Consider the following 279,283-nt stretch of genomic DNA (forward strand, 5'->3'; position numbering starts at 1 on the left):
GTTTAATGCACGTATACTCTTAAGAAATGTAACTCATCAAACAATTTTTTACTTGATTTCTTTTAAAAAATCATGAACTCATGAATACTATTTTTCCTAACACGATGCCACATGTATATACTTTTTAATTAAAAAAAAAACTGGTTTGTAAATTGTGAAACAGTTTATGAATTAGTTTTCTCAAATTTTAATACTTTATAACGGTGTTATTATTATATTGGTAGGGCTACTATTTATTTTGCTTATTTTTTTATGCTATATTGTAATGATGTTAGTTAAATCTTTTGGTATTATTATTCAATGGCCTCAAGGGACGAGAATTTGGAAATCGTATTCTCGGCATTCAATAACCTCAAAAGACGAGGGATTAAGGAATTAATATTTTTACGTATTTTATAAACTTGTCATATAAATACAATTTCTATCTTCACACACCACATGTAACAAACATTCAATCCATTGATGAAAAATTAAAGCGTCTAACTCTTCAATTAATCTGCTAATCTTCCTGAGTTACTGTATATATTTGATATTTAAGTTTCAAATCGTGTTTAATTTTGGGTTAAATATTTTTTTTTCCATCTGTGAATTTTGAAATTAATCCATTTTGAAATTTTAGATCAATTTAGTCTTTCATCTTTCAAACTACATGAATATAGTCATTTTAATTAAAGTTTGTTAGGTTTATTTGATGTTTCTTAGATACACAATTCAGGATTATATTTGAGTTGTTTATATTATTTGACACATTTTTACTTTAATGTTAAGTTAAATACTATAATGAAACATGTATAAAATGTTAAATAAACTTAACAAATTTTAATTAAAAAATTAAATTCACGTATTTCAAGAGATAAAAAACTAAATTGATTTAAAATTTTAAAATAGATTAATTTCAAGATTCATTACAAATTAAAAACCAAAAATATATTTAATCCTTTAATTTTTATTAATTTTTTATTATATAAAAATAAATCCTCCATAACAAGGACGGCTTTAAAAATCTTTTTTGGCCATTGCACAACCCAATCGTAATCTAGAAAAAATAGATATATCGAAAATATTTTATACAAGGCTGTTATATTATATGGTTTGGTGTCGGTGTTGAAATTATGGCATGCGGTCCACCCGAACCGCACCACATTTTAGGTTAATAAGCATATAGTAAATAAATTATTATTATTATTATTATTATTATTATTTAGTATTATTAGAAAGGTGAAATTGATTAGGAAGCATTAGAACCTGGTCAAAAAAACTGAAACAGCAATCGTTGATGGATGAGGAAAGAAAAGTGAAAATGTGAAGAAGGCAACCGAAGCATACCACACCACACCGAACCTTTTTAGCTTTTGGAGCGCTGTGTGAGAGTATCACGCAGCACATGTAATAATAACGTGACGCCATTTTCGCTCTCTTCTCGCACAGTGTGCATGTGCTCTCTTTCTCTCTCTTCTTTCTCTCTCTTCTTTCTCTCTCTTATTCTCTACTCTGCTTGTATTTGTAGCATACTGCCACTAGCTTGCACAAACTAACTGCACAAAGACGCATTCCTTTGTTTGCTCGAATTCCAGGCGAAGAAGATCTTGTTCTCAACCTTCGCCGATCCAATCTGTAAATGAAGCCTAACAAAATCGTAAACCCTCTCATCACCTTTGAACACAAGAGGTATTTTCCTCCTTCATTATCGTTTTATGTTAGATCCGTCAATTGGCGCTTCATTTCACTCTTTAGTTTGCTTTCTAAATTCGCTTGGACCACCACGCGACTTACCGTTGAATTGGTGTTTTATTTTGTTTTTAATCGAATTAGTGGATTGTGAAGATCGATCTTGGTCCTTTGAATTTGAGTTGACGCCGGTTGCGTCTCGTTTGGTCTTCTTTCTTCGTTTGTTACTTAGTAGTGAGTAGTGAATAGTGATAATCGTTTGAGGTATTCAATGCCGACTGCTATGGACGTGCGTTGTGTGCGGAATGTGTCGTCGTTTTAACTTCGGAGTGGACGACTGGCGATTTGAGTTGCTTTTTGCTTAAATTTGTTGTTAGAGTCGTACCTATTGTATGTTTGTGGTTATTTCTTTTGGGTGTATGTTATTTTTTTTGTTTTTATCTGTTTATTATTAGAGTTGATTTGTTTTTGAAAATTAATGCGTGTTTGGTGTGAACAGGGACGCCTATGGGTTTACTGTGCGGCCTCAGCACCTGCAAAGATACCGTGAATATGCTAACATATACAAGGTCTTGTCATGCTTTGGATTTATGATTCCAGTTTAAGCGTTTTAAGGAAGGATTAGGAGAATGTTGTGAAGTAAATTTTACTTCCAGTAAAACTGAAGAATCCAACTAAAAAGGATTTAGATGTCATTTGTGCGCTACCTGTTGGTGGGAATTCTTGCTACCTTGATGTTGTTCCAAGTGTAACACTTTTTACTGCAATTTCAGGAGGAAGAAGAGGAAAGGTCAGAGCGGTGGAGCTTGTTTCTTGAAAGACAGGCAGAGTCTACTAAATTGGCCACAGACAGATTAGTTGTTGGGGATGGTGAGAAAGTTTTGGGTGATGAAGTTGCAGAGCCAGAAGCTGATCCTAGCTCAGAGAAGGGTTTTCATGAAGCAAGCAACCGGATACCAGATGATTCTGAGAGTGCAGCTGAAAATGATAGTCAAAAGGAGGTACCAGCGACGGAGGCAAAAGTTCATAGAGTCCAGTTGTGGACTGAGATAAGACCAACTCTTCGAACTATTGAGGATATGATGAGTGTTCGTGTAAAGAAGAAAGGCGGATCAGTAAAAGATGAAAGGGTCAAGAAATACGTGTTAAAAGATGACGAGATTATTGAAACTGAAAAGTCACCATTGCATTCTGATGATGTTAAATCACCAAAAGGAGTATTCGAGGAAGACTCTGAGGAGGAGTATTATGATGTTGAGAAGTCTGATCCTAGTCCAGATATGCCTCTTGCTGATGGCACAAATGCCTCTGCAAATGGTATTACAGCTGATGCTGCACCACCAGAGGCTTCGTTTCCTTGGAGAGAAGAGTTGGAAGTTCTGATTCGTGGCGGAGTACCGATGGCATTGCGGGGAGAGGTATGAATTATATGTTTGAGAATTGCATTTCTTGCAAAGTTTATCTTATTTTTGTTTGTTATTGTATTTCAGCTTTGGCAAGCTTTTGTTGGTGTAAAAGCAAGGAGGGTGGAGAAGTATTATCAGGATCTGCTAGCCTCGGAGAGTGATTCTGAAATTAAAACCGATCAGCAAAGCTTGCAGTCAATTGACAGTAATGGGAAAACAGGTGGAGATTTTGTACGTATGCCAGAAAAATGGAAAGGGCAGATTGAGAAGGTACTTGCATTTGATATTTCGACCTCACTGTTCTAAATACTGTGACATTAAGTATAAATTTTTTGATAGAAGTCTGTGATTATTTCTTGTTTGTGCAGGACCTGCCTCGAACATTTCCTGGTCATCCTGCTCTGGATGAGGATGGTAGAAACGCTTTGAGGCGATTACTTACTGCATATGCTCGACATAACCCCTCAGTTGGTTACTGCCAGGTCCTTGCTTCTTTAAATTGTTACATTTCTGTTTAACCACTCTTTATATATATATATATATATATATATATATATATATATATATATATATATATATATATATATATAAAGCTGTTTTCCCTTTCAGTCAATATCACGAAGTGTTTATATTAAACATACATACAGCTGACAAGACATAAATAATTGATTCAAGTAACTTGTAAGTTAATGAGATACCACGGTCCAATGAATCAACGACAACAGGCATCTAGGTTACCTTATTTACACCATTTTCAAAAAATACAAATTGCCTGCTTGAATTTCATAACCTTTAAATGATGAGTCAAGGATTTTCCAATGGCAACTTTAAGAAAAATTTTCAAAGTCTTGCAAAGCCAAATTTGCCACTGATTTATCCCGCACTACTATCTGATGTAAAACACTCGTATATATAAATTCTATAAAGTGATACTTTGGACCAATCATTATCCTTTCACTCTTTCTCTTCCACAAAATGTATTGTTTTGGTGGTCTTTGTGTAGTTTTTTGACTTTAAACCAACGTGTTTCTCAAGGCTTGTACTTGATAATATGAGTTGAAGATGATCTGTGTAACTTGTATAGTATTGAATTAACAAGAAGAATGATTTATTACTTTGAGAGAAAGTACAAATGACTGCTGTTCATTTGTAACCAATAACCGATTCTGTAACTACAATCTGAAAAAGAACAAACTAGATATTACACAGTTGGAAAAAAGTATATCTCACGTACAGAAATAGTATACTTGATAATGATATCCAAAACACACTGTTTATTGAGAAAGAAAGACCTTTGGTCTTGAAACATGTACAAAGCACAGCAGGACTGGTTGATACATGTGCATTCTCTTACTGAAACCTTTTACTGAAATTGTAAATTTATTTGAAGAATTGGGAACTATTTTATGCGTAACGCCTCCAGCAAGAGCTGTTTAGAGGTGGCATGCCTGACTACAGTTGTAAATTTCCCTAAGGCCTAGCAGTGAGCTGTCCTGTCACATAGATACTTAGATAATTTATGCTCATTAGTTACTATATGCACTCTCACATGTACATTTCATGTATTATCATGACATGTATAGCCCACTGATTTAACTTGTTGAAATAATTTATATTGCAGGCCATGAATTTTTTTGCTGGCTTATTGCTACTTTTGATGCCTGAAGAAAATGCCTTTTGGTATGTCCCTAAATGACTTTAAGAGTATATGGTGAACTTTTCAAAGTAAATTATGAATAGAGATCATCATTGTTATAACTGTTGAATGTTTGGTGAGCATCGTCTTGAAGGAATACCTGACCGATTGCTTTATGGTTGCAAAGCATTTTTAGCTGCTATTCATTTGCAAATTGAGTAGATTTATGTTTAACCACTGATTACGGTTTTCCCCAGGACCTTAATGGGCATTTTAGATGATTATTTTGATGGCTATTATTCAGAGGAAATGATAGAATCTCAAGTATTGTTTCTTTACTTTATATACTCGTGATTAAATTAAATAATATATGTAGCTGTTATTAAACATTAACATATATTCATTATAATATGTTATCATTTTATCAGGTGGATCAACTTGTTTTTGAGGAGTTGGTGAGGGAGAGGTTTCCCAAATTGGGTCTGTAAACTATCTTATTTCATTTTGAATTTGAACTCACCAAAGTGAGTTTTGTTTCTAGTGTTCCCTTTCTTAATTGATATTTTCTTGTGTACCTAATTTGCAGCCAATCATCTAGATTATCTGGGAGTGCAGGTGGCATGGGTTACTGGTCCTTGGTTCCTGTCCATTTTTGTGAACATGCTTCCTTGGGAAAGTGGTCAGGTTTAATGTTCTATCTGTTGAGTAGTGTGGCTTAGTCTTATTTGACAACGTTGCTATTGTCAAATGTACATTTCTATGCATTTGTTTGCCCTTCCTTCTCATCTATTGTCATTATTTGGACTTCAGTTCTTCGAGTGTGGGATGTGCTTCTTTTTGAGGGAAACCGAGTCATGCTCTTTAGAACTGCTGTTGCTTTAATGGAGCTATATGGTACTGGCTGAAAAATGTTTGTTATTTCAGAGTACATAGAGTATTATTGGAAAAAGCAAACTAGCATTTCTTAAACCATACATATATTAGCAGATCTTAAATTTATCGTGTCCTGTAGGTCCTGCATTGGTAACAACAAAGGATGCTGGAGATGCTGTTACTTTACTTCAGTCATTGGCTGGCTCCACATTTGACAGCAGTCAGCTTGTATTGACGGCTTGCATGGGTTACCAAAGTATAAATGAAACTCGGTTGCAGCAGCTGAGGAACAAACATCGGCCTGCTGTAATAGCTTCCATTGAAGAAAGATCGAAAGGGCTTAAAGCTTGGAGGGATTCTCAGGGACTGGCTTCAAAGCTTTTTGGTTTTAAACATGACTCTAAAACAGAACAATCAACCGATATGCAAGTGCTTGACAGCTTATCTCGTACAGAATCTGGTTCCACTAATGCAGATGAAATTCTAATTAGTCTGACTGGAGAGGGTGAGATAGATTCTGTTCCAGATCTTCAAGAGCAGGTCGTTTTTGTCTTTCCCTTTTACCCTTCTCACTTTCTATTAGACTGTGATATAGTTAACGGTGCATTTACTGCTATCTTTTAGCACATATACCGTTCTCAAATTACCAACACTGAAGTTAAAACAATCTAAGTTTGATAAAGTGATAATATTACTTTTGGGTACCCACTAATGAATGCATTCATCTTAAATGGCCCCTTAAATTCAGTGTGGTTAACAGGTTCTTGAGTAGGACTTTGGTTGTCCTAACTGGTGTCTAGTTCAATGTCTATATATCTTATCAGACTTGTACAGGGTTTAGTATAACATTGTTCATGCTATATGTTTGGATATAGTTTTTGGTTTTGTTTTACTTTGCAACACCACTTATTTATTATCACTCATCTAATTTTAGGAAAACAGTAAAGGGATTACATCCCGCAAAACTAGGACAGTGTGATAGTGAGACTTGCTGTATGAATTTCTCAATTCGCCCCTCCTCCCTCTTTTTCTGTAAAATAAAAAGTAGGTTGAAACCTTTATTATCAGTGAATGCTCATCTACCCCAATCAAAAAGGCGAGCAGCTAATTAATTACAACATAGCATTAGTCTGACATTTTAACTCTATGCAGGTTGTCTGGTTGAAGGTTGAACTTTGTCGACTACTAGAGGAGAAAAGATCATCCATTCTTAGGTACTTGAAATCTGAGTTTTCTTGCAGTCTTACAACTGTTTTCTTTTCCCCCTAACTAGCCTACTCTAAATCATTTACCCACCCCCATAAAGTATTGGATATATAATTATAAAATCGAGTATTTCAGTCTATTTATTACAGCTCTTGATTTGATGTGCTGAGCGAAGTTTAAGTTTGTAATTTCAGTTTCAGAAATTTTTTAATTTGTCTAATCAATCTCTAAATTTTGGAATTTACATTATCTCATTATAAGGGTTATAGTAAACTATTATATTTTCATTTCATATTTCTGTAACTCTGAGATTCCCAATTATTTCCGGGAATGTCATTATTTCCATTTCAGTTTTCTTCTATATAATATATCTGTGCACATGTGAAATAATGCAGAGATGAAATAATTCTCTCCATTATAGTTTGTTGTTTGGGAAAATTCATTTTAAGGCTCTATTCTTTTTGTCAACGTAGTGTTGGTATCTGTTTTTTAAAATTGACAAATTTGATCTTTGCATTTATGAAATATGGTGGAACTAGTCCTTGGTGTCGCATGTTACTTTAAGCATTACAGGCTAGGGACCGATTCCATGAATTTCCATATAAATCCAAGGGCCATTTTGATTGACTTTAATTACAAAGACTACGTTTGACCGCAAATAAGGGAGCTGAAACACATTTTCCCTTGTTTTTTATATGTTAAGGGTTGAGGCATGGACAGAGTGATTAATAATGTTAATGGATTTTATACATATAGCATTTAGTCCTTGAAATTTCTTCCTTTTTATCAGGGCAGAGGAGCTGGAAACAGCATTAATGGAAATGGTCAAGCAGGACAATAGGCGGCAACTGAGTGCAAAGGTAAGTCATGACTGCACATGAGATTTTTTCTTTCTCATCATGCTGTTATTGCCATAGTTACTATACAAGGCAACATTTTACTATGAAGTTCTTGGATATTGTATTATGCAATCACATCTTAAGGCTAATTGGTGAATTTTCTGAGCGAGATCTACATATAGAGTTTCTTCACAGCATAATAAAACACAATACCTGTTCCTTGGTTCATGCAACCATTCAATTAAATAGTACTAAACTAATGAGTAAGGACGTGCTAGTAGTATCTTATTGTTTACTGATATCAAAGCTGCAGAGAGTATTTCCTTTCTATCCTTCCTCTGAAGTTGTTCTGAGTTCTACCCATTGGAGAAGAGTCTTTCCTTTCCCATTTAACAATTAGAAGGTGCTCAGGAAGAGATTTGTTGCTCTTGCTGCCTGGAATTTTCCATGCCAAAGGCCAAACTGATTTTTCTTAGGTATTGTAGATTTCACAACTGTCATTTTGCACAGGCATTGGTGCTTGGTCCAATTACAAGGTATGAGACTTGTGTCTCATGGTGCTTGGTCCAATTTAGCTTTTGTGGTTTGGTTCCACCGAGGTTCTTGTCAATTGGTATTAGAACTTTTCACCATATCTATCGACTACCAACATGCAGCAGATGGTAACGCTGCCATTTTAATGTTCACCAGAGACTAGTTAAAAGGCGAGTGCGTAGCCAGCCATGTTTCTTAGCTACAAATGAGCTGCATGGTTGGTGTCGCTTGCATTGTAGCGTGTGCCAAAGACTAGTCAAAGGGATAGTGCATGGTGACACTGCATTATAATGTTGTGCCAAACAAAGACTAGTTAAAGGGATAGCGCATAACCAGTCTGCATGAGCACCAAGATTTGGTAGTGTGATGGAATGTTGGGATTCAATTACAAGGGATGAGACTTGAGTCCCACATTGGAAGCGTGTAATGCTAGTATGTGATTTATATGGCCCTAGTCTCTCCAATTACATCAACTAGCTTTTATGGTGTAGTTCTCCAAAAGTTCTTATTATCACACACAATTGTATAATATTCCTACATCTATTTTGTGATGCCCTTTCCTTCCAAAGTGCGGGTTGAATCCAGGATACAGATTCAGGTCCATGGTACACAGACAGGAATTTCTAAAACTGGCTGATGTTTATATGGTTGAATTAGTATTTGTGTGAACTTGGTTAATTAGATGTACCGTGATCAAATGTAATCGTTTTAAACTAGAAATTGATGGAACGAACTTATCGTAAGTCTCTCAAAACAATTCCTTTAGTTCCTTTTCCATCTAATGATTTAAGCTCATTCATTTTCAATCTATTTAATGAGAATTATTGAAAAAAAAGAAGATAAAAAGGTGAAACACTTATTTGTGTGATTCATATTATTGATATAGATTCATACAAATCCGTCCATATATCTATACTATTCAAAGACATCTACATACTACTTATCTATGATATAGAATTGAGTGAAACGGATTATGTGATTCTAATTTGCGAATCGTAAGCATCTGACAACTATAGATTAGATGTCCTCGAGATTGAGATGTAATTTGTTATCGACGATTTAAAGCATCCAATTCTTGTTTTCTTCAGGTAGAGCAACTAGAAGAAGACGTTGCTCAACTTCGGCAGGCACTTTCCGATAAACAAGAACAAGAAACTGCTATGCTTCAGGTATAACTTTTGTCTGTCTATATTCATTATTGTTGAGATAAACTATGCTGTCTCTTTCTGTGACTGAGAGTTTGCTGCTGATAGGTGTTGATGCGAGTGGAGCAAGAGCAGAAGGTGACTGAGGATGCTCGTAGGTTTGCTGAGCAAGATGCAGCCGCACAAAGATATGCTGCCCAAGTCCTTCAGGTTACCCTTTTCCCTGTTTCATCTTGTATCTGTCTAGTAATACAATCTCTCTCTCTCTCTCTCTCTCTCTCTCTCTCTCTCTCTCTATATATATATATATATATATATATATATATATATATATATATATATATATATATATATATAAAAGCATAATATTTTTTCAGTAAACTGTTTCTGATTTGGACATCATTGTATCATAGTGGCTATATTAATTATTCTGGCACGGGCTATAGTTGAATGCCACCAGTTGGAAGAAATTGCATCCTATTGTCACATTTTAGTCAAATATGCTGGATATAGTTGATCATGTTTGTTTCAGTTTTTTTCTTTTTTTTTCGTTTACGATGGGGGAGGTGGTGTTTGTGATTGCACTGTTCTGAATACACTGATATTTGTAAATTGCTATTATGGTCATCTATGTCAAGACCAATGCTTTTGTACACTGCTATATTATATTTTGACTGCCAAATGGTGAATTTTGGTACTGCAACATCTCACAGTGATACATATTATACTGGCAGGAAAAGTACGAAGAAGCAACTGCTGCCCTTACTGAAATGGAGAAGAGAGCAGTTATGGCAGAATCTATGCTAGAGGCTACATTACAGTATCAGCACGGCCAAGTTAAAGTGCTGCAATCTCCCCGGTATATTTAATTTTTAAGTTTTTGAAATATCTCTTTACTCTTTATATGCGCACCTACAGTAATTTTTTTTTTTGTTTCAACATGGTTTTCTATTTAATATTTTTATTTCAAAGTTTTGTCTCCCCACCCCTACCCACCCTCCAAATAAAGCAGCTTTCCTTCCTATTTGAGGAAATGTTGGAAAGGATAATAAATGTTTGATATTACTTATGCACTGTATGACGAACTTTATTTGATGTTATCTTGATTTATAGATCACAGTCTGAATCCCCAGTATCGAGAAACAGTCAAGAGCCTACAGCGGAAATCCCTGCTAGGAGGATAAGTTTGCTTTCTCGTCCATTTGGACTTGGATGGCGTGATCGAAACAAGGTTATCTTCATCAACCATTGTGGAAGACACAATGTTTTATCAAAATATTACACTTGTACGATCACTATTTTGTAGTTGATAACCTGAATTTGTTGTCTGCAACAGGGAAAACCCTCTAACGTAGAAGAGCCAGCTGAGGAAAAACCCTCGAACTTAGAAGAGCCGGCTGAGGGAAAGCCCAGCGTTGAGGAAAAAAATACGATCTACGAACAAGAAGGCATTAAAGTACAGCAGGATGGGAGTAGGAGTGAAGTGATTGCCTAGATTTTCTGTATGTCCTTCTCAAAACGGTTTGACGAGCAAGAAGTTAGTTCCTTCTTCCTTGTCTGTAATTTTTGTTTAGGTTGAACATATAATTTCATATTCATTAATTGTTTGTTCTTTATGATGTCATCATAGAATAATAGTAATTGCAAAGTGAACGGGTTTATCTATAATATAAACTTTCTTGTGTGCGTGCGTATGTTGAACCTGGATTCCACGGTTGTTCCATAGAGTATATTGTATGTTCGGATCGAGGACTGCTTTTGAAGTAAACCTGACCTATTTTTGGATAAAAGAAAATGATATAATTAATTTCTTTTTATGAACATTTTTAGTTTTCTCAAATTGAAGAGTGTAGAATCTGATCAGAATTATAAAATCCACATCACACGAAACCTTTAGTGAACATGAAGTAAATCCTTATTGTATTTAGTTTGCGATGCCAAGAACAGTTTAATACACAATTGATTAGTCTTCACTTACAAAACATCTTATGCTTTATCCTTCTAGACAATAAGACGTTAATTCATCTCAATGCATCCGTACGAACATGTACGAAAAGAATATTATTGTATCCCCGGCTAACTCTGAGCTTCTCGTCGCTGTATCTGCAAAGGGTAGAAGAGAAAAAGCCAAATCTACTCAGTTTTTAGTTTTTAAACGCTACTTTATAAATCAATTTTCTAAAACTTGAGGGAGCTTTTTGGTTTAACAAAGAATATGCCATCTTACAGAAGCTCCAATATGAAGTTGTTTTTCACTTCTAGGGGATATCCGAATGGACCACCAATTATCGCTGCATCATCCATGGTAACGTCATACAGTCTGGAGCCAGTTTTTCTGCCAAATTCAGGGAAAAATATGAAGCATACATTAAACATACCCAGTTCTAATATTATTTCTACTCTCTCTCAATTCTTGACCTTTAAGCTTTATACTTATCCAAGGCTGAATCCGAAAGTTATCCACTATTGCTCTACACCGCCACCGGAGGATGGTCCATTCATAACCACTACATGCATTCCTATTTTCTTTGTTTTGAGAATCCTCTCACATGAAAAAAAAAAAAAAAAAAAAACTTACACAAAATTTCCAGTCATGGAAAACTTAAGCCCAAGCAAGATATCAACCAGGACCTTTATTCTTCCATCCTTCCTGATAATCTGCAACGCCCATCATTACATATAAATCTGAATTTGTGGAGAACAGAGGTAACGTAAAGGTGCAAGATGAATACGATACCTGCTTGCCCATCAGCCCATTCACTGCATTCTCTATCCAACTATCTGTTACAGTCTGCAGATAGTAAATTGTTTCAATAGGAAAAGGCACTTTGCAACAAAAAATGTACACATTTTAATGAGCTTCAATAAGTAATGACAAAAAATTTACCTGTGAATTCCACAACATCTGCCACTCACCCTCTTCTAGTTCTGGTTCTTCTTGACCACTGTTCTGCTTTAAGGAAATAAGTTCGTCTATTGCCTGATGGAATTGAGGATGTGAAAAGCATTTACAATTGAAATATCCCAGTTGTGTTTATAAAACTACACAAACAACTAAATCAGCTTTCTGACCTCGTTAATACCCTTCCCTGAGGAAATAGCTGTCAATAACTTTTGCCTTGGTTCAGTTTGCTTCTGTAACACAAATGTTGTTCCCTGCACTAAAGATATGTTGCTAATAATTCTTAGAAATATAAAACAAATATAGAAATACTTCCATGTTATTGACAATTAAGCACTTTACTCGAGGAACGGATTAAAAGACTACTAGAACGATGTTTACACTGAAAATGCCTAATCACCTTATTTCCTCTCGAGATACGAAGGTTTCCCGAATTCGACAAATATGTGGTGTCTAACCAACCTTTTGCTTCATCTCCAAGTAGCTTAAATGGAACTGGATACGGAACTTTAAACGGAAGAAATTTAAAAGAAAAAGCAGCTCTGTCAAACCTAAAAAGGATTCTTTTTCCATCTTCAATTGAAGCTGCCGCCTATGTAAATTGAAAGACATAAAACAAGAACTAAAACAACTAAGGCGCTGTTTAGCACGATTAATTTACGACTATAGGCAAAGCCTCTTGAGCTAAAGGGCCTCAATGAGTGTCATAGAGTTACCAAGTGTTATAAAAATAGATCAAAAAGTTAAATTTTACTCAGAAATGTGTATTAAATTTGTAACTTCAATTTAAGTTATTCCGTATTACCTCCACTTTGAGCTCACCGATAGCATCAGAAAACGACACAATATTGCATACGCGTGGATCATTTGTTCGAAGATAAACCTCTTGAAATACACTAAAAAAGTCAACCCCTACGAAGGTTCTCTGAAAGAACAATATAGAATACCACATTGAGACGCATCATCAAGCAATTTACAGAGTATGTCTTGAACAGGTCATGTCACACACTTTTTCTGGTGGTAGATGAATTTCAGTTATATGCCTAAATGTACAGAATGGATCCCATGTAGTGAAGGATAAATAATATATGCTGCCTTCCCGTTAGGGATTTAACAAAATGTCTATCAATATCTATGAAGAGTGTTGGATAATTACCTAATGACATGGTCGTTCTAAGAATCAAAGATAAATCCATGTATTCCGAAGTGAGGAAGCTTTACGTAAGATTTATCTTTCAAAATAATAACATAACGTTTAAACGATGAAAAATACTCAAATTGTTGTCATCGTCATAATAATACTAATAATAATAGTATAATAGTTTTTAAATGAGACATCAAAAGACTTTAATTTTTTTAGTACGATCCAAATCACACAATCAACAATAAATTCACCTTGGAAAAAGACGGAGTGAGCCAACTATTTGCTGAAATAGCAGCCAGTTATAGGGCCTTGATGATTCGTTAATAATTTGCACTCAATTCAAATATCATTTTATCCGACTTCTGTATTTCTTTTTATAAAAAACCCAAGTTACCATAATGAAGGCATTAGACAATTATAAAAATATAAGTCGAAGCCAATAAATAAACCATTATTGCGATATCCAAGAAGCAAAGGCGTGTCAGAACCTGAATCGGCGATGCTGTTCCCGGTCTTGTGGTGAAAATTAGCTGCCAGCGACCCTCGATCAAATTGGAGTTTGTCTGCATAATTTAATTTCATGGATCAACGGAGAAAGACACGATAACAGAGAGTTTGCTTACAGATATTTACAGAACAAAAAATGATGAAGAGAAAAAAGTATTGAAGTATTGAAGAATTGAAGACGAACCGGATCGGGTACACCTCCCAAACGTTCGAGGACTTGAACAGCACGCTCAACAGCCTGATAGAGCAAAAAATAAAGAGAGAGAAAAATGAATGGTGAACGGTGAATTGGGAAAGGAAGTGAAGAAAGGTTGAAGAGAGTGCGACATTGAGCTGCTGAGGAGACGAAGAACGCCCGCGTCCCTGGATGCCAAGAAGCGCTTCGATGAGTGAGTTCTCAGATTCAGTAAATGATATCTGCTCAACCCTAGAACAACCAGGCACGAACCGATCCTTCAATGGCTTGGGAGAAACAAAAGATGAAGGAGAAGATGGAAGAATCGAAGGTTGAAACCCTAGATTTACGACATTCAGAGCCATTATTATAGTTGCTGTATTCATAAGAGAGCAAGCTCGAGCTTCCCCTTGTTCTGTTATGTGCCCAATAACTTGGCGCCAAGAGCAACTTGCATACGTGGCAAACCAGCAAGGAAGATATAGATAAAATATCGCTTCGCTGCACCGCTTCCACTATCCACACATCCAGATCACTGCACTTCATGTTTCTTACAAAACCATTCATTTTTATTACAAAATATCTGTATGGATATTCTAATTACAAAACATTATTTACAACTAATTTATTTAATCTTAAAATGTTAAATGTTATAATCAATAATCTATGATATAATAACTCCTTTTGTTTGATGTCGTTCAAAGGGATTATATATGAATGATTAAATAAATCGTCTTTTAAAAACCGTTTTTAAATAAAATATTTATTTCCTTGCATATATGAACTATGTTTTTTTTTGGGGGCTACTCGTCCCTTTTATTTCACGACCGAAATTGAATAAAAACTGCGTAGCAAAAAAAAAACAATATTTTGTGATCATCTGAAAATATAGTAAAAGAATCTTAATCCAGCAACAACCAAAAAATTAGTCAACACTTTAAACACAAAGAGACGAATTGAGTGCGACAGGGCTTAAAGAACGCTTAAAAGAAACAATACTACCGGGCAGGGTAAAGAGTAGAAAAACAACATCAACATTAACAACAGCATGAAAAGGCAGGTCAACCATGGAAATTACGTGGATTCAACAAAATTCATGTTTTTTTCCATCCGTCAAACACTTGCTACTGCATTTTGAGTCTTGAAACGCGTTAACAAATATTAGGAAAATTTGCAGAGGTCAAACCAAACACACGAAATCAGCTCCTTGGCCATAAAAGCATCTCCTGGACACGTGACATGCCAAGTCCAACTCGTGGATCGGAATCTGCAGACAACAGGTAGCAGTTGAAGTGGCAGCTGTTACGTTTATCCAATTCATAACTAGGAAGAGATGGCTCTAACTCTTACAACCGTGTAACTACAAAGTTAGCCACATACACCTCTATTTTACTCCTTTTGTCTTGTATGGCCTGGCAGCAAAACACTAATTTACCTGTAAACACAAGAAACAATGGTTAAATATATATATATATATATATATATATATATATATATATAAAAGCCAAAATAAATAAAACAGATAAACAGTTAAGAAGGGAAACAGGCACGACAAAAATGATCACAACTCGTCATTGTATTTAATTGAGATTTAAAAACTTGAAGTTCAAGGAGAATAGGAATAAAAGAATTATTAGAGAAATTACCGGCAAAGAAACTTCCATTTTCGCTTTTGAAGTAGAACCCCCGCATCCTTTTTCCATCTGAACCCTTATAAATACTGAACCCCTTCATCATCATCAATCATCAGCCATCCAATTCCTTGGGAAAGTCCAACGCAGTAGCAATTCTAACACCAGATTGCGAAACTCCATTCGTAGTAAAATCTGGCAGAAATACTGCTTTCTGTCAAACTCAAGTCCAAACCCACTAAAACATTTAAGGGCATTACCACCAAGTTTCACATCAGACTCTATACAATAGTTCTCACATTTGCCACAAAGCAATCACTTATGGATTATAAGAATCTATCCAAAAACTAACTTATTTTATAATTACACGACAATATGTTGTAACAGAAGGCTATAAACGGATTGATTCTATTCAGCATTAACTGAAGAAGTTCACCGTGATAAAATAGTGAAAATTTCGAATATTTATAATAATAAAAGAAAAGAAATTCATCAAAAGAAACTGAGATAAACTAATCATCCTAAGCAAGAGTAAATAGAAATACCAACAAAATACACAATGGCAATTGCATGAAATTAACTAAAAGTAGAATCAGTACACACTAGTTCTCCTAAAAAATTTGCAGGTTCTTTACATGCTTATAAGAACGCTTTGGAATATACTTTAATCCCTTGTGTACATTAAATGAACCTGCAAACTTAAGGATCTCTCTTACTATTTTACTAAAAACCTACCCTACTATGGAAGGAAAAAGAAAAAGAAGGAAACTCAGGTTCTAGCCCTTATGGTCCCTCATTAATGTCCATGAGATATGACAACGAAGAACAAAACCACTAGTCCTCCAGTCTTTCATTTTACCAAACCATACAAATTATAAAAAAAAAAAATAGCGACAAAATAAAAGCAAACTGCTAAACTACGATCTACAAATTCCAACATCATTTATGCATTAAAAAGTTGTAGAGTTCATTTTACTCTAGCCTTCCCCTCAAAAGCATTCAGATGAACAAGTCATGCTAACATGAGACAGGTAAGTTATCATCTCTGGAAGTCTCTGAACTTGTTCCAACTACTTGACTCTTGCTTTCATCCTTCTCATTTAAGACTAAGTCCTTTTTATTTTCATCCGTTGCTCCTTGACTTGTTGATTCATCATTTCTGTCCAGCATTTCAAAATCACCACTTTCTTTGTTATCCATTACATTATTTTCTTTTGCAAAAATTTTATCAGCCGAACACTGTTGTGTCACCCCTTCACCCTGCAGCTCGTCCTTTTCCCTCACATCATCAAACACACAGTCATTCCCCAATTCATTACCTCTGATCCCATCTTTCCCCGCAATAGCCTCGTTTGGAACAGACCCTTCCATAAAAACATTATCTACACCTTCAGCCTCTGAGACTCCATCATTGTCCAGCTTAGCATTGGCTTCAATACTTCTATCTCTTACACTGTCCATCACTGAGTCAACCATCACCACATTGTTCTCAATTCCCATAACCGGAACATCAGATCCACCCTCACTCTCATTTTCAGACCCATTCTCCACCACTTCCTCATTGACATCTTCCACAGCTTGGTTCTGCCTCTCAAGATACATCAACCTCCTTCGCAGGTCGCCCAACTCTCTCTCCATCAGGAAAAGCCGCTCCTTCAACGTCAAGTTCTCCTCCTCTAACTGAGCTATATGGGAATCTTGATCATCAACCCTATTCTCTAACACATTGTTGTAATCCACTCCATAATTAGGGTATATCATCTCAAACCGACTCAAATCGTGATCCAGCCTCCTCTCCACCTCCACATGCTCCTCCACGTCACTCTCACTGGAGCCACCGTCATCCTCCTCCTCGTAATCATGGACATCAGCCTCATTCCCCGGTGATCGAAGTCTAATCAGCCCCTTCATCGACCCATATCCATCAACACCCCACTCCTCCTTCGCCATATCACCCAACACCTCCCTCGACGGAGACAATATAGGCGTGGGAAGCACTGCGGGGGTCACAGGGCAAGGTGACACAAGAGATGCTATGCCACCGGACTTCTTCGCACGAATAATAAACGAGGTCGTATTCCTAGGGGCGTAGGGAGCAAACCTATTATTAAACTTCTTCTTAGGATAGAACTTACGCGCTTTTAAGCGATTTTGCGATTGCAACTCGTTCAGCGTTGGGGGCTGGTAACCGACGACACCTGTGTTCGGAACACTAAGAGTCGCGATTCCACTGGGATTGGGTTTTTCCATTCTCCTAGGGTCCTTGCGTTTGTCAGTGACCTTCTTCCCCTTCCAGTTACTCCGGTAATTCTGTTTCATAGGGTTCTGGAACTTCATGCTAGGGTCCAGAGGAGGTTGCTGAGACCAAACCTTGTACCCGCGATTCATCATCGGAGGCTGAGACTGATTCATCATAATCTGTGCTGTCTTCATCTGAGGCTGCGCTTGTTGATTCATTCCTTGATTGTGCGAGAGCATCTGTGGCTGCGACTGACCTATTATCTGCACCTGATTCATCATCTGAGGCTGGCTCATCTGGTTCAAATTCATCATCATCTGCGATTGGTCGTTCATCGCAACGAAAGTACGAAACCCTAGGCTTAACGTTGAAATTACAAACGTAACGGTCAGGAACAAAAATACAATCGCCGATCGCGAAAACAGACAGCGGAAAAATAGAGACCGAAACCCTAAATTCCTTTTATCTCAAATTCCAAAAGGAGAATATTAGGGTTTGATCTTTAAGGGAATCGACCTAAGGCTGAAATCGTATTCCTCTTTCGAGATTTTCACGAATCTGAAAGAAAACCCTGATTCCGAGTTCTTGATTTTCTTTTTCTCGAAAATTCTTCTATTATCGCAGAAAATTTTGCTTCTGTGAGGTGCTTGTCTCAACCGAAGAATATTATATAGTGGGACAGGAACGTTTCGACGGCTAGATGTTGATTTGAGTAATGGACGGTTTAGATTGTATATTCGTGATGAACACGTGTCCCTCGTCACCGAAAAGGTCGATTCTTGATTTCCCGTTTCAAGGTACGACTGCTAAGGGAATTTCAACCTTGCCCCTTTATGTCATTTTCATTCTCATGCATTATGTGTACTTAGTGTAATATTTAATTTTAAAACATTAATTGTGTAAAACTATTAATTAATTACATATTTATTATATTGTTAGTTGTTATTGTTAATAAATTACAATTTCAAAAAATGCCTTGAATTAACTATGCATTTCTTTTTGTTAATCAGGGCTTTTTAAGCGCTAAAATAATTTATTTATTGGTTTTTAGAAATATTTAATATCATAACAATTGAAATACTATATCAATACCAAATATTAATAAGAAGATCAAATTAGATGCCTGATAACTGAAATGAATCAGTTAATTTTCAGCAACCATTTAATGATTAAGGTAAAGTAGAATAAATATTTTATCTTTTTTCATCATTTGTTTGTCAAATTCTTGAGTATAATTTCCTCTAGAATGAATTAAGAAAATAAATCATTATTTTTTATGTTGATTAAGAAAGTTAGTTAATACTATTTAATAGTATTAATCGTATATAAAAAAATAAAAATAAAAACTTCTAAAATGTTTTCCGTTAAAAAATGATATAAAAATAGAGGATCAATTAATTAAAAAAAATTGAAACAGTGTCGTCAAATAAGATTAAAAGTAGTTGAAATTTGTTTTTGTATATGTCTATTGTTTTTTTTAACTTGTAATTGAACTGGTCCAATGTAAATCTATATTGATCCAGTGCAAGTGTTTTTATAGGAAAAATTAGTTGTATCAAAATTCAGTTTCTTATTATGCAAATACATAAAATATTTAGATAAAAGAAAAAAGTATTTATAGCGGTCTTATCTAGATCCAGTAAAATTGAATACAATACTTTTGTGATCCTAAAAATAAATAATGATAAGGGTGCGTTAGAAAAAAACAATTAAGTATATGACGACATATAAAAAATAATCCCGATTTAATATTAGACGTATAGACACGTAAAAAAAAGCGAAGCGAACACAGGTGCGGCATTGTGAAGTATTTTCGCTAATTATTATTAATTTTATTTTCGTAAAAAAAAATAGCTATAGTCTCTATCCCAATATATTTGTATGATTTATATTCGTCGGAAATACGTTTATTGAAAATAAAATTGATCTCTCAAATCTTTTACGAGATATCAAATTAATACAAAAGACCTGCAATTAATACAAAAGACATGTTCTGTGCAGTTAATTTAAATAAAAATCACCATAAAAAATAATACTTATATATATATATATATATATATATATATATATATATATATATATGCCATATTTAACTACTAACACTACACAATTTAACACATAACTATTTTTAATTGTCTGATAAAGTATTTTAAATATTAAAAAGGCAATTAAAAAAAATTAAATATATAGATGGTTAAAATTTTTGGAATAGGAAGATGAAACTTGAGCTAATGATTAAATTAAGTCACACTTAAAATTAAAACTATAAGATATATTTGTTAGGAGTAAAATTATATAGAAAAATAGGGAGTTAAGTATATTTTTATATATGAAAATATATGATGTTATGAAAGGATTAAGATTTATATGTGTTTATTTAATTTATACCTGTACTATATATTAATTGTTGTATAGGATGAACATGGGTTTAAGGCGGTGGTGTAATTAGTGTAAATGTTTGGAAAAATTTAGCTTGACCTTAAATATGAGTTAGAAAAGGTTGGAATTAGCATAAAAAATAAGTGTCTATAGAAAGTAAAATGAAAAACACATCCTCTCTTTCGGTACAAAACAAAAAGAGAAAAACAAAAATTATTATTTTTCTTTTCTTTTTGTCGTCAACTATACATTTTTGTTTACCGTGAATTTCTTCCATCCCAAGCCAAAAATAATAAGAATAGAAGTTTAAGACTAACTTTTGTTTGAGATAATTTAAATTAAGTTTCTATATTTTATTTATTTATTTATTCTTAAATTACATGCATACTTGATTTGTTAATATATGATCAATTTTATTTTTTGTTAATCCTCTAAGATAGAGCAAGATTGTCTTTTTTATATTCTTTAAGACCTTGAAAGAGAACCTAACTAAAAAAATATATGTTGCAGATCAGAAAATTAATAAAGATATTTGTTGTTCGTAAGTGTACATATAATCTATAAAGTTTGATATCTTTTATTCCTTAATTCTTGCTCTCACTGTACTTATGAGAAAAAAGAAACATATTTATTTATTATAACTACACATCTATATTATCTATACTATTAGACTCTTAATCTGGTGTACAAATTTTATTTTTAATTTTATTCGTATTCTTTTAAAATTAAAATGATCATGTTATCAATTATTCTTTAAGTGATTTTTTTCTAAAATTTAAATATCTTTTAAACAAAAATAACTATTTATAATAAAAAATAACTAAAACAATATTATGTATTCTCACCTGTATATATAAACATAAATTTACTATTTTAGATAATTCTCACACGTAAATTAGATAACTTAGAAAAAGAGAATTTATAAAAAGATAAAATATTTTAACTGATGAGACACTTCTATAAACATTTTATGTATGATTAAGCATTTTAATATTAAAATAACAATTTCATTATATTAAAACATTATTATTCTTATAATATTGTTTTATAAATTTGTCATATAAGTACAGTATATAATTAAAATAAAATATTATCATTTTAATAATTTCCCATTTTAGGACTATATTGTCGAGATGTTTTTGTTAAAAACTTGTACTCTCAATTGTTTAATATTCAAAACAACAATATTTTCACTATAATAATGTTATTTCCTCCTTTTTTATTTTCCTGTTTTTTATCTATCATTTTCTTTATTTTTCTATGTTTTTTTATTGAATTTCTTTTTTTCTACCGATTTATCGCTTTAATTTTTTTTCTCTCAATTTTAAAAGTGATTTTTTTTCCTTAATATTCAAACAACTATATTTACATTATAATAATGTTATTTCATCTTTTTTGTATCTCTCATTTTCTTTATTCTTTTATGTTTGTTTATGTTTATTGATTTTTTTTTTCTACCGATTTATTGTCTTTGATTTTTTATTCTCTCAATTTTTTAAGTATTTTTTTCTTTTTCCTCTCATCACAAGTACAACATTATTTTATCAATACTCATCAAGCATTTTTTTTTTATTTATATAATTTTTCAATATTCACCAAACATTCTCTTTTATATATATATATATATATATATATATATATATATATATTAACAAAATGATAGCCTTGGGTGAGGAAAAAAACATGATAGAATAGATAACAAAACTAATTTCATCATACTTGTTTTTTAAGTTCTAATTTCACCTTTAACTTAGTTAAAACCGAGCAAGCTAAAAGCACAACAAATTTAAAGGATTGTTTACCCGTTAAAATTATGTTTATGGATTAAAATTAAAATTCAAAAACACTTTAGTAACTAACAAAATACTAAATCTTTCCTTTTTTATTACTTTTTTTTCATTTCATTTATATTTATTAGAATATTCTTCACATTTTCTCTTTTACCTTTTTTTGTTCCACTTTGTTGTTTGCTTTGCAATTCATTACAAACTTTACAACCTTTACAGCTTTATACTTTATCTCTTAAGTTCCTCAAATCTTCTAGTATTTTTATTGTATTTGCTTTTATACATTTAACACGTTTACATAAAAAAAAAAAAAAAATTGTTCAAGCCTCAAACTAATTAAGTTGAACATGTCATCCAAATTAAATTTCACAAACTTAACTACTCTTAAACTAAGAACTTTATCACAGTTGAATCAGAATTCAACTAACCTTACATCACACCGTTATTTTTTTCTTTTTTTTTTTTTCACATGCAATAAACTTTAAAATCGTTGTAGGTTTAATAAAAAAATGTACAAGATATAAGTTTTACAAATAAATAATATTTGTTAAATAGCAATGAAATTTGACCATTTTCATTATATAATTTAATTTCATTATATAATTTAATTTCATTGCTTTAGAGCTAAAATAAATTTGAACTGTTAAATAAAAAAGTTGAAGCGGGAGTATCATTTTGGAGGAGATAAAGCTCCATAATTATGAAAATAATAGACAATTTCTTTGATGGATGTTCCATTATCTGAAGAAGCTAAACGAATCTGGAACTATTGGTCTTTCCCTCGTGTTAAAGCTTCCACAGTAGCCAAACTAACGTTTTCTTCACTTATCTTTCTTGAATCAAATTCGATTATTAAAAAATATGATAAAATTAAAAGTAGATATTTTACGTAAACATAAAACAAGTATTTTAAAGCAACCACTCGTTGAAAAGAAAAGATAAATTTATCTATTAATATAAATTTAAATTTCATCCTATCTTTAATAATCAATGAAAGATTTTTTTATGAACAAAAATTATATTAATACTGTAGTATTTGGTTACTCTAACTAATTTACAAGACTATCTCTAAAAAGAAAAAAAAAATATAAGAAGGACAAAACAACAAGTTAAAACATTCTAGATATTTTTTGAATAAATTCTAATAAAGTTTCTACATCTTTTCATCAATGGTCTCTCTAAATAAAAATATCATATGTTTCATTTATTTTCTTGCTTTGACATTTTGTTGTTGTAACTTCATGTTATCGTTCAAGTCTCAATCAATATTAATCCACTTATCAATTTTGGTGCCCATATTAAGAAAGTTGAATTGTCTCAAACACAGTATTTACAAGGCAGAAAAAACCCTTGTCTGTTCTCTATAGAATATATAAATACATAGGTTAATTTCAATAGAAATAACAAATTAGCTGAAAGTGACTTTAAACATTAATTTGGACATTAGTATCAATCATTATATAAAAAATTAGTATCAATCATTATATAAAAAATGTTATGTTGGGTAATTTATGTTTCATCCATGTTCTTACATGTATTTGTGTCATACAAAATATTTTATCTCATTCCACCTTTTCTTGCTTAAATATTATCCAATGATGTTTATGTTTCTAAAATTTTCCGACAATAGATATCTCACATTTTGTTCCATATTTGGGTTTTGTCCCAACTTTGGAAGTTTAAAATTAACTATATTATGATTATGATGGACTACGTTCACTTTAGACAAAAATAATAAATGTTTGACATTTATTTACTTTACCTGGATAACTCTCACAACAAAGAATTAAACTCCCTTAACATATGTATTTTATTTATTATGTACATAAGTAAATTACATTAAAATAAAATCAAACAAATTTGAATTTTTTTTTACTTAATTTTAATAGTATTTTTGAAAAAACAACACACAATCAAACTCACATCTTAATAAATAAATCATAATTTTTTATTATCAAGGATATAACTTTTATCTTTAATCAGTGAGATTAAAAGAAAATATTAATATTTACTGTGCCAGAGTAGAGAACAAAGAAATAATAAAAACAATTTGGCATATTCAAATCAATTAATACTTAGAAAGTGAAAATTTGATTTCCACTTACTTAAAGGAGAAACGAGATAATTTGATTTTATATATACTTGAGTAATTGATATTCACTGAATTAATGAGAGTTGACAAATGACTTTTAGTATGATATTAAAATTGATTTGAGATGTATTTTTTAAAATATAAACACAGTTAAAAATCAGTTGAAAAAATTAAAACAATATTTAAAAAATATTTCATACTATTATTTATTAAATTTAAAAAATATTACAAAACTTAAAAATAAAATATTAAATACAAGGATAAATTATTATTTATCAATTAATACTCTCAAGTATGCGAGAATTTCATGATTTCAACGTTAATAAAAAAACTGAAAAAAAGCTCATTAGGTAACTCACAAAACTAACGTAGCTCTATAATTTGAATAATAATTAAAAAAATTTGTTTGATTTAAATCAAGCATGTGAAGGTAGGAAATGACAGAGAATATAAACAATAAAAAATTGCCGTTAGAGTTTAAAATTTGAAAGTGTAGCTGAATGGCACAACGGTAATTCGTGCGAAGAGTTGTGCATTTTGGTTGAACCAAATTCCAAAAAGAAACAAAGGGACCCACTCCACGACTTCGCTTGACGAAATGTACCACCTCGCTTACTCTACATGGGTCTAAGAAAGCTTCTCTGTCCTCAATAGTAACCCCTTCGAACTTCCCACACAACATTCCTTTCTGTCTGTCTTTTTGCTTTTCTTTGCAAACACTCACACTCTCACTTCATCTCCCATTTCCATCTCTCCTAGGGTTCTTCTTCCTTCCACCGCTAAGCTCTTCTCTCCAGCTTTCATTTCTTTACACTCTCTTCCTTCACGCCATTGTGCTTCGCGTTTTCGACTCAGTGCATTGGTTTTGCATGCAAGTTTTTCTTCTGCTGCTCTGCACATTGCTGTTTTTGGTGGAACTGAAGGGGGGGTTAGATCCGTGGGAGGATGTCGTCGAGGGCGGGGCCGTCGTCGGAGCCGCAGGGACAGCCTCAGAGGCGGATCACGCGGACGCAAACCGCCGGGAATCTTGGCGAGGCAATATTTGACAGTGAGGTCGTGCCGTCGTCTCTTGTCGAGATTGCACCGATTCTTCGCGTTGCTAATGAGGTCGAGAAGACTCACCCCAGAGTTGCTTATCTCTGTAAGTTTGCTTTTCGCGTTGCCATGCCGAAACTTCCGTCTGTTCATGTATACTGAAATGCTTCATGTGGAGTTGTTGCTTTTCAGTGATGTTCTGATTTGTTGCGTTGATTATAATCGGAAATGAAGTAATGTGACCTGCAGTATCCTTAGTGTCCACGTGTGTGCTCATGCTTGGACGGAACTCTTTGCTGGCGCAGTGTCCATTATAATGTTTCCTTCACACGCAATGGGTGATTTTTGAGAATACATGTGTGATTCTAAGATTCCGCTGAGTAAAAATAGAGAGTTGAACCCATACAAAGATGAAGATCCATAAACTGATCGCTTTAAGTTTTTGGGTTAAAAGTTGTGTGTGAATTGTGCTCATGTCTCATTTGTGTTGTATCTTGTGATTTTCTCTTGAAAGACTTATCAGAAAGTGATTGGAGTAGCTTGATTGAACTTATAAAAGATAACTTGCAACTTCCATAAGCCCATTTTAGCTTATTTCAGCAAGCGTCTCGCTGTAGCTCGTTAGATTGATCTCTTTTTAGCTTATTTCAACTAGTTTGATGGTCAAATTTGTGACATAAGTCCACTTATAAGAATGGATTATAGAATAAGTGTTTAGTTAAATTAAATTGTTTAACCAAACACACCCTTTGTGAGGTTATGCAAACCTTTATTGCTTTGCTAATCCAGTTTTCCAAGCTTCCATTCGTGTTGAAGAGTTTACTACACACCTTTTGACGCTTGAATGTACTTTTGTGTGGGGCATGTGTATTTTTTGATTGTAGGCCGATTTTATGCATTTGAGAAAGCTCATAGGCTGGATCCTACTTCAAGTGGTCGTGGTGTTCGGCAATTCAAAACTGCACTTCTTCAACGTTTGGAAAGAGTAAGCGTTGATAATTTTTCGTTTCATTTGCAATCGTTAAAAAATTGTCTTGTTTTCTGTTTTCATATATTTGCACCAGTAATGGTAAAAAGTAAGAACAAGAAAATAGAAAATATATAACAGGAATTAAGTGTCACTTTTGCTAATATTTCTGAAGAGGAGATAGAAACAAAAGAGTGAAACACATATTCTAAAACCAAACAGACCATCAGTATTGCAGAAAATTAATAATTGGTTCCTCGCCTAAGATGTCAAGTGTTTTACGTATTTGGACTACTAAGCTTTGAGCTCTACACATTATAGGTCTGACACTCTTAATGCTTATGTCGTAGCTCTTGGTTAGTGGTACTATGAAGTTGAATTGAGAATGCCAGACTCCTTTACATCTTATTTATAAACATTTTCCTTCTTGTTAAGAATGAATGACAACGACAGCCACTAGCTAGATTTAAGGATATGGTAATGCACTTATGTCAATTTATTGGTGTATCTTTTAATACCTAGTTCCAATTTTAGGAAAATGATCCAACATTGAAAGGAAGAGTAAAGAAAAGTGATGCTCGTGAGATGCAGAGCTTTTATCAGCATTACTACAAAAAATATATTCAAGCCTTACAAAATGCGGCTGATAAAGCTGATCGGTATGTTGTCCACACAATGTGCTGTGTGATATGTTATTTGTGTATGTTGTACTTACAGTGAGTGTGTCCTCTTACTTTCAGTGCACAGCTTACGAAGGCATATCAGACTGCTAATGTTCTTTTTGAAGTTTTGAAGGCTGTTAACATGACACAATCTATGGAAGTTGATCGAGAGGTTATCTTTTTGTAACTCCTATGATGTTATCAATGTTTAAATAAGATGATTATAATTGGAATTTCATTGTAATTTTGATTTCACCTGTCTACACTTATGATTAATGATTTATTTGTTCTGTTGAAACAGATTTTGGAGACTCAAGATAAAGTTGCTGAGAAAACAGAGATCTTAGTACCTTACAATATTCTTCCTCTTGATCCTGATAGTGCAAACCAGGCAATAATGAGATTTCCTGAGGTATGATGTCTATCTCTATATGTACTCTTGTCATGTTCATATTATGTACTTCTAGTTTTAATGAAAGTACTTGTTGATCACTCTTCACAGATCCAAGCGGCTGTATATGCTCTTCGTAATACAAGGGGTCTAGCCTGGCCAAAAGACTACAAGAAAAAAAAGGATGAAGACATTCTGGACTGGCTTGGCCAAATGTTTGGATTTCAGGTAAGTTTGAGTTTGGAATTGTTCACTTCTTTATTCAGTTGTGTCTTTTAATTTGAATTAGTTGAACAGAATTTGATGTATTTGTTACTAACAATAGCAATGCAAATTGCTTCCACTTCTTGTACAAAATACAGAAGCACAATGTAGCAAATCAGAGAGAGCATTTGATCTTATTGCTTGCAAATGTGCATATCAGGCAATTTCCCAAGCCTGATCAACAGCCAAAGGTAGGGTTTACTTTGAATATTTTATACAGCCCCCCTATCCCAATTTTAGTTTTGATGTGGATCATTACCTAATTCCCCATTTGGTTTTTACTTTCAAGTTTTTAGTTGTCATGTAGTTTTGAAGCATTTTAACTTAATAGTTTCATATTGAAGCTGGGTTCTGTACGGAGTGACTTAATTTAATTATAAAGTTGATTGCTACTTTAGACTTTAAATGTACACACACCTTTTTTTCTTTTTCTTTTTTTTCAAGGGAGGGAGGGACGGAATAAGCAATTTAGCACTTTTTTTATATTTATTTCTGTGTTGCAATTGGCTAAATTAAATTTAATGGAAATTTCAAGATGCTCAGAGGAGACTCCTTTTTTCCTTATGGTTGCTGTTCTGAACAGTTCCAGTTTGCATATCCAATATTTTTATTTTTATTATGATCACTTGGAAAAATATTCATACACTACTTTTGTGTTAAAATCTGCTTTTGACTTGTATGTGCTTTTTCTTTAGTTGGACGAGCGTGCACTGACAGAAGTGATGAAGAAACTTTTTAAGAATTACAAAAAGTGGTGCAAGTATTTGGGTCGGAAGAGTAGCCTTTGGTGAGAGTTTCTGTTCTCTTAATGTTAAAAGATACTGCAACTGTTTTTTTATTAACTTAAACAGCTATACTTGACAAGAAAGCTTCTGAACTTGTTATTATGTTGTAGTTTTTCTAAGTTTTTAAATCATTATAATGCTCTTAACATTTATTTGTGACTTTCAATTTTGAATGCAGATAGTCAGTTTGTTTTAATTTAACTCTTAATTTGTTTCCCATGTAGTGTATGCTTATTCGAGTTTCTATTGTAACATATATTGTGGAACGTTGCAGGTTGCCAACCATACAACAAGAAGTGCAGCAGCGTAAGCTACTATATATGGGTCTGTATCTTCTGATATGGGGTGAAGCAGCCAACCTAAGATTCATGCCAGAATGCCTATGCTATATCTATCACCACGTAAGCTGTGACTTAATCTAATCTATGTTTACAAAGCCGTGTAAATGATGTGTTAGTGGCAAGTGAAATTATTAGAAGTAATGGAACATAATTTCAATTCAAACTTATGTTCTTTACTTTTTCAGTCACATTATCCCTGTCATAGTTTTGTCGTCGTTTTATTTCCTAGTGGTTTTATAGTTTTAGCATGCATCCTCATGTAAGAGGAGCCTTTTACTTGTGAGGCCTGGATAATGTACAAGTCCCAAAATCATAATTTATTTTCCTATCCCTGACAGATACATGTTCTATGGTTTTGGCATGCATTCATTTTGTTGGTATTAAGTGAGTTTTTTCAAAGGAAACCAAAAGTTTTGTTCATAATGAATTTTGACATCATTTTATGGTGCTTGTTATAGATGGCTTTTGAATTGTACGGTATGCTTGCTGGTAATGTTAGTCCAATGACTGGAGAGAATGTCAAGCCTGCCTATGGAGGTGAAGAAGAGGCTTTCTTAAGGAAAGTTGTAACTCCAATATATGATGTGATTGCAAAGGTGCTTTCTGCATTTCATTATTTTCTTCTTTTATTTTTTTTTTTGTTTTCTCTATATGTAGCACTCCCATTAGTTATTCATATTATTTTGTGCCAAAAAATTAATGATTGCTCTCCTCAATAGGAAGCTGAACGCAGCAAAAAAGGGAGGTCAAAGCATTCACAATGGAGGAACTATGATGATTTAAATGAATATTTCTGGTATAATTAATTGATTCTCTTTTTCTATTTGTATCTGTCTTGGTATTAATTAATTTTCAATTGCAATTGTAGGTCAGCTGATTGTTTTCGACTTGGTTGGCCAATGCGTGCTGATGCAGATTTTTTTTGCCTGCCAGTTGAGCAGCTAAATTTTGACAAATCTAATGTAAGCATTGATTGTGTTCACTGTTATAAACATTTATTTTTTCTCAATATGGTGAAATTTTTATAAGTTTAGTCCTCAGCGAAAAAAATGTTTCAAAGTTGACAAGGAGGTGTATAATTCATTGAAAAAACATCTATAGATTCATGCGTTAAATATTTTTGTTGATTACTGGTTATGATATGCCTTTTTTATGTAAAGAACCATTATGTGATAATCAATGAATACTTGGATTTTTTTTTTTTAAAATGGGAAGAAAATGTTTTCCATTTGATTATGATACTGAATTGAAATGTTAAATGGGGTGCTTTTTGAAATTCTAATTGTTTTAAAGGAAGTGATTTGGATAGCTAATGCTGAAAGCCTAAAACTTGTAGCTGCCACTGAATTTTGAGCCTTGAATATACAGGATAACAAGCCAGTTAACAGGGACAAATGGGTTGGAAAAGTCAACTTTGTTGAGATAAGGTCATTTTGGCATATTTTCAGAAGTTTTGATCGCATGTGGGGTTTTTTTATTCTGTGCTTACAGGTAATAATTTGTCTGTTGTCCTTCGCAATTGGCATGAATGATTTTTTCCCTTCAATATCTAGCAAAATAATCCATTTCTGAGAATTTATCTTAGGCTATGATTATTGTTGCTTGGAATGGAACTGGAGATCCAAGTGCAATATTTGATGCGAATGTTTTCAAGAAGGTCCTTAGTGTGTTTATAACTGCAGCTATACTGAAGCTTGGACAAGGTAGGTAATAGCAAATATTACCAACCCATATATTGCTTGCGGATACTTCTGAATACCCATATTATATTCTGGATTTAGTAGTTTGTTTCTGTATAAAGTTTTAGCTTATATTTCAATGCTGGTTTCTATTCTAGAACCTTTTGTTCTTCTATTTTAGTGCTTGTGTGTTTAACTTTTGATTTATTTAGTGAAACTTTTGATTTTTACTTGCTATTTGACGGCCATTTAAAAAATTGAGGTGGTACTGTGTATATATGCAAGCAGAAGGCCACAGACGGCACCCATAGTTTTTTGAACAATCTTTGCATTATGAAGTGTAATTTACTTATGGTTATTATTTTTACTTTATGTTTACATGGGCAGCTATTCTGGACGTGATCCTCAGTTGGAAAGCACAATGGAGCATGTCAATGTATGTTAAGTTGAGATACATTTTAAAAGTTGTTTCAGCTGCAGCATGGGTGATTGTTCTATCAGTTAGTTATGCTTATACATGGGAAAATCCTCCTGGTTTTGCTCAGACGATACAAAGTTGGTTTGGAAACAATTCAAATTCCCCTTCATTCTTTATTGTGGCTGTTGTTGTATACTTGTCACCAAATATGCTAGCTGCCATGTTGTTTTTGTTCCCACTCATTCGCCGTTTTCTTGAGAGGTCAAACTATAGGATTGTGATGCTTTTGATGTGGTGGTCACAGGTAAGTGATATAGCACCCCTGTTTTCTTTGTATACTTTTTGGCTGGTACACATGAAAACAGTTGTTTCTGTTTTCGCACATGAGATACTGAATTTAAAATGGTGATTTTTATTCTTTGTAATTGGCAGCCACGACTCTATGTTGGCAGGGGAATGCATGAGAGCACATTTTCCCTTTTCAAGTAAGAATCTAGTTTGGAAAGTTCATCTCAATTGTGAATAGTATTATTTTTCTAGGAATCTAATCTTAATGTATGTGGTTTATAACGTCAGGTACACAATGTTTTGGGTTCTCCTAATAATTACGAAGTTAGCTTTCAGTTACTATATAGAGGTGATGATTTCTGTTCGTTCATCTGTTTATTTCAAAATATATAAGTTTTACTTTTTTTGACAATATATACCCCTTGATTCTTACTATAGATAAAACCTCTGGTGGAACCAACGAAAGCTATAATGAGTGTAAAAATCTCAAATTTTCAGTGGCATGAATTCTTTCCCCGTGGTAGTAAGCTGGAACTCTTTGTTTTTTTTCGTTATTACATTTTTTCAAAATGAATTTATAGGTTTTGTGCTTTGCAGCTCGAAAAAATCTTGGTGTTGTAGTTGCACTTTGGTCTCCAATTATTCTGGTATGTGTTTATAGGTACCTGATTTGGTTAGTGTTTAAAATTTCAATATATGTCATGCAGTTATCCAACTTCTCTTTTCCTTTTTTCAGGTATACTTTATGGATACCCAGATCTGGTATGCCATATTCTCTACGTTATTTGGTGGTATTTATGGGGCATTCCGCCGCCTAGGAGAGGTCAGTAGATTGTCCACTTTTAAATCCTTCTCTGGTAGGGTTGTTTTGGATTGTGTTGTTTATTTATTGCTTGTTTGCTTACACCTACCCTCGAATGCACTCATTTCCCCAATATGTGGCAGTTCTTCAAGCAAACATTTTGTCTGTCCATAAATGTCTGGAATCATTATTGTTTTGTTGGTGTGTGACCATTGGATGTTGTCAACTATTTGTACAACTACACTATATTTTCACCGGATTATTTTTATAAGTTACATCTGTAGCTTACTGAAAGTTTGTAAAATCAATTAAGTTTTCTTTACATACATTTATTTTCAATGTGATATAGTAGTAATTCATTTTACTCTATGATTCTGATTTAGATAGTCCTTCTAGCTTCTTTTGTTGCTATCACATTCTGATATTTGCACAACTCTTTGGGTATCAATTTCCTTGATTAGAAAACAACGGTGCTTAGTTCTATGTTGTCATGCAGGTCAATGATAATGATTTCTTGTCATTGTTTTTTTTTCTCTTTCTCCTAATATTTTCCAGCAGCTTCTTCCATTTAGGCCGCACCATGATCTGTGTTGATTGTATGTTCTTTCTTTCTTTTTTATCTAAACTTGGTAGAAGCAAATGATACTCATAATTATTGTATTGCATTCAGATATTTTTTTTTATAGTTTATTATTTCAGATGTATTTTTTATTTTTATTGTCTATACTTGGAATTTAGCTGTTTGAGTCTTGGGATATTGTTTTCTTGTCTAATACTCTAGTTTATATTTGCTTACATTTCAAGTTTGCTTGTCTTTTTTGGTTGAGCTGCTAAGTGTGTTGTTTTTTAGCTAAATTTAGGAAAGCATGATTTAAAATATATGTTTGAAATCAAAGATAGGAGGTGCATGTGTTGATTAGAAAGTTTTAAATTTTAAAGAAAGTTCAGAATGAAAGATGTCAACTTTCGAAGAAGAATACTATGAGAACAGATCAGAGGAATATACAAGCTCTCTCAAACTCTCCCAAATACAGTCTCTTATTATTTATCTCAACTAGTGCAATAAGAAACTAAGCCATTTTCAAGTAAAAGTTTAGAGATTTTAACATTATGAACGTTTATTTATTGAAGAATTAGTATGGTCTCGAGATTGTTCCCTCATATATGCTGAACTTATATCTGGTTTTCTTGTTCTAAGCTTGGAACTGTTTCATTTTTTACTGATGTTAGATAAGGACACTGGGAATGCTTAGATCTCGTTTTGATTCATTGCCTGGTGCCTTCAATGCCTGTTTGATCCCAGAGGAAAAGAGTGAGCCAAGGAAAAAAGGATTAAAAGCCACTTTATCTCGCAGATTTGATCAGGTCAAATATTTTTAACCTTTTTGGATGGGTGAAGAATTTAAACATCATTTAATTAAATTTACACTGGCTTATTGATACAGATCCCAAATAACAAAGGTAAAGAAGCTGCTAGATTTGCACAACTATGGAATCAAATAATCACTAGTTTTAGAGAGGAAGATCTTATCAGTAACAGGTGATCTGAAGGATGTATTTGCAATTTTGGTTCTTAATCTTTTTTCTCTAGTAGGGTACTGTGCTCTTTTAACAATATTGAACTGAGGTGGTTGTACTTGTACCACTCAGGGAAATGGATCTTTTGCTTGTGCCATATTGGGCTGATCGTGAGTTGGACCTTATACAGTGGCCACCATTTCTACTTGCTAGCAAGGTTTATTTGTTGATTTTTTTAAAATCATGTAAAAATCTGCTATCTTTTCTGTCCATTTAACAATGATCTGTTTTTGTAGATTCCAATTGCATTGGATATGGCTAAGGACAGCAATGGAAAGGATCGAGAGTTGAGAAAAAGAATTAACAGTGACCATTATATGTATTCTGCTATTAAGGAGTGCTATGCTTCTTTTAAGAGCATTGTTAAGTACTTGGTTCAAGGGGATCGTGAAAAACAGTAAGTCTCTCAAAGAAGTATTATGCAGTTGCTTTTGTGCTGAGTAATATTACTTGTAGAGTCTTATGTAGATCTGTATAATAACATGTCACGGCTTTTGGAAATCAGTCTAATCTAACTGACTTCTAAATGATTCTTTTTTTATCTAAACTTGCTTCTTTTAAGAGCATTGTTAAGTACTTGGTTCAAGGGGATCGTGAAAAACAGGAAGTCTCTCAAAGAAGTATTATGCAGTTGCTTTTGTGCTGAGTAATATTACTTGTAGTAGTCTTATGTAGATCTGTATAATAACATGGCATGGCTTTTGGAAATCAGTCTAATCTAACTGACTTCTAAATGATTCTTTTTTTATGTGAACTTATTTTCTAGTTTGTTGAATCCTTTCATTTTTCAGGGTCATAGAATACATTTTCTCAGAGGTAGATAAACATATTGAAGCTGATGACCTTACTAGTGAATTCAGACTCAGTGCACTTCCTAGCCTCTATGAGCAATTTGTTAAGCTAATAAATTATTTGGTATTGTTCAGCACCGTTATCAAATTTGCATTCTAGTTTATAATCTTTAGCTCGTTAAATCTTAACTAGCATTTTATTGATTACAGTTAGAGAATAAGCATGAAGGCAGGGATCAAATTGTGCTTCTATTCCAGGATATGCTGGAGGTAGTGACTAGAGATATAATGATGGAGGATCATATATTCAGGTACTGATAATGTATCCCATGTCTCCAGCATTTTTAACGGGCATCGTTTCACTGAATATTATTTTGTATCATGTTTTCGAGTAGCTTGGTAGATTCAATTCACGGTGGATCTGGACACGAGGGAATGCTTCTTCTTGAGCAACAATATCAGTTATTTGCATCTGAAGGGGCTATCAGGTTTCCAATTGAACCAGTTACCGAAGCTTGGACAGAGAAGGTTTGCCACTTGAAAAAGTATTCTACTGAAAATTTTATTAGTGAAGTAAATCTGATGATCTGCTTACATTTTTTTTTTTTTTTATATTTGTAGATTAATCGGCTTTATTTACTTCTTACAACAAAAGAATCTGCAATGGATGTACCATCTAACTTAGAAGCCAAAAGGCGCATTTCATTTTTCTCTAATTCACTGTATATGGATATGCCTACAGCACCCAAAGTTCGCAATATGCTTTCATTCTCGTAAGTTTTCGTTTACTTTTGTTCTAAAATGTTATTTACATTATTTGAGTGAATTCCTTTCAGTACAATATTTCAATTTTATTGACTAAATGAAGATTCAAATATATTGCTCGCTTTCGCAGTACCAGAACCTGTCCCATAAGTTTGTTAGTGAAGCTTTTGAAGGATTTTAAATATTTAAAGTGTCTATATAACAAGTTTTAGCTGGTCAATTTATGGACTACTATAATATATTGTGATAGGCAATAAGAAACTGCTTATTTCGTTTAGTTTGGTGGCCATTGGAACCTTTCAGCAATAGACCCTTTTGGAAGATAGCCAAAGAAGGAAGCAGAATTCCACTGCTAAAAAGAATCTGGTTGAAAGCTTTAGTAATTTGTTTCTCATAGAACCTCAGCTTGAAATTGTGACGCATGAAATAAAATTTAATGGGTATGAATTGAGACTCTCATCCTGTTGAACTCATAAATTGAACACAAATAGCTATTTTTTGTTAAAATATTCTGCTGTATAGAACAGATATAAATTATGCAAGGTTCACTCATTCGAAACAACACAAAGAACAATTTGGCACCATAACCGCCTCTTACTATTCACAACTGCGATATGTGTTTGACACAATGATACGGTTTTTCTAAAAATATATGGGATACTATGTGTAAGATACATATCTAGATACGTATCCTACATAGTGCCATAACTCCCAATAATACTTTTATAACTGCTTATTGATATTCATTTATTGATTAATAAATTATAAATAAGATTAATTTATAGGGTGTATATAGTGCTACATTAGTGATGCCCTTTGGACACTTTTTATTTTTTTTCCTAATGGACTTTGCAGGGTTTTAACGCCATACTATACCGAAGAGGTTCTCTTTTCCTTGTACGATTTGGATTCACCCAATGAAGATGGTGTTTCTATACTCTTCTACTTGCAGAAAATATTTCCAGGTTTTATCCTTGCCCATAAAGCACTGTTGCATATATGTGAAAATTCAAGGGATGAATATGAATGCATTTTTTGACATTTTTTTGTTGATGTATATAGATGAATGGAACAACTTTCTTGAGCGAGTGAATTGTTCCAGTGAAGAGGAACTTAAAGGAAATGAATCTGATGAGTTAGAAGAAGAACTTCGTCGCTGGGCATCATACCGTGGCCAAACTTTGACCAGAACTGGTGCTCTCTTTCTCTTCCTCTCACAAACACAAACAAGCACACATACTGACACATTCCTGTACAACTTTGTCATTTCGTCAAAATGACAATTGCATATTGCTTATCGTTGCATTCAATTGAAGCATTCTCGTTGATGCAGTTAGAGGTATGATGTACTACAGAAAAGCTTTGGAGCTCCAGTCTTTTCTTGATATGGCCAAAGATGAAGGTGAGCTTTCCTTCTAAAATGATCAACTGATCTTTTATTCGTTGCTTATAATTTGGTTGTGAAATAATTAGTTCATAAAGAATTGTTTCTAAAAAATATTTTTGTATTTTATTTCTCTAAATGAATGTTATTACAAGCATGCAGATTTGATGGAAGGCTACAAGGCCGTAGAAAATTCAGATGATAACTCGAAGGGGGAAAGGTCACTGTGGACACAGTGTCAAGCGGTGGCTGATATGAAATTCTCATATGTGGTGTCATGTCAACAATATGGGATTGACAAGCGATCTGGTGCTGCTCGTGCACAGGACATATTGAGACTTATGACAAGGTAAATGTCCAAGGTTAATAGTACCAGCCTTGATGTTTAATAATACATATCAAATGGTTCGGTTGTTTTTATTTGGCAGATACCCTTCACTTCGAGTTGCCTATATTGATGAGGTAGAGGAGCCTAGCAAAGAGAGACCAAAAAAGATCAATAAGGTTTATTACTCTTGCTTGGTGAAGGCTATGCCAAAATCCAGTAGTCCTTCAGAGACAGAGCCTGTGCAATATTTAGACCAGGTATGCTAATCTTGATAAAGAAAGGCTGTAAATAATACTTTCATCATTTTTATTTCTAATCATTTGTTTTTGATAGAAAATTTAGTTTTTTTCACCCATAAAAGAGGTTAAATACAACCTTAGGAGGATCTATATATGATCCTCCAAAACAGGAAGGTCTATATACAACATGAAATGAGAAAAACTAAATATGCAAGCAGGCTGTTAGTTTCTCTGCTTGCATATTCAATGGCCTCTGTCAGCAAGCATTCACATGTCACATGAAGAACATCCAAACAACTAAGTTGTCTGCACAATTGCATACTGCTTTGCAAAGATGTTTATGTCTTAGATGTTTACGTGGTGGAACACAAGTTTGTTTCTTTTTAACAACATATATAATTTTAAATACTGTTCACATAGATGCGGATTACCTCACCTAATCAAATATGATTGTTGTTGTCGTTGCTATTTGACATCTTTTGGATATCTTCTTCATTATTGATTAACTTTAATCAGTTATAAGAAATCAGATGCATGGACACTCACCATAGAGCTCTGTTTTTATATACCTGTTCATACCAGGTCAAACTTTTGGCCATTTAGCTTCCTTTCGTAGCAACTTAGTTCAGTTTACATTCAGATTTGAACATTTTTGTTTTAACTTTTAGTCGTGATTATCAAAAATATTTCCAGTGATTGTTCTAACCACAGAACATATTCAAAAATTATTTAAATTCAACTTATAGAAACAATGGTTTCTCATTATTTAATCTTAATCTAGTAAGTAAATAGTTATAGCATTTCCATAGGACCAAATACTGTTGCTGATCCTACATTCACTTCTCCTCCATAATATTTCATTCATTATTCTTCTATTACCAGATTGGTTCTTAGTATCCATTTGATTGTCTTAATCAGGTCATATATAAAATAAAGCTTCCTGGACCGGCCATCTTAGGTGAGGGCAAACCTGAAAATCAGAACCATGCCATAATTTTCACACGTGGGGAAGGCTTGCAAACAATAGATATGAACCAGGTATGATACTTGTGCGAGAAGCTCAAAACTTTTATCTCTCATTCTTTTATGTAATTAAATTGTCTCTTTTTTTACAGGATAACTACATGGAAGAAGCTTTAAAAATGAGGAATTTGTTGCAAGAATTCCTTAAGAAGCATGATGGAGTGAGATTCCCAAGTATTCTTGGTCTTAGGGAGCATATATTTACTGGAAGGTGAAATCGTTTTGTCCTTGTACTTCTAGGGAGAAAATTGAACCTAAAGTTCGCAATGTGTCACTGACTATTGTTTTGTTCCGAGGTTTCAGTGTTTCTTCTCTTGCATGGTTCATGTCAAATCAGGAGACCAGTTTTGTGACAATTGGTCAGAGATTGTTGGCTAATCCACTGAAGTGAGTTTCGTACTTTCTCTTTATTGTGTGTGTTGATTATTAAAATAGTTATATGATTTTGGAAGAGAAGTAGGAAATAAGGGGTCTGTGTGAGGGAATGAGAAAAAAGTACATTGCTGGTCCTGGTGAGATTTGAGTACAGGACCATGCTAAACCTTGTGTCTGATGACATGGGTCATCACTTAAACACAAATGCCTTGATCAATAGCCCTTGACTCAGTGGACAACTCTAATATAATTTGGCAACGTAGTACACAATAGCCCAATAGTGATGGACGTGACAGGATGTGTTGTTAAAAACATAGGTCTCACATTGACTAGAGATAGTGAGAATAAGTATATATATGTGGAGGCAACCCTTACTTATAAGCTACTTTTGTAGGATTGAGTTAGACTTAAACCACTTTATAAGATCATGTATGATATACTTTCTTGACAAAGAGGTTTGTTTGCTTCTACTTTCCAATCTTTGGTATATAAGTATAGAAATGAGTCCATGTGGAAGCTATGCATCGACAAAGAAACTATTAAGTAAAATGAATATTGATGTAGCACTATCTCAATTCCTTTAGACCTCTGATCATAAACTTCACATATAAATGTCTAGAAGTTGGTATATTTATCATGTTTGTTTTGTCTAAAAATGTAGGGTTTAAGATAATTGATATTAACTTGACATAAAGCAATGTTTACAATATATCATAATAAAAGGGATAAAAATTTAATACGTATATACACAACTAATTTGTACCCTTGAGTTATCGTATCTGGATAACCCACAAGACATAGGGAAGTTCATCGATGATGCTTGAGTTGATGAGTGATATTCAAGATGAACTACATCGAATAAACAAATAAATTGACCAGTAGGAGACACATGCAATAGCGAAAACTAATGGAAAGAGATAATGCCGTTAAGCTCTTCAGATGTAATAAAAATACTATTGAATACTTTTCATGCATTCCAATATATAAATCTCTGTTAATGTGTGTGTTTTAGATCTCCATTTGTTGGGCTTCATATAAAATATGTTTGTGTAGGGTTCGCTTCCACTATGGTCATCCCGATGTCTTTGATAGGCTTTTTCACCTCACAAGAGGGGGTGTTAGTAAAGCCTCCAAGGTTATCAATTTGAGTGAAGATATTTTTGCTGGTGAAGTGACTTCCAATTCTCCCCTTTATTTTCCTTATGCTTGATTCACATCTTCATTTGATTATACTATGTTATTTGCAGGCTTCAACTCTACACTCCGCGAAGGAAACGTTACCCATCATGAATACATACAAGTTGGTAAAGGCAGAGATGTGGGTCTCAACCAGATTTCTATGTTTGAAGCAAAGATAGCTAATGGAAATGGAGAGCAAACATTGAGTCGAGATGTGTACCGACTTGGCCACCGCTTTGACTTCTTCAGAATGCTGTCCTGTTATTTCACCACAATTGGATTTTACTTCAGCACTCTTGTATGTTACCACCTGAGTTAGCTCTTATTTTGTTCTCATTTCACAGGCTTCTGAACATTTTCCTTTTCCTCTTTAAACTTTGGCAGATAACTGTTCTCACTGTATATGTATTCCTCTATGGTCGCCTCTATCTTGTTCTTAGTGGACTAGAAGAAGGTTTGAGTACACAAAAGGCCATTCGAGACAATAAGCCTCTTCAAGTGGCTCTCGCCTCTCAGTCCTTTGTTCAAATTGGGTTTTTGATGGCCTTGCCGATGTTGATGGAAATTGGCTTGGAAAGAGGCTTCCGAACTGCACTTAGTGAGTTCATATTAATGCAGTTGCAGCTAGCTCCAGTTTTCTTCACATTTTCGCTTGGGACAAAGACTCACTATTATGGAAGGACATTGCTTCATGGAGGTGCAAAATATAGACCTACAGGTCGAGGATTTGTGGTTTTCCATGCTAAATTTGCAGACAACTATAGACTTTACTCCCGTAGCCACTTTGTCAAGGGTATCGAGCTAATGATTTTGCTTATTGTATACCAAATATTTAGTCACACGTATAGAAGTGGGGTTGCATATCTAATGATTACTGTACCAATGTGGTTTATGGTTGGCACATGGCTTTATGCTCCCTTCTTGTTCAATCCTTCTGGGTTTGAGTGGCAAAAGATTGTTGATGATTGGACTGATTGGAATAAATGGATTAGCATCCAAGGTGGTATAGGTGTAACACCTGAAAAAAGTTGGGAATCCTGGTGGGAGGAGGAACAAGAGCATCTTCAATATTCAGGAATGCGTGGAATCATTGCAGAGATATTGTTGTCTTTACGGTTTTTTATATATCAGTATGGTCTTGTTTATCACTTGACCTTTACTAGAAAGACGAAAAATTTTCTGGCAAGTCCTTTACCTTGTTTTTCCCTTTTTTCTGCAACTATTTATGTCGCTTTCATAGTTTGGCATATTGAATGGATATCCTTTTCTTTGCACAGGTCTATGGCATATCGTGGCTGGTGATCTTTCTCATATTATTTGTGATTAAGGTTAGTAGCAAGCTACTTTGTATCTTGTAGGGCGAGTTAAAGTTGTTCACGTGATTTATTACTTCTCAATATGAATGTTATGACCCATTCATTATTAGTCTTTGCTTGGTGGACAGTGGGGATGGGTGGGGTTATCTAACGCAGTATAATTTAACAGTGAAACAAAGGCTTGTTGTCCACTTTGTTGCCCAAATACTTTAAGCAAGTTAGAATTGTTATACATGTCAAAAGGCTCAGTCTTGGGGTAAATTTATGTTTTCTGATTTTCTTTTTCCGTTTTGTCTCAGACGGTGTCGGTTGGGAGACGGAAATTCAGTGCAGATTTTCAACTTGTCTTCCGGCTAATCAAGGGGATGATATTCTTAACTTTTATCTCAGTTCTAGTCACCCTGATTGCACTTCCTCACATGACAATCCAGGATATTGTTGTTTGCATTCTTGCCTTTATGCCAACTGGTTGGGGAATGCTACAGGTGAATGCTTTATTTTTTTCTCCATACTAACGTCATTGTTTTGAACTGATATATGCTACCCTCGTTCTCTGATTATGAGCCCGAGAGAGTCTGAGCTCATTTACCGGTGGAAAAAAAAATTGCACTTGTGAACTCTCATTGAAAGAAAAATAATGCACATCAATTCCAATTTTTCTTTTCTTGCAGATTGCGCAAGCACTAAAACCTCTAGTTCGACGAGCTGGATTCTGGGAATCAGTAAAAACTCTTGCTCGTGGTTATGAGATAGTCATGGGTTTGCTTTTATTCACTCCTGTTGCCTTCCTGGCTTGGTTTCCTTTTGTTTCAGAATTTCAGACCCGAATGTTGTTCAACCAAGCATTCAGTCGAGGATTGCAAATTTCTCGTATTCTTGGAGGTCAAAGGAAGGGGCGCTCTTCTCGCAACAAGGAATAATTTGTCTACACAAAACCTTGATTATATGCTCTATATTTTCTTGATTGCAGTAGCAACTTGAGCAACGATTTTTGGTAACTAATGTAGGGAGTGTATGTTGTAAGCATGAATGGGATACACCGTAGGCCTTAATTTTGTTTATTTTGAACTTTAACTTCAATGGAAGTTATTTCAATTTGAGAAACTGCACCAGGGAATCCAAAACTCAGTCCCATTTTGTAAATTTAGTTTTTGATATTTAGTTTATGGTGTGGCCCTGTTAACCGGACTCCATGGCTAGTTTCGATGGGAGCAAAATTGACAAAGGAACTAGTTGGAGACAAAAGTCTAATTGTTATAAACAAAATAAATTCCCAAAATTTGAATTGGTTTTTAGATTGAATGTTCCTGTTCCTTATTAGTTGTATATCATTACTAACAAATAATATTGACCGAAAATCATAGCAAAAGGGTACAGTATTGGTATCTTACTCATCTAGACTATACCTACATATATTTCTTTCTTTATTGTCACATGAAAAAATTCATCAACATCACCAACAATTCCCTTCTGCTGCCATTCAATACCATAGGGTAAACTTAGAAACTACAGGGTGTAGAAAGAAATGACATCAATGATAAGATGGTTACATAAAAAATTTATATATATATATATATATATAACAATATATAAAGGAAATTTTTCTTTTTGTGTTTACATTTCAAAATATCAATTTTATTTTTTAAATATAATAATTTTTTAAATTTTTTAAAATTGATCGTTACTTTTATAAACTTTTTATAAAATCGGTTATCTCTGTTTTTTTTTTCTTCTTTATTTATTAATGATTATTTTTTATATTTCACTTTATTTTTAATATATATAATTTTAATTTATATATTAACTTAATAATATTATAATATTATCATTTTTTAATATATATATATATATATATATATAAATGTAGCCTTAGTTACTATTTAAGTCTTGATTTTAATATTTTTGTGAAGATCAATTAAATCTGACAACTAATAAAAATTGTGATAAGTGACACCCTAAATAACTTTTGTGCTTGGGTTTTAAATTCGTACATCATTATGTTGTAAGATGAAACAGTTTGGGATATAAAATGTGAGTAGTTCTGAAATTTTGCAATCCATAGTTTAGAGTAGGGTCGAAGGCAAGAATGAGGACGGTGATTCTTACCGCGCAAACCCAACCACAGATGTTCTTCCGCAATTCAGTTCCACTCCCTCTCGCTCCCAAACCAACCAGAATCTCCCTCGCTCTCAAACCCCTCTCTTCTTCTTCATTGGTGGCCAAATGCCATCAGCAACGGCAGCAACACCAGAAAACCCAAGATGAGGGCATTCCCGCGGAGGAGGTGAAAATCCTGGCAAAGTTCAAGTCCCGCCATAACTACATTCGCGTTCTAGAAGTTTCTAGAAAGGCAGAGCACCACTTTCGTGGCTCCAGGCTTCTTCTCCTCGACGCTCCCGGAAACATCCACAGCGTATCCTTTCTCTTCACATCCCTCACCAAAACCTATTTCGACGTCTTCGCCACGCTCCCTCCAATACTGCCCTCCGGCCCCATCGCCCTCCTCGGCTTCGGCGCCGGCACCGCCGCCCGCCTCCTCCTCGACCTCTATCCCAACGCCGTCCTCCACGGCTGGGAGCTCGACCCCGCCGTCATCCAGGTGGCGCGCGAGTACTTCAACCTCGGGAAGCTTGAGAGGGAGAACCAGCAGCGCCTCTTCATCTATATCGGGAACGCGCTCAACGCCACAGTGCATAATGGCTTCTCCGGGATCGTCGTGGACTTGTTCTCCCAGGGATGCTTGATCCCCGAGCTCCAGGAGCCTGCCACGTGGGAGAAGCTGAGGGGGAGGTTGAGGAAGGGAGGGAGAATTATGGTGAATGTTGGAGGGAGCTGTGTGGAGCCGGAGAGTAGGCTAAGAGATGGGAAGGTTGTTATGGAAGAAACTCTGAGGGCGATGAAGGAGGTTTTTGGGAAGGAGCTTTTTGTTCTAAATCTTGGAAATCGTAAAGATGATAGCTCTCTTGCTCTTACCGGAGACTTGCCTCCTTCCGAGGAGTGGAAGAAAAGGCTTCCCGGTCCCTTGAAATCTTACACTCAAATGTGGATGCCTTACTCTGATTAGTACACCTTTGCTCACCACCATCTGTTTGTATTTATTCCTCTTCGAAATCTTCAATTTTGCTCCCCTTTTCAAGTAAGTAAATCCCATTTTTCCGCACAATGTGATTATTCTTGGAATATCTTAGAATCTATTGTGGAATGGGTTGGTTCTTTCCTTGTAGTAAAAGTAGGGGTATTGTTAGGCTTGGGATATTGTTTTCTTGATTAATACTCTGGTTTATATTTGCTTACATTTCAAGTTTGTTTGTCTTGTTCGGTCAAACCGGTGTGTTGTTTTTTTATCTAAATTTAGGAAACCATGATATAAAAATTATGTTTGAAATCAAAAAGAGGAGAAACACAAGTTCATTAGAATATTTTAACCCACTTTTTTTGACCTACTTTTAATCCATTGTTTCAATCACCATTAAATCATCTTTTTAAATTCTTTTTAGTGATGTGATATGATAATCTTGAAATAATAGATTAAGTGGGTCAAAAAAATGGACTAAAGTATTATTATCTCTTTTAAACTGAGGTGGTTATACTTCTACCACTCAGGGAAATGGATCTTTTGCTTGTGGCATCCTGGGCTGATCGTGAGTTGGACCTTATACAGTGGCCACCATTTCTACTTGCTAGCAAGGTTTATTTGTTGATTTTTTAAAAATCATGTAAAAATCTGCTATCTTTTCTGTCCATTTGACAATGATCTGTTTTTGTAGATTCCAAGTGCGTTGGATATGGCTAAGGACAGCAATGGAGAAGGGTCGAGAGTTGTGAAAAAGAATTAACACTGACCATTATATGTATTCTGCTATTGAGGTGTGCTATGCTTCTTTTAAGAGCATTGTTAAGTAGTACCTGGATCGTGAAAAACGGTAAGTCTATCAAAGAAGTATTATGCTGTTGCTTTTGTGTTGAGTAATATTACTTGTAGTATTCTTATGTTATGTAGATATATAGGACAATTTTGACTACTAAATTTTGACAACTTTCTTTTACAACATGATGTGTTATTTTTTAAGTAGTTTTGGAATATTGAGAATGAGAGAATGAAGAAATAGAGAACCATTTAAAAGATGTCATCTAAAGTTATAAGAGAAAGTTGTCAAAATTTAATAATAAAAATCATTTTCCATCTATACAATAAGATATCATGGCTTTTGGAAATCAGTCTCATATAACTGACTTCTAAATGATTAATTTCTTTTTATCTAAACTTATTTTCTAGTTTTTTGAATCCCTTCATTTCAGGGTCATACATAGAATACATTTTCTCCGAGGTAGACAAACATATTGAAGCTGATGATGACCTTACCGCTGAATTCAGACTCAGTCGGACAAACATTTTAATGTAACATTATTTATGTATTTAAAAAGTATTTATTTTCATAAGAATATGTTTATATATATATATATATATATATATATATATATATATATATATTATATTGTGTATAAGAAAAATCCAAAATGCCTATTCAACATTTTTGTAAAGATCAATCAAATCTCAACTAATAAAAATGGTGATAAGTGATACTCCAAATAACTTTAAAAATCTTTTATTAGATTTTCTTTTAAACCAAGTGGTGGTGACTTGGTTTATAATTTATACCAAATGTTATAATTAAAATATATAATTTTTTTATCTTTATATATTTGTCTCATGTTTAATATTTTGATTATACTACATCATTCTCGATATTTAAGTTCAATTTTCCAACTACATCTTTCTATGTTTATGTTATTCTGCATTTTTATTTTTATTATTTCATGCATTGTATCAATCTTTACAAAAAGTAAAAAGTTCACAAGTCATTATTTTGGTAATTTAAAATATATGTTAAATGATCATTTAATAAAGAAATGTATCAATCTTTACAAAAAGTAAAAAGTTCACAAGTCATTATTTTGGTAATTTAAAATATATGATAAATGATCATTTAATAAAGAAATAACCGTTTATAATTCTAACTGCTTCCAATTATGTTAAACACCCTTTGCATCAATATTTACATTTAAGTTGATCTAAACAATACAGATTAAAATTATTTATCTCTGTAAATAAAGATTAAAACCGTAAAAAAATTATAAAAAATAAAAATATTCACAGCTAATTATTTTTATAAAATTTAAAACAAATGTTAAATGATCATTTAATTTAATAAATCATATAACCGTTTATAATTCTGTCAAACCTGATTACCAATTATACTAAAACATCAGAAATTATGCGTCTGGTAAAAATATTATTACGCATCTACTTACTTATTAAGTTACCTATTATTTCCATCCTATTCTGTCTTCGGATTTAAATAACACCCTACCCCAAACGCTATGGCGTATCATGTAACCGGTGGATCCGGTTGTTACTTTTTTTCCTTTTCTTTAATTTTGTCAAACTTCTAATATTGGATTATGGATTAAGGTCCGAAAAGAACTAATATTTAGTTGTCGTTGGAAAATTTGTATAGTCAAGAATATATCATAGGTTGTCTTGGAGACAGCCTTACTGAATATCTGACAGTATAAGTATTCATATGTATTCATATGTATATCTTATTGAGTTATTGATAATCTGAGTTACTTATCTATTCTTTATTTTATAGTGCAGAAAATGTTTATTTCTGGAAGCAGGAAAAAACATCTTTTTGTGGAATATTGAACCTTTTTCATTTTTATCATATCTTCCAACGATTGTGGATATTTTTTTGTCATGATGTTCAGGTTTGTACTTACATATACAGTCATGAATTTTAGGAAAATGCTTGCTGTTCTCATATGTTGTTTTAGCATCAAATTTTAAATGTTGTTAACAATAATTTTATAAAAGATACCACACATTAACTCGGTTATTTAACCAAATATTGGTACTAAATTGTAAAAAAATAAAATAAGGGCTAAAATGAAATATATGGACTAAATTACTGATTAAATTAATTTTTGAAGTATGTGATAAATTTGAACACTGATTGGGTTGTTAAATAAAATTTTGTGATTGATTGAATCTTAAAAAGTTAAAATTTGTTCTATTGAGTATTTACTGCCAAATTTGATAATTTTGTCATTGTAAAAAAATTATAATTTTGTAAAATGTGAAAATGTTGGTTATGTGTTTTTTAAAAAGCTTTGTTTATTTTTGACAATTTTATCTGGTTTGGGCTATTATTTGAATGGACCTACCTTATATATAACTTTAGTCTTCATTTCATGAATGTGTTTTTATCATAACATTTGATGATTATTATTTTTAACATTCATAATGATATCAGTCACTCCAATATAATATAATATCTCATACTTTTGTTGGTCGGAAATATCCATGTCCTCTACGATACATATTATATATTTTAATGTAACATTATTTATGCATTTAAAAAGTATTATATATATATATATATATATATATATACACCTATTTTGTGTATAAGAAAAATCCAAAATAAAATTTTGTAATCGATTGATTCTTCAAAAAGTTAAAATTTGTTCAATTGAATATTTACTATTAAATATAATAATTTTGTAATTATAAAGATTTTAAAATTTTATAAAATGTTTGAAAACGCTGGTTATGTGTTTTCTAAAAATATAATTTGTTTATTTTTATTTATTTATCTTATGTTTAATATTTATTATACTACATCAATGTCGATATTTAAGCTAAATTTCCCCAACTACATTTTTTCAATGTTTATGGTATTCTGCATTCTTATTTTTACTTTTATTATTTCATTCGTTGTATCAATATTTACATTTAAAGTTGAATTTAAAAAATAAAGATTAAAACTAGAGCAAAATAAAAAAAGTAAAAATTTCACAAGTAATTATTTTCATAATTTAAAAAATATTTTAAATGATCATTTAATAAAGAAATAACTGATTATAATTCTAACTGCTTCCAATTATGTTAAAACACGCTTGGCATCAAAAAATACAGATTAAAATTATCTATATCTGTAAATAAAGGTTAAAACTGTCAAAAAATTATAAAAAAATAAAAATATTCACAATTAATTTTAAAAAAAATTAAAAACAAATGTTAATGTTCGTATAATTTAATAAAAAATATAACAGTTTATATTTCTATCAATATTAAAACATAAGATATTATTAGGAGTCTACTTACTTCTTAAGTTATGTACTATTTCTATCACTATTCAAATGAATATCTTTTTTATACATTAATAAAAGTTATAATACATCATTTAATCAAAATCATATAAAAAACAAAGATTAAATTAGTAATAATTAAATTTTAACATAAATCTTATATCTTTTAAACTTCAATATATGTTGGATTGTGATAAAAAATATTTATGGCAATTACATTAAATTTTAAATTATAGTAAATAAAATTTATTTATATAATTATAGTGAAAAAATTACATTATGATAATGAGTTTGAAAACAACAAATAATTATATAAAATATATCAAAATAGTATTGTACATGATAAAAATAAATAACAAAAGCATATATTAAAATTTACAAATGTGTGTCTTAGAAACAATTTTAGAAACTATTGAATGAAGTCACATGAAAAAAACAAATGTATAATTAAGGATATGATGAGATGAAAAATATTTTAGAGATTTGAGAAAACTTTTCAAATATCAACATAATCAATGATTGAGAAATAATGAAAATTATTTTAGCAAAATAAAAGAGTTATTCAAATGAAATAAAGATTACTAATAATAGAGTAAATAAGTTAATTTTTTTATATCATCTAGTAAAGGAAAGATTCGTGCTATTGAACACTTAAATTGAAATTGTTAAACATTAAAGAAAAATATACAACAAATAAAAATTAAAAAAAAAATCAAATGTGAGACATAACAAATATTTAATTATCACTTGAATATAAATGCATAAAAGTTATTATAAAATAAAAAATATATTGGTGAGATACAAATGAATTTAATTACAAACCAAATAATTAGAAGAAATAAAAATAGAAAAATGTAATATATATATATATATATATATATATATATATGGTTACTTAGTTGACTATAAATATTTTAATAATTTAAACGGAGGCGAGGATATAATGAAGATGAGTATTTTGGTAAATATGAATATAAAGATGAGACAAATGTGTACATCATTGTATTCAATTGAAAAAGTCAAAGATTCTCCAAACTTGGACTCATACCGAATTAATACAGAAATTTATCGTCAAAACGAGAACGAGTTCTAATAATATCCGTAAAATCATATTTACTTGTCATCTCTACTTACACAACACAATACACATTATCTTGGCAATCTACACAACACTAACACACAGAATACCCACATGTAGGGTACAATGGTGAAATCATTTATTGTCCCTCTAAATCTCCTTATTTGTGGAGAACTAAGATTTTTGCATTATCTTTCAGTTTTATCATTGTATTTACTTTAGAATTGCAACATCGAAACACAAAACAACCATAACATCCATCATTTTAAATTTATAAATCCATTCATGTGTACATGCCCTTGATGATTATTAATTTTAAGATATGTCATAATAACATTAATTACTCTGATATGATATAATATTTGTTTGCTCACAATAGTCTTGTTGGCCGAAATTATCTATGTCCTGTACAATACGTATTATATATTGTAATGTAACATTATTTATGTATATAAAAAGTATTTATATAAAAAATAAATACTAGCGTTAAATATAAAAAATAAAAAAGTTCACAACTAATTATTTTCATAAAATTTAAAAACATATGTTAAATGATCATTTAATAAAGAAATAACCGTTAATAATTCTAACTACTTAATTCCCAATTATGTTAAAACTCGCGTAGCACCTATATTTACATTTAATTGAATTTAAAAAATACATATTAAAAATATTACCTCTGTAAATAAAGATTAAAACTATCGAAAAATATACATAATTAAAATATTCGGAACTAATTATTTTTCTAAAATTTAAACAATTGTTTAATTGTTATTTAGTAAAACATATGAGCATTTGTAATTCTAACCTGATTTCCTATTACATTAAAACCCCAAGATATTACGCGTCTAGTAAATATATTACGCGTCTACTTACATAATAAGCTACCCACTTCTCTTTTATATAACTTTTGTTAATCTTCTATCTCTTATTCCACTCATGCTTTTCAAAACAACGAAGTACAAAGACCGCTTTTCAGAACAACGAAGCACAAAGACCGCTTTTCACTAATCAGAGTGCGATTCAGCTCCATTTCAACCCGGAACCCTACATCTAGGGTTTTTCAGGTTTGTTGCCTTCGCTTAATTTTGCTATTCCATTCGTTATTGTTTTTTCAAGAAAATTTAGTGCGGAAATGGAAGCTCTTCGATCTCGTGTTTCTCTTTTTGTTTTGATCAGAGTGAAGTTACGAACTCATGTAGTTTCTATCAGTTTGAATATTGTGATATTTTGTTTGTATCCGGAATGCTGGTTCTCGTCTCTCGTTTGCTACGGTTGTAATTTCTTGTCTTGTAGCATCTCATATCTTTTACTGAACTTGTAAGAAAATTTGTGTTGTGGATTGTTTACTTGTGCTACTCATTTGATTGTATAGGCAGAGGTTGAAGTGGATCCACTCGTCTTCTCATCATTTTTTTCATCCGCTGCTGTGAGCTTTAAGTTCAAGAAAAGGTACTAAGTACTCTCTAGCAAGCTACTCTGTTTCACCTGAAATTGTATAATCTTTAAGGTAAATTCTCTAATTTCGCTACTCATGCCTAATTTTGGTTTCTTTCCCCTTACTCTTATTTCCCTCTCTTTCCTTCTTTCGATTCTTGATTTTTTGGGCCTCTTCGGGTGTTCTGAGCTTACGCGATTCCGATTTGGCTTCTAAATTCTAATCCGTCATTCCTTTTTGTACTTACATTTTTTCTGCAATAATGGTTTCACTTTTTACATTTGTGTTGTAAATTATTAATGTTAACATGTATGTTTTCATTTTATATTCATAGAAAATGTCTCGAGTCGAGGAACTTTGGGAGCGGTTAGTCCGTGCTGCATTGAGGAGGGAAAGGACTGGCGAAGATGCATATGGACGACCGGTTGGTGGCATTGCTGGAAATGTACCATCTGCCCTGGCTAAAAATAGGGATATTGATGAAATTTTGAGAGTTGCTGACGAAATTCAAGATGATGATCCCAGTGTCTCAAGAATATGTATTTTTGTCTCATCTTGCTTCGTTCCCTTTTGTATTTTTATTAATTTAATAATTCCTTTCCAACATTTAACTGATGCATAAATGCATTATTTGGTATTGAAGGTATTGTCTGCAACTCTGCATACCAAATGTTGTGTCAAGAAAACAAGAAAAAAGAGAATAATAAACAAGAAGTTGACATGACATTATTTCTTAATTACTAAATAAAGTAAAATTGTACTTAAAATTAGTTTATAATATGAATTTTTCTTTGGACGAAAGCTAATGCTTTATATGACATTATGTTTGGATTAGGAAGTTGGAGAGAAGAGAAAAATAGTAGATGGCTTGGACTAGAAAAACAAGAAAGAAGTGGAAAAGAAAGAAATGTTGAACCCACATGTTTGGTTTAATATAATTCTTTTCTTTAATAACATGAGTAGAATCTAGGGGGATTCATACCAAAGGAGAGAAATGATAGATGGGTACATTTGGAATGATTGAATTTTTCTTTTCATTGGCCTCTTAGTTTTGTCCTTATTTTTATTAAAAAATCCTATATGTACTCTGCAACACTAAACAATTCTTATTTGTCTGCAGTATGCGAGCATGCATATTCTTTATCTCAAAATTTGGACCCTAACAGTGAAGGCCGAGGTGTGTTACAATTCAAGACTGGTTTGATGTCTGTCATCAAGGTATGGATTTTAGTCTAGGTTTATGTAAAATAAAAAATGTTGTGCTTGGGATACTTGACTCGTGCACATCAGTATGTTTTATTTGTCTGTGATTCTGTGGTGCTTAAATTTTGTTGTATGGCCTGCCCATGGTAGCCCTTTTGGAAAGTTCATATCATTTGCCCAGTGAAAGTATGAAAGGGAACCAGAGGAAGAAATATGCAAAACTTGCCCATTTCCAAGTTCAAAAGTAAGTTTAGTCAGGACACTTAGATGGGCCAAACTACTATTGTGTTGATCAAGCACCTGAGTCAGGGAATCAGGCAGGGCTGGTTATTAGGATTCAGGAACCAAATGGAAAACGAGGGAAAGTGATCAAATATTGAAGAGGAGAGAGATGAAGAACATGGACAAAATCAAACAAGCTGAAGCCGAAATATTGCTGTTGAATATAATCTTAACAGAGATCTGTTACAACTGTGTTGTAACTCTAACTTACAACTGTTAGTTCAAGCAGAATGTTAGATAATTATTGACGTGCACTATTTAGGGAGACTATCATTTTATGATCTGCACATTTTTTTTCTTTATTTTAAAACTTTCTACTGTCCTTTTTATGTTCTTCACTTTAGTGAAAGGCTTACCTCATTTCATTGGCTAGTATAATTTTTATAATCTGTTTTTTGTTTATATTTTCAGCAAAAGCTGGCTAAAAGAGAAGCTGGAACCATAGATAGAAGTCAGGACGTAGCTCGGTTACAAGAGTTCTACAAAAGTTACAGAGAAAAGAATAACGTGGATAAATTACGTGAGGAAGAAATGAAGTTGAGGGAATCTGGTGCTTTTAGTCGGGATCTTGGCGAGTATGTATTTTGACTTAGAAAATGACATAAGACTGATTTGGATTATCATGTGCTTCCTCTTTCCCCTCTTGTTGTGGTACCACATGCCTTAAAATAAGTTATAAATGTGTCTAATTGTTTGTTTTTTCAGATTCCTTTACGCAATCCATGTGGATAAAGTTTTATTGTTATTTGCAATAAAATTTAATTAGTTTCATTGAGTTCATGGAGAGATGAAAGAGAAAGTATAACTGAATTTAAACTCCCTCTGTTACATCCAATCCCTAAAGGACATACTTCCTTCCTTGGTTCCCTGCATCACCACATAACCACTTCTCCCCATGATATGCATCACTCCAGCTTCTCCTTGGCACCCATAACTTTTCTTATCCCCTGACTCCAATGGATAAAGAGTTCTTCCTCTTATCTTTTAAACGACGCCATTGTGCATTTTATCCATATAGAGCCTAATCTAAACATCAACACATGACCACAATAAAAAACATTCAAATGTGTTGAATCAGTCCCTTTGATGACTCAAGTGAGAGGAACAACCTAATTCAAGAACCTAAACCATTAATCAGATGCATTTTTTTGTTTTGAAACAATAGACACCACCAAGTCACTTTTAGACAATATACCACTTTGACTACTGGACACTACTTGATTCTTGTTTCCCTTTCTCAATCATCCTTTCAGACTCCTGACTGCTTGATTTTATTGCATACATCCTTTGGTCTAGCCTTCTTTTTATCGGCTTTCCTATCATTCTTGAAGGCTACTGGTATGGTAGACGACACCTCTCAACTGTTTCTTGATTCCTTGTGGCAAAGTTCCAATCTATGGAGGCTGGACTTATCCATCTTTAAACATTTGTTTTTCTTTATTCTGGGCCTCTCTTGGTCCATCATATCACATGTTATAGTATTATGGTGGCACTATAGTGATTATCCAAAAAAGATTGTTTGAAGCTGGAAATCAAAGCTAATCTGCATTTGTTCACAATTAACAACTGTTCCACCTTTTTTTATTCTCTTTTTGAATGAAAATTTCACTGTCTCACCAGAAAAATAGTTCACTACATAAACTTTGTTCATGAACTTTTCTAATTAATAATTTGTGATTTCTGGCATGGCCTTTAGTTTACATGTATAACATGATTTTTGTTCGTTATGCATATGTCTTTCACATTAACTGTTTTCTTCTGATTGAATACAGGTTGGAGCGCAAAACTGTGAAGAGGAAAAGGGTTTTTGCCAACTTAAAGGTTTTGGGAACAGTACTTGAGCAGCTGAGCGAAGAAATTCCTGATGAGGTTGTGTTCATGCTTTCCTGGCACTCTTATTATTATAAACTACCATTTCCATGGTTTTGTTTACTTTTATGGATTATCTTTTTTAGGGAGCTGTGTTGTTTCTCGTGCTACATAGTTGATTTGCAATTTTGAGAGATTTGTCTTTTTTGTCAATATTTTTTTACTTCTTTGTAATATCTCAGTTCTATACATAAAGTGAAAATAATATTAAAATGTTTGACACAAATCTTTTGGCAGAACTTGTTTGTGGACTTTCTATTTTGCTTAACTTTGTATAAGAATTTATGATCTTTTATCCCTTCTTAATTGTGTATTTTTTTTAATTTGTTTTCTCACCTTCTTTCTTTTTTACTGTTACTTGTTACCTGTTCTTAGTCTTGATCGATCCTTGAATGCCAGTTATTTTGATATTGTCCAGAAGATAACCACTTCAGAATTTTTACTGTTAGCAAACCGGGTTTCTGTTGGCAGCGGTGGGTTTATATGTTGGCATAGCTGGTGGTTTTGGACAGTGTCTGTTGAAATAATTTGTCATGCAAATTACTTTCCTTTTAGTTTTATTCTTGTACCAATGAATATCTTTCTATTTGTTAGTAGGCCTCTATCTTCAGTTAGATTTATGTTTTTCTGGAGAAAACTCATTGTGAAGTATATTTCTTCTGTAAAGTTTATATAGTCATCACATGTAAGTCATTTTGTACAGCTGTAGGTTTTATTAATTAGTTAGTACAGCTGTCCGTATGTGTGCAGATGTCAGTAAGCAAGGCCTACAAACACATTTCTGTACTCATGTTTTCAGTGTGAATTGATAATAAGTTTCAGTTCATCCTCTCTAGTCTTTTCTTCAGTTTGGTTCTTCTAAGATTATGGCATAAAATACAAGCATTATAATCCAGCATTGCAATAGTAAGGAGTCTTCTATTATTGTTGCACGGGTAAAGGATTTTTAGATGGTGTAGCATATTATAATCCAGAATTTGCTTTATGAAGGAAGCCAATGTTTATGGTGTTAGCATATTTTTTTTCATATATCTCTTTTTAGTGTGGAACTATAATTTATTGGGCTTAGTATTATCTGATTTCATTTGTATTTTTTTCCTATTGTTTTTGCTTTTTTTTTTTCTCTGGGTGTAATTGGCTTCATAATAAGGATTGAAGTAAAATGATTTCACGTTAAGACGATTGTGTTGGTGAATTGGAGCTTGGATGTATGTTATTACTTTTCCATTTCCCATCCAATCACATGGGAATATTTTCTGAACTTCAACATCTATTCATCTGTGTTTCTGTTACAGCTGAGGCGGGTTATGGACTCAGATTCTGCTTTGACAGAGGATCTGATTGCGTACAACATCATCCCCTTAGATACATCTTCTTCAACAAATGCTATTGTTTCTTTACCTGAGGTGAGTTACTTTGTTTGGGATTCCAAATTTTTAACTATTCAGGTCTACTTATTTTTACCTGAAAAAATGATTGTTAGGTGCAAGCAGCAATGTCAGCTTTGAAGTATTTCAGTGGCTTGCCAGAGTTGCCCAGGGGCTATTTCATTCCTTCATCGAGGAACACTAATGTGTTCGATTTTTTGCAGTGTATTTTTGGTTTTCAGGTCTGTATATTATGACTTCCATGTTGTTTGTCGTCAAGATTAGTGTGATTCTTTCAATTGTAGAAAATATTTATATATTTATTTATTTATTGGGTTCTCAAAATTTGCAATAGTTTTTAGAATATATCAATGATTGTGGGCTAACCTTGGTGTATTTACTACAGTTTTAAAGTTCTTTTATTGTACCCATATTCCATTTCTTCCTCTTATCTTTTAAAATAAGTGATTGATTTACAAGTTTGTTATGGGAAGTTATAACAAGTAATTGGATTAACTGCTATATCTGCTGAATGAAGTAGGTGCAACTTCTATTATAGTTCTCAGTATCGCCGAAGTTTCTGCTAAACTGGTTTTCTCTGATTAAGTATTCCCTTTAGCTGAATTCTATTTTTGAATGAAAATTTATGCAGAATAGAGAGTTAGTAATACAACCATAAAAATAAATGTTCTAGAAAGGGATGTTTTCCATGTAAACATCCCAAAAACATTTATGTATATATCAACCGAAAGAAACCACTATTTAAGTCAAATTCTCTAAGAACTTGTAGAGATTGCAAGATTGGCTTTCCCACCCATTTGGATGTCATGCTTCCTCTAAATTTGAATTATTTGGTGCCACAAATGAAACATGAAACAATCAATTTATTGATACTTTGAAAACTAATAATTTTTCGTAGTTTAACATTATGACTTTTATTCTGTCTTAATTATCTGAAGTAAAAAATTTTGTTTTGTTATGATATGTTTGGTCTTATTTTGCGGTCAAAAAGATGTTTTGTGCATTTGTATTCTTGTGGGGTCCTTATCATTGCTTATGATGATGACATGTTGCTTCCAGAAAGATAATGTAGCTAATCAGCATGAACACATAGTTCACCTGCTTGCAAATGAGCAATCTCGTCTTAGAATTCCAGATGAAGCTGAACCTGTAAGTTTTTTATTTTTTATTTTCAAGTTTGAGGGATTTATACATTGTACTGTTGTATTGAAAAATATGGGTGATGGGCCTGGAAATTTTGTAAGCCATGGTTAATAGTAATATGATTATTTTCTTGTTGGGGGCTCTGAGAAAATGGTAAATAACATTTCCTGAGTGTGTTTGTATTTGTTCCTCTATATAAATACGAATGTTCGCAGGTTATTTGGACCAGATTTGGGAAAATATAAAATTTGAACATGTGGATTTTTTTTGGTTTGGATTGGTTTATAGTTTTTATTAAAGTATTTCAAAATCCAAATCGAATCAACACTGTTTGAAATGTGTATCTCAGTATTAAGAACAATTTTTAAATGATTTTATTTGAAATTTACAAAAAAATTATCAAGTAACCTTGTGTATATATGGATACCTGCATGTATCAAGGTGGGTAATGGGCTGCTTTTTACCGACAATATCAATAACTGTGAGGGTGAGAAATGAAATTTTATAGAAGTGGGTAATTTGGTCATTCAATATTAAGTAAAAAAACTGACCTTTAATATATGGCTCAAAGTAATATAATACATTGGAGGGTGTAGCGGTTTTAATATGACTAAATTATGCGGTGTTAGTGTGGCTCGAAAACATTAGACTTTCAAATGGTTCCATTAAGGGAAAAATTTCTGCTTAAATAAATTGATAAGGAAAATTGTAACCTGACTCACAAGAATATGTGCATATAGGATTAACAGTTGTAATTGATAATCCTTTTCTTAACAGATTTGTCTCACATATGTTGACATGAATTTTTGTATGTTTCTTTTCTTTACTCGTCTTGTTTTGATTCCAGAAATTGGATGAAGCTGCTGTACAGGCAGTATTTCTCAAATCCCTTCAGAATTACATTAACTGGTGTAATTATTTATGCATTCAGCCTGTTTGGAGCAGGTACTACTATTATTATCTTGTTTTGTTTTATATCTATTTGGTATGTACCAGTCTATGGTTGCTAAGATTGAATGCGGGTGTCTAATGGTTCTTGTTCAGTTTGGAGGCTCTCAGCAAAGAGAAGAAAATATTATATGTTTCTTTGTACTTCCTAATATGGGGTGAAGCTGCAAATGTCAGGTTTCTAGCAGAATGCTTGTGCTACATATTCCATCATGTAAGTTTGGTGAACAAGTTGAGTCAGCTCTTTTTTATTGGTTCTTTAAAGATTTTGCTTTAGTTAAAGTTTGTTGAACTATAATAGGTATTTTTTATGAACCTCAACTCATGATGTAAAGGTATTTACACTCTTGAATTGGTAGTTAGAAGAACTCTGTATGTTGTCCAATATATCTCTTCTTGTTTCAGTGTTTCAAATAATTACTTTTTATGCTGAAGTGTACTCTTTTGGATCTGCATTATAACCTGTATAATTTGTCGTTTTTATATAGTTTGATGTGGAAGGCATTTTTCTTTAAATGTATGAATTATGCTTTTTATAGGCTATCCCAGAGACAAGTATGTCATATTGTGAATGTCCTTTGTTCTCAAAATGCAAATAACTTTCTTTACCTACTATAAGATACATACTACTAATACATAACTTTTGTGTTGTATCTATAGGTAACTTAATATCCTAGTTTTTTTTTCCTCTTTGGCTTTTGTTGCAACTGATCTGATCCCTAGAAATATATGAATTTGAATAAACAATGTGATCCAAGTTAAAATCTCTTAAAACACTTTTTCTTCATGTATTTTGTTTTAGTCTGAATTGAAATCAAACTAGAGACATGATCGCTCCACAGATTGTCTTAGAATGATCTAAGAATAGGATTCAACCACTTTGATCATAGAAATCCAAGAATGCAAGAACGTATAAATGGGTATGAAACCCATTATTGAACCAATTATAGAATCAACAAAATAAACCATAGAAATGTAAAATAAGAACATAATATTTGGTATAAATGTGCATGAAACCCATTTTTGGTTCCATGGATTTTGAACCTCCTGAACTACAATTAGCAAAACAAAACAAAATATAGAAAATATTAGAAGATGGTGAAAATGCCACTTGAAGAATCAAGATAAGGGCAAAGGGAAGTTATCATCTGAATGTCGGAAATTCAAGATAAACATAAGAAAAGAGAGGTTCATACTCTCAGAGACTTCTAGTCAAATTGGAGAAAATGTTCTCAAATTCTAATGAATCCTCAATTGTGATTTTACAAAGAGAGAAGCTACCTATTTAAAGTGTGGTGACCAAAATTTATTTTGGGTGTTCATTTCTAAGCTAAAACTATGTTTTGTCAAACACTCATATAGGTTAGTGTTTGAGGTAAACACTCTTATGCCTAATAATACTATTCTATAAACCAAACATAGGTTTTCTTAGTTAATAAAATATGATTAACAACATTTATAAAAATTACACTCATGTTCTTGAGGAAAGTTAAATGTTAAAAAGAAAAAAAATGTTTTTGTTTTTTCTAACTCTAAACAAAAGCTGTATCCTATAGAAAAAGAGTATTTTCGCAATTCACCTCAAGTAAATTATTCTGAAATTTTTGAATGATTCTCTAAAACAATTTGTATGTATTTTAAGTGATGTATTCACATTTAGTGAATATTTTACTTACCAATGTTCTTGAGGAAAGCAAAATTTTAAAAAGAAAAAATGTTTTTGTTTTTTCTAACTCTAAACAAAAGCTGTATTCTATAAACGGAGTTTTTTTCGCAATTCACCTTAAGTTAATTATTTAGAAATTTTTGAATGATTCTCAAAAACAATTTGTATGTATTTTAAGTGATGTATTCACATTTAGTGAATATTTTCCTTACCAATGTTTTCATGTTGTTTGATATGCTGTAATACATTTTGTTGTTTTTTTTGCCTGGATTTTTCATTTTTGTGTTGCTTTTGCCTCTTCATCTTTGAATTGTTTACGATTTTTTTTATGACATGCAGATGGCTAGAGAGATGGATGAAATTTTAAGACAGCAGATTGCACAGCCAGCTAATAGTTGCACTTTTGATTCTGTGGAGGGTGTCTCGTTTCTTGATAATGTTATCTTTCCTCTATATGATATTATTTCTGCAGTAAGTTTCACCAATTTTTCGGCTATAATCTCTCATACATCATCTAAAGTAACTGATGACCCCAAAATTAGATTGTGGCTTATGTTAACTACTCCAAGAAACGTGCATATAAATTGGAATAAATGGTAAGTCTTTGAGTGTGTTTGAATTGTGTGTTCCCCGTTTTCCTTTTTTATTGTATGAGAAAACAGGCTTGAAAACGTTTTTGTTTGGGCTATATGAGTTTTATGAGAACATTACACAGAAAATAGAACTTAAATATAGGCAAATTTTAATTATGATAATGTTTTTTGTGGATATCTGTGTCTTCCTAATGTTTTGTAAGAAGTTATGAATACTAATAAATCCTCATGTTATGTAATGAAATAATAAGTTAGTTATGTTCATTGATTTCTCTAAATGGTTACTATTGCAGTATCGGTCAACAATGAAGTATGAGAAAAATATACACAAATATTTATTAGGGTCATTTGACTAGAAAATTGAGATATCATGTTATTTTACCTTTATTTTTTACATAATACTTGACCTAATCCTGCAAAGATACATATTGTGGCAGATTAATCCTATAAAAAAATTGACATTAATTTGGTTTCTTGATATTCAAATGACAAATTTGTTGCATTGTTATTTAAACATTAATTTTGCCCTTTATTTGCTCATTAATTTATTCTATACTGGTTAAGTTTAATGTACTGTATATCTTTCAAGTACTAGCTCAAATTTTTTACTCTCTATTTTTGGATTCATTAATCTATCTCTGGTTCATGGTTCTAAACTCTGAAATGCATGTGTTTGGAACTTGAGTGTATCCTTTTGGTATAAAAATATGAATTTGTCATTTATTTCTGTGGGCTTCAGGAAGCTGCAAACAATGATAACGGGAAAGCACCACATTCATCCTGGAGAAATTACGATGATTTTAACGAGTATTTCTGGTATAAGTTATTTGATAACCGTCTTTGGCTCTTTTGCTTTTATTTTATTCTGTTTGCTTATTCTCCTCTTTTCTTAAGGTCACTCCATTGCTTTGAGCTTAGTTGGCCTTGGCGCAAAACTTCTCCTTTTTTCCAAAAGCCTCATCCCAGATCAAAGGTTTGTTTTGTCTGCAAATGTTAGAGATTTTTCTCTTTTCTGTTTGTTATCAGTTGTAACTTACTGTTGTGTTTTTTATGTTTTCAGTTGTAACTGACTAATCATGTCAGTTACCACTTGTATTCCTTTTAGTAACTTTCTGGTCCACACAGGATTTTGTAACTGAATTACTAACTCTTCAGAATGTACTTATTCAATTTAATATCAATATAATTTTCTTTCAATGACAATTATGTTGGACTCTCTTCTAATTTGATTACATTATGCAATCCAATTTCTTTCTATAGCACTCAGGCTGGATCTTGATATTCTTCTGTATAAATTGCGGAGTTCATATCTTTCTATTTGTAATCAATTCAATTTTACAGTTCGATAAAATTTCACACTTATTTTCTCAGTTTCTCTGAATGATTTACCTACTGGTGTTCGTATTTATTAATCGATGGCTGTTAGTTGTGCACATTATGCTACTGTTAGCAAGATACAGTGAGGTTTGGAAGGGTTGTGATACTGAGATTGATGCACCTTAGAAATAGATTTTTTTTATTTTCATGGATGTTGGATTAAGGTCCTGAAAGAACTAATATTTCATTGTGGTTGGCAAAACTTGTATCATCAAGAATATATTATAGGTTGTCTTGGAGACAGCCTTACTGAATGTCTGACAGTATAAGTATCCATATATGATGGATCATAATGTCTTGGTTACTTATCTATTCTTTATTTTATAATGCAGAAAATGCTTATTTCTGGCAGCAGCAGGCATCAGGGAAAAACATCTTTTGTGGAACATCGAACCTTTTTCCATCTTTATCACAGCTTCCACCGATTGTGGATATTTCTTGTCATGATGTTTCAGGTTTGTACTTACATATAGTCATGAACTTTGGGCAAATACTTGCTGTTCTCATCTGCTGTTTTTAGCACCAAATTTTGTTTTCGTTCTGGTCTGGCTTGTGACGTATGTGATCTTAACTGCCATTTGGTTTCTTAATCCATGTGTTACTTTTTTTTGTATCTTGGTGATTTTCTTTTTATTGTCAATTTTCAGGGCCTAGCAATCCTTGCATTCAATGATGGACAGTTCAATGGCAAGACTTTGCGAGAGGTTCTTAGTCTTGGACCTACATTTTTTGTGATGAAATTTTTTGAGAGTATGTATTTGTCAATTGTCTTTCATCATGTATGATGTATTTTCTTGTCATCATTTATTTATATTTTCAAATTTTCATTTCTTTTTTAGGTGTTCTGGACATTTTCATGATGTACGGTGCATATTCAACCACAAGACGCTTAGCCATTTCTAGAATTTTTTTACGTTTTCTTTGGTTCAGCCTGGCTTCAGTTTTCTTAACTTTCATTTATGTGTACGTTTGAATTCTATCATAATAGTTTTGTTCTTTTATGCATCCTCATCCTTTAATCAGTTTGTTTTTATTTTTCTAATTTGTAAGTATTTTTACATTTCCATCTGTTTGTTCTTGACTGCAGAAAAGCACTCCAAGAAGAGAGTAAAGCAAATGGAAACACGGTTATTTTCAGATTATATGTTATTATCATAGGGATTTATGCTGGTGTCCAAGTTTTTATTAGTTTCCTCATGCGGATACCAGCATGTCATCGTCTGACAAATCAATGTGATCGTTGGCCTTTAATTCGGTTTGTGAAGTGGTTGCGGCAGGTTTGTTATATCTTCAGTTGCTGCTAATTGCAGTAATTCATTTAGTTTTGTTTGTTCTTTATCATGTGGAATTATGCTGATTGATGTGTTTGCATTTATTATCTTTTTTCTGTTGAATTATAAAGGAACGGCATTATGTAGGACGGGGAATGTATGAAAGGAGTTCAGATTTCATAAAGTATGCACATGATCTTGTCTTTTTCTAATTTCTAAAGCAAGATTCTTTCTTTGAAGTTGTTGATACACTAATTCTTTTAAATATTGATGATTTAATAACTGTGTGTCCTTTGTAAATTAATTTTACATGCTGAAGTTGCACTGTGGCACTGATTACATACCTTGCTTTTTTTCAGGTATATGCTGTTTTGGCTTGTTGTTTTGAGTGCAAAATTTGCATTTGCTTACTTTCTTCAGGTTAGTGTTACATACATTAGCTAAGCCCGTGTTATTTGTAAATACATTTGGAATTATACAAATTTGTTCATGTGTGTGTATGATGATGAAGATACATATACTGGTGAGCTCATATGCTTGTATGTTTTGACTGTTGTACTTTTGTGGTTTGTAGATAAAGCCACTGGTGGGCCCGACCAAGGATATTATAAAAGAGACTAATATAGTTTACTCTTGGCACGATTTTGTCTCTAAAAGTAAGCATTTGTGTGATTGCTGTGGTCATTATATTTTCTGTTTTTTCTTTGATATTGTTATTTATCAAAATGCTACTGCTGCAGATAATCACAATGCTTTGACAGTTGTTAGTGTATGGGCTCCTGTGGTTGCTGTAAGTACATTTCCATTGATTTTTTACTTCCCACCCCCTTCTTCAAATATGTTAATCATAACAGAAGGATACTTTATTCCCTTTAACCTCTCTTACTCAATGAGGAAATCTGTCTGACGAGAGCTTAAATTGCGGCGTGAAGTTGCTGGGTTGTTAATATAGCATGTTTTGGTTATTCAGGAACTGAGTTTCTGTTATGCAGTCTCATATCATGTTTGGATTAGCTTTATTTGAATTCAAAAAAAGTTTTTCACTGGAAAAGCACTTTCTTGAGCAGTTTAAAAATGATATCTTTTGGAGTTTCTGAACTTAGTACTGTGATGTATTTCGATGATTTAGCTGTCATTACATTGTATATAATAATTTTTCTGTGGTTGGAAATGATTGGTAAGGCATAACTATGTATGTGGCACCACAAACAGCATCAATTATATGCAGCACTCAGGTTATCATCAACAAGAGGAAAACACAAAAATAGTGGGGGGAGCACAACTTACCCACTAATACTCTACCCTATTAAAGGGTCAATAAAATTTTTCACTAAAAAACTATGAAACTAGGAACATTATCCATCAAGTTTAACCTTGAGATCTGGTGTCAAACTCAACACGTTTATCTGCACATTGACTGTCTTCTCTAAAAGTATGAGAAAAGTGAACGCACGTGGTATTACTTCTTACAAAACATTTCAACCATCTACTATCAAGATCCCAACGAATAATAGAAGTATTGGACCGAGCATGATTAACAAGTTCAGAATCATACTCAATACAAGGTTTAGTGCAGCTTTTGAAGATAGTTGTTTCCATAGCCGAAATCACCTCCACATACAAGGCATATTGAACACCGAAATATTAAGAGAAACAAACCACAATGGAAGCCTGATGATCTCTAAAAGTACCACCACGACTAGATATGCCAGGAAAACCATTAACTGCTCATCAGTTCATTTAAACCAATGACAAGGTATATTTACTTCAAAACTTGAAAAGAACATTGAGCTCTTGGACATTGGACTGCATACAACCAGTATAACAATTACCACCGTGATTAAACTCAACACAAATCATGCTATTAACTATGTTGTAGGATATTGTTAGGCTATGATTATCAAATCAGATCTTGTCCTTGGTTGTCCATATAGCTTTCATAACACCAATGAAAAAGGCTTGTATTACAGTCTTGGCTTGAGTACTCTTGGATCATTGCAAGAAATGAAGAATGGAAGAGATAGAATCTGTAGTAGCAATGTGCAACCGGAAATTAATTTCTTAAAACCTCTACCCCCTATTCTTTTGTTTATATTTGTTCCCTTCAATTTATCTGTTATGCAAAGTTGCTTTTCCCTTCCCATGTTTTCCCTTCGTATCTGTTGTGCAACTGGAAATTAATTTCATAATACCTTTACCCTATTCTTTTGTTTATATTTGTTCCCTTCAATTTATCTGTTATGCAAAGTTGCTTTTCCCTTTTCTATGTTTTTGGGTGTTTTGGTTGCTATTTCCAATTTGCTTATTCTCATTCTTTCAGATGTATCTTCTGGATATTTATATCTTTTACACACTTGTATCGGCTGTCTGGGGATTCTTGCTAGGTGCAAGAGATAGACTGGGAGAGGTAAGTGTTGTCTTTTAAGTTCTTATGGTTGGCTATTTATTATTTATATCTCTTACCTTTTTCTAGTCCTGTCCTGTACAATATAGAAATGAAGATTAGTTGCCATAATATTTTTGTGGCTGGATGTGCTCACCAGATTAGGTCATTGGAGGCACTACACAAACTTTTTGAGCAGTTTCCTGGAGCTTTTATGAGCACACTTCATGTTCCTCTACCCAACAGGTGCCGCTCGTGAAATGCTATGTGAAATGCTAGTTTTCCTGTTCTGTGATTTTAGTTATGTATTTGGAATCTAGCTGCATGTATCCTACCTGTATTGTAGCTATATCAGACTATATCCACTCGTTGAATTTCTCTCATTGAAGTATTGTTGTTTGTACAAGCTTAAATAATTTTTCCTCAATATTGTGTTTTCAGGAGTTCCCATCAGTCTTCTGTTCAGGTCAGTGTTTTGCTATGAATAAAGCAATTAATTTAAATCCATGTATTTATTTGCATGATATGCTTTAATTATATATTGCTTATTAAATTATTTTTCATCTAAAGGTTGTGGAGAATAGCAAGGTTGATGCTGCACGGTTTGCCCCCTTTTGGAATGAGATCATAAGTAATCTAAGGGAGGAGGATTATGTGACTAACTTGTCAGTAATGGAAACTGTTATTCATTTTTTTTTATCTTATTTTATACTTTTTCTTTACTTCATACTTAATAACTGAATGGGCATTCTATTTTGCTCTCAGCGAAATGGAGTTGCTTTTAATGCCTAAGAATTCTGGGGATGTTCCGATGATTCAGTGGCCACTTTTTCTACTTTCAAGCAAGGTAATTCAGTTACATTTTGATAATTGTAGATATAATGTCAAGGCATTTTTTGAGTGTTTAATCAAATGCATTGAATTTGTTCGTTTTTTATGTTTATGCTAGAATATTTGGTCCTAGTACATATTTAATAGTTTTTTTATATGTAGGATATCAAATGATATCTCAGTAGCAGTTTATGGATTTTATAACTTTCTTGATATAGTCTAGTACCATCTCAGAATCTTTGCCATGTCTTAACTCATTATTTTTTTAGTTGTTTCATTTCTGAATTTAGGATCTGAACACAATTTAATTGACTTATGTGCTGGATACTACAACTTTTACTGTTACAAATGAGAGACTCTTAAAGATTTTTGGTTTCTAGAGAACTCAATCTCCATAAAATTGGGTTCAAAATGAGGGATGTCACCTTATACGTTAGTCAAATTATTATTTCTTCTATTTTGGATACATTAATTAAGTTTGCAATATAGGTGAATACCAGCTACAATTTGTGCCTTCCAGATTTGTATTAGTTACATGGATTGATGTTTTTGAAAATATAATTAAATTGTACAATATCAATCAATAACTTTACATTTCTGATAGTGTTGGTTTAAATTTCTTACCGCTCTTGTTGGAAAAAGAATCTGTTTGATGTAATCATATTAGAAATTGTGCAAATGAAAGTTCTAGTAGTTACATTTGTATTTGAAAGTGTACTAAGTTTTTTGAACTGTAACATAATCAGGTCTTACATCTTATCACAGATCTCTCTGCATATGTATTTATTTATTTATTTTTCTGATTAACTGATTTTATTCTCTTATGTCTTATATTTGTTAAGATTCATTAGTTTTTCTTTTTCATGATTGTGTAGATATTTTTGGCTAGGGATATTGCTGTTGAGAGTAAAGATACTCAAGATGAGCTCTGGGATAGGATTTCCCGAGATGATTATATGATGTATGCCGTTCAGGAGTGTTACTATGCTATAAAATTCATTTTGACAGAAATACTAGATGATGTGGGAAGGAAGTGGTAAGTATTGGTTATAATAGTGTAGTGCATCACGCTGTGTTTCCTTTAAATGATAAACCTAATTTATGGTATTTGATATCTTGTTTCTTTGCAATTGTTCCATATCACTAGGGTTGAAAGGATATATGAAGATATTAATTCTAGTATCACAAAGAGGAGTATTCATCTGGACATCAATCTCAATAAGTTAGCTCTCGTGATATCAAGAGTAACGGCATTGATGGGGATCCTGGTTTGTGTCCATTTTTATTCAGTATAGTTCTAGTTTGGCATCTTCTCCCTGTTTTTGTATATTTCTTGGTGGCCTAGAAACAACAATTAATTAGTAGCTCAGCGAAGTACCAAGGATAAGTGTGTTCATAGTTTGGCCATAGCAGGTAGGCTAAGGATCATGGCAATTGTTCACTACTTCTACCATACTATAGTTTCTCTTACACATAATCATGTGCTCCACACACACCAACTCATATTTTCATTGCTTGAACAAAAAATGTAACGAATCTCTTCAGTTTGTGTGTAATAGTGTACAGTAGTTAGCGTGTGTTTGGTCAGTTAGCTTGACAGCTGTGGTTATCAGTTAATCTCTTTGCTTCTCTTAGAAGCTACTCATTCTTTATAATAACTGTTTTTTGAAATTTGACATTTAGATCTGTAGAATTTGGATTTTATTTTTTAAATTCTCTCTGCTTCACAACTCCTTTTGCAAAGGTGTCTGGGAAATTTTATAGTAGGATTTTAGATAAATATACAAAAACTATTCATTGGCCATGCTCGACAAGATACTATTCCTTTTGCACAGTGTCTGCTTCACCATTCATTAGGTTGTCTTGGGCATAGTATCAAATCCTTCATAATGAGGTGTTCAGAAATTTGACCTATGATGATCCCCATTCTGTAATAAGTTGAATCCGGTGGAAGACAAACTGCTGTTGTGCATTATTTGCTGTTGAGGAATTTTCTGTGTGTGTCTGAGCACAAAGCATGAATTCACGTATTTGGTGTGCTATATGTGGAAGCTTAACATGCTGTTGAAGTCTGATCTTGTTCTTATTGACATAATACAGAGAGAGACTGAAACACCTGAACTGGAAAGGGGTGCTGTTAGGGCCATTCAGGATCTGTATGATGTTATGCGACTTGATGTCCTTTCTATAAATATGAGGTTTGTCACAATTGCTGTTGTCTGCATACATTGATTTTTAAATACTGTCTTCCTGCTTGCCTGCATCAGGGAGAATTAATGTGTATTTTTCTTTTCTTTTCTTTTTCCTATTAGGGAAAATTATGACACCTGGAGTTTACTGACAAAGGCTAGGGATGAAGGGCGATTGTTTGAGAAGCTGAAATGGCCCAAGAATACAGATTTAGTATGCTCCAATCATATTTTTCTATATTTTTGTGCAAATAACTTGCCTTTAAATTTTAACTTTTGATTGCATGCAGAAAATGCAAGTGAAAAGATTGTATTCTCTGCTGACTATCAAAGAATCTGCGTCAAGCATTCCTAAAAATCTTGAGGCCAGGCGACGCCTACAGTTTTTCACAAACTCGCTTTTTATGAAGATGCCTAGTGCAAAGCCAGTGCGGGAGATGCTATCCTTTAGGTAAATCTTTTCTCTGGATGAAATTATTACCCTTATTTTTTCCATGCTTATCTTCCTTTTTGTTTGTGCAGTGTTTTCACTCCTTATTATTCTGAGGTCGTGCTTTATAGCATGTCTGAACTTCTAAAGAAAAATGAAGATGGAATATCAATTCTGTTCTACCTTCAGAAGATATATCCAGGTAATTTTACTTCGTTTCCTTCTATCAGAAATATCACAGTAGAACTGTTACTGTGTTATTCTCTATGCATTCTTGTGTATAATTTTTAAATTGTCATCCATTAATGGATAGTTTTCATAATATACTGCAGATGAATGGAAAAACTTTCTTGCTAGAATTGGCCGTGATGAAAATTCGCTTGAGAGTGAACTTTATGATAATCCTAGTGATATTCTTGAATTGCGATTTTGGGCTTCGTATCGGGGGCAAACATTGGCCAGAACAGGTAATGTTTTACTAATGAACTTGATTTCTCCCTTATGTTTTCTTGTTTTCCAGTCCAAACATTGTTAATTGTGATAATTAAATATATATTTTAACTTCATGTAAGAAAAGATTGTATAATATATTAATTATTTGGCAATATTGCATTGATGTATAAATTGTTTAAATATTAATATAATCTAGAATGTAATTTTATGAAGGATTTGCTTGATAAGAAATTAGTGATATTTGAGAAATATCAAAAGGCACAGATAATGGCCAGGATACAAACTTGAAACGGAAGTTCTTTTGCATTTTGGTATAAATAAGCCTTATTTATACCTTTTAAGGGATTTAGTGACCAGTTTGGTAAGTTTGCTTCTAATTATCGATGGACTGATTCCCATGTACATCAGGCAGATCAGCTCATCCCATGGTATGGCTAATAGTCTCTTAATCTATGCTTAATCACTTTTCCCATAATTTGATAGTGTAGTTGACACCTCAGACGGTTCTAAATACCCTCGGTTGAATATAGGTACCAAATGGTACTCCACCCCAAATTTTGGCATTTTTGTACATCACAAAATCTTTTTAAATAGGTTAGTGAGCGAAAGGAAACTTTTTTTCTTGTGTATTTCAATCCATCGGAATATTGCCATCCTTTTAACTGCTTTTCACCTCCCTAAAACATTCTACTGCAATAAGCAATATTACTATGTCAATTCTTGTCCATCTTTGAAAAGGTAAAAAAAGATTCCCCATCTCTCCATGATATCTTGATCAGTAATTAAAATTCTCCTTCTTCAACCTTAATATGTTGCCCTGAATCTTACCTTTGCATCATCAAGATCCTTTCTTTCTTGCCCAAAAACTTTTGATTCATCCAATACCCCATTAAAAACCTTCGAAATAGCTAAATGAACTCTTAGCTCAAACACAGGTGCATGTTTAGAATTATAGAATAATGAAGAAAATTTGTATAAATGTGTTTCTATCGGATTCCATCCCCTCACCTTTTCTCCGTCCATTCATACTAAGGTGGGTTGTTGCCAGACGGGGTCAAACCCCAGACCTGACCTTTAACACCCAGCGAGACAGATGCTACCAGTTGTGCTGCAGCGCAACTGGTAGCATCTGTCTCGCTGAGAGGGTGTTAAAGGTCAGGTCTGGGGTTCGATCCCGTCTGGCAACAACCCACCTTAGTATGAATGGACGGAGAAAAGGTGAGGGGTTGGGGTGTATTGGGCTGCAGACCTGACAGGCTCTCGGGGAGAGAGATGTTATAAAAAAGTACTGGTAGCATCTGTCTCGCTGAGAGGGTGTTAAAGGTCAGGTCTGGGGTTCGACCCCGTCTGGCAACAACCCACCTTAGTATGAATGGACGGAGAAAAGGTGAGGGGTTGGGGTGTATTGGGCTGCAGACCTGACAGGCTCTCGGGGCAGAGATGTTATAAAAGACCTGACAGGCTCTCGGAGAGAGAGATGTTATAAAAAAGTGCAATGTTTGGAAAATGAGCAATGCTGGAATTTGCATAATTATATAGTATGGGATTCTAATATATTACATTTTTAGAAAATGTCAATGTTTGCCCTATAAAGCATTTTAAATGTGTCATTCTACGATTATTATTATATCAAGCATGATGATTAAATGCTTAGAAATCAGCATTCACAGAGAGTCAGTAATACCAGCACCCATCATCGTTTTATATATGTTTGTACAATAGTTTTTAAGTGGTTTAGTGTCATTCCTCCTGTTATTAGTTTAGATCTTTATGGAAATAGGTATCAACTCCCTGAATTTGGTTTTGTTTAGTTGTATTCTTTGTGTTACAGTGGTTGTTTGTTTATGAGCATGGGTTTGGTTGTGTTGTGTCCCCCATGTTTTTTTTTTTTTTATATGTTTTTTCCCCTTTATATATAGCTTTATATGTGATTGCATATGATTGTTGAATTTTGGGGCATCAACCTTTCTCGGATCCCAAGGTTTATAGTGATGCGTAACATGGAATCTAAAATTAAAAAAATCACCATTTTATGAGTTAAAATGGATAACTCATTAAAGGGAAGAACACAATGAAGGAAATAATGAGTTTGTTTGTGCTTATTTTTCTTAGAATGTTCAAATTTAATAAAATAGTCAGATTTTGGTGTTTAATTTGCATACTTTAAGATAAGCAATTTTCAAAATAATCTACATTTTCTTTTTATTTTTTGGAATGCATAGTTCGGGGTATGATGTATTATAGGAAAGCTCTCATGCTTCAAACCTATTTGGAGAGGACAACAACCGGAGGTAAGGAAATACAAGCTCTCATCGTTCAAACCATGTTTTCCTCATGGTACCATGTTTGTAACCAATTTTCTTTTATTTATTTTTTCTAATTTAGATTTGGAGGCTGCAGTAGGTTGTGATGAAGTAACTGATACACGTGGCTTTGAATTATCCCCTGAGGCACGTGCCCAGGCAGATCTTAAGTTCACTTATGTTGTGACATGTCAAATATATGGTAAGCAGAAAGAAGAGCAAAAGCCTGAGGCTGCTGATATTGCTTTACTTATGCAAAGGTGGGTTCAACAGTTATATGGATCAAATTTCGTTTATTTTGTTTTCTAATTGATTCTTAATCATTGAGTGCTCAAGTCATGTGTGGGATCTTTTTTTTTTTTGTCATTTAATGATTTTAGAAATGAAGCTCTGCGGGTTGCTTTCATTGATGTTGTCGAAACTTTAAAAGAGGGAAAAGTGAACACAGAATACTACTCAAAGCTGGTGAAAGCTGATATCAATGGGAAAGACAAGGTGCTGTTCTTCTATACTTGTTATATATAACAATAAGCTTTTATACTTTTTATATGTATTCTTGTTAGCAAATTTAGCCTGATAACTGACTTAACTAAAGCATGGATAGAATAACTACTTATGTTACTTTTGCTACCATCTATTATTGAATTACATTGCCATATTTACTTAAGTTGGTTTCACTTTTACTTTTGGGACCTCCCTTTATTGAATTGGTTTGATATTTTTCACACCATTAATTGATTTTTTTTTTGTCACAGGAGATATACTCTGTGAAGTTACCTGGAAATCCCAAATTGGGTGAAGGGAAGCCTGAGAATCAAAATCATGCTGTTATATTTACCCGTGGAAATGCAGTCCAAACAATTGACATGAATCAGGTCATATCAGTTTTAATAGCTATCTGTATTTGACTAATTTTTTCCTAATTGATTGTCATGATTCATACAGATCTGTGTTGTATTCTCACTGCATGTTCCCTCCTATTTTAGAAGTCATTTTGTCTTGTCTGATGACTTAATTGTTATTGTTATCTTCATTGGTCTATATTAAATCCTGTCCAAACAATTGACATGAATCGGGTCATAATATAAGTTTTGGGAGATTTTTGAGTTAGGTATAAATCCACTCACTTATAGATTGTCATAATTCATAAGAATCTATGTGGTGGTAATGTACAAGTTCTTTGCTGTTGCTTTATTTTGACCCGTTTTATAATTTATTATAGGATAACTATTTTGAGGAGGCTTTAAAGATGAGGAACCTTCTTGAAGAATTTCATTCTGACCACGGGCTTCGTCCTCCTACTATTCTTGGTGTTAGAGAACATGTCTTTACTGGAAGGTATGTTTTACTTAAATCCTTTGATTGTGTCCTTTTTACACTTGGTTTTTGTTTCATTTGCAGCTCTGTGTAATGTCTCTGTTAATGATGCAGTGTCTCATCTTTGGCATCATTTATGTCCAATCAAGAAACTAGTTTTGTGACTTTGGGGCAGCGGGTTTTAGCAAGTCCATTGAAGTAAGCACATTTGAAATTAAATAATTATTTTTCTTGTCAAGAATCAAACTAAGTACGGCAATTCTATTCAGGGTTCGCATGCACTATGGGCATCCTGACGTTTTTGATAGAATTTTTCACATAACCCGTGGTGGTATCAGCAAGGCTTCCCGTGTTATCAACATTAGTGAAGACATCTATTCTGGTATGACTACTGCATCATTGAACTTTGGCATTTTCGGGAAATGGTCAAAATGTCAAATTTTCTCAATGCATTAATTTAAAAGAACTAGTGTACTCCCAAGGTTCCTAGTGATGAGGGTCATTGTATTAATATATTATGGATTACATGGTTCATTGTACTTAGACAGTAACTGATTGAAATTGCATTAAAATATGTTCTGTTTTATATTTAGAATTTGTAAATTTTTATAACTTGTAACTAGGCATCACTATTCTCCTTGATATCTCAGCTATGTTGACAATTTACATCTATCACATGCCATGACATGAAAATATTAATAAACAAAAAAAGAAAAGATAAACAGAACCCATGGGTGGCCAAACTAAAACTCATGAACAAAATAAAAGCCATCTATAAAGCTATTCACAATCTAACTATATACATAGGAAAATAAACCTATTATGATAAAAGTCCAAACTTATAAAAGTTGATGTAATCGTATTTCATTTAAACACTTCCCTTGAAGATAGGCTTGAATTCGTCTGATTTCCTTCCTGAAAAATGTGACACATTAAAACCAATACCACTACAAAACTTTACATATTTCCTCTAACGTGTTATACACAACGGCACAACCTCTTCATGAGAGAAAGTTTGACAAACCAAAATTGAATCACATTTCATCCAGAGTCTTCTAAATCTGGTACTTTTAACATACTCGATGGCATGAATAGCTCACATAAACTCAGCAACATATTTACTATTTTAATCATTTATGATGTGTAATACAGTTTACTTTGAAGTTTTATCAGGATTTGCTTATTTACTTGTATGTATTTTAGCTTTAGGTCTTAGTGTGTACTCTTTGAAATGGCGTTTTCATTTTCCCTTGTTTTGCCTTTGCTACACTTTTTTTATGTTCTTTTGAATTCACAGGATTCAATTCAACCTTACGTCAGGGAAATATTACACATCATGAATATATTCAGGTGAGCCTTGTCATTTCATGTTGCCTATACAACAAATCATTTTCTAATAGTAAATTTGCAGGTTGGTAAGGGAAGAGATGTTGGGCTCAATCAGATTGCACTATTTGAAGGAAAAGTTTCAGGTGGTAACGGTGAACAGGTTCTCAGCCGTGATGTATACAGACTCGGGCAGCTTTTTGATTTTTTCCGGATGATGTCTTTTTATTTTACCACAGTTGGATACTACTTTTGTACCATGGTATGGCCACTTATGTGTCATTTATTTTTTGTTGTTTGAATTAGTAAGTATGTGAATCCACCCTAAACAACACAACAAACAATGGAGTACCAACTTGTTGGAAAAAATACAAGGGTAGAAGAAATTATAATATTGAGATGGAGTAGCCTATCAAGGAGAAGATGACAGGAATATGCTTGAGGTTCTTTTGTAGAAAAAAGAAAAGAAAGCAATAGTTTCTCTTTTGTCAAAAACATGAGTAAAATGGATTATCAAATTCAAATTAAAGGGTCTAGGAATAACTGCTGAATTTAAAATGACCTTGCAAGTGAAAGATACTTAAGTAGTTTCATTGAGAACATGGGTTTTGAATCAAAACTTTTGATAGAGCAAGGCTTGGTGGTAATGTGTGTTGTATGTAGAAGCAATGGCAGCTGCAACTGGTTTTGTTTACCATTGAGAATGAGAGAACCCAGCCATACTTTACATTAACACTGACACATGTCATGGAAATTTTTAGAAGTGAATTTAAGCCTAACTTAATCCCACAAAACCGGCTTATGAGGTTGAATTAGGCTTAAACTCCACTTCTAACATGATATCAGAGTCATTGTTTAAAAAAAAAAAAGTTGATCCTAACGAGATTTCTTGGATATTCTGTTCCACCTGCTATCAGGCCGTTAACAGACCACTCACTAATTTCTAGTGCCACGCACGAGATGAATATACTTGGCGTGAGGGGATGAGTTGGGAGTCTCACATCAACTAGAGATAAGGCTAATTCACAATATATAAGTAAATGCAATCCTCACATTACATGTCGGTTTTGTAGGGTTGAGTTAGGCTTAAACTCCGCTTCTAATAGAAATATTCCACACAATACAGTTTTGGAATCCCTAGCATATACATATATTTATAACATAGCTTCTTCACTTGATGACTTTGTGTCTTTCTGATGCTGCAGCTGACAGTGCTGACTGTGTATGCCTTTCTATATGGGAAAGCCTATCTGGTAAGTTGGATTGTGTAAAACGTTCATGGTACTTATCTATGGTTTCTTGTGTTATGATTATCTTTTTCTTTTTGTTCAAAATTTTATAGTTCTAGAGCCAAATGTTTTTTGTTCACATCAGATTCACGTCTGCAAGAGTTGGACATGGTTTCATTTCAGTTTTTTACTGTTATCAGTGGATTGGTTCTGTTATTTTTTGGAATTTTGTCTTGTTTCAGTCAGATTATTTGTAACAATCATTGAACTTATAATTAATTTTCACAATTTGTGTACTGTGTATACTTATAGCCACAATTGCACTCTATTTCCAGGCACTATCTGGTGTTGGCGAAACCATTGCAGAAAGGGCTGCGATAACTAAGAACACTGCACTGAGTGCCGCTTTAAATACACAATTTCTCTTTCAAATTGGTATCTTCACTGCTGTGCCAATGGTTTTGGGCTTCATTCTTGAGCAAGGTTTCTTGAGGGTAAGTGTGTGTCCCTTTCCTTAATTTAATGGCTGTCACCCAAGAATTCCAGTCATACAAGATAGTTGATATTAGGAACAGTATCAATATTTGAGAAGTTGGCATGTACACACACGTCTCTTGGTTGCATCTGCAAGTTTAGGTAATCAGAAAATGTGTAGCCAATTGTGTTATTCTTGAAAAGCAGTAAAATTGGTGTTTGACTGTCATCTTGCATTTTTAGGCTTTTCACTATAAATTCAGTTAATAAATTAATGTTTCTTTCTCTCTGTCTTGTATATTTAATGCTCTACAAACAAATTATTTGAAGTACACTCATTTTTATTGGTCTGCAGGCCATTGTGAGTTTTGTCACAATGCAGTTTCAGCTATGCACTGTCTTTTTCACTTTTTCCTTGGGTACAAGAACACATTATTTTGGTCGGACCATTCTTCATGGTGGTGCAAGGGTTTGTCTACCTACTCTATGACGTATCTTTCTGTACTTATCCTCTCAACTCTTAATCCGTTAATTTGTCAACAGTATCAAGCTACTGGCCGTGGGTTTGTTGTCCGCCATATCAAATTTTCAGAGAACTACAGACTCTACTCTCGTAGTCATTTTGTTAAAGGGTGAGGCTCCTGTTTCCCTAATTAAAGACTCTACTCTCAAAGTCACCGTAAAACATTAAGTTTTTCTCCAAATTATTTTCATATCTCTTTTTATTCTCTTACTAAGTTATCGGCTTAACTCATCATTAGATTCCTAACTCTGATAAGGAATTTCAAAGGGCGTAAAATTTAAAGTAATATGTCTGCATTTGGTTTCTTTGTTACTTTTTGAAAGGGGCTTCTATGTTTGTTGCTTTCTGCTCGTTTTGATAATTTGGTGGAGAAAAAATTGTAGTAGGAGGTTGTCCTGTTCCAGGGCGGGACATACCAGAAACCTTGGTTAGAACATATTGAGAGAATCTTCCAATGAAGCACCATAAGTAGGAATTGCATAATGACTTGTGTCACTGTAGTTTGATTAGTACTGTGTTCTACCTGATAGACCCTGATTTTTTTGTGTGTCCAGGGGAATCCTTTTAGTATCACTTCAAGATGATCTTAGGTGAAACCACGCCACTATCTAAGGAGTTTGTTAATTACATTGATCCAGAGAACATATTTTTAACTGAATGAGAGCTCCTTGCTGTTAATCTGTAGTGGGACCTAATTTCAGCAAAAAAAAAAGTTTATTCATCTCTAATTATTATCCTTTAGAATAGATATGATATTTAGCTCCTCATGGGAGCCATGAAAATACAAAAGAGAAAACTAGAAAAGAAGGAAAAGGCGACAAAGGCTAAATGTTCCTGATTAATTAGAAATGAATAGACAATTGTAAAATAAACCAAAACGTTTAAAATATTGAATTGAGAAATAACTCCTTTTCTTGCTGAATTCTCTGGCGTGTAAACGTTTTGAGTGGAATTCATGACTTGGTATCGGTAACTAGCTTTTATACAGTGATAGAATTTCACAGAAAACTCAGGAATTGGGAATGGAGGGATTTGGAGAAAAATAGGGATTCTCTGAATTTAGAATCTAATGAATTCTTATTGTGTTGATACTATAGTTAGATTTCTATATATATGTAATTGGAAGGTTTAAAAAAGGTGAACAAAATTTCACTGCTGCTAACAGACTTTTTGGGCTGATGGTTTTAGAACTTCTTGCATGCATTCATTTACTCATTATTATAGATATTAGGATAGTCCAATACTTTTTCCATCTAGTATGTATGAAGTTATTCTCATTTAGATTGCATCAATTTGTTCCTTTCCCTGATATATGTGACAAATGTATTCATATATTTTGTCTTCAGGTTGGAGGTGGCACTTTTGTTGATAGTTTATCTTGCATATGGCTATAATGAAGGTGGTGCACTCTCGTATATTCTTCTGAGCATAAGCAGTTGGTTTATGGCTCTATCCTGGTTGTTTGCACCATATTTATTCAACCCATCTGGATTTGAATGGCAGAAGTAAGTATTATCTTCGTACTCTGTCAGGCATGTCTCATAATTAATTAATTTCCATCATGGTGTTCCTTTTAGGGTGGTGGAAGACTTTCGAGATTGGACAAATTGGCTACTATACAGAGGTGGAATCGGTGTTAAGGGAGAAGAAAGCTGGGAAGCATGGTGGGAAGAAGAACTGGTAATCAGCATAAACATTTCCTAAGTTGTGTATTCTAATTTATATAGGCAAATTTGCAGCAGTTGACATTCCCTCTTCCTCAAGATAACAGTCTTGGAATGGGTAATCAAAGGGGCTTTTGCTTCTCTATTTTCATGTGCATGAGCAAGGACTGATGTGATGCATCATGGATTCGATGCAAGATTGAGTTGGACTTCTATTGTTGGAAGAAATGAGTAATTACTACCAAATAAGCTGTTCAATGATATAATTAATGTTCAGCAGTAAGATAAAGTTGATCCCTGGAGTGGGCATTCCGTTTTCCTCTCTATTTTAATGCACACGAACAAGACCTACTTTGTGGCATATGGGATTGTGGTGGACATTTATTAATGAATGAAACGAGCAAAATCTACAAGATAAATTATTATATAATTTTGATTGATTTGCAGCAGTAAGATCAAGTTAGTTCTTGAACTGTCATTCACTCCTTTTCCAAGATAAAGGATATGGATAATTGAATGAAAAATCTACAAGATAAATTATTATATAATTTGATTAATTTGCAGCAGCAGATCAAGTTAGTTCTTGAACTGCCATTCACTCCTTTTCCAAGATAAAGGATATGGATAATTGAATGAGCAAGAACTGCTGCAATGTATTATGGATTTAATACAAGATTGTGGTGAACATTTATTATTAGATTATTACAGCAAGATGCACCATATCTTTCAAGTTTAGTATTCTTACATCTGGCATCTCAGTACTTTTTGGTGATTACTCAAGTTTATAAAATCATGTGAGGATATCTGAATTTCATGACACTTCTGTTGTTCCCAAAGTTGATCCTAAATTTTCTGTCAATGCTTTCAACATTGCTTATTCATTTTATTCAAATATCTGTCTCAATATTCATTAATTATTTCGTCTACAGTCTCATATCAGGAGCTTGGGTTCAAGGATAGCAGAAACTGTTTTGAGTCTCAGATTTTTCATCTTTCAGTATGGCATTGTTTACAAGCTTAACGTGAAAGGAACTAGCACTTCACTGACGGTATTACATGTTTTTTGTTTCATTTTGTGTTTCCTTCCTTTTACAGAAATACTGGTTTTTTTTTTTTTTTGTTCGTTTCCAGATTTTATGCAAGTTATGTGAATAATTAGTAATTAGTGTACACAGGTCTTTACTTACACTGCTCACATGTTTTATAATCCTAGGTAATCTCTAACTAAATTCAAATTACCGAACTAGTTATAATTGAGTTAATACCTAATTACACATTGATCAAATGCTTAATATCTGTAACTACTCCACAACACTTCTATTTTTGAATTCGTTTCTCTTCTGTTTAATATAAAATGTGATTCATAGGGTTTCTAGAATTAGAGAATCCTCTATCATTTCGACAATAATATTAAGTGAACAAATTATCTATTATGGCTGATTTTTGTCCATATATACTTGAGTTTCATCTCAGCTGATGTATAATATATTATGTTTTTATAAAAGCTTTAAAACAAAATAATATCACTTATTTCAACACTTCCCTCAATTAGGTCTTTTCTGTTAGATTGACGTTAACTAACTGACATAGTCCTAATTTTTATTAAAATGATTGAATTAGGTTCTTTCTGTTAAATTAACGATAACACCTTTCAACAAAAAAAATAATGGACCAAATTGAATAATTGAAACAAAAATTAGGATGAAATAAGGATTTAGCCTTTTAATAAAGATAAATTCATAATAAATAATAAAAACGGAATAAGTTATGATGTGGGATGTTATTTCGCTCTCCGGTGCTGAGTGACTTCATTTTACCAGAAAATTTTGAATATAGTGGGGTTGACCTGTTCAAATACCAACTTAAAATTATAAATAGCCAAAAGTCAGAGTTTCATCTCAGCTGATGTATACGTCTATAAATGTGAGTACTAGTATATCTCAAAGAGGGTGGCTACAACTTTTGTTCCTTAACCTTTCTTTTTTTAATCAGTTCATGCAAGGTCCATGGCTTGGCCATTGGAATGTTATGATTCGCATTCTAAGGTACCTCAAAAAAGCTCTCGGGCAAGGGTTGTTATATGAAGATAAATGAAGCATTCAGGTCTTTGAATACTATGGTGCAGATTGGGCAAGTTCGTCTATTGATAGACGGTCTATTACTGAATATAGTGTTTTTTTTTTTTGAGAAAACATTATTTCATGAAAAAGTAAGAAGCAAAATGTAGTGACCCGATAGTTGAAGCTGAATATAGGGTAATGGCATCACTAACTTGTGAACTTATATGGATAAAGCAGTTCCTTCAAGAGCTTAACTTTTCTGATATCCAGACTATGAATATGTATTACAATAATCAAGCTACTCTCCACATTGCATCAAATTTAGTGTTTCACGAGATAACTAAACATAGAAATTGATTGTCATTTTGTTCGTAAAAAGTTGTTGGCGAAAAAAATATGTACCGAGTTTGTTAGATGTGTTGACCAAATCTTTAAAGGGACCTTGGATTGAGATTATTTGTTCCAAGTTTGGTACATATAATTTGTATGCTACAACTTGAAGGAAAGTGTTGGAATAATTATTAGGTCCACTTATGTTAGTGTAGTTATTAGGCCTAAAGTAGGGAGTTGTGTGTTGGGTTATCTCTAATTATTGTTTCTAGTTTTGTAGCTAGCAGTGTAAGATAGTCTCTTGACCCTCCATCTCTTTATTATATCAATTCTTAATCAATATAAATAGCAGAACATGAGAAGGGTCCTTAAAAAGCCCTCTAAAAATCTTGAGTGAATTAAGGTTCTAGAGATCTTATATTAACTAGAGATATGATCAAATTATGTATATAAGTGAGTATAAACATTACCTTAGAAGTCAGTTTTATGATGTTAAGTTCAAAATCACTTTCTAAGACAAGTTGTTAGAGGTTAGTAAGCTTTAGCTGTGGGAAAATGTTTGTTTAGTTGATGAACAGCAGTTCGAGATCCTCCTTGTCCTATTAGGATGTAGTAGATTTTATTGTCTATACATTGCTTTTGCTATACAGTTAGTACTGCAATCTTGGTATTTCCCATCATTTCTAGACAGTTTTCAGCTGACTTTATCTGTCGAAAATTGTCAAACCCTTTATTCCTTTTACTGACTATAATCGAATGCACCACATTTTCCACATTACATTCTTTTACTGACTCTCCTCAGTTGTCAGCCATCATTCATTGTTGCCAGAAGCTCTGGCAGCAGTGCACGTTCTACGCACATGGTTTCGGAGTTGAAGTTGAATGGTGACCTCACTTTTTGATGCTCTAGAGCCTCACTGCGGTGCCAAGTTCTCCCTTGGCAAAGCTGTCGATCCCCAAATTTTTGCCTTCACTTTTCTCTGCCTTGTGGTGGAGCCCTCGATCAGCAAGATCTACAAGGTTGCCATCTCCGCTAGAAGGATCGGATAGAAATATTAATCATGTCGAATGTGCTCTATGCCTGGGTCGTGATAAAAATCATGAATTGGGGAAGGCTAGCTTTCTGAATCAATAATTGAAACATATTGTGAATAGAGATTCATGACCAATAATAAAATAAATTTTTTTCTAGAATATATTGATTATAAAATAATACTTGATTAATGAATATATATTTTACTTTCTTCTTTCTATACTTTGATTCGAAGCTTAGAAGGTCCTATTTGAATAGAAGGGTCCAGTAGATAACTGGCTTGTGAACTGACTGCTTATGTTCACATTTTGTACAGGTTTATGGACTTTCGTGGGTAGTTCTGGCAGTACTCATAATTCTTTTCAAGGTGAAAAATAGGCATTGTGTTGACTTTCATTTAACTTTACATGTTAATTTTGCATCTTCATGCCTATTTCTATTCTTGCACATAGGTGTTCACATTCAGCCAGAAGATATCAGTCAATTTCCAGCTTCTTTTGCGGTTTATACAAGGAGTCTCCCTTCTGTTAGCACTGGCTGGTTTGGTTGTAGCAGTTATATTGACTGAGCTGTCTTTACCTGACATATTTGCTTCTATGTTGGCTTTCATTCCTACTGGATGGGGAATTCTATCTGTGAGTTTTCTTTTCCTCTAATCTATATCCTATTATTTGTTATTTTACACAATTTGGTTGTCTTAATATTTTGGCTTTGCGCTTAATTCAATATAATAAAAACGGATTATAAGATAGGGACTTTCTTGGCTTTAAAAGGACTATCGTATATGTCGAGTCAATAATAGGATTTGAACACCATTTGAGGGTTAACATCACCTAGGCTGCACCTTAGGATGCTTCTCTCAGATTCTCTGTCAAACCCCTCCAGTGTTGGCCCTTTTTAAAGCATCAGCCACCAACTCTTATAGGCTGCAACTGGCTTGGGGTGTCCACATTACAGGTGGTCCAACCATAGATATAGAATAAGCTCTGATGCAACATTTGAATTTATGCTTAAAGCTTAATTTCACAGAACTGGTTTGATAAGATCTGCATTAGTAGTAATATTTGCAGTCATGGTAGTATCTCAGCTCCATAGGAAAATTAACTTCGAAGCTGCTGCACTCAACCTTTCTTTGTTGATAGGCCTCTCTAAGACACTTAGAATAAACCTGATAAGCCAATTAAAGTAGCTTTCCAACTGCTTTCTCTGGAGTTTGATTCTTATGATCAAATTTGTATTGCGTTTAACTGCAAGCAGTGAGTTAAACGAGAAAATGTCATGTGGTCAAATTTTTCTCTTTTTTTAATGAGTGAAAACATATCAGCTAAAAGTGGAAACCAAAAATAAATGAAAGTGCAACATGAGTTTGGTGTGGTCAAGCTGACACCGAAGCAGGAGGATAAATTCCACTCTGACCTTTTAATTTTGATTTTTGATTTTAGATTGCTGCTGCATGGAAGCCTCTGATGAAGAAGCTAGGACTATGGAAATCTGTTCGATCAATTGCTCGACTGTATGACGCTGGTATGGGAATGCTCATCTTTGTACCCATTGCATTCTTTTCGTGGTTCCCTTTTGTATCAACATTCCAAACTCGCCTCATGTTTAACCAAGCTTTTAGCCGAGGGTTAGAAATTTCTCTAATTCTAGCTGGGAACAATCCAAATACCGGGATATAGTTGTGTATTTAGTTCATGCCTTGTTCCTGATCCAGATACTACTATAAATGATGCCTTTTAGATTTCCTGGAGAGGGTGAGCGTTAGTAATTCTTCTTGTAGGAAGTATAGATTTTCTGTAGGCCAGCATTGTGAATAGTTGTATCATCAATTATGTAATCGTTTGATCTAGCTTTGGGTTTAATGTATGCAATATCAGTTTTGAATTTCCTTGTATTCCAGTTTACTTATTTCCCTGCATGGCATGCTTTAGTAAAATATGTCATTAAACTGTTTTCTATTCGTGCTTGTTTTGTTTTCCCTATTTTTGAGTATTTGCAAGTCACAATATATTCAACATGTTTCCTTGTTCGAAAATTCTATTTATTGTTTCTCATTTTGCCACCCAATCAGCTATCACAGTACAAAGCTTATTTGTACTGAATAAACCTGCATTTAAATTATGTGAAATATTTGTAACGAACTATATGCTAGCTACATAATAAAACGAAGCGTGCATAAAGCCGTATCCAATAATAATTTTGAATAAAAAATCTTTTTAATTATGCACCAGTCCAAAATACCTTTTTTTTATTATTGTAACAATTATTGGTAAAGTTATCATAACTTATTTATGTTGTCAATTTTTGTTTACTAAAAAATTGAGGTCAGAAAGAGAAATAAATACTATTCTCAGATTTATATTTTGTGGTCATTATAGATTATTTATATCATATATAAAGGAATTTTTTTTCTTTATATATTTTTTTTAATTTTACCTTAATGTTCAGAAGGAATTTGTTTTTCAGACTCTGATTTCCGATGAATAATTCTTTACGCTAAAACTTAAAAAGAAAAAAAACCCGTCATACCTTTTCCGTCTATCCTAGCCTAAGTGATTTGGAAACATCACCATGGCCACCACTGCAACTTCTGGAGTACTTCTCTTCCGACTTTCACCCAACAGCACGACACAACTTCTTTCAAGAGAATACCATTTGAAATAAAAATCCATGTAAAACAGGTGTTTCAAATATCATGGGGTGCCGAAAGCAAAATCTGTTAGATTTAGGGTTTTTTTAGGTTTTGGACTTCAAATTAACTTTGGGGCAATTTTTTCCTGCACCCTCATAATTTCAACCTGTACTACCATAAGTTTAAACAATTTTTCAAATGATTAACAATCCAAAATGTTAAACATTAATATTTTTATATTTTATAATGTATAATTACAGAATACAATTTTGAATAACAACTCAAAACATGTATATACAATTACGGGATCCTGAATACAAATGTATTACAGTATTACAGATTATGCAATTTAAAAACAATTTATATTCCAAAATATAATTCCGAATACAAATTTATATTGTAGATTACATAATTTAAAATATATTTTTCATTAAATAAGTCTCCGAAAAAGACAACTTTCTATTGAAAGAACAATGATTTAAAAAAGATTTCGACGAAGTTTCGCGAGAAGAATTACAAATGGGTCTCCGTTCATGAACCACCGCAGGGAATGACAATATCAACACGGACCAGTTTTCCACAATCCATTGTGATAAACAATGAACAAATGATTTTAGAGTTTAGAATACTATACTGCAGATAAAAATCAAACAACAATGTCACAATCCAGTATTTATTGAAACAGAAAACGCAAACAGTGCAAACTGCTCCTGATCCTGTGAATAACAATTAAACAAAGCATTGGACTCAATTGTCTAATGGCTCCATTTTTATTCTGACAGCTCCAGCAGATTGTGGTGTAGCAGCAGTTACTTTTGACCACCCAGGAGGAGGAGCAAGCTGAAGCCTCACACCACTCTCATTTTCAATCTTCACTTCAACAGGAGCAGTAGCAGGAGCAACGTTGGTATTGTTTCCTGCAAAACCAAAGACACTGCTATTTGTTCTGGGAGCATCGTCAGCAACAACAGTGAGTGCACCGTTTTCCCATTCAAGACGCAGACTCCTCCTCCGTATTTTCGCCATCATTCTCTTCTTCCTCTCACTCTTCGTCTCGTACCTGTAGTGCCTCGAACTCACGTGCGCCGCAAACCGCTGCGACGTCTCAAACACGCACCCGCACTTCGGACACGTGTACGGCCCGTTCTTCTTGTACGGATTGCTGTGCATCCGACCATCGTATTCGCTCTCATCGTCCCTGCCGCCACAAACATCCTCAACCGCTTCACCCACGCTTCTGTTTCTCGTCTTCTTCGCCCCATAAACGCTTTCGTGGGGAAAACAAACACTCAATGGAGTTGCACAAAGGGTAATGCTTTTATCAACCTCAGTGTCTGCCTGCGACAAATGGGAACTGCTACAGTTGGGAAAGGGATAAGCAAAATGGTTCATAAAACTTCCCCTTTGGGTTGGTGCAATAATCGCTAGTTGTGTTGACGAAGTTTCACCAACAGAATCACTTTCAGAAGTGAATGCTGAAGCAGAGAGGAGTTTGGCTTGCAGCATTTCCTTGGCTTTCTTATTACTCTCCTGAGTGCGAGTGTTGCAAACTGCATGCTCCAGTTTTTCTCTCACTATCTTACTCGCTCTTAAGATGCTCTCAGTGTCGCCACCATCAACACGTAGTGAGGTTGGTGACAGACCCGAAAAGTGAGCCCTCAGAACCTCTTTTCCCTTCCCTTTTTCAGCGGCGCTAAGTCCGCCATGAAACATCACTGGTCTTCTTTTCGTGGCCAATGAGATTTTTCTGAGACTCTTGACCCTTTGGTTCAACCCAAGTTGGCTCATTCCTTTCACCGTTAAAGCTTCGCTTTTTTGCACTGCGTTTGAAGCCAAGAGAGGGAAGAGGGTGGTGCTAAAGTTGTTGGACTTGGTCGAGTTCATGGCCATGGCGGTGGAGGAATTCAAAGGGATTCTGAGAGTGACTGTGCATGCGTTGTATAGTTTGTGTCAAATTTTTCTTTTTTATTCACTTTTGTTTCTCGGTCGTATTTATTTATTTTTCTTACAACAGAGAAAATGGATGGTATTAATTTCATGAAGGAAACAATTTATTTGGGATTTGAAATATATATCTTTTAATATAAAATACACGAGTCAATTGTCAAAGTGCTTACCTTATTAATTTGTAATGAGATTTCAGCATTTATGAAAAATGTGTTTCAATTAATTGATGCTAAGAAATGATGAATTTCTGTTGAAGAGTTGACCAGCAATTTGACGACAAATCCTGAAAAGAATAGACTTTTCTAACAGCGAGATTAAATACTTGCAAAAAAAATTATAATTTTATATTATCAGTAAACTTATTTTACTAATTAATAAATACTGGTCTAAAATCTAAATTTTATTGTTCAGGGTTTGATTATTTCCACCTAAAAAAAGGAACAACTTTTATTTTTATTGTTTGATTATTTCCACCTAAATCTCAGTTAATTATATTAATTATTCATAATTGATAACTCTGATAAAAAGAAAAAATCTATCATAGCCCTTTTATAAACTATTGGGCCATGAGTTCATCTTTTACCATATCTAACATCTACGATTTTTTATACATAACAGTTAATTATTTAACCCAAAAAATATTGGAAGCCACAGGCTGATGCAAAACCTGCATCGATGATAATTAGTAAGTAATTAATATAAAAATTGTAAAAATAAAATCTTCTTAGTTATTTTTTGTTTAAATATATCGATAGACCTTCTTATTTAAATTCATTAACGTAAAATTCTATAAAAAATATTAAGCGAGATATAATCATATAAATAAGTTTAATAAATCATTCTATAAATTAATCAAGAAATTTTACATAAACTAACTACACAATTGAATCATGACCAAATATTAAGCAACCATATATGATAATAAGAGTAAATAACAAGACATCTACTAATAAAATAATCACTCAGTTAACTAATTAAAATTTTAAAATATATCTCAAAGGAAAACTAACTCCATCCCTTCAGCAAAATAAATACTAAATCAGCATAATATGATATTGAAACATATAAAAGTAAATAAATTAAATAAATAAAAACAAAAAATTAAGACAAAGTAGAATGATTAGAGGGAAAATACACAATATAAAACACGTTGAACATGAAATTAAAAGCTTGCAACGGAGTGTCAAACAGAACTCTAAGGGAAGAGATTTGTGAGAAAAGTGTGTGTGAGGAATTATTAAAAGATAACTTCATTTATTTATTTAAAAATTATTGAAATAATATTCATGATACTTAAAATTATTACAAGACCTGTGTAGGATTTAAGAACTAGCATCAAAATATTTTATCTTTTTTTATAATTAATATAGTGGTCAAAATAATTTTTTTCCTATTTTACCATACGAAACTTGGATTGATTTTCTTCTTCTTCTTTTTTTTTGTTAGTATACGACGTCCAAATTCATTGTTCTCTGAGTCACTAACTCTTTTTATATATTTTCCATTTATATTATAATAATTATTTTACTTAAAATGCTGATAATCAGTTACCTAAAAAAATAAAGTTGTGGCATAATAGTTAGCAAATTCGTTATATTGACGTAACAATTCTTTTTTATTATAGTGATATAATTTTAAATGAAATAATATGGATATATTTAAAAACTAAAAGTCATTTTATTCATTGGTGTATATCTTACTAATTTTGCATTTATATTAACCGGTAAAAAATCTTATCATTTTAAAACTAAAATATCATCAATGATAATAATTAAAATAACAACTAAAATTATTAGTACTGACAAATATTTTACAACAAAGTTTATAACCAAAAATTTTATTAATTTTCTAATTTTGCAATAAAATTTTCAATCAATTTAGAGAAAAAAAACATTGACTAAAATCGCAATCATATTTTTTATCATAAACATTGATCAAAATTAACCTATAAGTAATATTGATAATTTAAAAATAGCAATAAAATGTATATTCCCTACATATTAAAAATTTAAATGTGTATATCAAATAAATATTATAAAGCTGAATACCTTGTAAGAGAAAAGACTCATAAATACATTGTGTTGTAGGTTGGGATAGTGTTAATTTCTTATGTGGGTTGAGATCATCTCTCATTAGTGTTATGTGTCACTCTTGAAATTTTCACAAAAAAAGATCCACTAGTGGTATCAGAACCAAAGATCCACTAATGATATCAGAACCAAATATCAATTCATACAAGTACAATATATCTCATGTATCAAAAGTATTTGTAATGGAAGTTCATGAAGTATCTCATTATGTGAACCACGATCTTCTTAAAAAAAGATTAGACAAACGTGTTATTCAATGATGAATGGAAGTATAAGTACTTAGCTTAAGAAGGATATGTAACAATATGAATGGACTAAAATTCAAGTAAAAGTGTACGTTGAACATATTATAAGAAATAATACTCTTAAACCTAAGGTTTTTGATTCTATATGTCCTCTATATGTGGTTTTAGTTTATGTCCTATTAATGTTATGTCTGCTCAATGATCTATGGACAGAACCATTTTTCTATATCAATGATATGACAATTAGTCACTAATTAAATCAATAATTGACTTTTAAAAAATATTATAGTTTAGTAACTTAAATAGCGATTGATTTTGATAAGAGACTAAAGCATTTTCTTGACACTCACAATAGATCATTAGAATGCTTAATCTTCACTGAGGTCTTGATAATCCAGGACTAACTCTTAACAAGGTTTTTCACCGATTAACAATTTTTATAGGAGTAAAATATTTTTAACAAAATATAATTTTTATATTTCTAAAAAGACATAGTAAAGGAAAGTGAAAGGTAGTGTGAGATAAATTCTGGTATTATCCTTAAGAAAAATATTATGAAAATATTTAACTCAAATCTAGTCTAAATATTTAATAGTATCTATATTAACTAGAGTTTAATTATATGTGTGGCTAAATTTTATTTTCTTTCTTAACTTTTAGCCTGAGTTCATTTAGGATAGCCTTAATTATGTTAAATTAATTCAATTATTTTTAAAATAAATTATAAGAATCTTTAATGAATCAATTTTTTTATTATACACTTAAAATGCAATGTGAATAACATTTTTTTGTGAGTTAAAATATCTTGATCGAATCTTTATTGAGTTTAACATAAATTATTATTCTTTCTAACTATTAAATAATGTACATATATCTACGCGCAAAAATGTTTACTTTAGACTTTTGCTATGTGTGTTTAGGTGAGCATTTATAAAACTGATTTTGGTTACATTTTTAAAATGTAAAGTAATTTGCAACTAAAATCATGTTATTACTAACAAATTGGGAAATGAATACTATTTAACCTATTGTTTTCCTTATACACAGAGCACAACTGTTCTATATTGCAATTTGCAATTTTGAGTTTGTGTTTTATGAAATGAACAAATTTAATTGAACACCATCTTTTTATTTGTTTTTTTTATAAAACTCACATTTAGTGTTGTAATAAAAATACACCAACACTTTTGATTGATATTTACGTGAACACAAGTTATAGATTCTCTAATAATAGAGATATTCTACGATAATATAATAGTTATCTTGGCTCACAATTGCACATTCTGTATTATGTGAGAAGTTGTTTCTTAAAGATGCAGTGAAATATGTAGAAATAAGTGTAGCAAAGGAACGGTTGCAGGTACTACAACAAAGACAAAAGTACTTTAGTCCTGACCACTGTTTTGGTGTTTTGGCGAGTATAATGCATATATTTGAACTGCTTTAAATATGGATGTTGTATAAAGGAGCTTGGATGACAATAATGAGTATGCGCTTCTGAGCTGGTGTGAGGAAACAAGTTAGAATTTCATGTTAAAAATGCATATATTTGGTTTGCTTTGAGGATTTCAAGTAGTTTTCCATTGTCATTTTTTAGGTTTGGCAGATATGTGTTTAGCTAGTGCTATAATGCCATATTAATACATCAATGTATACAGGATAACTTTTTGTATAGAGGTTAGAGCACTCCTTAAGTACTTTTTTAATTTTAATTCATTTTTTGCTGATAAAAAAAAATTTCTAATAATATTTTACCTTAATAAATAGTTTTTAGTTCGAATCTTACGTAGTATGTGTTAAATATTTGGAAAAAGAAGTTTGCAACTTGTAGGACTTTTATGTGACCTTAGTGTGTGTGTATATATATATATATATATATATATATATATATATATATATATATATATATATATATATATATATATATATATATATATATATATATATATATATGTCATGGAACATGCTCTAGAAGTAGAAAAGTAACAACATTTATTTTAAATCATTTGATTTTGTTAATTTGATTGAATCCACAGAATCTTATTGGATTTGGCTAAAACTGTTTTGTGGCTGGAATGATTCAAACAAGGAGAGACATGTTTTTGTTGTATGAGTTTGGAATATCCGAACTGGTTCTTGCTCAAACACAATTCTTTTCCAGATAAAAAAAATACATACAAATAAGCGTGTAACAATGACCTAAATTGCCCAAAACAATAGATGTCTGATCAAACAACAAAATAACCTAAGAAACCACAAAATTAAGAATAACACATGTATAGAAACAAAAACAGTAGCTAATAATAGTGCAACTAAATACTAACCTTTTATGATCAGGTTATGAGAATAGGTTACAACATCAAATTTAAAGGATATATAATATACAAATGTAATAGGAGTAAATCAACATTCATTGTTCATGTTTGTGTAACACCCTCATGTATACATAATACCATCACTCTATATATATCACATGTAACAAAATGACCAATATATATTTTCTGGGCAATTACTTAGCACTATGGAAGACATCTTTTTTTTATTATTATCATCACTATATGATCGAGACTAACTAATAACAATTGCTAAAATTTCACGCTAGTTGTCAAATTGAAAGTTCTTATAACTTTATAAACTTGTATACGTAAATGAAAAACTACCAATTGAACTACATGACATTACTTCATTTCTAAAGATAATTTATTTTTAGGTTTTTTCAGACGAAGAACACAAGAACAACTACACCATATGGATAAAAAGGATCCTGCTAATTGATATACTTCATGGCATTAACAACTTTATTTTTAGTTGTTTCAGTCACTGAAACAACTACACCATGGATAAAATGGATAAAGACCCTACCGAGACTCGTTCATCTACTGAATCTCCAGTTTGATTTGGACACCTCTGGGTGGTGCTGCAACAGGTAATTTCTGATGAAATCCAAAAGGAAAAGGATGATGAAATCCAAAAGGAAGGTGAAACCCAGGTATAGCATAATTCACTTTCTCAAATCCCGGAGGAGGAGGAATTGGTTTTCCAAATCCAGGAGGAGGAGGAAGAAGCTCCTCAACAACACACTCAGTTTTTGGAACAAGAACCCTAGGTGGAGGAGCCTGAGGAGGAGGAGGAGCAATCACACTAGTGTTCTTGCTATTTCCCCAAACAATCGTAGGTTTACCATTCACCCATTCAACACGAGGGTTTCTCTTATAGTACCTCGCCATCAACCTCTTCTTTCTCTCAATTTTCGACTCAAACTTGTAGTGAATCGAACTCACGTGCGATGCAAACCGCTGAGAAGTCTCGAACACGCCCTTACACTTTGGGCACGTGTAAGGCCCGTTCTTCTTGTGCGGATTGCTATGGATTCGACCATCGTACTTTTTCTCAGCTTCAGCTTCCTTCTTCTTCTCAGATTCCTTCTTCTTCTCAGCTTCCTCCTTCTCCTTGTTAATCACCGTTGCTGCTTCACTTGGCTTCTGCGGAGTACTCTTCTGGGTAGCTTCAGTGCCAAAATCGTCCAGAAAACGATGAAGCCTGGGCCTGAGCGGCGGTGCCGGTTGTGCCCCCGCCGTGGTGCGCGACCAAGTGCCACCGAGAACCCTGGCTAATGCTGGCACACGGAGCAATTGTTCTTTCAGCAAGTCACTTGCTTTGACGTTGGTAACTATGGGTGGCGGTGGTGGTAGTGGTGGTGCTACGTGCGGTGTTTCTCTCGGATGAACGTTAACCCAGGAGCGTTGTTTTGTTGTTGGGTGATTCACCCTTTGGTTCAACCCTAGTTGGGTATTCCCTCTCATCCAGAATGGGTATGGCATGGTGGGGTTGGAGCCTGGGCGAGAAGAGTTAAGGGACATGGTGACTCAGACAGAAACTGAAAGCAATCAATTTGTTAGTGTTTTATCTACGTATGTGCGTGTTCCGATACGAGGTTTGGTGGTCTTTTTATAAGGGCTTTCGTGTTTCCTCGGCAATGTAAGAGTATTATTTTACATTAATCAATACTTTCCATTAAATATAAAATATTTAAAGTTAGCAAAAAAAAAAAGTAGAATTCATTCTTACCCTAACTTTTAACACAGTATTTAAACATCAAAAAATGTAGTAAAATATTATTGAATTTTGACAACTTTCTCACGTGAGGTGACATCTTTTAAGGATTTTGGAATATTAGAAATCAAAAAATAAAAAAATAAAAAACCATTTAAAAAATGACACATAAGATAATAAGAAAAAGTTGTTAAAATTTAATACTAAAAAATCATTTTCCAATTCAATATAGTTCTTATAATTTAACTGAACTATATTAATTTTTTTCACATGATAATTTGAACGGTCATTTATCATTTTATACCTAATAATTAAAATTTTATTGAAATATTGTTTAACATGTAAAAATAATAATATTAGATAAAAAAAAGTATCATATTTTGACATGTAGTATTACAAATAATATAAACTTATTTAATCTAATATTTCAAGTGATCTAATGTGTTAGAGTACTATGGTAATCTATTATGATACATGTATCAAATACGATATACATTAAGACATTAATATACATTTATTTTAAAAATAATAAAATATAATACGTGATATATGCATATTAATAAATATATAATAATTCATAAAAATATAATAAATATATTATTATTATTGTGTAGGTCCAAATTAAAATTATATGTATTAAAGTTATTAATGTAAAAATAATAAATTATTATCATTATAAAAATATTAATGTTTTAATTGTGTTACACACTTCATTGATAAGTATTCTAAAATATACGTTATTCTAGTGCATCATAGATGGTAACATGTTCACTCTTAATTAATGTTTTTCTTTTCTTTTTTTAGTTCAAGGTTTCTTTTATTGTGAAGGGCATGTCGAGTGGATAAGTTTTTAATTTAATTCTTTTAATACTATTATGTCACGTTATTTTTACATTTTATGGTAGTTTTAAGTTTTTTTTATAATAATCTTATTAATATTACTCTTTTAATTTGATAATTAAATAAACATTAAATAGTAATAAATTTATATATACTTTATTAGAATAGAAAAAGTTATGTATTTATTACTTTACTAAACAACACACTTTAAATATAACTGACGAGAACAAATCATATAAAATGTGTCATAACTGCTATTAAACGTGTCCAATGCTCAAATATTATTGAAACTTGAAAAGAATATATTTTTATTCTATTAGCGTGTCACACACATATAGTTGTATTTAAAGCCAACAAATTTGCTTATTATATATTTAAAAAGTTAATTTACTGTCTACTTTTATTTTATTTTATTCAATGTTAACTAATATGGACAAATAACTCCATATCTTTTTTATTATTGGTCAAATCTTTTGTCTAAATTATTAAATGTATCACGAAAAACAGCTCATAATCACCTTACAATTTCTTTATATTAATTCCTATAAAAAAATATTGAATTATGTAATTTATGTTATTGATTAATACATTGACAGAATAACTTTCACTAATTTTAAATTCATATAAAAATTCAACAATGAAATAATAAGTATGCCACGTATATAAAAATTATAGTTTTTTAATTTAAACTATTATTTTTATGGGCTATATTAATAAAATATTTATTGTTAAATTAAATGTAATTAATGATGAAAATGAAATTAAAATTATCAAAATATTAATACTTTAAAACTAACAATTTATTATTGAGAATAAATAAATTAAACTTAAATTGTAATATAGTAAAATTATAACATTACCATCAACTTTACGTGATCCTAATTATCAACTTTCCCAGTGACAGTTACAAAAGTTAACTATTCATCAGAGTTTTTTTTTTTTTTTTATCTTTTTCTAACTGTAGTATTTTAATATATTAATGTCAAAATCATTATATTTAAAAAAGCAATTTCCAAAACTTATTTACTTTTTATATATACACTTTTTTTTTTGTAAGAACGTATTTTAAGGTAGGAGGATTGTTTTTTAAGAAATAATAATTAAAATTTTAATTTTAATTTTTGTTGACTACATAAATTACAAAATTTTAATCATTTACCTCTCTAAATTAAGTCCTTGTGATTTGTTTTATTTATTTTTTCTTCTGAAGTTTATTATGATAATTTTATCGATCAAATATGGTTAGTGACACACAATAAGTACTTTTTTCTTATCTTAGGTGTTCTATTATTATAAGAGGAAATATATTTAAAATATTATTGCATGTCAAAGTATATTTAATATTTTGAATTAAGGTAAGTTAGCATTTAAGAAATAAACTGCCCTTACAATTTGTTTTTGAGGCTTGAAATGTAGTGGGAATTGTTGAAATGGGTTATATTAATTATTGTATACTATTTATGTTATGTTATGTATTTATTTATTTTTTTGTTTTAGATTTAAAACTCGATAAAATGTTTATATGTAGTTCTGTTAAATTAAGATATTGTTGATTTTAGATTTCAATGGTGAGATTTAAATTTTGATTTTGAGTTGTAATCTTTTACGCATAAGATGTGAGTAGAGATGTTAATAAGATTGGTAGAGTACGGATAGTATCTTTCATATACATTACTCACTGGATAAATATTCGTATTCATATCTGTGTGTATTCGTTATACGAGTACTCACATATTTTTTGAATATCCACGGATATTAACGGGTACTTGCAGATATTTATAAAACGAAAAATTTAATATTTAACTACAAATTCAAATAAAAATATAATGCAAAACATTTATAAATTTCAAACAAAGTGCAAATAGCCCATCTAAATATTGTTAAATGACAATTTACAAACAAATGAAGATTTTCTAAAACAAATTGATAAAAAAATAACTCATTCAAAATTAATGTATTAATATTTTAATCATTTTTTAAATTTAAATTAAAGTATAGTAGATATGAGTGTCTACAAATACAAATATTATAACACTCATACCCACTTTATTAATATGCAGGTAACAAAAATACTAATATTCATCACTCGTGACGTCCATTCTTAATATCCATTTTTTACTTATTACTTATTATTATGAGTTTTATACATTAATAAATGTGGGGTTGGAATTATGACAGTGACTTTGTTTGGTGGTGGGGTTAAAAGATGGAGATGAAAATAAATTAAAACAATAATTAAAAATAACAATACACTTCGATTTAATAAAGAACGAAAGTATAACCTAAAGAACAGACATCGATTATAAATTAAAATCTACAGTCCTACATTTTCTTACCGCGTCTAAATATTCTTCGATTAAAAAATTGATGTAAAATTTCCAAAATAATTTATGTCAAAATTGTTATTTACAATACATTGGTGATAGTTATACTTGTTAAATAAGTATTTGTGCATATATAAAACTTTAACTAAAAATATAGAATTAGGTAACAATTTTTATTTTATTATATTTAAATAAATATAGTGCTTTATTGTGCAGTAGAATTTTTAATCAATAAATAATACATACGTTGTATCACTCGTAAAGTTAAAACACTTTAGATATTAACTTTCTATATATCAGAAGGAGAAGTTTTTAATAAATACATTAATTAATAGTTTTTTTTTTTTTTATCAGCAAAGAATGGATATACTTAAGAAAGTGTACTTAAGGGGTGCTCTAACCCTTATACAAAACAATCTAGTATATATTGATGCTCTAACTTGGCATCATAGCACCTTTAAAACAAAAAGCTAGAACAATAGCATAACCCTGAACAAAAACTATGGGATAGGCTTGTGGATCCAAACACAAAGATCTAGCAGATTCAGCATAATAGAGTTTATTCGTCTCCTTTGAATTGTTATCCTAATCCCTTATGCTTCCACAAGCACCACTTAATTGTGTTTTGGTTGCTACAGAATAGAACAAGCGTAATGGAGGTCTGCAAATATGCTGCATCATAAAATAGTTATGAACACAGTGGAGGGAGATCTTTGTCGCTGGTAGTGTGTCCTTTTAAGCCTCAAGCAATAGCATCCAAGTTATTCCAAATGCCTACGGCTTCACATGTAACTACAATATGTTTTGAACCTTGCTTTGTGTTCCCTTGTACACAGTCACCACCACGATACAATTCCATTTAGCTTTTGAACACCTGCAGTTTGATACCTATCACACTGGAACACACAACATTACCGTATCACATGGATTTTAAGCATGTAAATGGGATAAAATCCAATCACTATAAGAGAACGATGTAGTAGGAATCTTATGTTTCATCCATACCCAAGCTACCATTTGAGCATGACTGAAAATTTCTATAGGGTCCACTTTCCTTTGCTTAAAGATTACCCTATTCCTATGGTTCCAAATTTCCCCTATAGTAGCTAACCACATACCTCTCCAAGCTAGGTTTTGTCTATAATTACTCAGTATAATTATAAAACAAGTAACGCAAATTTTATTATACATTGAGCCTTCTTTTTTAATGATTATGTTTTGATATATCCATAGGTATGATAATGTGGACTGGTTTGATTTGTTTAGGTTCATATCACACTGGATCTGTAAAATATAGACCGGACTGGTTTTATCCGCTTTGAAAATGTTGGTTCAAAAGTTTGGCCTATCTCACATAGGTTTTGGTTCGTGGAGCATCCTTTTTTTTTTATTTCTTGTGTTTTAATGTTGAACAAATTAGAAAATTTTAACAAGTTCACGAAATTAAATAAATACTTTGTAAAGTTAAATGATAAATTGATAATTCAACATTTTCATTATATTCATACTCATACTTTGATATGCACGATGAATTATTTAGATTTAAGCACATTCAGAGATACATAACACTTGTATTTTTTCAGTCATACCAAAATTTAGAACGGTCTATGCATAAATTCAAAAAGTAATATAACCAAGTGCATTTTTTATGCAAACCGCGAATCAATCCGTCCCATCCTTCTTTTGACTAATCCAGGTTGTGGATTATGTGGATCGAATTTTTGTAGACCAACGAACTTAGTATGTTGACTCACCCCACATTTTATTGATAGATTTGTGGACCGACCCATACCTACGTTATCATCCGTAGATATTAAAATTTCCTAAGTTTATACTAATTCTAGAAATAATAATCACAACACAAATTTTTTCTTCATATTTTACAATACAGGTTATAAACTCATTTTATTGATGCTTTTAATTTTTGACTTTTATGTTAATAATTACAAAACACAATTCTTTGATTTTACGTTTATTTTAGGTTTTTATTTTTTTAACGTAGTATTTTAAGATATTGATTGAGATAAAATTATTGTTGAAATTACTATAATTTCGATAGTTAAAAAAACCCACCCAAAGTTGTTATTTAATATATAACTAAAATTGATATAACTTATTATTATTATTATTAGTGGAGAAAATACATTTCGTGCTTTTATATAATATTAACAACATAAAAAACGGTGAATGATTACACATAACATAATCACCTTTATTGTCTGAATATAGTACATATTTTTTTTAAGTTGAAATTGTAATTAAGATCAAAATAAAAACATTAAACGTGTGCTATTCATATATTATTATATTTTTTAATTTTAAAATATAATTAAAACAAATTGAAATATAAAATGTGTATACAGAGAATATAATTCTTTTTATATATTGTTGTATATACATTCACACATAAAACTAAATAAAATATTTCATGTACTAAATAAATATAAAAAAATCAGAAAATATATTACTTACTTCTATTTTCCTTAAATATTATATTTTTGTTCTTGATTCATTAAATAACTAATAAAAAATTATTTTTTATTTTTAACTGTTCCAACATAAAAAAAATTATTTAAATGTTACCTTAAATCATTCAAATGAAAATAATATATATTTTTCTATGAGTAAATAATTAAATTGACATTAAATGAGAGCATTTATCGAATGTTTTAACCTTTTTACAAGAGGAACTTGATGACTCTCTACATAAGAGATTGAGTGAGCCTTTCATCATGAGAAAAAAAAAACTTAAATAATTATCATATTAATTTTAAATCAATTAAGATCAATCACTACTTTGTAGTTTTATTTTTAAAATACATCTTAAAAAGTTATATATTTAAATTATTTTGGTCTTCAATTCTTAAACAATATAACATTATTGAGTATACTTGAATAAAATAAAATTATACTTTATTTCTTCAAACATACTATAGTTTATAGTTTAAGTTGTCATTGATAACTGAGTTTTTGATGCTACCATATAAATTTACATAAAAAGTAGACCTAGTATAGGATTTGAATTCTAAATTTTAAGTATGAATTAAATTTTATTTTTTTTCGCTTATAAACTGAAAATCACCATCTTTTAAACCTTAAATTATTTTACGTGGACGGATATTTTAACACTTTAACATACAAAGTGATGATTCACATTTCGAAATCTTTGCTTTTCATAAATATTTTCACTTATTTAATTTCGTTTCTATAATTTAATTTTATTAAAGACGGAAAAAGATTATAAAGTGAAAAAAAAAAGTGTTTAGAATTTGTTATAAACTTTGAATTAATGGGAGCATGGCAGATTTTTGCGGAGAGAAAAAAACATGAAAGCACCGAAATAATCCTTGAACCTTTTTTTCTGTCGTGTCCGCCGCCGAAGCTGCAACACAACTACTGAATGCGATTAGGTTTTGAGTTCACTTGATTTCTTTTACTTTTCTTGCTATCAATTTCTCAAGGTTAACTTGTCTCATTCAACTTGCATGCTTTAAAGGCCTTCTCTTTTTAATCTTTTCATGCTTAACCCTTAAATGTGTAAACAGGTTTTTCCTTCAACCAATATGGGCGCCAAAAATGATACAGGTTATGTGATTTTTTTTCCCTTTCAGCTTTATTTATTTTTTGAATGTCTCAGTTATTGATTTTCTTTTTGTGATTGTTTCGTGGGTGTATCAGAGACGAATTTGGATGGAGAGAACAGTGTAGGACGAAAGAGTAGAAAGAAACCCATGCCTGAGAGTGGAGCGCGAGAGCATAAGGAACAATTGCAAAAGCTTTCGGAGAAGGTTGGGTTTGTTGTTCTTGTGTTTCTAAGGACACTTTATGAGTATTGTATGTGTGGTCTAACTTTATTTTTATAAGGCGCTTTGAAATTTTAATCAGGGTTAAGGTCTCGTCACGTTGCTAGTTCTTTTCTTTAGTTTATCTTTATCTTAGCGAGTTCTATAGTTTATGTATTCGTTATCGCGATGAAACATGTCGATTCTTGAAGTTTATTCGAGAAATTTGACACACAGGCAGAAAATGTTTACATGTGTGGAACTGGAAATAGTGTTTGATTTTGTTATTTTGCTACATTATACTGGTAATGTTATTAACAGCTTTTCCATTTCAGGATCCAGAATTTTACGAGTTCTTGAAAGAGCATGACGAGGAGTTGCTTCAATTCAGTGATGATGATCTAGATGTGAGTGTATTCTTTTAGACTTTTTTGTCCATTCTTTTTCTACCCCATGCATAAACTACAATGGATACGAGGTGCGAGAAATATAATTTTTTATTATTGTATTCTTGTTTTCTTTCGGGAGTGTATCTTATCCTCTATTTTGTTCTTCTCACATTTTCAAGAAATGATTATTTTGGGTGTTAAAGAAACATGGGTTTTCCTCTAGATACATCTGTATAGAACTGTGACACTCTACACAAGGAAATATAAATTTAATTTGGTTTATCTTATAGTGGGGCACTGGCCCATCGATCATTGCAAATTTAAAATTCCCCTACTAAGTTATTTTTCTCATTTAGACTAATAGATTCTTTAGGTTCTCGTGATGTTTCTCCTATTTGATTTTGAGAAATCACTTGGGTAGGGCAAGGTCTTCATATTTCTTTTCACTAATGACTTAGTTCTGTCTAGTTTTACTTGAATCTAATGATCTATCCTCTAATCATGATAGGAAAGTTTGGATGATATTTTTGTAGATTTGTTTCTTTTGGACTAATGGATCTTTTAGACTATTGGGTTTGGTGAGCACACTTGGTTAGGGTCCTTGATGTTTAGAGTATTTTTTACTAAAACCTTCTTATTCGGTTTTGCGAGCATATTTGGTTAGGGTCTTGATGTTTAGAGTATTTTTCACTCAAAAAGCTACAGTCCGTTCTAGTTTTACTTGAATTTATGATTTATCCTTTAACCGAGATAGGAAACTTCTTATGAGGCTTCCTTTGTGTTTTCTGGTGAATCTGTTGTAAAAGAATGTCCATATTTTATAGGTTATGCCTTTACCCTGTTATATTATTGAATTTATGTTCATGGTCTCTATTTGATGCATAATTCTATTATTTCAACGGAATCTCTTTTTTATCCCAACTCTTTGTGATATGCACCACTACCACCAGCACTATCATATTTTTTCTAAAGTAATGACGTGTATGATTTTTTATTAGAAAGCTGCAAATTTCTGTAATCGATACTTCTCTCCCTTTCTTCCTTGAATTTCAGATAGCATTGTTAAAAGAAATTCACCTTTTAGCTGTGTCTATTAAGATTTCATTGCCACACCCTTTTAATGTTTTTTAACAGGAATGAATTTCTTAGAAGGACTTTGTTTAGTAAATCCTTATTTGAATATCTTAAAAAGTATAGGTTTTGGTTTGTTATAGTTTGCTTATTTATATATAATAATACTAAATAGCTTAATCTGATATATTCCTAGTATTAAAAGCTATGTAACTGTTACTGTATTGCTTGTTTTATCCAGGATGATGTGGGTACTGACATAGAAGATGAAGATCTAAAGCTAGATGAGGAGGTTAGTGAGGATGAGATTCAAGAGAAGGAACAAAAGTCCTCTAAGGAAGTTATAACTACTTCTATGGTTGATTTGTGGTGCAAATCAATTCAAGAAAGGGGGAGCTTAAGTGCACTTCGTTCCCTGCTGAGGGCTTTCAGGACGGCATGCCACTATGGTGACGATGGGGGGAATGAATCTATGACAAAGCTTAGTGTAATGTCTAGCACTGTATTCAACAAAATAATGTTGACTGTACTTACTGAAATGGATGGAATACTGAGAAAATTGTTTAAGCTTCCTGCTTCTGGTGGAAAGAAAGAGAATATAACAGATTTAATGGCCACGAAACATTGGAATAGTTATGGCCCTTTAGTGAAGTCTTACCTTGGAAATGCTCTCCATGTTTTGAACCAAATGACTGACACAGAAATGATATCATTTACTTTACGTAGGCTGAAATACTCTTTATTGTTTTTGGCGGCTGTTCCTTCACTCCTAAGGAAATACATTAAGGTATAAGTAACCCATTGTTCTTCAAATCAATGCTATCTACAGTATTCTAGTATTGCATCAATGAACACTAATACTTTTAAGTTTGAAATCTGTGTATTGCATATATCTTCTGATACATATTGGTCCTCTAGTTCTCTACTGTAATTTTTATTATAGCTTGATTAGATAGGCAGCAATAATCTAAAACGTTCTCTCCTAATTTTCCTCTGTCTCCCTCCAAATGTTTATTTACATTCTAGGACATGTAACTTATTTTTTCCATTGATTTTGTTGACTAACTTTCATAATGATTTCATCAGGTGGTTCTTCATTTCTGGGGTACTGGCGGAGGTGCCCTTCCTGTGGTTTCATTTCTGTTTATGAGAGATCTATGTATCCGAATTGGATCTGGCTGCATAGATGAATGTTTCAAAGGAATATATAAAGCATATGTTTTGAATTGCCACTTTGTAAATGCCGTGAAACTTAAACATATCCGTTTCCTTGGCAATTGTGTCATTGAACTTCTTGGTGTTGATCTTGCCACTGCGTATCAACATGCCTTCATTTACATTCGACAACTGGCTATGATATTAAGGGATGCACTTAATGCAAAAACTAAGGTGTTGTTCTATTTGTCCAGTGCGTGTTATTTGCTTATTAGGCATTATAAGAAGTGCCTGTTACCATTACGTAAATTTGAATTTATATTTATCCTAACAAACTGGTTATATTTGGATTTGAGGTACTGTCACATTGATAGGAGAGTATTATTGAATGCCTAAGTCCCATATTAAGTAATATGAGATATTCTGAGGAATATTTACATGTTTGGTTCTCTGTCTTTAGCAACTAGCTTTTAGAGGGGTGAATTTTTCTAGCGTTATACTCAGTACAGTATTTAAGTGCTTAGTTCTCTCCTCCTTAATAGCCGGCTCTTATTGGATTCCCCTAATGCTTGGGTGTTTATCACACTTCTTAGTTCTTATAGTTGTTACAAGATTGACATTATTTCCTATTTTCTGCTCTTTTGGGCATTATCTAGTTCCTTAACCTTACATGTTTTGCCTTCAAGTTCTATTATATGTCTTTTACAGTTACAAGGCATTCTTGATAAGTGTTGAAAAAGTAGAGTCGAGAATAAGGGTGATATGTTGTTGTAGATAGGGATTGAGAAAATATAGAAAGAACATAAAATTCTGTGGCTTACGCCTGTATTAGACTACAGGGAAGAACATAAATTCAGCATTTGTCTTTCATGTTTCAGCCACCCCTCAATCAAGATACAATGAATACCCAGAAAAAATCAGTGTTGAATTTCAGGGTACCACTACCTTAAATTATTAGGCTTTTATTGGTATTCGTTTGATTGGAGTCTTTCATAAACTGAAACATTTGTTTGTGCTGGCACTGCTTAAGTTATGGTCCTTATTTTACTCTTTCCCCGAATGCATTGTTCAGGAATCTTTTCGCAAGGTTTATGAGTGGAAATTCATCAATTGTCTTGAACTTTGGACTGGTGCTATCTGTGCCTACAGTTCAGAATCTGACTTTAAGCAACTTGCATATCCATTGACCCAAATAATTTCTGGAGTAGCCCGTCTGGTCCCCACAGCCAGATATTTTCCCCTTAGGTTGAGATGTGTAAGAATGTTGAACCAGATTGCAGCTTCTACCCATTCCTTTGTACCAGTGTCTATGCTCCTTTTAGACATGCTGGAAATGAAAGAATTGAATAGACCCCCAACTGGAGGTGTTGGCAAAGCTGTTGACTTACGCAGTATACTGAAGGTATTCATAACATGAATGAATTTAAATGTGAACTTTTTGAGATCCAGCTAAACTTAGGTGAATTCTTCTCTGTTAGGTTAGCAAGCTGACCCTAAAGACACGAGCATTTCAAGAAGCATGTGTTATTTCTGTGGTTGAAGAGCTAGCTGAACACTTGGCACAGTGGAGTTATTCCGTTGCTTTCATGGAATTGTCTTTTATTCCACTTGTGAGACTGCGTAGCTTTTGCAAATTAACCAAAGTAGAGAGGTTTCGAAAAGAAATGAGGCAGCTTATACGCCAGGTATTTCTATTAAGATGGTAAAAAAATGCAAGGGTGATACATAGATTTACTTGTATGTTTTATCATTGACTTGGCATGCAGCAGCACTCAGCATTCATTTCTAATTTTGCATTGTTCTACATTCAGATTGAAGCAAGTGCTAATCATGTGAATGAGAAGCGAATGTCAATTTCCTTTTTACCAAATGACCCGGCAGCATTATCTTTTCTCGAGGTTCGTGTCTCTAATTTTGGATTAATGAGTCAGTGGATAACACTGAATTCAGATATCATATTTATACCAAATTTATACAGTAAGATACATGGATTTATACTATTTCAAATGTTCGTTAGTTACTTTGGAATTAGATAATTAACCTAGTAATACGTACTCCACTAAATAGTCTGTACGTTGAATCTATCTGTACAGTCTCCTTGTTGGATGTGTGGGTTGATCTTTTTTCATTCATTTATTTACTTAAACTTTTCTCACTTCTCTCTTTCTGTCTCTTATGCACTAACCTTCACAAGAACTGCGTCTCTTTGAGCTGGTCAGCATCTTTTTTACTGCTGTTATAACTAAATTTCAGTGAAGTGGCATTGCATGTTTGCCTTTTTTATGCGGTCTATGTATACGGCGATGCACATGCAAATGATGGAGTTATTTTCTTTTCCTTTATGTTAATGCTATTTTGTTTGAGGTCGAAAAGAGTGATTTTTTTTTATCTGCTGAAAAGAGTTAAATTGATCATGTTAGGATGAAGAAAAGTCAGCTTCAAGTACTCTGTCAAAGTACGTCCTAACACTCCGCCAGAGAGCAGAACAGAAAAATAATTCATTAATGGAATCCAGGTTTGAACTTTGAAGTCAAGTTCAACTGTATTGATTACTAAATAGAACAGGTAATCATGGCTAGGATAGAGGTTTCTAACACAAATTGAGATTTTCCAGTGTGCTTGTGGGAGAAGAATCCTCTAGATTTGGGAATGAAATATCAGAGAGTGATGAAGAGGATGCAAGAAATAATGAAAAGGGTGCTGCCGTCTTTAGTTCATCATGGTTACCCGGAAATGAATCTAAGTATGATTTTCCTTTCATTTTTTTCTTTTTCAGTAAACCAAGTTGCTCATTGTTTCAGTATTGTTTCGTGCATGTTCATTGGCGTAAGTTTCTTTGTTGTACTTCTCAGGACAAAACAACCTGAAGAAACAAAAGGAAAAAGGAAAAAGCAGCAGAAAGAGAAAGCCATTGATGACGATGTTGTGGAGGACTTGGTACTTAGTTCTGACGAAGATATGCCTTCTAGTCACAGCCCTTCTGCTGGAAAAAATGATGATGCAGATCATTTACCTTCAAAAGGAAAACGCAAGCAGAAGAATCACAGAACAAAAAGGTTGAAAAAAAATTAGTCTCACTTGGAGGGGAAATGAAGTTTAGGTAGCAACCTCTCTATTCGGGATTCGTACTGAGAAAATGTGAGATGAGAAAAATTTTGATTAGTTTTAAAAGTAGTTTCCATTTTACATTTGGAGCAAAGACTGACGTGTGAATGTAATGGCAGCTGCAATTATATTTTTATACGTCATTTCGTTGTGATTGGAAAATGATAGTGTGGACAAACTGTGACCTGGCACTACTTGTAAAATCTTCTGGTGCCATCCATGGTTGGAGCAAAATGGTAACACCATTCCATATTTATCAGTGTAATTTATAGGTTTCTGAATTGGACATTGGAAAAGGATTTGAATTATTGATTTTTTTTATTTTACTTTATTATATTTTGGGAATTAAAAACATTCACAAAAATATTTTTAAATTATTCATTTTAAAATCATAAATTATGATTTTAAAATCTTCATAAATATACATATCAATCACCTTTTTCAATTTTAAAGATCTTAATTAACTAACGAGATGTCCTTAATTTTTTGAAAGAATTAAAATTAAATTAAACAAAAATAATGAATACTATAAATAAAATAACACATTACAATTACTTTTTATAATCTGTTAATTATTTTAATGGTATTAACAAGAAGGATCAAAATTAAAAAAAATTGACAAGTATTAAGATTAAATTGAAAAAAAAATAGACTTAATTATCATTTTGGTCCCCTAATTTGTTGGATTGGTTCATTTTGGTCGCCTTATTATTTTTTGGTTCAATTTGGTCATCTAATTCTTTAAAAAGTTCAATTTGGTCCCTGCCGTTAAGTCAACGTTATCCCGTCTCCGTACATGTTACGTGTCATATTGTGGACTTTTCAATTTTTTTTAATTTTTTTTAATTTTTTTAAAAAAAAAATTTTAATTATTTTTTAAAAAAATTAAACTGCCACGTGTCACTTTATGGTTGTAACATGTGTCAATTTGAAATTTTTTTATTTTAAAAAGATTATTGCCACGTGGCAAGTCACGATTGTGCCACGTGTCAAGCTAACATTCGTTGTTTTCAATTTAGTCCCTTCATTTGAAAGAGGACAAAATTGAATCATTTTAAAAAATTGGAGAACTAAATTGAGTCATAATTGTAAATAAAGGGACTAAATTGAAAAAACCAATGTTAGCTTGACACATGGCACAATCGTGACCTACCACGTGGCAGTATATTTTTTAAATAAAAAATTTTCAAATTGACACGTGTCACAACCGGTAACACATGACACTTTACTTTTTTTTAAAAAATAATTAAAAAATTAAAAAAAAATTAAAAAAATTAAAAAAAATTAAAAAAAATTAAAAAAAATGAAAATTCCACAAAATGACACGTGGCATGTACGGAGACGGTGTTAACGTAGACTTAACGGCAGAGACCAAATTGAACCTTCTTCAATAATTAGAGGACCAAATTAAACCAATAATTAGAGAACCAAATTGAACCAAAAAGTAATAAGGCGACCAAAATGAACCAACCCAACAAATTAGGGAACCAAAATGGTAATTAAGCCAAATAAATATTAAGACCAAATTAGAAAAATAGAACAAATATTATAATCAAATAAATATTTAATCATTTTATTTTCCATGATTCTATCGTATATCAACTTTGAAATTTTAAATTATAAGGATTCAATTTCGAGTTTTTGTTTAGAACATAAAAGCGAAAGCATCACACCACATGTTCTGCTTTTCTTTTGTAATGATATTTGTGTGGTAGATCGGTTAAATGATTTAACAAAAGTAATGGTTGTTTATTTATTTTTTTAGAAAAAAGTTTCGCTTTTATTTAAAAGAATTCCCCATTTACTAAAAGTATAATCACCTTCTCGAAACCATTTAATATACGTCGATTGCTTGATGTATATCCAAATAAATGATAATCAAGAACGTCTAAGAATAGTCAGACTATTAAACAGGAAAAGTAAACCAATAATTAAAATCATAATTTTAGTCGTAAAATCATTCTATCTTGTCATTTTGTATATATTCTTATTTTAAATTCCATACATGATCATGACAAAAATAAAATTGCGTGGATAGTTAAATAAAATAAACTATGAAATCGTGTGGATTATTATTTTTTGGAATAATGAGTCCCATCAAACCATTAAAAAAGCTCATAAGCATACAATTTTAGAGCCATTGATTGAGGGGTGAGTGACTGAGAGAACTTGTGCTGTCTATTCAAAAAAACTAAACTCATAAAAATATTTTAAAAAAAAATTAATAGTAAAAAAGCTTAGGGATTAGTTAAAAAAAGTGAAAAAAAAAGGTTTTGTAGTTGAGGATCTCAATATATGACTTTTTTTTAATATTTTCACCATTCATGACATAGTAGCTGGAATTGATTTATCAAGGTGTATTTTTTTTCTTTAAATTCCTTTGAAAAATTTATTACTAGTCGATTTCTCATTGAAGTTTTTTTAAAAGTTTATTTATTTATTTTTCATTTTTATTTCAAAACAACAATTAATTTGTTAAATAATTTTGTAGGTTTTGGGTCACATAAAATGGATAAAAAATAATCATGAAATGTTAGGAACATGTCAATCCTTACACTATGTGTCACAAAAAGGAGGAACGTATCATATCATATCCCATTACAAAATCCAACTATCCATCTTTTACTAATTAATTTGGACAAAAGTAATATCGAAGTGTTAAGATTTTTGTCAGAATTTATCGCATTACAAAATCAATAATGAAAATTGAATCTAACAATATCCTTCTATAGAAGTATTTAGTTGAAATAAAAAAATAAAAACATATATAAAATGCAATCCAAGTTACCGTGGTCCGTACGAATTCTGTATTTTATAATTTTTTATTTTACGCAGTAGCACGAGTGACAAAAATTTCGGTTTATTGGTTCCACGTCACTGCCGCTATCTAAAACCAGTAAGAGGTGACTAAGCAGAAAAGGAAAAGCGCCGCCACGAAATCACTATATCTCCGAGCTCCCACCGCGGTGTTTGCACCACTCAACTCAATATTCAAATCTCTCTTTCTATTGCTAGGGTTTATCCATGGCGACCGTTATTCGAAACCCTCTCTTCATTCCCTCCTCCTCTCACCACCACAATCTCAACCGCAATAACAGCTCCGTATTGCTCACCCTCCGTTTCCCTCACACTTCATTAAGACACAATTCTCTGCAATTCAAATCCCGATTCGCCGTTTCCTGCTCCCAATCGGAACCTTCTTCCCGGCGGCGTCCTCCGTACATCCCCAACCGCATTCCGGACCCTTCATATGTGCGCATTTTCGACACCACTCTCCGTGACGGCGAGCAGTCACCGGGAGCCTCCATGACCTCCAAGGAGAAGCTCGACGTGGCGCGCCAGCTCGCCAAACTCGGCGTCGATATCATCGAGGCCGGCTTCCCCGCCGCCTCCAAGGACGACTTCGAGGCCGTCAAGATGATCGCGCAAGAGGTTGGAAACGCCGTCGACGACGATGGTTATGTTCCAGTCATTTGCGGTCTCTCGCGCTGCAACGAGAACGACATTCGAAGAGCCTGGGATGCCGTTAAGTATGCCAAGAGGCCCAGGGTTCACACCTTCATCGCCACCAGCGCCATTCACATGGAGTACAAGCTCAGAATGTCCAAAGAGAAGGTCATCGACACTGCTCGCAATATGGTCAAGTTCGCTCGCAGTCTGGGCTGTGAAGACGTTGAGTTCAGTCCTGAAGATGCCGGAAGGTTAGCATTAAAATAAACACTGTTACTGTCACTGTTTTACTAATTCTTGATCGTCATTGTTTTAAAATAAGGTCCGCGATGAGGTCAAATTGACAAGCTTTTTGGAGAACGCAATTTCCTGCAAAATCAAGGATACTGCAGTTTAAATAATTACTTGGTGGTCACTTTAGCAGAAATTGTCCCCTGTTTCCCACAATATGATTTAAAACCTTGTGTTTAATGCTGTGAATTGTTCATTGATCAACAGTCTCACTTTCTACACTGAGTGTTTTTTTTTTTTTTGTGTTTGTACTGCTTATCAGGTCGGACAGGGAATTTCTTTACGAAATTCTCGGAGAAGTTATTAAGGCTGGCGCGACAACGCTTAACATACCTGACACTGTTGGTATAAACTTGCCGAGTGAATTTGGAAGGTTGATTGCTGATATTAAAGCTAATACTCCTGGAATTGAAAATGTTATAATTTCCACCCACTGCCAGAATGATCTTGGACTTTCTACTGCAAATACCATCGAGGTATGTTCATAGTAGTTGTTAAGTCTTTAACATTGCATGGAACGAGAGTGAATTCTGAGTTTGTGTGCTCTCGGATGCTTGCTTTCAGGGTGCACGTGCTGGTGCAAGGCAACTGGAAGTGACGATTAATGGGATTGGCGAAAGGGCTGGAAATGCCTCCTTAGAAGAGGTGAGGGTCCAATTATTGTTTTCCAGTTGATGTATGTAACATATGTTACCGGAGCATGATCATTTGATGTTTCTGAGCTACTAAACTTGTTTATTACTGTTTTGAAGGTTGTGATGGCACTGAGATGCGGAGCACATGTCACTGGCAATCTCCACACTGGAATTAATACCAAGCACATCTTTCTGACGAGCAAGATGGTTTAATATCTGAAAATGTTCTCTCTGTTATTTCTTCTCCCCTTTAAAGACCTTTATTGACTGTTCCATTTATCATGACCTTTTCCTATAGGTCGAAGAGTACACTGGTTTGCAGTTACAGCCACACAAGGCTCTTGTGGGAGCTAATGCCTTCGCCCATGAAAGTGGCATACATCAGGTTGGTTATCCTAAATACATATATCCATGTATATCTATGTAATAGGAGTTAGACCTTGGTACTTACCATTGTATGACAGTTTATCCTCATCAACATCAAAACACTTGTGTGCATCCATCCATGATGCGTCAATAGGTAAACCAATACTTTCCTTTTTCGGTTATCCATTCTTCATCTGATTCAGTGACATACAAGCATATGGGATCATGTCTCCCCCTTCTCTTCTCTATTCTTTTTGCCTCATCTCAACTTGAAGATTATATTTAACATACCCAAGTTCATTTAATCTTTGTTACCTTTGAGGACAAAGGATGAAGGGAGGAGACTTCAATAGAGGAAACTTATGCCGCAGAACCATGGCCAGAATCGAATAGATTAGTGGAGAAATGTGATGAACACAAATTCGAAAAACACTGATAGTAGAACCAGGTCTCATAGGAAGGTGAAACAAAGAATGCCAACCGGCTGTACGAAATAGGTGATTGTCTCAGATGTGGAGTCATGTTCGGTCCAAAGGGGGAAATCACCACTTTCCCCCTCTTTTTACTTAACCATTAGAACGAAAAAGTTTTCTTTTTGGTTTCAAAACTGGGTGAAGTAACTTGACCCACTGTTGTCCATAAAATAGCGTCATGTTGGACATTGTGTGATTCTAAGTACACCGGAATTAACATTTAACTTGACAATTTCCTTCACAGTAAGTTACAGCCAAACCTCATTCTTTTTGTTTTCCTGGATGCAGCACCTTTCTTCTGTCTGTTTTTGGTGCCAGTGCATTTTACTTTTGGCTGAGTTCCAAAAAGTTAACTATAGATGCCATATGAAAGGAGAATAATTACTTTAGTTATTCAAACCAATACCATATGCAGAACAAAACCACTTTAGTGTTCTCTCTGTTTGTAGCAAATATTTTTAAATCTGGTTCCTTACTTGCAAGCATACCTGTTATTTCTTTGGTGACTTTGCCATAAGCCCTCATCAAAGCTGTCCTTTGATGTAGCCCTTTCTCTTGAAAATTGTTGTAGGATGGAATGCTAAAACACAAAGGTACATATGAAATTATATCCCCTGAGGACATTGGGCTTGAAAGAACCAACGAAGCTGGTATTGTATTGGGGAAGCTCAGGTATGCAATTTTGTTTTCTCTGGAACACATATCTGCCTGGATATTATCCACCCTGCTAATCCCTATTTTCTTTTGAAGTTTTTGTAGAACTTAGCTGTTCCTAAGTATTATTTTTATATGTTCAATTACAATATTTATTGTCAGCATGACATGATGAAACAAGTTGCAGTGATAGTTTAGTTTATCCTTCTATACAGCTGCTACATTAAGCATGGTTTTACTATTTTGGCATCTTTTGTTTATCACCATTCTTTTGAGTTGGCTTAATGTGAGTATTCACTGCCAAACAAAATGTGAACTGAACTATTTATGCCTGGAGCTGTGAGAATCCCATGTTCATGGGAATGCTGGTCATCTTTGATGTTGATCTAAATTTCAAAATATTACACCATGTTCTTCAACATTGCAAAACCCTTTAGTATCTTCCCACTTATTGGGGTTTGAGAATGTTCCTCACACCATCTTAAAAAAAAAATAATTGTATAGAGTGAACAGCCAACATGCATGAGGTAGAAACACAGAAAGCCTATAGACACATTGTGAAGTGTCTTTTTATTATCATCATAATTATAATTATATTCATACATTTGGAACATGTTCCTTGTCAGATACAACATGGCTTACAAAACGTTGGTCTGGAAGTTGCCTTGCTGATGGTATAAAATTTTGAATTCTCTTATCTTAACATGAGAAAACATTAGGGCTCTAGCTTTCTGTACCCATCCAAGTCCTCATGGTGCAATCATACTAGTTATATTTGAGTTGATGCATGAGAAGTTGTCGGACTTTGAAATGATGAATTCTGGAAGCAATGATGATTCTATGGCTGTTTATTTTTGATACTCAGAAGCATCATACTTGTTTGTCATGTCTGTTCCATGCCTGTGGTTGACCTTCAGGAATTTTAAGTTTTTGGCACTTGACAGCTGTGGAGGACTGAGTTATATACTTCCGGTGCATGAATTCTGAAACTTACTATAAGATGCACATAGTATTAGATGTCACTGTAGGCTATGGTAAAGCCAGATCAACTTTAATCTATAAAACATTTCAAAAAGACTTGCATTATTTGGTGTTTTGTCTGACATTTAGGGTATTTAGCATCTAATAATGGAACTTATATGTAGCCTAATAGTTAATAGTTCATATACTGTATCTTTTCAGATGTATTTCAAAAGACATGCCTCTTTATTTTTAGTTTGTTGCATTGTAGGCTCTCTCTTGTTACCTTGTGCAATCAATTTGTCTGCTCTTTTATCTTCTCTTCATAACGACCAATTTTATTACCTTTTTTTGCAGTGGACGCCATGCTTTGAGAAAGCGACTTGAAGAGGTATGCAAATATTTATTTGGGTTGAAATGTTGATTTTCCCCCCTGGGTTTTGAGTTATTTTCTGCTTTTTCAGCTTGGTTATGAACTTAATGACGACCAAATTCAAACTTTATTTTGGCGTTTTAAAGGAGTGGCTGAGCAAAAAAAGGTAAATTAGAGAGAATGATTTTCTTTCCCTTTTTAGTGTTACTGATGGTGCTATGTATCAGGCTATTGTGGGCCGAGTGAATGGTTGTCTTTTGGTATGTAATGTTTGATGTCAAGAAATTAATTTGGTCAGAGATAAATAAACTTAGTGTCTCTTTTCTGTATGGAATCAAAATTTTGGGATCTTATAATGGGTTTTGTATCTGATGGATGGATGGTGATGAACGTGCTTTTATTTTGTATCAGAGGGTTACTGATGCTGACCTCAGAGCACTGGTATCAGATGAAGTTTTTCAAGCAGAGCCTGTCTGGAAACTTGGTGATATACAGGTAAATTGATATAATTTGATATAATGCCATGGAAACAATAGAACAAACATAAGCTAATTAATATCTATCTGGTGCAGGTGACTTGTGGAACACTTGGTCTTTCGACATCAACCGTCAAACTTTTGAGCAGTGATGGTAGAACGCATGTTGCATGTTCTGTTGGTACAGGACCAGTGGATTCGGCTTACAAGGCTATCGATCTGATTGTGAAGGTTTGGAATTGTATATTTTCATTGTTGTTTGTTAGGTTACTGAGTTTGGACACGTTGAATCACATCAATAATATTTTTGGTTTATTATTGCCAAAAAACCTGTGATTCTAGTCACCATAGCCAAGTATTTCAAATCTTAGATGCTTCCTGATTTTCCTTGCTCTTTAAGTTGAGTTATACTAGAATTGTTATCACGATTGGTATGATGGAGAATCCGGTGCTCTTAATTTTTATTTTTCAGGAGCCGGTAACGCTTCTGGAGTACTCTATGAATGCAGTCACTGAAGGCATTGATGCAATTGCCACTACCCGGGTTGTAATTCGTGCTGAGAGTGAAACAAGTACCACCACCACTACTAGTGCTTTAACTGGACAGACTGTTCTTCGAACATTTAGGTATGATGAATTCTAAAGTGGATTACATCGGTGTATCTAGACCTTTCTAACGATCCATGGACATGACATTTCTCTTTTTATAGTGGGAGTGGAGCGGGAATGGATGTTGTTGTTTCGAGTGTCAAGGCCTACATTGCTGCAATAAACAAGATGTTGGGTTTCAAAGAAACATATCCATCTGCCGAAAAAATCCCAATTCCTTCACTGAAGATCTAAGAATATGTGCTGCTGCTTTCATAACAGCTGTTTTTGTTCAACCACGAAGAGGAAGTCAAAGTGGTGGCAGCTTGTAAGTCTCCATATTAAGGTGCTGTGGCTGTAATTAAACCTGAATATGTTTGCAGTAAGTAGATTATTGGTTCACCCAAGTAGCCTTAGCAAAGAATGTAACTTTAGGCCGTTTTAAATATTTACGCACCCGGGATTCTTACTCTCATCATATTTCATGTTTTAGGGTGCTATTTATCTGAAATTATGTGCTTTGAGATTTGGAGTGTCCCCGTTTGTTTCAGATTGAAGACATCTTATGGTTTCGTCTTGTGGCTGTAATAAAGTGCAATGCCACCTTTTTTTGTTGAACAATGTAACCAAAAGTTTCGAAGCGGATGGCTGTAAATTTGTTTTGAAATCTCAAATCGGAGCAGATAGTGCAACAAGAATATAAAATGAATTGGGATTATCACTATTGAATATTGGTCCAAAGAAAAGGCTTTGAAACTGTTAAGCATGGGACTCTGGATTTGATTTGATTTTAAAAAATTGTGCGTCGAATAAATATCATTGAGAAGATACTAGTGCATGTATTGTATTACAGTTTTAATGAATTACTATAATTGCATCTGATTTCGTAAAGTGACTCGTTATTTTAGAAGAGTAAAGATAGTAATGTAAAGGGTAAAATCCTTCGCATGGTTTTAAAAGAGTTAAGATTGTAGTCTTTGAATTCTTTTCAGGCAGGTTAATTGTCTTGCCTAATATGGTAAGGTAAACAAAGATTTTAATTAGTTTAAGTAATCTTTAAAACTTTGCTGGATGTTTTTCATTGTTCTTAATGAGATGAGGTAATCTTTAAATGTTTAATTAGTTGAAGTAATCTTTGAGTGGTGATTTAATCACTCTCAACTACCAAATTCCCTCATCATTTTTTCATTACTGAAGTATCCGGCACTATGCACTACTGTAGATGTTGGTGCGATTCCTACCAGTCCTCAAACAACCTTTTCAACGGTAGATGTTTCATTGATTTTATTAAACATTTTTTAAGCCTTTCCTCGTGGATTTAATGCATGTTTGATTTTATTAAACATTTTTTAAAAAACAATTATAACCTTACTATTCTTTTTCATCATTTTATTCATATGCTTTTGTAAAACGCAAAAAAGTAATTTTATTTAAGACGTATTTATTAAAATACACTGGCTTACTAGAGTCATGAACTATTTTCATGTTAAAACTTCGTACAAATCGCCCGAGAAAATATCAATTTTAGTATATTTTTCTTTTTACTTTATACTTGTGAATATTTTTAATATGTGTGTGATAATTAGTTATGAATTTAAAAAATTATTTTGTACATTTTTTAAGACAGTAATTATTAATTATGATCTATGTAATTGATCTTGAAAAAAAAAAAAGAAAAAAAAACAATTTAGAGTTATAGGAGTGTATCTATTATAACACCTATTCACTTCAAAACCTACATGTTTATCGGTTAAAATTGAACGGTGGACACTTGCATGTCAAACACATGCAAAATTGAAACATGTGAAAACACGAGGAATGAAATTCTGCACCAGTTTCTCAAGAAATAAAAACATCATTTTTGCATTAATTTCGATTTACTTTCTACTTAGAATATATATATATATATATATATATATTAAAAAGTATTCAATATGTAATCATGACTTAGAAATTAATTAATTAATCATCTTGCACACACTAGAATTTATTTAGAGAAACAATAAGCTAGTAAAGACAACCTCAATAAAAAATACTCACAAGTATAAATAATCATGACTTAAAGTTACTATAATTATATTTATAATTACGCTGAAACATATTTTTATCTTCTAAATTTGTTCGTCCCTCTAAAATTTAAATTATTATTTTTATTCCTATAATTATGTAACACTTGTTGATTATGTCTTTGAATAAAAAATATTTTATTCTAAAGTAGATGTTGGGACTAAGAAAATATTTTAAATTTTAGACTTCCGAAAAATGATTTTATAAAAACTAAATAAAAATTAAATATTTTAATAGCTATTAAAAATGATTATTTCAGCAATTAATCGTTATTTTCTTTTGCGCTTGATCTGTATTTTGCCGTAAACAGGGTTTTGGTTCAATATTTTTGTCCAGTTACTAAGCAGATCGAAGAACACATCCACATCCACACAAAAAAAATTATATAAAACAAAATCCAAGCATGTGAAATCGCATGGAGCAGGAAAAAGCATTTCCAAAAGAATACAGTGTCACGAGGATGCTTTAATAAATAAGGATCCACTTAATTAATTAATTAATCATTTTTATTAAATTTAGTTATGTTTTTGTAAAACTGTATTATTATTATTATTGTTGTTATAAAACATGTATAGAATTTTTTTTTTTTCACTCAAGATTAAGAAAAATTGGAATAGGAAATGCTGCTTGAATTGAAGTATTTGAGTATATAATTAGGTTTCAATTGGTTGAACTGTGAGGCTTAACAGTTAAGAATAATAAAAAGGGAAAATGTAAGATTGGATTGGTGTGGAGTTGTTTGTTGCGTTGCGTGTGCGTGCGTATCAGTGTCAGTATCAGTATCAGTGAGGGTGGGTGCGTGAGCGTGAGGGAGAGCGTTTGCGCTGGTGGTTGCAATGGAAGAATCGTCGATTGAGGAATCAGTGGCGAGCGTGATCGAAGAAGCGAAGGAGGTTCAGGAAGCAGTTTCTGCGCACATCTCTAAAGTTTCCTCCGACGAGGAACCTCTCCGCCAGCGTGTTCGTCTCGTCGATTCCAGAATCCACTCGCTCCGTTCCTCTCTCGATTCTCTTCTCTCCAACAAACTCATCGCTCCGTCTTTAGCCGATAAGGTTAATTGATAATTCACACACAAACACTCTCACAATTCAATTGCTGCTTCCGTCATTTAATGGATCTCTCTGTTTGGTTGCAGTTGGATGAAGATTTGCAGAGAGCCAGATGCATCATCGTCGACAGTGAAGCTTCTTCGCTTCTTCCTGGCCATGCACAAGGTAACTTTTCTCCGCATCTATAGTAATCAATCAACTGTTTTTTTTTTCTTCATGTAATGTGATTTATGTTATCGATTCGAATTAAATTGCTTTAGGAAGCTTTTTGAGGATGTTTCTTGGACCTATCAACGTGCGTGCCTCCAAGAAGGATGTTCAGCTCAAGGTCAAAGAAGAATACAACAGTTACAGGGTATAAATATGTACTCATATACCTCCCTCTCTCCTCATGCACCGTTTTTAGTTGTAAACATTTGCCGTTTTCCTTGTGTCACGCAATTACATGGCTATGTCAAAAATTGTTTACAGTTAGTTTCAGACCACGCTTTTACTTTTTTGTGCTGTAGGATTTTTTCAAGCAGTTATGTTTTTCCTATCGTTTTCATCTTGATTGATGTCCTTGTTTCACCGTCGCGGCATGCAGCTTGTTGAAATCCTTTTGTGGAGGATGTCGAATTTTGTCTTGTGGTTGTGCGAAATTGCATGCTTGATTGATTTCATATTTTTGTATACAATTCTTTTATTTATCCTTGCAGAGTTTTTGCGCATTAAAATGACTATTGTACAAAAGAAAGAAAAGGTGTTGCGTGAAAATAGCATGGTTGACATGAAATTGGTTAAATCTGTGTGCTATAGTTGTTGGTCCCAGATAGCGGTGTTGAGTGGCCTTCCTAGAAACAGGATAGAGATTAGGTTGGTGAGCACCATACAAAGATTATGTATAGGATATGAATAAGTGGTACCACAATCATATAAATGCTCAAAAACCAAAATATTAGCCAACATTGAAGAAATACTCATTAATTATTCACATTAATTAACTACGGCGGTCAAGGAACACGGGGAGTACAGCATTAAATTTTAAATAAGTTTAACTCAAGGAGGACACAAAAAACGTAGGAAGTCATGAAGAGCACACTCAAGCCTTATGAAATCTTCAGAACAAAGATTGAACGGAACAGGAGTTGCTGGTAAAAGCACAACATGACAGTGGATTTGCTGGAAAATGGTAAAGCTCAAATAAGTGAGGAAGCACAATATTAATTGGGATGGGGATGGGAATCAAAGTTCATAAATCAGCATTAAAAGGTTGCATCATCAAATGTTTGGAAACACAAGTTGTTGCTCTGCACATTGAAATTCTGCCATTTACAGCCATGCCTCACACAAACACCTGTTGCCATGCACAGAAAAATATTTAACATTTATGAAAATGATACTTCTTTTGTTCAGGATAGAACTGCCCTGCTTTTCTTGCTTTTTCCGTCAACCCTGCTTATTCTAAGATCTTGGGTTTGGGCTGGGTGCTTGCCAGCTTTTCCTGTTCAGATGTACCAGGTATTTTCTTTAAAATTGATCTTGATTGATGTTATATTAGTATATTTACCTGCTTACATGATGAAATATTTGTTGGTAACTTGTCATTGAGTATTATCATTGTCATGATCAGGCCTGGCTGCTATTCCTTTACACTGGTTTGGCATTGCGAGAGAACATTTTGAGAGTCAACGGAAGTGATATTCGTCCTTGGTACAGTCATTAAACCCAATGTTTGCATGGATAATAGTTAATTAATGTGTATTGGGTTCTTGGCTTCATGCTCGTTGCTTTGTTGTTCTTTAATCAAATGACTGAAAACTGTATTCCCTTCATACTCTACAACTTGGCTGTGCTGTGGTGGATAGTAGAAGACGTTATTTAATTAGTTGGGTTGTGTGTGTAATCCATAAGCCTATTATAGAGGAAGGATTAAGCTTTAGGAATATTGAGTCATAGAAGTTTCCCTAGTGTGAAGGTAGGTTGCTGATGAAGAGGAAATATGGTTTTATTAGTGTGGCTGTGGATGTTACTGTTGGATTTATTCTACTTAATTTATCTCTTCACCACTCTTTTCTTTTATTTCTATGGAAGGTACTACAGTAGTACGATTCCATTCCTAAGAGAATTTTGGTTAGGGATCCATTATTTTGGTTCTTTTGCAGTATTTTCATCTTGTGCTATTGTGCTTACCTTGCAATTTGTACGTGAACCAACTATCCTAACTTAAGCTATTAGGTAACCATATATGTATGTACATATGTATGTATGCATGTGTGTGTGTGTATATATGGAGAGAGATCCAATTACACTGGTGTATTTTTCCAAATGTTATTCTGTACAATATCTTTAGATTGGATCATTTTTTTTTCAAAACTCACTGTTAGATTAAACTTTCCATTGAAAGAAATCATATATACAAATTTTATGCAAAGGTAAAATTATATTATGCCTCATTTATATAGATCAAGATTGGTGTAAGGCTTATTTTTCAAAATAAACTACACTATGAATCATTTAATCACCTTCTTGTTGTTCAATTTCAACAAAGTTTGACATGGATAATCATGATTATAAGAAATTACACTAAAATATGTTCAATTTTATGATCATATATACAAAATTTTATTTTCATATAAATCATGTGATACCTCGTTTATATAGATCAAAATTGAAGTAATATAGTATTCAAAATATACTAAAATACTACACCATCTTGATCACTTTGTTATTATTGTTCAGTTTTAACAAAATTTGTCATGGATAATATATGAAACTATAACTTAACAGTTGGATTGACAGAATTTGATATAAGTTATGAAGTTATTCACTGTATAACATTTGATAAAAGTTATATGATTATATCCCTATAATTTTATCTCTCCCCGTACATACATACATATATGTATATACATATGTTTGTGTGTGTGTGTATGAATGTACGTATTACATGGGGAGAGCTCAAATTACAATGATATAACTTTTACCAAACACTACACCACTCAATATTTTTCAATTGGACAAAGTTTTTCAAAACTAACATTTAGATTAAAGTTCCTTTCACATAAATATGATATATACAGTTTTATATTGATATAAATTATTTGATGCCTCGTTTATATGAATAAAATCAATATAACGTTTACTTTTCAAAATATACTAGAATATGATTCATTTAATCACCCTGTTATAGTTCAATTTTAACAAAAATTTAGATGAATAATCATCATGATATGAAATTATAATTTAACTGTTGGATCAATAAAATTAACAAAGTTATTCACACCGGTACAATTTGATTTCTCCACACACAGCCACACATATAACAGTTCTCATTTTAAGAATGTGACTGTTATTTAGAGTGCACTTAATTGGTTAAGATTAAATGTTAATTAGTAGTCACATCACGTAAAACGTTAAATGCATTTATTTTTGTTGATTCTTGACCCCTCAAATAGAATGTAATGGTTTATATCCATTGCTCTCATTTCCCCTAATAATCAAGTCTAGTGTTCTCACTTGTGTGACTTCTCTCTATATATACATATTTGTATGTATCCATCTCTCTGCTATTTACATATATTTCTCAAGATCTCCATCTCTTGTATTGTCCACCTTAATGGTCACATATTCTTGAACCTTCCCAAATATCTTGGTGAACAGCTTAAGCAACCACTAAATTGATGTCTTGGTATTGTGATACACTAGGACTTTTTTAACACTGATTCTTTGACGCATGTGTAGGCATCAGAAGGTACTTTCGATTGAAATTTGTAGTGTTATAAAATCTATCTAACGAATTGGAATATATTTTTTTCTGTTGTCAGGTAGCTTGTACATACTAGAGATAAATTAATTGTTTGCACTATTTGTAGAGTGTTGAATATGTGCATCTGACTTAAAGGTCATTTTCCTCCAGCTGCTTTTGAGGTTTTGCTGGTTAGCAGAATATAGTGTTCCAGAACTGTTATTTTGGTTGGTGTTTGGTTTCAGTTGAATGTTGTCAAATGCCAGATATTCTGTGGTTCATTCTCTTATATTTTGCACAACAGCTTTTCTTAGCTTGGTTTTTAGTGCGTTCTGATGTCTGTTTTACAAAGCAAGTATAACACTAAGAGCTAATAATTTTTTCTTTGACATTTTCTGTAAAGATGGTATCTTCCATTTCTTGATAATTTCAATTCCCATCTAAAATTTCTCCTCATCTGGAGAGAAAGTTACAAACGAGACGCCCCTTGCCCATGTTCTATGAAATTAAAAAAAAGGGGAGAGGAATCGTATTTAGTTTGCGTGGTCACCCTCGCATGACATTTTGGGGGAGGGTGGAGTGTTGAGATTGGTTTACATGGAAGAGAATCTTTTGGCAAATAAACTTTTTGTGCGGTTACAGGTGGATATATCATCATTATTGTGCTATGATAATGGCCCTCGTAAGTCTCACTTGGGAGATTAAAGGACAGCCTGATTGTGCAAAAAAGCAGGTTAGTTCCTACGCCTGTGAATATAGATTTTTCTTCCTTTTACTTGATCGTGTTGTAACTATTATTCATGTTTCAACAATGCATGTAGAGAGGTGTACAACTTTTCTTACAGTGGGCTATGATGCAAGGAGTTGCAATGCTTTTGCAAAATAGATATCAACGCCAAAGACTTTACACTCGTATTGCCCTGGGAAAGGTGCCAGCGTTGAAAATACTATTTCTTTACTTGTGTATTTCCTTTCCTATTTTAGTTATATTTTGCCCGCCATCACACAAACTCTTTGACTCACTATTTCCTGTTACATAAGTCTGGTCATAACTTTACAAATTTGTTTACAATCATATGATTAAAATTTCCTTTTTTTCCCTGTTGCATTATTTTTGTAGTTAAAGAGTTGGTCTAAAAATAGATATATAATTTTTGATATATGTTTTTCTTATTTTAGGCTAAGAGGATGGATGTTGTGTGGGGGGAAACAGCTGGCGTGGACGGCCAACTGTGGTTGTTGTGTCCCATACTCTTCACGTTGCAGGTAACAACATGGCTGCTATGATATACGTTACACTAGTTATATTCTTGTTTGATATTAAAGTTCCTATAATGTTCATGATTTATATTGTGTTGTGTGACAGATGTTATTTGGGAAGCATATATTGTGTTAATTTGCTTTAAAACAAATTGTTGTGTTTTTATTAACATTCTGAAAGTCATTGCCTTAATATATTTGTGCTCCTATCTTGGTTCAGGGATTTGAGGCATATGTTGGACTTTTGTTGCTCCGGACTGCAGTTGTTGGGGTTGTTTCTGAGTGGCAGGTACTAGTTTATTTGTGTTTGCTTTCTTACTTCGCTTGGTTCATCAATTTGTTGATTGGAACAGAAGCAAATAAATCCAATAATGTTTTTTGGCCTAGATTAGCCTTAGACTTGTAATAATAGAAATTCTTGGGCAGGTAATATTTTGCGGGGTTTTGTTGGTCTTAATGGCTGTTGGAAACTTTGCAAATACAGTACAGACTCTGATGGCGAAATCAAGATTTAAGGCAAAGATGAGAAGAAGCAAGAGTAAGCAGAGGCTGAATTAACAAGTTGTCACTTTTCTTTAGTTTCAAAATAGGATCAGGATTTTTTGCACTCATTTCAGTTTTGACCACAGTGCAAGGGTTATAATTTTGGCTTCGTGTAGCTTCAATCATATTTAACGAGTTTGAGCATAAACATAAATTTGGATCGAACGATAATATCCTACGATTTCTGGCGCCACCTTTTTGGGTTAGAATGCCTTATTTCTTCCAATGTCTCTGGGTTGACGACGTAACACTTCCAATATCCAATAAATACCTAATTGACTCGAAAGTCCAAGCAAATTATTCCCAAAATTAAAATTAGAGATTTACTTAACCAATTGTAGAGCTTTCTAAAATGCTCTTTTCTATTGAATCAGGATCGTACCATTTTATCATGTCCCTAAAATGTATATAAATTTATTATTTATATTTATCTTTTGGTCCAACGAAAATTATTTTTAAATGTTAATTAAATAAATGAGTAATATTTCCTTTTCAAACGGTTTTGTACCGACAAAATGCTATTAAGGAAATTATTCTATCCTTGATTCGTCAATTAAAACGTACTGCTCAGTGATAAGTGTCCCGGACTATCGGTATTTGTACTTCATCCAAATTTTGATGTTATTTTGGTTATCATGGTGTACTAATCGATTATGATCTTTCGTTTTATTTTTTCATGTCATTTTGGTACCTAAAAATTATAACTATAATTATATTATATTATAATAAGCTGTGGTAATTGGTTAAAATTTCTATAGTGCAAGTTGTTAAAAAATTCTGTGATAATTTTCAAATCAATTTAGCACTTTACTCGATTTAAGTAAAGTCCTGTTGATGCTCTTGCTTGCTTCCTGCTTTAGTGAGAGCACGACCAATGATAATAATTCCTGTATAACATATTCTAGGATTCAGGCTTTAACAATCCTGGTTTATTTTTAAATTTTACTCACTCCATTAATATACATATGAATATAATATTAATTGACATTCTTTTGATATAAAATCTGCAATGTAATATTGCATCTATACGAGTGATTTCCACTCTAATAAGGGGGAACTTTAAATTAAATGTCGTGTTACCGAATCAAAATTTGACACGTCTTATATTCAAGCAAATAGTTCTGATAGAGGCTTGTCCACTCCTTTACTATATACTCCATCCTTGAAGATGATGCCAAAGGTGACTTGATTTGTAACAAGGCAATTACGTGTTTCACCTTGTGTCACCTTCAATCAATATTTTCAGTTTCTTGTAATACATTCATTAAAATGTCACCAAAGGTTTAACAGCACATGCTAGATTTGGTCATCCTTCTAATAAAACTAGTAATACTGCATTAAAAATTCAATTTTAATATTCCGTATGGTTTTCTAATAGTCATTATACTACATGTACCTTTTTGCTTGAACTGACCATTTCTCTTGTCAACCTTTTGATCTAGTGCGCTGACTTTACCTGGTCTAAAGGATATAACACCAATTCACCCGTGAAAAGTAATGACTTAACAGAACAATCTGGTGGAAATAAAGTACCAGCAACTCTTAAATGTGGACTGGTCTGTTTATTTCTATTCAAGGGGGTACATGCTTTGAACTACTACTACCTTCATCGATCGAACACCTACATCAGTTCTGCTTCAGAAGTGTCCTTATCACCTACTATCGAAGGATCCGCCTGTATATGGACTCCACGGTCTACGGCTGCCCTGCTTTGCCAACATTACCTTCAATCTTTGTCGGCTACCTATTTTGGTTATAAAGAATATTGGCTATAATGTGGACCAAGAATCTTTTTCATATCTCAAGATTTTCTCTTCTTTAAAGATACATTTCCATTTTGACAATTTTCATCAACCCTATAATGTTACAGATCTTTTTACTGATCCTCTCTAATCTTTTACTACAACTCATACAGCTCCAGCAACCCAAAACAGCCTAACACACCAATTGGGCAGTATAAAACGTTACATGGACCACTTGGCAAGCCTCTTAGAATATCAACCCGGCGCAAAAAACCCCAAACTTACCTCCAGAACTACCACTACAATACTGTCCTATAACTTCACCACAATTCCTATGATAATTTGCCACTTTTGGGATGCAAGTATCCAAAACCCATGAACCTGTTTTATATCCCTAAGCTGCCAAGCTTCCTAAATGGCAGGTAACAAAGCAAGAAGAGTTATCAGCCTTGGAGACAAATAATACATGGTTTGTTGTCCAACCTTATGGTACAAATTTTATAAGTTGCAGATAGATCAGTAAAGTTGACCACCAAACCAGTTGTAAAATTAACCATAATAAGGGTTCTTGTCTTTGGCAGCAGCAATAAAAGGCTGGCAGTTACTTCAAGTATACATCAAGAATGCCTTTGTAGGCAATCTTTTCGAGAAAGTCTATATGGATCTTCCTCTCTCGTAGAAGGTTGAGGTGGATAATACAGTCTCTAAATTACACATGTCCATCTATGGATTAAGTCAGGCCTCTAAACAACAGTTTACCAAGTTTTCAGCGGCTATCCTTGGCCAATGCTTACTCAATCTTAAATCTAATTATTCATCTCTTAAAATTTCGAATTGGGGCCAGGTTATGTAGCACTACTGGTATATGTAGACGATATAATAATTAGGCTAAATCCAATAGCAACCAAGCAAATCAACATCTCAAGAAACTATCTCAAACACAAAATCCTTGGCAACTTGAAGAACTTTCTCAGGCATTGATTTAGCTTACTCCAAGCAAATAATATACCTGTTCTAAGGAAAATATGTAGTATCAATGTTAGAGGATACTATTTTCGTTCATTGCAAACCACCAATTCTGCTAATGAAATGAAGGGAAATGTCCATGAAGGTGCTACAACCAAATTCTTCATAATATTATAAAGTGATTGGAAGGTTGCCATACGTTATCATTTCTAGGCCAAAAAATTCTTACTTCCAATATCATGGCTAACCCAAAAGTTCTCGAATGAACAAGTGCACAATTTCTTTACCTGCCTTAAAGGAACAACTTCCCAAGGTAAACTATTCTCCTCTTCACCTGCTCAGCATCCTAAAGCTTATGCAGAGGCTGTTTGGAGAAATCATTCAGATACAAACAGATTCACTATGGATTTATACATTTTTTTAGTTTGTGGAAATCACTCAATGCCTGGAAATCTAAAGGGGTTGTGTATAGTATTCACTAAATGGATCGTGTAGTATTCATTTAGTTTCTATTAATAATACATACAATTTGATGCGGAAAGCCAGAATGGTAGACTTAGTCATTGTTGGGGGCGACGGCCTTGCTTACTTTAAAATTTATACTTATTATTTGAAAATAAAAGTGGGATTTTCTATAATGCACAAGCATATTAATTTCTTAACAATATTTAAAAGAAAGAATGTTATTAACACACATATACACACACTCCATTACCGCTGAGTTATCTAAGTTCTTTTCTCAAATGATTTTCCAACATGACTGCATCTGCATAACTTGCTACTTTACTGTGCTAAGTAAGATTGCCCAACAACCTAAATAACTAAAATCCTCGGGTGAATACAATACTTGAAAGATCATTCCACAACAGCAAAGACAAGGAAGACCCAGTATCCAAATCCATAAAAATCAAGACTACCTCATTATAAATTCATTTCTGGCAGAGAACTAGTCATCGTTCACATTAATTCAAATGATAAACTGTCTTACTTCAGTGCATAATCTATAGACCATGATTTTCAGAGACATTACAAAACCAGTAAAAAAATTGTAAAAAGATAAAAACACAGGCATATGGAATGAAGTCCGATGAAAATTAGGGACAGTTACTCAAGCGGAAGGAACAGGAGTGTCCTTGACTGATTCACGCCATGCATACTCCCTTGCACCATCCTTGTCAACAATTTTAATAACAAAGTTGGGTGGCGCAACAACCAGCCTGGATCTGATCTCCATAATGCACTTATCAACGAGATCAATTGCCTCTTCAACTGACATTCCACTATGGTAGTGTCTGTCCATCATTGAGAGCGAAAAATAGGAGCCATAACCAAAAGCCCCTTTTTCAAGCTTGTGAAGGGTTGCAATGTAGTCAATGTAGTACAGTTCAGGACCAGTCTCTTTGTCATATCCAGCAAGAAGGATGTTCACGGAGTACGGGTTCTAAACAAAAAGACAGATTAAGATTTGAGACACCAATTTAATTGCATAGCCTAAGGCATTGTTCGGAGAAGCTTCTCCATAAACACTGAGTAGGAATGCAAAATGAATCAAGCTCCTATTAGCTAAATCGGGGGAATCAGATGAGATAGCTTCTACAGAAGTTAAGTGCATAAATTGATTTAGCTCTAAGGAGAAGCTCAGTCAGTTTTATATGCTGATTCGTGCAGTTACTTAATCGAAACAGGACCTACGAACGTTAAAAGAATGGGCACTAGGGTTTGGAAGATACCTTGCGTAGAGCGGTGGCAAGTTCGCCACGTGTGAAATTGGCAGCGGCGGCGGTAGTGAGAGGGATACCGTTACGGAACTGGTACAAGGCGACGTTCTTCTGAATGTATTCTGTGAATTGAACCCTAAAACGAAAGGGAATGAGAGAAAAGAAGAAGATTGAAAAAGTGGGAGAGGAAACCCTAACCCTAGATACCTGTCTCCGGGTTCACCGCTAGCGGCGATGAGTTTGTGAGAATCGAGGACCATGATCTTGTCCTCGTTGGACTTGTGAACGAGGATGCTGTGCACCGCCGATGAATCCGCCACCACGATCGCGAACCCATTTCCAACCAATCCGAATACACACTCCATGTCCGATTCTAATTCTTCTTCGTTTTCTTCTTCTTCTTCTTCTATGTAAGGTAGTGAAGTTGAGCAAGGTTTTGATGCCGCAAAGTTTTATATCTCACCAAATTCCTTTGTCCCTTTGAGCAAGAAACTTTTTAATTTTAATTGGTTAAATAATTTCATTTCGCTACTCCAGTTCGAGACTCTAAATTATTATTAAACTTTTGTAAAATTAATCTAATTTTTTTATTATTATTAAGCTTTCATAAATTTTGTTTTATTGAGTCAATATTAAATTTATTTAGTACAGGAAATAAACGTTTATATTTATACTTTTAATCAAGTTTTTGTCGTTTTAACATTTTATTAAGTGAATGTTTCATTATCATTGCTGATACTATTATTTTTCTTATTCAACAAATTTTATATAAAAATAATATAAATCATTTATCATTTAATATTATTTTATATTACTTATATAATTTTATAATTGTATTGTATGGCCTACCGTTAGCCAGACCATCGGTCAGGCGATCAAAGGACAAGCGATCGTCCGACCGGAGGATCGTGCGTCTTGATGGTTGTCTCTATAAATATAAAGATAAAGTTCAATTGGAATGAATGCAAAAGCCGTTCAATCGCGAGTTTTCTCAAAAAACTTTAGATGGATTACCACATTAATAACTTAAAGAATCGTCCACCTGTAGTAGGCAGCCTGCGATCTCTTATCTTTAGGTCGCCTGACCGATGGTCTGACTAGGAATGATGGTAGGCCATACAATACAACAATATTTATGGATAAAAATTAAATAAAAAATTAAATGATAAAAACTAAATCAAAAAATAATTATAATATATATATATATATATATATATGACACGTATATTTTCATTAACAATAAAATAAATAAAATACATAAATCTAATTATTTTATTAAAAACATTTATACTTTTTTATCATAAGCAGGTGACCACATTTGACTTTTATTAGTTTTTTTAAAAAAAATTGTGTTTTCCCAACTTTTAATTCCTTCTAACCTTTTTATTTATTTTTATATTGATTATGATGTCACGACTAACCAACACAGATGGCTTATTAGACTCCAACCCTACAAAAGTGGGCTAAACCATAAATTTGTGCAAATTCTTAATGCACCTTCTTATTTTTTGTCTTGCTTTCTATCAATATTAAAATTCCTATTTCTCCTCTTTTAAGTTCAAAAAATAAAAAATAATATTTGAATTGTATACATAATTTTTAAATTCTATAATTTAAAAATTTAAAATATTTTTAAATTACATAATTTGAAAGTATTTTTTTTAATAAAAATTTTAAATTATACAATCTAAAAGTAAAAGATATTTCTGAATTATATAATCTAAAAGTTAATTTTCACTTTTGAATGGTATAATTTGGAAATTATTTTTTATTTTGTAATTTAAAAGTTATTTTTGACTTTCAAAACATATAATTCAAAAGTTATTTTTATATTTCAATGTATTCTAAAAAAATTGAAAAAAATATTGTTCAAATTATATATTGAGAAATAATTTTCAGCTTTCAAATTATGTAATCTAAAATTTTTTTCTTAAAAAAAATAAAAATAAAATAACTTACGAATCTAAATCGTACAGTGGAAAAATCATGTTTTACTTTTTTTAGCATGCTTGATCCATTTAAGTTGCATGCAATTAGTGGACAATTTGATTCATACATATTTAGCTATAAGTACCAATTATTATTCAATATATTAATTTATCTTTTTTAACTAACTAACCCAACTAGTTATGCGTGTCGGCTTTTCCAGCCAAATATTACTATTATATTTCTAAATATATGTTGCTTTTTTATTAAGATGACTTATTAAATAGAAAGTGTTTAATGTTACAGAACTTTTTAATATTAGTGTCCATTTATTCATTTAGGTTATTTATGTTATCAATTTCAGGTTATTTTATAAGATCAAATCCTCTCAGGAAAAAAATATTAAAATTTAAACTAAATTGTTGTATAGGTGCAGGTATCTTAATTAAATTTGATAATTTGAGTTGGTACAATGAATAATAGGTTTGAATTTTTGTATAGTGTGAGTCGAATGAGATATGTATTTTAACTCATTAAGAAAAAAATGGGTAAACTCTTTGAGCGGAAACAATGTAATATAAAAAATATTTTAAAATTAATAAAAAAACGAAACAATTTTACAATTTGCCAATATCTCAAAATTATAGTCCTGTAATAATATAATAATAAAAATAAACAATATAGTAAACATGTATTTAAATAAGTTTAAATTATAAATATTTTATTTAATAGAATATTAAGAAAATTCCTATCTCATATTAAATATAAAAATAATAAAGTTTTGTCTTATAAGTGATAACAAACAAGCCTGTTATAGATAGAAAAACATTTGGAAGTTTGGTTTTCTCTCACAATTAAAATAATTATATTTTTAACAACAATTTAACTTTAATACACGGAATTTGTGCAATGGTTTCATTTCATTGGTTGTGGAGTTGTCAAAAAGTAAGCTACTTTGACTCCCTATAATTCATGTTAGCTATAAGATGAATAATAATAATACTATTTGAAGTTGTCAACCTTTGAGTTTTTTTTTTCCTTGATTTAAAAATGCAATTATTTTAGGTATTTATTTAGATAACAATGACTTAACTTGAAAGGAAAAAATATAGCCGTTATTTCAGTGGTTTAGTTGAACAGATTCTCCTTCCATATAAGAAAATCGAAAAGCATGTGCTCCAAATTTATTCAGGCCATGATTACAACGGTCGACACCAATATTAAAAAAATAATAATAATAATTGCCTAAAATAATGGTAAATTAAAGAAAAGGTCTCATTCTCACACAATAAAAAAAATTAGAAAATTAAAAACTAAAAATAGAAAGAGTAACAGTTGGCTACAGAGATACCTTCTCCTCTCATCATTCATTTTCTTTCCTACCAAGTCAAGAAATCAAAAGTGCATAATTTCATTTTTAAATCAACATTTAAAAGTCAAAGATTTTAGTAAATGTGTTTTATAACGAAGGTTAATAATTATTGCAAGTGTAAAAGCCAACTAATCGGAAATGTTTATGCATAAAACTAAGCATATAAAACAGATTTGATGGTATAAATTATTATTAGTGGTTGTTAAAGTTAATAAATGATTGGGTGGGGAATGAAAAAAAGGGTTTTTTGCGCGTTGTTTGGGTGGATGTCTCGAATTGTAAAATAAAAAATTATTATGAAATAAAAAGAAATAATAAAAAGAACAGAGGAGAAGGTTTTCTCTCTCTTCTTGGGTCTGAATCTGTTTATTATTCGTTGCTTGGGTTGGCACAAACAAACCCTAAGACATTAGAGACGAAGCCTCTCAATCTCCTCTCATCTCACTTGAAATCGTATAATCTTTAAGGTAAATTCTCTCTCTCCCGTTCCTTTCACCTCTAATTTCGCTACTCTTCCCTTGCATGCCTAATTTTGGTTTCTTTCCCCTTTCTCTTATTTCCCTCTCTTTCCTTCTTCGATTCTTCATTTTTTGGGCCTCTTCGGGTGTTCTGCGCTTACGCGAATCCGATTTGGCTTCTAATCCGCCATTCCTTTTTTGGATTCGTCTATAATTTCCTTTTTCTCTTTCAATTGTTCCCCTCTTTGATGGACCGCAGAGACTACCACCACCGTCCTGCTCATTTGGTGAGAATTCCCTTTCCATTTTTTCACTGCAATTCTCTCACCCACCGCTTCCATTTTCAGGGGCAATTACCTCTCCAATTCAACATATCTGCCTCTGTAATTTTTATTTTCCGATTTGCGATTTTTAAAGGCGATGCACCATTCACCAGATCATGCTCATGCTCATGCTCATGGTCATGGCAGAACGCAGGGCGCGAGTTTTTTTTTTTTTTTTTCTCTCGGGCATTGAGTTTTGAGTTGTTCGGGCATCGCGTGTGATAAATGGGACTTGTCTGATTTTTGAAAATTCATGGTTTTGGTGCCCCGGTTCATTTGTCACTGGTCGTTAATTTTTATGGTGTGATCGAATAGCTGGCGATGAGGCACTGTTACTTTTTAACGCTTAAATATCTTAAATTTATTTGTTTATTTATTTGTACACCTGTTTTCAGAGTTTCTTGTTTTTCACTTATGACGTCACGTTTGGGATATTTATGGTTCTTGCTGTGACTATATATGCAGGCACATGCGTCTCCTCCTGATTACTTTGTCCGCCAGGGGAATACAACTTATCAAGACGATCTATTTTTGAGGAAGAGGACAAGGATGCGTCGGTGGCTTTGTTGCACTTGTCAGGTGGAGGAGTCTTACCCATCGAACGAGAATGAACACCTGAAGAGCCCAAGGAATTATGGAGACAGTGAGTTTATGATGGGTTTATAATTTTTTCATATGGTTTGATTACAATCATTGCCTTATTGTGCTTTCTATATATATATATATATATATATATATATATATATATATATATATATATATATATATATAACTTTAGTCTTAAATTAAAATCTTAAAAGACTAAAATCTTAAAATAATGGTGTTATAGATTTTTATTTTTATATATTATTTAATTTTGTGTATTCTAGTAAGATTTTGACTTACGGTTAGACTTACCATTTAGATACCCAAAGGCTCATAATTTTTCCTTCAGGAATATCTTTGGCTTATTTCTTTACCCTAGTCACTTAAACTTTTAGCTTCCATTTTATTTTCCTTTGATCTTTTTCATTGCTTTTTTGGTAGTAGCCAACGGTGTGCCCTAGGGTAGCGATTTTCGCATTCATATAGGCGACACCAGCGGCTTTTTCCGTATAACTGTTCTCTGCCGTGATACAGGCTTCAAAAACCCAATTTTACAGAAAATTAAACATTGTGTTTGGGGAATTTTTGGGCAAACTTTGATCTTTCCCTCATGTTCTAATATTTTTATTTATTTTTGCTTTAAAAACGTAATTGATGTTAAACCCTTCTACCATGACCTTCTACAAAATGTTACTTCTGGTTTGACCTCTGTTTCCTTTACACTTCTTATTATCATTTTTTTTCTTCCTCCTTTTTGACCTCCCAAACAGTCAACATTCTTCTATTTTTTTAGTCTATTCTGTTATGTTATTTTTCTATTGATTTCACCATCTCCTCCCATTTACTATGTTCACAGTGCTCCAAAATTGACGGTGCTTGTGTGTGTAAATTGTGGTTCGTTATTTATGATAAATTTCTTTGATCTTCGGTGATTGGGTTATATTAATGTAGCCTTGTATTATAATAATTAAATTAGGTATCATCCCCCGTGATTGTAGTATTATATTAATGTAGCTTGTATTATAATATTTAAATTAGGTATCATCCCCCTTCCCGCCAGCGCTTTTAGAGTTAGCTGCTATTAGTATTACTATCCGATATATAATGATGACTTCAGTCAGATGCTTCGACAATCACTAGATCACGATTTTACTACCCGTAGTTCACCATATTAGATCATTGGCTCATTTCCTTGTAATGATTACTCGTTTCAATTATTATTGCTCCAGGCAACCAAAAAGGCTCAAAGGTGTCAGCTCCTGTCAAGCCTGAAACACAAAAGGCACCACCGCCTATTGAAGCTCCAGCCCTATCTTTAGATGAGCTGAAGGAAAAGACTGACAACTTTGGTTCGAAGGCATTAATCGGTGAAGGATCGTATGGAAGGGTGTATTACGCAACCTTAAACAATGGAAAAGCAGTGGCTGTGAAAAAGCTTGATGTTTCATCTGAACCCGAATCAAATAACGAGTTTTTGACCCAGGCATGTCTCTCCTGCCAACTAGGCTAAACCAACTGTTATAATTTATACACTGCAAGTATGTTGGATTCTAGATTCTTTTTTCAATTTATTAGTCTTCTCTCATTCAATGTTTGCTATTTCAGGTTTCCATGGTCTCAAGATTGAAGAATGATAATTTTGTTGAGTTGCACGGGTACTGTGTTGAAGGAAATCTCCGTGTGCTTGCATATGAGTTTGCTACTATGGGCTCTCTTCATGACATATTGCACGGTATGTATCTTGATGTCCCATCTTAACTTGTATTTCATATTCATTTAGTTCTGTCGATGATATTGTTTGTCTTTCTGCTACAGGTAGAAAGGGAGTTCAAGGTGCACAACCAGGGCCAACACTTGATTGGATCCAGCGAGTTAGAATCGCAGTTGATGCGGCCAGGGGATTGGAGTATTTACATGAGAAAGTTCAGCCACCAATTATACACAGGGATATCAGATCAAGTAATGTGCTAATCTTTGAAGACTACAAGGCTAAGATAGCTGACTTTAACCTCTCCAATCAGGCCCCTGACATGGCTGCACGCCTTCATTCAACTCGTGTATTGGGAACTTTTGGTTATCATGCTCCAGAGTAAGCTTCGAGAACCTGCTAGCTGTTCATTTTGTATCTATATTTGCTTTCGTATTTCCTTTGAATTCATATGCATGCTATCCTGTACTATAAAGAAACCTTTTTATATGTTTACACTTCTAGTGCTGCCTGTGGCGTTGTCTTTTTACATAAGCTTTCATGATTTATTACTGAGGATTATTTGTGTGCTTGGATTTCAGTTAGAAAATCAATTCGAGTTGAAAATCAACTAAAGTTGCAAAATAACTCGTATCTTTTAAGTCAACTGGGGCTTGAGATGAATTTTCTTCTGACAAAATTTGAAAAAAAGTACCAAGTATGTTGGCACAGTATTCAACGAAACTGAAAGTTGGTTTGGATGTTCCCAACGAAATCCAAACACACCGTATAAAGTGGAATTTGACATTGAATAATTCCTCTTGTAGTCGTCTGATAAATTTGTTGACGGTTTCTTAACCTTGTTTCCCTTTCCATTTTTGTATGAATTCAAATGTGCAATCTTTCAATTTTACCTGATGATAAACCTGCAAGTATTGATTTGTTAAGTTGTTGTAAGAGGAGTGCATACTGGCTTCTGACGTGAACCAGTTTTTTCTTCCACGATTGACTTAAATTTGCTTGAAATTAAATTGATATAAAGGAAATATAAGCAGTGTATCTCGTTTTCTTGATTCAGCTTACCTTGAAAGGTCTTTATTGACATTTATTTTAGAGTCTGATTGTGCTTATGTTGTCTCTGAGCATTATATTCACTGTTGAAATATGATGAATACCCCTACAATCTAACCCAGCATGTTGTTGAACGAAGTATTTTGTTCATCATTTCTATTAGTATATATGGTTTGTTTTGTTTTGGACTCTGGTCCACTTAATGAGAAACTTTGAAAAACAATTAATATTTTTGGCTGCTTAGCTAAGTTTTTCATCTTTAATCTATTGTTGGTCATCTCGGTTCTTTTGCCTCCTTTGAAATTTTATCTGGTTTTATCGATTCTTAGCTTCTGTGTTGCCAAAACTTTACAGATATGCAATGACTGGGCAGTTGACTCAAAAAAGCGATGTCTATAGTTTTGGTGTTGTTCTTCTTGAGCTTCTTACTGGAAGAAAACCTGTTGACCACACCATGCCTCGAGGACAGCAGAGTCTTGTCACATGGGTCAGTGCTCCTGCTTAAATCTATACCTTGTCTCTGCATGCATTTGATTGATGGTCTTGTTGACATGGTGTTTTTGTAGGCTACTCCACGATTGAGTGAAGATAAAGTGAAACAGTGCGTTGACCCAAAACTGAAGGGAGAATACCCCCCTAAAGGAGTTGCTAAGGTATCTGTTTCTCTTTCACTCTCCCGCTACTTGCACACGCTCATGTGCGTGCAGAGATTATTTATTGACTCATGAATAAAGTTCTGGTGCCTGGATCCTCGATTTGATTCCGACATTAACACTACTTATCGTTGACCATGCAGCTTGCAGCTGTTGCAGCACTGTGCGTGCAGTATGAAGCTGAGTTTAGGCCGAATATGAGCATTGTTGTTAAAGCACTCCAACCACTTCTGAAGACTCCTGCTCCTGCTCCAGAAAGTTAAAGCAAATGAAATGGTTCACTTTGGTTTCTGCATCTTCTGCACAGCTCGATTCAATTATCTCCAGATTTCATCAAATACTGCAGATATATCTATATTTTTATTTTTGTTTGAGATTGGATGTGTAGGATTTAATTGGCTCGTTTCATGTCATTGTTAAATTCCATGTATTTATGGCGTCGCACTTGTTGTGCCGAGTCTGCTGACATATATAGAGCCATGATGCCACATAGGTTTGGGTTGCGTGGTGCATATCTGTGGGTAATGTTGTTTGTCAGTTAACGTTAATGCCCCCATATTCTTTATTTGTTTCTTGCTATCAAACTGAGCTGATACATGTCTTGAAAACCCATCACTTCTTCTTCTATCTATTTTTTTTTCTTGTTCTGCGGTGTGGTAACGTATTATGAATCTTTTCTTCTAATATTCCCATGCCAGTTTCAATAGAATGGGTTTTCAAAATTTCTAAGCAACTTATTTGTATTTCTTTATTTTGATTTGAGTATGGTATATGCAGTAACATTTATCAAAGTGAATTCATTAAAAGCTAATTACTTTTTTTTTTTTTGTGAAAAATAATTAAATATTAACATTGATAAAACATAATATTTTTATTAAAACATAATGTTAATTACATAACATTTAATTAAATATAAAGATGATAAAAAATAGATAGCACTCACTTCTGTTATATTTAATACCATCATTTTTGTCTAATATAATTACAAGTGGGGTTTTGTTTTTCACTTGGATTTTATATTTAAGTAACTTTTTGCCGTATTTATTTAATTCGAGAAGTTCTTTAAATTTTATATTAATAGGAATATCGGCACTTATATCTACATTTTCTTTTAGTTATACTTTGTCCTATATTCATCAACTTAATAGTCTCTAGATTAGAAAATAAGGAGTATATATCCAAAAAATAATTTTTGGAAATCTTTGTAAAGAAGGAAAATTGAATCTTTTTGAAAAAAGAAATAATGGATGTTTAGTGTTATTTTGATTCATTTATCAACTATAACTAAAAATGTTAAAATTCAATATCTTTTCCTTTAGAATCGTTTTTGAAAATCTTAAGTATGAATGACATGATAATTGTTTGTCTTTAATTACTGAGGTTTTGTCTGTAACATAGGGTAAACTTTTGAACTAGATAGTGATGTTTGCTCTATTAAGATTTTAGTTGACTAATTGTCCTCTTTATGAATACATTGTGATTGTGATATATGTTTTCAATAATTGGATCCTTTTAGCACATTCCATCATGATTGAATTAGTATTACTTCATTTAACACCAAGAGTAATAAAGAATGTTTTCTGAGATAATTTTCACTATTTTCCATCAACTTGAATATTCTTTAGTCTGAATAGTAATTCAATTTGATTGGAGGTAGACAAATGTACATCGGATGAAAAGAAAAAAGAATAAATTTTTCATAATTTTCATTGATATAAATGATTGATTTTGCAATAAATTATAATAATATTGATGATTAAATTTATTAAGACCCATAGCACACCAAAACTACAAAAACAAAATAAAAATACCAACAACAAAAATGTGAGACAGAGAATATGTGAAATCATTATTTTACACATTAACTTCAATTTACAATGCGGATTTTTTTCATAAACTTTCCAATTTTTGTCACTAATGTCTAATTTTTATCGACCCAACAACTATTACTATTTTTAACACTGTGTTCACCGTACCTCTGCAACACTTTCTTTCTCTTTGTTTCATAAACCATTCTCTTCATTTAACACTGTTTTTTCCTAATTGGTTTGAATTCATTTTTTTATCTTGTTCTTTTGGTGGTCTTTTGAATTTGTTCATTTTGTTGTATTTTTATTTAATTTATTTTTATGTATAGGTTTTGAGTTATGCTAAACTTAATCTAATTGCAGAGAAAATCCAACTTAATATCTTTATCCAATCCAATCTCTCCACTATCTAGTTAAATGAATTTATAGTATTTATACACGTTGACTTATTATATAAACAAGTTCCGTAGAGTCAGACTAATACTAATACTAATACATATACATACGTATAAGTACAAAACAAATACGTAAAATTTAGATTAATTTATAAAAATGGGGAAGTGAGAGTTTGTTGGGCCGAAAGTTAAAACAATATTTTCGGAAGTGAAATTGACTGCGCCGTACCGTTAGCTTCAGAAAGAAAAAAAAAAAAAAACGTATTCAGGAGATGGCTATAAGTTGAAGTGTGCAAAGGCTTTCGCCCTAACTTGGTGTGTGCGAAAGAGAAAGCGCAGTGGAAGATTTGAATTGCGATGGGTGATGCTTCAGATTCCCAAGAACAACCCGTTCTTGAATCCGCTGAACTCGAAATGAAGAAGAAGCGATTGCTGGAGGAGCTCGAATCTGCGTTGGCGCCCAAAGACGCCGGTGTCAAAACGGTAACGGCGCTTCCTGCTTCCTTAGCGTTAGGGATCGAGGTCATCGACGAGACGGCGCTGCTGGACTCCGTCGTCAAGAACGGAGGACCAAGGCAACAACCCTCTTCAAGAAGAAGAGGAGGACCCAAGAACAACAACAGCAACATCGGTCACGGTCTGAGGAAGATCGAAGAGAGGCCCAAATTGAAGTCCACGCTCAAGAATGGGAATAATAAGTATTCGCGGAAGGAGTTGGAGGCTCTGAGATTCGTCAACCTAACACAACAGCGTAAATTCTGGAAAGCAATACACGCTGCGTTTCAAAGCACGGTGGCCAGCGAGTACGACACTTTAGCTTCCACTCCTCTTCCGCACAACAAACCTATCCTCAGTAAGTCGTTCTTTCTTTCTTTCATTCTTTTTTTTTCGGTTTCGTTGTTTCGGAATTCAAGAAACGGAATCTTTATGTGAATATGCGGCTCTTCGTTTTAGTTGTCTTTTTACGGAACAATTATTTAGTGGTTGCAGGATTCGTGTTCTGTTTGTTTATCGATAATAATGTTCTGAAATTGTTGTAATTTAAATATTTGTTGGTTCTCTGTTGTGTCGGTGTTTTGTTTGACCCGGAATCCTCACTGTTGACTGCTTCTTGCTTGTACCTTGTGATTTGGTGGTGAAGTTGCTTTTCCTTGCTGTTGTTCACTTGACAATTAGTAGAGTAATGTTTCGTCGAATTTGCTTCTACCGTTCATCACTTCATGGTGTAACTGCATCCATCATTTTATAATTGCCATTTCCCCCCATTTTTATACTTTTTCTCTTCTCCGGTTTTTCTGTTGGAGTTTTTAATGGATTCTTGTATAAATGTTAGGTTTTGAAATTTTGACTTTGATTGTAAGTTTCAACGGACAACTTGTATAAGTTTTATGTTTTAAAAATTTGACTTCAGTTGTATATCCTCACACAGTAGGATAAGTCTGGGTTTTTGTTGATTATGTCATTGCATTATATTTCAAATTTCTTTTCACTGTGGTTTCAATGGCGTCCGAGTTTTATTTTTTATCAATGAGATTTCTTTACTTTTTTGGTGGTAGGGGGCGTTGGTATAAAATGATTTTTTCTGCAAAGTACAAGCATTTCTTTCTGGGGAAACTGTGCAAAACATTATTGCTCCGATTTTTGTAATTCATATTGTGTCAATTTGATGTTTTCAATTTCTGTGATGGACAGGTGTGGCTGCTACGAACGGAAGATGGAGATATATGAATGTCTTTGTACATTGAAGAATGAGCAGAAGGAACCTGGAACATATCTAATATGCAACATTAGTTGACTGTAGACTATGTTCTGATTAGGCACTGACTTCAGTGCATGGTTTCTTGTGTAAAGATTGTATAGGAAAAGTCTTGTGCAGTAGTCTGATTGTAGATTTGAATAATTACTTTGGTCATGCCGTAATGACGATGCTTTGTTGTTTTACTTCATTTTTACTTTGTTGTATGTTGACAAGTACATTGTTGATCTTTCAACACGAACTTTAATTTCTTGCCCACGTCGTGTTCTAGATGAGAAGAACATACTTTCTTTATTTGATCATTGTTGCATTTACAGACTCTAAACTGTATATTTATTCCTTTTTAACCCTTAATAAAATTATTAGCAAATTGTCAGTGCTGGTACTGAGTTTTTGTAATTGCTTTCAGGTGCAGTTTATTGTGAAAGTAGGGATGGTGAATTACAACACATGGGAAGTAGTGAAAATATTACGTCACACTCTTCTACAACTGAGGATGGGGCCTCGATTGTAGAAGAGTGTGTTGAAGATGATGATAGTGATGATGATTATGCTAGCATCCAAAGGCCTGCCTTTTTGGTTGATGGAGAACCTAATTTTGATTCTGGTCCACCAGAAGATGGATGGGAATATCTTAGGCGTGTCAGGTATAGTGATAACTGTCAGCAGCATAATTTTTTTTTCCCTTTGTGATAGTTTCTCTCTGCTTTCTGTTATTCTTTCTCAATGTTGTTAGAAGTTAGAGAAGCTCTATATCTTTGGTCTGTTAAATGATGACGCTGTAGTGAAAAAAACGTGGTTGTTAATCTGTATATTGTTTTCTTGAGCAGGTGGGAGGCAGATCATATTCCAAAAGTAAAGATTGCAAAACTTGATAGAGGCAAATTTAACCAGGAACAGAGTCCTTACATGCCCAAGATTCCTGATATTGCCAAGTGTCCAGATCATCTGTTGCCATTGAAACAGTGGGAGGATGTCTTTCTTGCTGAATTTTCAACACTGAGAACGGTAAGTTCATCATGAATTGCACGGGCCTTAATTTTTCCTCATTTTTCTTTTTATTTGAAATGACCAGGGGTCAAGAGTTGTGCTATTCCTGCACCACTTCTTTGACCCATTTGGAGTTCTTAACTGCAACAGGATGTATTTGAAGTCCTTTAAATTTTTTTATATCACATTGTGCTCTCATTATTTCCCAACCTTTTTTCCAGAATCTCTCATGCCTCGATGGAAACCTTGGTGTTCATCACTCGCAGTTAGTTGGGAATGATTGTGGAGAGTTTTCTGGTGTTATGAACAAGGATGTCTTACTTGGCAAGACAAATAATGCATCCGCTAACTTGACCGCTGAGGATAAGGACAGAACGGTGTCTCCAGAGAATACTGAATCGAAAACTTCAGTTGATAAAACAAGCAGCAGCTCCCCCAGTTCTCCTTTGCTTTCTGCAATCTTAGCAATGGACTCTGTAACCCGGGTAAAAACTCTGCTGAAACGGATTCGCTTACTAGAGGCTGCAGACACTGTTACTAGAGATGATTGCATGTGGCTTTTTGCTCTCTGTGCAACAGTTGATACTCCACTATACGCAGACACCTGTGCTGCTCTCAGGAGTCTGCTGCGAAGGTGTGCTAGCATCCGTGCCGGAAAGGTTGCCCTTGATGACGAGGTTGTAATGTTGAATATATTGGCTACAATTTCGGGGAGATATTTTGGACAATCTGAGAACTGAATAACCACTCTATAACTCTGTTATGACACGTTCTGTTTTTGGAATTGGGATATATAGCCGATGAGACTCGTGCTATGGCTATAACTTTACAGTGTTTTATAGTATGATTTTTTTTTTTTTATATTACTTTCTGCTTTTATATTCTTTTGGTGCGAATATGTATATTGGCACGACAAAATCGAAATTTAATAATTTTTTTAAGGAGGGAAAACATTAATTAAAGTTAAGAGAAGCACGAGACAAATTATAGATAATTTTAGTGAGATTTTGTTTATAAATCTAATCTTGTAAGTCTAAATGACGTGAATAAACAGTTGTTGTACTTCACTTTCTGATGCAAGTATATAAAATTAATTAGAAAGTAAGTATTATCAGTGGAGATCAAAAGATTTTGCAAATTCTAATTCTAGTTAATTAGAATTAAAATTGCTTGCCTACATACATGGTGTATATAAGACTGCGAAATTAACGGATATAGAGACGGCTGATCCGGTCGTTGGTTTTTACATCTTGGGCTTGGGCCTATGGTTTTGAGGAAAGTATAAATAAAGGTAGAGGAGGGAGGATGAAGAGTTGTTTTGTTGTGTTAGGAAAAGACAAAGTAGCTATATGTTTTCCGTCAGCACATGTACTCTTCCCTCCCAATTCCCTCCACCCTACCCATGCCGTCGCCTCTGCCGCCTCACCGTCGTCTGTTCCTCCTTCCGCCGCCGGAGCCGCAGCCGCAGACGCCACAACAAGGTCTCCCTCCCCGCCACCACCTCCACCTCCTACTCATCCGAACACAAGTTCGAAGCCGTCATTGACCTCACTCCCCTGACCGCTTTACAATCTGACATTCGCCGATTCATACTTTCCGGAAGAGATGCTTACCTCGATTTGCAAACCCTCTTTACGCTCGACCACAACCGCAGACTCGTCGTTTCTTGCCGCCCTTCCACGGTGCATTTCCTCGGTACTTCGGCGGCTTTGACCTTGGTCACGTTTTCCGTTTTCGGCGTTTTGGCCCAATTGATTTCTAGGTTTTCGTCGTGGCGTCGTAACGCGTCTTACAATAGGCCTCTTGTGGTGCGGAGGGACCGGAGTCTCGGCGGAAAAGAGGTGGTTGTTGCGTTGGGCCAGACGAGCAATTCGAATCCGTTATCGCCCACGGTTCGGGACTCTGTCAAGCGCTCCGCGAAGAATAAGGTTCGGTTTCAAAGAAAATTGCCCGAATGGTGGCCTACCGTTGTCAATGCCAACGGCTATGTTTTTGACGCAGGTGAACAGGAGGAATACAAGAGAGAGGCTTACAGAGTGGTTCGAGGTTTGTTTTCTCTTTTTACTCATTTATCTTTTTATTTTCCTTGGAAAAGAAGCATAGAAAGATTACATGAAACAAGGTAAAGTTGTTTGTTTGAGGCTGAGAATTTGAGATGTCATCTCTCTTTTTTAGTCAGTGCATTTAATTAATTATAGTAACATGGAATAAAATTCTATTTCAGCTTCTTATTATCATAGAAGTTGCTGACGTAGTGGCTCCCTTTAACGGGGGCCATAAGCATTTATCTTCAATTCCTGTTAATCGAAATGCATTGTTTAACGGTAATATAATTTGTTGAAAGCAACTATAATGTGGTTTGTTCGTCCTACTTCTTAGTGTTCCAATCTCGGGATAAATAATGATTCTGCTCATGTGCTTTTTTGTAGGTATAGATACACATTTAATAATTTCTCTAGTGTTTTGCCATCCTTTATAACAAGTTGCTACTCACCCACTTGATTTCCAGCAATTACAAACAGTAGATTGGCCGGGAATGACATCATGGAGAGTGATATAATTCAAGTGAGTTCTTTTCCAACTTTTTTTTCTCTCCAGGGGATTTACTAATTATCAAATGTATATAATGAGTTGTGTTGTGTTGGGATATGGTAACATAGTTGTATTGTGATTGTTGTCATTATTTTAATAAAAAATAAGCACTGATGGTTTCTGATTTTTTTTTTTATAAATGAGTGCTTATAATAAAAAAATTCTATAATAAAAGGGAATCAGTTTGTGTCTCTTCTGATAACACTTAAAATGTTTGTTGCCCACACACATGAACAGTTACGTCAACTGTGCAGAACTTCTGGTGTGCAAGTGTCTGTTGAACCAACAAATGTCCGGGACAACTTGTATCGAGCATCTGTTAACTTTGTTTTAAATGTGTGCAGCAGGTGTGACATTATTAACCCTGCATTCTTGTCTATCTCTTTGTTCACTGCCAAACGGCATCTGTTAATCATGCTGTCTCCTATTTTTGTGAAATTTGTTGGCGATCACTCTGTTTCTATTCAGGGCACCATCTTACTCTACTTCAATTGATATTAATGGTGAGGATGCTTCGCATTTCCTTGCTGGGTTTGCTGAAAATATTGGCCTTCAAAATGTTCGTGCTGCAACAATTGTGTCTGCCGCTGTTGCTGCACGCACACGCTCCTGTCTTCTACAGGCTTGGGTAATTTTCTTACTCTAAATCGAGTGATATGGTAATATTGCGTTTAAGCATTTGGGGTTTTCAAAATTACATTTTTTTTGGAACAAACATTAGTGAGGGCAGTTATATTTTCAGTTAAAATAGTTTTTTATAGTAACTGTTCTTTATATAAATCTTTTATGAATATATTAGAACTTCACGCCATTAGACATGACCATTGTGCCTGTTAACTTCTCTTTGGTGGTCACTGGTTTGCATGCATGTAGAATCTATTTGGAGGTCTTAAAATTGAGTGACGAACTTTGAAGTATTGTAACTTAATGCCTGAAATTCTCGCTTCATTCAGATGTCACTTTTTCATAAAGTTCATAGTTGACCTCTTGTTCTCTAAAAAAAATGTTTTTTTCCCTCTGGAATGCACTTTTAAATTCATGTTTTGTTATTGTTTTCAATTACAGGCTCTGGAAATGCAAGGCAAGCAGGTTGAGGCTATGGTGGAACTGTCAAAGATATGCCTTCTTCTACGAATATTTCCTCCTGAGGAGTCGTCAGTATGTATCTTCAATAATAATTTGCATTTTTTCCCATTAAAGTTCCCCACTTCCTTGGATGAACAACTTATATGCAAGAGATTCTCCTGTAGTAGGTATTAAGTTTATTCTTAAAGTTGAGGACCATCTTAGCTGCTAGACCATTGAAGGAGGGTCGTGTGGTGTGAGAACCAACTCTTAATCATTGTTAAGTAATTCAGAGTTAACTCGTGAGTGAGGACCCAATTTAAAGATATAAAAAGTTGTCTGATAATTTGTGGGATTAGTTTTTAAAATTTGAGTGAAAAGTCACTCAACTTAAAACTGGAGACAAGTGGCATTTGTATGTAGTATTCTGTATAGATATTTGATATTTTCATCGTGTTTTTTTTTTTTTATTTCACTGAACTTAATTCCCCTGTTAATTCTTAATATTTGCATTAATGAAGAATGAATAATTTGTAGGGAGAATTTAAGGGCACAAGTACCAAATAACCAATCATTGGATTCGGTTATCATTTTTGAATTCTTTATTAGGAAAAAAAAGGGGAAAGTACGGGGAGGGAAAGGATAAGAAATCCCCCAACTATAGAGTAAACAGAATACACTGGACGAAAATAAATTAAGAAGTGGAACAAATATTCTCTATCTATAAATGTATGAAATGACAACTCCATTAAAACAACCGCTGGCAGTACACCTAAGATTACTAAGCAAAATCCTCTGACAAGTCACGTGCTATCGTGCCGTGCTGATTAGGATGAGGCGTTCGGTAGAGAGAAAGATATCTGCAGCATATGATTTATGTATTGACTTGCCATTTTCTACTAGCACTTACTGTGGTATTTCTATGCAGCCTGAAATGGAGATGGTTAGTCGGGGCCTCGAAAAGCACTTGAAACTGGAACAAAGGCAACACCTTATGTTTCTCTTTGGTAAAGTTTGTGGCGAAGACAGTCATAGGATTGCAAGAGAAGCTCTTGGTTTGGTGCGAACCTGTTATCCTGTTTTATAGATCCTGCACTGATAATTACTTGCATAGAATTTATTTGTAATATTATTGCGTCTTAAAGAATGTTCCCCCCGTTGAGTAATACGAAGGCTTTTAAATCTCAAATATATTTTGTTATTGACACGCTTGGGGGTTTTTGTGTTTTATTCGTATTCGAAGTTAGTGCTTTCGAACTTACTTCTATACTGGATTGTTGATTTGGCACTCAGTTACATTCTGCTTGTGCATGATGGTAATGAACTGGTGATATGAAGATGTAATTCTGCAAATATCTAAAAGCAATGCTACTCATCTGTTGCGTGGAAATTTAGTTTTTTCTTTTGAGTTTTCATGATAGTTGTGCTGTGTTATTTCTTGATAAGGTTTGGTAAATTCTGGAAGCAATTATTCGGTCTTCTGGTCTTCATATTTTGCCCACTCATATATCCTCTTTTCCGTTTTTTTTATGTAGATGCATTCCCAAAATGGTTGCTCTGACCAACTTGATGACACCACGCTCCCTGAAAATTAATCTCCGCCTTCAGCCTCGATTGGGAAAAACAACCGACTGAAGATGCATTCCTTTAAAATATAAACAAGATTAATTGTTTTTTATTATATCTGTTTAGTCAATAATATTTAAATGTTTTATTTCAGCAATGCATATTATTGTAAGACAATTCTTTTATTGTCTCCAATGCTAGCATTTTAATGGTTTTATTGTATTTTTATGAGTATTGAAATTTAAAGAGCAAATATGTCAGTTCCTCACTGTTACAGCTAGTTTCATTTGAGAAACAGATAACCATGACAGCGGGCACCAGGTTGGTCCTTGTTTAAGAATAAAGTACACAGCAGGTTTAATTAAAATAAGTAATTACGAATAATTGCTAACATGAAAACATGAAAATGTTTTACAGGAGTGGTGATTTGCATGGGACTGTGACGCGATGAGATTTGGCGACGTGTAGGGTATGCAGAGACACCCAGGTTAAACAATTCTTTTATACTTTGCCTTAGATTACACATGTACTAACTGCTGTCTCGTTACAATCATCTTGCTTCTGCTTGTGGTAGATTATTTGTAAATTGTAAGGATTATCTTAATAATATTAATATTAATAGGAAATAAGTTTTTTATTCACTTAACTGCATTTTAGTATTTTAATATTTTCATTTCTTGCTATATTTACAATCATGTTTCCTACCGGATTCTGGTTAATATATTTTGAATTTAATTAATGAAACAAATGGTAAATGGATAAATGCAGTATCTTGTTTTGTTTGAAACTAGTTCGAGATCCTTGCGGAGGCACGGGCCTTTTTACTTTTTATTTTTTATTTTTTATATTTAATTAGAAATTTTATTTTAATTTATTTTTACATTATAAAAAAATCACTCAATTATGTACTTGTTCATATTAAAACAATAAAAAATTGAAAATAACATTCAAATTATGAATAATAGATAATTACCAACATTGATATATAGTTATTATATATATATATATATATATATATATATTATATTTTGTAATTCTTTGTATAAAAGAATTCAGCTCTTTTCTAACTCTAATTGAAATAAATCTATAATTTTTTTAATGATATCAAAATAAGAAGATACTTTCATTATTCACTCTTTATGTTAGGAAATAATGTATTTTCTTTTTATTTTCTTATTCATCTGAATCTGCAATTAAGTATATGTATTTGGACAGTAAAACTTCAGTTGTTATGGGAATTCACATCTTTTAATTATGATTCACAAAAGTAAATTAAAATAAAAACACTCCAATTGACGTTCTAATAATTTTTGTAATTTGTGTACATCTTTATTCCACAGTAGTATGTTTTACATTATAAACTTGGATTTTTAAAATGTAACCATAAGAGGACAGTTAAAAATGAATTAATTTCATTATACACCAACAAAAACAAGGAAATTAATTAAAGAAATAAAACCAACGAATATGATAAGTTCACAGTAGGATTGTCACCTAGTCCGTTATATCTTTTGTACTTGAAATCACCAATTTTATTAGTTTTTCTCTTATAATGGTTGCATGTTGAATAATTTTACTTATCATTTTTAAAATTGACTTGAATCTTGGTGCAACGAAATTGACTTGACCTTTCTCTTGAGTCATATATATTGTCCTTAATTTTGGGTTAAACCTTTTTGTCTGTTAGTCTGAATTAACTCGTTTCAATTTTCAATTTAGTTCGACTCATCTTGACCATTCCAAAATACTTATCTTCTTTCCGTTTGATTGGTTTGGTAAGACCTGAAAAGATCTTTGATCTTAGTCGATAAGGCTCGAACTTCAATCAGACGCCCGTTGACTTTCAATTAGAATTAACCTGATTCATCTTTTGACTTTGAACGACTCAATTCGACTTTTGATTCAAGTTGATTCAATTGAATTCTTTTGTTTAAGTTGACTTGACTGACCATTTAGTTTGAATCAATTCAACTCGATCTTCATACATAGAGTGAGAGTAATGAAAATGAGTGAAATTTTGAATTTTTTATATTTTTAAGAAATTTAAAATTCTTCTATCTTGATCGTTGGAAATATTTTCCAAAATCTTTTAAAGTTTAATTTCTTTTTTAGATAAGTTTGAGAGTTATCGATGATATAAATATAAAATGTTCATTAGTTATAAAATATTATTGGTTACAATATCTTATATTAATTATAATATTATGTGTATTGAGTTAAGTTCATAATTTTCTTTATTATTTTTCATTATAAATATATTGCTTTGTTTGTATTTTCTTTACAAGAGAGAATTAATTTTGTACCTTAACTTTCACTACTTTTAACAGTATATAAATATAAAATATTGATTTACGCTACAAACTTGTACAAAACTTTTGTTTTATATACATTACTGAGATATATTTTAAACAAAAGCAAACTTTTACCAAATAAATAATAAATATTCAATCTCAAGCAAGAATCACAAACTGTATTAAAAGATGATTATTATGCTGGCTCTTGCATTTTGCTGCAGTCTTACAAAGGTCCCAAGATCATTTATTTTAATCTCAAACTTAAAAAAAGTAAATTAATATAAAAGACTCAATAAAACAACAAAAACAACTATTTTATTGACATATATTTAAAACAAAATAAATCTATATTAATAAATTAAGAACCATAGAAAATACATAAATAACCAATTTTATTGAAAAATAATTACGTGTGCTCTTACCTTTTATTTTTACTTTTGCTTCATTCTTACAAATATTTATTAGATATTAATTTAAAATTTTAAAATAATAAATTGTTCAAATTTTGATAATTAATGTTAAAAATTAATTTAGACTCTGATTTACTAACTAATTATATATTTTTATTAACAATTAAAATAATTTTAATTAAAAATGATTTTTAATTTATAAAATAATGTATAATTTTGTCTGTATAATAACTAATTATTTTTTATTAGTAAATTGGTTATCATTTAATATTTTTTTATAATAAAAAAATTAATTTTATTTAATGAGAAGTTTTGATAGGTTAAATTTAGTGAAAGATTAGTAAGTTCCATGCTCCTATGTAGGGCACATAACCTTAATAATTACCAACTAACTCCATGACTTATCATTAAGGGGAATTAATAATTAATTGATTAGTAATAACAATTTTCTCACACTCAAGTCATCCACTTCTAGAGTTGAAGGAATACTAAACTATCCTTTCAAGAATTTAATGAACCAGTATAAATCTACTTACTCCTACCAATTAAAGACCTATGAGCATTGTTTATGTTTTAAATATGTTTTTATTTATTTATTAAGTTAAACAAAAGAAGAAGATTATTTTTTTTTTATGATATATCATAAAAGTCATTTGTAATTTTTTTAAATGAGGTTTAATTTTACTCTATATAAGTTTCAACAGAATATATTATTTTCTAACATTTTATTGTAGTTTTTTGTTTATAATACTTAGATATTAAACTTATGACTTTGTTCTTTATTACATGATTCTAGCACTCATACATCTTATTTTATTTTATGAGTCATATTATGTCATGTTGGCAAAACATGAATTAATTTCTTATTGATGACAGAGAAGAACCTTTGACATTTGAATCAATGTGGGTCCATTTTTATCTGTAGTCACAATCTTTTGTTGCCATTGCTTATTTTTTTTAGGCATTTGTTTCTATTATAGTAAAAACCACTGAATCGTGTATTCCTACATAGGGAAAATACTTAAATATTTGTTCGATAGGAATATTTATCTAACTCATGCAAATAGAGTTTTCTTTTTCTAATATTTTTTATACAAAAAACACAAACACATGCAATGAATGAAGATTGAGAAGGGTGGAATTAGGTTGCAAAAGATTGTTGAGAAAAAGAAGAATAAGACGTTGCAAAGATAAGAAACAAACACATTCATCAATTATTTTCAATCATATCAAATGTTACTAAATTTTGTATGCACATCTGTATTTTTTCTTTTTACAAATTTAAAAATACAAACAAATTTATATTAAAACAAAAGTGTAAAAAGCACGAAGATACAAAATAACAGATTTTATCAAATAGATTATTTTGTCTTTTTCTATAAAATTTTAATTAATTGAGAGAGTATTTGAATAAACAAACACTCGGGATCTTCGTTTATTATTCAAATACTTGGATGATAATAAATTTAGTCAGCTTCTTTATGTTCTACTATGCTTTCAACTACAATGATTTGATATATTATTTTTTAATATATTTTGAAATATCAAAATAATATATTTTTAAATAAATTAAAAAACAACACCAAAAATTTGAAAAATAATATTATAAAAATATAAGTCACAAAATTATTAAAACATACAACGATATATGCCCACAAAAATTAATAATGGTGAAATAATACAATTCAAGATTATACTTGCAATGTACACTGTTTTGAGCATGCTTAATTTAATAATTTTTAGATGCAATATAGTATGAACAAATATCTTCAAAGAAAAGTGGTGATGACTTCCTTTTTATTGCACAACACCTTTTGTCTTTAACATCTTAATAAAAGCTAAGAAAGATTCAAACAAAAAGAAAAGACTCAACAATAATCAAAGTCAAATCCGAAGAGAAAAACATTTATAAAGATAAAGCATTCAACAGTAACTAAGTCCGACTCAGAAACTAGAAAGAAAAAAAAAATCAAATATCAATAAAAGTAAAAGTATTTTAAATGAGAAATCCCACCGGAGGGCATAAAGTTGTTACTAAAAAAGTATCACAGTTATAAAAAAAATTCCATAAAAAGATAATAAATTGATTATGTATTATATAAATCCGCAACACATTATTAATTTATTTGATTAATTTTGTAAAAAAATGTGTTTGTTATAATAATCATAACTACTATGATTAACATAATTATATGTTTTTTATTGCTTAGAAAAGCAAAAAGGTTCAGTAAAATTTCAAAAGAAAAATAAAATACAGTATTAATTCCTGACATCTGTGTATATGTCATAATTTTATTTTATAATAATACAATGGATAATGGATAATGTTAATATTTTCTTACAAGAGAATGAGACAAATGATTTTTTTTAAGTTGTATTTGTGGACAAAATCTTACTAATCAACAAATCAAACTGTACTAAAACTCCCTTGCTGAAATAATATTTAAACTTGTAAATAATATTTTCACAATTTTAGCTGAAATCATTATTTTTTAAAAGGAATAAAATATAATTAACTTAGGAAAGGGTAGAGAATATAACAAAAGATAGTATATTCACTGATATTTTCTTACAACAAGATTATTGTAATCTGATTGTAAATATTAATTTTGACATTTACATAAGAAGTGAATAGTTTTTTTTTAAAAAAAGAAAGAAATATGGGCATATTGAAGAATATTATGGTAGGTTTTTATGCATAAAAGTTTCATTAGTTAATTATTATTATTTTATATATAAGAGGAAAGCTTATTGTGTAAATTTTGGTGGAGGGAGTGAGAGAGCAGAATCTGAAAGTTGAAGCGAAAGAAACGTGTAACCTGAATGAATAGTTTGGGTTTTGGTATGTAAGTAAAATAATAATAATAATAAAAAAAAAAAAAATAATAATAATGGAGAAGGGGTAATTCCACCCAACGAAACGAACCGAACGGAAGCAGCGACACTGACACACCAAACTACAAATCCCCCTTTGACTCCACTTTGTTTTCTCACACATACCTCATTGGCCCTTACTTTGAAACCCGTCGTTTGCAACTTTACACCCAAACACACATTTTTTATTTTTATTTTTATTTTTATTTTTTCATCTTGTGTGAGTTCAAAGCAAACAAATAAAACCATAAAACGCTCTCTCTTTTATTCCAAATCGCAAATCACGAAAACAAAAACAAAAACAAAACGCAGTCCTCTCTCCCTCTCTCTCTTTCTTTCTTTCTTTCTAAATCTCTCTCCCTCTCTCTCTCTTTGCAAATTTAAAATCCAATTTCCATTTCCATTCACAGAAAGAAGGAAAGAAGGAAGGAAAACAGTGAAACCGGAATCGTTTTCTGTCTGAAATTCGCTGTCGCATTCGTTTTTCCGTTGAGCAGCTTCGAATCGCTTGCCGGCAGCTGCAGATCAAATCGAGTTTCACCTGAATGCTCCTTTTGGACTCGATTTAGGTTTGTCTATGCTTCCTCAAATCTGAATTCCACGCTTCTCACGCATTAATATTGTGTCGGTGACGGCTTGATTTCTTTCTCGTGTTTCATTCTGTGCAAGATCTCAGTTCTGCGTAGTCATATTTCGCTTGATTTCGTAGGTCTGGATTTGTTATCGTAGGGATCTCTGTTTTCTTTTGGATTTCGCATTTAATTTCGTTTTAGTTTAGTTTACGTTGTCTTAGGCTGTTTTGGAAGAGCAAGATCTGTTGTGTTGTTTGGCAGAGTGTATAAAGGAGCTTATAATGAATACTTTTTGTTGATTCCGTTGCAGATCGAGTTCTTCATACCCTGGTAGTGTGGGAATTTGTATATGAAGAACGGGATGATAGAATGCAGTGTTTGCCATTCCAAATTGGTTTCCCCTTCCGCCAAAACTATCTCAAGGGCTTATGATCGCCACAAAAATAGGATAACATCCAAGCAACGTGTACTCAATGTCTTTTTGGTTGTTGGTGATTGTGTTCTTGTAGGCTTCCAGGTGATTTTACCTTATCTTAATTGAATATTTCCTCTCAAATGTTAAATTAATGAAATGGAAATATGATTGAATAGCTATGAAGCTCATATTTCTTAAGACACACAACTTGATACAGACATTATGATTTATGACATGGCTAGTGTGAAAAATAAATCACATCCCGCACATTGTGATGTGTTGGACCCTCTTTGGAGTCGTAGCTATGTTTTTTGCACTGGTGTTTATTGCCATGTTCTGCTAGTGAATATACTCTGCATATCTGCGTGGAATAAAAATACATGAATGGTTTAACTTATTCAGAAGATATTCTTGCATGCCAATCTCTTGAAGTGTCATTTCTTGCGTTATGTCTACTTTGCAAAGGAATCAAGGAGTTTATGCAGCAGGATTCCAAGGCTTTAGGAGAGAGGCTGAAAGAAATTGACTCAAGCTTTGGCATTGTGAATAATAACTTAGGGATGCAATGATGGCTGTGATGAAGCATATTACAAACCTTAAAAAAATTGCATCATATGCGTGGTTTATTTCATTGACTTGCAGATCTATTTTTCGATATTTGCTAATCTAATGGTCTGACGTGCATTAAAGAGTTCACTGATGTTAATTTGATAACTCTTGCGAGTTTTATGCTTGTTGTTTAGCGGCTGACAAATGTTATTTCTTTAATTGGCAGCCTATCCTTGTCTATATGTCCAAGGTGGATGGGAAGTTCAATTTTAGCCCAATTAGTGTTAATTTTTTGACCGAGGTTACAAAGGTTTTCTTTGCTATTGTTATGCTTATTCTCCAGGTTAAGATCACTTTCCCTTTGTCTATACTCAAATATTTTCTGTCTTTTCAATTACTTACAATTAAAGCATGTGTCAAGTGAGAAGTAAATTGTTGAGGAGACACCAGCGCATACATTGAAGTAAATCATTAGTAAATTGAGGTTTTACTAGGATTTACTGTTTTTTTCTATTGTGGCAGGACATGCCCTAATTTTCTGTGGTATTAGATCATAGAATATTACAATTTATAAACTCAAAACAAGAGTGGAAATGATGACTTATTGGTTTTTAATGATAATATTCCTAGTTACTTTGGTGTACCGTGTACGCACCGTTCAACAACAAAAAGTAATCCCTTTGAGGGCTGTAGATCCCCAAAGTGAGTTTTGCCTCTCCCAACAAAGGTTTTTCTTACATAGTTTAGTTATGAATTGAACCTGGTCAACATAATCAAGCGATCTGGTTCTCTGCCAATTATGTCCTACTTTGTAAAGGTATAAATGATTTTCAGGCAATGAAGTGGGGACCAAGGTGCCAACTGGTAATTTTTGGGATCAGGATCAAGGCTTGATGATATGGCATATATTTAAACAAAACAAATTCAGTTTTTGGAAAAATATTTTTAATGTCTTGTGTGAAAGAGAACCGGTATGGACAGGTTGATAAGTGAAAGGAAACATATTATTAGTTGTAAAAGAAAATAGGCCAGTCTTTCTGAGTGTTCTTGAAACTCATAATCGTTTTACATTCATGTAAAGTGTAAATGTTTTGTTGATTGTGCAGGCTAGGAATCAAAAAGTTGGAGAGAAGCCCCTTCTATCAATTTCTACATTTGTGCAGGTACAATGATTTATAATTTAAATTCTGCATCAGTTAACAGATTTGTGAGACCCATATACATTTTTATATAGATAATTTCTTAAGCTTTTTTCAATTGCTAGCTGTAGGGTTCCCTGCTTCCTGGGATTGAACTGGATTACTCAGGTCACATAGTATAAGCATATTTTGTATAAGATCAACAAATAGGCACCAACTACTTTACTACCTTAGAGAGTGCATTTGTAGCGCTGTGTTTATTCCTGTTTCTCAATACAGTAAATATGGAATGTGTGATAGCATCTTGTTTTTAAGTTTCTTAGTATTTATTCTTTATTTATCACCAAATTTAAGCATCTTCCAAATTCAATATGTAGCTTTTTCCAAAAGATTTGGATATTTATTTTGTATCTGGTATTCTGTCACTTGTAGGCAGCTCGCAGCAATGCCCTTCTAGCAGTTCCTGCACTTCTGTATGCTATAAACAACTATCTGAAGTTTATCATGCAGGTATGTAGAATTAGTCCATAAACTTTGCATATGTAAGGATTGAGGCTAAAATGCTTGCACTAGAGATCTTTCTTTTGCTGCTGAAATGTTTAAGTTCAATAATCAGTAACTTTATTTTTAATTCATGGGCTTTTGCCCTAAGTGGATAGATGTTGGTAGAGCATATTGTTGATTTGCTTCTCCAAATGAGAAAGACAGATGCCGAAAGTTATTATAAAAGCACGATGGATTGCTCATTGCTTTTTTTTGATACTAGGATTACTGATTTTTCAGAATTTCGGTTTGTTAGTTATCACTTATATATGTTTGATATTCAGCCAGATTATAGAATCATATTTTTTATTTTAAAAGTAACCTGTTATTTTAAACTGAATCATGTGATGAAAATTCATGACTTACCTGTTATCGTTCAGTCACATTATTAAGGAATTATCCGACCTAAGGTAACTTACAAGTTGATTTCACATTTCATGCAGCTTTATTTTAACCCTGCTACTGTGAAGATGTTAAGTAATTTGAAGGTAATTTCTATTTCACTTTTCTGAATGGTTGAATTTCGGTATTATTTACAGCTAAGTAATAAGTTGCCTATCCATTGCATGTGGTATAGCCCTTGTGATGGCTGCTTGAAACCTCTCAAGCAAATGATTACTTATACTCAGTTGTTCGAGCCTTGACTGATTTCTTTTTCTTTGGTTATTTTTCTGACAACTATTCCTTGAAACAATTGAACATATTCTTCTCTTAATAGTTTGGTTAATTTGAATCAGTTTGTAAAGTAGTCTCTTGACTTTGCATGTTTCAGGTTTTAGTAATAGCACTTTTGCTAAAGGTCATTATGAAGCGCCAGTTTTCCGTCATTCAGGTTAGTGTGTTATTTGGTCTTTACTGTTGAACCTTGGCGAGTTGTGATCTTTATATAAATCCCAATTTCTTATTATCCTTACATTTTTACTGAAAAATTGATTTATTGGTTTTACTACAGTGGGAAGCTCTTGCTCTCTTGCTCATTGGTATAAGTGTTAATCAGCTAAGATCTTTACCTGAAGGAACCACAGCTCTGGGTCTTCCTGTCACAATGGGTGCATATCTCTATACATTGATCTTTGTAAGCGATTTGTTATTTATTTGTTTGATATATTATTGCTGTGCTTTTGTTTACAAAAACAAAATTGGTTCTATGCTATAATTCGTTGACTTTTTTAACCTAGGAATTATTTTTGCAGGTCACTGTTCCATCATTGGCCTCTGTTTATAATGAGTACGCATTGAAGAGCCAATATGATACAAGCATTTATCTGCAGGTGAAGCACTAGGAATTGCAATTTTTTTCATTATTGAACCTCTGTTTCATTCATTCTGCAAGGAATGGGGAATATGATTTCCTCCTAAAGCTGTTCTGCCTACGGTGTTACTTAGCTTTAGTTCTGCCTTTTCGTGTTTTGACCAACGATTGGTCACTGATGCCCGAGGCTTTGCTTATAAGGTTGGGGGTTGGATGGGATTTTAAGTAGACCTCTTTGAAAATTGACATAAAATGTTTGTGGAAATTTAAGAGAAAGAAACTAACAATGGTGCTCAGCGACTAACTCCAAAAATCATTTTGACTTCCTGGAGGACAATAGAATAAATGTGTAGTTTCAAGAACAGCAGTTTAATGGTGCTAGTATGCTAGGATTCTCTAACTATATCTTTTTATCACTCATTAATTCTCTGTTTCTTGATTTACAGAACCTATTCTTATATGGATATGGAGCTATATTCAATTTTCTTGGGATACTTGGGACTGTTATTTTCAAAGGTGAGAATTAAATCTCTAGTTTCTGGATACTCGTGTGCACTTTATAAATATGATACTAAGCTGTTGAGAGAAAAAGAAAGACGAGACTCAAATATCCCAAAGCACTTTATAAATATGCTTTGGGATATTTGTTTGTTTTTGTCATAAATCATTGTGTTTTTCATGGTGAATTTGGCAACAAATAGTCATTTTTATATGCTGCATTGTGCTTCCTTGTAAGCTGATTCTACTATCTAGTACAATCGGTGATGGATTAATTCTGTTTGTTTATTCAATCTCTATTGATAGAAGAACTTGTTTGTGCCTTATAGTTTACTTTTTCTGATGCTCAAGCTAACCGATTTTAAAATTTCCAGGGCCTAGCAGCTTTGATATCCTACAAGGTCATTCAAAAGCCACAATGCTATTGATCGCAAACAACGCTGCTCAAGGGATTTTATCCTCTTTCTTCTTCAAATATGCAGGTCAGTATTCAAATATACATTTTTGTTCTTTATTTCTGCATTTATTAGAATCTAAAACAAAATGCTGGAATAATATAATTTATCTTAAATTATGTTTTTGGCAGACTGACATGCTATTTGTCCGTTCTCTCAATAACCTATTTAATGTGTTGTAGATACAATTTTGAAGAAGTACTCATCAACGGTAGCCACAATCTTTACCGGTATAGCATCTGCTGTACTATTTGGACATACTTTAACAATGAACTTCGTTATCGGCATTTCTATTGTATTCATCTCAATGCACCAGGTAAGTTGAATTTGGACGATTCTATTTGGTATCTGACAATTTAAACAATGTGCTTTTTGTATCACACTGTTTACGCTTTCTTTTCAGTTCTTTTCACCACTTTCAAAAGCTAAAGATGAACAGAACGGTGTGCTGGAACTGCATGATGTTCATGACAGACAAAGGTACTGCTAGTTTCTTCACCGATATCAAGATTTTCCTTTTTTAGCTGAGTCACTGATATGTTTATTTTGGGTTCCAGAGAAATCTACAATTGAAATGCTTTCATTTTTTCCTGGTCATTGTGTATTTGATTGATTGACCCAATACCTTTTGTTCATTCCAGATCAAAGGATTCCTTTCTAAATATGGCAGCTGGAGCAAATGAGGAGGTGTGGATCTGTTATCTCATTGTTTTATAACTGAGTTGTTTTATGCTTTCTATTGTGATTGACCAGGGTTTTGTTGTTAATATGTATATTTACAGGCCTCTCATCGCGTGGGACATGATGAAAGACAGCCACTTCTTCCCTCCTAGATTGATCTACTGTACGTTCTCTCTCCATTTCTAGCCCAACCTATACCTGTGTTAGGACTGATAAATATCTTACTTTTTTGTCAATTGAACTATCCCGTTTTCCAGAGGTTTATGACCATTTTTTATGCTATGAACAATCCAATCATTTTCGGTATATATTATCGCAGGAGTTTTCATAAAAAAAAAATGGTGATATTACTGGTATCATATGACCACGTCACACAGTTTAAAGTCAAAATAAAGTTAAAAGAGAATTATTTCTGCCTTTCCGGGATAGCTTTCCTCTGATGGGATTCTCTCTACTTAGTTCATGAAGAAAGGCATGGAATCTTGACTTCAGTAGCTGGTGAACAAGCCATGACTTTCAGCTGCTGAAGATTTTGATAGAGCATAGAGAATGGCTTCGCAAGAGCTTTTGGCATATCAATGTTGATTCACGTGTACTACATTTTTTTTTTCTTGGACATTATATTTCTCTTTCTCAACTTATCCTGGGCTAGAAGAATTATTGTGTTATTATTTACATTTATTACATGATTTTGGCATTTCATCTTTATGAAATTACAGTTAAATAAAGTGAGTTCCTTTGTAGGAAATGCTGTTGGGATGCATATAAAAAGCAATGGGAAATATCATTTTTACATACGTTGTTTTGTCTCGGCTGTTCGATATACTCTCGGTCTTAACCAATTTTATATAATTTCGCGTAGATAAAGAGAACTCACTTATGCATATAATGTGACAACTTTTGAATACGGAATAATTCCTGCACAGATAAACTTGAAACGTCTTCTATTTAATGGAATGTTTGGTGGGGTACCTACCATTATAGAATGATTGTAGAAGTTGTTTAGTTCCTTAGCAGTCACAAGTGAGTCTTGGTGTAAGTTGGGCATCATCTCATGCTTGACTGTAATTGAATGTAATATTATTAAGACAAACAGTGTACAATGGACAGAATATGATAACAGTGATTAAATAAGCGTGAATTCGTTCATTCTTTCTATATACCCGATAGTACAAACTTATTAGTTTTTAAACCTATTTGTATTCTTAATATTTTTTTTTCTAGAAATTAAAACACCATTTGTAAGCTTTTCTAGTAGACTTTTTTTTAAGAAAGATGAAATTCTATTCTAAGAAGACGAAAAATTTGAAATCCAAATTTTGTAAAATCCTTATATTTGTCTTATTTTTTTATTTTAAAAAGTAATGATATCTTGAAATCCACCACTTCATCTTTTTTTTTGTCCTTTTTTTTTCTTTTCAATTACAGAAGTTTAACTATTATAATGACCCCTAAAATCAAGTTGTTAAGATTTTGTTTGATGCTAAAATGTCATTACTCCTATTCTAAAAGTTTCTAATATATTATTAATATTATCAAAAAGAATTGTTAAGTGGGTGTTTTTTTTTGAGAGGTATTATTTTTCACATGTTAAATAAGAAAACACAATGAGGAAAAAAAGAAGTAAAACTCATTGTTTAGAAAAATAAAGGGAAGACAAATTTTAATTATTTAAACATTACATTTGTATTTCCTAGTTCTGAATTTGTTATTCCCTATTTTCCCTTTTCCCTACCCCTTTTTGCGTTGAGGTGTGTTGTGGTGAAGCGGCTGCGGCAGTTGGGAGAAGAATGAACCGAATCACAGTTCCAATGGATGAGCCTAAGCCTTCTTACCTTACTCGGTCTCAACTTCTGAAACGGCGATTCCAGAATCTGAAGCGTCTCTCAAAGTGTTACAGGGACCTCTATTGGCACCTGATGGAAGACGTGAAGACCCTCTACAGACACTACCTTTATCACTATGCTCTCAACCCTTTTAGCCATTTCCACCTTCCCACATGTGCTTTCCTCGGTTGCAACCTCAACCCCATGCCTTTCACTTCCTTTTGCCACTTTCACATTCTCTCCGATTCCAACCAGAACCTCTATAAGCCCTGCAATTATCTTATCAAAGGGTCTCTCTCTCTCTCTCTCTCTCTCTCTTGTTATCATGCATAATTGAATAGCGTAAGCAAGCCTTGTTTCATGTTTTTCAATTTCAGTATCTATTCCACTTCCTTTGAAACCAAATCTGAAGGGAAGGTATTTTTTTTTTTTAAAAAAAATTTGATGATATAGTATAAGCTGTTGTTTGAATTCAATCGTTTATGTCAAACTAATCCTGTCAATTCCTTGCGTTGTATATGATCTGTGATGGAAGTGTTTGAGAAGGGACATGGCACAAAAGACAGTTTTTTTTTTTTTTTTTTTTGTGATGTTGAATGTTCCAGTAGTGAGATGGATTCAGCGGACCCTGCAGTGTCATATGCACGAATAAACTGGTTACACGTTTGGGTCTTTTTATTTGTTTTTTTGCAGCTGTCGTGGATGATACCTGCAATCATATGTTTGCTTTGGCAAATTAGCAAGATGACTAACCACCTCAGTTGCTTTTTGTTTAGGTCTTTTTTGTTTCGCATATTCCGAAGGATCAAACCCACGATGTTTGGTTGAAATGGAAAAGCATTTCGTTAGTTTAATCAATAATCTATTGAGCAAAGTTGTATTCATGATATTTCTCTTTCTGCATAGAATCTTCAATCATACATTTTTAAGATATGATATGTCTGTTCCGTTCCTCCATTATAACTAAATATTATTTTAAAGTAACCCATTCAATTCAATGTGCCACTTCTATCCACACTTATTTGGCTTTTGTTTTCACTTTTCAGTGCAGAAGCTGAACCCATAACTTGTGGCAAACCCATTCTGAGATCCATTGTTCCAGCTCTTTGCACTGTCCACTCTCACAAGGCTCAGAAGCACCTTGCCAGGACTTTGAAGAGGAACAGTAGCAACATCGGTCCTAAATTTCATGCCTTGGTGTCAGAATACGTAAAACACATTCAAGCGAGAAGAAGAAAGGATCAACGGGAAAACAAAAGTAAAACTGTGTTCAAAGACAAAATGATGGCTGGGTGAGTTGAGTTGTATGAAAGTGGTGGATGCAGACATAATCCGATATAAAAAGTCGATGCTGACAAAGTTAATTGGGGCAACATGTTATCTAATCATGTTCGTCCTACATACAACGCACGCTCTTTTATGAAAATCATTACAACAGTCAGATAAACACAACTTGTTTTTGCTGTTCCGTGGATTCCGTCAATTGTTAAATTATTGGTTGAATAAGAAAAACATTTGTTTAGTTTTAAACCATGTTTTCAAACACAAATAAATGGTCCTCTAATACGAGTTTAACACGTATCATTAGTAATGACAAAGTCCATCGGTTTGGTTTGGCTCTAGATTCACGAATTATTATTATATATTATTATTGTCTTGAGTTCTTCACGTCTAAGACAGGTGTTGGGTCTTGTGTGAGACTTTGTCTTTCTGATCTGAATTGGCATCTATCTGTTTCAAAGTATCACGTATCAACATAAGGCACTCCTCATTATTTGCTCCAACTCACTATGGATCACGTGACACGCCAAAACATTCTAATTTCCTGAGACATTTATGTACAATACAAAAGCTCATTACATCGAATCAGTTCGTTGTCTGAAAAGGCGCACTCCTAACAAATGAACATCCGTGAATCGTCTCGTGAAGAATCCTTGTCGTTTCCCATAGATTCTGGTCACTGATCATGATGGGTAGAAACGAAAGTTTTTTTCTTTTTATCAAACGAGACGATTTGTAAGATTCAATTATACTGCTGCAGCCATCATCGCTAAGATTGAGTTATCAGAATTGCATCTCCGATTAGTTTTGAGGTCTCCAGAGTGAGGGAAAATCTGGGAGCAAGCAATGCCAATGGCTTCACTTCACCTGGTTTTTCCTCCCTAGGCGACAACATACACTGATTTTAGATGTTAACAAGGGTTAATTAATTAGCGAAGATCGAAAAGACGTTAGTGCAGTTAGGTTAGTTACCTAGGGTGATGCAACAAGTAGATGCCGAACCGCTGCACAAAAAACAGTATCTACGGTTGGTTTGAATCGAGTTGCAACAGAAGAAGGAACAACATGAGAAGTAGTAGATCCGAAACATAGAACATAAAATTTTTATTGAAATATGATCTTAATTAACAAGTGACAAGATGATGCCGGTGCCCAGGGCTGCGCCTAAGGCTGTGAATATTGTGAAATGAGGGTTAGGGTTACTCTGAGAGGCGAAAAGAAACAGAACCCTTCATCTCCACCCATCATCGATCGCATCTCCGTCGTCTCCAGGTAAATCAAGGAATCAATGAAGGAATCGCTGAAAGAATACTCAGCTGCACAGTTTCACAGTGCACGCAACGGCCTGCGCCCAGAACTTCAGCCTCGCCTTCACATCCTCCGGATGGTCACCGGGACTCGAGATTTTCCAATTCGCAATCGATGTCGACAGCGATTGAGGCGACGGCGACTGCGACTGCGACGGCGAAGGTGAAGGCGGCGAGTTATCCATGAATTTCTGAGACATGGAATAGCACAATTCCAGTGCCGGCAGGGTATTGCACAACTCCGGAATCTCGTCGTAGCTGAAGCCAAACCCCAGATCCAAACACCCCTTCAACTCCTCCAGATCCTCGTCCGACAGACTCTTGCTCCTTGCAAGATCCTCTTCCACGTACCCTTCCAACAGCACCTGCTTCTTCTTCTTCCCCTTCTTCTCCACCCTTCTCTCTCTTTCTCCTTCTCTTTCCATCTTCACTCTCTTCTCTTCTCTCTCTCCTTCCACTCCGCTATTTATCTATTCCCAAATACCTCTCTCTCTCTCCTCTTCCACCTTCGCTATGCATGTCGCATACCATCATCTCATGCCCATACCATCATCATATTCCAGCTCATCTTTCTTATTTTTCTAATTCCTAATAATTTTGTTTTTTTTTTCTCAGGTAGGTATTTTAATGCAGCTGCGAGACCCCAGATTCCAGAAGCTTCTGTGTTTTCTTGCGGATTATTCAACGTATCATGTGAGATTTGACATTTTATTTATTTAAAAGGTACTGCTAAATCTTAAATCAATTCCATAATCTATATCATCAAGTTTTCCTTTTTTATTAGCTATTTGAATATATAAATACAGAAAAATAAAATAAAAAATGGAGTTGAGAGTGTGAAAGGTGGGTGGGTCCCCTGGTTTTTGTTTGCATCAATTCCCTTGAAGGAATAGGCATGTGAGGAGATCATACAATCCACACAAACAAGGGCAAATTATTGAAACAGACAAATCAAACACAACTTTTTTAAAAGTCTACATAGCACAGGGTTTTGTTCATCTACTCCAATCTTGTTTAGTTTTTCAGATCCAATATTTTACCAACCCATATATAAACATAACATAACATAACATCTTCCTTGGAATTCAAATTTCTTATAACCAACTGTCAAAATGATTGCAATCGTCCACAGTGCCATGCATTAAAACAATGTCAAAGTCAATAATCCGAAGATAAAACCAGCAAATGAAACAGTTGTTCTTGTTCATGTCTTTTCTTCTTTTCACAGGTGCACCAAGAGCCCCGGAATCTGCATAATTTAGAAAAAGTAAAGCATATTCAGTTCAGTTTAATAAGAAAAAAAGAGTGGTTATTGTGTACGCCTCCAGGACCAAACATTTTGTAGAATATGTGGTATGCATTATACATTAGAGAACATCACAGCCTTTGCAATTTGCATTGTGTCTGATTCCAGACAAGGAGGATGAAACCCTCTTGAATCTGTCTGATTGGGGATCAACATGTGGGTCTGTGTAAAATTCAGTAAGTGAAGACAATTTGTAAGTTTGTTCATGCCTCAGAATTAAATGAAACTCGCACGAAAATGAACTACAATGTTTGTTCTTTTTTGTTGAAGAAACACGAATCTTTCGAAACATGGTTCCCCCAACCTGAATCAGATACCGTAAAATCTGGTGTGAAATTAATGATGTTGTAGTGTGTGTATGTGATTCAAAGTTAAAGTTCAAAGCAACACTCTTGCTTTCAATCAAGAAACTGTTGTATATGATTGATGTGTAATCCATCCATCTGAATTTTTTATTTCAATTAGGAGACAAAAATATGTTCATCTTTAAATTGGACACACACTTCAAGCAATGAAGAATTAATGATCATTAACGCCGCTTTTGCAGTTGCATTCCTTAAGTTATCTTTGAATTTTTGAATGATAATGCTAAAACAATAAGAGTATTTAGAAGTAATAAATATGAATGAAGATGTTTCAGAATGATGGTGGTTGATGATGATGTATGTATGTATGAAATGAATGTAATTGGTATGGCATGAGATGATGGAGTAAGTGTATTATTGGTGGCAATGAGTGGGACAAGAACAGGCCAACAACCCACGTGGCCAGTCCCCATCACTCAATAACACATCCAAAAGCTGATTCACTCTTTTATTCAACTATCTTTATTACAACACAATTCAGTGTAGAATAATTGATTCAAATAAACATTTTAAATTTAGACAATAATTTAAAAATAATTGTATATGAAAATGAATTCGACTTAAATTATACAAGAAAAAAAATCCTTAATATCCCAATAATTTGATTGCTTGATTCGGTTAGCATAAAATGAGAACGTATATGAAAAGCAGAATAGGACCTAACTTGCTTCTGGCCCTATCATTTGTTCATATTGTCTTCTCTCTTCTCTTTTATTCTCTGTATTATTACAACCTGTTTTTTTTATGCATATGAAAATTTGAATTTTGTAAAAAGAAAGAGAAAAAAAAAACAGTTATTTCATGCTGGTGAGATGACCTTTTTCTATAACCATGAGAAAGAGAGTTTAAAATATTAATTTGTCACATTTAATGTTGACTGGCTTATATTTTTTATACAAGACTATTTTGTAAAACAAACAATAATACAACAACTTTAAGAGAAATCTCAATTTTTAAATCTGTTCTTACGAGAAACAGCAGCGGAAAGAATTAATACTTTTTTTTCTAAAATAAATTATTGAAAGATGTAGAATAAGTAATAAACAAAATGACTGTTTCATGAATTGGATAAACGATTCCACGTCAGTTTGACCATGTGAAAACCATTCACACCACAAGAAGATGATGATGAACACGTGGTTGAATCGTAACCGCGTGAAGAGTGCAACGTGTTCCAAGTGTTTTTATTATTAAATAACCACTTTAATTGATGACGTCATCCGTGACGCGTCTCAAATTGATGAATTTTATTAACGTGACCCTACAGTCATATTCGTATTTTACAGTAGACACGCACGAAGAACAAAAGAGGCACGGTTTTAACACAAAAGAACCTTCTTCTTTTTTTCTTCATATAAAAAAAAAATACATTACAACATAACATTTTTGACATAATGTCCAAGTAGCAACGACAATGGTATGAAATAAAAGAGGTGTGTGGACCAAGTTTGAGTGCATCAAAATCGATATACAGTGTGTAAAAAATAATGTATACTATAAGTGTATCACATCACATGTAGCATATACTGAATCACTGCACAACAACACATAAGCGTGGATGCTTTGCATTCCTAGGAATGATTTGCATTGTGAAGAAGGTTTTGAGCATATTCAGGGTTGTTGGGCCAAGCTCTCTGCTTCCATAACAGCTCCACTTCATCAAACGTCAACCCCTTGGTTTCAGGAACATAGACAAGCACAAACACAAAGGCAAGAACAGCAATAATAGCAATAATTAAGAATGTAGGACCAGTGCCTACAGCTGCAGCAACCGATAGAAATGACTGTGCCACAATTAGGTTTGAGATCCAATTCACAGTAGCAGACATGCCTCCACATGTCCCTCTGTATTCTTCGGGATATACTTCTGAGTTAACAGTCCAAGGAACAGTTCCCATTCCTGGGGCGAAGAAACCAATGTATAGCACCAAACCAAGAACTGCAAGCCACCCATAGAAACCACTTCCAGATGATTGGTTAAGGAATGACAAGGCCAAGATGATCAGAGATGCTATTACCCCTCCTAAGCTAAACAGGGCCAGTTTTCTCCGCCCTGCATGGTCTATAAGGTAAATGCCAAGAACTGTTCCGGCGGCATTCATGCCGGCAACTATGAGAGAGAGGAGAAGAGCCAACTCGTTAGAGTGAAAGCCGGCCATTTGGACAATTGTTGGGCTGTAGTACATCACTGTGTTGATGCCTGTGAATTGCTGAAATGCCTGTGCAACCATGGGACGGTATAAGAACACACTTCATTTTGCATGTTCAGAGTAAGAACATAGTCCCTCAGTGTGTTTCTGGCCTCAAGGATAATGAAATGAAACCACAAAGATGACAGACATGCGATTTTTCTCTCACACGGAACAAGCAGACATCACACAGTTCATCCTAACAATATAAAATAGTGAAAGCATGTTCATTTATTCTTTCATTTTGGTTTTTCTATTTTGGGAAAGATATTACTCAAGAAGAGCGTTCATGTTATTAATGCACACCTATAAATAATTCAAGCAAAAATCACAACACAAGTTTGTTTCCAATATGAGAGAAGTTATGTTTTGCTACCACATTGCCTCCAAATATGAAGTTTTTCTTACCTGCAATCCGGCTCCAGCAAGGAATGCAAGTCTAATTTCTTTTGATTTGAAAACATCCCGATATCTGATATTATCACCTCTTTGGTGGTCTCTCTCTGACTGAGTAGTAAGTAAATTAACTTCATCCTCTAAACGAGCAAAGTCATAGATCTTAGCTAGCACAGTAATGGCTTCCTCTTCCCTATTCTGCACACACGTGAAAGAAAAGACTTGTATAAAAGAAATAGCTTTCAAACCTAAAACATAAAACAATTATACAACCTTAATAAAGAGCCATCTGGGTGATTCAGGCAGTAAGAGCATAAGGAAAAACTGAACTACTGCTGGCACACCTGAAACTCCCAACATCCACCGCCACGTTCCTGGGACCTGCTTGATTAAGAATACGGGTAGTCATTGAAATAATACCCTCAACTCAGAAACAGGAACATGATATTTTGAGCTAAAACATTTTCCCGTAGTGAACTCTGCTTTGCCTATTTTCTTTTTCTGTATATTGAGGGGGTTAGAGATGTTCACGATTTCTCATGTTGATTCTATTAGAAATGTACGTGGTAAAGAAGAAGAAACACTAACTACATTTGAGAAAAGTGTAAGAGGAGTGATGGAGTTCAAATCACTGGTGGAAAAAAAATGAATTTTACCCTTTATTGTTTAATTGGATACAAAACGACGCTGGATAATTGACATTATTGCTATTTTATTTCATGAGAAGTGAATAAAAACAAAGCATGGAAAAAAAAACCTGTGTAAAAGCAAGATTTATGAGATAGGAAAGAAACTGTCCACCAGTTATCATGAGCACATTTGTGCTTACTAATGCTCCCCTTATTTCTGAAGGTGACAATTCTGCAATATAAACAGGAGCAGTAACAGAAGCTATACCCACACCCAAACCAACAAAAAAACGGCCAAGTATGAGAACATAAGGATCTGGAGCAGCGGCCATGACAATTGCTCCCAGAGTAAAGATAACATCTGCAATGACGGTTGCCTTCTTTCTTCCATAAGCATCATTAATCCAACCACCTGCTGCCGCCCCAACAATCGCACCCGCCAGTGCCATGCTGACAATTGTTTCCTGCAACTCAATACAATTAGACAGATCCAATGACAATTAGCCAACTGTTTTTTTCATCCATTTGAATTTCATATATAAATTTCATTTTGTGATACATAACCACCCTAAAGTTTTATTCAGAATGAAAGTTCATCTTTTGTGTGCTCTCGTCATGATCTTTAATGGATAACACAGCAATCACTAAAAGAAACCAGCTCCATCCTCTTAATTTATTTTCCTCTGAAGTGTCAGTAGAAATGGTAGAACCGCTAGAACAGAACAGGGAACTTACTCAAGCCTTTTATGAAAGCTTGGGTTTTTAAAATCTTTTATTTAGAGTATTTTAATCAGACAAATATATTTATGGCAAAAAATCTGACACGCACTTCAGAAGAGGAAAATTAAAAAGCAGACATTGCCGCAGGAACCACTAAAAGTAAAAGTAGAGAAACTGATTGTAGAACCACAATAACAACTGGCATTGCCCAGTAGAAAAGAAAAATCAAATTCCACCAGTAGCATTCTTGATTTTGTACGAATTCAATGGTCAAATATGAAAATTTGGTTGAAACAGTTGGATTAGTGTAGGACTGATAAAAAGATTGAATAAGGAAATAGGTATTGGCATAGTACTTGTAGAAAATTGCTGTGTCTGACGGCCTCAAAATCATCTTTAATATAGAGAAGGGCCCCTGATATAACACCTGCAATGCAATGAAATGTCATTCTCGGGTGAAGAAAAAATATATCCTAAAATAAAATCAGAATAAATTTGTGCGGAAGTAGGTACCTGTGTCGTAGCCAAAGAGTAACCCACCAATGCTAGCGACAGCAGTGAGTCCTATGATGTAAGGGTTTTTAAAGACGGAGACTTTCCTCTCTGGGTATATGTCCAGATACCCTGAGCTTCCCGGAATGGAATGGGTTATCGTCGTGATGGTCATGTCGCCGTGCGTGCGGTGCCCACAATGGTCGAAAGTTGATCCCCCAGATGAGAGTGAGACCAAATCACAAACACTTGGAAGTCACTCCACACTCTGACATGGGTTTCCTAATTCCATTTCTACTTGCTTGGGAATGGAAACTTATTAACTGCTTAGGGACGAACAGGACATAAGTCAAACAGTGGTTTCATTCCGTTGCATGTTGTTGTCTGGTGTGGTCCACTTCGTATATTATTATTTCCATGTTCTTATCATCTGACTCTGATACTACTCATGCACCTTCTTCAAATCTAATCCACTTTCAACATTAATCCATTACTGTTTAACCATTCCCTCACGCTTAACCAAACTCTAAGTGTATTTATATATTTGGTTTAGGAATGGACTCGAAGGAGTGGAGAGAAAGAAAGAAAATGAGAAAAAGACAATGAAATTGTGAGATTGTTTAAATTAAGAAAACGTGTTTTTTAAAGTGATGATTTTTTTATTTGTTACCAAACTTATTTTAAGTTTGTAGATATTATTTGTTTTCGTGAAAAAAGAAGATTTGATTAACTAATATCATAATGTGTGAGATTGTTAATAAGTTTATTTATTTTAATCGACTCAATTATCACATGTTTTTGAAATAATTGTATGATAAAAACACATTTTATTTACAAAATATATAAATAACTTAAATAAAAAAAAAGAAATAAAACATTATTATTTTCATAAACTTAAAATTACATAATAAACATTTTCTTTTTTAAATTCAGTCGCTTGTACAGGTAAAAGTAGTGTACATACATACATGAGAGGGAGCATATGTACACGTGAAAAGAAATATATGTAATTAAGAAAATCCGAAAGATATAAAATGATGTGAGTGTGTGGTTAAGATTAGTTTTGAGTTCCCTCAGCAAGAAGGGTCTGTGAGTCAGCGTTATGGCCCCGAGCTCTCTCCTTCCATATCAGTTCCACTTCATCAAAGGTCAATCCTTTGGTCTCTGGAACATATAACAGCACAAACAGAAAGGCAAAAACTGTAATGGCCGCAAGAATCAAGAAAGTGGAACCTGTTCCGATGGCATCTGCAACTGAAAGAAAGCTCTGAGACACAATCAAATTTGAAACCCAACACACAGTGGCTGACATGCCCCCACAGATTCCTCTGTATTCCTCAGGATATATCTCTGAGTTCATAGTCCATGGCACAGGACCCATCCCTGGGGCGAAAAAAGCAATGTACAGAACTAAACCCAACACTGCAAGCCATCCATAGAGTTCTTTTGATGATTGGTTTAGGAATGACACAGACAAGATTATCAAAGAAGCAAATACCCCTCCTAAGCTAGAAAGAGCCAACTTCTTGCGCCCGGCGTGGTCTATTAGGTATATGCCAAGAATTGTTCCAGCGGCATTCATGGCAGCAACTATAAGGGACAGCAGAAGAGCCACCTCATTAGAGCGGAAGCCAGCCATTTGAACAATTGTTGGGCTGTAGTACATCACTGTGTTTATACCTATGAACTGCTGGAAAGCCTGCACAGATGATTGACAATAGAGAAAAAAGAATGTTAGATATCATACAAGAATGTCCTAATTCTGAAATCATGATAGATATATATAAATTATGAAAAACAACGATATGCAGAAGAAATGTTTGATGAAAAGCAATAGTTTTCATATTAATTTATTGAAAATTTGTCTAATATATAAAATATAATATGTCATATTATAAGGAATAAAATAAAACTTAATATATCATTATAATATATGAATATTTGATAATAATATAAAAAAATAAAATATATGTATCTTCATCGATAAAATTAAAATTAGGAGATATCTAACGAAGAAAACTCAATTCTAAGACTGAAAATGAGTTTAGTGATGATACTAGATGTAATGTAATGTGTTTTATGTTACCTGAAGTCCAGCTCCAACGAGGAATGCCAGTCTGACTTCTTCTGATCGAAAAACATCACCAAATTTTATGTTCTTCCTTCTTTGGCGATCTTGCTCTGACAAAGCCGTTAAGAAATCAACTTCATCCTCCAAGCGATCGATGTCATAGATCTTGGAAAGCACATCAACAGCTTCATTTTTCCTGTTCTGCACATGCAACACAACACAACACAAGATCACAAAACAAAACATGACAACTACTGATAAGAGCAGAGGAATGTTGCAGCTGTCTGAACCTTCATAAAGAGCCATCTTGGGGATTCGGGTAGAGAAAGCATGAGAAAAAACTGAACCACTGCTGGCACAGCTGAAACCCCAAGCATCCATCGCCATGTCCCACGAACCTGGTTCAATAATTGAGACATATTGAATTGAGACACCTCGGAAAAAGAAAACTAAATTCTATGGTAAACAAAGTAATCGATTATTTACCCGTGTGAAAGCAAGATTTACGAGGTAGGAAAGAAACTGTCCACCAGTTATCATGAGAACATTTGTGCTTACTAATGAGCCTCTTATTTCAGATGGTGATGCTTCTGCAATGTACACAGGAGCAGTAACAGATGCAACACCAACACCCAAACCAACCAATAAACGTCCCAGAATGAGAACAGTAGGGTCTGTTGCAGCTGCCATGCCAATTGCTCCTAAAATAAATATTACATCAGCAATCAGAGTGGCCTTCTTTCGTCCATAAACATCATTTATCCATCCTCCTGTTGCTGCTCCAACTATTGCACCAGCAATTGCCATGCTCACTATTGTTTCCTGCCAAATCATACTATTACAATTCATTTACTTCCAATCATGTGCTGAAACTCCTAATGAGTTCATAATTGTTTCTTCTGATTCAGTTATGGATCTCTATAGCATCAAACCATAATTCCAATACTTACTTTAACTTGTAAACAGATAAATATCACATCATATTATATACATGAATGTCTGTTTGTAAACTCTGAACTCAATCACATGGGAAGATCACAAGGATTAATCGTACCTGAAGAAAATTACTTTGTTTAACTGTTTCAAAATCATCTTTAATATACAAAAGTGCTCCTGATATGACACCTGTGACAAAATGAATGTTACTCAGCTACAGAGAAAATAACTTGGACATTAGGAACAGGGACACGGGTGTTTTCAAAAACATGTTCAGCCATCACATGTAATTTTACACTTATTCATATATGGATGCTATATACTTTTTTAGTTATACGTGATTATACTGTTATTTAACACTCATTTATATTTTTCAAAATATTACATCATCAATTTTTTTAATTTTCATTACTATTTACATACATTACCATTCTAATTTTTGAAGTGTGCACACAAGTTTTTATCTAAATAATTTCAAAAGCTATGAAACCCTAGCAATACTTGTTCAAACTGCAAAATTTGAAAAGAAACACAGAATAGAAGGGATGGAACAAAGTTGAAAATGAGAAAATGAAAAGCACAATATTAAAATAAATGAGAAATTAGGTACCCGTGTCGTAGCCAAAAAGCATGCCACCAATGCCAGCGACAGCAGTGAGTCCGAGAATAAAAGGACTCTTAAAAAACGAGATTTTTCGGTCGGGATACACATCCAAATACCCTGAGCTTCCTGGTGCCGATTGCATTCTCGTCGTCATTTTCCCCAATTTTTTAATATAATCCAAACCTAATTATAATGATAACAAATTATTAAATTCACGATGCAGTGGTCGAATTCAATGGGGGTACAGTAACCTTCACCAATTCTCAATGGATATTGCAAATTTTGGACATTCCCCAGAAAACTTGATCATCCATTCAGATTCTAGCGTTTTCCCTTTTGTTTCTTGGGTGTTTCAAAAGGGAAACGACACGATATGTTATGCGATGCCATGCATGCATTCTGGTTGGACCTAAGAGGATTCCCAACATCTATTGTTACCATTTTTAAGACTGCCAAAATCTTATAGGTAACGGCGTTTTCTGACAATCATGTCTCTTTTATAAATGGCCCGTTTCAACCTTTTTTTAATAAAAAAAAACATGCATTATAATATTGAGGATAAGGTCACAAGCCACTAAAATAAATGTGTTTATCAAATCCAGTTCGAAAATTTGAATAAGTAAACTTTTAAGATGGCCTTAGTTTACTTTAAGACGTGTATATTTTAATTTTAAGATCTTAAAATGAGGATTATGAAGAAAAATAGTTGATCCATTCCAAAGAAACAGGGACCGCGAAATCACATATTTGCCTGTATTTTAATTTAAGGTTGTGTTCTGAAAATATTTAGTACAGTATTTGTTTTTGTTGGGTTTCCCTTCTTATGTCGAAATCGTCATTTTATTACATGTGACAAATGTGGACTATCGTATGCTTAAAGAATTAAAAAAATATATATATTGAAAATGAGATGCAAATGCAAACATGTTAAAAAGCTTCAAGAAAACATTTATTTACCTTACAATAATAATAAAAAAAAAGTCATTTTTGATATTATGCATTTTGGCTTCCCAAGAGGGTATTCTAGATCAATTATGGAAAGGACACATTCCAACTATTTTGTATAAAATAATGTAATAATCTCTTAAACTGCGTTACAGTGGAGAGAAAGAGAATATTGTTACATTAGTAATAAACAAAATACATACCCTGGTCACCAATTCAGTTTCTAGATTATAACTTAACGAAAAACTAACATCAGTAATATGAAAACTACAACACAGTAAAATCGTAAGCAGTGTCAGAGCCATGAAAATTAATGACACGCTATTTACCATGCATCAGTCTCTTGGGCGAGCAAGCCAAAGAGAGCTAAGAGCACGCAGCCTAGAAAAGTAGTCATGTATTGCCAGCAGTGCTCGTGCAGATTGCCGAGTTGTCAGTATCCGATGAATCTGTTGCAGTGTTTGCTGCCGCAGATTGTCAGCCTTCAAATCATCACCACACAAATCAAGAACTCGGTTAATTTACTTTCAAATAAGGTCATGTTAGACATCACTCGATTAATTTACTTTAACTTTGATGTTTCTTATATATGCATGCTGGTGCATAGTGTGAGAAAATTTTATCAACTATGAAAATGATTAGAAAAGTTTTTACCTGCTTAATGAAGCCCTCAAGTGTCCCTAATTTGCCCATGGCCATAGCCATTTGACCCATGTAATTGGCCACATTCCCTGATGAACCAGAGGAGCCAAGTGATCCAGTGGATAATGTCTCAGAAAGGGATTGCTGCAATGCTTCCATGCCCTGAGACAATGCATCTTCTGCCTGTTGGGAAGATTGCTGCAAGTTTGTGATACCCACTAACTGCTGCTCTGTTAGAGGTTCTAACTGATTTACCAGCAGCTGCAACCAAATTCATGTCACTCTAGTCAAGCCTCAAATTCATGCACGTCACAAACAAAACTTCACTTTATCAAACAATAACTTCAGGTAAATGTACTAGAGGTACACAATAGCTGAGAAAGACACGGTTTCAACTCAATATCTCTCTCTTCCGGTGGTTTAACAATTACAATGAAAAACCAGTGCTTAAAAAAGCCATAACAAAGAAAAGGGTCAGAATCAGCTCACCTTGAGGAGTTCAGAAGACCGAAAACCTCCAAGCCATAGGAAACACCTCTCGGCTGGTGTTTTCCACATGCCAGACAACAAATGGAAGACATCAGCCTTAGCTGCATTGGCCTTCAGCCTAAATATCTCATCATAATGTGCCATTACACCATCGATAATCATGCAGAGTTCTGTATCACCTGCGTGAGAATTTACAGCTGCTCTTAGCTCATTAACTTGTCGATTCTGCTCTTCCAGCCACCTTGCATACTCTGCATCAAATGCCATGGCCCCTGTACAAAAACATAGTTATGGATTATCCCATGCACAAGATGAGAAATTTGTACATTCCCGAAATTGTTTGGTACAATAAGGCACAAGTTATAAACATATTTTGATGTTAAAACTTGTGGAATGAATAACATATTTTAAGAAAAAAGGATACCATTTCCACTCATTGAATGCGCTTGATCACCTGAACTTGATATAAAGACTCCCTGTAGGAAAAGAAATCAGAGATTTGAGTTTAAATTGAATATGAGCATAGGTTGGCAAAGTTTTCACTAAAAAGGAGAGCATAATCTACTTCCAAGGAATAATTGCACCCTACCTGCTGCCTAGCTCGCTGAAGCTCTTGCTCCAGTTGGGTCAGCTTTAAACGACTACTTTCCAGCTGTTGAACATAAGCCTGAAGAAGAGTAACAACATTTTGGTATCAAGTCTTGCATTTTATGGCCAAATGGGGTGATGCAAACACAATTATTCCTAAAATCTATCAAAGAGATCAAACAAATAAAAACAGTACAAGTATCATAGTATTCCAATACAATCCATACTCATTACAAATAACTAATTACTATTCCAAAGTGCTCTATTCTATAAAGGCTGAATATCCATATTTATCATTTTACAACTTCCCTTCCAAGTGCAGTTAAGAAAAAACATACGGAAAATTGCCATAGATATAACATCACAGAGGTACTAACTAGTTACCAAAATAAATGTTTAGATTAGTCAGAGCTCAAAGAAAGTTGGACTCAAAGAAAGTTACCAAAATATATGTTTAGTTACCATAAAAGGAAGTATACTTCAGCCGCATTGTTGAGAAGCCAGTGGGAAAATTAAGCACAGACAACCAGGAGCAGTCTCGCTGGATTATTGATTATTTCATATTCCTTGTTTTACCTACAACTTTCCATTTTGGAGGATATCCTATTCTACCTCTAAATGTTCTATCCACCTTTCCCTTTGACAAATTGATTTTTCTATTAAAAAATCTATTATATTATCACTTTAACATAATCAATGTCCGTGGCCCTCTCAGTTCACAAGTAGGCTCACGTAATCTGTGGACTAAACTGATCATTCAAATACATACAATCACACAGATGAGAAATATATAGCCTGTATTTGAGTTATAATGAAGCCATGCCAATATTTATATGAAGAAAGAAGAAAATAGATAATCATTTGTAACAACAAATATTATAAAAAAAAAGTACATATTCCTACTTTCTTTCTCAGTCGGCTTTTTCTTGCAGCCTCACGATTCTGAGCAAGCCTGCGGAGAGTCTGTGATAAATTAAAAGCCAATGATCATGTAACAAATATTTATCAAAAATCTTAGATAGCAAAATAAATTTAAACAGAGTAAATATTTCTGTTGGTCCTTAAATGGTATACAAAATATTAGTTTGGTCCTCCATCTATAAATTGACATCAATATTGGTACATCAATGTTTATTGATGGCATCACTTAGTTCTTTAAGGATCAACCAGATGTTGCATCTTTTGAGAGCCAATTTGATGTTATATATAATTGGAGGGACCAAAATGGCAATTACTCTTCAAAATATTACCTTCTGATCTGTTTTATCCTTTGATCTGTCACTGGAGTCAGAAGCCACAGCAGCAAGGGCCTGACTTCTATCAAACTGTACACGTGGAATTGCAAATGTCAGATTGTAAGGAATGTTGACTAAATAACCTCTGCTTTAAGGAACTGAATGGAAAAGTTGATTCCTTGATGATGGGTTCAATAGGTTAAAAACCAAGAAGAAAATTGCATGGAAGGTAAAAAGAAACTGCACCTGTGGATTCTTATCGTCAGTGTCAGCATCTGTAGAAATATCAGTTCTAGGACTGGCATCAGCCATGGCAAACTCTTCCTGGTGTTCTGTATCACCAGTAACTAAATTTGATGTGTGAACCTTTTGGAATTGCAAGCTTTGCCGCTCTGTTTGGTTTGTTAATATGCTTTTGTCAAGTGAAGTTGGCAACTAAATTTAAAAAAAAAAAACAAAAAGATGTAAAATAAGAGGATTATGTTTTATCCAGCAATCACCTAATTTATCAAGCTGAATGTTTCATGGATAACGAGAACTAGAAAAACTCACCTTATCAAAGGAACCAAGTTGAATAGGACCTCGAGAAATTGTCTGGCTACTTACTTTAAGTGAGTCTAAAATTGAGTCTGAATCACATATCAGATAACATTATTAGAGAATGAAAAAGTGGAGAAAAGATTACATTTTATCAAGAATAGAAATAATAGTAGTCAGAGTATAAACTTAGACATCTAGTTCTTTACCCAAAGAGTAAAAGGCCGGTATATATTTTAGCTGTGAATGTATTACTGCTCCATTTTGTTATCTTTCACAGCACTTAGTTATATGTTTTATCAATGCTATTGTCATGCAATTGGTGAGATTATGAGAACTTACACATTGACTGATATCAACAACTCAATAATCCAATAAAATTTTGCTAACAAAAAGATTATTATAAAATGGGGAGAGTTAAAATAAAGATCGCCAAAACAAAATGCTTTTACCCTCTTAGAACAATATATTTATGGGTAGTCCGAGAGAACGAGTAGCACAATAGGTGCAATAAGAATTATTAGAATAAACTCTAAAACCATCTTAGAATGTGGACTTAAAGTCAAACTTAACACTACAAAACCAACTTAAAAGGTAATGTGTGTTACTGCTTATATGCTCTATTTTAGTCATATTTTAGACAATGTGAGATCTCCAACAAAACTAATAATAATTACACGTTCCTTTCTCTTATTGTGCCACACAACACTTAGAAATACTTTAAACTCCCCTATTCCTCCCTCTTATCAAACATAAACAATTGACAATCTGTTAGAGATAATTGATAAGTTTTTAAATGTGTTCTTTTCTTTAGGGTTTAGATCCTCTCCTTTTATTTTTAACTGGAGATATGTTGTTCAACAAATCTCAATCATCAATTATATTTGTTAGAAGTCTCACATTATATGGGTGCAAACCTTACCTTACAAGCCGAGTTTTGTGAAACTGAGTTAGGTTTAAAGTCTATTTCTTAACAATATTTTAAACTCAACCTATGGTTAAAATTATAACTCAATCAAACTCTCATCTCTCTCCTTCCTTTTACATACAGTAACTAAATCCACTAACTCCAGTATGACTCTCCCACCTTTTTTTTAATATCCGTATCACAACCATGAGATTGCAGACTTGCTGCAATCTTTCACAACTGATTTTGCTTTGCAAAGTTGTTACCACTTGATTTCTTTTTTAATTTTCACCGAAATAAGATAATCTAATAATAGTGATTTCATATTCAATCATTGCAACAACATGCTGTGATGTTGGTTTTATAGTAATAAGAAAACCACAAATATAGGAACAATACTCACTAATGAACCACTACTCCTATCTTCATAACTTACACAAGCCAAAATTTCTTTTCTACAGACTAACTGATTGCAGCAAAGAAACTGCCTCTATTCTACTGCACACCTGTCATAACAAAAACATATCCAGCAGTATAATAATAGTACACTAATTATATACTCTATCGTGTACTAAGGTGGTGCTAGCTTTCTCTTGAAAGGGAAAGACAATACGATACCCCCATTTCTGACAAGTTTTTGTTATTTTCACGTACATAGCCATATTAGTTGGAGGTAGAACAACAAGTGAATTTACCGAGGAAAGGTTTGTATGTTTTTACTTGGTGCACAATATTGCTTTGAATCTAAGGGAAGGCTCAAAGCAAATGTTTAATGCACAAAGTCAAGTTTGACCACTCACAGTGAAAATATTAGTAAATGAATTTTAGTAATAATACATGAGATTAAGAAGATATTTTAAAATGAATATTGCTTCTTATTGAGTCATTATGTGTTACCACTACGTGGCTAACAGATGTAAATAAAGCTCTGTAAAATTAGATGAAATTGAGAAGAAATCATGTGAGTGGCCATTGGTTTTTATTCTGTGGTCATACTAATTTGTTACTACCGAATGACTTACTGTGAAACATGAAATTCAGCATTAGATGCAGAGTTACAAAGAAATGCATGAATTGCTATGTGTTGCTTTCTATTAAGTGGATATTTGTTAACATTAAGTGGCTAAAAATTTTATATGAATTTCCATCTCTAAAGTAACAGGAAATTGGGAAATAAAATTTGAGTGGCTATTCCGTTTTATCGATTTTAGGTTAAATGGTTAATTATGGTAAATGAAGCCCTATACATAAACTTACACACAATTAAATCAAGCTACATGTGTAAAGTTACATTAAATTATGAAGAAATTTGGAAGTGATTATTTTTCATTGAATGGCCATCTTTTACCCACGTGCGGCGAGTAGCAAAGAAACATTAATGGTATTAATGTTCATTAAGTAAAATTAAATGGCTATTCTCTCTAAATAAGCCATCTACAGTTCTTCTTAATAATATTAGCAATTTCTGTCCCGCAAAAGTGGATATTACTGGTTATTAGTCCATCCCATAACTTTTACCAACAATACTTATCATTTTAGACAAACAATAAGCAACATTTACACACATAGTTCTTCAAGTTTAATAATAAGTCTTTAGAATTTGCATTTAGGCTTAACTCATTGGTAAAGATTATCCCTACCATGTATAAATTATTTTGATAATATCACTACTTAATGTGAGATCATCAACATACACTCCCCATATCAAGGAGCAAACATCTCAAATTATATGACTGGATATCTAAAGGCAATCTTATAACAAGTGAAACAATAAGCCCAACAACAACTAAAATAGACTTTGATATCATCCTATGAATCGAGTTTGAACCCAAACCCATAAATTGTCTCATGGAATAAGGATTTCCAGCCCCCATGCTTATATATATTATATCACTAGTCAATGTAAAATCTCCAACACATTCTCTTCGTGTCGAGTGTGAAATCTGCAAAACTGGACAATTTTGAGTGGCCAGTAATTGGTGTCCCAATAAGCCCAACAATAACCAGTAGGATAAACTCTAATATTATATTATAATTTAGGTTTAGCCCTGCTTTAATCGCAAAAGCCAATTCATGAAATGAGGATTGCTAGTCAATAAAGGATCTCTAAAACACCCTTCTCAGGCCAAAAATTAAGCACCTCAAGCGTGAAGTTTAAAAACACATGTGTGTGATCTAATAATAGATGTCCTAGTAGGCTCAACAATAACCAATAGAATATACACTAGTACAACCACATTAGAATTTAATTCTGGTTCAAACTCAACCCCAAAAGCTAAATCATGTGAAGGTTTCCCTCACTTATACACAGTATTTTGGTTATATCAATAGTCAGTGTTAGATCTCTAACACACTCCAGTCATGTTGCTCATGGAGTTAAGAGTAGTTGCCCTCGCTTGTATTATATACACTATACCAGTAAGCAATGCAGAATCTTCAACAAAAGAATACTTACTTCCACTTAAGGCAACAGCATCCTCTATGCGATATCCAACTGATTGATCAAAGTCAGACAGACGAAAAGAATCAACCGTGCTTCCCTCTGTATAGCTGAAAAAAAACAAACATATATCTTTTCAGACAAACAGCACATAAAACCTAAGTCTTCTGAACTTGATGGATTCAAAAAACAAAAACTGGAACATTCTAATAGACTAGTAACCAAGATGTTTTTCCCCTTTCCGTGAATGTTCTATTGTTGCTACGACAATGAATCTAAATACCCAATAAAGAAGCAACGACATGGGAACAAAAGAAATCTAGGTTGGGGAAACTATGCACCAGCATTTCATAAAACGGACAGATTTAGCATTATTAAATCTAACACTAAGAGTAACTGCTAAGAGGAAATATACCATGCATTGGAATTGGGCTGTTGTGAATTGAAGCTCGGCATCCCTCTTGCTGTTCCCTTCTCATCTTCTACACAAACACAGCTCTACTCCACACACACCATCATATTTCAATAATAACCTTGCAACCCAACAAAACTCAAGACCTGAAATTTATGACCAAAACAATTCACAGAATAAAAAACACAGTCTTTGCTTCAGTGGAAGCACACTAGCAAAACGACTCTGAATCAAAAACATTGATAGCAAAAGAAACTCTTCACATGCTTCTTCTGCCCATGAGGGATGGTCAGCAGACTCAACTTCGACGGAGACAAAATTAAAACAACTCAAATCTAGAGAATTTCTGGACTTCCTCAGATAGTAACAGAAAACAAATCTGAAACCGTTGAAGAAAAAAACACTCAACTGTAGTAGCTCAAGCGATTAAAAAATGGGAACAATCCAGTGTGCTCACAAGCTAAACTCACGGAAAACGATAATTTGCAACTGCAAAAAAGTCAAAGCAGGACACTTTGACAAGCAAAAGACTAATTTGACACCAACCTAGCAACCCCTGATGGATGCCCAAACCAATAAAAAAAGAAAATACCAAATCTAATCTGAAGAAGATTAATTGCAAAAAAATAAAAAATAAAGTTTTTTGCTTTCACTGATGCTACCAAATACTGGCAGAGAATGAAGGGAACCCACCTTGAAATTCTGATGATGTGGGTGATGATGATGAATGATGATGGTATCTGTTCAAAGTTTTTTTTGGTGAATAATTATTATTGTTGGATTAAAGTGAAAGGAAGAGGGCTATATGAGAGAGAGAAGAAGGATCGGTCCAATTTTAAGACGTATTGTTGTGTTTCCAATAACTAATATTTTTCATTTTTCCATTTTTATAATGTTTCGGTGCTTTGACATGATTCATCGTTAATTGTATTTTACTGTTCCTGTGTTGGCATCTTCTTGTATTTTCATTAATTTTTGTTTGTTTTGCTAATTGTTTATGTTTATGGTTTTGTCACTGTATCAGAGATACACACTGACACGGTAATTACACAGTGTCTTACGTTATAGGTTCACAGCTATCTTTCACTTTTCATTGTTGCGGCCATGATCCTCTGCTACAAGACACACCTGTTATTGGTGCAGCCTTTTTCATTTACACTTTTAGCTTCTTAAATTTTACTTTTTTATTTGTATCTTCTTCCAAAACTATCTATTTTTAATTTCTGAATTTCAGAAATCTACTTATTCTAAACCCCTTTTTTCATTGGTGTTACTAGCTACATCAAATGAAAAATTGAAAATTTGTACTTTATGAGAACTTTTAACCGTCAAAATTTATTCTTTATACAATTTTTTCTCTCAGATGTTTGTCTAAATTTGTTAAGTCAAGCTTTTTCGTTGGTCATTGGTTAGGTTTACAGAATGTTTCTGAATTAAATTCTCAAAAAGAAAATCATCATTTTATTTGATTAAGAAAATACGTTTTATTTTAATATGTCTTCGTATACCTACCATTTAAGACATGTACGTGTTCAAGAAAATTAAATTTTGTATAACATTTAATTTAATTATATTTGATCTGATTATATTTGATTGAAATAGTCGAGATATTTAGGTGATCAAAGTGACTCATGTGTTTAACTTTTTTTTTTTCTAAATTAGGTTAAACCAACCATTTGATCTTTATATTCAATATTTAATGCTTATTTATGAATTAATATGTGAATGACACAATGTAACTTGTTTCTTATACAAAATAGCATTACATTTTTATTGTCAACTTTTGTAACTTTAACGTGACATTAAGTTTGTATTTTTGTAACACTATTGGAAAAGTAAACTTAAAAAAGGAAAAATAAAACAGAAAAAGTAAAAAAAAAAATGTCGATAAGTGAAACTTGCTATAATTGTTTAATGAAATATTTACTAAAGTTGTAGTTGAAGTAACTTATGAATAATTTAATTTAGTTGAAAGATACATATTTTATAGTAATTACTATTTTAGTTTTTAATTAATTTCAAACCTTGAGCAATCAATTATTTTAAGGGTTAATTATGTTTTTGGTTCCTGAAAGCAATTTTAGTTTTAGTCTCTCTTCTAAAATTTGCTCTAAATAATCTCCGTCCTTTCAAAATTCATGGAATTATAATTATATAAATATAAAATAACAATTGGATAAATATTAAACAATTACAATAAAAATAATAAAATGTATGGCTTAAAAATAAATTATGAAATTAAAGATCAAATAAAATTTAATAACAACTTATTAAAGTACATAATAAATTATAGACATTCTAATTAATTAATTAATATATATATATATATATATATATCCTTATTCCCTTATTCGAATTAAAAAAAATATTAAGTGAATATTATTACTTATCTAATTAAAAAAAAAAAATACTCTTATCATTTATCATTCTTATTTATCTTTGTTTTAAAATATGGTTAATCTAATCAGTGTCCTAAAAGTATTGTTTAGAATATAATTAACGAGTATTAAATTTTGTATTAAATTTTGTAAAAATATAGATAACTGAAATACTAAATGAATTTTGACTTTAACGATTATTCATGCATGTTTACTTTATGTAGAAAAAAAAAATACCAACAAGTGTTATCTATCTATACCTGATAATTCATTTACTACACACAACAATATTTTTTTCGTTAAATAAAATGCATGCCATTGTTTATGTCTAGTTATAATTGATTGTATTTTCTTTTTAATATTTAATTTCGCAAAAAATTTCATGTCATTCTTAATCATAATCACAAATAACAAATTTATTTATTTTCTAACTCTATATTTTTACGGGGCATTTAAATTATAAAAGTTTAAATTTATTCTCATAAAATGTAATTTATATAATTTGTAATATAAGAACAAAAAATGTCATTACAAGAGTTTAATAGTTTCTTTTATCAAATATTTTTCACATCACATCTTTATTTTAGTTTAACTTATAACAAATAACTAATTAATTAGTCATAACAACCGTTATTATGATGTGGAAACTAATTAATTAGTCATAACAACCGTTATTATGATGTGGAATAAGATGAAAGACAGTGAGGATAGTTAAAAGATGTAGTTTAGTATTCGTAATGAAAGCTGCGTTGACACATTGAATGTTTGAGGTGGAAATGATTGAAGTGAGGTGTGAGGGAATCGTTTAAACATAATTAACCCAAAGACAGACAAAACAATGGTTGTTTTTCGTTTCAAAGCCGTTTTGTTTTTCAAAACTTAATGCATCTCTCCAAATTTGGTGGCTCTAAGGTGTATAAAAATGTTCATGCAATCATCATCTCTTCACCATTCAATTCCTTAATCACTTCTTCATTAATTAAAACTGACAAAGTTATTTATTATTCCTCCAACAAGAACACAAAAATGGTGGCTGAAATGGGCATGTCCATGAGAGCAGGAAGCTCCAGTTACCTGGAGATGCATCCAGAACGCAAAATCGCTCTTTTCCAAAACCCCTACATCATAGGAATAACTTTCGCCGCAGGCCTAGGTGGTCTTCTATTCGGCTACGATACTGGTGAGTATCATTGTTATACATAAACACTAACGTTACATGTATGAACAAAGAACACTTTCTTACGTTATATGTTGGTGCATGGTTGCATGCATGCATGCATGCAATAAGCAGGTGTGGTGTCAGGTGCTCTTCTGTACATAAAAGAGGATTTTGAGGTGGTGAAGAATAGTAGCTTTCTTCAGGTATCATGTTAAGTACTATTAAATGTTAATGAATATTACATATTTAATTAAGTTTGGGAGATGAAGCATATAAAAATAATGATTTTGTGATGCAGGAAGTGATTGTTGGAATGGCGTTGATTGGTGCAATATTCGGTGCTGCAATTGGTGGTGTGATTAACGATCATCTGGGACGTAAGAGTGCTACTATCATTGCAGACATATGTTTTGGCGCAGGGTCAGTAGTAATGGCTACTGCACCAAATCCTTACGTGATCATAGCGGGTCGTTTTCTGGTGGGGCTGGGTGTTGGTGCTGCCTCTGTCACTGCTCCTGTGTACATTGCAGAAGTATCACCGTCTGAAATAAGAGGAGGATTAGTCAGTGCAAACACTCTTATGATTACTGCTGGACAATTTGTCTCCTATGTCGTTAATTTTGGACTCACCAGGGTACTTCATTGTTTCTTATTATTACTTGGCTTATTACAAATGTTTATGATTAAACTGTTTGTGAAAAATCTAATCCAGGTTCCTGGGACATGGCGTTGGATGCTTGGAGTTGCAAGTTTGCCAGCTGTTCTTCAGTTTGTCCTCATGGCCTTTCTCCCAGAATCCCCTAGATGGCTTTACATGAAGGTAAAAATCCCAGAAATAAAAGAGTTAGAAATCACAAACTTTTTGGTTTTCTTTTCTTACTTACCTGTTCTAACTCTTCAATCCATTTCATGTCTAAACCCTTGCTTTGATTGATGAAATAATTTGAGTTTGATTGTTACAGAACAGGAAAGAGGAAGCAGTTGGTGTGCTCTCTAAGATTTACTCCTCACCCCGGTTGGAGGACGAGATTGCAATTCTGGAAGAACTCCTGGAGCAGGAACGCAAGAGTGAGGTGAAAGTGAAGTACAGTGATATTTTCAAAAAGAAAGAGATTAGATGTGCATTCATTTGTGGGGGTGGACTTCAGGCTTTTCAACAGTTTTCTGGTATCAGCATCATAATGTACTACAGCCCCATAATCATTCAGATGGCTGGCTTCAGATCAAACCAATCAGCTTTGTTCCTCTCCCTCATTGTTTCTGGCATGAATGCAGCAGCCACGATTCTAGGCATCTACCTCATTGACATTGCTGGTCGTAAGGTGCTCGCTCTTGCTAGTTTGTCTGGTATGACTATCTCCTTGGTCGTCCTCTCCACATCTTGCTACCTCATGGGACATGGCAACGCAACTCAAACACTTGGATGGATTGCTATCTTGGGTTTGGTTTTGTATATTCTTTTTTATGCCCCAGGAATGGGTCCAGTGCCATGGACTGTGAATTCAGAGATTTATCCTCAGGAATACAGGGGGTTGTGTGGTGGCATGTCAGCAACTGTCAACTGGATTTGTAGTGTGATAATGTCCACCAGCTTCTTATCTGTGGTTGATGCCATAGGTCTTGGTGAGAGTTTCATGATTCTTTTGGGAGTATCTGTCATTGCAGTTGTTTTTGTGATATTTTGTATGCCTGAGACCAAAGGGTTGACGTTTGAAGAAGTGGCAAACATTTGGAACGAGAGAGTCCATGGGAAGGACAAAAATGTGCAGAAAACGCAACTTTGAGTTCCTAGTTAGTGTACCAATCTATGACAATCAAGCTCATCCTCTCTCTACTTTTAGATGGATCAGTGAAGTTTTTTCTCTATTGAGTGAGTAAGTAAGACGAGGAGAGTGATCCATGTTTTGTGTCCATGAAATTTTAATTCAAAGTCTTGGAAAGATATTTTCATTTGGGTTATTGATGTTGAATATCGTTTTGCTCATTAATTATGAGATCTCTCTGTTATACAATCTCTTTCTGACATTACTCTCAATGGTCATACTTCGCAAATGATCATTTTCGTTTCAGTTCCAGAGGTTTAAACGTTAATCAATGGTAACCTTACAAGAATAGTTACCTTTCAATTAACATTTCTAGCAAAGAAAACATAAAAACGTTAATGCCTTTAAAAAGCATGCTTCTACAACATAAGGGCACTTTTTCTTTTATTTTTATGAGTTGGATTGAAACGTATATTATACAGATACAACACTTATTTTTGTGACTTCTACCCAACAATCTCTGAAGTTTTTTCAGAAGTTCTACAAACATGTACTACGGTATGGCAAAGCCGAGCCAATGTGTTATATTACTACTATTTGATTACTTTTGTAACTTTTTATCCTTGAGAAGCTACTCAGCTACATATACAAGGAGAAGTAAAATGAATAGCAAACATCTAATCACAAAACCACGAAAAAGCAAGAGATAAAATGAAACTGTTTTTCAACCACAACTAACAGTAACAGAGGCATAAGGGCAGGGACTTGGTGGAATTGTGACAGGAGCTATTCCTTCCAGCATAAGCATCACCTTCTTCATTGTTGGCCTGAGAGAGGGATCCTCTTGAAGGCACCAAATAGCTACCATCACAAACCTTTCCAACTTATTTATGTCATTGATAGCCTCATCGTCATTTTCAACCAGAATGTCTATTCTTCCATTCCTATAGCAGTCATAAGCCCAGTCAGTTAAAATGCTTTTCTCATCGATCTCAAACTTATCATCTACATTTCTCCTGCAGCAAATGATCTCCAGAAGCAGCACACCAAAACTGTAGACATCAACCTTGGTTGTGATTGGCGCACTCCTGAACCAGTCTGGTGCAACATACCCTTTTGTTCCTCGAACGTCAGTTTCTGTGCGGCTTTGATTAATCATTAGTAGCTTTGACAACCCAAAATCTGATATTCTTGCATTGTAATGCTCATCAAGAAGTATATTTTGAGGCTTTATGTCACAGTGGATGATCTGGGTGAAGCATTCCTCGTGCAAGTAAACCAGCCCTCTTGATATCCCAAAGGCAATCTGGACTCTTTGGTTCCAGTTAGGCTTGAAATCTCTGAATAGGAAATTTGCCAAACTGCCATTGCTCATGAACTCATACACCAGAATCCGGTTTTCTAGCTCATCACAATATCCAATCAGGCGAACCAAGTTTTTGTGATGAGTTTGGCCAATTACATTCACTTCTGTTTTGAATTCCTTATCGCTGTCTTTGAGCAACTTGTCCAGTTTTTTGACAGCAATAGTAGCCAAATCCGTTTTTCCTTTAAAGACAATTCCACACGACCCCCTTCCCAATTCTTCTCTGAAGTTATCTGTTGCCTGCACAAGCTCTCTAAAGCTGAAACTGCGCAAATTGGTTTCTGCAACAGTATTATTTGTAGAACTTCTCTTGTAGTAGAAGTGGAAGCCAATACATACTGCACTGATCACCATGAGATTCAAAAAGACAGAACCTCCTAGAAGGACTGCTATCACAGTTACCAAAGTGTCTTGATCTTTTTCATTTTCCTTCTCTTCTATGAATGAATTTGAAGGAGTATCTGACACGGCATCATTTTTCCTCAACTTAATGAAAGCAGATGCCTGAACTCGTCCACCCCGTCTTCCATTTGAGAGAGGCAGTTTCTTCTTCCAGCAGCTATCATCTCTAAAAATAGAAACAGCACATAAGCAATCTTGCAAGCAAGAATTCTTGCAGTCTTCTGAGTTGTAATGTAGATACAACTCAAAATCTGATTCAGGCCAATCTGTATTCACCATTTCCTTCATGAAGTACATATCTTCTTGCAAGCTTTGTCCACTTCCTCCACAACCTAGTTCCAAATTCGGTCTACAGCTGCCGTACTCATCAGTTGAATCAAGAAGAGAATAACCTTCGGGGCAAGTGCACTTAGGTCTTTGATCAGCTTCCAGAGTGCAGATACTATTGAATCCACAGACCCCACTACCAGCCGTGATTGCTTTCAAATCCATGCAAATGTCATCTGGCAATGTCTTTATAACTGACCAGCTTGGATTTGAAGCTCCACTTTTGGGGTAACGGGATATGGTGAAAGTTCCATCAAAATTCATGGTTGCTCTATAGTAATAGGAATCAATTGAGAGCATATCATTTTGATTGGTAATATAAACCTTCTCATAGCTCCTCTTCAATACATAAAATCCTGAATTATCAAACATCACTCGGAAACCGCAGTTTGTTGTATTGTTGGGATCATAAGTGTTACTGATATAGTGAGCCTCATAAGTACGGTTTGTAGGCAAATTTATGGGATTAAGTACAGCATTACCATCCGGAAGCAAGCGAAATTGGAACCTTCCTCGTGTGTAGTTGGTCTCTCTCTGGCGTGACGAAAGTGTGCCTTTAACCTCCATGATTTGAGTTGGCACCAAGGTATCAGTTGGATTGCTGAAACTGTCCCACAACATCTGTGAATTCTCATCTACAAGTTGGAAATTGCCTGTGTCATTCATTAGTCCATGGGAAATTGTACCTGATATGAGCTGTGATGTCCATAGCTCACACCCTGTGGGGTTTTCAGCACAAGCCCTCTGCTTTTACTGAGTTCCAGTGTTGAGCCTTTAGGAGCAGGGTTGTCTCCATTTGCATACCAAATGAAAGAGGGATGAGGTATGTTTTGGTATCTTATGGCAACCAGGAAAAGGGAATAACCCTCTGGCTGATGAAATCCGAATGCAAACTCTCCTGATGGAGAAAGCCATTGCGCACCCTCATTACCTGCGATAAGGGTATCACCAATGCTAACATTAGTCTTAGCAGAGGCAAAGGAGTGTGGTAGTTGCAACAAAGGAAGAAGTATAACAGTGGTGAGACAAACAAGAACAATTTTTGCACTCATCTTTGCTTGTGGGTGGAAGCAAAGATGTATTGGAACTGGAATTTCAAGAAATCATGCTATGTTTTTGAAACGCACTTTCAATGAAACGCACTTCTGACTTGTCAGCAGAACAGTGGCATTTGATCAAGTGAGAGAAGACGCGTTATACCGAGTCTCGCTTCGATTTGCACGACACGTTAAAATGACTTTTGAATTTGAAATCATATATTTCGATCATATTAAAAGGCACTTGATTGCTATCTTAGATGTAAATTTACTTTAGATGGTTACATTAGATGGTGATGGCCGTGACATAGACACCAAATTTACTATCAACACGAAAATAAAAGGTTCAATTTACATATATTAAATGCATTTTTCTAATATATCATTTATTATGGACTTAAAAAGTCATGGGAGTTTAACTTATAACACTAATCAACACTATTCATGATTAATAATTGTTACAAAGTAAAAAATATACATTTTCTCATATAAATTGTAAAACTTTTGTAAGATTAACTGGTTCAAGTAAATATATTGTAGAATTTTTATGCAGCATAAACAAAATTATTGTTCATATAACTTCTGAAATAGTCATTGGACGAGTTAGTAAAACACTATGGTAGTTTTGTACAAAATTAAATAAAAAAAAATCAACAGATAATGTCTGTAAAAAGATTAACAATTTTTCGATTATACAATTAACCAATTAGACACCTATGCCATCCCCACTCTAAAATTCACAATCTAGCTTCATAATTAATTATACGGAGATGGTAAAAGTTAGAAAACTATCAAGTAAAATGAATTTTGTAAAAGATAAGAAAACAAAAAAACCAAGTTAATGTAGAAAAGTTATACCAAAAGCCTAACAAAATTCGTCTGACAACTTTGTTAAGTAATTTAACACATCCACACGTATTATATACACTCCAACTCTCGAAAATACGCATTGGAACTCCCAGTAAAACACTAGAACAATATTTCAGCCGCACTCAAGGACAATTTTTTTTCAAAACATAACTTATAAGCAATTTTGTTCAAAAAAAATACATAAAATAATAGTACACAAATTCTCAAATTAGTGCCACAAAAGAGGACATTTTTTTTATATGAGCAAAACTATGCATAGACAGAACTTCACATGCCATACAATATCATAATAAAATTATATCACACTCCTATTTTGCACATTGTTAACTGGAAATTAATGATCACCAATCTTTTATCTGACAACTAAAACATTGATAAACAATAATATCGTTTTAAACGCTCAACGTGCTGTCCGGTTTTGAGCCAAGAACCTTAATGAATAGATAAAACTTAATGATATTTTTTGCATGGACCTTGTGTTGTGCTCGATACGAAACAAAGATTAAGGAAAAACAGCCTCGTTTGTCTCTGCCGGAATGCAAAATGACCCTAAAAGAAAACATAACAATAGGGGATACGTTTCGTCCATATAAGGAAATAAGGGGCCCAAATAAACAATCTAAATTTACATTTTAAGACGTTAAATTAAATTAAAAACCTGCCCATACAGGAAATCCAATTACCATAGTCCTTTTTCCTGCTTCAAAGCAGAGAACCAAAATTGAGACAAGGTACATAAAAATGTCAGCATAGTACTGAAATGCTCACTTGACACCCAAAGTAGGGAATTGCCCAGGATCTTCAATTGATGGAGCTGGAACGTTAGCAGTTGGATAGCCACCATAACCACCTCTTGCACCACGTCCTCGACCACGCCCGCGTCCACGCCCACCTGCGGTATAGAAGCTTTCACCCTCTGGTGGCTTCAGAAACTCGTTGATGCTGACAGACTAGTAGCATGAAATCCAATAAACAAAAATGGAAAAAAAGTCAACAAAATATGTCATATGTGAAAGACAAATATTCTGGGTCATGTACACAAGACTCAAAAGTAATGAAAAAATATATCGCATGTAAACCTGCCAATCTTACAGATAATTACAATGATGAAATGGAAGCGACAACAACCAAACTAGAAGAGTAAAAGGGTGAAAAGATAACTTCTGTTTCCACCCTTAATCCATACAATCAATTGAACAAATATCACAAGCAATAAAATAAAATAAATAAGAACACAAGTACAAGACTTGACCATAAATAACAATTTAAGCCAAATATGAAAAACGTAATTCACCAGTAAAGATAAGGTAAGAGCAACTAAATCGCACCTTCTTGGCTTTCTCTTCCTTCTCAAGAGTGTCTTTGCGCTTATCCTTATCAGATCCCTTCGAAGAAGAAAAATTCCAAGGGTCAAGGATATCGTCAGCTATACAACAAATTAAATATGAATATTACAAACAAAAATAATGGAAACATAAAGTCATAAACCTCACCAGCTTAATAAAGATGTCATCGTTGTCTTTCTTGTTTGACAGCTGCTGCATGGATTCAAAAACTTTGGTATCTACCTTTCTCTCCTCAGTTTTAAGTGCTTGCAAAGCCTTCCTTCTCTCTTCTAGTACTTTCTCATATTCCTCCAGAGTCATTTCCTATCCAAAAGGAAAAATACAATTCAGCCATAAAATTAAAATAAACCAGCGTTAATTAAAGAATTCCTCATACAACCACAAAAATAATTATTTGTTAAAAAATACACATTGACACAATAGCAGATGTAACCCAAAATTGAAAAGGAAAATTATAATTTTATAATTAAGAAAATAATCAAAGTGAGACTTTCTTTTGCGGATGTATAAATATCGAGTGAACAATCACAGATATTTTCAAAACCCAAGGTTAAGATTTAGGTGTGGACAGAAATAACATTACCACAAAAAAACCAAATAAAGAATAAAGCATCCTAAGCAATGAGTGAGAACCCATAGCTTACAGACAAAGCTAAAACTTTATTGGATTATCATTCCTACACTTTGTAACTCACTTTACATCCATGGTCACATGCAAAGTGATGATTTCATATTAAGTAAATTATAATTGAAACAAAAGTGTATACAGATAAAGTCATAAAAAAAATTAACGATATACAAAAGCTGATGAAGAGAAAATCAAAGCACTTGAGACCAAATCGAACACTCACCTTATCCTCAGGCTCTTTTTCTTCAGCCTCATTAGCAGGATTCTCCATGTTTCCATCAGCAGCAACATCATTCTCACCTGAAGGCTTTTCTTCGCCAAAATTCTTAGCAGTTTCATTAACTTCATCAGTTGCCCTAAGTAAAATTCAAAAGAGGAAAAGGAACAAGCATCAATAAAAATCCGTCAAAATAGTATTAAGCAGAAATCATGTAGAAAGGGAAGTGCGGGGTCTCCCTTACTGGGCAAGGTCATCAGTTTGTAGTCCCCAGTTTCCTCTCCCATAACCTTCCCGTTTGAATTCATTTCTGCAAAATAGAACAATCTAACATTAAATACAAGAGCCAAAAGTCAATTCAACAACCCAGAAATATGCTACAAATATCACGGTTACCCGCGTCCAGTCCCACTGCGACGTTCATAGACTCGTCGTGGTTGCCCATCTTCACCAGCTTCCCCATCACCGAAACCTCCACGTCCGCCACGACCACCACGATAAGGACCGCGAGGTCCACCATAGCCAGACCTTTCTGAAGACCTCCCACTCTCTCCATCAAGAGCACCTTGACCAGCATGGGGAGCAAACGAATTCTCATCATTGGAGAAGTCTCTGTTGAAACCACTGCCTCCGCGGCCACGACCACGTCCACTTCCACGTCCACCACCACCACGCCCACCGCGTGAAGAGTCACTCCTTGCCTCCCTCACTATTACAAAAAAAAAGAGGAAAATTAATGAAAAAAATAACCATGAATGAACAACAAATAAACAGGGAGCACGAAGGGATTGAGATAGCGGATAGTAACACAACCAAAACAATATCCTTTAGGGGAGATCATAAATAAGCCATGTTTATTGACTTTGACTTGTTTACTATTGAAAATTTGTATTAAGAAATGAGAAAAAGATTCTCGATAAAAGCTACGATAATAATCAATAATCAACCATAAATATATATTCCATCCATTCAAAGAACTTCAAAGCCCCAGTGTTCCAACAACAACAACGACAAATAATTATCCCGACACAAGGCACCAGCCATTATTTATATCCCAACCCAAATAAAAAGAAAAAACGGCATATTTCAAAAAGAAAATCAAATCAGAGATGCAAATTGAAGGAGTGCATGTAAAAACATCTCAAACAGAAGGAGAATCACGAAAGAATGTGCTAGATTGCACATTCCGATGCAAAAGAAGAAGAAGAAGGGAAGAACACAGACCGGCCTGAGAAGGAGGGGGTGGCTTGGTAGGAAGCTGAGCAGGTTTGTTGGGCTGCGTTTGTGGTTTCTTAGGAGCGGCAGTGACGACCTTGAGCTGCTCCGCCACAATTTGCTGAGATGGGTCCTCTGCGTCATCACCCAACAAATCAAAAGGGTTCATGCTTGCCATTTTCTTCACCGATCCCTCTTTAATCCAGAACCCTAATTATGTGTTACGCCAACTCAATCTCAATCTCAATCTGAAACCTATCTCATTTCATAATCGACAACTCTTCCATCCTAATTTCTCACAGCAGTGGAGTCTAGTAAGAAACAAAACAGAACACAACGGAGAAAAAAGATAAGTAAAACCCTAGCCGCCCTGTGGTAACAAGAGAAGAGTCTCATCCCAAACCCAAATACCCAATTTATTAGGCAATGAAACGCAACGTTCAGTCCTTCATGGGCCTTGTTTCATCTTTCCTCTCTCCTCAACAAAAAAAAAAAATGTTTGTCCTGAGTATTAATGTGCCAAAAATAACTAAGACTTTCTTTTTATTTGAATATTTAATTTCAAAATCTTTACTATTCTAAATTTTTTAGTTTACATATTTAAATTGATTATTTTTTTTCTTATTTATTTGGTCATTTAGAGATGATTAAAAGACTTCTAACCATTTTAAAATTAGTTAATGTACCCACCAAAAACTGTTAAACATTATGATTTGATTTGATTTTGATCCTTTGAAATTTATGATTCCACCCTTCTTCTTTTTGTTCATTTGCTCGTTATAAATGTTACAAATATAAATAAATAATATTATGAACTCCCAAATTCCAATGTTATATTATTGTTCTAAATTGCTTTGGAAAAAAACTTTATTACTTCTGATTGTCTTACTCGAATAGAATTAATTTTTATCAAAAAATACTTGTATTTAATATCAAAAATTATAGTGAATTATATTAATTTCAAGTTTTTTTAACAGTTTTAAATACAAAAATAATGAAACTCTTTCAATATACAAATTAATTTTTTGAAGTATGAATGGGCTGTGGACATGGACTGCTTAACCAGAGTCAAAGGTGAAGCATTTTAAAAATAAAAAACAAAAATAAAAGAAGAAAATGAAAGACGAAGGACGATTTTTATAATTTTAAAAATATTAAGACCTTCTTAACAAAAACTGAGAACTTTGAATTCGAACCAGAAACAGATTTTATAAATCAGTTATTTCTCGATAGCATCAGAGTATTTCTTTCTAAAATATTTTTAAAACATATTTATCCTAATTCAGTGACCAAATTTTAATTTTAATACATTACTTATACTTTAAAACATTATTTGGTGCATTATATATTAATTTTATTTTCCGTAAAAGTTAAGAGAAGATAAAATAATTACGTATTTAAAAAAAAGCAAAAATACTTGCAATTAAAAACAAAAAGAGGATTTTTTTTTTTTAAATCGCACATAGCTAGACATAATTAGATGAAAAGGTAAGGCAAATACTTGATAATTAAACTGAAATTTATAACAGAATATCATCACTAAATATTTAAAATATAAATTTAGTTTACTAAAATTATATATATATATATATATAATATTATCTCTACCATTTTTTAAAATATCTTAAATTGTTCTTTAACATTCAAATTCTAATTTCATTATTATTTCTTAAAACTAATCATCTTATTTATTAATCTCGTGAAGTTTTCTTAAAACACCGTTGCCATGTCGTATCAAACAAGTTAAATAATGCGAAAATCATGTCATATCATGGCTAACCGGTTAATTATCGTCGATTCCATCGTAGTTGTTTCTTCTCCCTTTCCAACATCTAGTGAGAACAAAGACTAAAGCTTCATCATCCTATAACACTCGTGCATTTAATAAAATTGGTTTCTCTTACCCATCACAAATTTATTTTATCTCTCTGTGCCCTACAATAGCGTCATTTTATTAGATCAATACAAACAATTTTTCACACTAAAATTACAACCAACCCTCAAACAAATCCTTCGACCAAATATTACATTGGAGACAGTTACTCTCGTAATTGGAATTGTACATGTTACACAATACTCATGGCAGTGTTTTGGAAACAATGAGAAAAAAAAACAACGGTAAGAAAAATAGAAAATAAGGAAAAACATGTAAAAGACTAAATCTATAATACAAACACACTATATTTTTCCCTCTTATTTCCTAGAGTTTGTGTTTTCATTTTTGTATTTTTTTTTTTGCAGTTTGGATTTTGACCTATATCTGGTATCTGGAATATTATCAAGAAGAACAAGAAAGCATGCATACCCCCGGTCGATATGCCCAAGCTGGGGGCAAGCGAGCATATTTTTCCATTCCTGGTTGCTCATCAAAGGGACGCTCCACTAATTTGAGCAATCTGTTGACTTCTCCAAAATCACCTATTTCTGCAGCATCAATAGCAGTCTGACAGAGATAGTTCCTCAGTATATATTTAGGATTCACCCCATCCATGGACCTCTTCCTTTCATCATCCGAAATGCCACTGGTAGACAACTGCAATATCACAAGTAATGATGTTAGGTCACAAAACCACAACAAGTATTTGATCCTGCATAAAATATTGCGGCAACCTATGGCACAAGAAGTTCAACTTCTTGTGGTATCAGCAATTTCGTCGTAGCACCACCCATTCGTTTTTCTTTGGTATAACATTACCCATTGCTTAGTAAAAAGAAAATATTCGGTCATGATGAGAGTCCTAATTAAATAAAATTTTTAGAAGGTATAAACATTAGATGAAAAATACTTCAAAAGCCCAAAAATATGCAAGTCAACTATTAACTGAGACGTTGCTCATTCTTCTGAAATCTGAACGAGAAAGGTTGCAAATGGGTATGCCTCTAGCAAACAGGAGGCTAATAAACATAAATGGACCATCAATTTCGCCCTCTATTCATCCAAGATTCTGTCACTTGGAACCTTTAAATGAGCCAGATAGAGTAAGTAATGTAAAAGTCAATTTATGTGATGCAAGGGGAACAATCCAGAACTCTAGGCATGAGAAAAGAAATTGAAGAAAAAACGGGGATGGTTCTTCAAATGGACGAGTAAGCTAAAAATAGCATAAAGAAGCAAAGAAGAAGAGTTCCAGAGGTTCAACATAATACCTACCAAACCAGAAAACTGACAGTTTAAAAAATGGCGGGATTTACTAAGAAAACTCATGCATATGCAAACCCATAGATAAAGAGAAGTAAACCCACAATCAACGCTCATAATCAGTCAACATGATTCTTTTTACCACAAGTGGATAACTTAACCAAAAGAAAAAACATGAAATAACTGTACCTCGTGTACATATGTTTTCAACCAACTGGTCCATGCTTCTTTACGCTCTTTACCAATATCTAGCAGTACTGACTTTAGTGGGACTAACAGCTCTTCATCTGGAATGCTTGTGTCTGCTTTAATATTTGAAAGTGTACGGAAGAAGTTTGTGTAATCGACTTTGTCAACAGCCATATTGGTAAGAAGTTTATTAATCAGCTGCTTGTTATACTTGGGGAGGCCAAGCTTTTTTGTCATTATGACCTGATAGTCATCCATAAATCTCGTTCCATATCTGAAACACAACAAAATCAGGTGAAACATTCAAAGGCAATTTCAATCCTATTTTCTCCTCTAAGATTGAAAAAAAGGATAGCATAAGTGTTACTACTACCTCTCCATAGCATAGTTAGCCTCTTTTTCATCTATTAAATGAGCAGCTTGTAGTGTTGTTGTGAACTGTGCAATATTCCACAAACCAATATCAGGCTGGTTTGCAAAACAGTATCTTCGACCTGGAAGATCTGTAGTATTTGGGGTAAATTTAGGATCAAAAGCATCCAAAAATCCAAATGGGCCATAATCTATCGTAAGACCCAAAACACTCATATTATCTGTGTTCAGCACACCGTGAGTGAAACCAACCCCCTGCCATCTAGCAATCAAGGAAGCAGTACGCTCAGCAACCTCCACCACCCATGCTGACCAAAAAAAAACCATTAAAAAGAAGGGATACATGGTCAACATTCAGGTTTCGTATATATGATGAAGGCAGCAGTATAATCCAGAAGAGATGAGCTTAACTTGAAGATTCAAAAAATTCATTAGTATGGATGTTAAGTTAAACTGTAACATCTCGTTGCCTTTAAATATGGAATTATTATGTTTAGTATGTAGGCAGGCATAGTTAACTTATTTAGCTAGCATCATGTTTCAACTCCTATGGTTATTTTAGTAATATATTAGGTTGTGAAACTCAGGAATTAGTCAATGAAAAGGATTCAGCCCATGTTTGGTCACGTCTTTCGTTTTTGGGATTTTTTCAAAGCTCCCAAGAAACTGACAACAGAAAAAAAAAAAAAAAGGAATTATTTCACCATAATAAAGTCATTTATTTAAACACAGTCTTGTAATTTTTTCCATAATTTTGTCACTCTGCTGTTTATATTGCAGCAGCACGTGAATATAACCTGGCATATGCTCACAATCACCAGGTGCATGCAATTTAAGCAATACCAAATAACGACCCAAAAGTGTTTAGTCAGATCAAACTTCAAAATGAATAACCATGTTCCCTTCATTATAAATCTCAAGGTAAAAAAGTCACTGCCATTAATTCTACAAAAAAAAAAAATAATACCTGCATACTTGTTTGAAGTAAGATCTACAACAGAATGATCTTCATCACCAGTGGAGAAAGATAAGCCTTCACTCTTACTCATGTTTTCAATATGAGGAAAGTGGTGCTTGATAGTATAGTCTGCCAAAACACGAACAAGGCCAAGGTCCTCCTCACCTCTGGAAGCATGTATTTGGTAGGACCCAAAGCGTAGAAAAGATTGGGCGACCCTGCAAACAATTGCACCAGGTTCTTCCTTTGCATTGCCACTGCACGTGCAATATTAACAACTTATTCATGTAATTAATTTTTAAAATGAGCAGGATACAAATTCGCAAACCAAAGTAAAATTCCAGTTATTCAAAACTAAAATTCAGCTTCAACTCCCACAAACCCCACTCCCCCCTTTCTCAGCAACCACTATGCATAGCATATGACACTAGAATTTCAAGAAGTACCAAAAATGCTAAGATACAGAATATTTTCATTATATATAAGTTGTATAGGAGAAAAAAGGAATCATTCTGCCCCAAAGTCTATGAACCTTGGCATTTCAAAATTTAGAACTTGCCAATTTGGTCATCATCTAATTAAGCAGAGGCAGGAATTTTAAATGATCACAACAAATTCGGGACATTTTAACAATAGTATACCATAAAGGCATTAGTGAAAGTTCAGCAAACATACTCGTAGAACATGTCTCGAGTGACCAGCTTTCCAGTGGTCACAAGACAGAGTGCACGAGTTGTCGGTATCCCAAGGTGGTGCATTGCTTCACTGCAAAGGAACTCCCTGATGCTGCTGCGCAGCACCGCAAGGCCATCAGCAAAGCGACTGTAAGGAGTCTTCCCAGCTCCTTTGAGTTGCAGTTCCCACCTTTCAGACTTTGAATTCAGTATCTCCCCTAACGTAATTGCCCTACCATCGCCCAACTGCCCAGCCCACATACCAAATTGATGCCCTCCATAGCACTGAGCATAAGGCAACCTGTACAGAAGAGGGATCAATCACAATCACGCCCATTTGTAGCATTATTGACAGTCCCAAAAACCCACAGACATAGTTACAGCACTCACGCTCCAACTAAAGGCGATGCTCCAGAGAAGAAAAGGGGGAAATCTTGCCTCTCGAATCTGAAACTCAGAAAACAAGAATGGTTAGTCGGTGCACGAGTAAAGCACGCGACTTTTGCCTACAAAAGAGATGGAAACAACAAAATAAATAGCGAGGAAGCCCCAATCGGACTGAAAAAAGTTTTTGGCATGGTAATAATACTCATAAGTAACATAACAACACGAAATTAGAGGTTAAACCCCAGAATACAAGTGCTTGTGCTGCTCAGCCTCTCCATTATGAGCAAAGATTTGGTCCTATATAGTGCAGGTATGTTTGCAATGGAATGGAAATTTTGAAGATCAACCTAACTAAGAAACATAAACACGGAAGGAATGAATGAGTGAGGAAGTAACTGACTCACTCTTTATAGTCCAAATCTAGTAGGTCGGCAACTGGGTGGGAGAAGGCAACAAGTTGAGGGTCTTCTACCTGAGCAGAGGGCGAGACTTTAGTGTAGCAAGCATGCAGCACCTGAAAGGAGAAACATAAAAATTAGGAATTGGAAATGCGGAAACGGAAAGGGAATAGAAAGATGAAGAGACCTCTCGGGGAAAAGAATCGGAGCGGGGATCGGCGGGTAATTCTCTGACGAAGGAATGGTCCCATTTGAGATCTTCAAGGCTCAATCTATGGAGATTGTGATTGCTGAGGCGTTGGGTGACGGATTCGATAGAAGAGTGGTCCATGGAGCGGCATGCAAGCGGAGGGCAGAAATGGAAAATCCTCTTGGTGGCGGTGGCGGTAGCGGCGGTGGGGCGGTGGCGGAGAGAGGGTGGAAAGAGAGATTTGGGAGAGAAGAGGTGGGTGTGGGTGAGTAACAGCGCTCTTCCCATATGCGTGTTGATGATATGATATGATATGGTTTTTCGGGTCAACCGTTCTCGCGCATTCGGTCCGGTAGGGTGTGATGGGATGCGATGCCGTGCCCAAAATCCTAACCCTTTTTTCAATTCAAATTAACATTTCTCCTCTTATTTTCTTCTCCATCACACACCACACGTATACCAATTCAACACTACAAATACACATCACAAAATTATTTTACTTAAATCAATTGCTTCAATACAATTTATTTTTGTATTCTTACACTTTTTTTTTCTTTCATTTTTATTTTAAAAATATGTAGACAACCTTAACAAATTAAATATTAAAAAACATATCTTTATATATAAATATTTTTTTTCCTGAGGTTAAATTTCTTTTACATATTATTACATATATAAAATAATTATTCTGTCTTTCAGCATGGTTATCATTAGCGAAGAGCACGAGTCCACGTACTAATAAAATAAAATGAAAGGTGAAAATAAAGGAAAATAAATAAATAAAAACATAGAATAAGAGATTTTTTTCGTGATAATTATTTATAAGTTTAACAACGCTTTTAGGTTTTCATGTTGGGCAATAATAACTCTTCAAATTTAAATATAAGGATTGTGTTATTTAGATATCATAAATATGAAATTTTAGTTATGTATATTTTAATTTTTTATCTTATTATAATTGTTAACTTTTTAATTATATTATTGATGAATGTCATACATAAATTGTTACTAATACAGGGAAGCATTGAAATCACCCTAGAAATCCAATTGATGCAACCATAACTGTGCATAATTCAAATTAAGATAATTTATTTAACGGATTAAAATTTAACTCAGTTTCAATTATTTGGTAAACAACTTAATTGTCAAATTGAATCTCAAACTGTGGTAAAGTTAATTCAATTCATCCATATTTATTTAATTAACCTACATTTTAATACTTAAAATTGTTTCATCAGAATACTTATGATTGTTATTTCCTAATGAATTTTATTATCATATCCAAATATCAGTAACCACCATCATGATTATACTATTATATTTGTAACAATTGTTGTTAATGTTACAATGTTCCAGATATTATATCATAATAATTATTTTGAAAGTCTTGAGACAACTACCAGTAATATCAATTAATTATAGTTATAATTATTACCCCAATTTTCATTATAACGCCATTATTACTATCATTCTTATATAATTATTATTGTTAACATGATAGCAGAATTTCAAAATAATTATATGTGATTTTTCTGTATTATTGACAGGTATAATTTTCTACACTAACGAATTAATTAGGGGAAGAAAATTGATGAAGCAAACGTACCTCTCTCGTTCCCGAATTCAAAATTATTTTTCACTGGGTTCGAATTGGACCGCGTTTTGTTCCCAATTGTTGTTTTTTGATTGTTAACAGCATTGAGGAACTCGCGTGCTTGAAGAGAAGTTAATCCGTAGGTTTTATAATTTTGACGCTTGAGGCGCGGTATGGAATTTGATCTCTCCTCCGATAGCAGTGGTGGGTTAATTCAAAGTTTTGTTTTTTGTTTTCTAGGGTTTTATTTTTAGGTAGAGTGTGTTGTGTCGTGTCTTTTCTAGGTGGCCACCAAACCCTATCCTACCTTTATCTACTGTGTTTTTGTTTACCCTGTATTGTGTTTCTATAATGACATTGGACTGGATTGAACATTGTTACTTTTTGGAAGGTGAAACTTTGTTATCTGAAACTGCAACTTTTGAATTTCATCTGATATGTTTGACTCAATATTCAGAATAACTGTAACTGCTTTGCTATATGGGTACATAAGGTGTAGGATAGACACTGGCTAGAATGAGTTTGGACCTTAGTTTGAAAATTAGAAATTTGATCTATTTATTTTGAATTGCTAAGTTGACATGTAGGAATTATTGTTGTTACTGACAACAATATATGCATGTGTTAAGCAAGACACCTGAATACCTTCATTTTCTCCTCCCTTCATACTAATCTTATTTTCCATTTCATTCAATGCCATGATTGTGATCTCCACTCTTCATTTAAAAGACTTTTACATGTTGTGTCATTTATGTGTATCTGAAATCCTTCAAGCGAACACATTTATAGTAACTTTGGTATTATCCAAATGTTGGAGAAAGTTATTCTAACTGAGAAGGAGACATGACAATAAAATTTTTTGCAATCACGTACTAGTACAATGTAGTGCACAGTGTTGAATGCAGACATGGTGATATGCTTTACCATTCTAATTTTTCTCAGATATCAGAATGATACGAATGAACATTTCAATTGTGTGATGAATAATGACTGAATGAACATTTTTCTTATTAATTTTCATATTATGAAACAGGAACAGATGATGATCTTCCTCCATCCCATCAACGGAAAAATAGATTTCAATATCCAGATCATGTTGCTGTACCTGGAAATGGAAGATCAGCAATCATAGGCTCTGGTTCATTTCCTAGGATACACAATGACATGGAAACACAAATCCATAACCTTGAACAAGAAGCATACACCTCTGTCCTGCGGGCTTTTAAAGCTCAATCAGACGCAGTCACTTGGGTAATTCTGTCTCGATTCATCGGTTTGTCTTTCTATAAAGTATGATGGATAGTATTGATGATCTGTTCTGTTGTTCCTGTGTACTACAGGAAAAAGAAAGTTTAATTACAGAGCTTAGAAAGGAGCTGAGAGTATCAGATGAAGAACACAGAGAACTTCTATCAAGAGTCAATTCTGATGACATGATTCACAGGATAAGGTCATATTATTTTTTGTCATATTCTACTGAGAAGTTTCTGTATACCATCGAGCAAACTGTGGTTTGCTCTGCATTTCAATGTGGGGTGTAACCAGTTGTGCTGTTAGGGAGTGGAGAAAGGGAAATGGACTCCAATCTGGAACTGTATATACTGCTGAACAAGTTCACAACCACAATACCAGCCCTACCGTTTCGGCATCTCGTAAGAAACAAAAGGCGTCTCAATCTGTGGCTTCATTACCCTTGGGTGCACCATCTCCCACAGTTCGTCGACCTATGCAACCATCATCATCCACATTAAAGCATGGACCTCCATCAGGAACGCAGACCAAAAAGCAAAAAACAGTAAGTAAGCATTTTGGTTTTGGGATATCAAGAAAATGAGTTACACTTCCTCTATGGTCATTGTTTCCCGTTCTCAAACAAAAAAAAAAAAACATTGATTCGTGCATTTCACTGAAGTCCATACAGTTCCCTTCATCAGGAATTACAAGCCGAAGCCAGGTCACGAATCAGGGGAGGTCTTCTGGTGCTTTTGCAGGTAAAGGACCTGCTGAAGGAGCTTCTTATGATCCTTGTATTGGAAGGAAGGTTTGGACAAGGTGGCCGGAAGACAACCACTTCTATGAAGCTGTTATAACTGATTATAATGCTGCTGAGGTGCGTTTGTAGCATACTATAAAAACTGAGGAGCACAGACCTTTTGATATTTCTATTTAAATATTTTGTAGGGACTGCATGCTTTGGTCTATGATATGAATTCTGCAAATGAAACATGGGAATGGGTCAATCTAAAAGAGGTAAAATTCTTGCAATATTAATATTAATTCATGTTCATTATAATAGCATACCATTCATTTAGACCTAGCTTTAGCTTGCCTTTTTCTTTTCTTTGGAAGCAATATTTTTCTCCTGACATGTAAACTTATAGTTTTCGCATATCCTACATTTCCCACGGTGATCACGTGTCTCATAATCTCATTTCTTTGGGGTAGGATGCATGATGAAATAAACATTTCCGTGCCCAAAACTAAAATCTAGTTGGTTTTCCGGTTGAAGGGAATGACATTAGTCACCGTCCTTGGCTATCATGGACCAGCATTGGCATTGGTGAATTCTTCTATTTTCATTTGTTAAAAAAAGTGCTTTCTGTCACAATTTGGCACAAAGAAATAGGAATAAGCTTGGTCTCTTGATTTCTTGATTGCATCCGTTATTTATTACTTTTTTAGTTAATTTTGTGTGCAAAAAATGTATTAGATTTTCTATTATAGTAAGGGATTTTTACTGTCTCTACTTTTCTATTCATTAATTTTTATCATTTAGTATTGAGAGTTTGTGTCGCTGTTGCTAAATATCAACTCAATCAATGATGAATTTCTAGTTACTGTCTAGTATTTATTCAATATGGCAGATATCTCCAGAAGACATTCGTTGGGAGGGTGAACATCCTGAAATGTCTCTATCTCGTAAAGTTGGCCAGCCACCTCCGCGTAGAGGATTGAAGAAGTCTGTGTCTCATGGTGGAGTTGGTGGTGCTGGAAGAGGTAGGGGAGTGACAAAGGTTCAGCCCAAGAAAGATTCGATTTCATCACAAAATGGGAGCAGGAAAAAGCCTACAGATAATATTCGGATACTCCATACAGATGCAGTTATCAAAGAGGTATAAGCACATGCAATACAAATTTCCAAATTTGTTAGTTAGATTTGGCTACTCTGTATGATGCAAATATTTGTCTCCTTAATATTAACTATCGGAATGGAACCAAAACAGGTTGAAAAGGTTTTCACTGCCAATCCTCCTGATCCCATTGAAATGGAGAAAGCAAAGAAAATGCTAAAAGTGGGTGTCATCCATTTTCTCAATTCCAGCTTTATTTTGTCTATTTTTAATTACTACAATAATGATAGCTCTCCTTTTGAAATGTAGGAACATGAACAGGCTCTTATTAATGCAATTGCCATGCTCGGAGATGTGTCTGAGGGAGAAAGTGGTAATAACTAAGTAACTAGAAATTTGTTCATGTATAATTTTTAAGGTTTTCACCACATTCTGTTGTATCCTAATTTTTGGATATTGCTAGTAGACCAACAAAACGGGTTGGGGAGTGGGGTTTTCTTTATGAACTTTTTTGCCACTGCAGTGGTCAAGTTATAAGATGATGAAATACAAGGCTGTGAATACTGCAGTGGGTTCTTTTCTTTGTTTTCTTGCAAGCATATAATTTTATTGATGAAATACCACATGTATTTCGTATTTCCTTATTGACTAACTTATTCCATTTTAGATTATTGATCACAATTGTATTTCATACTTTATGTTCCTTGAACTCTCTTGCTTAAACCAGATGGAGAACCTCCATTTTCGAATCAGAAAAAACTCTGGAAGAAGCATAATCCAGGCGGTGTTAGAGTCCTCGATGGGTCAGATAGCGATAAATTACCAAGACGGACCAGTGTTCCATCTTAGATGTATACGAAGTTGGCAACACCGCATGGCTATCATAACATGCTATGTGTATTATCGTGGATTTCTTTTCTTAACTTTTATGTTAAGCAGTGTACTAGAAATGTTATATTTTTTTTTATAGAAACTAGTGATATGTAGCTGTAACATGTAAATTACAAATCATGAAAACATGGATTTTATGCTTACTCTGTCTATATCCGATTGCTTTGATTTAGAAGGCGGAACAGGGGACACACATCAAGAGTTTAATATGCAGATTTAACAAGTCAGATTATGTACACAAATTAATCCCAATAGAGATGCTAAAATTCACACTCAGCAATCACTTATACGTCTTCACAGTGTTGCAATAAACTTAATGATGAGATCCACCATCTCTGCGTCATAAGCAGGCCCTTCCATTTGGAAATGACCTACACCATCGATTAGATGTGTTTCAACACGTCCTGCTGCAGAATTAAGCTTATTCCTCAGCTGCTTTACGCTTGTGAATCCGTCTTGCGTTCCCATAATGAAGAGTTTTGGTTTCGCGGACTGTAGGATGGTTTTGTGGTGTCGTCCAAAAAGGATTGAGGCAGTGATTCCGAATGGGTAACCTATGCTTACATAGCCAACGACTTTTTCAATCTGATCAACGGCAGACCCTGCTATAGGTGCACCTGTAATAAAAGAAACAACTTAAACATATGCCAATTCTTTCAGACTTTAACTTGTTGTGCTGCTAATTTCTACATCACCTTCTGCAGTTTGTGAAATCTGTCATACAGATAAAAAGCATGTGGATTACCACCACAAGTCTAACCTAGCAGCTCATATGTAAACACAAGCACGTATCCTATTTAGTTTCTCATTTCAACACTTACACGGAAAGCAACTTCAGAAATGGGTCTACATCTGAACCAGGAACCAAAAACATACTTTCAACAGGGTTAGAACCTGAGCAGATAAAGCTGCGACTGAAGTTTTGAGATCACAGACCCTCAACACAAACAGCAAACACTTTGAATACCCAAATCCACACAGTTCAGAGATTATAAAGAAAGAAGGTAATCTGTACTAAAGGCAGCAACTTTTTTCCCACACTGAAATTTAGTGGTAGGTGGAAGATGTGTTTGTGAGAGAGCGGATCAGGATGAGAAAATTGAAAAGGGGGGAGGGTGATGAATTTGACAGATCTGATCTGAGAGATGGGAAACGATACCTGCGGAAGAACCGACCAACAGAATCCTGGGAAGAGAGAGAGTGTTGGAGAGCCAGTTGCAGACAGCAACGACATCCTTAACTTCAGCGAAACCAGTGAGAGAAGGTCTGCCGGTGGATTTGCCGACACCTCTCATGTCAAAGGTGGCAGAGGTGTAACCATTGAGAGCCAACCCAGAAGCGATTCCTCTGAGGAGACCCTGGGAACCGCCCAAAATGGAATATGGGTGCACCAAAACGATCCCCAAATTGCCGTTTCCTTGTGTTCGTGGCTTGAACACCCTCGTACGGAGCTTCACTCCGTCGCTGCTTTCCACCGTGAACGACTCCAGCGAGTAGTTGTTGTCTGACATCACAGCCACAGCAATGAAGATGAAAAATGAGTTCAAATCAATAGCGTTTCCTATCGAATACAAATATGAATCAATGTTATTAATCACACTCTCACCAAGAAAAATAAAGTTCAAAATTTAGAAAATGTGTTACAGATTGATTTTTAGTTTATATATAAAAAATTATTTTGATTTCTTGAAAAGTTAACTTCTTTTTATTTTCTTTTTTTAAGAGTATTTGGAGACGACGCATATCTTTTACAATTTAATTTAGAACTAAGTTGATATTAATTTGTAAAAGAATTATTCTTTTTAAATAATTATATTTCTCTTTTATTTTATTTTTTTCTTAAAAGTATGTTATAGGAAGGGAAAACAAATCGGTAGTTGGATGGTTAGTTGGAAGTTGGATGAATGGATGGCTTGGCCACAGTGGGCTGGGCCAACCAATTCTTACACAATATTTATTAGTTATTTTTATTTCAACCTAGTTTGTAATTTAAAATATTTGTTAATATCAATAAGAATATTTATTTATTCTTCAGTCCACATAAAAACTTCCAAATTACACTGTTTAAAATAAATATCGTAAATTTACAGTGGACCGTCAGCCAAATAATCAGAAAATTGTACCACAATTATATATATACAAATTAGCGATAATATTGTATAATTAATTCTTAAAATATAAATAATATTTTTAATTTTATTATTTTGAACATTCGTAAAAATTTCTAGTTGTGAGAATATTATTTAACGATGCATGGAAAATATTTAATTTAACTAAGTTTTAAGTCTTTGATAAAATTGAATATTTTCAATTGAATCTTTATTAAAAAAAAATCATGGAGTGCTAAAAAAAGTTACATTTTTACTTTTTATTTTTTTTTAACTTGGTTAGTGATTGTTATTTTTGTATCTATATCTTGTTATGTAGGGTTGAAAAATATAAATAAACGTGTGATGAAAGTGAAAACAATACGGTGTTAGGATATTGCGGAACAACTATAGGGTTGAATAACACTTTAAACATTAGATGAGATTGAAAACCAAAACTTCTTGAATAGGATAAACAAAAATGAAAAGGAAATCAAAACAAAAATGTACTGCATGAGTAAACAAAAATAAAGAAAAACAAAATGAAAACTTAAATACGATGTTGGAAGACATGTTTTCTGGCTCATTTGATTGGTCATACATGTTTAAAACTCTGACATTTACATTACCCAAAATATTAGTACAATGGGACAAAGTTTGTGTTTTACAAGGATTATTTATTAATTTATTGATAATAATCTATTTATAAAATATCAAAGTTATATTATATGTATAATATTTTCGGGTAGGTATCGTTGCGAAAACGACCTTATATAACATAAGAGGACTAATTCAACCCAATAGACATGTAACAATAAAAGATAGGTGACTTGGTGAATTGGATTATAAATGAATAGAATAAAATTAAAATAATATGATTTGATTCAACCCTTTTTAGGTTTATTTAGTTTTTTCCGATATAAATTTACACTATCAGGGGGGCTTTTTCTTTTTACACTCTCATAATTTCTAATTATCTTTCAAGTTTTTTAAAATCATCATTTTATCTTTTATTGGAGTTTTAAAACAATGATTTTACTTTTCATTCGGTGCAGATTACCTATTTTAAATTTTTAAAACATAATTTTCATAATACTTAATCATGGTTTTAGTTCCTAACTGTACATGTAAAACTAAAAATTATCACTATTTCAAATTTGATATATTTTGGTCTTATATTTAAAAAATAATAATCATAATCTTTTTAATTTAATTGTACTGAATTTTTCTTGACATGTAAGTTATAGAATAATATTTAAGTTGTTTGTACTTCCAACTTCAATGTTAACGTGTGATACTCTTTAATAAATCTCAAAAAATTAAAGTTATTGTATTCATTAATTTTTAAAGTTTTAAATCAAAATGTATAAAAATTTAAAAAATATTCGAATATAATATTAGAAATTCAACAATATTGAATTTACAATATTTTCTATTTTTACTTTAGTTCAGTTAATACTAAATGTGATTTTATATAATTTTCTATTTTCTATTTTCTTCAAATTTTGAATTCAAGAATAAAATCATGGTGGAGTTGTGATTTGAAACCTTCAATTCCTTATTAGTCTTCATCTGAGACAGACTTTATGTGAGAACACTTAGCATCTTAACTAAAAAAAAAGTTTGGTAGCTTTTGCAATATATTTAACTTATAAAGGGATTTTAGACATATATCGGATATTTTGTTCATTTCTGGGTTCCAATAAAAAAAATTATAAAATAATATCCGTATATTACTTGATGATCTCGAGGAAGTTGTGTTATAATATTTTTTATTTTCCAGAGATGTTTAAATATAAGTATTTTGAATAATAAAAACATATAAATGGATGTTGTAGAGCGTGATATGAAAGGAGCAAACGAAAGGGACGTGATGTAAATTCCAACATTTGCAATCGGACAATTGATAGAAATATTAAATAACAATATGGTCCCTAACGGCGGTCCCCTTGTTACCGTACTCGCCCGCCAATTAACAAGCCTCATCCATTGTTTGATTCATCGTTTTTATTCGACCATAGCTCATTACTTGCATAATTCATCTTCGGATACTTATAATTAAGAAACAACTTCAAATTAAGCTTAAACTAACACCACATTAATTTATATTCTTCACCACATCCGTATCCATTCCTGTGACGTAACTATTTTGTTTGTACGATAATACAAAACCCTCAAGTTTTCATGTAATCAATCACGACATCTTGCATTTCGACAAATGTTACAATCACTTGATTTTTTTGATTAATAATAACATGGAATCCAAATCCCAGGAAGATATATTCTCACCAAAAAGGTGACACGAAGCAAATATTGTTTTTTTTTTTTTCTTTTTCTCATGTGTGTGTATGAAGCAGCTATAAAGAAAGCATTACAATGGAAGGAACATACGTGAAAAGCAAACAACAACGTAAATTGCGATGGAATACGAGGTTGTGAGTGTGTTGGTGGTGTTGGCCATGGTGGTGTTGGCCATGGTGGTGAGGACGAAGGTTATGGACGGAAGGCACCGGCTTCCACCAGGACCAAGATGTTGGCCAGTGGTTGGTAACATGTTCCAACTGGGGTGGTCACCACACGAGTCCTTTGCAAAACTGGCTCATAAACACGGTCCGATCATGAGGCTCTGGCTAGGGTCGATGTGCACGGTGGTTATCTCGTCGAGCGAGGTGGCTCGTGAGATGTTCAAAAACCATGACGTGGCTCTTGCAGGGAGGAAGATTTACGAGGCCATGAGAGGGGAACATGGCAGCGAGGGTTCTCTCGTAACTTCTCAGTACGACTCGCACTGGCGCATGCTGAGACGCTTGTGCACCTCTGAGTTCTTCGTCACGAGTCGCTTAGATGCGATGCGGGGTGTGCGTGCAAAATGTGTACACCGCATGTTGGATTTGATCGAGGAAGCTGGTGAAGGTGGCACACGTGCGGTTGATGTTGGGAGGTTTGTTTTCTTGATGGATTTTAACCTTATTGGGAACCTCGTATTCTCGGAGGACTTGTTGGAGTCTGAAACGGAGAGAGGGGATAGGTTTTATTACCATGCACTTAAGGTTATGGAGTATGCTGGGAAGCCAAACATGGCGGATTTCTTGCCATTTCTCAAGTGGCTTGATCCTCAGGGTATAAGGAGGAAGACACAGTTCCACGTAAACCAGGCCTTTGACATTGCAGGATCCTTCATCAATGAAAGGATGGAAAAGGGTCGTGATGGATCCAAGGAAAGCAAAGATTACTTGGATGTTTTGTTGGCCTTTCGTGGGGATTGTTCCGCTGAGCCCTATACCTTTTCTTCAAGAACTATTAACGTTATAATCTTTGTGAGTCCCTCTCTACTGGGTTTTGCTTCCTGTAAACTACTGTTTGGAGGTACAATACTAAATAAAGTACATGGTTGCAGGAAATGTTCACTGCAGGGACAGACACGACAACGAGCACAATCGAATGGGCGATGGCAGAGCTTGTGCAGAACCCAAGAACGCTAAAGAAAGTGCAGATGGAGTTGAGGAAGAAAATAGGGCCCGGTAGGAAGATGGAGGAAAAGGACATGGAGGATCTTCCCTACCTGCAAGCAGTGATAAAGGAGACACTGAGACTTCACCCACCTCTTCCTCTTATGGTTCCTCATATGGCTATGGAGTCTTGCAACATGCTTGGCTACGATATTCCCAAAGAGTCACAGATTTTGGTGAATGTTTGGGCAATAGGGAGGGACTGGAAAGTGTGGGATGCTCCGTTGTTGTTCTGGCCTGAAAGATTTCTGGAGCCAAACACGGTGGTGGATTACAAAGGACGTCATTTTGAGTTTATACCCTTTGGTTCGGGTCGAAGAATGTGCCCAGCCATGCCACTCGCATCTCGTGTGCTTACCTTGGCATTGGGCTCCCTCTTGCATTCCTTTGATTGGGTTTTGCCAGATGGCCTCAAACCAGAGGAGATGGACATGACTGAGGGAATGGGAATCTCGCTAAGGAAAGCCATTCCTTTGAAAGTCATACCAGTGCCTTATAGAGGAGCTACTACAGCAAATGAATAACGATGTTATGACACCAGAGCCATGTGCAAATGATTTACCTTGCACAGCTTTATGGTCTGCAAACAGTAGTTATGTAAGATTGTCAAAAAAAATGGTTTGATTGGTGTTATAACGTTTGATCGGATGTCATCTTTTTAAGATGTTATGTATAACGTTGCATCAACCACACATCATTCGAGGTATTCTTTTGACATAGGCTTGGGTGCTCAACAATATACAAAAATACTAAAGAAACTGAACCAGTGTTCGCCGTTTGTTAGTGTGTGATTTAACCTTTTAGATGCTTCCCAGGTCATTATTCTTTACATTTTAAACTACTCAAATTCGGGGGAATGGGCAAAAGCTTTTTTGCAAAGTTCACCAACACATCAACATGGATTAAAGATTAATTGATTATTTTAATAAATCCATCTTAACAATTTGTACCTGCACAACGCTGCCTGCAGAGTACTAATACTGGTAAAATCCGTTTTGGATAAACGTAAAGACTGACGATTAGAGCATAACCATTTGAAAACCAAACACAAACGGCTGGATCTATTATGTTACCCTTTTCACCAAAATAATATAATGTTGCAGATGAAATATAGACACAAAAGGAAGGTAACAATACGTCCAGCCTTCAAAATGCATGGCATCATGGACCTGCAAATATTTACATTCTCTCTATATATAACTAAAAGGTCAGCTTGGCGAGCTGAACAAAACATTCATGTAAATTTGAAGTTGTTCAGACCTAATATGCCATTTCTCAATGAAGTTTACGCTTACACCTACGAATAGCCCCTTCTCTGGAAGCCTTTTCTTCGTCACATTCAGGAGTTTCTTCTACAACACTTTCTTCCTGCACAACCAGTCCTCGATTCCGCGATAGCTTCCTGATAGGTGTTAAAGCCAAAGTAGGTTGGGAATCGTCCACACCCATCCTTTCCTGAGGGTCAGCAAGGGTAGCACATTGAACCCGATGTGGCATCAACTCTTCCCCTTCCGGCACAACATCTTTCATAAGCTGTAAACAACGTTGGAAGACTTATATAGAGACTTGTAATTTAATGTCCAGGCCTTTAAATGAAAAACTCATTTGAACTATAGCAATATTTGCCAACAGGATATAATTCAACAGTTCATAATACCAACAACGTACATATACTTTTAATTAACTGTCTGCAATATCAATTTATGTTGTATCATACTGTCAGGATTAAAAACCCGCTTGATATCATTAACACTTTTCCTTTTAAACAATGATGTTGTGACTCTAAATGATTGCAACCCCATAAAAACGTCAATCATATCCTCCACCTCTTACTTTACATTCATATACCTATCCATACCTTCCAATCTTGGTAATCATATCTGAATACAAAATGACCATAAGAAACTTCTTTTGATGATACTAAATTAGCAGCTGGGGCATTTTTAGGAGCTGAAAAAGAAGACAGCGTAAGCACCCCTGGTACAAAAAAGAGATACTAAACAAGTAAGAAATTGATTGAGGTGGAAACACATCTTACAAACATAGTGGCAACGATTTTCATCGAGACTGATCTCAGCACGACCATCTTTTACAAGGAATGACAGAGAAAATAAATTTTCCACGGTCTGAGAAAAAGACTTTCTGTTGATAATTAAATTTTCAAGTCGGACACGTTTTGTCTTCCTCAAGATGTCAAACATCGTTGCCATGTTTTTGTCAGTATCAGTTTTTCCCACCGCACCAGCCTCATCAAGCTGCTCGAAACAAACAGCAATGCATTAATACCAGCGCACTCACAAACATAAAACACATAGATAAATCAATCTGTGTCACGACAGCCAAAGAATGTCACCAAACACTGAACTAAAAGTGTCCATTAGTCCTATAGTCAAAACAAGTACTAACGACATTGTCAAACACTTTCGTAGGAATGGCTTAGGAATTTGAAAAGGAAAGTGACCTGTTCGGGTCTAGTAGTTACGAGTGCGCGAGGATCACGTTGTTTGCGCACTCCGATTCTTCGTTTCTTGATTTCGTTGTCCATAGGTCCAAGCCTGTAAAAAAGCAGAATAATAACAGTAAGAAAGCATTACAGAATCGTGAAAGGAATAGAGAAGAGGAACTGACATGGTAGAAGAGCCATGAACGGAGAGGAACATTGGGGACACCGCAAGGCCAAGTTTCTGCCAATCGATTGAATCTTGGCCTTGACCTTGGCCATAGCGTATGAGCAAAGAGGAAACAAATTGTGAAGGAGTGACACCCTCGTTCGCCAAAGTCCTAACAGATCCTAACAGAGTGCGCGTCAGATCCAAGAGTGCCTCTGCATCTGCAACCTGCTCTCTGGGCTTCTCAACTGCAAAAATTCCATTTCAACCAAACCAATCACTGAAAGGTTAAACCACACGTCCAGCAGAGGAACTAGTGTTACGACAACGAGAACGAGACCGAGAACAAAACAAAGTTACTAGTACAGCTACCTACCTTGGTCGTGTAACTTGTCGAACTCGTCCAAAATGTTGTCGAAGTTGTCGGACTCAGTGTTCATCAAATCATCTTTTTTCTCTGTTAGGTTTGTTTAGGGTTAGCTAATTAGGGATAAAAATTGAATTTTGCGTTGTATATAAATTGAAGAGTGAGTGGTAACGTTACCTACCGCTGATGAGAGTCTTGAGTTTGAGGAACTGGGAGCGTATGACCCTGCGAGTGGCGGGGTTCTGCTCGCTCGCCGCTTTATTGTTGGCACCTCCCTCGCCGTCGGCATCCACTTCGGCATCGGCATTGCCTCTGCGCGAACGTTTCATTCTGTGAAACTCCAAAACCCTAATTTTGGAAGGAAAGGGGTTTGCTTGAAATTTGAACCAATTTTAGAAGTAGTATCTTGGAAACCCCTTTTAGGATTTGAATTTTGATGAGTGGGGAAATTTCAACCGCGGTTCACTTTCCCGCTTCGGTCAAAATTACTTTCTCTCTCCTCAAGAAGAATTCAATTGATTATAAACTTTCCTTAAAAATTTAATTTTACTAATTATATTTAAACTTTCTTAAAATTATGACTAAAACTAAACTTTCTTTATTATTATTTTTCAATTAAATCTTAGTTTTTATTGATACGATATCAAGACATTTTTGTTAAATGTGTATAAATGGTGTTAGTGTCGTTTACATATGACATGTGCAACACAATGTTAACGTCAGGTTGTACAAATCTTACATACCTAATTAAATTGTTTTAACAAGAATTCAGATTTAATTTAAAAAGAATATAAAAACTAAATTGAATAATTTGAAGGAAAGAAAATATTTTAGCCTAAAATTATAAGTATATATTTTCTTTCTCTTTGAAAATATTGCACCGGCACTTATATATATATATATATATATATATATATATATATATATATATATATATATATATATATATATATATATTATATACACTCATTTAATTATTTAAAAAAATATTACAAAGTGAATTCATTATGTAGCTAATTACCACATAACTAGTTAGGTTTATTTTATAAGTAGTTAAAAATAAACTTTGTATGCAAAGTGAATTGAAACTATTTGATAAAAACACCGAAGAGTCTCAAACCCTTTTCGGTGTTTTCATCTTTGGTCTCTTCATCTTCCTCACTGCAAATCATGTCTCCAAAACCTCTCTCCTCTGAATTATAGATTACATCAATCAATCCAAAAGCTTCTCTTCCCTCTCCCGTTCTGCAATCCACAGGTTCACACATGAAAAACGCAATGGTATCCTTAGCCTTCAGTTTTTTGTCCTTCACAAACCGATTCCACCCTCTTGTGAACACGTAACTCTGGCTGCTCTTCCAGTAGCAGTATCGGAATTTCCACAATCTCATGAGCCTGTCATAAAACGCAACCTCAACGTCAACAACACTCCCATTTTCTTCATGCGATTCTGCACCACCGTCACACACGTTAGGAAAATAGGTGACTGCATGTTTTTTCGGGATGACAAGCCTGTTGAGCTTCCCCACGTCGCTTGGTGTCAACTCCTTCTGAAAAAGCTGGGTGCAGCAAAGCTGCTCCGTGCCGTGACCCTTCAAAGTTACGTGCTTCGGAACACCACCTTGTTGGGTTTCACGAGTTCTCAGAAATGTGGCAAAGTGTGATGGGTAGGTGCCATCTCTGATCATGCTCAGCATTCTTGCTGTGCTGTAATGGCTCTGAAACTGAGGCTCCTGCACCGTTTGATCGTTCCATGGAAAGTTTCTGTGGCTGTCTCCGCTTCTGAGTTTTATGCTGGCGCTGTCATAAGCCATTGCAGCCTCTCTTTCGGATTTGAAAGTCCCCAACCAGATTCTCTGGTGGTTTGCATATATCTGTGCACCCCAGTTCCCGTTTTGTTGAGGCACCACGCCTTTGAACTTCTGAACCAACGCCCCTGCTGCGTTATTGTCTTCTTGCATGGCGCCAAATGCTGCAGCAAAATTGATCTCGCTGCAATCTGAATAACCTTCCCTGTTTCTGTTCGTCATCACAGGGTTGAGATCATGCTTGAATCTTCTCCATCTTCCACGAAAGATATAGATAAAAACACCTTTTACATTGTTTATTTTTTATCTCTGAATTTGAAAGGGGTTGAGAATCCAACAGCTAATGGAAGAGACGCAAATCGTTAATTAACAGAAAGAAAATGGTGAGAAGACGATAGACACTTTGTTTCTCAGTTTCTTGATTCCTATAATTGTGATGTTAATTCTGTTGTACGAAGATGGCAACTGTGGAACTAACTAAATTTGGTGGTAGTAACAGCGCAGTTGGAAAACGGAACAAGATAGTTCAAACAATATTTGAAGTTGTGGCGAAGCAAATCTGAAGTGGCCTTGCCTTAATTTAGAAAAACCAGTAATCTATTATTTACCTCATTACCATCTAGTTTTGCACAATATGGTTGAAAAATGTATCTTAAACATTTCATGCTTCCTTAGTTGTCTTGTCGGAGCATTGCAAATTAGCCTAACATGTACGAATATCTAAAAACCATTCAAAATCACTAGCTAGCTGGTCAATGAACAAAACAGTAAAACATGGTAATGGTTAATAAATGACTTTTAAAATCTTTTTAAAACTCGTATACTTTCAATTCCTCCTGATCCTTCATGAGTTGACATTTTCTTTTTGTTTTTTCTATATTAGGTGTGAACTGTAAGTTCAAAAAAATATATGTTCTTTTCTGGTAATTGAAATGAAAATAGTTTGACGCCTATTTTTGAAATGGTCACTTCTGGTCTATTTCTAATAATAGATGCCACTGTGACCTCCTTAAAATTAGTATTAATTTTATATTTTCATCTTTTTATTCAGGAAATTATATGTAACTCCTTCATTTCATTGTTTTTAAAAATACTGTGTGTGTGTGTGTATATCTCTAATATACAAATAAGGAACGTATTTTTCTATACCAATATAAATGACTGTTAATAATTTGAGTGTGCAGTGCAGTACTGATATTTCTCTGTTCACAATCCAAGTCTAAACAGTATCTTTGAAAAACTCAATTATACACCAATTATGTGAGATTTTATTGATTTGTCATGCTCTTTTCCTTGTATTTTTTTTTTTTCCACAGAATGGTTTGTGTTCAAACCAAGCAAAGTGATGTCAACTTTACATTCTGCATTGTAGGTGATGAGTTCACTAAACTGTTACTTACATGACCACACAGGTTAACAAAGATGATGAATAAGATAATACGAGATTTCATTTCGTAACATGATTCGGAACTCTGCTGTTGTAGGTAAGTCCAATTCAAGCAATTAATCAGCTTGTGGACAGATATTGAAAGTGGAATAACCATTTCATCAACTGTCAACAACTCTTAACAGAACCACAAAAACTAGAGATTTGCTTGCTTGCATGCAATTTACGAAGGTAGATTCACATTTCATCATAAGAAAATCACACATCACTTACTATGTCAAACTGAATGGTTGAGATGATGAATGAAATTTGCAATACATAATTGAGAAGTTCAAAAACAATATGTGATGGTCATTCATCAGAGATTCATCATAGAGATACAACAACTAGAATCAATAAAGTTCAATAAAGTTCATGTATTCACACCACTTCCAATCTAAAACCTTAATTATACAATCAGTTCATAGACTAATACTGAGACTTAGATTTATGCTTAGATTTCTGACTATATTTACTGCTTGAATAATTGAAAAATGAAATGGAAGTGAAGGTACCAGAAATTGAATGAAAATAAAAATGTTGAAAAGGACGAAAAGACGTCAGATTCAGTGTTATAGGTGGAAAAGAAACGGCAGGTCCCTACATACACTGTTAGTATTTTATGGCTGAAGTGACCAGTTTGTGGCACAGAGTCGTCCATTTTAGAGTTTAAGATTTCTTTCCTTCCCTTTTCAGTGTTCACCACTATTCTCATCCAAATTGTCACTTTCTCTCCTCTTATCAACTCCAATCATTTAAGATTTCCGTATTTTTGGCTCAGCTACGTCAATAATAAAACCTTACTTTGAAACTGATATCTCTCACACCCTCTATATATTGCATGCTATAATCCAACTATACGATCAACAAACCCTCTTCTTCACCCTTTCAACATTTTCTTCATCTTCATATTTCTTCTCTTCTTCGCTTTGTAAGTCTTTTCCTTTCCCAATCAGTTAACTTCTCCTCTTGGCTAGCTATTGCCAAGAATGGCCTCTTCTTTCTCTGCCAACTCCACCAATATTGCCACAAACAAGGTACCACAATAATATTCATACAATTATTTCTACACATTCATTTCGAAACATGTATTGAACAGCTCCACTCATATTTAACACGTCTAAAAGTACAGGGTGTCTAACGTGTCAAATAATTCAACGCTGATTCCAAAAATTTTGAATTACACTGTCCACATAGATCCACTTTTGACTTCAAAACCTGTAATAGACATGGTGAAAAATAACTGATTGTATTTGTATGTACGACGCATTGATTCTAAGTACATGCACTATAAAATCGTTGATCTTTAATGGGAAAAAATGGAAAATTAATTGTCTTTTACTTTTGTATATGATATTTGCTTGAAATAGGTAATAGAAGGAGATAGCAGCTACAGAGAGGAATCTGTCATGGAGAGAAGTAGCAGAGCGGATGAAAAGAAAATAGGAGGAGCGAAAGTCGCAAGCCTCTTGCTAGGTACTGAACAAATGATCGATTAATTCATTTCTCAATTTTCAAGAAATAATTTCAAATATAACTTTTACAGTTGTTAGTAGAAGGGTCGATAAATCCATTGTATATGATAATCCGTGATTGAATGCACTTTTGGTTTGTTGTCAGTGAATCAAGCACTAGCTACACTAGCCTTCTTTGGAGTGGGAGTGAACTTGGTTCTGTTCCTAACCAGAGTTCTTGGACAAGACAATGTGAGTGCTGCTAATAATGTCAGCAAGTGGATAGGAACTGTTTACATGTTCTCATTGATCGGAGCATTTCTGAGTGATTCATACTGGGGACGATACTTAACCTGCACGGTGTTTCAGCTTGTTTTCGTTCTGGTATTTTACTCTTGGTCTTTTATTTTGACATTTTTATAAACAACGCTATCAACTCTTCTAGCATATCTGAAAATTTGAATTTTAACAGGGTTTAGCACTGTCCTCGTTGTCCTCTTGGCGTTTCTTGATCAACCCAGCTGGTTGTGGCGATGGCAATACTCCTTGTAAACCTTCATCAATTGGTGACGACATTTTCTACTTGTCGATATATCTAGTAGCATTTGGTTATGGGGGGCACCAACCCACCTTAGCAACGTTTGGTGCGGACCAATATGATGAGAAAAATCCAAAAGAGAGAAGTGCAAAAGTAGCTTTCTTCTGCTACTTTTACTTTGCCCTCAATGTTGGTTCTTTGTTTTCCAACACTGTACTGGTCTACTACGAGGATACAGGGAAGTGGACAATGGGTTTCTTGGTATCATTGGTCTCCGCTGTCATAGCCTTTTTGGCTTTCTTGCTCGGAACTCCGAGATATAGGTATGTAAAGCCATGCGGAAACCCAGTGGTGAGGGTTGCTCAGGTATTTTCTGCTGTTGTTAGGAAATGGAAGGTTGCTCCAGCAAAAGCAGAAGAACTTTTTGAGGTCGAAGGATCACAATCTGCTATAAAAGGCAGCAGAAAGATTCGGCACACAGATGATTTTGAGTAAGTATTCAGATTTAACAACAAATTGTATGATTACAAATGATTGTTTTCTTTTGTAAAAAGTAACATTTGAACACCAAACCAAGAACTCAACTCTACAGTCTTTCTGCAGAAGTATTGTTTTCCAGAAACATCAACTCATTAGAAATTACTCTTACCACAAAAATGTATACTGGTTTGTACTTGTTTCATCTGGGGTTGCTTGATTTTTCTATAAAAGATGGAAGAAAACGTAAAGATTGATTTTTTAATACCCGGCTGCATTGGATTAGCACGCCTACTTGATAAACATGATTATGAATAACTGAAACTTATATCTGTGATTTGTTCTTTAAATTGGGTAGATTCATGGACAAGGCAGCGACAATCAAAGAGAGCGAGGAGCAGAGTTCAAAGAATCCATGGCGGCTTTGCACTGTGACACAAGTGGAGGAAGCAAAATGCGTGTTGAGAATGCTACCGGTTTGGCTATGTACCATCATTTACTCAGTAGTGTTTACACAAATGGCTTCTCTTTTTGTTGAGCAAGGGGATGTGATGGACTCGTACATAGGAAGTTTTCATTTGCCAGCAGCGAGCATGTCTGCGTTTGACATCTGCAGTGTCCTTGTATGCACTGGAATCTATCGCCAAATCCTTGTTCCATTAGCAGGAAAACTAAGTGGTAATCCAAAGGGACTGAGTGAGCTTCAAAGAATGGGAATTGGCCTGATCATTGGTATGTTTGCAATGGTTGCATCTGGTGCCACAGAGATTGCAAGACTCAGAAGAATTATTCATGGCCAGAAGACTAGTTCCCTGAGCATATTTTGGCAGATCCCACAGTATGTTCTGGTTGGTGCTTCAGAAGTTTTTATGTATGTTGGTCAATTGGAGTTCTTCAATGGACAAGCCCCTGATGGCATAAAAAGCTTTGGGAGCTCACTTTGCATGGCTTCAATTTCTCTTGGAAACTATGTAAGCAGCATGCTGGTGAACATGGTGATGATAATAACAGCAAGGGGCCAAAACAAAGGTTGGATTCCTGAGAACTTGAACACAGGGCACATGGACAGGTTCTTCTTTCTGCTTGCAGGGTTAGCTGCTTTTGACTTTGTGCTATACTTGTTGTGTGCAAAGTGGTACAAGAACATCAATGTTGAAGATGGTGACATGGAAGAACATGAGCATGAACATGAGCATGATGATGTAAACAACAAGGTTTGAGAGTTTGAACATGTCCAATGGAAGTGTGCTGAGTATTTATTTTCTCTCCAAAGCATTATTGTATTCAGTGAATAAGAACTGCATTCTCTTTGTGGCAACCATACAGTGTTAGGGTTCTGTTTGTCATGAATTTTGGCTAAAGGATAAGCATGCCAGTGATTTGTTAATTGCTGGTTACATTATCCATTTATACCTTAGTTTCATCATTACCTTAGAATTAATTAATCGTGTACATTTAAAATTAATAAATATATATGATTTATAAATACCTTGTCTTCATTGCTGTCTTATTTAGCAATTTGTTCTTTTAACTCTTAAATTACAGAGTTTGATTTTTATGTGTAGTTAATATAGATGTTAAAAAAATTTTTACCCGTGGGTATCCGCAAATAAAACTCACAACGGATAAGAAATGGATATTAAAAATGGATATCCGCTATGTTAGGAATCCAAGTGTGAGTCTAACTCCCACATTCACCAGAAATGAGAAAGTAGAGCACCATATAAGGATCAAGGCCCATAAATCCATCGCCTTAATGCTTTGGGTTGAAAGTGGTGACAGTGTCTTACATTGTTGGGCTCAAGTCTTATTGGTATCAGCCAATGGTTAAAATCGGCTCATAAAGGTAATGAAATTAACACTTTTATTTAGATATTTTAATTAATCGGAGAAAATGAATTTGTTGATCAAAGCACTAGTTATGATTAAATATTTGGTTTTTTAACTATTTTTGTAAATACATGCGGTACCCATGGATATCCCGGATATGAAAAAAATATGTGAATACTCGCATAACGGATACCCGACGGATATAGGTACAGATACGGGATAAATATTTATCCAGCGAATAGGGTACGAAAGAACTACTACCCATACTCTATCTGCCTCATTAACATCCCAAATAGTGAATGTTAATTTACGCTCTCAATTAGTTACAAATAACTAATTAATTTTGCAATATAATCTAATCTGCAATTAATAAACTTCTCCATACAAAAATAGATTATTATTTTTACTTTATTATACTAATTAAATGTTAAGGAATTAAATTTTATAACTTTATTTCATATAATAATTATTCTAAAGTGCATAAAATAATTTTTAAGAGATCAAATAATTTCATACGTTAAAATTAGCTTATTGGTACCATTTCTTATATATAATTTCTCTGACTTATCTAAAAGTTTGTTTAATTTTTTTTTCCTTTTTGTCATAAAAATCCTATTAGAGAAGCTTATCCAAACAGTAGTATATGTAGACATTAAATTAATCTTTTCATATTTAGTAAAACTTAACTTACATTTTTTTATGATTTTATTTTAAATCATCAATTAAATTAATCTTTTTAGTTTGTGCAATGAAATAAAAGTAATCATACCAAAAAGGATTATATGATTTTGAAGGAAACATAATTCGAAAAATGTGTACATCCTAAACTTATATCAATTTGTTTTATTGCGACAAGGATTTCTTTAACATTTCAATGCAGTAACTTTTTCATTATTATTTCATTAGACTGCTTACAAAACTCAAGGATTCATCTTTAAAGTATATAATATATTTTCTATAAATTGTATTTTCTCATAAACAATTATATATAACAATTTCAGTGGTTAAAAAAACTTATCTGTCATAAATAGTGAATGTAAATAATATACAACCATCATTAATTGTTTTACAGGTATGTTTTCAAAAGTTATAAAACAAGGTAAGTTTATAATATTATTATTTACTTTTAAGTTTAAGGTGTTGTCCAATTTATTTGCTTTTAATGTAAAATTCATGTTTAATTTTTTTACTTTTTTTGTAATCCTTATTCGATACAAAGAATAAACTGTTTAATAATTCACAAGTTAATTTCTTTTTGTTTTACAAACTGTTTCAAATAATTTAGTTGATTATAATAGTGTCAGTTATATGTTATATAATGACTTATTATATTTTTATTGTTTTTCTTCCTGAAATATTGGTTAAAATAAATAAAACAATTACTTTAGTGAAATAAATTATATTTTCCACTAATTATTATGAATAAAAAATTAATTAACATTATTATAAAATTATTCAAAAAACTCGTGTATCGCATTTCCCTATCTAGTTACTATAAAAAGAATACAAATTTATCGTACATGGAAATATATAATTGAATAAAAAACAATTTCCATATCGGTATTTTCCAATTAAATGATATATATATATATATATATATATATATATATATATATATATATATATATATATATATATATATATATATATATATATATATATATATATATATATATATATATATATATATATATATATATATATATATATATATATATATATATATATATATATACTTCCAATTTGTTATAAATAAATATTTTAGACAAATACATTATATTTAGAGTTTAATTGGTGATTATTATTAGAATACTTCGAGTATATAAATTATATATTTATAGTTTAATTGATGATTTAAAGTTATTTTAATTATAAAAATATCTACTAAAATGGTAAAATTAAGTCTAATTCATTTTCATTAAAGTTATCTCAATCATTTGATATGAGTCGAAGGCATATTTTTTTCTCTTATTGTAATTCAAATGTTGGGTCTATATTTTAATAATTTATGATATTATTCTTATAGATACTAATATCATGATATTTTATAAATCAAATAACACTTTTGTAGTCATTTCTAGATCAAAGATTTTAACAAATATTTTTTCAAGATTAAGATGGCAAAATTCAACAATGATATTGTTAATCTCAGAATAATATGAAGGAAACTAGATTGATGAACTCAAAATATTTTGGCACACCCATGAATCATAATACTAAACTTCTACCTAATTATATAAGATAGATTATTATAATAACTCTCATGCCATATTATACTTTGATAACATATAGTCTAACTTAATCTTATAAAAAGTCAGTAATGTGAGATTTGTGCAATTTATATATTATAAATTGATTTTTGTCTCTAATGGATATAATTTTTTTTAAATATTAAAATTTAATTTATTGATAAAGATGAAAGAGTACAAATAGTAAGTAGTAAGTAGTTCTAATGCATTTTAGTTGAAACAATTGAAAGAAGAGAAAAGTCGTCAATTTACCTATTTAAGAGAGTGAAAACATCACTTTAAAAATAATATATTATAATTTGGTTAACTATGTTTTTAATGCTTAAACTATATCACGATTTTGATTTTTCTTCTTATATCAAACTTTTATCCTATTAAATTCCTAATACTAACAAAAATGTACAGATAGAATTAATTTCGTCTAACGGTGTTAACTGTTATTTGATGTGATAAATGAAGAAACACATTAACTTTTGAAGACATTATTAGGAGAAAAATGTTTGTCACACCAAAATATAGTTAACACTATCGAATAAGAAAAATACGTACACGTTTTAAAGTATGGAAACCTAATAAGATAAAAGTTTGAAATAGAACAAAAATCAAGATCACTTTATAAGTTATAAGTTAGAGAAAAAAAAAAACATAATTAACCTATTATAATCTACAACATGCTAATATTTATTTTATATATATATATATATATATATATATATATATATATATATAAACTGTCTGATGAACAGAGGGACCAATAAAATCTGTAACGCACGTGATACCAAATTAAGCTGACAAGAATGATTTTAAAAATATAAAAGTAGTGCAAGAAGTGAGTCGATTTTGTGAGGTATGATCCTTTGACTAAGCATCCACATATTTTGTTTGGCCAATATTAAGGTTTAGAAGCAGTGGTTGAAGCCATTCCACCTCATGTTTGTCATGTCAAGTGCATACAATCAATCTTACCAGTTCAAAACAGTTTGAAAAGACACACACTCTAACATGTAACCACAACATTAAATTCTCCTGTCTCCTGTCAAAATTAATAATGTTGGATCCATCGATTATACTACCAAATTCTTCACAACGATTGTTTTATTACATTTTTACTCATATCTGTTCTGTATTATATGACCTAATTAATAAGATAAGATGCAGATAAAACTGATTTAATACACAACATGTTATGCTTAACACTTTAGAGTAGTTGAAAGAGAAGGAATAAGGAGACATGAAGACAGTGATAAGAGAAGAATGTATGAAGGAGCCAAAGACATGTGCAAGAACATCAAGATTCCAACCATTCCTTCAATTCTTTGCCTCCATCCATCACATACTAAGCTGTCATGTCTGCGTCTTCTCACATCATCTTCAACACTGCAAATTAATGAAGCTTACACATTTTCATGCATTCCTCACAAAACCTCTCTGTCAGATAATGAACCAAATATATATGTTCCACAGCTATTCGATTAATTAGTACAAAAATTTCATTAGTTCTGAAAGAATCACACCATATTTAATGTTTTGGTGTGGGTGTTCCTCTGAAATAAAGTCCTTCCACGCATACAATTTTTTTTTGTTTTTTTAAATAATAAATAAGTGTATACGTAAAAAATTTTAATTCTAACATAGTAAAGTAACTTGTTTTAAAAAAATATATATATATATATCAAAGTTAAGAAGTTTTTATTTCGATTCTCTCGTTCATAAATCCAGCTGTGAATCCAACCGTGAAGCATTAAGTGAACTTTAATGAAGCAATTGTAATTAGAATTTGTCTAACTCAAGTATCATCAGGTTTTTTCATTATTGCCGTACTTTTCTTGTTTCATAGGTTAGATAAGGTCTTGCCGTTTGATTAATTTTAGAGTTCTTTTTTTTCATTTATTCATGGATACCATTGTTATCGTCGTATTTATTGTCGTCTTTTTTAACTACTATAGTGTAAACCTATTAGAAAAGAATAATGCTAAAAAAACAGATAATAAAGACAACGAGACGAAAGAGTAAGATGCTATAAGATGAAAGATTGTGCGAAGAAGGAATGTTTTAGAGGAAAGAAAAAACGATAAAATTGTTGCAATTATAGTAAATTAACCGATTAAAGTAACACTAATACTTTAAAATTACAACTATATTAAGTATAGGGAGTTATCGACACTACATTCATTTCATTTTCAAAATAAAGAGTCTCAATTGAAAAACATTAATTACACAGTACTTCTGAATGTTCAGCGTTGGCCAAGGAGACACCACGAACCTTTTTTTTCACTCTTGCTATAACAAAGAATCGGTTAAAAGGAAAAAGGGGTGGGGAATATAAATAACCATGACTCTCACATAAAGTTCGTAAAATTGGACAGGGAAGAGTGGAACAGCGAGAGGAAGAAAGCGAAAATGACCATGTTTCTTTTTTTTACATTTTAAAAGTTAATGTGGCAACAAATAATGGAAGGAAGTGGCCAAGATGAAATATAAAATAGTGACAGTGAGAGGCAATCGAATTTCAGAAGCTGTGGTAAGACTCACCATTAGTTATCATGTAGCAAATTAGAAGCTGATTGAAAAAAAAAATTGAAAAGCTAGAAAATTTTGCACAATTCAACCTCACTAAAACCATTTAAGCTATATATCATAACACTATCATATTCCGGTCTTGCGCAAATCATCAGTTCCATGAGCGAAGTGACACCTTTCCCCAAAAGTGCAGGAACCTTTAGCGAAGTTTTCGCAGAGCTTGGTCTTGAAGTTGCTTGTCGGGGCAGAAGTCTGTGTAGTAAAGGTCTTCATTGGAGGCCCAGAGGCAGAACTGAGATTTAAAATAAGTTCATGTACCATTGCACTGGCTTGTTTGATCTGATCAAGACTGCCTTCAAGTTCGATGTTTCTGAGGTTAGAATCCGTGTCGTGATCCCTTACGGCAAGTTTAGCTCCTGTTACACGACAAATTTGCTTTGAGTTGACGCCACCTTTTCCAATCACTGCTCCAGCTAATGCAGCATTGATACTAATTTTTGCAGTGGCCGAGGCTCCAAAGCTGGCAGCTGCACCATGAGCTGGAAGTGGGGGCTCCACACGTCCACCTATCCTGCTGCTTGGCATTTGTCCCATAACACGGGGATCTTCGTATGATGGGGCCGTAGGCCTGCCAAGCTCCCACTCACCATGGGCAAAGTGACATTTGTCACCAAATTTGCAACCCTCAGCCGTATTAAACTTGTTGCACAATCGGGTTTTAACAACTGGAGGAGATGACCCATCAGGGAAGGATGGTGGAATAGGATTTCTACCAACATGAGGAATAGCAGGATCGCTTCCCACATTGATCAGCTGAGAGACTGCTTTGAAGCCACCAGGAACATAATGCAGGAAATGACATCCTTCACCAAATGGACAGCCAGAGGTGCTGCATTATAGAGGAAAGTAGATGACATAAGAGGTTAATAACATCCAACCAGTAAGATTCCAAAGCTAATACAGGTAGAGGTGGGACCTCTCAGTGAAATGCTAATTCACTCTATGAAGTATGAACTGAAAGTTAGCCTAAAAAGAGACAGACAAATAATATACACCAAAGTAGCATCGTTTAAGAATTAAGATGATTCATTTAAAATGTATCAAGAATGTTTTCCCTTACAAAACCGATGCCTTTTCTTCTTTATTTTCATAATTAACATCTCTTGTTAAGCAAATACAATATATCATTATATGGGAATTATAAATTTAGCAGTGCAAATACTAATGATGGATGACCGAAGTAACAAACAATTTTGAATACCCAATGACACTGACAGTACAGAGGGAAAAAGCAGGTTTAGACTGGTAAGTATTTCATAAATAAGATGGCAAATTATTCTAAAGACAAAATAAGAGAATAGTGCAAGGAGCATTATAATCAAGTACAAAGAAATTTGAGCACATATTATGAGAAAAGAAAACATACGAAACAAACTACAGCATGGCATGTCTAATTCACAGCAATATAGAAACTACATATCATTTTGAAGTCTAAAGTAATAAGATTCAGCAATCAACAATGCTCAATCGGATTTCTCATAGTCGAGGCAACAAACATAGAGGGGCTACAAACATCAAATTACCAAATGAATGAACATTAAGAATACGCATTAACAAAAGATAATGGAAAATCTAGGATCCATGTGACACGGTCACATGAGTTTTATGAAAATAGTCTTCGTAAGTAATTTTCACATACATCCATTTTCTATGTAACTTGTAATGTCTATCTGATGTTCTTTCAACAAGGAACAACATAAACATGCATTAACCGTGGTCACTCTAGACTGAATTAGAAGCAACCGTTCAGATTCCAGAGAGGACACAACTACCAATCCTGGAAGTAAACCGTACAGTTGTCCCCAAAAACACAAAAACATTACAGTGCATAGCAACATGACTTATATTTTTAATGTTTCTCATACATTTTATATAATTCATACTAAATACATATAAATTTTCAAAATACTCAAAATCTTGACATGTTCACAATTATCAATAAGAAGTTATAGGTCTCCTCCCTAAGCAATCATCCAAGTAAATTAGTAACAAAAATGTCATGGCTGACTACCAAGAAATGGAGAAAAAGGAATGAATAATTTGGGTCTTTGGGAGTAGATATACCAAAAGGGCATACCTTAGACTCATATCAGAGAGAAACTAAACAGAGAACACAGACTGATGGAGCAAAGAAAACAATAGGGGCGAAAAACCCCTGGGTAAACAGATAAAAACACAGATTAATGAGGATGTCCAGAGACAGAACAAACAGAACATAGACACATGGAACAAAGAAAACAAGAGAGGGGAAAACTCACGAGTAAATAGATAAAAACACAGATTAATGAGGATACAAGAACATCAAGACAAATTTACAAGAGAAAACTTAAAAAAGATGAATTTAGAAATAGTGGAAATTTGATATTTGTATCTTATCTCCCTTCTCTATTTCGTTCCACTCCATTTCTAACCAAGCAGAGAGTCAAGGATCACACTCCTAATGTAAACAAGCAATCATATACAATAATATAGACTACCAAGGCATGCAAGGGTTCAAACTTGCTAGACAATTGACAAACACTCCCAGCATTTATCTGTATCTTCTAAGGAAGAGAGCAAATGAGAAAAGATTACAAAGTCACAATTTTTAATGGTTCATAAATACAGATATCAGTAAAGCATCATCTTCAATTCAAGTAGAGATAATCAAAGGTATAAACCAGGAATGACAATGAACTTGAACAGAAATCCAAAACGTGAAACATTGCAAATCAGCAGCTACCTCAGTTTAAAGTAAGTGTCAGCATAGTATACAAACCCATAATCTCTCCATGTTTCAAGCCAGAGATAACCATAAAATCACGAGTAAAGACTAGGACAAATCAAACCTTGAGCCCAAAAAATAACAGGTATAAGGCTTAATCCTAATATTTAACAAATGTTCATATGTATTGTAAAATATATTTTTATAAAAAAAATCAGGTACAGAATATGTATCATAAAAGGATCTAAAAACATGTATTAAGCTCCAATCAGCAGGGGCCGCTTCCTAGAACAGATGGGTGAAAGATATTGCAAATTATCAAACTAAAATTCACTATCAAGTCATGAACATAGTTTGCCCTTCCTCACTGTCAAGCAAGAGAAGGATGTCAAACTTCTATGAAATAGTTACTGATTATGAATCAAGATAATGGAACTAGCACTAACGCTAACCATAAACAGACTAAATCTATCTGAATCAAGATTTCAATCAGCAAAAACAAACCGTTATAGAAAGAAATTATTTAGCCATAAAAAATAATTAAAATTAAATTAATATAAGCTGACAAAAATGCCACTAAAACTGACAAACTAAGAATACAACAAAAGATTGTTCTCGATTCCACAGCAAATGAAAGAGAGGAAGGGACAAAGAATGTGACTGATCTGTACAAGGAAGAATTCTGATTGAATAGGATTTAGAACAAATACATGACAACAGCTATGCCAGCCTAGATAAGATATTTAAGCTAAGTTAATGGAAAATCTCAAGGTACAATACCTTGCAGTGTATTTAAAGTACTATTTGGCAAAAGACAGTTGAGAATATTTGCAAAAGAAAATAATTGCTAATGGAAGATGTTATGAGTTTTGTATATCTGCAAGGGTGAAGAGAATCCAATATATTATGAGTCACCCATGGAACAACCAGAATATTGTTTGTGGGAGGCTCTTAAGCAGAATGATTATATTCAACTGAAGTAAAGAACGTCAATAATTTCAAATTATCACTATGCTCTTCCTAAAACTCTAAAGCCTTTCCAGTTTCCATGGTTACAAACTCTACATTATTTTGTCCTTGAAGCTCAATATCCTCTCTATCAATTTAGGCATTCCGTTTCCAAGCCATGGCTAATCTTCAAATTCAGCATTCAAAACCAAATGGAAGTCTTCAGACTTCAATATAATTAAGGCGAAGAAAATACAGCAGATATCAGCTGGGATAGTAATATACCAAACAATTGTACAACAGCATATATCAGCAAAGCAGTATAGTCAACGTAAGAACCACATTATCATCATTGTATCATAGAGATCAATTCAAAATTCCATACAAAAATAAGAAAGAAGCGTGTTGTGAATGCTTTTAAGCACCATTCCATCCACTAATGTTTTGGAGTATTGATAGATATATATGTCTTAGGCCATGTACTGCTCTAGCCATTTCAGTGGTTGGCGTCACACCCCTTTACTTGAAAAGATTGCAGAAAATTGTATACTACCAATTACGTAGATCAAGTTATGCATCCCATAGAACTGCTTTCAATTATATATTGCCCAGGAAGCACTTAATAGAACTGATCATTCTTGGAAATCAACAATTTCTGTTCATAGTCTTGTTATCATAATTAGAAGTAGAACCTGTATCACAGCTTTAACTACCCAATTCATTAGTCAAACCATATGGATTCAGCTTGAAGAGATTGTGTATCAATTTTATCCAAAACATTATAAAATTTATACATATATGAAAGTGCATTAAATTTTTATTTTAGATAAGTTAAAGATTTGAACCTGAAAAACTTTGTGCATGGCTTCGATTTGCTTCCTATACCAGTTGGAAAGGAGTCCGTTTCTGTTACAGAACATTAATTAAGTTCTCTCAGTTAAAATTCCGTTGATCTTTTATGATTCAACTTGGATAACATCCAATAGCTATTTCTTATTATATTTTGACCAATATCAGCTCATTTAAGCTAACGTATACCAGAGTGTTTTCGGAGAAGGTGCCCGAGACAATAATTCAACATTCCATACATATTACCACGACATAACGTAAATTGTTGTGATAATATCGAAAGGTGAAATATTTACAAAACTGTATCTGTACGGTGAAAGAGAATATGAAATTTTAACTGTTTTAAATAAATATCTCGTAGAAAACAAAAGAAATATTTTTAAAGAAAAGAACGATGGAACCGTGAACGAAATTTGCCTAACATTTTTTAACACTTATCAAGATTTCTCATCGCTCTTCCATTGTTAATCATTGGGCGCGCAGATGAAAACAAAAGAGAATAAAATACGGGCAGCGCATCTCGGAAAGATTGATGAAGAGTTAAAGAGCAAAAGAACGATGAAAATGAAACCAAAATGGAAGTGCGTAAGTGGTAAGCAGAAGGAAAAGGGAAAGACGGTAAGTGATGAAAGAGTAGAAACAAACCTGGCCTGAATTTCTTGGCGGCGCCATTGACATTGAAGGCAGCTTCAGACCTCCCCCTCTTGCGATGATCCATGGCGACGCGGCGAAACGCAGAGGCAGCAGAGAATAGATCGAGTGACAGTTGGTTTGAGCTGAAACCCTAACCCTAATATTTTTGGATGTGGCAGTGCAAGAGCAAGAGCAAGAGGGTACGTATGTATCTTCTTTACCTCATCTCCTTCTCTCTCTTCCCTGTATATATGATCTTAGATCTATGGACATCATGCCCTATCTCTTTCTTATCTCACCAACCTTTTCTCATTTTTTTTTTTTCATCAAACATTCATCTTTATTATATTATAAAAACTTCAAAATTGAGTTTCTTTTTTTATTTATTTTAGGAATATAATTTCTAAACAAATTTTAGAGAGATGATTTTCATGTGTAAATATCACATACTTCCACCACAATATTTCTCTTCTTCAAAAACATGCATCTAAAAAAATATAGTTTGAAGAGGAGGTGTATTTTTTCTTTTTTTAAATGATATATTCATTCTTTGAAATATATATATATATATATATATATATATATATATATATATAATCTAGAATTTCATTTTTAATAGATATTGTATTCTTTCGGAAAAAGAAGGTGTGCATATTTTTATATGTTTGGTAGAGTGAAATAATGAAATTTTAATTTTAGAAAATCTATTGAAAATGCAGTGTTAGAACCAGAATCTTTCTCCCACTATATTTTTAAGAAAATTTATCCGACTAGACCAATATATCATTTGAGAATTTGATGTTTGGAGAACCAAAATCTCAAAAACTTTCAACTAATTTTTTTATCTTTTCAAAAGAAATTTATGGGGATTTAACTTGTAAAAAAACAAATTTCAAACGGGACTTTTTTTTAAATGGAAAAATTATATAAAATATTAAATTGAAATTGAAATTAGAGAAGATTGATTTAAAATATTTGATTACAAATTTTAATATTAAATTATAATTAGTTTAACAGAAGGAACAAAATAAAAAAGAAAATTATTTCGTAATATTATTTTTATAACATAATTTGAAGTTAAATTTATTACTGTTGGTTTGTTGAAAAAAAAATTATAATAGAAAATATGATTTCAATATCCGATTTTTGAATTACAAAAATGAATGTACTGGTTTAAATAAAACAAATACTATTTTGGGTGGTATAAAATATTATAAATAAAAGATTCTTAATTTAGTAATTTTAGTTGTGATGTCTGTGATTGATAATTCATGTTTTGGATGTTGAAAATAATTTATCGGAAGTATTTTTAAGATGTTTAATAATATACGGTAAAATGATTATTATAAAAAAAGTATTTGGATGTTATAAATTTGTTTATAAAAATTAAAAATAATTAATAATAATTCTATGATTAAAATTAAAAGTGTCAAAATGTCAAATTGACACATAATTCACAATTTAAATGGAATAATGTTTAAATATAAAAAATAATTTATATATTTACTACATTATACTAATAAATTTTTGTAGTAAAATTTAAGAAAAAATATAAATAAAAATATATATTCTTGATATTTAATAAAATAAACAGATGTTTAATTGAAATTTAATTCTTTCATCATTAATTAAAGGTAGACTAAAAGTATATATATAAATTACTACTGAAAGTTTATTTAAATAAATAATTCAATGTTAACCCATGATTGTTCACATAATGGTAAATCATTTATGTGATCTCGTATTTTTATTTTAAGATTTAATTATGTTTTAAGTTTGATAATTTTTTTTTGAAAATATTTAATTGAGTTGTTAAGAAATATTTATAACATATTTGATACTTAATAAATTTATGTCTTTTGATTTAATTTTCTCTTTTAAATTTTTCGTTAACTTATAATTTTTTGGGTTAAATATGTTTTTTGTTCCTCAAGTTTCCGTGAATTTTGGAATCAGTCCCTTATCGAAACTTTATACCAATTTAGTCATTCATCTTTAGAAATGCGTGAATTTAGTCATTTTTACCAAATTTTATTAAGTTTATTTGACATTTTAAACGTATCTTATAATAATATTTGAGTTAATATTGAAACAAAAATGTGACAAACAGTGCAAACAATTCAAATATTATCATGAAATACGTTTAAAACGTGCAATAAACTTACCAAAATTTGGTTAAAATAGCTAAATTTACGCATTTTTAAATATGAATGACTAAATTGGTCAAAAAAATTTAAAGTGACTAATTCTAAATTTCTCTAAAACTTAAGATACAAAAAATGTATTTAACCCTAATTTCTTATTTTATTTAAAAACACATAACATCACTAAAAAAATCCTACACAACTTACTTACGTAGTATTTAAACCAATAATTTACTAAACAATCTGACAATATATTAAAAAATAACTATGGTTATTTACAAACTTATAAAATTATAGGTATTAAATTATAAATTATAGATTAAAATAATAAAATAACATGTAACAACATTTCAGTTTAGATAACATGATAATATGACAAGAGTTAAATGTGTTTTTGGTCCCTTAACTTTTAATGAATTTTGGAATTAGTCAATTTCAAAATTTTGGATCAATTTAGTCATTTATCTTTCAAAATACGTGAATTTAGTATTTTTAATCAAATGTTGTTAAGTTTATTTGACATAAGCGCGTTTCATAATAGTATTTGACTTAACATTAAAAAAAAATGTGTCAAATAATATACACAACTCAAATACAATCTTGAAATGTGTATGAAACATCAAATAAACCTAACAAATTTTTATTAAAAAAAAATTAAATTCATGTATGTTGAAAAATAAAAGATTAAATTTGTTCAAATTTTTAAAATAAACTAATTATAAAATTTACCGAAAATTATGAAAAAAATACATATTAACCCATATAACAATTAAGTCAATACATAAATAGTAACTTCACTTCGTAAACATAGATAACGACATTTTTTTAATAATAGAAATTCAATTAATTGAATAATATTAATTAATTGTGTACTAAATATGGATTATAAAAATCTATCGAGACTCAGTCAAAAATTTATAAATTTATTAAAAATTTATTATGTATTGTGAAAATAATTCTTATAAAATAATTATAAAAAAATAAGTTTTATAAATTTTTTAGTTATCTATATATATTCGTTTTTTGGTGAGTATATATATATATATATATATATATATATATATATATATATATATTTATTTATTTTTTTTATTTTCAATTTTATTCTTTCAATACCATAAATTTAATCTAACTTTAATTATTTTATAAATTAAAATTATATTTACCATTTTATTCTTTTAACAAGTATTTTTTAAATTTAAGTAATTATTTATGATAAAAAAATATACAATTAAATATATTTATAATTATTTAAACAAATTTATGGTTTAATAAATTTTACTAAAATACACGAGTTCGATCTATGTACTTATTTGTAGAAATAAAAATATTTTAAAGAAGTAAATAATTAATGAAATTATTAAAAATAAAATAAATTTATTATCACAAGTATAATTTTATCACTAATCGAATAAAATATTTTTACTTGATATAATAATTGAGTATGATAATTATAAATTTTTTATTACCATCCAATAACATATATGTTGACGTAAAAGTTCAAAAGATAATAAATACGTCTTTAATTAAATTATTATTTTTTGTACAGTTTTATAAAAATATTTCGATAAAAAGATATTCGTAATTAATCTTCATAACTTGTTGTTTTTTATCTTAATTGTATAATATGTATGTATATAATATTATATATTTGTTTGAAAAACTGTGAAATTAAAGTATTGATCAATGACAATAATATTATCAAAATTAAAAAAAAAAATCGCACATTGTTTTTTCTACAAATCATTATGATAAAAATAAATTTTGTTCTAGGTTATATAAAATTAATATTAATGTTATGTTCCGTTTAGGGATTAATTGTTGGTGAAGATGGATTAAAAGATGATTGACGTGCTTGTTGAATGGGAGATGAGACCAACGAGAGAGACCATCATTTGTTGAATGATATTTTATATAAATATCATTTTACTCTCCTAAAAAAATAACGTGTTATGCTAGTACTTTTATTTTTATTTTTTAATTTAGATGTTAACAAAAAAATATATTAAATGCTGTCTCTCACCAATTTTCCACATTAGTTCGGCAGAAATCAATGCAACATATCCAATCCAATTATATTATATTTTTTGTGAATCAGGTTACGTCCTCAAAATGAATTGGTTTTATCAGTACACTCAATTAGAATGAATTAAGTAAATAATTCATAAATTTCAAATCTGATAACCAGATAACAAATATATAACGAAAATATTATTCATATAAAGGATTTATATTTTATTATCTGCTTAGTTTTATTTACGTACCATAAATATTTTTATCACTTTATATTTATTAAAAAATATTGATAGAATTTATTTTTAAGTATTTTTTAATAAATTATTTAATTGATATAACTCAATTATAATTAAGTTGACTTTGATTGGATCATGTTGGTGAATAAAAAACGTGAAACTGACCCATCAATTTAATTGAATTTGATAAAAAATAGATTAAATGATATTATCATGACACTTACAACCCTAATAAATTGCAAACTCCGCAGTGTTCTTGTGTCTGATTTCACCCAATCACAACCAAACCTCCTAAGAGAGTGTGTTATGCTACTTCCTTTGAAAGTTCGGTCCTTTGGAACATCCTTAATAAAAGGGTGTTAGCTGAACTTCACATTCCATCTTACATTTGGACTTCTTTTTCCCGGGCAATAGGAAAAGATGCTCACTTTGGACCAATTCAGGAACAAAAATACGTTAATAGGTCTTGGGTTGGGACAGTTTCTCTCTCTTCTGATCACTTCAACTGGTTTCACCTCTTCTGAATTGGCCAAAAAAGGTTTGGCTGCATTCTCATAAGATTCACCCAAATTCTCTCTCTTGTAGTTTATTTTTGGTTCTTGATTGTTAGTCCACGGAAGTCTTTGGTTAAAGAACATTTTTGGATTGACTTGATTTTCTTTACGGGTCTTTTCCATCGTTAATTACTGTAAACGTGTCTTTTTATCACTAGGTTTTACTTTCTGAATTTCATTTTAACATGTTATGTTCTTCCTCACCTTACAGGGATTAATGCACCAACTTCACAGTCGTTTTTAAACTACGTGTTTTTGGCAGTTGTCTACGGGAGCATTGTTCTGTACAGAAGGGAAGCACTTAAGGTTATAGACCAGGGCTTTGCTTTGTTTGAATACATGATGCTTTTGCCTTATATAATTAATATTTTTAACTTTTTCTTCTTTTGTGTGAAATTGAAGGAAGAATATTCGAAACATTCTTTAATCTGATTTGTGCATATTACCTTTATCTCATTTAAGCAGGTGCTTTCCTTAGATGACACTTGGTATTATCGCTTGTATGCCTACACTTTATCTGTGCTTTCATACTGTGCTGTCATTTTAAATAATGAACATCACGTGACTCAAGGTTTGGTATTGGTGGTGTGTTTATTATTACTTTTATTATAAGAAAGGGTTGCTTTAAGAAAATCACTTGAAGTGGAGAAAAAGAAACAAATAATTTGCAGAGCCATTTGGTTGCTTTGGAGTTTGTAAGGAGAAGTGTTGATGTAGCACTGTATAGATCCAGAGGTGACTATAATGTAGATCCAGAGGTGACCAGAATGTTTCTGAAATAGAGGGGTATCTGTATAATTAAAAAGCTTTGTTCACATAGAATTAGAGTAAAAAGAATTTTGGATAAGAATGGTATCTCAAATGTCTATGAATCTTCTATTTCTATTTTTCATTTGTAATTGTGGATCAGTGCTATCTCTAACCTGTATTAAAAAGTTCCATCTATTTGCATGATCCTACCTATCTACAAATTTTGACAATATTCTTGGGAAGCTGTTATGGAGATATAAACTACCACAATTTAGGACACGTAATGTTATTATACTGTTTTTACTTCATACCATGAGATGTAATATTCATTAACTTCTTCCTTGGTAAGAAGGAATAAACCTCCAACCAGAGGGTACGAGACGACTTTCTTTAAAAGATATATTGATATGATCCTTTAACTCTGTTCTCCTTTGAGCATTGAACATCCCAAGTTAATTTCACTAATCCATGTGGTATTGGTGCAGGCAAAATGGTATTATTACATACTTCTTGGCTTGGTTGATGTTGAAGCAAATTTTCTTGGTAAGTGTTTCTGATGGCAAAGATATAGTAAGTACTTGGAGAACATTGTTGAAAATTTAAATTAATATAATTGTATTCAATCTGCTCAAGCCTGTCTGCCTCAAACTTAATTTTCCAAATCTAGATTACTTCAGTATAACTTTAATGTTTTCTTTATAGTACATTTACTGTTGGACAATTCGTATTTATTCTATTGAAGCAAGCTACCTATTGAGTTGCATCATTTTACTTTGGTGAATTACATGCTAATTCTCATCTGTTGAACAGTTGTGAAGGCGTATCAATACACATCACTAACAAGTGTGATGCTGCTTGACTGCTGGTCCATCCCATGTGTCATGCTTTTTACGTGGATTTTCCTAAAAACAAAATATAGACTATTGAAGATAACTGGTGTACTTGTTTGCCTTGCGGGCCTTGTCCTGGTTGTATTTTCAGATGTCCATGCAGGCGATCGAGCAGGTTGGTGGCTTATAATTTCTGAGATTGACCCCTATATCTTTGCATGTGTAAACACCAACACTACACAGACACATTTAGAAAGCTAGAGTTGTGTGTTCAATATCTTTGTTTTTCAAATGGGTTTTAGTACATGCTGACCTTGTCATTTGTCATCAGTAAAGTCTATCTTTCTCCTTATGGTAATTGTCAAATCGTATGTGCACATGCTATAGGTGGAAGCAACCCTCGTACAGGGGATCTTCTTGTTATTGCTGGTGCTACATTGTATGCTGTCAGCAATGTCAGCGAGGTAAACTGATTGCATTTCTACTTTTAACACATTTTTGCAATTTTCAATTTAGTATGTGCATATAATCATATTGAAAATCTTATCTCATTGATCCAAATTTCAAGTCAGCTTGAATCTGAGATCTTGACAGCAAAGCAAGAATATGATGCATTTGGGCTAATTGAGATGCTCCCACATGATTTACTTAATATTTCATTATGAGTAATATCTTTTGGTATTGTTATTTCTTTCCATTTACAGGAGTTTCTAGTGAAAAATGCCGATAGAGTTGAGTTGATGGCAATGTTGGGTGTCTTCGGTGGCATTATCAGTGCCATTCAAATGTATCCTTGAAATTAATTTAAGAGTAGACTTAGATCCTTTTGTTGAATAATATTTCTTAACTCTTGTACCTGTTTATTCGTCTTCAGTCTTGTGCTTTGTTAAATTTGCATTGAGGAATCCATTTTATGTTACTTGCTCAAACATTAATTCCAACATCTATAACATAGTTGTATTTATTTGGACTTTCTATACATCTTCATTCCATTCACCCGTTGCATAGCTTAAGTGTTTAATTGCAACTGCTTTACTCTGGTTAAATAAATCGAACTATGTCATTTTGTACTGGGAATTTTAATTTATAATTAACTCTGAAATGTTAAAATAGAGAGTAGTTTTTAAATTAATTACAATAAGCTGAGATAAAGATAATTTTTGGTATCAAAGTTTCTTTGTAAATTCAGACAGTAAAAGAAAAGGTAGAAAACATTCGTATATATTACACTCGTCACATTCTTAGTTTTCTTTTTCCTGTTTTGGTCTTAATGATTAACGTACTACAGAAGCATACTTGAGCGCAATGAGCTAAAATCTATTCACTGGTCAGCTGGGGCAGTAAGTTCTCTCTCTCTCTGAATTATAGCACTCACACTGGCACACTATTATTTGAGTAATTGGCAAAGTTTCACTTTGGCTAAGATGTCTGCAAGGCCGAAAGAATCTGTCTAAGATGTCTGTGGTTGATTTCATTCCCATGGCCCTTCTCTTTATGTCTGGAAGAACCATAAAATCCCGAGGTGCTTTTTGTTTGCAATCTTGGAAGGAAACAATGAATTTGGTCCTAACAATGGTGATGTACCCCTTTCTCTTGAGATCAGGGGTAAATATTTAGAACCATCCCTGCTCACAGTGGCCTAGTGATTATAGACTATTCTCTAGTTTTGTTTTACATATTACTACATCCCCTTAAATACTATCTGTTTTGTACATCAAATTGTTTATGATTTAGCAACATGGCAATTTATTATTTATGTTATTTATGACCCTTGCTTGGAATGGTGACTGCAGGCGCTTCCTTTTGTTGGATTTGCGGTGGCTATGTTTTTGTTTTACTCTTTAGTCCCTGTCCTACTAAAGGTGTGGATTCAAACTACAATGATTCTGCAGATTTTGTAGCTTGAAATTGTAGGTTACTAAATGTAAAGAAAGTGATCACACTTAATGGAAGTAATTTTTGGTTTTATTATTTACTCTATTGAATACTTTTCTATTAATTTTACACTTAGGTTTATTTCTTTGATCCAACTATTCAATAATTGTTAGCATTGTAAGAAATTGTTCACCCTTGAAGTTGCTTGAGAATCTTGCGTAGTACTTTTTTCATACCCGCCTGATTCTTGACAACATCTCTCTTGCGTTACTTACAGTATTGAATTGTTAGGTGGCGTTAAACCAGCTTACAGTTTAGCTTTAGCTTAGCTTCACCAAATTGAGAACTAGCATTTTAAAATATTCTCTGTTTTGTCACAGATCAATGGTTCCACTATGTTAAATTTGTCTCTATTGACCTCGGACATGTGGGCTGTCTTAATTCGCATCTTCGCTTACCATGAGAAGGTCTAACATCACTCTTGAATGTTGCAATTTTTTTCCAATCAATTTATGAATGGCATGCAGAATTTACTAATATTTCAACTGCCAAATTTGCTTTCCAGGTTGATTGGATGTACTATGTGGCCTTTGGTGCTGTTGTTGTAGGTCTTATTATCTATTCTGGGTATGTAATTTCACACTTTGTACTCATAAATTTACTTTCTTTTAATGCTGAATCACTGTACAGTAGCTCTTACAGTCCTCTCGTCAAGTTTTCCTCACGAGTAGAGTGAGGTGCCTACTGCATTTTGATTTCTCTAATATACGAAGTTGTCGCTGAACTGATTGCAGTGGTGATACAAATGAGAACGAAGACCATCTCCATCTTGCTGAAGATGCGAACCAAAGACAACATGATGAAGAAGCTACTACTTCAGGTAAATCATAATAATAGCACCTGGGCCGGATGCTCCAAAAAACTAAGCACACCTTAAGAGGTGTTTGAAGGGTAAAACCATGAGGAAGAGTCTCCTTCAAAGATGGACATTTTACTTGCATTCCTAGATTGCAAAACAAGAAGCATTCGATTCGATTCAATTTGTGTAGATGGAAATTTGAGTGTTTAGGACGGTTCTTTTAATGTTTATTCTAAAATTCAGCCAGTAATAATAGCGTGCTAAATTTCACATTATTCTAAAATCCAGTCAGTAATAAAAGCTTGCTAAATGTAACATCGTAATTACCTTCGAAGATAAAATCTTTTAAGATAGATTTTGGGTTGATTAAGGATCTATGTTTGTACACTCCACGAATGTTTTGAGCCACTATCTCATCTGTTCAGGAGTATAAAATATATATTTTGGAAAGTCCATCTTAAAATATATCGGAAATGACTCAAGAAATTAGAATACAGTTCGAAACGTCTATTTCAAAATGAATAGGAAATGACTTACGAAATTAATTGTTTCGGGATTGTCCTCTGACAATTTTGAATGCGTTCCTTTTATCTGTTATCGGGAGTAGTTGTTTAGAAGGTATCGGTCTTTCTTCGATTGTCCAATTTTCTATAATATATATAAACACGCATAGATATATTGGAAAACTATTCAATATTATTAACTGCGAGTTCATAATTCTAACATGGATGTAGAATAGGCGCAAAGGGAAAATAACATATTAAACATCGTACCACTAGTTAATAAAAAAAAAGGTGAAAACTCAAGTAGTGATTTTTGATCCGTTCCCTGGTACACAATGATGATGCCACGAATGAGGTATTGACATGCTATCCTATCTTCCAGGTATAATGCTCAATCAATCTCATACACTTTGATATTACTATCTAAGTATAATGCTCTATAAATCTCACACAATTTGTCTGACATTGGTAATGGTATCTAGGTACAATGGTCAATCTCATCGGTAGCCACCAAGGCCATAAGGATATTGAGGATAACCACCACCTGTTCCCATCATGGAGTTATAATTACCAGGCATGTTAGACCCAGGAGGCACTCCGGGAGGTGCAGCTGGTGGCTGCATCTGCCCCATGCCCCTCATGTTCATACCCATCCCCATAGACATGTTCATACCTCCGTAACTTCTCATTCCCATACCCATACCCATCAATGGGTTTGAGGTAGGTGGTCTAAGAGCACCAGAACCAACCCGGCCCATGCCTGAACCAGATCCCATGGCTTTACCCATGGTTACCGTTGACGTTACCGATGTAGTGGTGGGCTTCTCCATCCTCTTCTCCTTCCTATTAATTGCATCAAAGTCCACTCCAATATTTGCTAAAGGGTTTGTTTTAGCTGCAAATGAAAAAGATGAGAAGTTAGTGTTCATCCATCCAGAAAAGAACCCAACTTGGAAACAGTGTGATAAGGTATGTAAGCACAACACTCACGTCCAGATATATTCAAATTAACCAAACCCCTGCTTAGTGTATCTGCCCAGACTGTGGATTTTGTTTCAAACTTGTCCTTGGAGGATGGTTGAGAAACAGCATTCTGCAAAGCATGTACTTGGTGTTGTGCCATTAAGCTTCCGCTGTTAAACTGTGATGCTGGGTCAATGGGGGATTGAGAAGACAAATAGTTGGCACTCTGCCCCATTGAAACTTGAGGAGCCGTGTGTGCAGGAATAAGGGCCATAGATCCCTGTACATAGGTCTGGTTCACGTGTCCACCTTGCGTTTGAGGGAACGTGCCGGAAGCTCCTTCAGTCATAGAACCAGCCTGGGGAGGGAATCCACCATATACATGACTACCTGATTGCACGGGTTGGTGGGTGTGAGATGGAAAGGGTTGCTGTGTATGTTGTTGACCAGTGGGATTCGATGACAGGGTTTGTAGCAGTTGGCCTCCAGGAACTGAAACGGCCTCTGTGGCAGGTTGACTGGTTCCAGCCGAGAAACCTTGCTGCGCATGTTGTCCAGACTCTGCAAAAAAGGATTGTGCTGCCATTTGCCCTGATGAAGCTGAACAGGAGGATGAGGCTTGAGCATCAGGATGAGCTGAAATGTTCTGCTGCGAAGTTGTCCCAGGTAATGGCGGAAGTGGAAGAATGTCTGCAAGAATATCAGTTTCTTGTGATGGTGACAAAAAATGAGTGTCACGGGCTTGGGGCGGAGCAGAAAATGAGTCTCCAAACCCAAAGTTGGAGACTGATTCTGTGTTAGAACCACTTGGCTGGGATGGACTCTGATGAATCTGGGGTTGAGGCGGAGGAGTTTCAGCGGAAGGAATGGCCTTAAACGGTGAATTACCAAACGGGTCTTCAAACACCTGCAAAAGTTAAACCATAAAAAAACCAGGATTAACAGAGATGAACTCTCGTCAAAGGATATAAAAGGAAATGTTTTACACGCACTAAGCTGCAGAAGCACATACAAAAATTATTCGAAGCATAAGCACAGTAAATATGCCCCCAGAAACACAACTCTTCCTAGTTTTTAGGTTCCCCTCCATTCATCATAATCCACAGACAGAAGTTACAGTAATTAGTATGCTACATTTCTTAACATGAAGCTGTACCCACCTAATTGTTAACAATCAGCCGTGCAAGAAAATCATTCCAAGCCATACACAACTTCATTCTTATCAGCAATACAGTGTATTCAAATACTTTCTTATAGTGAAGGTATAAACAAACAAGCAAATTCCTACCGGATTGAAATTACTAGAAGCAGATGGTGGTGGTGCAAAGGGCACAGTTGAATCAAGGTTTGCGTTGCCTTGAGAAGTTGTTGTTTCTGATGCAGAAGGCACAAGAAGAGCCAGTGCATTTGAAGATAATGATTCAGATAGGGAGCCGAACAAGTCCATTTCAACATTATTAGCAGGAGCTCGCGAAGCTAACAAGAAACATAAAGATATCATTAATATAAAAGCATAAGAATTGTTTCTCGCTAAGAAAGCATAATTAAATAATAACAGAAGCCCTTACAAATCATCAAAATTGAACTAAAATCCACAAATTGTTTTGGACCGATTTTCTGTTATGTTTTTAGATTGGTTTGGTTTTGAACACTCCTACTACATGGTAGTTACCACAAGAACATTGCATACTTAGGAGCAGAGTACAAGAGGTAAAACATTCAGGAATAACAAACAGGTTGTCCCCCACCCTATGCAATTCAAAACAAAGAAACAAAGAACTTGCCACACCTGATACAGGATGACCACGAGGATCAAATTCATCAAAAGCCTCAACTTCTCGGTTTCCAGATGTTGCAGTAGTGGCAGCAGCAGTTGTTTGTGGTGGGTTATTACTTACAGGAGAAGAGCCTTTTGGGGCAGATGCAGCTGAAATTCCCCCATCCCTGCAATCAAAGTGATATAGTAACAAATATCTTCAGAATAAGTAATCTCTTATTAAATTCATACCTTTCATTGTGTACAGGGCTTTTAGAAACAGCTTCTTCATAACTGGGAGGAGCACCCACATTTTGCTCAGAAAGTTTTCGCTCTAACCTGTCCATTGAATTGTACATGGTGAACAAAAATAATGCTAAATGGTCATTATGCATGGATGTTAGATCCAAAACCAAATGAACCCCAAGAACTATAATCAAGATCAATCATCATCATCATTGACCCCCTAAGAAAGAAAGAGTTGGCTATCTCAGGCACATACCGAGATGAACGCTGACCATCATCATCAAAATTATGATCATGATCTCTGTCAGAGCTCCTACTTTTTGAGCCATATTGGTCGTCATCAACACTTCTTCTACGGTACTCGTCATCCCTATAGCCATCTCTTCTATAGCGTTCCTCATTATCTTTGCCATAACGATCTCCCTCACGACTATACCGATCATCATCTCTATAGCCCCATTCTCTTTCTCTGCCATAGCCATGATCACTTCTATCTTCCTCCCTGCTTCCATAACGATCATCTTCATATCTATCCCCATAAGACCCACTGCTAGAATGTGAACCAGGCCTGTACATTCCACCGGTTGAACTGGCGCGAAACCTGGTCAATCATGTGGGGCAATTACATATCTCCTCTAGATTCAGAAACCCACATAAATATTTGCATACTATACCCAGTGTTTTACATTTGTGATCTAGAAAACAAAAATAAATTCAAATACACGAATGATGGACATTACAAAATACAGGTAAAAGAAATATCTTTTCTTCCTCAAAATATATATAATAGTCAAACTAATAAGAGGAGAATTACTTGTCCCTGTTAGCAGCAGCCTTCTGTCTAACCTCTATGATTCTTTCTTTATCACTCACAAGAAGAATGAGATTCTGTGATTTCCTCCTGACATTGTTTCCCTGGTCTCTTCCACTGGAATCAATATATTGAAAATTGGACAATGTCTGTTGATATGAACATTTACAATATTAACAGTTGCATTCTAATTTTTATATCATTTCAATAATATTAAAAGTTTGAGTGAAAAAGACTGAACAATTTATAAATGTTTGCAATTGACAGAATTGAGATTACCGATATTTGATGAGCATGCTCCCTGATTTCCTCTATGACTCGCTCTGACCCATTAGCCACGATGTATTCTAATACTGTCAAAGCCTGTTGTTGAACATTTACTATATGAATGTTAGTGTCGTTCTTTTCCAAGAGGACATGATAAAAAATTAATGCAAAAAATGCTAGACAGAGTTCTTGAATAAGTATCAAGACAAATTTCATAAATAGTGTACTTCAGTTCATGGATGCATTTAATTTAAGTATTGAAGGCCAAAAAGAAGAGTGTTATGACAATAAACAAAAGAAAAAAAAAAATTCAAGTGTAATCTCATCTAAAACGTAAAAAAAGTACAACAAACCTTATAGACATGCCGCCAATTCTTGCCTGTGTCATTAATCCGCTTCCAGATTATTGTCATGATCATTTGACATTCATAACTGCAAGGGAGCTCAAAAATGAGATATTTGTTATACAATATCAAGCATAAACTGATGAATTCAAGCTTACTAATTTCTAGTAGCCTGTGCAATATCTGCTAGAAGTGATCCATGAGGACCCCAGGATTCATTGTTGGTAGCATCAAGAACCTGGAAGAGGTGAGAGACCAGTCTGATTAAAATTTGCACAGAAGGATCATAATGTGTAAACCAATTTCTTTTGCGAGCAAATATTAGAAAAGTAATTCAGATAGCAGACTTCACATAAATCCTCACACCATTGTCCTTGTTAGGAGTTATATGCAATTCAGTTTTACAGTAAATGTTAAGAGAACAAAAATTTACCTTCTGTTCTATCCCAGGAACTTTAAGTACTTTCTTATTTACTTCTCTTTTACTGCAAGGATAATGAAGATAGTGAGGAATTATGAAATAGGGCTGAGTTAAAAAATAGTAACAAACCCCACCCTAAACTGTTAGACTTACAGTTCCCTAACAGTTTGACCAATGGCCTTCTTCATTGTAGTCGATCTTCAGAATTAGCGAGCCAAAACTGCCAAGTAAAAATAATATCCCTTTTCAAACATTTGTCATAAACTAATTCAAGAAAAAAACATTTTCTCAGCAACATGACAGCTACTTGAATGCTGAACAATCAGTTAGTTAGAGTTGACTTATTATTCATGAAAGAAGAAACAAGAAGTACAATGTCTGCACAATTTATGATGAAACAATCAGGAAATTGGTAGTTGGGAGATGGGAGCAACATCAAAACTTAACTAGAGTTGCATGCCAAATTCTACTACGGAGAAAGAATCAACATCGCTATCTGAAAATAAGTCTGACAAGAACTTTAAACGATCAATCCAAATTCTCAAACATGCAAATGATCAATGCTATGCACGGTCAAACCTCATGAATTTCACTTCACCCATCGTTTCTAATAGCAATCAATGTTCAGACAATCCCAAATTGTACTAGAAAACATGGAAAGACATAAAAAAAGGTCCATGAATGAAATCACAGAAAAAAATAAAGAGAAGAGGACACTGTATAATTCTTCAAGCAAAGCTGAATTGGAAAGAACATTGAAAACTTAAAGAGGGGCACCATCACAACTAAACGTAAATCCCAAGCTAATAAATAATTCCAAGAAATGATAAAAGATAAAATCTTTATAAATACTGAGCCAAAATAAGAAGCAAGAAGCAAATTATGCGAGAAACTAAGCAACAAAAGGAAGATCAAAAGGGCCCCCAGAAGAAGTTTGGCATGAAATACTTGAAATTGAGATAGAATAAGGATATCAAATAGAAGCAATAGATGCAAGAAATGAAAAAAAAAGTGAATAAATTGTCGCAAAAGCAGATCTGGGTAAACGGAACCTGATCAAACTAGTCGGCTGAAACCAGAAACTGAAGGTGGATGGGAAGGTAATGAAGAGAGAGAAAAATTTGATTACTGGGAAGACAGCAATAACCAGGTTACAATTTGCAATACTTCTGTGAGTTGTCTGAAAACTAAGATTACGAGGGAAAGAATGAGAAAGGGAGAGAAAAATACAAAGGGTGTCTTTCTTGTTTGCAGTCATTTTTTCTTTCTACCGATTCCCAGTTGAAAACAAAGAAAATTTACAGTACCCACTGCAACATACTCGAAGGGAATTCAATAATAATAACCTTTTGAGGTCTTTTCTTAATCTACTTTCATGGTAACTTTCAAGTTCTTATCATATCTATTGCAATTTTTTTTATTGCTTTGTATCGGTCAATCTTATTTCTCATCACGATTAAGTCAAAATAACTACATTTCTTCATTGCAAGCAAAATGGGTTCGAAAAGTTGACTCGGTAAAAAGAAAACGAAAGTTTGATACTTTATTCCCATTTGAAGAAAGTCTTGATTTTTATTTATTTTTAGATTATAACAGAGGAAAACAAATTGCTATTATTAAATTAAATTAAAATTTAATAATACTGAATACAAATTATGACATGGGTATAGATAATATTGAGTGTATCATTGAAACATTGTACACGATGGTTTATATATAGTCTCTTTCGAGGATTAGAACAAAACATGCGTCACTCTCTATCTACCTTAATTGTTCTTCTCAGAGGCAATGTCAAAGTTTGTTGGGCGACAACTATAAGTCTACCTCAGAACTTCACCGATTGTTATATGCAAAAACAAAATCATCAACTCATTCTATTAATAACAATTTATTGAATTGGTTTCTAATTTTGTAAATTATTAATTTATATTCTTTAGTTTCATTTTCATTGAATAATAATTCTTTTTTTTTTTTTGCATGTAAGTTTTTAGAATAAATGTAAAGGGTTTGTTAGAGATTAATCCGGAGCTTGTTAATAATATAAATGTTTTGGTTTGAGTGTGATTTATTTTGTTGAATTCTTTGTGAATTAAGAAATGTTGTTCTTGCGGTGTATAATAATTATCTTTAGAAATCAATTTAATTACCTATATATTTTTAATTATAAATCTGTCACATCCCATGAACTAATTTTCTTATTTTTGCAGTAGTGTTTGATACATGTGGGTAATTGAATATTTGCATTAGGTAAATCTTTTTTAAAAGCTATTTTAAGGAATGGTTTGTATTTATTGTTCTAGTTATTGTAATTAGATAATTTAATGCTTTGACGAAAGATCCAACTAAGATTAATTGAGTGTAGATTGATGACAAATTGAACTAATTTTGTGTGTTTTTCTTTTTCAATCAGTTATTATCTTGAATTCTTTTTGTTATTAATAATCATTTATTATTTCTCTTATTCAACACTTTTGAATTTCCATGAACGAACAAAAAGGTTAAAATTAGCGGTAAAATATTTGTATACAAGCGTATAATAAACTTATGCAAAATTACTTTTGAAGTATCCAAATCATTACAAAGCCAAAAAGATATTTGTCTAAGAAAACAAATGTATCCTAATGTATAACAATAGTGTCTTCCATAATGACAACGTAAAATAATAAAACCATTTTTTGCGGGACATAAAAAGTGAAAGAAGTCCTACAGAAATGTTACACGAAAGAATCTTATCTAAGTTTTCACCTCTTTACCGTATGATAGAATGAATGGACATGTGATACTAATTTATGGTGTTGATTATAACAACTTTTTAATATTACTATCATAGTTAACTAGAAGGAAATATATATATATATATATATATATATATATATATATATATATATATATATATATATATTTATTTATTTATTTATTGTACTGTATGGTCCAATGTTGGAGCATCGGTCAAGCGGACCAAGGACAAACGGTCATAGGCCGCCTGTTACATGCGAACCTTTCCTTGGGACGTTGATGTGACAATCTATTCAGAGTGTTTTAAGGGAGTCTACAACCAAACACCCTCTCTGTTCATTTCCATTTGAACTTTGTCTCCACCTCTGTGGAGACCCTCATTCATGAGGACAGCCGACAGGCTGCACGGTCCGCCGATTGGATAGCCACACCAAAACTGGATCAGTAAGTTAAAAGTAAATTAAGATAACACAAGTCAATAATTAAGTTTAAAAAACAATTGGGCCATGATTACGAAACCCTAATCACGGACCCATACAAAAAACTATAAATAGAGGTCCAAGATAAGTTGGTAAGGACATTTAACTCGCATTTATTACAACATTTATTGCTATCTCACGATGGGACTTGAACTGACTATCAAAGCCTTGTAGACAAATACACAAATACACCAATCGCTGAGCTGAAGGAGAAAGACTTTGAATAGGAGAAAAGATTGAACAAGCTAGCTGAGGAGAATATCACACAAAAAGACTTGGAGTAATTTAAGTGTTGGAGATAGGTACTTGACCCCTACATCTGATATATATATATATATATATATATATATATATATATATATATATATATATATATATATATATATATATATATGAAAAAGTTCTAAGTCAATTTTTTATTAAAAATTAATGCATGTTGGACCCAACAATGTGTTTTGCATGGTGAACCATCAACATAATTTTATTTTACATTAGCAAAGGGACAAAATTACTACCAACAACTAAAGTTAATCCACAGTTGATCCACATTAGCATAGGGTCATAATTAATTATTCAAATCAAATAAGTTACAACCTAAATTATTTTTGGAAAATTTTGCGAAGACTTCATCAGTAAAGAAAAAATGGCCACTGAAAAGTCTATTTCTTAATAAAGTTGTTTATAAAACATGAGCATCACAATGTTTTTTTTTCTTATTCAGAAAATATTATTGGTTTAAGCATACAAATTATTTTATGTTTACTATTAAGTAGTTTGAAAAATTATAAAATATTTTATAGTCTTTTTAAATCATTGTGTTTTAAAAAAAAAAATTCTTTAGATTAGGTGATGATGACCAGTTCCTTAAATAGTGGCTAGACCTCTTCTTTATGATGATTGTTGGGTGAGGCATCTTTCTCTTTGTACTTTTATATAACTTAAAAAAAATAGATTATTCAGAACTGATGCATGACAGCACCTACAACAAATTAGCCTCAACCCTTTTCTATATTTATGTCTCCCTTTATATAGCAAGTTGCCACTTTCTCTTAGATTAGTTATACCACTTTTGTTTTCTTATAAACAAAGCAATAATTAGTGTTTGTGAGTTCCCATTTTCAATTTTTAGTTGTGCTAATTAGGTAAACATTTTAGCATAATACAAATCATGCGCTAATCATAACTGGATATATGATCATTTAAATTCAAACTATTAATTCATATTTAAATAGTTACAGCTTTTCATTTTATCATCGTCTTAAAAAGTCAAGTCGTGACACAATTTCAAATTTTGACATGATAAAATGAAGTAACTATGATGCTGGTGGAGTGATTTGTGAGTAGTGGTGTGATTTCGATCACCGACAGAAAAAAAAAATGACCAATAATGCATTGTTGTCATTCATTCATTCATCTTGATGATAACAGAGAGTATACTTTAGAGTCTAATTAAGGGTGAAACAAGGAAAACACAATCAGATATAAATTTCTCTGATCTGTCTTTTAGTAAATATCCGTGACAAATGATGGATTTCATAAAGGGTAGCTTTTTGATGTAATTGCAGCCATGAAAAGTTGTGTGTGGTTTAATCTTGCAAAATTTAGATCACAGATCAACGGTAGAATGATTGTGTCTTGTTTTGTTACACGAAGGACTAAATTAATCTGCATATGTTTAGTGAAATTTCATGAATTAGAAGAAAGGACCCACGAATCAGTTACGAGGATTGTATCTGATTATTCATGGTTATTTAATTAGACAATGGGGAAGGTGGGTGGGTCCACTTCTGTTAATTACAGAATGGGGCCTGCTTGGATATCACTAGAAGAAGACTTGTTTAAAATTTAGCCAAATTAATAATTAACAATTGCTACTTACTCCGAATGAAAGTGATTCAAGATTCCAAAGAAGGAAACATCATTTGCTGTTGCGTCTAAATAATGTACAGCGATTGTTTCTTTACCTTATCAGTTTATCACCAAAACATTAAAGCTGAAAGAAAACTTCAAACACGATACACGGAGAAAATTAAGTAATATAAGAGAGAGAAACGTGATATTGGCCAAAAGTTTGGAGTTTGGTAGAGTGACTGATTCAAGGCTAATAATCGAAAACTGTGATTCCCTTATGGCAGAGAACAGAAGGTTCTAAAAAAGAGTGATTGTTGTTGTTTTTGGTTACTTAAACTTGTGATCTGAAGTGGTTTGAGAGCAGAATTTGAATTGCTGCTTTATTACTATTACTTATTGCAAACACAAGAACGGGTAAAATACAAAAATTCCACGATAAATAGAAAAGCAATCATACACGGCCATATTTTAATCTATGAACAAATAAATTAAAGAGATGACTAAGAGTGGACTGTACTTTTGACTTGGCATTTACACTTTAAATCTCTCTTCCTTGTTTTGATTTGTCCGTGACTTGAACACAATAAGATGAGGACGTGCAAGATGGCCATCAAACAAATAGAATCAAGCGGGTCTGAATCAGAGATATTGTAGCACGTAGATGACACCTTCAGACTTTTATTCAAAGAACCTGGACAGGAAGATAGATATTTCACTTCACTCCAAATGGAGCTTGCCTTTATTCCTTGATGAAAACTACAACCTGAAAATCAATTCAATGCAAATTTCAATTACTAAAATTCAGTCGTGTATGTATATATTTACTTGTGAATGTAAGGATGATGGTGAAAAACTTACATGATTTATCGTGAATGGTGGTTCCACAGTGGGAGCTTACTTGTAGATAGGTGGAGGTGGGGAAGCATAGACGTAAGCTGGAGGGGGAGGTGACTTGTAAATGTACTTGGGAGCGGGAGCTGGGGAGGGAGGAGGTGGTGATGAGTAATGGTATGGTGGGGGTGGAGATGGAGAAGGTGGTGGAGGGCTCACGTAGTGGTAAGGAGGTGAAGGATACGACGTCGGTGGTGGAGGGGATTTGTAGTAGTAGGGAGGATGAGGAGTGGGAGATGGTGGAGGAGGACTTTTATAGTAGTAAGGAGGTGGTGGAGATGGGGATGGGGGTGGAGGGGATTTGTAGTAGTATGGAGGAGGCGGTGATGGGGATGGTGGTGGTGGTGAGTGGTAGTAGTAGGGAGGGTGTGTGCTCTCTTTAGGTGGGGGTGGGGAATGATAGTAGTAAGGTGGTGGAGGGGATGGTGAAGGTGGTGGTGGAGATTTATAGTAGTATGGGGGAGGAGGGGATGGTGAAGGTGGTGGTGGAGATTTATAGTAGTATGGAGGAGGAGGGGATGGTGAAGGTGGAGGTGGAGATTTATAGTAGTAAGGGGGAGGAGGGGATGGTGAAGGTGGAGGTGGAGATTTATAGTAGTAAGGGGGAGGAGGGGATGGTGAAGGTGGTGGTGGAGATTTATAGTAGTATGGAGGAGGAGGGGATGGTGAAGGTGGGGGTGGAGACTTATAGTAGTATGGAGGGGGAGGAGAGGGTGATGGTGGAGGTGGAGAATGGTAGTAGTATGGGGGTTTAGGTTTTGGTGATGGTGGAGGGGGAGATTTGTAGTAGTATGGAGGGGGAGGTGAGGGGGATGGTGGAGGGGGAGAGTGGTAGTAGTATGGAGGGGGAGGTGAAGGGGATGGTGGAGGTGGAGAGTGGTAGTAGTAGGGAGGTTTAGGCTTTGGTGATGGTGGGGGTGGAGATTGGTAGTAGTAAGGAGGCTTTGGTACTGGTGATGGGGGAGGTGGAGACTTGTAGTAGTATGGAGGTGGTGGAGAAGGTGATGGGGGAGGTGGAGACTTGTAATAGTATGGAGGTTTAGGTTTTGGTGATGGAGGGGGTGGCGATTGGTAGTAGTAAGGCTTTGGTGATGGAGGTGGTGGAGATTGGTAGTAGTAAGGTTTTGGTGAGGGAGGAGGTGGAGATTGGTAGTAGTATGGCTTTGGTGATGGAGGAGGTGGTGATTGGTAGTAGTAAGGTTTAGGTGATGGAGGAGGTGGAGATTGGTAGTAATAAGGTTTAGGTGATGGAGGAGGTGGTGATTGGTAGTAGTATGGCTTTGGTGATGGGGGAGGTGGTGATTGGTAATAGTAAGGCTTAGGTGATGGAGGAGGTGGAGATTGGTAGTAGTAAGGTTTAGGTGATGGAGGAGGTGGTGATTGGTAGTAGTAAGGCTTTGGTGATGGAGGTGGTGGAGATTGGTAGTAGTAAGGCTTTGGTGATGGAGGAGGTGGAGATTGATAGTAGTAAGGCTTTGGTGATGGGGGAGGTGGTGATTGGTAGTAGTAAGGCTTTGGAGATGGTGGAGGTGGAGATTGGTAGTAGTAGGGCTTTGGTGATGGAGGAGGTGGAGATTGGTAGTAGTAAGGTTTTGGTGATGGTGATGGTGGAGGTGGAGATTGGTAGTAGTATGGTTTAGGTGATGGTGGAGGTGGAGAGTGATAATAGTATGGTGGTTGAGGTTTTGGTGATGGTGGAGGTGGAGATTGGTAATAATAGGGAGGTGACTTCACTGGTGGTGGTGGTGATTTGTAAACATAAGTAGGTGATGGTGGTGGTGGTGACTTGTAATAGTAAACTGGAGAGGGAGGAGGAGGTGACTTGTAATAGTATGGAGTTGGTGAAGGCTTAGGCTTTTCACAGTCCTTGAAGTGCTTCTTGGAAGCATAAGCAAATGGCTTAGCCTTCAGCACAACCTCATATTTATCTTTAGATTTCACCTTCAAATCTGTTCCCTCATTCAACTTGGTAGGTATGTTGAAGGGCGAGTCCTTAGGTGGGGCATAAAGCTTGGCCTTGCACACTACGGAACCATATTTGGCATAGTCAAAGTCCTTAACTGTGATGCTGTATTTTCCATTGCTCTTAGTTTCACCATAAGCCTTAATGATGTTTCTCCCTGCTTTGCATTTAACCTCCACAGTAGCACCTACATTTTTACCCAAAATGGTTACAATTCATAAATTCTAACATGCAGGGAGTTATAATTTAAGTGAAACCAAAACAATACTATATTGGTCCCTTACTAAAGTTATACTATCCTTTGTCAGATAGCATATTATATCAGTAAGAATATTATCTTTGTCTACTTGATTATTTCTTAATGTATTACAGCCTGTAGCCAATTCTAATAAATCATATTCCTGTTTTTCTTTTATATTTTATGGATCTCCTATTTTGAGATAGTCACCCATATATAATTTTAGTTTGTTTTATTTTCAATTTAAAATATTTAATATTTTAATTGAGATAAATATATTATTAAAATTATAATAATCAATATTCTATTCAACTTTTGAAAGGACAAATCAGAAGGAAAAGTAATCCTCCTAAATATAAAAAGGGTCGGAAATAAGATGCTTTCTAGCAATAATTTAACTTGGTAGACCTTATAATTTGAAATGCCTATTAACCACATCATAAAACGATCACCAGTGCAGGTATTTCAAAAAGGTACTATAGACACTCTAGTTTAGAAACTTATACGTTTTGTTGAACTTTTATTCTCAAACCTGAGAAATATCTATCTTGATAAACGTTAATTAACATAAACGGTTAACTAGACAATAAGAAAAGATGGCAGTGAAAGTGAGTAAATTCTAAAAAACAAAGACATGTATGGAAACATAGGAAAAAAGAAGCACGTAATGGTAAAACAGAGTGTAATGGTAAAACATTGTAAACATGGAAAAGAATAAAATGAATGTGGTGTGTACGTACCTTTGAGGTGTTTCTTGTTGTGAGACTTTTCGGGATACTCCCAGTCGTAGCACTTGTAGCTGTAGACTTTACCCACAACCTTGACGATCAAGGGGTGGTGGTGGGGATGGTAGGGGTGTGGGGGGTACACAACCGGTGGAGGAGGGGAGCTATAGTAGTAGGGAGGAGGATATTTGGGTGGAGGTGGTGAAGTGTAGTAGTAAGGAGTAGGTGAAGGAGGTGGTGGAGACTTATAGTAGTACGGTTTTGGGGATGGATAGTAAGGGGTCGGTGACGGTGGTGGTGGAGATTTGTAGTAATAGGGAGTTGGTGATGGGGGTGGTGGAGACTTATAGTAGTAGGGAGTTGGTGATGGTGGTGGTGGAGATTTGTAGTAGTAGGGAGTTGGGGATGGATAGTAAGGAGTTGGAGATGGTGGCGGTGGAGATTTATAGTAGTAGGGAGTTGGGGAAGGTGGTGGTGGGGATTTGTAGTAGTAGGGAGTTGGAGATGGTGGCGGTGGAGACTTGTAGTAGTAAGGAGTGGGGGATGGATAGTAAGGAGTTGGGGAGGGTGGTGGTGGAGACTTGTAATAGTAAGGAGTTGGAGATGGAGGAGGAGGAGATTTGTAGTAGTAAGGTGGTGGTGGAGGAGGAGACTTGTAGTAGTATGGGGTTGGAGAGGGTGGTGGTGGAGACTTGTAATAGTATGGAGTTGGAGACGGTGGTGGTGGAGACTTGTAGTAGTAAGGAGTTGGAGATGGAGGAGGAGGGGATTTGTAGTAGTATGGAGTTGGAGATGGTGGTGGTGGAGACTTATAGTAGTACGGTTTTGGAGATGGAGGAGGAGGAGACTTGTAGTAGTAAGGAGTTGGAGCCGGAGACTTTTCAGGTGGAGGTGGTGACTTGTAGTAGTAAGGTGGTGGAGGAGATGGTGAAGGAGGTGGAGGAGACTTGTAGTAGTACGGGGGAGGAGGAGATGGTGAAGGAGGTGGTGGGGACTTGTAGTAGTACGGTGGAGGAGGAGATGGTGAAGGAGGTGGTGGAGACTTGTAGTAGTAGGGAGGAGGAGGTGAGGGAGAGGGTGGTGGAGGAGACTTGTAGTAGTAAGGTGGTGGAGGAGATGGAGAAGGAGGTGGTGGTGACTTGTAGTAATACGGTGGAGCCTTGTGCTCATAAGGTGGTGGAGGGGGAGACTTGTAGACGTAAGGAGGTGGTGGTGGTGACTTGTAGACGTAAGGAGGAGGAGGTGAAGGAGAGGGTGGTGGTGGTGACTTGTAGACATAAGGTGGAGACTTGTGCTCGTAAGGTGGTGGAGGTGGTGATTTGTACTCATAAGGAGGTGGTGGTGGCGAACTGTACTGGTAGGGTGGAGGAGGAGAATAGTAAGGGTAACCATCAGCATTGACGGAAACCACAGTGATGGAGAGAAGAGCAATGGCAAATGCGAGGGCCATTTGTGGCCGGAGACGACCCCTTATGGGGTCTCTGCCCCTTGCAGTCATGCGTGGAAGGAAAAAGCCGAGTTCCTCTGGCCAATGCTTCTTCTGAGATCCTCCTCACTGAATTTGGTGGAGGAAGAAGAGGGAAGGGAGAGAAGGTGTTTGTTTGGTGTTAGTGATGACTGACAAAAGCTGCATCAAAATACTTACTACTTATAGTGAGAGTGAGTCGTTAAAGGGGAGCTGTCATGAGGGACCGATTCAAACTATTAAATGCCTTTCATTTTGATTAAAATGCTTTAAATTAGGGTTCCCCAGCTGGCCCTGTGACTTTCTTTAAGCACATTTTGGTAAACTCTTGCTTATTTTGTTTTCCTCCAAATGACCACACCCTTATAACCCTCTATTCCATTCTCCAACTACCGATTAAAATATGCATCACCATCTTATACGTTCCACAATAGTATTCAACACTTGTTTCCCTTGACGATAAAGTAACTCCAAAATGCTTTATTCATAATTTTATCTTTCTACTGTTTTCCAGAGAAGGGAAACAATAATGTGTTTTGCATCACGGATCCATAAGTGCCCATCATTTTTGTTCCGCTCCTCGATGGCAGCCATTGCAAGCTTTCCATCCAATGCTCTTTTCTTTAAGGGTCAAGATATTTTGACTTTTCAATACTATTTTTTTTTTCTGTACATTTCGACCTCAACCTTTTGGCGGTTTCTGCTCAAGAATAATCCAAATTTGGCTTAATTTGCTACACCTCCACGTGTTCGTGGGGGCTCCTATACAAATCAAATTAAACTCCATTACAACACAACTATCATCCACTTCTTTAATCTCTCATATACCGTATATCCGCAATTATACAAATACAGAAATCAATTTGTCCCAATGAGTTGATTCCAGTGGGAAGAAGCAGACAGAATGAGAAGTTGCAATGAGAAGAGTACAACTTCATCACCACTTCCTTCACTTCACCTGTTAATGCTTTTTTTCCTTTTTTCTTTTCTTTCTCTTTCCTTAAGAATTTCCTCAGCCATGTGATTCCTCAATGATGAGATTAACATGTGATGATGTTGTCAACACCAGCATGAAGTGCACGTTGCTGCTTTTGCAGCTAATTCGTGGTACCAAAAACTTTAGAGGGAAACAAAAAAGAAAAAAAAGGTAAAAAACAGTAACCAGGGGAAAATGGTGATTTCCAGATTAATTTCGTTTCGTGTATTCTACATTCAACTTTAGCCACTTGTTAATTCATAAATGCTTTTGTCTCTAACATAGATGTTTCTCGGGTGGATCTGAGAGAGGAGTTCAAAGATAAATCTTTGCCCTGTGCATCGGGTTTGGCAATTGACCAATGTCATGTAACAAAATTTATGACAAGAATAAACAAACAATAACTGTAACATGAATGAATGAAACGTGCACACTATTGTTCCCTCATAAACTGTGTTTGGCCCTGTTGGGATAATATAATATAATTGAACAACAACTAAGCATTTCCCAATTAAAAATTGCCCTACTGTCCAAGAGTAGGAGAAATCATGTACGTTTCCCTATGATGCTCCGGACATATCTAGTTTCATATGGTTTGAAGAGTCAAGATTCCCCCTTTTCTCAGCAAATGGAGATTAACAAGTGATTTTTACAGAAGAAGCCCAGTTCTTGAATTTTGAAGGGAAATGTGGTAACTTTTCTCATTTGGGCATTGTAATTATATGCCCCATTGGTCAAGATTAAAACATGGTGCGTGCATTAACTGTGTCCCCATGTGAACCTACTTGTACCTATTTTTCTAATCTCTAATAGCCACCCATCTCATCTCTGTCTCATTGTTTATGATAGTCAATGGCGTGTACTGTAACGTCTCTGAATTGGGGTGTAAATAAACGTAAAATTCGTAAAGGGTTGTTGAGTTGAAGGGAAATTAAAAACTGAGTTGGATAATGGATGCATGCATAATGAGATGGAGATGTGGTAGTGATAGTGGGGTGGAAAAGTTGTAATGCACAGATAGCAGGATTTGACAGTGGCGAACAGTTTGGAAGGGAATTATAAGATAGAGGAAACGTGAGTCCCTTTCGATGTGCTTATAATGTAGGAATGATAGGAGTAAATCACAGTGAAAAAAACAAATCAAACAAAGACTTTTTCTTTTTAAGACCATATGATATGATTATTATATTGAATCGAACATGTTTGGAGGACCACACCATCAACCACTTTTGGTCCTCAAATTCTCTTGTTTAGGTGTGGTGCAGGTTGTTGCAATATGCAGAATCAAGTTATCTCCATCCACCCGTTAATCTCAGCATCTCATCTCCCTGTGATTGCAAGTTTTTCCCTTTTTCTTTTCTTCTTTTCCTGGGAATCAGATCAGTTATGAAGTTATCTAGTTAAAAATTCAGACTTTGGTCTTGTTCTGTTGTTGAGACAGCAAAAACTGTTTATGCAGTACCGATTCATCTGTACAACAAATGCTTTGATTTGAGTAGTCTTTACTCATCTTTGTGAATTTTGTAAACATATCTGTTGTTATTATCATTGTGATGACTTAAAGGTAAAATCGAAAGTGGAATGAAATTTCTTTCTTTCTTTTGTGCTAAAGAGACATTGACTTAACCACCTCCTAATAATGCAAAAATAATCAAAAACAGCAGGACCAAAATGAATGTAAAAAAAAAGACTTTAGGTGCATGATATACATAATGATTGATTCTGCTTGATCTTTCAATAACGAAACTTAAGGGTTATTAGCATTAGCCGTAGCAGACTCCAAACAGAAAACAACACCCTGTAAGTTAAAATGACAACAAAGGACACAATACATTATGAAGAACATGCTGACAGTGACAGGTGCATGCTTATCACAATTAGTTGTTGACCAAACTATGTTAAAGCTAAAATCTGGAAAAAAAAAAAATGAATGGTGAGTAAGCAAAACTTGAAAGAAAAATTGTTTCTTTTGGTTTATTTCTGTGATGGTGAAGACTGAAAGTACAATATGGGATAGCATAGCAGTAAAAATTTGTGTTGTTTGAGTGATGAGGCCAAAATTTGACTGCAATTTAAAATGGCATAATAATTTTGTTCATTTTTGCACGTGGTGATGGCTGATGGCTGCTGACTGAGATGACAATTATGTATGTATGTATATATGAATGGTGATTTTTTCTGTAAAAGTATCAGTATCAGTATCTGATTCTTATTCTTTTATTATTTATGTATTCCTCTTTAAAGTTTCTTGATCCACACTCTCACATGATTCAGCCATAAAAGAATGGGATGATTCTTTTATCTCCTCTGACCTGATTTGCTTTTAGATAAATTCACAGGAAAAATAACCAAGTTACGTCTTTTTTCTGTTCCCAAAAGTTAATAAAAGTTCCCTAATGCAAGTAACATAACACTACCAATTTGTCATTTAAATGCATTGTTTTCTGAGTTGGTGTCTTCTTCTGGTGGCCTTAAAAAACTCTTCAAGAAATGCATGTAATTGTATTTGTTTGGCCATTGGCAAAAAGTAAATATAAAGAAATAGAAAGTAAAAACAAGAAGTGAGACAGAGAAGCAGCAGCACAGACATATTAGTACATGTTCGGCAAGTTCCAAGGAAAAAACTGGTAAACAAGTGCACATTTGTCTTCCAATGTTTAAATGCAAAATGTGTTTTTTTAATTATAGTTGTCTTTAAAAGATGAAATCAGAATTGAGAATAATAATGTACAGTGTCTTATATGGTGTCCTTTTATTTTAACTCTTAATAAAAATATTTGTTTTAATTTTATGTAATATTCACTGGATAGCACAAGCATGTAATGTATCAATCGCATTATTGTTGACCCGCACATGATTTTGAACTTTAGGAGACACTTTTATCCTTATTCTTTCCAAGATATTTTTGTGAACATTTGTCTAGGGAAAGGCAGTACATAATAAAATCTTTTTTTTTAGCTCTTTTAAAATATTTATTTTCTGTTTTAGTTTTAAAATTTATTCTTTTATAAGTAAGAAGGAGAAAATTTTATTCTTTGAAATGAAATATAAATATTTTGGATCCATATCATGATATGGATGTGTAGTATAAATTTGTGTGATGTTAAGATGTTTAATTTTATTAGATCCTGTTTGTTTGTTTGTAATTATGAATTTGAGAGAGTGAATTTGATACGAAATGAAATGATTTGAAATGAATGTTTATAAAAATTTGTAAATGATGTTATGGATTAAATAAATTAAAACAATATTTTATTTGTTAAAATTGGAATTTTTTTTTTGCTTTGATTATAGAAAATAAATTAAAATAAAATATAAAAAATGTAAATTATGTTAAAATGATATGTGAATTATGATTTAAAATTTAAAAAAATGATAAAATTTTACTGAAATCAAGTGAGATAGATAGAAATTAAGTTGAAATAAATTATGGCGAGTGATTAGTTTAAATAAAATTATTATCATTATTATTTTGAAATGTGCGTTACTGTTTAAAATAAAAATAAATAAAATATCTTATTGACAATTACTTATTTTGAACACTTTGTTTAACAAGAAATATTTGATGTTTATATTGTTACCGAAAATTATAATTGTTTATTTGTTATCATAAAGTAAATAGTTAAGTGGTATGTCTATATCATCTATTATATAACAAAATTTTGCAACTAAATTTCATGATTAGATGTCTCATAATAACCTATGAACTCAATTGTCACATTAAAAGAAACTACAATAGATTATTTAACACTTTTCACAATATAACATCTCTAAAAATAATAGTTCAATGTGGATTTCATATTATTTTTACATCTAGCAAAATAAGAGTTAGTATACTAAATGATCTCAAGCTTATCTTACATCCGATATGTGAACAAATGATTTTGTTTTCTAAAACCATTTCACATCTAACTTAAATTTAAGCCTTTAATGAAAATTTATCTATATAACTATAAATGTTAATCATACTTAAATTCATAATTATAAAAGTGCAAAAAAGAGTTTGATCATAATTATTTCTTCATTTTGAATAATGATAATGAGATATCAGAACAAGAAAAGATAATGCAATATGATGACCTAATCTATTTACTTACAAAATGAGTTTCTCATTTGAATTTTCTTATTACCTATTACAAAACATAATTATCCTTTAATTACCACACATTAAAAAATCTCCTAATCTTTCAAATACTTTAATACCATTTTATAATGCTTTATTTTACATAACAATAATCTTAGGTATTTTTAATATCTTTAATATATAACTATTCATATATAAAACCAATAACAAGATATATTTTTATTATTATATTTTAATTTAAAAGTTGAGAACAAATATTTAATAAAAATAAAATTATCAATTGAAAACCCTAAAATCCAAATCACATTGATTTGATATGGTTTGTATTTTTTTCCCTTCAAAACTACGTACATTTGTATATTTAATTTGAATATATTTTTTATTTAAGGTTTAGGATTTAATTTAAATATATTTTTAACCAAAAATCAAACAAAAAAAGCGGACTGAACACTCTTACCATTGTTTATCTGTAAAGTTGGTAAAGAAATCCAAAATTAAAATAAAATTCATATATTTATGTCATTAGATAGACAGGATATTCATGTAAATACTAGAAATGTACGTGTTTTCGTTAATATTTATATAAACTAAATTAAAAGTTATAGAAAAATTGAGTATTATTATTATGAGATAGATAAAACTAGATCGACAACCAAATAATGAAACGAACGGAAACAAGAAGGCTAATATTTGGAGATTTTTCTAAAAATAATTATAAAAATATTAAAATATATTTGTGTATATTTTTTTTTCAACCATATGATGATAAATATAGTTGCCTGAAATTCAATGCTCCACTCTCACTGTGGCTCGTCAACGATATTCGTAAAATCATTATGCAGTGAATGTTATAAATATTTAAAAACGTATTTATAAAATGACTTTAGGTTCTATTTTTGAGATATTTAAAGACGTTCTTTTCGTAGTAAGTAAAGAAAAATTATTAAAATTACAATGAAGTTGTATTAAAAAACATAGTTAGAGTGTGTTGATAAAATTGTATTAAATAATGTCCTGGAGACACAGCTGTTAACATTTTTAATGTATTAAATTGCATTCCTAAAATATTGATTAATAAAATAAAAATATATGTTTTATATTCATAAAAATCAAGTGCCAATATACAGAAGTTCACCTAACTCACGGAATAAAAAAATGTTTGATAAAAGAAACATATTTACATCATGTTAAAATTATGAAAATCATTTACTACTTATTATTCTTAAACAAATTAATTAAAAATATTGGATGTTATCTCTTGAATCAAATATAAGAAGAGGAACAAATCTCAATTAACTTACTTAATCAGATTATATCTTAAAATATATTTATTTAACTGGAGCCTTATTTTCAAACAAATGATATTCTATAAACTCTTTTATTGAAATGAAATTAATAGAATTAAATATTACTTACTAATTTCTTGTAATTAATATAAATTATTTTTTCTATTTTATTTGAGATCGGAGGAAATATTAAATTAAGCGGGCATTTTGAAAGTTAATATTCAAATTTTTTTTTTTGACTAAGATTTTTTAAACAAAAAAAAAAAACAAAAACTAATGGTGTGGCAAATTTTGCTAGTGAAATATTTAGTAACCATTATTTACAATTGATTAATTTAATTATTTGTAATCGAGACTTGAGTTTAATTATATTTGTTGATGATTCTCTATAATTAATATATTATATTATAGGATCAAGTTGAGTTTGATAACTTGAGTAATGAAGGAGTTGAATAGCATAATTCAAAGAATATATGTAATGAACATGAAGAAGACACAATACTAAACTCACATGAAAACACATAATACTAAACTCACCGACACCATAGAAATTAAAAAAAAAAAAAATAGCCGTTGTAGAAGAATCAGGAGGAGTATACAGTAATATTTATATATATTATAAACTTTAACTATGATTTCTTCAGTTTACTTGTATTATATCCAAAGGTTGCAATTTCATGTCAGATTTGAATTTTGTTGTTTGTTTTTATTGGCACACATGTCAAAAGGTATGATATTGTAAACAATAAGAAGAAAAAAAAAAGACATTTTCACACTTCTCAACCCATTCTATACATAATTTTTGTTATCTGATTCTACTTGTCTCTGTTGTCTCCCAAGAAGGAAAATTGATTTTAACCTAATTCTGTCATGGCTTTGATTGAGTTGTTTTTTTATTCACTGTCAATGCTTAACTCCTTCTATTCAACTAATTTTATATGTTTGTTTACTTTTATTTATTTCAAAAACGTATCATCTTAGTACCATTCATTTTTTTCAAGCTTCTGATTCAATTCTACCGTTGTGATTCAATTCTATGTTCTCAGAAAATACTTACAAGTAAATGACACATGATTAATGAATTGAAAATTAAATTTGATTTTAATTTTTTATATTGAACCCTATAAAAGGAAAAGTGGAGCTAGGTGCCACTAGACATGGTATGAAATTGTTACATATATATGTAAAAAGTAGGGATAGAATATAGAAGATAGATCTATGCCTGATATTGCATTGCACCAGCTTTTCCTGGTTGGACAATCTAAGGTACAATACGATTCATTATTTTTATTATTAATATCTTCATAGCCAGCTGTGCATCTTCATGAATTAGGTTTTATATATATTATTAGTAACCAGTAATACATCATTATCTATCCATTATAAAGTGTTTGAATCGTTTTCTTGGTGTTTGAAAAGTAAACCATTCAGATTTATGTCATACAAGCATTTATACAAACATATACAGTGCGTACAGGAAAATTATTAACATCGTATACTTTTCTTGATCTTCATTCTGACTTGTGTGCAAGTTTAGCTCCACCCTTTTCTTTCAGTTAGTCAACAATACCACCAAATGCTGCTGTCATCTTCCAACCAGCTTTTAACTTATTCTGGCATAAAATCTGTGATTAATTATAGTTTGGGATACAATTTTGAACCCTTTGTCGTCCTAATTCATTTGCATTCATTGAAAAATGAATCACTTGAGAAGAATATATATATACATGGGTGAAGGAAAATGATTTAGGGTTTAGGGTGAATTGAATTGATATTAGTTGGAGTGAGTGATGTAAGAGAAAGAGAAGAGGAAATGAATAAAATATAGCAGTATATATAGTTGCATACAGCTGTGATGATGAAAAAGGCAACTCTGTACTGTTTAATGATTAAGTTTGATGATGAAATATTTAGTAGAAAATGAGAAAAGAGATTGGCGTATGTGTGTGTATGCAGTATGATATATGAAGATGAGAAAGATTGGAGGATTTGATAATTAAGTTAGTATGTAGAAACAAAAATTGTTTGTGTGTGAGTGTGAGAGAGGGCATAACATAACATAATTAGGGAGGCGTGGACCACGTGCATGATGAAAGGCCTCAAAAAAGCACAATGTCTTCCCTCAGCCGCCGGGGGCCACCACCACATTAAAAAATGCAATTTGGATATTATGTTAACTCTTTTCTCCGCTCCTCCACTGCATGTGTTTACAACTTTCAACAAATTCACAGTAATCTACAAAACAAAATAAACTGTGTTTCATCGTTTCAATAGAAACTTACAAAGGTCAAACTTGGCTCTACAAGGAGTATATTTGATGATGGCAGTTTTGTTTTTTTACATGGGGGTTTGTGCAGTTTCATTAGCATATACATAGTTTAAGCATTGATGATATTTTAAAATTAGAGTTTAGGTGAGAAATTAATGATATTAATGGTAGCCTAAACATGTACGCTTGTTCAATAAATGATAACACTCCTCCGCGTGTTATTCCAGATGTGACTGCTCAGCTACAGATCAGAAAACAGATGCTGTTGACAGAGAGATGAATCAACAAAAGGAAACATGGATCTCAGACACTGCTACCTGCACCTTCTAACAAGGCATTTAAATTCTTATCACTTTATTAATTTGAACCTATTCTTGGAGCAATTAGATTTGTAGATTTCATGCTTGTTGCAGATCCGACATATAACATGAAAGATAGCATAAATGGTCCATCATGGTTTTTTAGTCCCGTGATTTGTGTGCTACCCAGTTGAGAAAAATCTGATACAATATTGCAAGTGTTCATCTTTATAGTTCAAACCGTGCATGCAGCAATGATATACCCATTGCTATAACATGGATATATCTTACATTATATACCAATTTCCCTTCTTCTTTCCCGGTATATTCTACAAAAGTCATTGTGATGCTATTATTATTATTATTATTTTCAATCACTCAATCATGTTGGTGGACAAAACATAAAAGTATAGCATGTCGTTTTCATTCTAATTTTTTTATGTACCCTTTAATAATCCATATGCTTTGCATCTGTATGCCAGTAAGTTTCGGAATTCAACTCATTGATTTCCACAGGAACACTATTCTTTTATTTCGGTACAGCCAAACCCTTTGTCACTTTGTCGTAAAGCCTTACGGTTATTCTCTGCACATTACATGTTTGGAGGGTAAATTCTCAGATTAAATCATGCTTTAAAAAAGTTTGATATAAATGTTGAATCAAGTCATGTGATTGTCATGTGTTTTCTTGAAAAAAGTAAAGAAGAAAAAGGAATAGAAACATTGAACATCTCAGATGGATGAGGGATATGCATTATAAAATGAATTGTATCGTGTTGCTTTAGAGAGAAGGTTCTTAAGGAGAGAAGAATATTGGGATGATCAATAATTGAAACATTACTATCTTAAAAAGCAAGTTAAACAAAACAAAACATATTTTAATGTAAAATGATTGGGTTGGGGTGTTGAAGATGAAGATATATTGTGTGAAAATTGGACCCACGTGGAGTCTATTGGTTTCATTTTGAGTATTTTATTTCAAATGGAAACCTAATCATCACAGGTCACAATCTTTTCTCTTATGTCCTTAACGAACCAGACGAGAACTTTCCTCTGTTTTGGTTGAAAAGTCTTTGGCTTCCTCCAATTTTTCAAAATGTATCAAATTACTGCAACTCATTCACCTCCCTTCAAAATTCTCACTCGCTTTGGTATCCAATGTTTCTCTTTTTTTACTTTCTCACCTCATCAAATACCCTAATTTCAAAAGGTGAATCATGGATTGACCCAAAATTAAATTTTGCTTACACTTCATAAAGTTCTTTAATACCATTTCCATTTTTTAAAACTTGCAATGATTTTTTGTATGTGCAAGCAAACTGCAATTTCAATTATTTCGTTTTCAGTGGTCTTACAGAAGTTGTGTTTGCAGTGCGCTGATAAGGACACCCATCAATTTATAAACTTCCTAAGAAAAACAAACGTTATGAAACATATTGTCATGTTCTGAACTTCTGATTATTCCAAAATCACAGTGAATTGACTACTTCACCCTTCACCTTTACTTTCGACAGATATGTCAATTTTTGAGGCTGCTACGTTATATCTCCTTGGCTTTGCTTGTGTGGAACTATAACAAATATTCTATCTCAAGTTTAATGTAATACAGAGTTATAATTGAGGAACCAACGAAAAATTAAAATTAGGAATTACACAGTTAACACAATTGCCTTGCAACTAAGGAGCATCTGTCATTAAAAGTATCTGAATTTGACAAAAAGATGTTTAAAAACTTGTGTACTATATAAGATATTAAAATATGAGGAGAATGGTCAATCGCAAAATACTAAATAGTCCATAAAGTAATAAAGAGAAAGTGACCCACCCAAGGTTGCAATGCAAGTATCAAACTTTTATCCACACATTCACCAAATTTGTCCTCATGCCTCCTAAAATGTGGAATCAAGTGGGCACACCACAACAAACTTAGGTGCCATGCCTTAAATGTTTATACTCATCCAGTTTCCACTAAAATTGCCTTCATACAATCTATATTTCATAACGTGTGTTTGACAAGGCCTATCTCAATAAATACTACTAACATCAATGTTCAGCAGCAGAAGACAGTATCAAAAAATCTAGTAGAAAATCTGGATTCAACATGTTATGTTAACTTTTATTTATGGATTTTTGAAGTAAAAGTCAGAAATGGACTAAGATAAATGTGTATTGATATCTATTGTAATGACTGTTGGTAAGAAAAGTGATTACGAGCCAAGTTTGTCTTCACCATGTTTCCTCTGACCTGGATTTTCTCATTCTACCAAGATTGTTGTCAGTAAATAAAACGGTGCACCTAGCCAGTTTTTAACTCTTGAAAGAGTGATTGAGATTAGAATTTTGTGGAGTTGAGGAAGACAAATGGTACAGGGCATTCTTATTTTTTCATACATGAATTGCCTTCAATGTTTGCTACATTTGTAGATTAACTGCACATGTAGACTGCTAACAAAAATTGAAAATGATGGCTTTCCCAAAACAGATAAAATCTAATCCATTCATTATATAACACCAAATAAAAGCTATATTGGGATCTTATGCCGCTTTGCATCACCCAAAACGTTTGTGTTTAAACAAAAAATACTCGTACTTTTCATGTGGGGGCCTAATATTTTTGGGTAAATGATAATGTTAAGTTTCAAATGTAATTTTAGAAGTTTAAGGCCCTGGCTTATGTGGTCATATTTATAAATCACTGTAAGCTCTGATAGCTTTGTCTGAAGCACTTTTCTTAGCTCAGGCTCTTTAATCAGAAGACATCATCTTGAGTTCTGACAACAAAGAAATCCTTACGATCCACTTGGCTGCAACAAGTAACATACTTCCATTTTTCATTTCTTTTTTCTGATGTCCTCGTTTTTTATTCTCTGAATCCTAAAAAGGGAGAAAATGTTTGGATGATGAACCCCACTTACCATCTCACACAGTCCAGCACTGTCACTGCCACTTGTTATCAGTTGCTATCATTAATGCTACTCCAAAGCTGTTACTTGTGAATAGACAGAACAGAATCTTAATTAAGCTCTGTGCCTGCACAACTACAAGACATCATCGTGGTGTCTGACCGCAAAGAAATCATCATGCTTTGTCAAAACCTCACAGTGTCACTCCAAAGTTTGGCTCACTTTAGATTTTATTTGAATATATATATATATATATATATTTGATTTCATAGAATCAAGCTTTCACCTTTTTTTATACACTAATCATGAGTAGGACCATATAATTGCTTTTCTTTTCCCCTTCTCTGATCATAACGAGTTGTGCAGCTTCCATGTAGCATCCAACGTACAGCATGCATAGTACATTTTCAGAGCTGAACTCAGGAAGTACCACCTCAAAAAGGAAGGCCAATATAAAACATGCACATGTTAATTTTACTCATCCAAACTGGTTAAAGCCTCTGAATTCTCAAAGCTTTTCATTCAGTTTCCTGCCAGAATGGACTAACTAGCTCACTTCTTGCATGTCAGAGTTGCAGTCATGGAACTTTCAAACCAGAAACTGGTTATGCTCTTCTGTTGTCTGCAAGGATGAAGGTTTTCCCATAAATTCATTTTAAAAAAAAGATTTAGAAAATTACAAGTTAAATTATTTTACGAATAAACTAATTTAAACTAGCCAAAATTCACATTCGGAGTATTCATTCAACTAGCCATGATAGTTTCTTTTAGAAAAAAGCTTGCTTAGCATCATATTCACTTACAATATTGAAAACATAATCATGACATTTAAGCCATGCCAAACACCATATACCAAGGAGCATCCGGTCAAATTACTCTTCCGAGAGAGGTAGTAAAAAACCAGTAATTTATTGTTCTCTATGCAAATCATCATATGTGTGACAAAGGTTCATCATGCCATATACATAGAGAATCACACAATAGTTTATAAAGTTAACCATTTCAATATGATTTTATGCATTATCAACAAGAGTATTATTTAATAAATAAATTATTATAGAGATTAGAAGTTAAAGTTCTAAAATACTAAAATTGAATATTCTTAAAAATGAAAGAAATTGAAATATTTAATTAATACGTATCAACAATATGAAAAAAAAGGTTATCCTGTATCTAAGTATAAACTGTTATGTAACTCAACATTGTAATTTTTGTAATGATTTCTCTTAATAGAAATCACATTAATTATTATAAAAATTATCGTTTTACTTGATACAAAATTTATTACAATACAATATACCCTCTTTTTAACGATAGTCAAAATAATTACAGTACAAATTACCTTTTAAATGAATTGTATTAATTACAGTGGAATTTATTTAATAGTAATCAAATTAATTACAGTACAGATTACATTTTTTTAATTAAATTAACTATGATACAAATGACCCTTTCAAATCATGTGACACTTCTAATAATGAACAGTATAAATTATTGTCCTTGCTCACAAGTGCAGAAATTATATACAGTATAATGAATAAGCACATTCACTCTCTCAAAAATGGTATAGATCTTGATTTCATCGAGAGGCATCAACGTAGGAAGAACCGAGAGCAAAAAAAATAGTACAGTTCGTTTGACGTTGAATGCCAGTAAGTTCTACTGCTGTTCAAAAAAATATATCAGACGATGTGAGGTACTGTTACTTGATCTTTGGCAGCTTGAGCTTTCAATATCTTTCGCAAGGCATCATGACATCTGGCAAGTCCAACAATTGACCAAACCAAGTAACTTGGGTGAGAACTAGTCAAACAGTTTAATTTAGAAATGAGAAAAGGTTATGGTTCTGTAATCTGTCTTACCTCCAAGGAAGATGATCAAGGAACATAGATGGTGAAACAATAATATCTTTGAAGCTTTCTCTATCTGCCATGTAAGCTTTATAACATTTTTCCCTCTCCTGTATTCTCCACAACGTCCTAAGATCAGATTGTGATCTTTGCTTCTCCAGTACAATGTGAATCACAGAACCAGGTAGATACAGCTCTGGGGGGTCATTGGAAGACGGATTTTCAGAATCTGGAACAGTCTCTATAAACTGAGACACTGGATCATCAATTGAACGTGCATCTTTAGCAAAAGCATTTGTAAATTTGGCATTATCAATTCCAACAGAATGATCCCTCGCCCTAGCGTCAGACCAAAGTGAGCATTCTTCGTGTTCATTGTTGAGGCAATCTTCACTATCGAAAGACATATATTCACCATAGTTGGATATAGCAAGACCCCCTTTAGCAGTCTGATTATCTTGTTCAATGCTACCTGTTGCAATAATGGAAATCTTTTTAGAAAAGGCACCTTTAACAAACTGAGTACGATGATTTTGATCATTTTCAACACTTGTAGGGTAACAATATATATTCTCAAACATGCCTAATATGCTATTAAAGATTAGACACCTTCATTATCAGTTTCACACTGGCTTCTGCGGATTTGATGATTTTGATCATCCTTGATGATCCCTGATTGGAGCTCGGATTCGTTCTCGGCATTCGTGTTATTTCTCTGATATTTGCTTAGGTATAGAAACCTACGAGCAAGTCTGAAAATCATGGCACTATCTGTTTTAGGATCTTGTGATAGTGACGTGATTGCGGCTGCCCTTAGCCGCATAACAGATCCAATTGAAAGGCGTGATGAAAATTCATTTCCAAATATGATGCTGCATCACAAAGAATAAATTCATTTCCAAATTAAAAGTGTTACCAAAAGAGAGATAACCAAAATCAAACCTTTTACTAGTACAATTACCTTGTCACAAATTCTGAGCATGCTCTTGCCACAACTAAATCCAGACAAGGGAGTGGCCCATATGAATAAACGTGCAGATTAGGGTAGCGGTGATAGAGCTGTGGGAAAGACCAGAATTAATTTGGTGCTATAAAATCAAATGCTTAAAGACGGCAGCTAAAAAAGACAAAAAAGTGCAAGGAAATTTTTCTTTGAGTATAATAAGTACTGACTGTTCAAAATGATGTGTACTAGAGGAAACAATGATGATTTAATGACTTAAATAAATGTTTGCATCTGCTTTTATTAAATAATCTTCCATTTGTGAATTTTTTAGTCCTTCATTTTCAATGCTTAATTGAGTTTTTCAACAACCCCTTGATCTTATGTAATATCAGTATTAGAATAAAAAATAATTAGATCTAATAAATATTATGTATAATCATTTATTATGTTTGCTCTAATACTAGTAAAAATACCGTTTTTTCTTTTAGAATGTTAATTCTTCTTGTAAGTATGCCTCTGTTTGACATTCTAGATTTGAACATTTATCTGATAAAGCCTTCGACTTTTGAGTAATGAAATACCTTTTGATATTGCAGACAATTTTTCTAATTCCAATTGTTACGTCTGTCCTCTTGCTAAAGATTAGAAGATTATCTTTCACTTCACTCAACAGGATGTTTCAGTCATTATTTGATATATTACATTGTGACATTTGGGAACCTCAGCTAATGTTAAGCCTACCTATGATGACAAGAGAAATTTTTTTCCTAACCTTGGTTGATGATTGTGGTCGTTTTACTTCGATATAAGTTGTCAATCCAATTTTGGGGGGACTGTATTTCCATTGCAGCCTTTCTAATTAAGGGGGTTTGGGTTGACTCTCCAGTACTACAACAGATATCACCTTGTCAGGTTCTATATGGATCCAAACTTGATTATCACTCATTAAAAGCTTTTGGATATTTGGCTTATGCAACAACTTTACCAGAAGACAAACATTGCATAGGGTTCAAATGAGTTTTTTAAATTTATATATAATGTTGATGGTTCAATTGACAAATACAAAGCTCGGTTGGTAGCCAAAAGCTATGCACAACAAGTTCAGATTGATTTCTCAAACCCCCTTTCTCAACAATGAATAAACTTACTTTTGTAAGGATCTTATTAGCCATTGCTACAGCAAAAGATTAGAGCCTACCATAGTTAAATATCAACAATGCATTCTTATATGGTAAGTTATTTGAGGAAGTATGCATGGATACTTCACAAGGTTTCAAAACAAGAACATAAGGATTAGTTTGCAAGTTGAATAAGTCTATACAAGGACTGAGACAAGCCTCTACACAATAGTTATGCATGTTCTACTCAACAATACAATACCATGGTTTTCCATAATCTAAAAATAATTACTCTTTGTTCATTCATGGTTCTAGTTTTTCATTGGTCATTTTGTTGGTCTATGTGAATGATATCCTAGCAAGCCCTAATTCTTCTTTTGTTAACAATGTACAATTAACATTGAGTTTCGTTCAGACTAAAGATCCTTCGGTTCTCTCCAATACCATATAAGCTTGAAAATTGTCAAATCCAGCAAGTGTATCTCTTTCTGTTAAAGAAATTATACCTTATCTTTACTTGATGATACTGGTTTCTTAGGTAGCAAACCAAGTATACTACCTATGGATCCAAATTTCAAACTTAACCTAGATGATGATGACCCCATCGAGGATCTCTTTGTACATAGAAGATTAATTGGAAGACTTATGTACTTAACCATTTCTAGACCAGAAATTACCTTTGCAATTCACAAGCTAAGTCAATAGACAAAGAATCCATTAAACACGCATTTACTTGTAGTCTATCACCTTGCTTCTAACCCGTCTCACCATGTCCACACATATACTTGTTGAAAAACAATTCTTCACTCTCAACCATGTCAGAACTGAGCATCAACTAGTTTATATATTCACAAAGGTCCTTCTTGCTATTGTCATCAATTGTTTCATCAACATGTTGTGAACCATGAACATGTATTTTCAAACTTAAGGACATCTTAGAATAAAATATAATTAGATCTTATTGTTATTATATAATAAGTTATTTTGTTTCTTTTTTTGTTCAGCTTCTTAATGTGTTTGCTATTATATATAGCTTTTTCTTTTCTATGAAAGATGCATTTGATTCAATGAATTATTTTATATCTCTCACCCTAATAATGAAAATTACTAAAAATAAGATAACAAAAATTTCTCAAAAAAATGCAAGGTAGTGACGGACCCAACAATCCACTGCATACAACAAAAAATTAAATTTAGATAAATCTTTTATCCAATTTCCTTTATTAATTTTAGGACAAATAATGAGTCGAAACAAAAGGAATGTATTTTCTTTTACATATTCACAAGGTAAGTTAGCTTTTAAGTTGTCCACGATTTATAGGTTTTGCGTTAGATTTTTTGCTCGTTGAAAATGCAATACAATTGGGATGTATAACTCCAAATATCTCATACTTTCTTTAGTCAAATCTCTTCCGATGGATGCTGGTTTTAGTTTTAATTATAGCGACTCATGTACTTGAGTAACATCTCATAAAGATTCAGAACTCGAGGATTTGCAACATTGTGATAAGGCCAGAATTCAATCCCCTTCTTGTGTCCTCAAGACAGCTTCATATTTGCATCTACAATCTGTATTTTCTAATATTTGTTTGCCTATATATTGTTTTCATAATAGACTTTCAATGAATACCCAGTTCTTTGAAGCAATAAAATAGCAAATTATGTTTTACTAAAGAAGGATAGTAAGTAATTATTCCTATTGAAGTGAGAAATATCGTACTTGCAGTCCAAGCAATGCAGCTATAGCGCCTCCAAGCGAATGTCCAACTATTCGGACATTATACCCAAAGCATTCACAACCAAATCCCAGTAATTTAGAAAGAAGTCCATAGGATTCAGAGTCTGCATTTCCACTTCGAAAAACAATTGTTGTCAAAAATGAAATTCATTTTATGTAATCAAGTCAAATGCTTTTAAATTAAATACAATTTCAGCTCTATGCATTGAACTTATAAAAGGATTAAAAGAAAAATGTTTTTATAGGAAATCATGAGAATGTACTAGAAAAACATAGGAGAACGCATTTTCATGCATCCCAATAAAAACTTTTCCCTTTTAATTCCTTACACAGTTTCCTACTTAATTACCTCAATGGCGTAGGAAAGAGGAAGAAGAAACAGTTTGATAAGACCAACTCTCCATAACAAAGAGCCACGAGTTTAAAAAACCTGAATTATTTCTTACCAGGCCTTTCAGGATTTCCCTCAATCTGCATAAACAGCTCTCGTGCAGCTTCAACTATCCCTGAATGCCCATAGTGAGGGAAAGATGAAACCACATGTTTCTTTATATCATAATGAAGGTAGTTGGAACTGCAAACAGGGCATAAAATATTTAAGTGAGGAACCAGAATATTGTGTTGGGCCATAGAAAGGATCTATACATTTTGGCCAATATAAAACTATTACACATTGGAACTGAAACTACAAGATATATATAGAGAAGATTATTTCTGCAGATAAAAGTAACTCAGTAGGGATGTCATTACTCATTAGCCTTTGTTTATAAAAAGCTTATAATCATGCAGCATAGCATAACATGTCATAATTCATTTTCCAGGATATGCATGTGGCCCCCCTTCAGAGTCTGTCATTGAAAATCAATTCAGCAACAATACCAGAGGATTTGCATCTTAAAATTGTGAGGATTGTTTCTTGCTTTGTGCATAGTTCTAGAAGATTCAGAACAGTATACTAATTCAACAAAAGTTATTCCATAAACAAAACTGGGCTATTTTTTGGTGCTTAAAATATCATAACCCTAGTAGTACCTCCATAAGCTTCCCACTTCGCCCCATCATTCTCAGGGCACAGGGTATTGGTATGTTATTATTATAAGCAGTGACAACGCAGGCCTAAGCTAATTGAAACAGTTATGTCCTTGAATCTTGATCAATCACTTCCAACAGAAATTGCTTGCATTGATACAAATATTGTCCTAAAGTATTATCCTGTCAATAGGCTTGTGATTTGTGATTTTAGAACAAATATGATAAACACAATTCTAACACAATTTTGTATTCTCACTCTGGGTTTTCTCTCTTTCTCACTCATTCATCACACTTCATAGTTCCTATACAATATGCAACTATAAATAAAAATATCTATCACAATTAATTGGGAATTTTATCAATAAATTAATTGGGAATTCTTAGTAAAGTTTCACCTCCACCCTAGGGTTATATATCTTTATGAAAATGGTCAGAGGGACGAAAGGAAAAAGAATGAAAAATACTTGATCAAGCCAGCCAAATCATCTACAGAAAGGGAGCATTCCTTGCATAACCCATCAGTTATTAGGTCCTCTGGGGTTTCAGTTCCACGTATAGCAATTACTACAGATTGTAGATGATGTAGAACCACAACAAAATATGTAGCTTGACACTTGACCTGGCATGGGTATCTAAATAATTAAATATAATTAAGCCAGTATAGTATAAAAATAGAAATATTCATATATCATACACAAAATTTAGTATATTGTCATCATCTCAAGTTGGATAGAGCTGAGTTTCCCAACCTTTTAAAATTAAAAATTTACGACCACTAGGAATCAAAATACAAGGACATAGACTGATGAGTTCAAATCAAAAGAAAAATGGGGTAGTTAAAATTGTTTTCAAATTTGAAAATAGTCAACTGGTGTCAATCAAAAAAACCCTTGTTGGTGTTAGGTAAAACAAACTTGGCATCAAAAATATAATCTCCCCAACGTATGTTGAAAGCCATAACCAAATGATATTTTTAAATTATTTAATATTGCTTACAATTAAAATGAGTTTTTTTTTGTTTTTGGTGGTAATTAAAATATTCTATCCAAGCAAAAATAAAATTAAATAAATTTGAATTGTCCTATCCAAACAAACATTTGAAAAATGAAAACAATTTGAATTGAAATCAATTAAATGCATTTTAATTTCCTTCAAATTGTGAAATTCTCCATCGATCACATGATCAATCTACCTTTTTTGTTGGCTCGGGACATCTTCCTCTTTTGATGAGTAATATCTTGTTGATGATGGGCTACCGTAAATAAAATTAAAACATAAATGGTGGCAACATCTTTTAAGTAATGTTATTTATTATTACTGATATTCAGGCCCATGTGTGCCCTCTTTACTTTTTCAAAACATAAAGAGTGCTTTTGTATAGAACTTTATATGTTTCCATGTCTAACCTGGCTGACTCGTCCTTGTCTAAGCACTTCCGGAGGCAAGTTGACGTACTTTAGAAAGGCCGCAGCATGACCTCGCCACCAGTTATCACCATCCAGTACAGGTCGTCTATGAAGATATGAAACAGGAACATAAAATCACAATGTTGAAGACGAAACTTTTTAATTTGTTAATTGAAAAGGATGTAATGGAAAGGGATACACGGAGACACAGAATAGAGGAAAACCAAAGGTAAATAAATCAGTATGCCTGAGCGCCACTAAGTTCTAAATAAAAATATCAACAACCATTCAGAAATTTCTCTTGTAAACACGGGTATGCATAGTGGTAATTGAGTAAAAGTAAGTACATCATCAGCCATTTATTCTTTTGTTGGCATATTCTTTTAGCCTATCCTTTTCCAATTCAATCATTCACTATTCTTCATTCTTCACATTTACTTCGTTGTCGAATATTCACCACTAACATATAACTTTGCCTATGATGTTTTTGTTTCATGATTCATGAAACTGTTAAACGTTGCAAGGCAAAAAAAAAAACCATAGACCTCAAAAGTGGAAATAATTCCCTCCCAGAACTAAAATCAGGAAACCGAATTTTGATCTTGTATCAAAATTTCCAATAAACAGAATGAGTACACATCGGTTTATACAAACTTAAGCTTTTGGAGTTAACTGACATATATTTGGATACATCATATTTTTTATTGATTTCATAAATCAAACTACGATGAAATAATACTTTTTCGTTTCTTAAGACGGAAGAAATATCAACACAGACAAGAAAAAAAGCTACATAGATGAGCGGAAAGTACCATTTTAGAGACACTGACTGGAAAGGAAAAACTTGAGAAGAATAAATTAAAACGGGCAAAGTAGAACTCTCCAAACACCTTGCATTGATAAGCAATATACAATTTGAAGTTTATTGATCATTTCAAAGTTACAGTGAACAAGTATCAGGACCACCTTGACCACAAAGTTATAATTAATACTCAACCAATAGCAATCAAATTAAAAAGTTCATGCTACTGAGAAAATGAGAATTCGGTTATAAAGACCTTAAAACTGTATACAAAAAAAAATGCCACCTGTTTCGGGTCCAGGGAGACAAAATCCCTTGTCTATACAGCCACGCACAAGGAAATACACATGGATTTCGTCCAACATCCAGCAATGGACCCTGCATTCATCATTGAATGCAAAATAGATGTTCAAAGCAAGTTAGTAAAAACAAAAGATTAATTTGGAATTCGTTTATTATGGTAATACTGTGTATGCAGCTTCAGCAAATTTATGAAGATCTTCAGCCTCCCTAATTCGCATCTCTGGTGCTTCCATGGATCCTTCATAGGATTCGGTAGATTTTCCATGGCTTTGAAGTAAAGCTAAAGCTGAAAAACAAAAACTCAATGTCATAAAATTGCAAAGAGCTGACGTGCAGGTTAAACTAAATTGGTGCAGGTCAACATTATTGCAATAATATGCCACAGGTCCATCTGAAAGATGACCCATTACACAAAATCCTATTTAGATCACTATAAATCCTTCACCGGCTACATCCCTCAACTTCATCAAGTCAACCACATTTGCTTCTGATCCAACCATTGGAAAACCGCAATACATAATGGAGGGTAGTTGATATGTTAGCATTTAACAATTATGGTAATGTACTGAGTTTATGATGAAAAGAGAAAAAAAGAAAGACAGAATAGAGTAGACGACTAAACAAGCCAGTGGCCTCTAGTAGTGAAAAATCTTTAATAAGGCTTGGTTTTAGATAACTGTAGTAAATATCCTGTGTTACGTTTTGCTGCTTTGTCTCAAGGAGGATATTAAATCCGCCTTACTTGGCGTGGTTACCCTTGTTCATTTTCTTGACAAGTATTTGATGTGTGTTATGGCTTCAACTAAAAAAGTTGCCCTGAGAACGATGTTATTGTGCGACATATATAAAGCATAAAAAGGCAACAAGTTTGAGATAAAAATTAGAAGAAACCTGCCAGGAGTTCCAAATGGCCAGTTCCGGTAGCACGATAAGCAACAAGATCACCAAGTAATCGTGCAACTGAATAGACTTCATCTTCTTCGGCCGAACTCCTGCGTTAGTTATTAAAGGAGCAGAGGTGAGATATAGGTAGAAACATTGTAGTTGCGGGAGAAAGGTAAGGTTTAGTTATAGGTGTATACAAATAATCGAAGCGGCCTAGACAACACAAGGTCTCACGTATGCCATAATCGAAGACCTCACTATAGTGGCATCTCCAAGCGTGATCATGGGCTTCGTAGAAAGACCTCCATTTGATAACATCGGATCCCGTGAAGCACTGGAGTATGGCAACAAAAGAGACGAGGGTGATGAATACGAATAAAGCGGTGCGGTTCCATGGGGGATCTGCATTACAATGGTTAAGATTACAGAATGAATGGGTAGAAAGAAGGATGGAGAAGAGAGGGTTCCAGAACTGACTCACCTACGACCTACCTAAAAGACAATGATTGGGGGAGGAGAAATAGCGAATAGAATCGAGCACAAAGTAGAGCGCTAAGAGAAATTGAAGGTGGACAAGGATGGCCGAAGATCGACTCCAGCAGAGCCATTTCTTGTACATAGCCTGTTAATCAATTGAATGGAAAATCAAGAACGAAAGAAAGAAGATTGAAAAAAAGAGGAGAAGGAGATGTGATTACCCACCCGTCTGCGGTGGCGTGTAAAGAGATCGTTGGAGTCTTGAAGGATGAGGGTAGCCGCGGCTTGTTGGGCGAATGCGGTTTGGAACATCACTACAACCCTAACGGGAGCGGCGAGGGAGACGAGGAGGACTGGAACGGCGATGCTGCCATTGCAGAGACGATGAGTTTGGAAGATGAGGAAGGCGCCGATGAGAAGCACCGCCATGTTGGAAACTCCGACGACCAAGCTCCACCAGCTGAGGTTTCTCACAGCCAAACCCATACCCGTACCCGTTACCTGCACCAATCACAATTCAAATCATCCATCCCCATTCTTTCATCTTCACAATTCCCCATTTCCATGCACGGGAACGCTCACCAATTCCTCCCACAACACACAACATTATTTTAAATCCACCACAACTTCACTTTTAAATTAATAAATAAAACCAACCAAACATAAAAATTAAATGCATCCGCATAATCTCATATGTATAAATAAACATATTTCATCTTGCAATCTTACGATAATAATAATAAATAAAAAATGATCCCACAGCACGGTGACCACGAAAACTACCAAAAACGAGAGAAACTAATCGATTAAAAAATAATATCAAAATATCGTTGAAATGGTTCAGAATATGTTTCTTTTTTACCTTATATTGACTCTGTTAATTAACTGGAAAACATTATCTTACTTAATATCCGTACACATTTAAAAGAAATGAAAAAGATTGGGAATATAAAAATGAAGGAAAATAGAAAGGAGAGAAGAATCGGAGGTGGGGGAGAGAGTGGATGAGGAATCAAAAGATTCTATGGGAATGGGGGCGACTTTTGTAAGCATTGGCATACGATACTACGAATGGGGTCGTGTTTGTAAAAAAGTGGCACGTGACCCAAATGCCACTCGGCCAATGCAATTGCAATTTGCAATTGCACAATGCGCAGGCAGCCTTAAAGTATTCCACAAGTGGCATACACCCACCAATGCCATCGCATCTATCTCTATCTAAATTGCTTATTGCTCAAACCAAACCAACTTCCTTTCTACTTTCTTCATCTCCCTTTTCCACTGTTCTCCACCCATGTATCCCTCTTCCTCCTCCTCTTCCTCTTCTTCCTCCTCCTCTCACTCCATGAGCCACGCGCCGACAGGCCTCACGCGCTACGGCTCCGCGCCGGGCTCTCTCCTCACCACCACCGTCGATGCTCTCATCGGAGGATCACGCCCCACCCCCACCCCTTACTATTCCGGAGGAGACTCTTCCGACTCCACCTGCAAAGACCAAACATCGTATCACAACCACGCCCTCGGATCCGCCTTGCTCCGCCAGAAAAGCTCTCCCGCCGGCTTCCTCTCCCACCTCGCCTCCACAGCCACCGCCCCCACCGCCAATCACAACCATAATGGTAACTACTTACTTATCCTTCCTCAATTTTTATTACTCCAAATGATCCTTTTAGGCCGGGCCCACTTCTTCGAGGGCGGGCCCGGCCCAGCCCAATTGTCTGTCTGTCCACGTGTCTCATCTTTACTCAACGCCGCAACGCAGGAGCGGGATTCACAATCACGCGGGGCTCTCGGTTGAAGTCCCAGCTGAGCTTCACCGGTCACTGCCAGGAATCTCTCTGCGGCGGCGATAACACTAACAATGTGGTGCTCGGCGATCATGCCACCTTCGGAATGGAGCCTTGGGACAGTTCTCATTCTCATTCTAATTCCATCGCGTTTTCCGCTCCCCCGACTAAGCGCTCCAAAAGCTCCAACTCCAGCGATCAAGACATTCTCCATTGCCTCAACGCCTTGGAATCTCAGTTTAGCCTTCCACAGACCACTCTCGAGATGGCAACGGTCGAGAAGCTCTTGCACATTCCTGAAGATTCCGTCCCTTGTAAAATCCGTGCTAAGCGAGGCTGTGCCACTCATCCCCGCAGCATTGCCGAACGGGTAATTCCTCGACTACTCCTACCTTTTTTACTTTCTCGTTCCTCCTTCTTCTATTCAATTCCATCCACTTCACACACAGGAGAGAAGAACCAGAATAAGTGGAAAGCTCAAGAAATTGCAGGATCTTGTACCTAATATGGATAAGGTATTATTTCTATTTCCGTCTCTTTCTTTTCTTGTGTCAAACTGCTCTCTTATATAGGGAAGCTCTCTTAATCTTGTTTCAATATGTCTTTAATTCATTGTAGCAAACAAGCTATGCAGACATGCTCGATTTGGCCGTTCAGCATATTAAAGGTCTTCAAACACAGGTTCAGGTCTGTAAAACAACCTTACCCTTCCCTCTCTATCTCTTTCTCCAATACTTTTCATTCTTCTGCTTATTCACAAAATATGAATTAAATGTTTCCGATATATGAAATCACTATACAAATTATTTATCTACAATCACGGTGTCTTATAACATGCTTGTGTGTGGACAGCATTGGTATTAAAAGGTTACTGCATTTGGTGTATGATTTCCGTAAAATATGAATTATTTTTGTTTGCTAAATTGAATTTCAATTAAAATTGCCCTTTTGCCATTTCTATCTCTATTGTTGTGTTAAGCTTTTTACCAACCCTTACGGACGAGGAGTATTAAGTAAACTTACCCTTCATTAAATGCTAATTACTGTCTGGAGTTGTTAGTTTTAGAAGAAATATTCATATGAAGTAATCTATAAATTAATTGCTGGAGGAAAATGTGCCCTATTAACAAGACTGAGTTAAAGAGCCCACGAGAAGGCATAAACACTGAATGCTTTAACCTAGGTGTATCAAACATATATCTGATCCCTTGACGGAAATTCGAGACGGGACCACTTTCTGTCTGATAAATCTTCGCAACAAACATGAACAAATGCCTCCCCGGTTTCTTCGTCGTAGGAATTTCATATCAGACGTCTCGACCAATTAGTTCCCTGTAAAATCATAAAAATTGCTAATGGTTGTCAAGCCTGGACATTCCTCAGCTGCTGATGAAAAAATAGTTCAATACCAAGCTTAGCTCTTCAATATTTTAGCACCCCTAAAACGTGCGTTAGCTCTTGAAAACAAACAACATGCTGATACAGGGCAATGTTACTGTCCTCCCTTGAGATTGCTGTGCTATATGGTCACTTCAAACAACGCTATTTTTTCACGTAGCTAGCACCTTTCCACACTGGCAAGCAAATCCACTACCAAGACCTCTAGCCATCATC

General features: G+C 33.5%; 37 protein-coding genes and 1 long non-coding RNA gene across 59 annotated transcripts in view; 19 read left to right on the plus strand and 19 right to left on the minus strand.

Annotated features, from left to right (window-relative positions):
- Window positions 1-1,256: 1,256 nt before the first annotated feature.
- LOC114189508 (Ypt/Rab-GAP domain of gyp1p superfamily protein) lies at window positions 1,257-11,054 on the plus strand. Its single transcript, XM_085675655.1, has 18 exons — window positions 1,257-1,668; window positions 2,168-2,237; window positions 2,442-3,086; window positions 3,159-3,344; window positions 3,443-3,556; window positions 4,696-4,754; window positions 4,968-5,034; window positions 5,139-5,190; window positions 5,297-5,389; window positions 5,521-5,604; window positions 5,723-6,123; window positions 6,736-6,797; window positions 7,580-7,649; window positions 9,251-9,331; window positions 9,416-9,517; window positions 10,042-10,166; window positions 10,421-10,538; window positions 10,644-11,054. The coding sequence occupies exons 1-18, from the start codon at window positions 1,619-1,621 to the stop codon at window positions 10,800-10,802; spliced, it is 2,538 nt and encodes an 845-aa protein (XP_085531781.1). The 5' UTR covers window positions 1,257-1,618; the 3' UTR covers window positions 10,803-11,054.
- A 145-nt stretch (window positions 11,055-11,199) lies between these two features.
- On the minus strand, window positions 11,200-14,569 carry LOC114189510 (Plastid-lipid associated protein PAP / fibrillin family protein). 4 transcript variants are annotated; one of them, XM_028078093.2, is made up of 11 exons: window positions 14,188-14,569; window positions 14,045-14,098; window positions 13,842-13,916; window positions 13,015-13,134; window positions 12,610-12,801; window positions 12,380-12,463; window positions 12,195-12,287; window positions 12,045-12,098; window positions 11,886-11,965; window positions 11,535-11,642; window positions 11,200-11,410 (listed from the first exon to the last, which is right to left on the minus strand). In XM_028078093.2, exons 1-11 carry the CDS (start codon window positions 14,419-14,421, stop codon window positions 11,329-11,331), a joined length of 1,176 nt encoding a protein of 391 aa, XP_027933894.2. In that variant the 5' UTR covers window positions 14,422-14,569; the 3' UTR covers window positions 11,200-11,328. The 4 variants fall into 4 exon arrangements, with proteins under 4 accessions (XP_027933894.2, XP_027933895.2, XP_027933896.2 ...); XM_028078094.2 differs by lacking the exon at window positions 13,015-13,134 and having other exon boundaries at window positions 14,188-14,568; XM_028078095.2 differs by lacking the exon at window positions 12,610-12,801 and having other exon boundaries at window positions 14,188-14,568.
- A 527-nt stretch (window positions 14,570-15,096) lies between these two features.
- Window positions 15,097-18,558, minus strand: LOC114189509 (PRLI-interacting factor). 3 transcript variants are annotated; one of them, XM_085675658.1, is made up of 4 exons: window positions 16,643-18,558; window positions 15,682-15,861; window positions 15,416-15,470; window positions 15,097-15,302 (listed from the first exon to the last, which is right to left on the minus strand). In XM_085675658.1, the coding sequence occupies exon 1, from the start codon at window positions 18,238-18,240 to the stop codon at window positions 16,684-16,686; it is 1,557 nt and encodes a 518-aa protein (XP_085531784.1). In that variant the 5' UTR covers window positions 18,241-18,558; the 3' UTR covers window positions 15,097-15,302; window positions 15,416-15,470; window positions 15,682-15,861; window positions 16,643-16,683. The 3 variants fall into 3 exon arrangements, with proteins under 3 accessions (XP_085531784.1, XP_085531782.1, XP_085531783.1); XM_085675656.1 differs by having other exon boundaries at window positions 15,097-15,470; XM_085675657.1 differs by having other exon boundaries at window positions 15,097-15,470; window positions 15,682-15,873.
- Window positions 18,559-24,822: 6,264 nt separating this feature from the next.
- Window positions 24,823-42,075, plus strand: LOC114191103 (callose synthase 3). The gene is made up of 42 exons (XM_028080280.2): window positions 24,823-25,304; window positions 26,083-26,183; window positions 26,700-26,824; window positions 26,906-26,999; window positions 27,129-27,239; window positions 27,330-27,446; window positions 27,581-27,673; window positions 28,178-28,269; window positions 28,542-28,668; window positions 29,067-29,204; window positions 29,328-29,404; window positions 29,477-29,570; window positions 29,977-30,099; window positions 30,194-30,311; window positions 30,675-31,009; window positions 31,138-31,190; window positions 31,282-31,342; window positions 31,432-31,513; window positions 31,591-31,640; window positions 31,730-31,816; window positions 33,026-33,160; window positions 33,241-33,335; window positions 33,446-33,530; window positions 33,610-33,770; window positions 34,165-34,288; window positions 34,375-34,475; window positions 34,560-34,692; window positions 34,786-34,937; window positions 35,785-35,894; window positions 35,992-36,123; window positions 36,263-36,331; window positions 36,476-36,662; window positions 36,742-36,898; window positions 37,799-37,918; window positions 37,996-38,114; window positions 38,207-38,290; window positions 39,332-39,444; window positions 39,526-39,755; window positions 39,842-40,639; window positions 40,735-40,785; window positions 41,073-41,258; window positions 41,445-42,075. Exons 1-42 carry the CDS (start codon window positions 25,109-25,111, stop codon window positions 41,691-41,693), a joined length of 5,865 nt encoding a protein of 1,954 aa, XP_027936081.2. The 5' UTR covers window positions 24,823-25,108; the 3' UTR covers window positions 41,694-42,075.
- Window positions 42,076-42,738: 663 nt separating this feature from the next.
- LOC114190498 (uncharacterized) lies at window positions 42,739-45,228 on the plus strand. Of its 2 annotated transcripts, XM_028079409.2 has the most exons (4): window positions 42,741-43,909; window positions 44,377-44,461; window positions 44,541-44,696; window positions 45,073-45,228. In XM_028079409.2, exon 1 carries the CDS (start codon window positions 42,860-42,862, stop codon window positions 43,835-43,837), a length of 978 nt encoding a protein of 325 aa, XP_027935210.1. In that variant the 5' UTR covers window positions 42,741-42,859; the 3' UTR covers window positions 43,838-43,909; window positions 44,377-44,461; window positions 44,541-44,696; window positions 45,073-45,228. The 2 variants fall into 2 exon arrangements, with proteins under 2 accessions (XP_027935211.1, XP_027935210.1); XM_028079410.2 differs by lacking the exon at window positions 44,377-44,461 and having other exon boundaries at window positions 42,739-43,909.
- Window positions 45,229-49,898: 4,670 nt separating this feature from the next.
- Window positions 49,899-82,613, plus strand: GSL10 (glucan synthase-like 10). 4 transcript variants are annotated; one of them, XR_003605993.2, is made up of 53 exons: window positions 49,899-50,073; window positions 50,382-50,458; window positions 50,779-50,983; window positions 51,565-51,662; window positions 52,341-52,504; window positions 53,702-53,798; window positions 55,094-55,204; window positions 55,282-55,407; window positions 56,246-56,335; window positions 57,177-57,274; window positions 57,374-57,491; window positions 59,283-59,414; window positions 60,276-60,352; window positions 60,431-60,509; window positions 61,246-61,368; window positions 61,561-61,663; window positions 61,753-61,876; window positions 62,001-62,190; window positions 62,316-62,368; window positions 62,544-62,604; window positions 62,759-62,840; window positions 62,925-62,974; window positions 64,505-64,591; window positions 64,728-64,813; window positions 65,009-65,033; window positions 65,138-65,232; window positions 65,333-65,414; window positions 66,274-66,434; window positions 66,546-66,666; window positions 67,499-67,596; window positions 67,711-67,801; window positions 67,878-68,038; window positions 68,110-68,219; window positions 68,350-68,484; window positions 70,693-70,761; window positions 70,856-71,033; window positions 71,154-71,268; window positions 71,529-71,648; window positions 71,996-72,111; window positions 72,205-72,288; window positions 72,360-72,472; window positions 73,388-73,440; window positions 73,502-73,678; window positions 74,622-74,669; window positions 74,981-75,139; window positions 75,475-75,588; window positions 75,663-75,751; window positions 76,989-77,147; window positions 77,220-77,322; window positions 78,236-78,355; window positions 80,499-80,716; window positions 81,046-81,096; window positions 81,182-81,363. XR_003605993.2 is itself a non-coding variant. In XM_028080957.2 (53 exons), the coding sequence occupies exons 3-53, from the start codon at window positions 50,782-50,784 to the stop codon at window positions 82,406-82,408; spliced, it is 5,718 nt and encodes a 1,905-aa protein (XP_027936758.1). In that variant the 5' UTR covers window positions 49,901-50,073; window positions 50,382-50,458; window positions 50,779-50,781; the 3' UTR covers window positions 82,409-82,613. The 4 variants fall into 4 exon arrangements, 2 of the variants coding, with proteins under 2 accessions (XP_027936758.1, XP_027936759.1); XR_003605992.2 differs by having other exon boundaries at window positions 80,506-80,716; XM_028080957.2 differs by lacking the exon at window positions 80,499-80,716 and adding an exon at window positions 82,172-82,613 and having other exon boundaries at window positions 49,901-50,073; window positions 81,182-81,364.
- A 1,394-nt stretch (window positions 82,614-84,007) lies between these two features.
- Window positions 84,008-85,399, minus strand: LOC114189574 (uncharacterized). Its single transcript, XM_028078180.2, has one exon. The coding sequence runs from the start codon at window positions 85,249-85,251 to the stop codon at window positions 84,109-84,111; it is 1,143 nt and encodes a 380-aa protein (XP_027933981.1). The 5' UTR covers window positions 85,252-85,399; the 3' UTR covers window positions 84,008-84,108.
- A 4,917-nt stretch (window positions 85,400-90,316) lies between these two features.
- LOC114189652 (uncharacterized) lies at window positions 90,317-91,532 on the minus strand. The gene has a single exon (XM_028078281.2). It carries the CDS (start codon window positions 91,501-91,503, stop codon window positions 90,520-90,522), a length of 984 nt encoding a protein of 327 aa, XP_027934082.1. The 5' UTR covers window positions 91,504-91,532; the 3' UTR covers window positions 90,317-90,519.
- A 6,607-nt stretch (window positions 91,533-98,139) lies between these two features.
- LOC114191712 (nucleolar complex-associated protein 2-like) lies at window positions 98,140-104,683 on the plus strand. The gene is made up of 12 exons (XM_028081069.2): window positions 98,140-98,270; window positions 98,406-98,445; window positions 98,539-98,648; window positions 98,978-99,049; window positions 100,344-100,889; window positions 101,189-101,491; window positions 102,330-102,659; window positions 102,736-102,942; window positions 103,069-103,155; window positions 103,678-103,772; window positions 103,872-104,000; window positions 104,110-104,683. The coding sequence occupies exons 2-12, from the start codon at window positions 98,424-98,426 to the stop codon at window positions 104,327-104,329; spliced, it is 2,121 nt and encodes a 706-aa protein (XP_027936870.1). The 5' UTR covers window positions 98,140-98,270; window positions 98,406-98,423; the 3' UTR covers window positions 104,330-104,683.
- A 2,566-nt stretch (window positions 104,684-107,249) lies between these two features.
- On the plus strand, window positions 107,250-113,302 carry LOC114191001 (2-isopropylmalate synthase 2, chloroplastic-like). Its single transcript, XM_028080116.2, has 12 exons — window positions 107,250-108,063; window positions 108,366-108,579; window positions 108,668-108,748; window positions 108,856-108,945; window positions 109,037-109,123; window positions 110,149-110,249; window positions 111,549-111,582; window positions 111,656-111,730; window positions 111,976-112,059; window positions 112,137-112,271; window positions 112,513-112,667; window positions 112,751-113,302. Exons 1-12 carry the CDS (start codon window positions 107,387-107,389, stop codon window positions 112,881-112,883), a joined length of 1,866 nt encoding a protein of 621 aa, XP_027935917.1. The 5' UTR covers window positions 107,250-107,386; the 3' UTR covers window positions 112,884-113,302.
- Window positions 113,303-115,359: 2,057 nt separating this feature from the next.
- On the plus strand, window positions 115,360-121,483 carry LOC114191787 (uncharacterized). Its single transcript, XM_028081180.2, has 10 exons — window positions 115,360-115,747; window positions 115,831-115,909; window positions 116,005-116,099; window positions 117,140-117,244; window positions 117,357-117,436; window positions 120,114-120,204; window positions 120,293-120,400; window positions 120,651-120,737; window positions 120,952-121,020; window positions 121,158-121,483. Exons 1-10 carry the CDS (start codon window positions 115,532-115,534, stop codon window positions 121,287-121,289), a joined length of 1,062 nt encoding a protein of 353 aa, XP_027936981.1. The 5' UTR covers window positions 115,360-115,531; the 3' UTR covers window positions 121,290-121,483.
- Window positions 121,484-124,883: 3,400 nt separating this feature from the next.
- LOC114189872 (proteasome subunit beta type-2-A) lies at window positions 124,884-126,192 on the minus strand. The gene is made up of 3 exons (XM_028078593.2): window positions 125,908-126,192; window positions 125,713-125,836; window positions 124,884-125,423 (listed from the first exon to the last, which is right to left on the minus strand). Exons 1-3 carry the CDS (start codon window positions 126,063-126,065, stop codon window positions 125,091-125,093), a joined length of 615 nt encoding a protein of 204 aa, XP_027934394.1. The 5' UTR covers window positions 126,066-126,192; the 3' UTR covers window positions 124,884-125,090.
- A 3,065-nt stretch (window positions 126,193-129,257) lies between these two features.
- LOC114191823 (protein CYTOSOLIC ABA RECEPTOR KINASE 5-like) lies at window positions 129,258-134,422 on the plus strand. 2 transcript variants are annotated; one of them, XM_028081232.2, is made up of 8 exons: window positions 129,258-129,465; window positions 130,245-130,422; window positions 131,594-131,847; window positions 131,970-132,096; window positions 132,180-132,453; window positions 133,477-133,609; window positions 133,689-133,775; window positions 133,919-134,422. In XM_028081232.2, exons 2-8 carry the CDS (start codon window positions 130,329-130,331, stop codon window positions 134,036-134,038), a joined length of 1,089 nt encoding a protein of 362 aa, XP_027937033.1. In that variant the 5' UTR covers window positions 129,258-129,465; window positions 130,245-130,328; the 3' UTR covers window positions 134,039-134,422. The 2 variants fall into 2 exon arrangements, with proteins under 2 accessions (XP_027937033.1, XP_085532294.1); XM_085676168.1 differs by lacking the exon at window positions 129,258-129,465 and adding an exon at window positions 129,690-129,743.
- A 1,781-nt stretch (window positions 134,423-136,203) lies between these two features.
- Window positions 136,204-139,585, plus strand: LOC114190816 (uncharacterized). Its single transcript, XM_028079865.2, has 4 exons — window positions 136,204-136,831; window positions 138,144-138,381; window positions 138,565-138,742; window positions 138,946-139,585. Exons 1-4 carry the CDS (start codon window positions 136,336-136,338, stop codon window positions 139,462-139,464), a joined length of 1,431 nt encoding a protein of 476 aa, XP_027935666.1. The 5' UTR covers window positions 136,204-136,335; the 3' UTR covers window positions 139,465-139,585.
- A 436-nt stretch (window positions 139,586-140,021) lies between these two features.
- Window positions 140,022-144,593, plus strand: LOC114190817 (phosphoribosylformylglycinamidine synthase). The gene is made up of 8 exons (XM_028079866.2): window positions 140,022-140,770; window positions 141,234-141,289; window positions 141,554-141,663; window positions 141,785-141,944; window positions 142,382-142,474; window positions 143,310-143,441; window positions 143,917-144,268; window positions 144,365-144,593. The coding sequence occupies exons 1-7, from the start codon at window positions 140,074-140,076 to the stop codon at window positions 143,974-143,976; spliced, it is 1,308 nt and encodes a 435-aa protein (XP_027935667.1). The 5' UTR covers window positions 140,022-140,073; the 3' UTR covers window positions 143,977-144,268; window positions 144,365-144,593.
- Window positions 144,594-149,812: 5,219 nt separating this feature from the next.
- On the plus strand, window positions 149,813-156,426 carry LOC114192124 (CMP-sialic acid transporter 3-like). Of its 2 annotated transcripts, none has more exons than XM_028081729.2 (16): window positions 149,813-150,094; window positions 150,408-150,614; window positions 151,288-151,404; window positions 152,168-152,224; window positions 152,633-152,710; window positions 153,187-153,231; window positions 153,516-153,575; window positions 153,696-153,818; window positions 153,937-154,014; window positions 154,442-154,511; window positions 154,868-154,975; window positions 155,131-155,264; window positions 155,352-155,428; window positions 155,590-155,635; window positions 155,731-155,792; window positions 155,949-156,426. In XM_028081729.2, exons 2-15 carry the CDS (start codon window positions 150,447-150,449, stop codon window positions 155,779-155,781), a joined length of 1,212 nt encoding a protein of 403 aa, XP_027937530.1. In that variant the 5' UTR covers window positions 149,813-150,094; window positions 150,408-150,446; the 3' UTR covers window positions 155,782-155,792; window positions 155,949-156,426. The 2 variants fall into 2 exon arrangements, with proteins under 2 accessions (XP_027937530.1, XP_027937531.1); XM_028081730.2 differs by having other exon boundaries at window positions 156,089-156,426.
- An 881-nt stretch (window positions 156,427-157,307) lies between these two features.
- On the plus strand, window positions 157,308-158,985 carry LOC114191467 (uncharacterized). Its single transcript, XM_085676283.1, has 2 exons — window positions 157,308-157,745; window positions 158,502-158,985. Exons 1-2 carry the CDS (start codon window positions 157,420-157,422, stop codon window positions 158,749-158,751), a joined length of 576 nt encoding a protein of 191 aa, XP_085532409.1. The 5' UTR covers window positions 157,308-157,419; the 3' UTR covers window positions 158,752-158,985.
- Window positions 158,986-159,812: 827 nt separating this feature from the next.
- LOC114191468 (uncharacterized) lies at window positions 159,813-160,468 on the minus strand. Its single transcript, XM_028080644.2, has one exon. It carries the CDS (start codon window positions 160,466-160,468, stop codon window positions 160,049-160,051), a length of 420 nt encoding a protein of 139 aa, XP_027936445.1. The 3' UTR covers window positions 159,813-160,048.
- A 2,563-nt stretch (window positions 160,469-163,031) lies between these two features.
- On the minus strand, window positions 163,032-166,505 carry LOC114192026 (inositol transporter 1-like). The gene is made up of 6 exons (XM_028081566.2): window positions 166,162-166,505; window positions 166,005-166,075; window positions 165,057-165,392; window positions 164,573-164,680; window positions 164,312-164,497; window positions 163,032-163,933 (listed from the first exon to the last, which is right to left on the minus strand). Exons 1-6 carry the CDS (start codon window positions 166,313-166,315, stop codon window positions 163,286-163,288), a joined length of 1,503 nt encoding a protein of 500 aa, XP_027937367.2. The 5' UTR covers window positions 166,316-166,505; the 3' UTR covers window positions 163,032-163,285.
- A 428-nt stretch (window positions 166,506-166,933) lies between these two features.
- Window positions 166,934-170,410, minus strand: LOC114191667 (inositol transporter 1-like). Its single transcript, XM_028080999.2, has 6 exons — window positions 169,758-170,410; window positions 169,266-169,336; window positions 168,698-169,033; window positions 168,502-168,609; window positions 168,227-168,412; window positions 166,934-167,839 (listed from the first exon to the last, which is right to left on the minus strand). The coding sequence occupies exons 1-6, from the start codon at window positions 169,903-169,905 to the stop codon at window positions 167,198-167,200; spliced, it is 1,491 nt and encodes a 496-aa protein (XP_027936800.1). The 5' UTR covers window positions 169,906-170,410; the 3' UTR covers window positions 166,934-167,197.
- A 373-nt stretch (window positions 170,411-170,783) lies between these two features.
- Window positions 170,784-178,825, minus strand: LOC114191668 (transcription factor TGA6-like). Of its 6 annotated transcripts, XM_085676282.1 has the most exons (13): window positions 178,640-178,825; window positions 177,950-178,092; window positions 177,550-177,644; window positions 174,203-174,279; window positions 173,897-174,085; window positions 173,666-173,740; window positions 173,319-173,378; window positions 172,417-172,494; window positions 172,252-172,303; window positions 172,007-172,099; window positions 171,828-171,880; window positions 171,351-171,599; window positions 170,784-171,178 (listed from the first exon to the last, which is right to left on the minus strand). In XM_085676282.1, the coding sequence occupies exons 2-13, from the start codon at window positions 177,988-177,990 to the stop codon at window positions 171,032-171,034; spliced, it is 1,209 nt and encodes a 402-aa protein (XP_085532408.1). In that variant the 5' UTR covers window positions 177,991-178,092; window positions 178,640-178,825; the 3' UTR covers window positions 170,784-171,031. The 6 variants fall into 6 exon arrangements, with proteins under 6 accessions (XP_085532408.1, XP_027936801.1, XP_085532407.1 ...); XM_028081000.2 differs by having other exon boundaries at window positions 171,828-172,099; window positions 178,640-178,824; XM_085676281.1 differs by having other exon boundaries at window positions 171,828-172,099; window positions 177,950-178,032; window positions 178,640-178,802.
- A 2,525-nt stretch (window positions 178,826-181,350) lies between these two features.
- LOC114191461 (inositol transporter 1-like) lies at window positions 181,351-183,324 on the plus strand. The gene is made up of 5 exons (XM_028080633.2): window positions 181,351-181,504; window positions 181,616-181,686; window positions 181,782-182,117; window positions 182,196-182,303; window positions 182,446-183,324. Exons 1-5 carry the CDS (start codon window positions 181,351-181,353, stop codon window positions 183,265-183,267), a joined length of 1,491 nt encoding a protein of 496 aa, XP_027936434.2. The 3' UTR covers window positions 183,268-183,324.
- Window positions 183,325-183,750: 426 nt separating this feature from the next.
- On the minus strand, window positions 183,751-186,462 carry LOC114189788 (G-type lectin S-receptor-like serine/threonine-protein kinase RLK1). Its single transcript, XM_028078474.2, is given in 2 exon segments — window positions 183,751-186,057; window positions 186,060-186,462. Coding segments are annotated over 2 exon segments (2,421 nt in total). The 5' UTR covers window positions 186,394-186,462; the 3' UTR covers window positions 183,751-183,970.
- Window positions 186,463-187,750: 1,288 nt separating this feature from the next.
- On the minus strand, window positions 187,751-191,046 carry LOC114189789 (RGG repeats nuclear RNA binding protein A-like). The gene is made up of 7 exons (XM_028078475.2): window positions 190,664-191,046; window positions 189,836-190,148; window positions 189,684-189,749; window positions 189,446-189,578; window positions 188,742-188,897; window positions 188,577-188,633; window positions 187,751-188,198 (listed from the first exon to the last, which is right to left on the minus strand). Exons 1-7 carry the CDS (start codon window positions 190,830-190,832, stop codon window positions 188,013-188,015), a joined length of 1,080 nt encoding a protein of 359 aa, XP_027934276.1. The 5' UTR covers window positions 190,833-191,046; the 3' UTR covers window positions 187,751-188,012.
- A 1,608-nt stretch (window positions 191,047-192,654) lies between these two features.
- Window positions 192,655-197,376, minus strand: LOC114191669 (selenoprotein O). Its single transcript, XM_028081004.2, has 8 exons — window positions 196,959-197,376; window positions 196,778-196,887; window positions 196,377-196,433; window positions 195,988-196,287; window positions 195,322-195,569; window positions 194,356-194,662; window positions 193,983-194,256; window positions 192,655-193,187 (listed from the first exon to the last, which is right to left on the minus strand). Exons 1-8 carry the CDS (start codon window positions 197,247-197,249, stop codon window positions 192,933-192,935), a joined length of 1,842 nt encoding a protein of 613 aa, XP_027936805.1. The 5' UTR covers window positions 197,250-197,376; the 3' UTR covers window positions 192,655-192,932.
- A 1,131-nt stretch (window positions 197,377-198,507) lies between these two features.
- EML3 (Emsy N Terminus (ENT)/ plant Tudor-like domains-containing protein) lies at window positions 198,508-204,022 on the plus strand. Of its 2 annotated transcripts, none has more exons than XM_028080249.2 (10): window positions 198,508-198,759; window positions 199,589-199,806; window positions 199,896-200,005; window positions 200,113-200,350; window positions 200,468-200,665; window positions 200,737-200,805; window positions 201,420-201,668; window positions 201,780-201,848; window positions 201,936-201,999; window positions 202,354-204,022. In XM_028080249.2, the coding sequence occupies exons 1-10, from the start codon at window positions 198,729-198,731 to the stop codon at window positions 202,473-202,475; spliced, it is 1,368 nt and encodes a 455-aa protein (XP_027936050.1). In that variant the 5' UTR covers window positions 198,508-198,728; the 3' UTR covers window positions 202,476-204,022. The 2 variants fall into 2 exon arrangements, with proteins under 2 accessions (XP_027936050.1, XP_027936052.1); XM_028080251.2 differs by having other exon boundaries at window positions 198,509-198,759; window positions 200,477-200,665.
- On the minus strand, window positions 202,650-204,135 carry LOC114191084 (alpha/beta-Hydrolases superfamily protein). Its single transcript, XM_028080252.2, has 2 exons — window positions 203,677-204,135; window positions 202,650-203,134 (listed from the first exon to the last, which is right to left on the minus strand). The coding sequence occupies exons 1-2, from the start codon at window positions 204,026-204,028 to the stop codon at window positions 202,812-202,814; spliced, it is 675 nt and encodes a 224-aa protein (XP_027936053.1). The 5' UTR covers window positions 204,029-204,135; the 3' UTR covers window positions 202,650-202,811.
- A 2,748-nt stretch (window positions 204,136-206,883) lies between these two features.
- LOC114192674 (cytochrome P450 76A1-like) lies at window positions 206,884-208,800 on the plus strand. The gene is made up of 2 exons (XM_028082452.2): window positions 206,884-207,921; window positions 208,002-208,800. Exons 1-2 carry the CDS (start codon window positions 207,025-207,027, stop codon window positions 208,635-208,637), a joined length of 1,533 nt encoding a protein of 510 aa, XP_027938253.1. The 5' UTR covers window positions 206,884-207,024; the 3' UTR covers window positions 208,638-208,800.
- A 346-nt stretch (window positions 208,801-209,146) lies between these two features.
- LOC114190145 (non-structural maintenance of chromosomes element 4 homolog A-like) lies at window positions 209,147-211,515 on the minus strand. 2 transcript variants are annotated; one of them, XM_028078927.2, is made up of 7 exons: window positions 211,271-211,515; window positions 211,099-211,179; window positions 210,742-210,970; window positions 210,575-210,668; window positions 210,152-210,368; window positions 209,972-210,063; window positions 209,147-209,646 (listed from the first exon to the last, which is right to left on the minus strand). In XM_028078927.2, exons 1-7 carry the CDS (start codon window positions 211,416-211,418, stop codon window positions 209,389-209,391), a joined length of 1,119 nt encoding a protein of 372 aa, XP_027934728.1. In that variant the 5' UTR covers window positions 211,419-211,515; the 3' UTR covers window positions 209,147-209,388. The 2 variants fall into 2 exon arrangements, with proteins under 2 accessions (XP_027934728.1, XP_027934729.1); XM_028078928.2 differs by having other exon boundaries at window positions 211,267-211,504.
- A 662-nt stretch (window positions 211,516-212,177) lies between these two features.
- LOC114191462 (AP2/ERF and B3 domain-containing transcription factor At1g51120-like) lies at window positions 212,178-213,119 on the minus strand. Its single transcript, XM_028080634.1, has one exon. It carries the CDS (start codon window positions 213,117-213,119, stop codon window positions 212,178-212,180), a length of 942 nt encoding a protein of 313 aa, XP_027936435.1.
- A 2,047-nt stretch (window positions 213,120-215,166) lies between these two features.
- LOC114190633 (Major facilitator superfamily protein) lies at window positions 215,167-218,280 on the plus strand. Its single transcript, XM_028079592.2, has 5 exons — window positions 215,167-215,360; window positions 215,694-215,799; window positions 215,944-216,161; window positions 216,250-216,806; window positions 217,151-218,280. Exons 1-5 carry the CDS (start codon window positions 215,313-215,315, stop codon window positions 218,010-218,012), a joined length of 1,791 nt encoding a protein of 596 aa, XP_027935393.1. The 5' UTR covers window positions 215,167-215,312; the 3' UTR covers window positions 218,013-218,280.
- A 5,098-nt stretch (window positions 218,281-223,378) lies between these two features.
- Window positions 223,379-228,849, minus strand: LOC114191755 (zinc finger CCCH domain-containing protein 14-like). Its single transcript, XM_028081131.2, has 3 exons — window positions 228,598-228,849; window positions 227,949-228,009; window positions 223,379-224,280 (listed from the first exon to the last, which is right to left on the minus strand). The coding sequence occupies exons 1-3, from the start codon at window positions 228,668-228,670 to the stop codon at window positions 223,518-223,520; spliced, it is 897 nt and encodes a 298-aa protein (XP_027936932.1). The 5' UTR covers window positions 228,671-228,849; the 3' UTR covers window positions 223,379-223,517.
- Window positions 228,850-233,215: 4,366 nt separating this feature from the next.
- Window positions 233,216-238,122, plus strand: LOC114189551 (uncharacterized). The gene is made up of 11 exons (XM_028078147.2): window positions 233,216-233,519; window positions 233,747-233,841; window positions 234,771-234,828; window positions 235,096-235,290; window positions 235,503-235,579; window positions 235,820-235,902; window positions 236,404-236,455; window positions 236,909-236,977; window positions 237,371-237,457; window positions 237,556-237,617; window positions 237,785-238,122. Exons 1-11 carry the CDS (start codon window positions 233,402-233,404, stop codon window positions 237,879-237,881), a joined length of 993 nt encoding a protein of 330 aa, XP_027933948.1. The 5' UTR covers window positions 233,216-233,401; the 3' UTR covers window positions 237,882-238,122.
- A 463-nt stretch (window positions 238,123-238,585) lies between these two features.
- Window positions 238,586-244,500, minus strand: LOC114189550 (ENTH/VHS family protein). Of its 2 annotated transcripts, none has more exons than XM_028078145.2 (13): window positions 244,391-244,500; window positions 243,314-243,380; window positions 243,173-243,224; window positions 242,898-242,977; window positions 242,749-242,827; window positions 242,408-242,491; window positions 242,132-242,277; window positions 241,574-241,918; window positions 241,324-241,410; window positions 241,105-241,259; window positions 240,604-240,791; window positions 239,343-240,222; window positions 238,586-239,247 (listed from the first exon to the last, which is right to left on the minus strand). In XM_028078145.2, exons 2-13 carry the CDS (start codon window positions 243,346-243,348, stop codon window positions 238,850-238,852), a joined length of 2,529 nt encoding a protein of 842 aa, XP_027933946.2. In that variant the 5' UTR covers window positions 243,349-243,380; window positions 244,391-244,500; the 3' UTR covers window positions 238,586-238,849. The 2 variants fall into 2 exon arrangements, with proteins under 2 accessions (XP_027933946.2, XP_027933944.2); XM_028078143.2 differs by having other exon boundaries at window positions 244,213-244,481.
- Window positions 244,501-248,579: 4,079 nt separating this feature from the next.
- LOC114190065 (uncharacterized) lies at window positions 248,580-253,674 on the minus strand. Its single transcript, XM_085676209.1, has 3 exons — window positions 252,059-253,674; window positions 249,085-251,267; window positions 248,580-248,989 (listed from the first exon to the last, which is right to left on the minus strand). Exons 1-2 carry the CDS (start codon window positions 253,539-253,541, stop codon window positions 249,121-249,123), a joined length of 3,630 nt encoding a protein of 1,209 aa, XP_085532335.1. The 5' UTR covers window positions 253,542-253,674; the 3' UTR covers window positions 248,580-248,989; window positions 249,085-249,120.
- Window positions 253,675-260,672: 6,998 nt separating this feature from the next.
- On the plus strand, window positions 260,673-262,747 carry LOC114190897 (uncharacterized). Its single transcript, XR_003605882.2, has 2 exons — window positions 260,673-261,120; window positions 262,351-262,747. It is a non-coding gene; the product is annotated as an uncharacterized LOC114190897 (long non-coding RNA).
- Window positions 262,748-266,663: 3,916 nt separating this feature from the next.
- Window positions 266,664-276,881, minus strand: LOC114191679 (lipase class 3 family protein). 3 transcript variants are annotated; one of them, XM_085665132.1, is made up of 15 exons: window positions 276,745-276,881; window positions 276,108-276,383; window positions 275,898-276,027; window positions 275,603-275,807; window positions 275,412-275,512; window positions 274,685-274,806; window positions 274,504-274,595; window positions 273,416-273,521; window positions 272,474-272,628; window positions 271,424-271,551; window positions 270,960-271,081; window positions 268,137-268,234; window positions 267,785-268,047; window positions 267,188-267,647; window positions 266,664-267,083 (listed from the first exon to the last, which is right to left on the minus strand). In XM_085665132.1, the coding sequence occupies exons 2-15, from the start codon at window positions 276,366-276,368 to the stop codon at window positions 267,008-267,010; spliced, it is 2,319 nt and encodes a 772-aa protein (XP_085521258.1). In that variant the 5' UTR covers window positions 276,369-276,383; window positions 276,745-276,881; the 3' UTR covers window positions 266,664-267,007. The 3 variants fall into 3 exon arrangements, with proteins under 3 accessions (XP_085521258.1, XP_085521259.1, XP_027936823.2); XM_085665133.1 differs by lacking the exon at window positions 276,745-276,881 and adding an exon at window positions 276,612-276,631; XM_028081022.2 differs by lacking the exon at window positions 276,745-276,881 and having other exon boundaries at window positions 276,108-276,725.
- Window positions 276,882-277,176: 295 nt separating this feature from the next.
- LOC114191680 (transcription factor bHLH128-like) overlaps window positions 277,177-279,283 on the plus strand; it is a 4,468-nt gene continuing 2,361 nt past the window's right edge. Inside the window, exons 1-4 of the mRNA XM_028081023.2 lie at window positions 277,177-277,501; window positions 277,645-278,039; window positions 278,119-278,184; window positions 278,288-278,356. Coding sequence (XP_027936824.1) covers window positions 277,177-277,501; window positions 277,645-278,039; window positions 278,119-278,184; window positions 278,288-278,356 — 855 coding nt within the window. The remainder of the gene's footprint in view (window positions 277,502-277,644; window positions 278,040-278,118; window positions 278,185-278,287; window positions 278,357-279,283) is intronic.

This window comes from Vigna unguiculata, chromosome 7, assembly GCF_037176805.1.
Source record: "Vigna unguiculata cultivar grain cowpea cultivar isolate G323 ecotype 2 chromosome 7, ASM3717680v1, whole genome shotgun sequence".
NCBI lineage: Eukaryota > Viridiplantae > Streptophyta > Magnoliopsida > Fabales > Fabaceae > Vigna > Vigna unguiculata.

Bases quoted from the DNA above. Each gene is read 5' to 3' on its own strand.
- LOC114191755 (XM_028081131.2), bottom strand. From the start codon at position 228,670: ATGGATCATCGCAAGAGGGGGAGGTCTGAAGCTGCCTTCAATGTCAAT. The intron at 228,010-228,597 runs GTTTGTTTCTAC...GTTCTGTAACAG, and splicing joins CGCCAAGAAATTCAGGCCAG to AAACGGACTCCTTTCCAACT. The intron at 224,281-227,948 runs GTTCAAATCTTT...TCTATAATGCAG, and splicing joins CCATGCACAAAGTTTTTCAG to CACCTCTGGCTGTCCATTTG.
- LOC114191679 (XM_085665132.1), bottom strand. From the start codon at position 276,368: ATGGGTTTGGCTGTGAGAAACCTCAGCTGGTGGAGCTTGGTCGTCGGA. The intron at 275,513-275,602 runs GTATACACCTAT...TAACTAACGCAG, and splicing joins CTAGGCCGCTTCGATTATTT to GAGTTCGGCCGAAGAAGATG. The intron at 273,522-274,503 runs GTGGCATTTTTT...ATATCTTCATAG, and splicing joins TCTCCCTGGACCCGAAACAG to ACGACCTGTACTGGATGGTG.
- LOC114191669 (XM_028081004.2), bottom strand. From the start codon at position 197,249: ATGGGAAGAGCGCTGTTACTCACCCACACCCACCTCTTCTCTCCCAAA. The intron at 195,570-195,987 runs GTATGTTTGCTG...TTGCACGTGCAG, and splicing joins ACTCGAGACATGTTCTACGA to TGGCAATGCAAAGGAAGAAC. The intron at 194,257-194,355 runs GTAGTAGTAACA...GTTGTGTTTCAG, and splicing joins GCTAACTATGCTATGGAGAG to ATATGGAACGAGATTTATGG.
- LOC114191461 (XM_028080633.2), top strand. From the start codon at position 181,351: ATGGTGGCTGAAATGGGCATGTCCATGAGAGCAGGAAGCTCCAGTTAC. The intron at 181,505-181,615 runs GTGAGTATCATT...TGCAATAAGCAG, and splicing joins TCTATTCGGCTACGATACTG to GTGTGGTGTCAGGTGCTCTT. The intron at 182,304-182,445 runs GTAAAAATCCCA...TGATTGTTACAG, and splicing joins CTAGATGGCTTTACATGAAG to AACAGGAAAGAGGAAGCAGT.
- EML3 (XM_028080249.2), top strand. From the start codon at position 198,729: ATGGAATTTGATCTCTCCTCCGATAGCAGTG. The intron at 200,806-201,419 runs GTAAAATTCTTG...TCAATATGGCAG, and splicing joins AATGGGTCAATCTAAAAGAG to ATATCTCCAGAAGACATTCG. The intron at 201,669-201,779 runs GTATAAGCACAT...GAACCAAAACAG, and splicing joins CAGATGCAGTTATCAAAGAG to GTTGAAAAGGTTTTCACTGC.
- LOC114190145 (XM_028078927.2), bottom strand. From the start codon at position 211,418: ATGAAACGTTCGCGCAGAGGCAATGCCGATGCCGAAGTGGATGCCGAC. The intron at 211,180-211,270 runs GTAGGTAACGTT...CAAACCTAACAG, and splicing joins ACTCAAGACTCTCATCAGCG to AGAAAAAAGATGATTTGATG. The intron at 209,647-209,971 runs GTATGGATAGGT...CGTTGTTTACAG, and splicing joins ATGATTACCAAGATTGGAAG to CTTATGAAAGATGTTGTGCC.
- LOC114191468 (XM_028080644.2), bottom strand. From the start codon at position 160,468: ATGGAAAGAGAAGGAGAAAGAGAGAGAAGGGTGGAGAAGAAGGGGAAG.
- LOC114190817 (XM_028079866.2), top strand. From the start codon at position 140,074: ATGTTTTCCGTCAGCACATGTACTCTTCCCTCCCAATTCCCTCCACCC. The intron at 141,664-141,784 runs GTGTGACATTAT...GTTTCTATTCAG, and splicing joins GTTTTAAATGTGTGCAGCAG to GGCACCATCTTACTCTACTT. The intron at 142,475-143,309 runs GTATGTATCTTC...ATTTCTATGCAG, and splicing joins TTCCTCCTGAGGAGTCGTCA to CCTGAAATGGAGATGGTTAG.
- LOC114189652 (XM_028078281.2), bottom strand. From the start codon at position 91,503: ATGTCCCTTAACTCTTCTCGCCCAGGCTCCAACCCCACCATGCCATAC.
- LOC114189574 (XM_028078180.2), bottom strand. From the start codon at position 85,251: ATGGCCATGAACTCGACCAAGTCCAACAACTTTAGCACCACCCTCTTC.
- LOC114191787 (XM_028081180.2), top strand. From the start codon at position 115,532: ATGGAAGAATCGTCGATTGAGGAATCAGTGGCGAGCGTGATCGAAGAA. The intron at 115,910-116,004 runs GTAACTTTTCTC...AAATTGCTTTAG, and splicing joins TCTTCCTGGCCATGCACAAG to GAAGCTTTTTGAGGATGTTT. The intron at 120,401-120,650 runs GTGCCAGCGTTG...TTCTTATTTTAG, and splicing joins CTCGTATTGCCCTGGGAAAG to GCTAAGAGGATGGATGTTGT.
- LOC114192674 (XM_028082452.2), top strand. From the start codon at position 207,025: ATGGAATACGAGGTTGTGAGTGTGTTGGTGGTGTTGGCCATGGTGGTG. The intron at 207,922-208,001 runs GTGAGTCCCTCT...ACATGGTTGCAG, and splicing joins CTATTAACGTTATAATCTTT to GAAATGTTCACTGCAGGGAC.
- LOC114189508 (XM_085675655.1), top strand. From the start codon at position 1,619: ATGAAGCCTAACAAAATCGTAAACCCTCTCATCACCTTTGAACACAAG. The intron at 3,345-3,442 runs GTACTTGCATTT...TTGTTTGTGCAG, and splicing joins GGAAAGGGCAGATTGAGAAG to GACCTGCCTCGAACATTTCC. The intron at 4,755-4,967 runs GTATGTCCCTAA...GGTTTTCCCCAG, and splicing joins CCTGAAGAAAATGCCTTTTG to GACCTTAATGGGCATTTTAG.
- LOC114191467 (XM_085676283.1), top strand. From the start codon at position 157,420: ATGAACCGAATCACAGTTCCAATGGATGAGCCTAAGCCTTCTTACCTT. The intron at 157,746-158,501 runs GTCTCTCTCTCT...TTCACTTTTCAG, and splicing joins TGCAATTATCTTATCAAAGG to TGCAGAAGCTGAACCCATAA.
- LOC114192026 (XM_028081566.2), bottom strand. From the start codon at position 166,315: ATGACCATCACGACGATAACCCATTCCATTCCGGGAAGCTCAGGGTAT. The intron at 166,076-166,161 runs GTACCTACTTCC...ATTGCATTGCAG, and splicing joins ACTCTTTGGCTACGACACAG to GTGTTATATCAGGGGCCCTT. The intron at 163,934-164,311 runs GTAAGAAAAACT...ATGGTTGCACAG, and splicing joins TTGCTGGAGCCGGATTGCAG to GCATTTCAGCAATTCACAGG.
- LOC114190065 (XM_085676209.1), bottom strand. From the start codon at position 253,541: ATGACTGCAAGGGGCAGAGACCCCATAAGGGGTCGTCTCCGGCCACAA. The intron at 251,268-252,058 runs GTACGTACACAC...GTAAAAATGTAG, and splicing joins CAACAAGAAACACCTCAAAG to GTGCTACTGTGGAGGTTAAA.
- LOC114191103 (XM_028080280.2), top strand. From the start codon at position 25,109: ATGTCGTCGAGGGCGGGGCCGTCGTCGGAGCCGCAGGGACAGCCTCAG. The intron at 27,000-27,128 runs GTTATCTTTTTG...CTGTTGAAACAG, and splicing joins CTATGGAAGTTGATCGAGAG to ATTTTGGAGACTCAAGATAA. The intron at 39,756-39,841 runs GTATGTTACCAC...AAACTTTGGCAG, and splicing joins GATTTTACTTCAGCACTCTT to ATAACTGTTCTCACTGTATA.
- LOC114190633 (XM_028079592.2), top strand. From the start codon at position 215,313: ATGGCCTCTTCTTTCTCTGCCAACTCCACCAATATTGCCACAAACAAG. The intron at 215,361-215,693 runs GTACCACAATAA...TGCTTGAAATAG, and splicing joins CCAATATTGCCACAAACAAG to GTAATAGAAGGAGATAGCAG. The intron at 215,800-215,943 runs GTACTGAACAAA...GTTTGTTGTCAG, and splicing joins AGTCGCAAGCCTCTTGCTAG to TGAATCAAGCACTAGCTACA.
- LOC114189510 (XM_028078093.2), bottom strand. From the start codon at position 14,421: ATGAATACAGCAACTATAATAATGGCTCTGAATGTCGTAAATCTAGGG. The intron at 12,288-12,379 runs GTCAGAAAGCTG...CAATTCCATCAG, and splicing joins CAGGGAAGGGTATTAACGAG to GCAATAGACGAACTTATTTC. The intron at 11,643-11,885 runs GTAAGTTTTTTT...TGAATTTGGCAG, and splicing joins TCCATGACTGGAAATTTTGT to AAAAACTGGCTCCAGACTGT.
- LOC114189550 (XM_028078145.2), bottom strand. From the start codon at position 243,348: ATGAAGAAGGCCATTGGTCAAACTGTTAGGGAACT. The intron at 240,792-241,104 runs GTGTGGCAAGTT...GTTTCTTGTTAG, and splicing joins TCGTGGTCATCCTGTATCAG to CTTCGCGAGCTCCTGCTAAT. The intron at 239,248-239,342 runs GTGAGTGTTGTG...TTTCATTTGCAG, and splicing joins TAATTTGAATATATCTGGAC to CTAAAACAAACCCTTTAGCA.
- LOC114191712 (XM_028081069.2), top strand. From the start codon at position 98,424: ATGGGCGCCAAAAATGATACAG. The intron at 102,943-103,068 runs GTATTTCTATTA...TTCTACATTCAG, and splicing joins TGAGGCAGCTTATACGCCAG to ATTGAAGCAAGTGCTAATCA. The intron at 103,156-103,677 runs GTTCGTGTCTCT...TGATCATGTTAG, and splicing joins CAGCATTATCTTTTCTCGAG to GATGAAGAAAAGTCAGCTTC.
- LOC114191668 (XM_028081000.2), bottom strand. From the start codon at position 177,990: ATGCCGAGCTTCAATTCACAACAGCCCAATTCCAATGCATG. The intron at 173,379-173,665 runs GTAATATTTTGA...AATTTATCACAG, and splicing joins AGGATAAAACAGATCAGAAG to ACTCTCCGCAGGCTTGCTCA. The intron at 172,495-173,318 runs GTAGGAATATGT...ACTCTTCTTCAG, and splicing joins AAAGCCGACTGAGAAAGAAA to GCTTATGTTCAACAGCTGGA.
- LOC114189551 (XM_028078147.2), top strand. From the start codon at position 233,402: ATGCTCACTTTGGACCAATTCAGGAACAAAAATACGTTAATAGGTCTT. The intron at 233,842-234,770 runs GTTATAGACCAG...GTATTGGTGCAG, and splicing joins ACAGAAGGGAAGCACTTAAG to GCAAAATGGTATTATTACAT. The intron at 236,456-236,908 runs GTAAGTTCTCTC...TGGTGACTGCAG, and splicing joins TTCACTGGTCAGCTGGGGCA to GCGCTTCCTTTTGTTGGATT.
- LOC114191462 (XM_028080634.1), bottom strand. From the start codon at position 213,119: ATGACGAACAGAAACAGGGAAGGTTATTCAGATTGCAGCGAGATCAAT.
- LOC114189872 (XM_028078593.2), bottom strand. From the start codon at position 126,065: ATGGAGTGTGTATTCGGATTGGTTGGAAATGGGTTCGCGATCGTGGTG. The intron at 125,837-125,907 runs GTATCTAGGGTT...CTTTCGTTTTAG, and splicing joins AGCGGTGAACCCGGAGACAG to GGTTCAATTCACAGAATACA. The intron at 125,424-125,712 runs GTATCTTCCAAA...CTTTTTGTTTAG, and splicing joins TTGCCACCGCTCTACGCAAG to AACCCGTACTCCGTGAACAT.
- GSL10 (XM_028080957.2), top strand. From the start codon at position 50,782: ATGTCTCGAGTCGAGGAACTTTGGGAGCGGTTAGTCCGTGCTGCATTG. The intron at 53,799-55,093 runs GTTGTGTTCATG...TTTCTGTTACAG, and splicing joins GCGAAGAAATTCCTGATGAG to CTGAGGCGGGTTATGGACTC. The intron at 66,667-67,498 runs GTTTGTGTCCAT...GACATAATACAG, and splicing joins CGGCATTGATGGGGATCCTG to AGAGAGACTGAAACACCTGA.
- LOC114191667 (XM_028080999.2), bottom strand. From the start codon at position 169,905: ATGACGACGAGAATGCAATCGGCACCAGGAAGCTCAGGGTATTTGGAT. The intron at 169,337-169,757 runs GTACCTAATTTC...ATTTTGTCACAG, and splicing joins GCTTTTTGGCTACGACACGG to GTGTCATATCAGGAGCACTT. The intron at 168,413-168,501 runs GTTCAGACAGCT...TTGCATGTGCAG, and splicing joins CAAGATGGCTCTTTATGAAG to AACAGGAAAAATGAAGCTGT.
- LOC114190816 (XM_028079865.2), top strand. From the start codon at position 136,336: ATGGGTGATGCTTCAGATTCCCAAGAACAACCCGTTCTTGAATCCGCT. The intron at 138,382-138,564 runs GTATAGTGATAA...TTTCTTGAGCAG, and splicing joins GAATATCTTAGGCGTGTCAG to GTGGGAGGCAGATCATATTC. The intron at 138,743-138,945 runs GTAAGTTCATCA...CCTTTTTTCCAG, and splicing joins AATTTTCAACACTGAGAACG to AATCTCTCATGCCTCGATGG.
- LOC114191001 (XM_028080116.2), top strand. From the start codon at position 107,387: ATGGCGACCGTTATTCGAAACCCTCTCTTCATTCCCTCCTCCTCTCAC. The intron at 108,064-108,365 runs GTTAGCATTAAA...ACTGCTTATCAG, and splicing joins AGTCCTGAAGATGCCGGAAG to GTCGGACAGGGAATTTCTTT. The intron at 111,731-111,975 runs GTAAATTAGAGA...ATTTTGTATCAG, and splicing joins GAGTGGCTGAGCAAAAAAAG to AGGGTTACTGATGCTGACCT.
- LOC114191084 (XM_028080252.2), bottom strand. From the start codon at position 204,028: ATGTCAGACAACAACTACTCGCTGGAGTCGTTCACGGTGGAAAGCAGC. The intron at 203,135-203,676 runs GTATCGTTTCCC...CTTTTATTACAG, and splicing joins GTTGGTCGGTTCTTCCGCAG to GTGCACCTATAGCAGGGTCT.
- LOC114189789 (XM_028078475.2), bottom strand. From the start codon at position 190,832: ATGGCAAGCATGAACCCTTTTGATTTGTTGGGTGATGACGCAGAGGAC. The intron at 189,750-189,835 runs GTAACCGTGATA...TCTATTTTGCAG, and splicing joins CGCAGTGGGACTGGACGCGG to AAATGAATTCAAACGGGAAG. The intron at 188,898-189,445 runs GTGAGTGTTCGA...CCTTTTGGATAG, and splicing joins AAAAAGAGCCTGAGGATAAG to GAAATGACTCTGGAGGAATA.
- LOC114191823 (XM_085676168.1), top strand. From the start codon at position 129,705: ATGGACCGCAGAGACTACCACCACCGTCCTGCTCATTTG. The intron at 130,423-131,593 runs GTGAGTTTATGA...TTATTGCTCCAG, and splicing joins CCCAAGGAATTATGGAGACA to GCAACCAAAAAGGCTCAAAG. The intron at 133,776-133,918 runs GTATCTGTTTCT...TTGACCATGCAG, and splicing joins CCCCTAAAGGAGTTGCTAAG to CTTGCAGCTGTTGCAGCACT.
- LOC114189509 (XM_085675658.1), bottom strand. From the start codon at position 18,240: ATGAACGACCAATCGCAGATGATGATGAATTTGAACCAGATGAGCCAG.
- LOC114190498 (XM_028079410.2), top strand. From the start codon at position 42,860: ATGAGGACGGTGATTCTTACCGCGCAAACCCAACCACAGATGTTCTTC.
- LOC114192124 (XM_028081729.2), top strand. From the start codon at position 150,447: ATGAAGAACGGGATGATAGAATGCAGTGTTTGCCATTCCAAATTGGTT. The intron at 151,405-152,167 runs GTTAAGATCACT...TTGATTGTGCAG, and splicing joins TTGTTATGCTTATTCTCCAG to GCTAGGAATCAAAAAGTTGG. The intron at 152,225-152,632 runs GTACAATGATTT...TGTCACTTGTAG, and splicing joins CAATTTCTACATTTGTGCAG to GCAGCTCGCAGCAATGCCCT.